The sequence below is a fragment of the Biomphalaria glabrata genome, chromosome 4, assembly GCF_947242115.1.
Source record: "Biomphalaria glabrata chromosome 4, xgBioGlab47.1, whole genome shotgun sequence".
Classification (NCBI taxonomy): domain Eukaryota; kingdom Metazoa; phylum Mollusca; class Gastropoda; family Planorbidae; genus Biomphalaria; species Biomphalaria glabrata.
In genome coordinates this window covers 51,356,897-51,577,067 of record NC_074714.1, presented here as the reverse complement: position 1 = coordinate 51,577,067, position 220,171 = coordinate 51,356,897, and the positions used below count along the sequence as shown (strand labels likewise).

Here is a 220,171-nt window from a genome sequence, read left to right as displayed (position 1 = left end):
AGCAATTACCGGTACATCTAATATATATATATATAGGTCTGTGATCTAAAAATTTCATTGAATCACTAAAATTAGAGAAATAATTGAGTTCTTAAAAATAAACCCAATTTTTAGCAGCCCCCAGAAGGGGAAAAGACGCTATTAGTTTTGTGTGGAATGTCTGTCCGTCCCATTTAGATCTCGAAAACTATTTTAGTTCATTCAAAGTTCTGATACAACAGCTACTTTTTTCTTTTCTGAAAGCGAAAAATCTAATTTTTAAAATCATTTATGCAAGCAGTTTTTTCATAAAAATACACCTTTTTTTTTTTTACAACTATTCACTATTAATAGTAACAAACACTGGACGCTCTATAGTAGGGGAGAGAACTAAATCTATCTACCATATTTTAAACCTATTTGCCATATTTTAAACACATTTATGCAAATGATTTTAGTTCTCTGTGAACAAATGTATTGCTAAGACAAGTTCTGTCATATGTCATACTAACTACTGGGTCAATTACATAAAAAAATGTAGAAATTTTTTTTAGAGATAAAAATCTATTTGGTACCTGCATATAATTTGGACATAATTTAAAAATTAAAAAGTAGTTTTTCATATTATCTTGTGATCTGTAGGGTGGGACCATGGCTATAGAAAACCTAACTAAAGGAAATTTATTTTTTTTTGAGGATTTTGAATAAGAGACCCTATACAAAACAATTAGCTCAATTAGATATTCATTATAAAACATCAGAAAGGCCAGGTACACATGTAACTTCACATTCACCTATCCTTTGGTCTGCTGGGGCACCACACAAGATCTGTCAACCTTCTTTCTCCATTCTTCTCTTGTCATTTATCTTCAATAGAATTTCATTCTTTTCTTTCTGAAAATATTGAAACCTGCTTGGGTGTACCACTTTGGGGGCCGATTTTGAGTTTGTGTTTCCACACAAAATGTCTTTGTAACCTTTGGCTGGCAATTTACTTTGGTTTATTTTTAAAATATTTTTGAAAAGCCCCTATTTATTACATCTTTTTTTTTTTTTTAAATCTATAAATATTATTCCCATCAATTATTAATTTTGGTTGTGTAGCTTTTTTTGCAATCACTGGATGAAAAAAAAAATATGGTACTAACATCAGACAGTAGCCTAGAGATCTATATGTTATGGTGATGTCTTCCACTCTGAAGCTAAAAGATAAGTTTTTCAAACGACCAGGCAAACCTAGTTGCAAGCTGTACATTTTTCCACACTAGACACAGACCAAGCCATTGTCCATCATGGGTCTACTTAAGTTTATCCTGGTTTAAAAAATTCATTGGTCCAACTTTGTACATTTCCACCTCTATACACATCTTTTCTAGAAGGTTTATCTCTTCTGTTCTGATCTGAAAGCACTTGGCTTCCAAATCAGGTGCCAGGTTCAAATCCTGGTGAACAAACATATTTTTTATTTCAGCATCTTTAGGGCACCTCTGAGCCCACCCAGGTCAAATGCTGACCACAAACAGATGAGCATTGAATTACACCCTCTGCCCCATACATTGCAAGGTCTTAAAAGGTGGGAATTTAAAATGTATTTTTTTCTACTGGAAGTACTGTTGCTACAACTTCATCAGGAAATAGTAATTATCACTAAATAACCAAGATACTGGGCAAGAGGAAACAAAAGTAAATATACTTTCAGTTATCACAGCAAATTAAGTCCCAAAAGTTTACTTTCAAAGCTAAGATATTAAGAGGAGTAGTGCATTACATTATCAACCATGAGGAACAAATGAACATTATAATCATTTTTCCTGTAGCATTTCAATGCAAAACACATGCCCCAACCAAGTCTGTAAATTTGGACATCATTACTCAATAAAGTTAAAGATAATTGGCCACCATGTTTTTGTTTGGACTGGAGAAATGACCATAAAAAAGAAAAATATATAAAAATGTAATGACAAAGAAAAACACTGTAGTATCAGTACAAACAGTTTATTTTTTATGTACACACCCCCCTCTGCTTAACTTGAATAAAAGCAACAGGCAAAAGTCCTGATTGCCACAGTTTTGCAAACAGCCACATATTGTGAAAGACTACATAAAATACACCAATGGTACATGATAGTTTCTCAAATAAAAGTATGTTTGCACAACAGTAGAAACAGGTAAAGTAAGCTTGTAGCTTCAAAGAACAGCTGCCTTTACGAACCTCACCTCTGCTCAAGCTCTCCACCTCATGGACCAAACTGGGCTTTAAAACAAAACAATGAAGCTTGTAATCAAACTCTTCTGTCACAAATACAACAATCATGTTGGTAGATATTTACCAATCACTGACCTCCAGTATGACCAACTAAAACTATCCCTCCCCTCATGTTGAAATAATGTTAAGACAAAAGCTCCAATAACTGACTCATGGCTCATCCACACAAAGTAAGGCAAACAATCATTTTCAAGTTGCAGTATATGATAGAACAACTTGCTGTTTTGCTGTTGAACAATGTGTAAATATGTACACAAAAAATGCTAATAATAAAAATATTTTTTTTTGCTTTGAATAATTTTATGTTAAAATTGGTACAATTTCATTCATCTACATCTTTGAGCCATGTACATGAGTGTTTCACAATTTAATTACCAGTACTCGTCAAATACCTTCTAAAAGTGGTACCAGTATAGTATAAATGTTTCAATAAACAGAGCCAGGTTGACAATGGTACAATCAGGACATATTTCTTGCACAAATGTTCCAGTTTCTAACCCTCCAGAATTATTACTACCCCAAAATAGTTTTCCAGTGGACCCTTTAAAACTATAACCTGCTTTAAGGTAAACTAACAATTGAGGACTGAGAAATAAACAAAGCCATGACATTTTCTTAAAACTGGGTGGACAAAACTGTTGCACTAAAATAGTGAAGAAGAAAAAAAATCTAAACATTAAATAGTAACCAGAACCTAAGTTGACACATTAAAACATTACTTTTTGGCTCTTACAGCAACAGAAACAATTCATAAAACATGTATTAATGGGGAGAAAAAAATGTTTTCAAGAATATAGGAATTTATGTTTAGACTATTAGACCATTCAATAAAAATGTTGAAAAAAAAAATTTTAAATCCTTCAACCAGAATTTGATTATTTACATAATGATGATGTAACCAAGAAAAATAATCAACAAACCACTAGCTAAACTTTAAACACTCTTGATGTATATATCTTCTTACAGAAGCAGAAGTGAAAATTAAAACAACTTTAACTTACACAAGTAAAACATTAGTCCCTAGAGATCAATAAAAGTACAGAAACAACTGTAATGAAGAAATATGTATCAATTGATAAAAAGATTTTAATTAAAAAAAATGGCATTCCAGAAATGTATGAGCAACAAGTGTGATACCCAACTCCATCATGCTGCTGCCACCAAGTCATTAGATTCCACTGGACAATCTCTAGCAATGTGACCCATCTGATTACAATTGTAACATTGAGTCTTGCTGTTGCCCTCTGGGCAATCACGAGCCAAGTGATCAGTTGAGCCACATCTGAGAAATAGCAATAATGGATTATTAAGTGAAAGTATTACCATATGTATTTTATAACAGTAATGCAATCTGTTTAAAAAAAAAAAAAAAAAAAACTACCAGTATTTTAGAATTCTTATTTTTATAATTAATGAAAAACAACAAAACTAAAATTATCAGCAGTTAATCCATTTTTAAGCTAATAAGTAATAAAATTATGCCTAAAATAAAAAAGTAACATTTTAATTATTAAATAACTACCTAGTTTATGATCATAAAAAGGACTGCCCATTTATCAATATAGTAACTGATAAACTTTATATCAGTAGCTTATTTCAAAAGTACCCCAAGCATAAGTCATAAAAATACTTAGCTGGTGTATTTAAAGTTATATACTCTCAAAGTATATAATAAATGATTTATACTAAATGGTAATTATTTCTAATATGAGGTAATCTAATGCTTCTTGCACATTTAAATTTGTGTATTTGCACAATGCAACCAACCAAGCTTCCTCTAATTGCTCATTAAACCTAATTACACCAATACATCATATACAAAACGTCCTCCTCAACCTGTACCACGTGTTTCCTCTTTCCTCACCTCCTTCATGCCATCTTTTCTCCTCTCAATTAGTTCCACTTCACCTCTCTGCCTCGTCCTCTGTCAGACATATAGGGTCCAATACCTCTAGCAGATCTGTCTCTAGGAGAGCGAATGGGACCGACTCCTCCCCTGTTTAAATGATAGTCACCATCTCAAATCTCCACCTCCCTCTCCACATCTTTCACCATTCAAATGACTACAGTAACCAGGCTTCAAAATAACGAACAATCCACCACAATTTTCTCTTTTCAGGACATGCACCTGATTTTCTAAAGACAGTACACCCACACACTAGACAAGGACTAGCTCTACACATGATTGAACAACAGACATTTGCAAAACATAATAAAAACCAAAAAGAAGTTTACAAAAGTGTGCTCCTCAGAAACAACAACAAACCATATTTTTTTTACCACAGTAGAGCTTGTATATTTTTAGGAAACAAAATAAATACTAAGACAATTAAGGAGCTGAGTATACTGCCCCTTAAAGGAACTAACATTAACAAAACATGACGAACCAAAGTACATGTTCAACCATGACATAAAAAGTGAAAATGGGCAGAAATACATTATAAGAATGTTATTCTGAAACCTGGTTTGAAATTTTCCAATGCTAAAAATTTTAAAACATCAAAAAAACATTTATCCATGAAGAAAAATTTAAATTATCTTTTTAAAGACATACATGTTCTTTATTTTACTAATTATAAAGATTAGTTTTGTTATTACATACTTTCCTAAGTATAAAGTTAATTTTGTGTTTTGTTATAACATTTAACTTAGGATACTTGGTGGCTGTATGTGCATTCTAGTAATGCAAATTGAATCACAACATGATTAGTGCACTTACATTTTCTAACAAACCAAAGCACTAAATAGAAAAAATCCATCAATGAAGATTAAAGGTTACTTTTAATTAGTATTTTAAAACAATAATCGATACCATAAATATTATATCCGAAAAAAACAATACCTGTAGCAGTCTCGTCCTTGATTGCGTTGAGCAGTTGGGCATTCTCGAGAAATATGGCCAACACCACCACAGCCATAGCATTTTCTTTCATCTGGTCCACGATCCTCTGGGCAGTCACGAGCAAGATGACCATTCTCTCCACATCTATAGCATGGACGACTGCTTACTTCAGGACAATCTCGTTGGACATGACCAGGATTTTTGCAATTGTAGCAAGCTCCTTAAAGAAATAAGAACCTATTTATTTTCATTCTATTAAATGGTAAACTTTATAGTTAGAAGGTCATCATATCATTTATGCATGGACTACACATAATTTAATACCTGACTGCTACTTAGTTGCACATAAGATATCTTTAAAAATCAAACAAGAAAAAAAAAAATACTTATAAAAAAACTAATTAACAATAGTTAACTAATTGTTTGTTTTTTTATTGATTTTGTGTTGTCAGGAAAAAGAAATAATTGTGCAAAATTTCAACTTAATCTGAGATTGGGTGTGGGAGACAGAATGTGTTCAAATGTTTTATCATACAGAGTAAGTTGATATAAGCTTGGTAAAAATTGGAGTGTGCAGACCTGCCTACCAAAAAAAAAAAAAACAAATGTGTAACGCTGATGGTCAAAAAATGCGTATTTTGGCACCAGATTGTGTAACACGCGATCCACTATTTTGTCATTTATATTTTTGTATATATATATAATATTAGATGTCATGATTAGATCTACAATCTAAATCTAGATCAATAGAGATAATATCTAGACCAGATCTGGATCTATGTCTATATAATGAAAATAATCTACTCTAGATCTGGCTGGGCTCAAGAGTTTTTCTGATGCTGTGGATCCGCTACAAACGTAGGTCTAGTCCAAACTTTTGTAGGCCTACCTTCATCCTTGATCTATTCTATAAGACTAAGAATCTAGTCCAGATCTAGACTAGATGGTAGTAAATGTTATCGATCTAGATCAAGTCAATCTAAATCATACTATACCTAAATTGGATCTAGATTGTAGAGTAATGTAGAGAATCATGACATAACGTAATGACTAGCTAGACCTATTACTGTATAACAAGCTATCTAGATTCTAGATCTAGATTAGATATCGACAATGTCACTCAATGTGGTTTGAATCGATAGCACTTCAATAATTTTTTCTATACAAATGAATACAGGAATCAGGGATTCAACATAATTAATTTCTACTAATGAACTTACAAAAACAAAAGTCACGATGGTGTATCAGCTGACTGTACCAACCTGGTACCAACTCGCCACTCCCTCACTCTTGCGTTCTTTATTTCTAGACTAAATCTAATTGTTATTAAGAACCAATCAACGTATAGATCTGGACACAATGTGTTCCCCCACCCCCCAAACAGGACGGCTTAGCGTGACCTCTGTGACCGCTCGTAAGCTAGTCAAGAGAGGGGAAAAAAATATACAAAATGTGTAAAGAGACAAGTTAAATTCATACTTTCTTACTGGTGGTCATTTTTTGGGAGATTATGCGTAACGGTAGGCAGGTCTGAGTGTTTCTTAAACTGTACTATTGCAATACATGTATTTTTTCCGTGTTTTTCTTTTTTTTTATAGTTCATATCCAACCAACTTATCTTTTAAGAAAAAAACTAGGATGTACTTTTATGCCTACAATGAGCCACAAGTGAGCTTACTTGTGAGGTCTAAATACTTGGATGAAGTCTTAATGTTACATTATCTGATTATTGTTTCTATAAAGCAAGTAACTATTAGAGATCGTACCAGTGCCAAAGAAACCAAAAATAGATAGCTTAAATGATTTCCGCCCAGAAGCACTAACACCTATAGTTATGAAAAATATATGCTTAACTTGTAGCAAAAGTCAATAACAGCTTAGAGCCTCACTAATTTGCATATAAAGCAGCTAGGGGAACTGAGGATGCAATTCTATTGCTTTTGGACCAGCTTTATAAGCATATCGATACACCCAAAACATGCACAAGTCAACAACACCAAATCGTCAACTCGAGTACTATGTACAGGCGCTGATGATACTCAGTATCAAAGCTCGATAGAAGAGTTTACAAACTGGTGCATTGTCAACTTTCTAGAACTGAAAGTCACAAAAACTAAAGAACTTATAATAGATTTCAGAAAGAAAAAAACAAACTATATGTGAACTGCAAATAAACACCACATCTATAGAACAAGTGAAGGCATATAAATATCAAGGCGTTATTAATAACAAACTTTTGTGGGAAGACCACCTTGAACTCAAAGAAAGCTCAGCGACTTTTTTTTCTATACAAACTCAATAGCTAAGCAAGAAGATCCTAGATACTTTTTAAGGCGCGACTATACAAAATCTGCTACACTTGACTGTGAGGTGGAGAGATAAACAGAGCTTGTGGAGTTTTAAAAATTCACACAAAATGAAAAGATTCCTAACCTGAATCGATGTCTTTTTCACATTCTTTGGCAATGTGCCCCAACTGATTACATTTGTAACATCGATCTTGATCCATTCTACATTCTCTGGCAAAGTGGCCAGGTCTGTTGCATTTATAACATTTGTCTGAAACACAAGTGTATACACAGTTACAAAACCTGTGGGTTTAGGAATATATGAAACATGCATTTTCCACAAATAAGAACGATTTCAAGACTTAAACAAAACATTTTGCCAGACTAGGAATATAACTTGAGTTTGCCAATAGATTCCAAGCTAAACCTTTGACCATCATTTTCACAAAACTAATTAAGCCTCAAAGACACCAATGAATCGAAATATAGGTTTTAGATAGTAAACTTACTTTTTTATAAATTAAACAATTTAATATTGTATCACTATCGCAAACAAAACTACACCAAAAACCTAAATACTAATAAAGTTTTTAATCACTATACTTACCACCGCCTCTACCATTGCGAAAATCCATTCGAGATCCTCTATCTCTGCCACCAAAACCACCACCTCCACTACCACCTGGTCCACCGCTTCGGCAGTCTCTTGCCCAATGGCCAGGTCTTCCACACTTGTAACAGTCTCCTCCACTCATTCTTCAAATCAACTCTGTATTTAAGACAACATACAAACTTAATGTTTAACCAAGAAAATGTAGAAATTAATCATCATATTTGGTTTTTAAAAAAATGATTTGGTTATTTATGAAACACCCAAAATGTGTAGGCTTAGCCTCCCATCGACCCTGCCACTCTCGATAGGTGGCAGAGGCTATACTGTCTCAGGTCTGAGCAGGGAATTTGGGTTCCTGACACCGCTTCATTTAGCCTTTTAGGGCTCTCTTTGCTTCTCTGTCTGCCATTTTGTTTCCTCTATGCCCACATGAGTATGAGAGGGGATCCAGATGAAGATAACATCCCTGTGGTCAGCTGTTATTTAGTCTAAAAGCTTTAGGCTTTTATGTACCAACAATGGAATGTCAGTCTTCATCCGCCCCAAAGCTTGCAATGCAGATTTGGTATTGGAGCATATGAGATATTTCCTCCTGTCTGATGCTTTTACAGCTATGTTAGATCTAAGACTAAATTATTCTACACAAAATACTATATTGGCTAACATCCTGCATCATGAGCGTCACATGTGCATTAAATGATTAATCTTTTTTTTTTTTCCCTAATAAATAGTCTACAAAGCATAGGGTAGGTCTAAAAAGCTGTGTTAATTATAAATTGAAATGTCATACTATCTACAATGTTGAGTCATGAATACCTAACAATTGATTAACATGTATGTGCTTTTTTTTTTTTTTTTTAAATTAATCAATGAATCCTAATGCAGTCTTGATTAGGAAGATATTGAAACAAGAATAAAATAATACAAGTAGAGTAAAGGATGGTTGTCAGACACGCTAAGCCATTCTCCGGCCATTTTTAAGTTTCAAAATTCATAACTCTGTAATGGTCTAACCTATGAATAAACTGATGGTGTCAATGGATTCGTCATCCTTTTGTCTATAAAAATAGCTATTTTGTAATGTATCACTACGCATAGTTAAAATTAGATCTGATGTGAAGAGGGGTAGGTTGGGTTTTCTGATACGTAAAAGTTTTCGTCATGATTTTTGTCTCTGTAAAAGTTGTTGGCCGGTTTGGAGATTTATCGGACACTTCAAAGGAAATAGATGTCTTCTATATATTAAACATGTTATTATTAAGACATTTCATCCTTAAATTTATTATTCTGTACATTAGCGCAACGACACAAGCCATATTATCACTTTTCCCACGCTCCACGGTTTCATTCTCGGCTTGTAACTGACGTCACACCACGGCCACTACTTTGGGCCTAGCCTAGCTGGTCGCGCTAGGGGAAAAAATCGCCTCTGTTGGGGGGGAGAAGAGGAGGAATATTCTCTCTAGTCTATCTACGGGGCACTTTTTTTCCCCCGTAAAAACAGCTCCACTAGCGCAGTGCGTGCCTGTCTCACCTTAGCCTTTATGGTACCAGTCAGATAATTGCTAGTCTCCTGCTCTCTGTCTCACCTGCTTTTTTTTTTTTTAGAGCGTGTAATGGTATGCTTAAGAGACGTGGAAAAAGGGGGGGGGGGGGAGAGAGACTTCATGTAGTATACTCTCTTTTGATTTTGACAATCTCTTAGAATGTTGATGTTTCACACAATGGCCATTTAGCGCACCTGGTCGATCAATAATTGTAGGCTCGAAGTCTACAATGATATTGCTATTTTGACTTTTTTTTCAGCTGCCCATTGATGCCAATTTATTATTGTATACATGTGTGCACCTAAGTGCTATAACATTTGTACATATTTGTTGCATATTAAATGGTTTAAAATAAATGGTTATACGTTTTGCATACACCACATTACCTTTTTTTTTTTATAAATATGTTACGAATTTTTTTTTGTGAAACATTTAACAAACACACACAAGAACACATACATAACTTAAATATACATTTTCTACTATATTATTTTAACAAACAACAAAATTATTCTTGTAAATGTTTAAAAAAAAAAAAACAATAACAATTTGTTTATTTCCCCATAAGTACTGTGTCAAGTTATTTCCCTTTGATGACTAGCGTCATATGACGATATGTTTTCTTATTCAGAAAGGTAAAACTTGTTGGCCACCCCCTATTTACATGTTAAGTGGGAAAGGAGAGTCTGGGTTGTACAATTTATCTGTTTCTAGTGCCTATTTAGAAGCATTATATCTGGGTTTTAATTGGGTAATGCATCTAGGGGCTTAAAAATCGTCTTAGCTCCAGACCCTATCTCGTTCTTCCCCTTGGGAGAAAAAAAGCTAAGTTTTACAGTAGACTACTTTGACCCCAGATAAAATTACTTTCTCTCAATATAAAAGGGAGCTGTACGTGTCGGAAGTGTGACAAAATAGTCCATGCGCAATATTTATGCGGAAGTTGGATAGTAAACATTCAAATAAAGAAGATTTAATAATAATACATCGAGGTGTCCGATATGCGAGACGAAACCCGGGTGTCCGACAACCATCCTTTACTCTAATGATAGTATATTGATACACATAGACTATAATCTAGATTCTAGACTCTAGACTACATGTGTAGTAGATCTAGATCTAGACTGAATCTAGACTATAAAATATAAAACAAATCAAATTTAGAATGTAAACTTAAAACTGTAAAAAATCAACTCCGCCTAGAACTAGCTTGGGCTAGAGCCGCTAGACTCTCGGTTAGAGTAGAGCCTAGAGTCCTAGAGGTAGAGGCCAAGTCAAAACCTAGCCCTAACTCAGTCTCAGTAACTGCCTAACTCAGGCTAACCCAAACCAAACAAGTCACAAGTCAAGACATTAATGTCACATTACACTATGTGACTAAAGTTAAAATTACAGTACAGTAATCATTTCATAGTCTAAATTAGTCTAATTACTAGATTAGATTCTAGACTATACTATTACTCTAGAGTCCAGACACATGTCACTTGGTCTGGGATTGTGGTGCATGACACGGAGTCTAAATAAACTGGAAAAAAAAAGGTGGTTCAAAATCAAGCAAGTGATGATCAATAAAAACAAGTTTTCATAATCCATGATATTAATAAAAACCAACATATAGTATAGTATGATCTAAAAATACGTTCTGTAATGAAGGTGTGTGAGCTGCGGATAAAGAAAAAACCAATGTCAATTGACAATTAGTCTAGATCTAATCTATGATTAATTTCTTACCCTCCGATTATCACAACCTCAACACGACTCCCCCTCACCACGCTTGATTTCAGTTTGTATATTTTGCACACGGCTAAGCCTTTCCCCTGAACTATCCTAACCAGATAATATGTGAAAAGGTTCCTCATATTGAATAGAGGAAAAAATACTCTATGCAATTTGCAAAATATTTATTAGATTCCTTTCTCCATAGACTAATAACCATAAAAAAAAAAGATAACTTTGCAATTTATTTTAGAATAAATGACTGGAATATTTTTAATCTTTTTCTAAATTCAACGACTTCAATGACGCTTAGATTGTAGACCTATTTTTGGTAATAATTAGTTATGTTGACAATTGTTTTAGCTTCAGAAAAGACTCTTATAATATTATACAATATCTTAAAAATGTATGCAGATAAATAAAAAAGCCCTATAAATGGTTAATAATTTTATAATTTCATAAATCAATATCTATACATCAGTTTTAGCAATAACTCTTTAAGTGTTCCAATAAAATGAAGATCTAAACAATTTACAGAGAATTTAATTCATTACATTAACTTTTAAAAAAAACTATTCGAGATCTCTTTAGTCTTTTATCGTCAATAGATGTCCATTTTTTTTAAATCTATTTTAGAAACTTGGCATTAAAAAGAAAAGCCAAACTGGTAGGAAATGCAAGTACACGCTAATCGTGCGCTATAGATCGAATTTTGCACACGGTTCTAAACCCTTATTTTTATCATAGAAATAAAAGATTTCTTTAGCCTAGTGACGTGTTGGTCTATATTCCTTCCTCTCTATTGACCCCTCTCTATTTCTTTTTAATACAATGTGGACATAGACATATAAATACATGTATAAATGATGTATATATAATATATATATGTGTGTGTGTATGATTGTGGATCTATATAATATATCGTTGTATTGAAGGGTGCATTTTAAGCTAAATTTCAAAATAAATTTATTGTTTTGTGTTGTTTTTTTTATCTGCCAAAAAAGTTACCTCAAAAAAAGTTGCTATGTGGATGATAGCGCCTTACAGCTCGCGCTACTTTTATATTTCTTTTTAATACATTGTAGATCTGATAATAAATCTATAAAATATTTCATTATTTACCGTTGTATTGAGAAGTGCGTTTACAATACAGTTAAACTAAATTTTCAAAATATATTTTTTTTTTAATCTGCCAAAAAAAGGTACCTCAAAAAAGTTGCTATGTAGACGATAGCGCCTTAATGGACATACTGCTCACACTATTGAACATGAGCTTCAGGTACGATTACCAGACGCCTGGCAAAAGATGGACTTGTAGACTATTTTGTCCGGTAGGCATTAGCTTAAAAATGTGAAACGTCCGGCTTTTACTATCTTGTTAACTGCAAGCCGTCAAATAAAATTATATCTTTTGGCCAAGTTCTGGCTTCAAACACACAAACTTACTCATATAGGCCTATGATGCCTATTGTCATTCACACAGAAAATGGGAATGTTCATTTGTTAGAAGATAGGGCAGAAGGATTTCCCTTTTTTTTTTATTAACAACCTCCTTCATAACAGTAGCCTAATGTTTGTATATTATATATTCAAGGCTATTCTGGTCGTGCGGTTTGCGCGCTGGACTGTCGTTTGGATTTATCGACGGTCGAGGGTTCAAACCCTGCCCGCTCCCATCCCCCGTCGTCCTGCGGGAGGTTTGGACTAGGAAGTAAACTATCTTCAACTCTGAAGGAACATCCGAATTATGTAAAACAAACAAACAAACTTGATCACGTTCAACTATTCATCTGCCATCAGAGCACCTCTTTTTTTTCTTTCTTTTGAACATAAAAAAGTGTTTTGTATTTTCTTTAAAGACAATTCCTTCTTTATAAAGCTGGTGACTTTTCGTAAGATTGATTATTTTGCTCTTAAATTACGAATAATAATTTTTTTTTATACAAAAAGGAACTTTGGATCCCAACCCGATTCCCCCCCCCCCCCAAACCAAAAAAAAAAAATCCCAGCTAAGCTAATATAAATCTTCTCAAAGTATAAAAAAAAATTCTAATGCTAGGCCTATAGATCCAGAATTACAAGACGGTGCGCAAAATGCTCCTGACCTACTTTTTTTTTTTTAAACTCTTTAATAAAGACATGCTGGAATACCTGGTGGCGAATATATGTGTTCAAGATAGAGATTAGGCTATGGGCTATCTAGTGCTTCAGAGCAAATTAAATTTTTTAGAAGATTATAGTTTCAAAAATTGTAACGGTCAAACCCGAGTTTTCCTTGCTAGTTACCTAATTCTTTTCCCAAAGAGATTTATAAGCTGTCCTATTTCTATACAAATCGTTAGAATCGTTTTCGAGATTCGTGTCCAGGGGGGGGGGGGGGCTGGCTATATGGGCATTTGGGTTAAATGCCCGGTGGGCCGGTACCCAAAATGGGCCGGTAGGGCCACCGAAATGGCCTGATCGAAGTCACTATGGCACATATCAAGTTGTTAAAGGTTTTATAATATTCTTATTATGTTATTATTATTTTTATAAAAGGCCCTCTGAGCGTCATGTTTAAAAAAAAATCTTTCACTGACATTGCAGTGTACTACTATTTTAATCTAACACATTTTCCGAAAATAAAATGTAGAATATAGACAGTGTTACTAGTATGCTTCATCTTTTTAGGGCCTTCATAATTGCTGATTTAAAAAGACGTTATATTGCTTATTAAAGATATAGAGTTCACTGAATGCATGCATATCGATACATTATCAAACTTAACAATGATTTTTAAGGACCGATACACCTAGAAATGGATGCCCATCACATGATAGAGAATTTGTGGGCCGAATTTTATAGAAATGCCCGGGCCGATTTTGACACCCAGTCCGCCCCTGTTCGTGTCTACCATGTTGCAAGGCCACGAAAGGGCCGCATGGATGCCACAATGGAACGCATCAAATTGTTAAAGGTTTTATAAAACCTTATAAAAGGGCCCTCTGAGCGTTGTGCTTTAAAAAAAATCTTTCAGTGTAATACTACCTTTACCTTTACCTATCCCTTAGTCTGTTGGACCGTTGGGGCACCAGGCAAGATTGGTCGACCGTTTTTCTCCATTCCTCCCTTTTTTTTTTTGCCTTGTTTAGAACCTCTCTCAATGGCAGGCCCGTCCATTTTTTAATGTTGTCCTCCCATGGCTTTTTCTGTCTGCCTCTTCTTCTTTCCCTGGCACTGTTCCCTGAAGGAAGGTCTTTGCGTAGATCTTGTAATGTGGCCAAAGGTTTTAAGCTTTCGTCTTTTTACGATAGTTAGCAGGTCGTCATGGGCTCCGATCGCTACAGTAACCCTGTCTCTGATTTCTTGGTTTGTGATGCGGCCTTTGAATGTGATGCCTAGGATCCTTCTGTAGCATCTCAATTCCATTGCTAACACATTTTCCGAAATATTGTGATAGCCTACATCCGTAGATAGTGTTACTAGTAGGCTTCATCATTTTAGAGCCTACACATTTAGCGATTAAAAAGCAACATAAGGTTTATATATCTATAAGGATTTAGAGTTCTCTGTATGCATGCATATCGATACATTATCAAACTTAACATAATGACTTTGAGGACATGTAGGCTTAGAATATTTGGATGCCCATCATATGATATACAAGTTATGGGCCGGATTGTATAGAAATGCCCGGGCCGATTTCGACAGCCAGTCCGCCCCTGGATTCAGGCAACACATTCCATGCTCGAAATATCCGAAATCCCCAAATAAATCTACTCATGGTAAATGGCCGCCCCATCGACGTGTTGTTACTGCTGCTAAAGTATCTGAGACAGTGGTATAGCATCCAATGGTGAAGGGGTTCAATGAACCCGGGCCCACGACCATTAGGGGCAACAGCCTGTGACGTAAAAACCATGGCGCTAAGGGGTTCATTATGCTTGAGTCCATGACTCATGACTAGTTGGGGCCCACATGAGCACTTGGGATGACACCAAAGTGAAATAAAAAAAAAATTGTAGGCCTACTTTTGTGAAAACCGATTTTAAAAAAAGGTCGTTTGGTTCTGTTAAGAAGTTGTACAAACATTGACTTGCAAGACTTGTAGAGAGTCATAACTGAATCAAACCGAATGGCGTTATTACTTGCAAAAAAAAAATAGTACAATGCTTGCATTGGAACTAGAATACCTTTTGGTAAATGTGCCGATACATTCAGATTACTCAATTTTTTGTCACACACTAAATTTGTCGTATTGGCGTGAGGGGGCCCCACCGAGATATTCTTTAACCCGGGCCCATGGGTGCCTTGCTACGCCACTGATATGAGAAGAATGTAATGTCTTCAATGACGTTTCGCTTTTGGGGGTCGTAGATAATCGTCTAGCCAAGGCTAGTACTAGATCTAGAAGGCTTGCACCTTTATGCATCTTCAGGCGAGAGTGTTACGGAATAAATCGCTCAGTTTGCCAACAAACATCAACGTCTATCAAGCAGTGGTTTTCTCAATCACTTTGTATGGATTTAAACATGGGTGCTATACAGAAAGCGATTTCAAACGCTTTCGATAAAAGTGTCTTTGCTCCTTCATGGGCATACGAAGGCAAGACCACATTACAAGTAGCGATGTTCTGGCCAATGAAAAGTATGGGAATGACTACATGACAAAGTTGATTTTTTTTTTCGGAGAGCTTAAGGTGGTCGGCGTAACAGAAAACACTTCAAGGACCATCTCAGGCGACAGATTGCTTAATTTGCACAGTGGAGAGCTGAAGATTTCTTACAAAAGTCCTGGAATACACATTGCTTCTTCTTCTTCTTCATAATTGTCCCAAGAATTTTGAGTCTAAGACTCTAACTTGCCCCAATCTGCCTGTCTAATCAAACTTCAGTTTGGGAAAGATCCAAGCAGATGTAAATTATTAGCCTAAACCAGTGGTTCCCAAACTTTTTTGTCTCGTAGACCCCTTGCCATGTTTTCTGGTTTTCGGTAGACCCCCTGCTTAACTTTCAAATTTTTTGCAAATTCAACATTTTTAAAACAAATTTCTATCTGTACAAAAAGTAAAGTAAAGTTCACCTCAGACCTTGTGGTCTATAGGGCAGATGATGTAAAGGTCATCTGTTTCTGTGCCCTACGATTATCGAGGGTGTCATGTGACAAGCACAACGACCAACAGCCCTTACTTTCCCCAACTAATGTCAGGTACCCATTAGAGCTGTGTGGCCTTAGTGGCGCCCAAAAGATCCCGATATTAAAAATCCAAGTCTTCAACAGGATTTAAACTCGGGACCCCCGGTTCTGAAGCCAAGCACTTTACCGCTCAGCCAAAACGCCTCCTAATTTCTATCTGTAGAAAGTTGAAAAAATAAAAAGTAATTTAAAGCTACATATTAGAGATTTTTATTGATAAAATTCAAAACCAATTACAGTAACAATATGTATTGCTGGAATCTCCAAACACAATGGCCTTAAGTATCATTGTAAGAGTTTTCGCAAAGATCAGTTTCTCGTGTATTTGTTGACGTTTCACGAGTTGCTCAAATATTGAGTCAGCGCGAAGATGTTATCACTATCGGGAGAAAGAGCGAAGGCGAGTGACTGTCGCCTAAACCAGTGTAAGCTTCGAGCATGAGGGGCTGATTAGTCTTGGCTGGCTACCCACCTAGCAGAAGTAAAACTGAATTCAAAACTCTCCTGAGGAAAAATAAGGAGCCGGCGACTCTTAGGCAGTTTGCAGCGCACATGGCTACACACTGTCAGAACCTGTGACGCTGCTGAGCCCAAACTTATAAATGTCGTTTGCAAAGAATTACATAAGAAGCTTTTAATTGTATAACTCATGCCACCGAAGCAACCTTGAACTGTATTGTTGCTTAAAGAAATTCTTTTAATAATATCAGATGTAGGTTTGTGTAAAACAGGTTTTAAAACTACAACGGCTGGTAAAAATCAATGTTTTACCTATGGTGTTTTCCGCATTTTGCCATACATAAGTAAATTTCCCCTTTCAGACATTGTGATGATGTTATGGTCATTTGTTTCTTTGGCCAACGGTTAACGAGCAGGGTGTCATATGGGCAGAACAACGCCTTTACTTTTACTAACATAATTCAGGTACCCATTAGAGATGGGTGGACTCAGGGGAGCCCTAAAAATCCTGAAATTCAAAATTCACCGAGATTCGAACCCAGGACCCCAATTACGGAAGCCAAGCGCTTAACCACTACCACCACAGTGCACACCCTTATTTTGCTATAAGTGAACAGATATTGTAAGACTCATAAACCACCATCTTCTCTACATGATGTTGAATAGAGATTTTGTGGGTTTATTCTGAACTTTATCTTTGAATGTTCAAAAGTTTTTCAAATCTATATCTTGTTATCAGGGTGATATTGCGCAGATGATCCTCAAGCGTAATTAGTTTCATATCATCATAAAAAAGGTAATCGGCAACCGCTTGGTTGACAAGGAAAGAATGAAATTTATATAATCAACGCTATACAATCTACATTTCTTTTTGTTAAACATTATTTACATGAAGACAAAATTAAGTTATTTTAATAAGTATTGAAATTAAACACAACAATTTTTCGTTTGAATAGCAGGATAAATATTTAAATGATTAACTAAGTTACAAATTATATCTAGTGTGAAGAATTACATTAATGGGATGTAAAAATTAAAGTCACGACCTGCTTAAATGAAATCTATTATCATAGACCCCCTTGGACATCTCATAGACCCCCAATTTATTTTTTCACATTCGTAGACCCCTTGGAAGTCTTCGTAGACCCCTGGGGGTCCATATAGACCACTTTGGGAATCACTGGCCTAAACCCTTATTACCAATAGCTACTTGTATTTGGATGAAATACTATTCAGCTATTTTAGGAAAGAATTAAGAGGGCGTTTTGACACGTTTACTACGTATTAAAGAGAACAGATAGAATAGTTTCCACTTGCGCTGCAAGAGACGCATAATGCGCATCTCTTGGAGGGACAATGTCTCCGATCAGGAAGTTTTGAGATTGGACAATATGAGCAGCATGTATGCTCTCCTGACACAGGGAAGACTCCGCTGACTCGGACATGTCACCCGCATGTCAGCTGGTAGAATCCCGAAAGATATCTTGAATGCTGAGCTTGTGGAGGGAGTCAGACTCAAGGGCCGCCTGAGACTGGCATGTAGAGATGTCTGCAAGCGAGACATGAGAGCCACAGACATCAACGAAAGTGTGTGGGAGGAAATGGCCAAAGACAGGAGTTCGTGGAGACAGACTGTGCATGCTGGGACGATCCTCGCCGAGAGCAAAAGAAACTGGCATGTAGAGATGTCTGCAAGCGAGACATGAGAGCCACAGACATCAACGAAAGTGTGTGGGAGGAAATGGCCAAAGACAGGAGTTCGTGGAGACAGACTGTGCATGCTGGGACGATCCTCGCCGAGAGCAAAAGAAACTGGCATGTAGAGATGTCTGCAAGCGAGACGTGAGAGCCACAGACATCAACGAAAGTGTGTGGGAGGAAATGGCCAAAAGACAGGCGTGCGTGGAGACAGACTGTGCATGCTAGGACGATCCACGCCGAGAGCAAAAGAAACGAAGCGGCCTTAATCAAGAGGGAAAAAAAGGAAAGCTGTCCTGTCCGCTTGCCTTGAATCAGATGCATACACATGCATGAATTGTGGCTAAGTCTGCCGCTCTAGAATTGGCTTGATTAGCCACACCAGGTTCTGCCCCGTCTCAAGACTAAACCAAAAGCAGTGACTCATCTGAGCGCTTCCATTGCCTTTCGAGACAAAAGGAGCCATATATAAAGGATTTTATAATACGAAAAACGTGTGTGTGTGTGTGTGAGGGGGGTCTGCTCAGCTATAAATATACATACGATTATATCTGGATATTTTGTACTAGTCTTGTACATGCAGTGTGTATTATAATAGTTGCCTGATAGCCAGCCAGGAAAACCAATGACTTGGCAGAATTTAAGTCTAGATGACTAGATGCATGACGCGTAGGACGTAATCATCATCTTTTTTTTTGTTGAAATAACGTCTGTATTTTATAAGATAAGTCGTTGCTCGCTTAGACCTCCCTTCAGGGAACAGTGCCAGGAAAGAAGAAGAGACAGACAGAGAAAGCGTTGGAAGGACAACATAAAAGAATGGACCGGCATGCTATTGAATGAGGTTCTAACTAAGGCTAAGGACAGAGAGGAATGGAGCAGGACGGTCGACGAATTTTGCGTGGTGCACCAACGGTCCAACAGACTAAGGGATAGGTAAAGTTAAAGTTGTTATGATTATTATTATTTAAAAAAGAAAAGAAAAAATCGAAACGTAAAATACAAATGGATGTACAATGTATACTAAGGGAATTAACTCTATTGGGAATAATGAATTTATACTATATTCAATAATTTAGCATTTAGAATCTAGATCTAGTAGTAATAGAAACTACATAAAAATTAGGTAAAAAAAATAAATAAAAAGACTAAAAGACAACTTTTTCCTCTCTAGAATCCTGTAGAGGGCTTTTATTTGCTCTATCTTAAACTATGTGCTGTTATTTGAGCAGGAAATAATACTTGCATATAAAATATATTTAATATATAATAATAATAATAATCTTTATTATCCATATTCCATATCATATGGAAATTTGTCTCACAATTTGTGCGTTACACCAAACAAAAAACATTATAACTATAACTACTATAAGAAACCAAAGTGTACATTCACACCAGACTCACTCATAATTTACATCTTCATCTGCATAACTAATTACAAGAGAACATTCAATATACATCCAGCCAATATATAGATCTAGATCTTTAATCTTTATTATTTTAATTTTATTCAGATCTATAATTGCACATAGATCTATTTGGGCTTGGGTATGTTCTACTAGATGTAGTTCTAGAACGATTTAATCCTCCTAGCTGCTACACTGCTACTAGTGCTAGCTTGACCATAATGATAAATGGGTGGCCTATTTGAACTATTTCTAATCTCAGGTTTGCTGATAATATAAGAGACTATTAGATTTAATTAGATTATAGTCCTTCATTGGGTATACCTGCTAGCAAGGCATTGTTGTAATAATCAAGGCAAGCAGCTTATTTGAATGCCACAGCTAGCTTTTTTGTTGACTGTTGTCAAATAAGCCTTAAGGTCTAGTATGTACACAGAGACTCGTGCAGAACTGACTTGTAATAATCAAGGCAAGCAGCTTATTTGAATGCCACAGCTAGCTTTTTTGTTGACTGTTGTCAAATAAGCCTTAAGGTCTAGTATGTACACAGAGACTCGTGCAGAACTGACTTGTAATAATCAAGGCAAGCAGCTTATTTGAATGCCACAGCTAGCTTTTTTGTTGACTGTTGTCAAATAAGCCTTAAGGTCTAGTATGTACACAGAGACTCGTGCAGAACTGACTTGTAATTATCAAGGCAAGCAGCTTATTTGAATGCCACAGCTAGCTTTTTTGTTGACTGTTGTCAAATAAGCCTTAAGGTCTAGTATGTACACAGAGACTCGTGCAGAACTGACTTGTAATTATCAAGGCAAGCAGCTTATTTGAATGCCACAGCTAGCTTTTTTGTTGACTGTTGTCAAATAAGCCTTAAGGTCTAGTATGTACACAGAGACTCGTGCAGAACTGACTTGTGTTTGGGTCAAAAGACAGAAATAAGTAAAAGAAAACTCTAAGATTGCAAACTATATGGTCAAAAGGAACCTGGCAGTTTGTGATGAATTGTGAATCTGCACTCTCTAATTTTGAATAGTTTCCACTTGCGCTGCCTGAGACGCGTAATGGGCATCTCTTGGAGGGACCATGTCTCCAATCAGGAAGTTTTGAAATTGGCCAATATGAACAGCATGTATGCTCTCCTGACACAAAGAAGATTAAGCTGGCTCGGACATGTCACCCGCATGCCAGATGGTAGAATCCAGAAAGATAACTTATATGCTGAGCTTGTGGAAGGAGTCAGACCCAAGCGCCGCCCAAGACTAACATATAGAGATGTCTGCAATTGAGACATGAGAGCCACAGGCATCAGCGAAAGTATGTGGGAAAGCATAGCGAAAGACTGGAGTGCATGGAGACAGACTGTGCGTGCTGGGACAACCCTTGCTGAGAACAAAAGAATTGAAGCAGCCTTAATCAAGAGGGGAAAAAAGAAAGCTGCCCTGTCCGCTAGCCCTGAATCAGAGGCATACACATGTATGAATTGTGGCAAAGTCTGCCGTTCTAGAATTGGCTTGATTAGCCACACCAGATTCTGCCCCATCTCAAGATTAAGCCAAAACCAGTGACTCATTTGGGCGCATCCATTGCCTTTTGAGACAAAAGGAGCCATATATATATACTCTCTAATTTTGTAAAATATGGTTTTGTACTCGTGGCGGGGGGGGGGGGGGGGGGGAAGAGGGGGGAGAATTTAAAAATTCCCTTGGGCCCCCACTTGAGGGGGGCACCCAGATGAGTTTTTTTTGCATTAAATATTATGCAAAATGCAGGGGTCCCCAAAGAGGTCAAGCCCCCAAGTGATGGCAAATTTCTAGCTACTCCTCTGTTTTGTACTAAATTTAATTACATCTGATCTGTCCACATACTCTAATACTCTTTTATTTAAAATAAATGGAAAGCCTCATATGAGTTGATTTAAATTGAATTGAAGTAAAACCAACATAGAATCATTTAAGAACAACAATAGTCCAGGAAAGAGTTTCAGCTTTTTAAAGATAAGGCTGACATACCAAAGATCAATTACAATGCTCTAATTAAGGATTGATTTCATTAAGGCTAAAAGAAGAAGATTTTAGTTTCTTTCTTTTTTTTTCTATAAATGTTTTATTGTATGACCACTGTCATGCACTGGCAGTCCCAAGCACCCAACAACATCATTTGGACTCACCTACATTTAAAGATAAGCCAACCAGACAATAAGCACAATCCCTTTTTTTTTTGGGTTATTGAAAGATGAAGAAAATGGGGTGAAATATAGACATGGAGGCCTTGAACCACTGACCCTGACATGGCACCATCGCCTAGCAGTGACCAGTCTAACTAACACTTTTGCTGTTCCGCTTTCCACATAGACTTGTCGGGGTCAGTGGTTCGAGTGCTCCTTAGGACTTGTCTGTATTAATAACTGTCTTTCATTGTTGATATGTAAGGTACATTGTCACTAGTATTTAAAGTTACACTCTCTTACTGGTGGGGGCATTGTGGCTGAATGGTAAAGCAGTTGGCTTCCAAACCGAGGGGGTTTGGGCAAGATTACTCCATTAGAGCACGTCCCAGGTACTCATTAGAGTTGAATGGACTCAGGGGCATTCTAAAAATCCAGAAGCTAAAAAAACCTCAGTCTACACTGGAATTGAAAGTTGAGACCACTCGGTACAGAAGCTGTGCACTTAACTTCACCCACCACTCTCCCTTATTATAAGTTAAATAGTTAAATATGGGATACTTGTTATTACAGGAAATAGTTAAATATGGGATACTTGTTATTACAGGAAATAGTTAAATATGGGATACTTGTTATTACAGGAAATAGTTAATTATGGGATACTTGTTATTACAGGAAATAGTTAAATATGGGATACTTGTTATTACAGGAAATAGTTAAATATGGGATACTTGTTATTACAGGAAATAGTTAAATATGGGATACTTGTTATTACAGGATAGTAGACAGAACACTTCATTATGGACAACATCTTGCAAGACAGCACAAGAGATGTTGAAGAGGACTCAGAACCTATTTGTAAAAAAGCCAAGTTGAGCAATGGCAAAACAAATGCAGATGCTGTGATTCAGTTGGAAAGTAATTCAGAAGAGGCTAGCAAAGAAAGCATCCGAAGTAATGACATTGGCATAAGTGTTGAGGTTCCACCAGCTGAGAAGCTTCTGCCTCTGACAGAGTCACAGGCAGGCATAACAGAATATTTGAGCGATCATGAAGGTTTCAGTGCAATCATTAAACAAAGGTAAGAGATGGATACAAATTAATTTTTTAAATACATTTTATAGATAATAGATCTCTCTATGGCCTCCTTCAGTCACAAAGCAGCTATGGATCATCTCATAGAAATGAGATGAAAGCCTGAGCATTAGATATAGCCGGAATGATGTCGACCCTAACAGTACAATTCTTTATGCAGGTTAGTCTCAACCAGTACCTCCATGGCTTATGTTTTCATTGTTTCATAGGTACTCAGACTTTATTGTCCATGAAATAGACAAAGAGGGCAATGTTGTTCAGCTGACAGACTTGGCAGTGCCAGAGGATGACCAGCATGAAGAGACTGCACCTGAAACCGAAAAGGTACATTTCTAATAAAATGGTCTGTTTTTTAAAATTATGTACATCCTTCCTAAAAATGTGAGTTTTTTTTAATCACGTCAAAGTTGTCAATTTTGCTATCTTGAATACAAAATCTATTTTTACTGATGGCCCTGAATAGGAAAGTCACTAATAATAATTTTAAAGAGTCCAAAAATAATAAAATATGTCTGATGTTCATTTTTTTCATTACACAAAAGAAAATATATTATTAATACATTTTATGTTTGTATTATGAAAATATAAAAATGAGTTTATATTTTTTCTATATCCATTTTTTTTTTAAATTTAACGATTGTCATAACTGCTACATATGATTTTATCTAATTACTTGATTTTAGAATTATTTTTTTCTATCGATTACATGTCATTAAAGTTGCTTCAGTAAAAAAAAATTTATCTGTCATCATATTTTTTTAGAAGCTTGAATGCTGTTAATTTCAAACTTAATCTCAGTCAGTTTATTAAGGCAAACAAAATGTATGTGTTATAAAAAGATTTTCTAATGAAAAAGTTTTGTGAATGAACAGGTTACAGAAAGTTGTCCTGAAATAACAGAAGACATTCTAATGAAGCTTGATCAACTCGCTAACAGTGGAGATAAAAAGAGCACAGTTGATGTTGTTGTACGTCCAAAATTTTGAAATCTCTAAATTCAAATTAGCAATAAAATTATTGACTCAATTTTTTGTTATTAAGTATTAAAACTTGCAATGGAAAAAATTAAATACAATTCTTATCAGCTAATGATACAAAAAAGCTCTGATTTAAACAATAATTTTGAAATGTGTTTTTTTCCTGCAGGCGCCAGAAGATAAAGAACGCAGAACACAGATTCACTTGATTATAAAGAAAAGATTCCCTCAGCTGGAGACTAAGACTGTTGACAAGGATGGTCAAAAGTTCATCCAAGCTCTTTTGAGATCAGGTATTTAATTTGAATTGGAAATGAAATGCTTATCACCACAAAAGGTTTTTATAGAATGATTTCAAACTAATTATCTACGTTATTGCTTCTTTTAATTATTAAAACGTTTGTACGCTTGCGATACACTGTTACCTACCAGATTTGTTATTAACCTTAATCATGCTTGAAAAGTTTCCAAACTACCTGTTTTCCTCCACCAGATAAGCTTGTTTGTTTTATTAATACTATGACTCTTTTCAAACGATTCTTTATTGCGTATTTAGAAAAAAGTAGCATCCCTATTAAAATTTTGTCTTTATCACTCGGTTCATTCTGTCGAACTTTACTGATGTTTAAAAAATCAAATCAGGGTCTAATTCTATTTATTACTGTTGAGTACAAAAAGAGTTTAAAAAAAAAACGCTTAAATTTTCCTCAACTTTTTTTTCCTAAGGAAATTCTCGTGGCTCTAATAATGAGGAATGGCCAAAGTCCAAGAAAGCTTGCCAGTTTGTCAAGTTTGTGCTCTATAAGGAGAACAAAGACACCATGGACGCACTGGGTCTCATTTCTAAACTGCTGAAGCAAGTAGACACCATTTAGTGCCATGTCTTATTTTAAATCTTAAAATTCAACTTTTAATCAATGATATAAGTTTTAATCTACTAAATAGTTTTAATTGATCTTTTAAACTATAAAATAGTTTTAATTGATCTTTTAAACTACAAAATAGTTTTTATTTATCTTTATATCTACAAAATAGTTTTAATTTATCTTTATATCTACAAAATAGTTTTTATTTATCTTTATACCTACAAAATAGTTTTAATTTATCTTTATATCTACAAAATAGTTTTAATTTATCTATATATCTACAAAATAGTTTTAATTTATCTTTATATCTACAAAATAGTTTTAATTTTTGTTTTGTTATGGCACAAAAAGGAATTAGTTCTTTGTTTTGGAAATAGGAGAAGTTTTAACGTTGAGTGTTACCCTTTTGGTTTATCTGCATGAAGCACTTTCAATCTACCAAATAGTTTTAATTTATGCTAATATCTAGCAAATAAATTCACATTATCCAAATAGTTTCAATTTAACATTAAATCTATCCTGTGAAGCTTACTATTTTAATCTATCGTACTAATTACAAAAAAGTTACAATGTTGGTTTTAATGAAGCCAAGAAATGTATTACAAAAGATAGTCTTTGTTCATCAGAGTGAAAGAAGGTTTGTTCCAGTACGCAGGCACTAAAGACAAAAGAGCTAAGACAACCCAGGAGGTGACAGCCAACAGGTACAGTAACAATCAGTGGTCATCAAACTTTTGTTTGTTTTACAAGCTGCAGATTATTCTCGGAAATGAAGATTATTATGTCCTAGTGAAAATCTCCTGCAGGACAGCATGACTGCGGGTAGGATTTTAACGCAGGAACATATTGATAAGTCTGAAGTGTATACCACACAACCGCACGATGCTCCATCCCTTAAACTTTGATTTCCTTTGAAAACATACCCACATATGGATTTCTTCACATTTTTTTCTTACTAATTTAATTGAAAAAAATTTTTTTTTTGACTTATGGAATTTAATTTTTATAAATCCTAAAAGTAATGATCTATTGTTGCATATCCCCATTTAATATTTTAAAAAAAATCAAATGCCCCACCATATGATTTTTTTTTTAATTAATTGATACAAAAAAATCTTAACATTGTTAAATACATTTTCTGTTATTGAAACTTTTGAAACATTGAAAGATTCTTTTGTGTCTCTGTATCTAGAATTCATCCTAAGAAACTGGCATTCTTGAACAAAATGTTACGGAATATGGCAGTTGGTAATTTTAGGTAGGTGTCTTTACATTCTCTAACTTGTCTAACACAACTACTAATTATAATACATTTTTGGTGTAATATGGAGACGTAGTGGCTGAGTAGTAAAGCGCTTGACTTCCAAACCGGGGGTCCCAGTTTCAAATCTTGGTGAAGAATTTAGGATTTTTGGGCGCCTCTGAGTCCACCCAGTTCTAATGGGTACCTGATATTAGTTAGGGAAAAGTAAAGGCAGTTGGTCGTTGTGCACATGACACCCTCATTTATCGTTGGCCACAGAAACAGATGACCTTTACATCATCTGTCCTTTAGACCACAAGGTCTGAAAGGGAAACTTTACTTTTTTTTTACTTGGTGTAATATACTTTCTGTCTGACAGTCCAAATAAGAAAATCTCATTTAGATACTTAGCTACATCATATTTGAACCTTTGTCAGGAGGGACATGAAAATATGTTTCAATGAACATTCAACCGTAAACTATAATACATTTTGCTGTTTGCTTATAGAAATTGTCTCCATAGCTTTAGGTTTACTTTCTTGATAGCTAATGATTTTGTTGCTGTCAAATCTGCTTTTTTTTTTTTAAACTATTGCTTTATCAAATACAATACAGTGTATTTATCATCAAGTTAAATATAGAACATTGCTCAATTACCTACATTACCTTCCAGTAATGCTCATGACATTTAAAACCTTGAGGTAGCCACCACCATGTCCCAACAGAAGGCCATTTTGTTTTTAAAAATTAATGTATTAACTAAACATTCAAGTGTTGTTGCTTAGGCAATCTCCATGGTGGTGAATGAAAAGATCTGAGCAGCAACAAACAAAACACAAAGAGTTTGTTATATAAAGATAAACTCTAGCCATCAGATTTGTATGTCATATTTTTTTTCAAGTCTTTTGGCTCTGGTTAAATGTTTCGTTGTAATTGAAAAGCTGAAATTTAAGTAATTGATGAAAAAAAAAGGCTAATAAATGTTCATAGAATGCACTAATATTGAGTTATTATTATTATTATTATAAGGCTTATTTAAGTTTTTCTTTTCATACTTTAATAAACACATTTAAACCATGTAAATTATAAGTGAGCCTGGTGTGAATGTACATTTTTTTTTTTTTATAGTTATAATGTTTTGTTTGGTGTAATGCACAAATTGTAAGACAAATTTCCTTATGGACAATAAGGATTATTATTATTATGTTAGAAATGAATGAGTAGTCATTATTATTATTGTACATTGACCTATAGGTATGTCAAAGAACCACTGAAGCTTGGACAGTTATCAGGGAATGAGTTTACTATTGTACTAAGGTAAGACTCAAATTTCCCAGCCTTATTTATCTCTTTTATATATATATTTACACACCAGCTTTTAGATTTTTTTTACATGACATATTTCTTTGCATTTGATAAACAAAGAGAGTAATAATAAAATAAAAGTTAACTTGGTAACATGGAAATTTGTGTGTAGCTAAAGGTTAATAAAGGCTTCATATAGCCAACACAATGACCAACAACCTGTCCTAGACAGAAGTTGCTATTCATTAGTGTTGGAAGGAAAAAAAAAAAATCTAAACTTCAGTGTGATTTGAACTTGAAATGCTAATCTAAGTCCATCTACCCTCAGCCACCCCTACACTCAAAGAATAGGCCAGTAGGTAAAGTAAATGATGCTCAAAGGTCAATTTTTGTTCTATTGCTAAATTTTATGTCTTCGTTACTGTACCTTATGAAATCGTTAAACAGCATTTAAAACTATTTTATTGTCATAGACTCAGAGTGTTTAAATATAATAGGGATCTTACGCACTTTCTTTCCTTAAAGTTCTATTAGTGTAGTTCTTTTTCCAGAGTATTGCAACAATCTTTTGTATTAGAGTGTGTAATAATAATAATAATAATAATTATAAATACTCTCCGCAAGAGGTTCTCGAGTCTACTGAACATCTGCTGTACTGGGATAGGCCTATTCTGACCGACAAAACGGTAGATTTCAATCGCCCGGATCTGCTGTTCATCGATAAAAAAGAAAAAACCGCTACCATTATCGATATCGCCGTACCACTGTCTCATAATTTAAGAAAAACTGAGACAGAAAAATAAAGAAAATATGGGAACCTAGGCTTGGAGATTAAGCGTCTATGGAAATTGTCCAAAATAACAATATATCCCATTGTTATATCAACCGAGGGGATAATAACAACTGACCTCATAGACACCTTCAAGGCCCTTAACATTCCTAGGAACATCTTTGTTGCCTGTCAGAGGGCGGTACTGCTGCAGACCTGCCACATCACCAGAAAATTCCTCAGTGGAAACTGTTAAAGGGACTACCATGAATTTTGTTTCTCTTTAGCGAAACTCAACCCTGGCAGCGCCAGAGAATGACTACTCGTTCATTTCTAACATAATAATAATAATCTTTATTATCCTTAAGGAAATTTGTCTTACAATTTGTGCATTACACCAAACAAAAAACATTATAACTATAAGAAACCAAAGTGTACATTCACACCAGACTCACTCATAATTTACATGTGACTGGATTTGGTCTGCTCCTTGTGTGATGTAAATACCTCTTCTGGTATTATTATTGTGTTCTTGTTTCATTGATTAAATATCTTTGTAAACGCACTAGATCTTATGTTGTGCATGTGTACCACTTTATCTACTAAGTTCTAAGACACTACATGTAGATTTATTAACAGACTTCAGAGTTAGCAGACATGGTTTTTATTACACAAATACTTCATACCATAAATTGGCAACTTCAGCCTTCACATAATAGTATAGAATATTTCACATAGAATAGACTTATAATCCTTGGAAAATTATCACATACATAGTTCTTAATACTTTTATCTTAAAATACAAGACACATGGACTCCTTTTGGTCATGTGGTCTGTCCAATCATGTGACCAGTAATATCCCCTATTCCTCGTGAAACAACTTCTTCTTCATAAACTCACGTATCTCGTGGTTCTCAACCAACCAATGTCACAGTCTACCAAATCATGGTGTGATAGAGTGCTTCATGTGAAGATGTCATGATGAGACTGCGTTGATCAGACAATGCATTTCTGATGTTCGATTTCAATTTAAACAGTTACTGAACACTGAAATAATATTGTTGTACTAGAGATTGAAATGTAAATGACGAAGATCCAAAAATAAATGAAAAGCTTGTAGTCTGGAACTAGGAATCACTTAAATAAAATATTCACACTATACAATAAAATTAAAAAAGTTAACAATGTTCTTTTAATCTCATAACTACAGCTGACTTTCCCTGTCCTTTCCAAAATTTTAAAGAGCATGCAACAGATACAATGCAATTAAAATGTTCAGAACTCTTTTTCCAGGAATGTCCAGGCTAGCCCTGAAAAAGTGGACACTGTCCTGGCATCGCTCAAGTCTGAAGGTTTCATCAATTATTATGGCATGCAGCGCTTCGGCACAACCTCAGTGCCGACTCACAAAGTTGGTAGTGCCTTGCTCCATGGTGACTGGGAGAAAGCCATCGACTTGATTCTAATGCCCAGAGATGGTAATTTATTTCTGTATGATTTGGCCTTCTCTTAAGAAAGCCATATTCTGATGTTCAGAGATAGTAGTTTATTTCTGTGTAATTTGGTCTGTGGCATTTTATGTCTCTCTTAAGAAAGTCATAGACTTTATTATAATGCCCAGAGATGGTAGTTATAAGTGACATTTTCTTCAAGTGTTAAAATCCCTCAATAGCCTTTTCGGCCAATTTTTTAAAAATATTAACATTAACCATAAGAGTTAAAATCAAATTCTGTATTCGGAGTCATGCAAATGTGAAGAGATTTATTTTTTAAAATCATATTTCTTATTTAAAGACATTTTGGTATTTTTTTTTTAATCAAGAATTTCATTTCTCAACAGCTCAACTATCGAAGGATGAGTTTCAGAAAAAGTGGAAGGAGACGCATGATCCTAAAGCAACGTTGGAGTTGACCCCCAGATACTGTGGTCTGGAGAGAAACTTGTTATCTGCTTTGGTCAAAAATATGAAGCCATTCAATGCACTAGAAAAGGTAGAATACTCTTGTAGATTAGATTGGTGTGAAGAGGAAACATTTTTCCAAGTTGAAAATAGAAAGCACTCTTCCACTTGAGGGAAATTTAAAGATAAATTAGTATTGCATTTTGTTGAGACTAAAGTCACTTTTTCAAATTAAAATGTTCTAGTAAATTAACAGATAAGGGACAGAGATAACAAAATAATTACTTTAAATCTGATGTAGTTAAGACTAAGACTGGCTTTATTGATCCTTACGGAAATTTGTTGTGTATACAAGGACTCTTTTCACATATAAAGACAACACAACAGAAAAATACACATAACTACAACAGACAACATAAAGAGTTTATTCAGCGACTACACACAGGTATCTTGGTGCATTTCATGTTCCCTGATCAATGAGTGGCGGTGATAGAGTCTGACCGAGTGAGGTATGAACGAGTTTTTGTACCGCTCCGTTCTTGTTTTGATTGACAGCAGTTGCCCACTTCGCGACGACCTGGCGTAGTTCTGATGGAGCGGGTGGCCGTTGTCTTCCATGATTTTTTCGATTTTTCTTAGGCACTTTTGTTCAAACAGATAATGGATAGAGATAACAAAAGAATTACTTTAAATCTGATGTTGTTATTGGCCTGTTTTTACTACCAATAAATATCATGATAAAATTTACTTATTTCATTGTGTTTTCAGATAGCTGCCCCCTTAAGAGTATTTTTGTTATCATTGAATTATGAAATTGTTTAAGATTGAACTAAACTAGAAAAGTATTGCTTGCACTAAAGATCTCAGTATTTCCATTTCCCCTAAAATAGTGCAAATTTGAGCTTGACCTAATGTAGAACACTGATTGTGTTTTGTGAATGTTTTTATTTAGTTAGAGAGTTGCAATACTCTTTATTCAGGCTGTAGCTGTCTCTCAATTGAGCACACATTTTGGCAGGTTTAAGTCTATGTTTTTTGACAGTGGTTTGCTGTTCAAATTTCTGTTAAAAAAAAAAGAAACAAAAAAAGCAACAGATTTTCAATTTCTTGATCCCTAAAACATTAGAACAGCACACTATTTTTTCCTGGCACAGTCTGCAAAAGAGCTAACAGCTCAGCAGCAATAAGCTGGCTAAAAGAAGAAGAATCCCTAAAACGTTAATAAGTCCACCCAACTCTAATGAATACCTCATAGTAGATGAAAAGGCACTTGATTATATTGTTGACCATATGACCCTCTTAACAGCCATAGAAACAGAATATCTTTGCACATCGGCCACATGGACCGCAGTGTCTGAATGGGAGGGTACTCTTAAACTTTTGATCTGAAGTGTATTATCCTGTGATAGGCCTTGATCTTGTTGTTGTTGATGGCTGTCTGACTTTGACAGATTACTCTGGAGATGTCTGGATTTCTTGTACGGGTGTATTAGATGCGTATAAACTACTACAGAACAATGCCTACACATGTAACAAGGTTAAAGGGCTAAGTCCAGACCGTTATAAGCTTGAATGAAGTTTAATATATAAAAGGCCACAGTTGAGTCTCTGTCCCTTATATGAAGTTATCCCCTTGAAGTGCTAACACCAACTGACTAATAATAACATAAATAAACTAGCACTCACTACACCGTAACATCACTACATGTCATGTTCGAAGTCTGTCAACTATGGTGCGTCTCTATACTAAGTGTCTGACAATCCAAAAAAAGTGATGATAATGTATATTCAAAACCACAAGTACATTTACTTTCTGATTGCTACACTCAATGTCTTATTTATTCCCCCAGATAGCCAGAAACACTCGTATGCTGTATGTTCACAGCTACCAAGCGTACGTATGGAACCAGATGGTTTCTAAACGCATGAAAGAATTAGGGAAAAAAGTTGTGATTGGTGACCTGGTACTTCCTCGGGACAGTGGTGAGTCAGTACACCTTTCTTTATTTCTACAAGATTTAAAAAAAAAATGGATTTAAAATGAATTGAGAACTATTTGAAATAGGTTGTAGAGAATGGCAGAGAATGGTTATTTGTGAGCTAGTTTTGCCAGTGCATGCCCATTTCGAACTGGAATCATTCGAGGAGCCCTAGATGCCTACTATAGAGCGACCAGGTCTCAGAGCCATACAGCGGTGAGAACCACTGCTTTAAGGCGGTGGGCGAATAGACCTCTTCTGCCAAACTCGCTGTTAGCCTCAGACAGTTGTCTATTTCTTTAGATAGTAACGCATTGTTGGACAGTGTGCTGACCCTATTAGAGACTTATAGATCTATAAGTTGTATTTAAAATGATTGTCAGTGTTTTATTGGTGCAAAGAATTGTTAACTGCATCAGACCCATTATACCATCTCAATTGTTACTAAAGTGGATATTTTACTTTTCTATGGAATGTTCTTGTTTCTAATTGAAAAAAAAAAGTCGTTATATAATCATATAATATTTCTAAATAAAGTTTTGTCTTAGTCTTATTATTTAAAATAAAATTGTCATAATTTATCTTTAGCCACCAAGCATTCATTTTAATTTTCTTAGCAATATTTTTTTTTATGTATGGCCTAGATCAAGAGATTCCAATTAGTGTAACACAAGACAATCTGGCAAGCTTTACTTTACAAGACGTTGTCCTACCATTACCTGGCTATGACATCATCTATCCTAACAATGACGGTGAGCCTTATGTAGATGGCATCATTATCACATGATTGAAATTGTGTCGTTGTACGTTTTGGAAGACTTTGGCTGCAAGTGCTAATATATTGACAAGTTTTTGGGGTTACTAAAGCAGTTGGCCATTGGTCTTGACTTTATCAAACCTGTCTTAGGGACAAATTGACATTAAATGAAACATTTTGCAAGTTATATTAGTAATAAAGGGAGGTAAACATTTACAACACATTACTGTTATGATGCATGGGTTATTTCCCCATCATCTTCCTGGGTACTATCAAGTATTCAATCTGGTACTGGTCTGTGATTTCTAGCACTTCAGAATTTGGTTGACATTTTAAAAAATGTTTTCCTATGTATTCATTACATTAGACATTTTTTGAACCAGGGCATTATTTATTTTTGTTTTTACTTAAATAATTTAATAAATAAACTAAAAATGTTTTTATTTAATTGTGTATTACAGTTTTAATATTTAATTTCATCATGAGCATCAAATCTTTTTTACTTTTTCAATCTCTGCAATCTACGAAGTTTGAAATACTAATAGAATTGACAGGTTGGGATTAACAAAAACATGTCATGAATATTTTTCACTCTTTATGTTTATAATAAGGATGTCTTAGTGTGACATAGGAAATCAATTTTCTTAGGTAAATTTGGGGGGGGGGGGGGGGGGTGGGGGGTGTCTCAATGCAATTTTTAAAAATGTACTCTGGAAGGGTATGAGAAGATCTTAGAAGATCTCCATACAAAAGCATTTCTTCATTTATTGTTTCCTTTGACAAAATAATTGTATGTATGTTTTATTCACAGTCAAAGACTGGTACAAGAAAACTTTAGAGGCTGATGGTTTAGATATGAATAATATGAAGAGACCACAAAAGTAAGTGGCCAGGAATCGTATGTCTAATTTTTTAAATATCTTCACTAATAATCAAAATGCTGTTGCACGATTCTATATCACATTGGAATTGTTTTCTCATTAGAAAAATGGAATTGAAATTTACACACATATAATTTGAAAGTAGTAGTTAGTTGTGCTATCTTATATTTTTGTTTTAAACTTTAAAATATCTATAATTATAGTAAATTGAGCATAAAAATTTTAGAACATTGAAAACAAATTTTGGCATGTAATTGTGGGTATTTCTTTTAGTTTTATCACGTTTAATATTTATTTTATTTTTTAAATTAAATATTTCTTGTTCTTATTATTATTCCTTTTTTTCTTTTTAGTTTTATCATTATTTTTATTATTTTTTAAATGATCTATTCCTTTTTTATCAACATTTATTGCAATTTTGAATTGTTGTAATTTCTGTACCAGTACTTTTTTTTTTTTTTTTTTGCATTACAATTAAAGGTGTTTTTAAAACTGTTTTTTTCTTTTAAAATTTTACTGTCTAAAATTTCCTATTGCCACTAAAACCAATTACATTATCCGACATAAAATGTTTACAAAAGAGATTGGACCTTAGTGCTCTGTTGAGAAAGCATGAAAGTTGCTCAATACAAACACTATTTTAAAAAAAAAATTTAATAGCCAATTCTAATCATTTATTTGTTTAGTTATTTCCCCTGGATAGTTATGAATTCAAATGTCAAAATCTTTAAGAAAGAGGTGTATCCAATTGTTTGTGTGGTCACTTTTATTTATAATGTTTTTTGTATGGTTTAAGAAATATCTTATGATCCTGTCATTGTTTTAGTGATCAAATTTCATGACATTATTGCAGAGACTATTCACTGCCTGGAGCTTACAGACACGTTGTTGTCCAGCCTTCGTTGGTCAGCTGGTCACACCAACCCTACGATGACTACACTCTGCCGCTTGTGCTGAGTGACCTTGACCTGGTCAAGGAGGTGGAGCCACCACAAAATACTAGTGAAGGTAGATTATTGCCGTCTGTTTAGCTGAATTCAAAATAAAACTTTCAAGACACATGAACCTTTTTTTTTTCTCTCAAAAATAAATTCTTATAATAAAATCCTTTCTCTCATAAACTCTTTTAGGGAAAAAATAGCCTGAGGGAAATTGTTTCCTAACCACCTTTTTCTTGAGAATCATATGGGCACTACTGCACTACTAAACCTGCTACCATCACAGTGCCAGCTTTAGGCCTAAACCTAAAATGACAATGCTCACACATCCATGTACAAAGTAAACAATTTTAACAATTTATTTGAGACAACTTTTCATAGTCCTATTGAGCTGAAATTTCCGCAGATCAACTTGCACTGCGTGACAAACACAAGTAATTAAAGTTTCACTTGGTTAATTATTGAAATAATTTTTTTTTTCACAATGTGCAGAAGGAAGCACTGAAAGTTTTTGGATGCCATTTTTATTTTCTGTTCATTTAGATGTTATTTATAGAGATAGATTTATATATTTGCTTGACTATTTGTTGCATGGCTGGCTGGCTCAGTCGATTTGAGAATTGTGCCAATAGCATAAATGTTGTGGGTTAGATCTCCATATAGGAAATTTTTTTTTCTCTCTGTTTTTCAATGACCCATTGGGCTTTAGGAAGAAAATAAAGTTAGATCCTAAGATCCTTTTGTTTCCCAAACACTAATTATTATTTTTTCTTCCTTTCTATTTTGCCACTTTTATGTTAAAACGTTTAATGTAACAAAATGATGAAAACAAAATATGAATGTTTATTTTATTTTAATGTAAAGCTGGAATTGATTTAGAATTATTTTCATATAACTTTTTCAGGAAAACTAAAGTCTGTTATTTTGACGCTGAGGTTACCTACTTCCTGTTACGCCACAATGGCTTTGAGAGAAGCTTTGCGTGTGGACACATCATCAGCTCATCAGACTACACTGAATGTCTTGTCATGACACGTCTTGTGTACGTGTGTGTGTATCAGTATGTCTTGCAAGTGTGCATGGTTTGCTATGTGTCATATCAGCTGAATGAACAGACAGTGAAAGCAGCAGAAAGTTGTGTTGTTAAAACTTTTAATGTGTTCAGGGAATAAAACTTTGTTGTTTTATTGAACTTTTTTTTTTTATTACTTTTATCCAAAACCAAAAATGAAGGCTGGCTGCCTGGTCATGGGGGACAGGCTTTGAACTGTCGTCAGAATGGTGTCGAGTTTGAATCCTGCCTTCTGCTATGCCCTGTCGTCTTGCAGGAGGCAGGAGAGAGGGCATATAAATCCTCAGTTCTGAAGAAACATCCAAAACTTGTAAATTAAATACCTCACTAGTGAGTTGAGTTTTTTTTTGCTGGCCACATGACACCCTTGTTAACTGTGGGCCACAGAAACATGACTTTTACATCATCTGCCCTATAGATTGCAAGGTCTGAACGGAAACTTTACGTTTACTAACTCTACTTATTTTAATGTTGACTCATAACTACAGAAATTCAGTTTGTTATAGAAAATTTTGGTTAAAATTTCGCAACTAAATTTTTAGCTTTTTTTTCTAACAGAATTCAATCATTGATATAAGTTTGATTTACCAATTAAAATGTAAATAAATGACAACCTTTTAAGAATATGGTTTAACAATAAAGGATTTACAGAGAAGCATTTACTGGCAATTCATTCTCGACAATGTGGTAATAATTAAAATTCTAAAAAGGTTTTAGAAATATAATGCTAGTCTGGGGGAGATATTTTCAATGTAAACAAATTAACCTTAAAGCAGATATTAATTTGCTACTATGTTAGCCAATTGTCAGTGAACCAAATGTTAGTGAGACAATAGTAGAGAAACCAGTTGTTGGTGAATACTTTCTCAGTTGAACCATTTGTGAAAGAATTGTCGGTGAACTGTGGCTCAATTGTCAACAGTAAAGTTCCCCTTTTCAGACGTTGTGATCTATTGGGCAAATGATGTAAAGGTCATTTCTTTCTGTTGCCCACGGTTAATGAGGGTGTCAGGCAGCCAGCACAATGACCAACCGCCTTTACTTTTCCCCAACTAATGTCAGGTATTGTACACATTAGAGCTGGGTGAAATTTGGCGCCCTAAAGATCCTGAAAGTAAAAATCCCAGTCTTCACCAGAATTCGAACCTCTGACCCATGGTTCGGAAGCCAAGCGCATTACCCATTACCTCTCACCCACCGTGCCTCCATCTCTTTTGTCAATGAGCCGTAAAAAAAAATAATTTTTAAACAGATTACTTGTTTCACCTACACATGATCTGAACCAACACATTTCCTGAAGCCATGTTAGTCTGAGCTTAGAAAACTATGTCACTTGTTGTATAATGTTCCTTGATATATCTATACTTCCTGTTATATGATGCATAAAATAAATGAATGGACAGGCCTGCCATTGAATGAAATTCTATCCAAGGCTAAATACAGAGAAAAGTGAATGAAAATAGTTGACAGTTGAACAGATCTTGTGCGGTGCCCCAACGATTCAATAGACCAAGGGATAGATGAGCTAGATGAATGTGAAGGTTATATAATATTAGTCACTGATATAAATCTTAAATCTGTTTCTTTAATGTGTTACATATTGGTTTGGTACATACTCTAACCCAGGCCAATTTACCAGAGTGCAAGAGCGTGTAAGCCCTTAAAGGTTGTCCACATAAGTTCCCCCTTTCAGACCTTGCAATCTATAAGGCAGATGATGTTAAGATCATCTGTTTCTTTGGCCAACTGTTAACCAGCAAGTTATGTGGCCAGCACAATGAACAACCTCCTTTATTTTTCCCAGCTAAAGTCAGGTACCCATTGGACTCGGGGACACTTTAAAAGTCCAGAAATTCAAAATCCCAGTCTTCACCGAGATTCGAACACAGGACCCCAGATTTAAAATTCGAAATTTAACCACTCAGTCACCTCACACCCCCCCCCCCAGTCCACATTAAAAACAACAACAACAAGACATTTTAACAACATATGCATAAATACGCTACTGTATTTTTTCTTGACAAATATGACACAATTAAAGTGACCAAGAAAGCTATGGACAGTGAAAGAACATAAGTCTCAGCTCAGGAAGAAAAATAAAACGTACAATCCGAAAAATGGCCAACTCCTCTACCACGAAGCAAAAGCCACTTTAACCTGCGCTATTTGTGGACGGGAGTGTCTCTCCAAAATAGGACTCTACAGCCACATGAGGAAAAGTGCTCTGAGATGAACCATAGTCGTTCTACGACTGAAGGAGGCCAATATCTTATCTTATCTTATATAATACAGACGTTACTTCAAAAAAGAAGATGATTACGTCCTACGCGTCATGCATTTAGTCGTGCATATTAACCAATGACTTAAATTCTGCCAAGTCACTGGTTTTCCTGGCTAGCTCAGGCAACCCATTCCATGCTCTAATAGCACTAGGGAAGAAGGAGTATTTGTACAAATTTGTCCTAGCATATGGGACGAGGAATGTGCCTTTATCTTTGTGTCTTTCAGAGTATTTTATTAAATTTTGTATTTGAAGATTATGGTTCAGTGTTTTATGTATTATTGCTACTTTACTTTTGAGTCTTCTGTCCTGAAGGCTTTCTAAATTTAGTGATTTTACTAAAGGTGTTACTCTAGTCAAATGTGAATATTCGTTTGTTATGAATCGCACTGCTCTATTTTGTGTCTGTTCTAGTTTCTTAATGTTTTCTTGAGTTGAGGGGTCCCAAACAGAGGTTGCATATTCTATTATTGGCCTAACCAAGGTTAAATAACATTTTAGTTTTATGTTCTTATTTGATTTATAGAAATTTCTTTTAATAAATCCTAATGCTTTGTTTGATTTTTTTGTAGTTTCATCAATATGTGGATTCCATGACAGTTTTTCATTTATTATAACACCTAGGTATTTTGCGTTTTTAGTCTGTGTTACTGGTTTGCCATGAATAAGATAAGTGGAATTAATTTGTTTTAGTTTTTTTGTTACTCTTAACAACTGACATTTTTCTGGGTGGAAAGACATGCTCCAATTTGATTCCCATTTCTGTAATTCATCTAATTCTCTTTGTAAAATATCTGTGTCTTGTGTTGTTTTTATTGTTCTATATATTATGCAATCGTCTGCAAATAATCTGACTTTTGTTCCTGAACTAATGCAATTTGGTAAATCATTTATGTACCGGTAAATTAAAAATAGTAGTGGACCCAAGACTGTTCCTTGAGGTACACCTGAGTTTACTGTTATCGGTGTTGATTTAGAGCCATTTATTATTACAGTTTGTTCTCTCCCTATCAGAAAGTCTTTAATCCACTGATGCAGTGGACCATTAATGCCGAAATATTTTAATTTTTTAAGCAAACTATGGTGATGAACTTTGTCAAAAGCCTTAGAAAAATCTAGTAAGATAGCATCTATTTGTTCACTATTATCTAAACCTTTTGAAAAATCATCAATTAGTCCTATTAGTTGTGTTTCACATGATCTATATTTCCTAAAGCCATGTTGGTATGGTGTGAGGACATTATGTTTGTCTAAGTGGTTTATGATGTTGCTACATATTATGTGTTCTAGGATTTTACATGTGATGCTGGTAAGTGATATATATATATATATGATATTTTAATTTTATTAAGTGCAGTTTCTTAAAGCTTGAAGAGGGTAGGAGGCCTGAAGAAAAACTTCTGTCCAGAGCCTCCACTTACTAAAAAGGGTGCCCTCTTTCATCTATTGCGATCTACGGGTCATCCGTTTCCGTGGGTGACATGTAATGGTACCGGCAATAATACAAAAATATTTGTAAAATGTTTGACAAGTTTCGGCTGTTCATTCAAAGTTGAAGATAATCTACTTCCTAGTTCAAAACTTCCACAGGACGACGGGGGATGGGAGCGGGCAGGGTATGAACCCGGAACCATCGAAACGACCTAACGACAGTCCAGCGCCCATACCGTACGACCAGGCGTTTCTTCGTATCATCCATTTTTATTCTTGCCAGCTGAATGTTTGCTAATACGAGCCTTTATACTTTAAAAAAAAAGTAAATGTTTAGCTTTCAACATTCATCGGTTGCTTCCACTCTTTTGGCGTCTTTCCAATATTCGCCCCACCCAGAGTTTGTACAGAGTCGCCCCCCCCCCCCTTGCCAATGTTTTGTTGTGTTGTCTCCCCAACTGCTGTTTTCCCTTTGCTTTGTGTCTTCGAGTTAAATGTCAGATCACTAAAAACCCCGCTCTGACGTAATGATGAATTCATTTCCGGTGAGAGAAAAGAGAAAAACGTCGGGCCTTGAATTGACGTCACCTCGCGGCCTACCTGCTCAAGTAATGCAGACCGGAAACAAAAGTCAAACGGCTCAACCTCCATAGCATAGCAGGTTTAAATAAGCTCGCCTGAGTTTGAATCTGGACAGAACAAACAATGGGAAAGGTCAGAGTTCACAGTTGTCTGCAGGTATAAGAATTTTCTGCAAATTTTACTAGACCCATCATTATTCCTATTATTGCATTGCCCTTGTCTGTAGCGGTGTATTCATAAATCTGGAAAGATTGTGTGCTTTCTATTTGAAAAGTTGTTGGTGGGCATTCTGTTTAAATTGGATTCTTGTGAATTAAAAGAACCTAGTGTTCCAGGAGCGTACAAAAAGCTTAACCACGCCACTGTTTGCGACCTACTTTAAAAAAAACAAGCAAAATAAAAAAAATAAAAAGCAACTTCAAAAACAAAAACATGTGTAAGAAGAAGAACTCATCAATTTCAAACTATATCTCAATACTATATGGTTTATTTCCCTTTTTCAATATCAAATAAAAACATTAACAAACACTAAATAATTAATTTATTAATTTCATTTTCGTTGAATTTTTTAAAAATTTGTTAAGGTACAGTAAATAGTTGTGTAAAGTTTCAACTTAATCGAGAATGGAAAGTGGGAGAAATAACTTGTGCAAAAAATTCTACCCGACAGGCAGACAGAGTGAGTTGAGATAAGCTTTGAAATGAAAAACTGTGACGGGAAATGTGCTTGAGATGAGCTCGTTGACGTTGTGGGGACGATAAGTGACCTTGACATTGACTTGTAGGACTATTGAAACTTTTGATCCAAAATTGTTTGTTTTACATGTTTCGGGCGTTCCTTCGGAGTTGAAGATGATTACACTCAGCCGGTTCCACGACAAATAGTGACATTGTTCAGAGATAAATTGTTCACCAACAATTCGTTTACCCGTTTTATTGACGGTCGTTGACTTGCAGGCACTTGCAGCACCAAATTGCTGGTAAACAACTAAACCGCTATCGGCGTATTATATTTTAACTTATAAAACTTGAAATGACTTGAATAACTTTTTTTGTGAAGAAAAATGAAATATTGACAAATTCAATTAGAGATGAAATGAAATAAACTTATATTTAAAGAAATCTAACGATAAAAACACGCCTTTACACTCTGGCTTCCTGGAGTCGTCTGCCGTACTTAACACAACTTACGACAGTGTCGCTTATATTGCGCCATTCTACAAGACTAACATTAAATTAATGATATCTCCTTCTACAACTAACAATAAATACTCCCTTTCTATATCATCACCTTGGAAACACAAAAAAATAACAAACCGACAAATCGTTTACCGACAACTGGCTCATCGTCTCTCATCTCTAGCTTCAAATACTTGCAACTCTATTCTCTAGCTTCAAATACTAGTAACTCTCATCTCTAAGCACTATGACACTGAGCAGCGCGGCCACAACCAAGTATTAATAAATAAGCCCCACGATCCTTAAGTCAAACTAATGGAAGCAAGTTTAGTAAATCCAATGTTTCTCTTCCTCAAATAGGTAGAGTGATCGTTATTACAAAACTTTTATCAGTCTTTTTCAGCGATATGGCTAAATATGTGAGGTTTGTCACCTTAGGGGCTTAGATCATTGTACTGGTTATTTCTCCTACACCCATTCTTGGATCTCGGATCAAGTTGAAACTTGAAACAAATATTTTTTTTTGTACCTAACAAAACATGAATTAATTTAAAAAATTAACCGATTAGTCAATTAATGGTTAGTAATTATTTTTTTATACCGAAAAAGGGAAATAACTTTTACATTACTGAGAGACAGTAGTAAATGTGAAATCTCCCCCCATAGTATAAGTTTTTAAAAATATATTTTATGTTTTTATATCTTCGGTTAACAAGCTCCAAGATCATAATCTTTCCTTTGCGTTCCTCATGGAACATGGGGCCTCAGTAAAAACGCCTCTATCCACGGTCTCTTGTTAGTTTTTTAATGGCTTCCCAGCTCTTTCCTGTCCTCTCGGCTTCATCTAGTACACTGCGTCGCCGCGTTCTTTTTGGTCTTCCTCTACGTCTTGTTCCCTAGGGAGTTCCACTCTAAGGCCTGTCTAGCTCTGTTGTTGGTATTTAAGTAGAGTGGTCGGCCTTACAGGACTCGGTCGACTTTGCCTGCACAGCTTCATAAGTATCCTTTGTGGAGCTTTACTCTCGCCTCTCACTATGTTTAGGGTTTGTGTTTTTGCTATGGTTTCCGTAACAGTATTTTTTTTTCCATGGACAGGTTGTTAGCCTATCGCACAACCCCTATGTCCCGGAGAGGGTGATGCACCTTTTGTCTGGCCTCTTTCCTAGCAGATCTGTCCGGCTCGATAGTACCTGCCAGGAGAGATGAGCTCCCGCCGGTATAGCTCTGAGGGTCATTGAGGCACGCAAACTGTCACACCATGGCAAGGGATGAGCACCAGGTGACAGAAGCTAGGACAAATTTGTACTAATGCTCTTTCTTCCCTAGCACTATTAGAGCGTGGAATGGGTTGCCTGAGCTAGCCAGGAAAACCATTTACTTGGCAGAATTTAAGTCATCGGTTAATATGCATGACTAAATGCATGACGCGTAGGACGTAATCATGTTCTTTTTTTTAAGTAACGTCTGTATCCTATAAGATAAGATAAGCCCCAAGATAACTCTAAAAGTTAGTCAAACTGAGTCGCAACACTAGTTTTAGATTTCAACGATCAACTGTACAATGTCAAGGTCGCTAAAGTGAACGTCACAGAAAAAAAAAAAGAAGAAAGAAATTGAAGCTAAAGTTTAAAGAATTACTGAATGTTTGGCAGCTGATCTTCATATCCAATTTCCTTTACTACCGCTGGCCAGTTGTCCAGTCATAGATTAAAAATATCTAAGGTTTCCTACAGAGTGAAATTATTCTGTGCTACCAACGGAAGAGCTTAGAAGATTTGATTTCTGCAGTAGTAAAAGTGCATTAACTCTTTCTCTCCTAACTGACGATACCAACGTTGATTCCATCAGAAGGGGGTAAATAATTACGGAGAGAAAGAGTTAATCTTACCATAGAGATTGAAAAAAAAAAAAAACATTGCTTATTAGCACTTTCCTTATTTTGAGCACCGGAAGCACCGAAAATGTATTTCCGCTTTGTACGGAAATCTCCGATTTCCAATTGTTCCATTCGATAACGAATCAAACTAGTTCAATCTAGTTCAATCTAGAAATGTATTTACTCAGAAAACACTTTCTGTCTAAATTTACACTAGTTGACTCTATGTTCCACATTACATCACAAATCAATAGCATTTTTTTTCCCCACGTATATATACATGAGTGGGGTTCGGTGGCTGAGTGGTTAAGTGCTTGTCTTCCGAACCTGGGATACTGGGTTCGAATCTTGGCGAAGACTGGGATTTTGATTTTCAGGTCGCCCCCTGAGCCCACCCAACTCTAATGGGTGCCTGACTTTAGTTGGAGAAAGTAAAGGCGTTTGGTCGTTGTGCTGGCCGCATGACACCCTGCTCATTAACCGTTGGCCAAAGCAAAAGATGACCTTAACACCATCTGCCCTAAAGACCGCAGGTCTGAATGGGGAACTTTAAAAAAAAAATTCTTTAGTTAGTTATTGGTTGTGGCCGCGCTGCTCAGTGTCATAGTGCTTAGAGCTAAGCCACGGACTATTTTATATCTCCTTTTGTATAACAGCCTCAATACATAAATACACAGAGCCGCTAAAAACAGTCACGCGTGAATGGACATAAAATACGCTTTATTGGCTTTGACGTCTCCAGCACCCGCAGGGTAACATTTTATTTGGTGCCCGAAAAGTCTCCGCCCCGCCCCCCCCCCCCTCCTTTACAAAACAGCTTCTCCCAGTTGTACTTTTCATTCCCACTGGACTGTCAAGTGCTGGACACGTCACTGTGATTACGTCATTTAGCTCCCCATCGATGCCACTCCAGCGCCCAGTGGCCACCCCACTTCAAAGTCGGTCCCGCGAGGCGAGAGAAAGTCATAAAAACTAAGAAGTAAAAAAAAAAATCTCGAACCAGACCGCGAGCTTTGAGACGAGGGCAAGTTTAATCAAAAGAAGACTCACAGAGTCGAGAGGTGGAAAGAAAGAGAGAAAAAAGAGGTAAACAGTGTAGAAAAATGCAATGCACGCCCCCCTCCCCTTTTACTGTCTTTCTGCCCCCCCCCCTCTTTCTATCAGTTGAGAAACCTGCTGTGTAGACTTTAATACCACTATAATGGATAAACACAACACAGAAAGATAATGGATAAACACAACACTGAAAGATAATGGATAAACACAACACAGAAAGATAGTGGATAAACACATCTTCTTAACAAAATAGAACATAAACTCTCGGCTTAACTCGCTTATAAAAAGACGTCTACGAAGTAAAAAAAAAAACCACAAAAAAAAACTAGAAAATATCTAATAAAATGTTTGCAGCTCAAGGCATTCATAGCAGGACCCTATCCTAACCTTAACCTTAACCCAGAAAACCTTCGAGGTCCATCATTTGCATACTAATTTACCTGAATAACGAATCAACATTTCCAAGATGGACAACCATGTTCAAGATCCTAGTCCGCAAGAATCACCCTTGAATTCAGGGGTTCTCAACCTGTGGATTGCCCCTTTGGGGGTCGATTGATGATTTGCCAGGGGTCGCCTAAGACCATCGAAAAAATGGATTGTTTTTGTCCATTCTTCTATTGCTGTATATGTGTGTGCGGGGGGGGGGTCGCGGCAGAGCAGGGGATTGTGAAAAGGGGTCGCCGAGCCTAAAAGGTTGAGAACCGCTGCTTTAATTATTCTATTAATAGTTTTTTTTTACAAACCAGGCTACGGTCGTTATTTTAACCATAATGAATTACTCTGAATGTCTTCACCATTCTATATCCCAATCTTTTTTTTTCCTCTCTCACCCTGTCTCTTGATTAGTCACTGTCTGCAGTGGCGTAGCTAGGGTGGGGGAGGAGAGGGGAGAACTTGAAAATTCCCCCGGGCCCCCAAGTGAGGGGGGGTCCCCAAATGAGTTTTTTTTTAACATAAATTATTAAATATTACTAAAAATGCAGGGGCCCCCAAAGAGGTCAAGCTCCACGGGCCCCCAAATGATTGAAAATTCCTGGCTACGCCCCTGACTGTCTGTCAACAACGTTTGTACATTAACTTATCTATAAATAGTTGTTTCTAAACTCTCCATGTTTTTAATTTACCGAAGGTCTTATTGATTGCTCATCTAAAGGCAATTGTAAACGATAAATTAGCAACGTATTTAAACTGCACTTTGATCTATTTTTAAGCTTGCGGTGCAACTCGGTGTAATAGAGCAGTGGTTCCCAAACTTTTTCCTTGACGGAACACTTCACACCTTCTGAGCTTTTAGCGGAACAATTTTTTTTTAAAAGATAGATTAATTTACGTGGTGGCCTACTAATTAACTATTTCAGTAGTTCATGGAACACCTAGTCAGGGCTTGCGGAACACTAGGAAGTCGCGGAACACAGTTTGGGAAACACTGTTAATAAATACACTATAGAGAGGGAAAAGTATCTTTAAGTTTTTCACTTAGAAGGGCAAACCCGGGATTAATTATGTGCCGTGTATCGGTCACATTTAAATCTCATAAACTAAAAGCGATATTGAACATCAAAATTTCACTAGTGTCTGTATCTTACTCAAAATAGGTGCACGCGTGTAATTGGCCTACTTTTAGTCTTTTGAAAGCCAACCCTTTTGTTTTGAAAATGACATATATGCAAACCTTTTTACAGCTATTTTAAAACAAGATTTTGAATTGTATTATAACCTCTGTGTACACTTATTCAAGGACCGCCGCGGCAATTTATATATTAATTAATATTAATGGACCTCATTCACCAATCGTAAAACAAACAACATTTAGCCACGTGACAATATTGATAAAACAACGAAAACAAACTGTCATGTGATATCCGTTGCGTATTACGTAATTTGTATAGAAGAGATAGAGAATCACGTGGCTAAATGTTGTTTGCTTACGATTGGTGAATGAGGTCCATTGTTGTGAAGGAACTTACGGTTTAGTCTTGTGTTGTTGTTTTTTTTTTTTTTGGCAATGTAATCTACTGAAGTTAAAAAATAAATAAATAATTCAGAATCCCTGCTGGCCTAATTGGTAGAATCGTTCAATCAAGAATCGGATGGTGTCAACATCACGAATTCGATACCTCAACTTGAAATTTAAAATAGAAATAATCTGAATGTTAGTCCTGTAAAGAGGTCACAGCGCGCACGTGCCCAGCCCAGTGTGTGTTAACGAATGACCCAAAGCGCAAGAGTTAGTTGTTTTGTTTTGAAAGCGATGTTGGTATTGTTGACCGGAAACTAGCTGCTTCCTTACTTTATAAATTACATAATGACAATGAATATTCAACAAAGGCAAACACTGGTTTAACCATTTCTTGGGAATTGGGAGTACTAGAATTAATACATAATCGCTTAAAATGGACCTCATTCACCAATCGTAAACAAACAACATTAAGTCACGTGATCTTATTGATAAACAATGGAAAAAACTGTCACTTGACAACCATCATGAATTAAACATGAGATCGTAAATTATATAGAAGATCTAGAGCACCACGTGGCTAAATGTTGTTTGTTTACGATTGGTGAATGAGGACCATTAGGACTGAAGAGTTGTACCTGCAATAGTCTGATAGTGGCGTTAAAAAAAACAACAACATACAATAATATGAGATTGCTAAAAAAAACAACAACCAAAAAAAAACTTAAGGTAATTGCTAACACATTTCCGGGCAATCGTTTCCAGTTTCCTGTAAAAAGGAAGTCCATTCCTGGTGTCAATACATATAGGTCAACACATTGGATTAGTTCATTAATTTGAAAGATGTAGCATAATTTAGTTCCCTTTTAATTGACAAGTGTAAGGGGCGTCTGAGCTGGGATAGATTAACTGGGGAAACTTTATTTATACCTTGATCCGATGGGCTGGGCTTTTCTGTATGTAAACTTTGCGTTACGATTAAAATTGCATTAATTAAAATTTGCATATGATTTTTTTCCTCATTATGAGATCGTCTGATTATCTAATGTATAATTTTCCAAAAGCGTGTGCACTTCCGGTTTATGTCGTTTGCAAAACCAATATCACGTGATTAAAGTGAATGCGCTCAAAATTATTTGTACACACCTGAAAATCTTTTTCATTCAGATGTGTGGGAATCATAGCAAAATTGTTTCGTGATTACTGCTGTTGACGGCCGTTGACTTGTAGCACCAAACTGCTGGCAGACGACGAAACCTCTGTAGGCGTAATATGTCTTAACTAATAAAACTTGAAATATTTTGAATAACTTATTTTGCTAACAACGGCTTTGTCTGCTCAAGATGTGAGAAAATATGCAGGTTGCAAAAGGGTCTGCATAGTCATGGTGACCTAAGGGGCAGATGATGTTAAGGCCGTTTCTTGGCCAACGGTTAACGAGCATTATGTCATGTGGCCAGCACAACGACCTACCGCCTTTACTTTCCCCAACTAAAGTCAGGTACCCATTAGACCTGGGTGTACTCAGCATTAAAAATCCCGAAATTCAAAATCCCAGTCTTCACCGAGATTTGAACCCAGGACCTCAGGTTAGGAAGCCAAGCGCTTACCATTCGACCACCGCGCCCCCAGCACACAACTCTCCATAACAACTACCACACAATAATTTTGAGTAAGCCAACATAATTTCTTTAAAAAAAAAATATTTAACAGTACACAAGTATTGTCTATCTAGCTGAACAAGATCAATCAGCTGAAACTTAACTTAATTGTATGAATAATATATACCGGTATTAGCCAGTTTTTACCTCAATATCCTCACCCCCAACCCCGAAACGGTTTTTATTTCATACTTATTGTGTCACCCATAGCACCCCCCCCCCCTCAATGCATTCAAAAGCGCTTTAAAATAGATGGTAAGGGCCCCTGACCACAGGGCATATCGAGACATGGGACGATTGACCTTTTGATGTTTTGGAGAGATAAAGGGATCTTAAACTGGAGGATTGTGGAAGTCTGTGGGGCGTCAATTAAACGTTCAATTCTTTACATTGGTCTCTAGGTAAAAGTTTAGGTATTGGGTGGCTGCCAGATAGCGCGGTCGGTACACGCACTGGACTGTCTCGATGGACCATGTTTCGAACTCTCCCCGCCGCCAGGCCCCGCCGTTCTGCGGAAGGTTTAGGCTAAAGTGTGATAATCTTCTTTTAAAAAATATGGAAACATAAACAAACAAAAACAAAAAAAAAAACCCAATAAAATGGAGGTTAACCCAAAAATAGCATAAATATTTAGTGTATCCAATATGCATAATACGGAAGTTTTTTTTTATTTTTCTCACTTTTCTTCTTCTGCGCGGTGGCTGTGCCGTAAAGCGCTTGGCTTACGAACCAAAGTCCGGGGCTCGAATTCTGGTGGAGACTGGGATTTTTAATTTCGAGATCTTCGGGCGACTCTGAGTGAACCCAGCTCTAGTGGGTACCTGACATTAGTTGGGGAAAAGTAAAGGCGGTTGGTCGTTGTGCTGGCCACATGACACCCTCGTTAACCGTTGGCCACGGAAACAGACCACAAGATCTTAAGGGGAACTTTACTATATATTATAGGCATTCACCTTCACCTATCCCTTCAGTCTGTTGGACCGTTGGTGCACCACACAAGATTTGTGAACCGTCTCTCTCCATCCCTCTCTTTCTCTTGCAGTGGATAGAAACTCTTTCAATGACAGGCCCGTCCATTCTTTTATGTTGTCTTCCCATCCCTTTCTCTGTCTGCCTCTTCTTTTCTTTTTCATGCTACTGCTCCCTACAGTGGAGACCAATAGCTTGTTGCCTTCGTCGTACAGACCTGTGACGTGGCAACGAGCTATTGGTCTAAACTGCCTACAGGCTGTGACGTTGCAGGTAAGAGTCCAGGCCTTCTATAACGATTGGTGTGGACTGGACAGTCATTCGATGGTCCCGGGTTCCAACCCTGTCACCCGCCATCCCCCAACCCCACACCGTCCTGCAGGTGGGTTGAGCTAGGATGTAATCATCATCAAACCTAAAACAAAATGCACATGCTTCTAAATTTGTCATTCTTAAGTAGTTTGTACTCCGGATTATCAATATCATGTTTTTATCCCTTGTCGCGTACACTTACAGGATTATGTATGACTAAGATAAGATTAATTTATACAATATTGGACTGTGCTTTTTTCGTCTCGCTTTTGTGATCAACACACACACACAAATGCCATCTTCAATATAGATTGAGATCTCTGTCTGTGTTGTCTTGTATATATGTCAGTGCTGGTGCATTAAAACCATTCGGCTCTTCGTTCTATGACACAAGAGAACAAATGATGGCGCACAAGATTCCATAAAGCTCATTCATTTCAAGAGGATGTTTGTTAAATTACGCGTGACTAGCGTTGAATTATTCAAGAATAACGACTGCATATCTTCTTATCTAGGTCAGTTCACACACATGTCTCTTGCTTAAAATTCCGTTAGCTTTATCAATTTTTTTTTTATTCTGGTAAAAAAACTGAACTTCTGTAACGGCACAAAGCAACCCCCTGCTGCCTGCGTCACTCTTTTTTTCGCGCCTCTAAAATACCATCGTGCCCCACGATATTCGGCATCTGTTCACATATCCTCGTCACGTCAATCACAAGAAAAATTGGGCGGAGCCTAGTCCAAAAATAGCAAAACACCTGGGAGAAGCCAAGGCACGCGGCGTTTCCCCCTACAGTTTGAATGGGTCGCTAGCCTTAGTCGAAAGGGGGGGAAGAAGGCAGGGGAGAGAGGGGGAAAAGAAGGTGGGAAAACTCCGAACTCGTCTGCGCTTTGCACGGATACGCTGGAGTTACTGAACCTGACCAGATTCCCCCAATATGTTTTGGTCCGTTTTCTTGTGTGTGCTGTGCATACAAATTTAAACTTTTCTGTCATGTTGGATTCATTAACCATTTTTTTTTTGTTTGGAATAACAAGAAAAATTATAATTATGCTAAAATGACAAGGTTATAGATTTATCTATAATTTTTTTTTGTGTGGTGTTGGAAGTGTTTCCCGCTGTTCATTTTGAATTTTGGCTTTCGTGACAAAGGGGATTCCGCTGAAAGTTTTTGAATACATTCTGAAACACTCGAGTCAGCCTCGGCGTTAGCCTCGAGAACTGGACTGAAGGAACGCGTGTGTGTGTTGTCTGCTTTCCTTTTTTTTTTTTCCTTTAACCATGAGACAATCGGGGCTAGCCTAGCGTGCTTTGAGCTCTAGATTGAGGGACTGTGTTGTGGATTTTATTTCAAAGTAAGTGCTTCGTTTTCATTCATTGTTTTACGCTTGGTCTAGACGTGATTAAATTAATCTAGATCTAGCGGCGCAGCAAGAAGGATTAATCTACACCGTCTTTCATTGGATGTATTAAGTAAATATTATTGTGTGTTCCAAGGACGCGATAGTTTAAACTTAGCACTAGTCTAGATTGAAGATTCTCAATCTAGAGATTGAAATTGAATCCAGTGGGTCTTTGTGTGACTGTATGTTGTCGGGGTTGTTGTAGATTTAGTTGAGAAACTTTTGTTGCATATTTCTCTTAGATCTAGAATAGTCTAGATTTAGATTATCTAGATCCAGATCTACTAGCTAGGTCAAGTCAGTCAAGATCTAGAGTCTAGATGTAGAATCTAATAAATTACATCTAGATAATTAGATATCTCGATTTCAGATGCAAATCTATTATTAAAGATTTAGAATCTAGATCTAGATAGATTATTAGATGAAGAATCTGGTATGAAATATTTAAGATTTAACACTTTTGATTCTATTAGAGCTATATATTTAGATGTAGACACTGTTTTTTTTTGTGTGGACGCATTTGATATAGATTATAGATCTAGACTAAGATTTAGATTATTCTAGATATAGATCTAGACTAAGATTTAGATTATTCTAGATATAGATCTAGACCTAGAATCTAGATTACTTAAAAGTCAAGTGCTAGATCTAGATTCTAAATATTTAGAAAGCTGACTAGATATCTAGATCTGAAACTGCATAGATTAGAATGTAATAATATAGACATTTGGAAAGTCTTTACTAATATATTATACTAGATTCTAGTTTGTAGTATAAGAGTAGATGCAGATGTAAATATTGTAAATAAATCGTAACTGATCAGCTAACTTGATATTCCTTGAATTAAAGATCTATTTTTATTTTGACTAAGCATAGGGATAATGCAATGATTGACTAAACCTTTGCGATTGATTTTTAGATAATTAAATCTACAGTTTTCGATTTTGCACTGACCTATATAGGTTTGTAAATGCTTGAACGATTTAATAGTAAAGTGCCTTTTATGCCTTTATATCAAAATAGTGATGAGTTTAATAGTGCCCTTTGGTTTAATTCTAGTGTTTAATAGGGCTGTTTGGTCTAAATCTTATCTTATTCATGGTAAACTAGTAACACAGACTAAAAACGCAAATACCTAGGTGTTATGATAAATGAAAGACTGTCATGGAATCCCCATATTGATGAAACTATCAAAAAATCAAACAAAGCATTAGGGTTTATTAGAAGAAATTTCTATAAATCAAATAAGAACATAAAACTAAAATGTTATTTAACCTTGGTTAGGCCAATAATAGAATATATGCATCTTCTGTTTGGGACCCCTCAACTCAAGAAAACATTAAAGAAACTTGAACAGACACAAAATAGAGCAGTGAGATTCATAACAAACGAATATTCACATTTGACTAGAGTAACACCTTTAGTAAAATCACTAAATTTAGAAAGCCTTCAGGACAGAAGACTTAAAAGTAAAGCAGCAATTATACATAAACACTGAACCATAATCTTCAAATACAAAAACAAAATTTAATAAAATACTCTGAAAGACACAAAGATTAAGGCACATTCCTCGTCCCAAATGCTAGGACAAATTTGTACAAATACTCTTTCTTCCCTAGTGCTATTAGAGCATGGAATGGGTTGCCTGAGCTAGCCAGGAAAACCAGTGACTTGGCAGAATTTAAGTCATTGGTTAATATGCATGACGCGTAGGACGCAATCATCTTCTATTTTGAAGTAACGTCTGTATCATATAAGCTAAAATAAATCTATCTTTGACCAAAAAGAACACTCTCGAGATTTTAGATCCAGTTTTGGGAGGAGAGTGGGCCGCTAATAAATCTGATTAAATTTGTCTAACTAGCATAACAAACATTCTGGCCGTTTGTTGACAAATAGATCTAATATAACTATAGATTCAATTTAATTCTTTCTTGTTAACAATACACTGTTATTATTACTAGTCGGTCCAATTAGATTTCATTGACATAGTCTAAAACCTAATATTTATAGGTCAGGTTTCAAACTCTATTTAAAATTCTGCGTCTAAAACCTAATATTTATAGGTCAGGTTTCAAACTCTATTTAAAATCCTGCTGTTCAAGGACTAGACATCGTTTATGTATTCACTGGATCAGCATTTTTTTATAAATTCCTACATGGCGTAGATTGTTGTGTCAATATTTGTGGTGCTGTGTCACGTGATTGTACTTCCCAACCGAAGTTCTCAGTTCAGGAAGAGAAAATATTCAAAATTAAATCCGATCGATTGGATTTGAATTCGAAATTCAATTGAACCACGCTGCCCATCGGCTAATCATGGCTACCGGCGGCGTGTCACCTTGTCCGGAGGGCGAGTCCAAGCGTCGGGCTCCCAGGAACAACATCTACGCTCACATCAGTGACGACCCGACCATCAGGGTGAGTAACTATTTGATCACTGGAAGGTCTTTGCTTTTCATACACCACAACAATGGAACTCTAATTGTTATACATAATAATACTAAATGAGCAATCCTGTGCCCATTAATGCATGTGAATTTTTTTTTTTTTTTTTTTAAATAGTCAATACCAAACCAGACCTCAGCTAGTATAAAAAAAAACCTGTATTCTGTTTCTTTGATATTCCAATTTTAAATGTAGAAAAACTTCTTTGACGGGCCCTGAATATTTGTGATGCCCAGAATAAGTACCCCCCCTCCCCCAGAGAAAATGCTTCAGGGTTATTCCCCTTGATCTAGATTTGTATTTTTCTTAGAAAAAAATGTTTACCGTACAAAGACATTTTGCTACTTCTGTCCCGTATCAGCGTTGAGACCACATTTGGTTAACATGGACTATGTTGACAGTGCTTTGGTATCAATAGTGGATCTCAAACCTTTTCTTTTAATAAGCCCACTGGAAGTCATCAAGAAATATCAAATAGGAACTAACAAATGTCTGACTCGCTTTACACCTTACTCGAGATACCAAAAAAAAAAAAAATTACCTATAGTTAATTAATTTTGTTTAAAAAGCAATTCTTGTTTTGTCAGGTAAAAGAAATAATTGTGCAAAATTTCAGCTTCATTCGAGATCGGGTGTGTGAGAAATATCGTGTACAAACTTTTTACCAGACAGACAGACAGACTACATTTCTTTCTTTGTTCTAGTCTTAAGATGAGATAATTTTATTGGTCCAAGTAAAATGGAAATTCAGTTTGAACTATACTTGTCCACCCTCACCTCTTTAAAGTTTATTGTAAAAAAAAGGTGGCTCTGGACTTTATGTCTCTAATTACCTGCGTTAGCCGACATCAGTGCATTTTAAATGAAATAAAACATTTCTAGGGCGCACCCATTTGAGAACCACTGTAGTGAACTATGAAGATCCATATTGTATTTATATTTATTATGTGTGAAGTAACCTCCTAGCGTATTGATTTCGCTATGAAGGGCTGTCTGGAGTGTGTGTTCTACATGGGCCACTGTCACCCCCTTTTATATATTTTTAATGATAACGCGCCATTGGCATATCGGTTATTACATTGAGCACGTGTGGCACAACACACGGCCCGAGGTCCATTTGTTACCTGGCACAAGGCGTATTCTAGGTGGTGTAGTACCAAATGCTGTGTGGGAATAAATGTTACCATATAAGTAGCAGACGATTCTAAAATAAATATATACATAAATATACAGGCGATTACAGGTTTACAATTGTAATAAAAAAACAACTTCAACTCAGCTTGTTATAAACTTAGTACTGGCCACGCGACACACTCGTTACCTCAAGCGGATGAAGAAATTAAACTTGACAAAAATATGGTGCATGTTAGTGTGGTCAGCACATTGTGCATGGTAGTGTGGTCAGCACATGGTGCATGGTAGTGTGGTCAGCATATCTCTTGCTGTCCAGCAGGAGGTGTAGGCTGTCTCTCTCTCTCTCTGGCCTCCTTCAGTTGCGAAGCGACTATGGATCATCTCATGGAAATGAGATGAATGCCTGGGCATTAGCTGTGGTGGGAACGATGTCGCCCACACATCAGTTCCCCCCACTCCACGCAACTGATGTATCCAAAGGAACGGCAGTGCCGATTCAGTTTGGTGTCAGCGGCGTCGCATGTTCTGCCAGAGTGTTGCACTGGGTGCTGCAAACTGCCTTAGGGTCGCCAGCTCCTGATTTTTCCTCAGGGTTGACTCCCGAGGCCTTTCTCATGGTTGGGTATAGCTGCAAGGCAACAGAGGTTTGAATTCAGAGTTTTCCTTCTCCTAGGTGGGTAGCCAGCCATGGCTAACGAGCCCCTCCACTCCAGGTGTAGGCTAGGGCGTCATTTCCCGTCACATATTCTCACCAAGAAAGCTGTGACGTCACCGTGCTGTAAAACTCTTTCAAAAAATTCGAACTTTTTAACATTTATGATTTATTGGCCCCGAAGATAAAAAAATATCCTTAAAACGTTAGTCAAGTCGATATCTGTTTGTATATGCCTGATCGTCAAAGCCGTTTTGCTTGTTGTCTGAGCCCATAACATGCTTATTACGGCGTACCTTATCTCTCTCTTTAATCTTTCCCCAGTACGAGGGGTGAAACTAAATGCATGGTTTAATATGTATGTATCACAGGCAGCCCTGTTAGTTTGTATAGTGTAGTATTTATACATAACAGGAACACGGACGATAGAAGAGACGCAGACAAAGACGCACTTAAAGCACAATACAAGCCGCCAGGCTTAAAAGGTCTAGGTCTAGTAACAAGACACAAAAGACTGATAAGACAAAATACGAAGTGCCGTACGAGGGCTAGAAGCTACCAACCGCGAGTGCAAGAAAAAATACAACAACCCTATTTCCACCAAACGAAACGTTTTGTCGAGGGCTTTTGCGAAAACAAAGCACAATAAACAGATATAGCTTAGTATGAATTAACGTAATAAAAGAGAGGGATTGTCAGGGATGGGGAATGATAAGGCCACGCCCCCCGATTCCCATTTGTCGATAACCTGTAAAACGTGGTCAGAAGCCATAGACATATCGCTGAGTAGACAGTTTGTTGTTAAAATACTTCCAAGCGTTACAAAGAATAAATCTAGACAGGGAAGCTATCCTAGCCACACTTTATCAATTAAAGTCAAACAAATTGTTTACAATACTGTCCCAATTAGGATTTGTCATAAAGGTTTCCACGAATTCACAATAAATTGTTATTCAGATAGATCTATCGTGTATTCGAATACGAAGGAATAAATTATTTAATATTCAAAAAGATTTATCATGTATTCGAACACAAAACAAAAAAAATGTTACTCAGAGCTATCGTGTATTCGAATACGAAGCAATGAATTATTTAATATTCAAAAAGATTTATCGCGTACTCGAATACAATGCAATAAACTTTTATTCGGATATAGCTCTCGTGTATTCGAATACAAAGTTTCATACTCCTTTACACTTGACTTCTAGTTTCAAACTGTTTGTTGTTTGTCTTAGGATTACACAACAGCTGTCCATGCTAATGGGCACAAGATCGGAGACAAGGGTCAGACCTTGACGGATACTTCTCGTGGATGCTCAAAATGTGGACAGTGTCCAGGACTAAGTTTACACTACTGGAGGTAAGTAGCCCATACCCTCACTTTCTGAGGCGCCAACTTTCGACGCATCTTTCAAACACTACTTTCCATTTCTCCTTATTCTGTTGACCCGATACCTCATAGCGTTATAGGAATCGGCCCCGTCTTTTGACTTAAAAAACAAAAACAAAACAACATTGTCTTCGGCTTGTTAGTCTGATAGCTAACAATGTTCACTATTTCTTTGATTGATATTATCATTAAAGCCCTCGCCTGCGTGTATTGTAAAATTAGCATATTTTGCTGACCACTGGATAGTGTGGAAAAAATATTATTGACTATACTGATGGAATAATAGAAAGGAAAGTGTTGTCTCCTCTGCTTCTTTCTGTTTTCATCGCGTAGTTGCAGTCTCAACCAGTGAACTTTCAATGAAGTTCAGTAAGAAATCGGGCGCTCTTCCAAAGGGCGCCATTATCCCCAAAAATGACCGTTAGAAAGGATTTTATCTAACAGTCAGTCCTGGACCGGAAACTCCTCACCTCGAATCCTGTCTGAAGGTTCCACAATGGCAGTGACCATTCCTACAATAGGGTCAATGAACCAGCAAAAACTGCCCCCCAGGGAACCACCCCCGGTGAAGTTCATTTTTCATGCAATACCAGGGCTCATTTCTATTGAAGATGTGTGCGCCAGGGTGCGCGCGTGTGTTGTTTGACCACCTGACACGTCCGTGCTATCAATATTGTCTGCACATCCCTACATCTTACAATGCGCGACCTATTTTCATCACGTGACCCAACAACAACGGTAATTGGTTATACTTGCTCTGAAGCGGAAGGCGATTTGTTTGGCGTTACCTGGTCCGGTGAGGTTGGTCCGGCAAATAATGGAATATTTGTTATGGGTCGTGTCATATTCTCAAAAGCATCGTCCGTAATACTACGCTCAACAAAACAATACACTTGTTTAGACGGATTTGGGGGGGGGGGGGTCTCGTCGTGTCAAGGACTTTGAAAACAGATGTGTTTGTAGTTTTTTTTTGTGGATTCCTGATAATTGTTTACTTGATGCATGGTCACTCGATTCGAAGACAATTTGAAAGTTTAACGGTACAAAGTGTACATGTTAATTCAATCACTACTACATATTCAACATAGGACAAAGTCACTATATATACATTTTTTTTTATCGATTTCTTTGTGCTTGTGTGTGTACCTTAACTAGCTTGTGGGAAGCGTGGTCGAGAGGCCAAGCTGCGCTTGAACTTGGCTTGGCTACCTAGAAGAGGGCTCGGTGTTCGTTGTGTTTACTGAGCGCCTAAAGGCAGCACGGAAAACCATCTCCTAGATACCCCTCCCCCCACTGGTCCACAAATGAGATTGCACCAAAAGCGCCCTGAGCATGCTATAAGCATGAAAGTAACGCTATATAAAAGCTATAATAATAATAATAACTACTGGAAATAACAAAATTACGTTGCTATGAGATTTCTCCATGAATAGAATAAACGATTTTTTTTTTGTAGCATTGATAAGCAAATATTTCTTTCTCTCTGTGTTCTCTTCTTTCTGTCTTTTCACACTGTCGTAATTATAGAAGTTGGCACCAGTTGGAAATAAGTTAATTTAGCAGCTTTTATTTTTTTTTCATTCACATCATGTTCTTGCTTTTGTGATTGGTTTAGCACACACACAAAAAAAAGAAATGGCGAACAGAGTGTCGTTGGAAACCCATCGTTCATTCGTGTCACTGATTTGTTTTTCTTGACTCAGGTAGCCGATGTTTCATCATTAGTTCGCCTGTCAGTGTGTTTGATTGTTTGTTTCTGTGTATAACAACCTGTCGCTACTCTGTTACAAGAACCCTCGATGGTGCGCTCCTTTCTTGGAGATCATTCTCTTGAGAGTGTCTTTGTATGGGACTTTTAAAACCCTAAATTAGCTCGATGGCTAACTAAAGTCAAACATTTATTTTTTATTATTATTGCAATATATTTAGACGTTGTAATTTATAAATATATTAATAATAAGTACAGAGTTTAAGATCTTGTTCTAGTTTTAGGGTAGATATGTCTTAGAAGGAGTGATAGGCAGAACATGGCCCGAATATGTGCCAAGAATAACTTAGATTTTGCGACTGCTTGCCAACTCAGAAATATTTAGCCAGTCTTCAAATAACCATATTTAATAATTGTAATCTTTCAGATGAAAACAAGTCTATTTATCTGTCTATTTATTTGTCACTTGTTATTTTTTGTTTGATAGTTAAATTATTGTTTTAAGTTGGATTTTTCTTTTGGGTAGTATATCCTTTACTACCTCGGTCTAGTCCTTTACTTTATATAACATTTTTTTAAAACTTATGCGTGGTACAGTGAATATTATAACATTCAGCCATTTTGTTCAGTGCCATACAATAAAAACCATCTTTGAGATAGGAGAGCGGCCTCGCAGGCTAAAACACGTGAATGTGGGGCATGTAAAGAAAATATATATGAAACAATATAGGTGAGTGACTGTATGCAATTGAGGAAAGGTCCTGCCCTTCTAGTCAGCAAGGGAATCTCTACCCAGTGTAGGTCGCGCGGTACATCCTCGACCTACTTAAACATGTTAGTTTAGAAATCCTCGTCCCACGTGCACACAGCCCCGTCAATGATTGTCTCTGTATGAGCAGTTGTGAGTGTGTGTGTGCGACTCATGCTGCGCGCCTTCCTTCATCGCCCTCTCACCTCCATCAGAAAGGCTTTCTTCTTCTTTCTGTTCTTATGACAGTGAAAAAAAAAACGCCCGGGGGGGGGGGGAATCTCGTCGCCTCTCGCGTGAACATGAATGCTCTACGAGAATAGTGTATTTCCGTACTGACAGGTCGACTTCCTAAACACAACTTCTCCCACATGTGTGCGCTGATAATGAGGTTATATCTTGTCTTTTAGGCCACTCCAAAACGCTGATACTATCAGCATGCTTTGGGCTTTACGAATGGGAGGCCCTTATAACAGAGGGGGGCGCCAATCGGACTGGAATAGGTTGCTGCGATAAGGGGCCTCGAAAAAGAAACAAGAATATCTGCGATCGTTTGTGTAAATATTTTTTCCCCTCAATTTTTTTTTTAAATTTCGGAATTGGATTCCTCCATTCCCAATTCACTCCTCCTCACACCATCCACACATGCCATCCACTCTTTTCCACACATGCCATCCACTCTTTTCCACACATGCCATCCACTGCTTCTCCTAAAACTTTAATTCTTTAAGACGCAACTCATATATATAAATATATATAGATATAAAAAACCGATATATCAAAACTATTCATTAGATATTTTGTCACTCTTTAGAATGACTCTGGGACAGTTGATGTCCTGAAAGGTCAAGATGTCACGTAGATTGCTCTATCTAATCTATTTTGAATACAGTTTTTTTGTTGTCGCCTTAATACTAACGTTTAAAAAAAAAAAGAGATGTGGCCGAGGTTAATTATGTCAATGTCAGGCCAGAGGTTACTAAACGAGGACGTGCCGAGCTGTCAAATTCACTTAGGTAGCCGTACTGGAGAGGCGAGCGCCTGACCTCTTCGGCAAAAAAGAGGGGGAGGGGAAGCGTAGACATTGGTATAATTAGCAAGTTTTGATTGCGGTGGGGCGTTTGGAGGGTGCCTGGGCGAAAAAAAAAAACGACCAATAAAACTCACGCCCTTAGTTTAAATTAACAGTGTGACATATTCAAAATCTTTATTAGTGTTAATATTATTAGTGTTAATATTATTTTAAAAAATGTAATGACTTTACAGTGTTCTTTAACGTGCTGGCTAAAAAATAATTGCTTACTTTTAAGTCTTTAGTTTTGGCGGGAATCCTATTCATTCGCTGGTCAATAGAGCAGAAGTGTGAAACTAGAGCTCAATTTATAGACAAGATCTAATTCGGGATGCCCTCGTTTTGACATGAGGGAGTGCTTGACCTACTTCCGTTTTTTTTCTAAATGACATTTTTTTTTAAATATCGCAGGAATGAAGATGTCGATGTTCCGATGCGAGGTCAATAAAGGTCACGCTTAGTTTACCTTGATATTTTGTGTGTTTCTTTAAATTATGCAAATTAATCTGGTCAGTAGAAGGTAAACTGAACGAAACACTCCACACTCTTCTGTTTTTCTTCCTATTACTTGTCGTTCGAAACTCAGTTTAACCATTTCCATTCATCATCATCATCATCAAACTCCATTAAAGTGAGGGCTTGAGAGGCTCAAATCCTCTCTTGCAAAAGCCCTGGACAGAAACCCTGCTGTCTTGCGTAGTGCACTACGCAAGACAGCTATTTCCATTATCTCTAAGATACAATTGTAAGTTGAGATTATTGCATTTGTTTTTTAATTTTTACATTGGACATAGAAAGTGTTTGTATAAATAAACATAAAACAACACAACACTATATTATAATACTAAAAGCGCGCTGTGGCTGAGTGGCAAAGCGCTTGGTTTCCGAACCTGGGGGTCTCTAGTTCAAATCCTGGAGAAGACTGGGGCATTTAATTTCGGAATAATTATGGCGCCCCTGAGTCCACCCAGCTCTAATGGGTACCTGACATCAGTTTGGCAAAAAAAAGTAAAGGGGTTTGGTCGTTGTGCTGGCCACATGACACCCTCGTTAACCGCGGGCCACCGATACTAATGACCTTTGCATCTTCTGCCTTATAGATCGCAAGTCTGAAAAGGGAACTTTACTTTTTTTTATATTAAACTCAGTTGTCGCTAAGAAATAACAAAAGAGAGAGAGAAAAAAGATGCTGATAATATATATATTATTTGATATTGTATAGTGGGTCTAAAGGATTGTTGAAACATTATCTCTGTTCTATAGCCTGTGAACTAGTGAGGGCTAACCACTTCTCCCAGATCTGATAGGCAGCGTTGCTGTAGGCATCTTTATTGTTCTTTGGCTTGTTCAAACTGTAAGAAGGGTTGTGCTAAACATGTTTCTATTACGTCATTATTTTTTGTCGATGTTTTGTGAAAAGTACTTGAAAGGATGTGACGCGCTAAAGAGGGCTTTTAAAGTCTACTCTTGGCAATGTGAAGTCTCTGTTAATTAATTCATTCAGTCTGCAATAGTTAATCTGTAGTGTAACAGAACAAGGGAGGCCTTCCCAGTGACTTCCTGATGTGAATATTACATTTGAAACACTGGACAAATAAACTTTTTTTTAATGTCCGCTAGTATAAGTTACATTAACTTTGAAACAAATATTTGCCATAGTGAGAAACAATAGTTTGAACCGGAAGTTAAAGTATAACCTTCAATAATCATACTTGACCTACATTTGTGCCAGAGATGTGCTCATCATATCTGCCCCCCCTACACCTCCCCTCCCTATATCCCAATAGCCGTGTACACCTAGGCGGCGGGGGAGATAAGGAGAGACCTCGACTCTCAACTTCGCTCTGCCTAGTTTTTTTCTTCAGTTTTCTGTATCCTTCTATTTATCCTCCCGGTGCTGCCAATCTAGCAATTTTAATGTTTCATGTACTACATTTCAAATCTGTTGACAACTGAAATTTGTGTATGCTATATTATTGTTTTGAAGTTTAAACCTCTAGGATATTAAAAATCATTGATAGTGTAAGTTGCATGTTGGCGAAGGTATTAGGGTCGATAAACTTTTTATTAATCGTCTCTTAGTTTTTTTTTTATCTTTTAATTTCTAGTTTAGTTTAAGTCTTAGTTTGTTATCTTTTATAATCATACTACCAAACAAGCAACCTGCTTCGAATAGTTCTACTAACTGGATCTCTAAATCATGACTTATCCAAAGGACCAATACATTAACAAAAATGTAATAGTATTTTAGTTCTGGCTAGATGTTTCTTTTTAGACTAGTATATTCATCACGGAAATAACGTATACTCATACATTTTTTTTTCGCAAACATTTCGAGTTGGCAACACTCGAGCTAGTCGTGCTCGCGCAGACGAGCCCCCCCTCAGCAGGGGTAGATAAATCAGTTCTGACCTTAGACCCCAGTTAGGATTACCTCCCCATCAGACGCACCTTGTGGTGTGTGATGATTATTTTACATGAGATGGAAATCACAGAGTTGTCAAATTGTATCCTTGTCGTCTGCTATAGTTCTACCCACATCTGCCAATTATGCAAATTTACTAAAGCGGGCATTTCTCTATATGTTTTTCTTTACGTATTTTGTTTTCTTCTGAGTCGTAAATTAGTGTACTATAAATATACTGTAGATATGTTAGTATTATTCACTTCTAGCCGGATATAACTCACTGCCTGCGGGCCTTAGTTTTGATATCACTGATTGACTGGTTTGAATTTAGATCTATGTTAAACATGGAGAATGTTTCCTTCACATTTAAAAAAAAAAGTTTTGCAACGAAATCAAAAGTAGAGTGTGAAAACGGGTTTACCCGATTTGTTAAAAAGTTTCGTTTTTTAAAAGAGATACAATTAGGTACTTTTGGTCTATTATAAGGGCCCTCCGGTTGTGGTAGGGACACAACATACACTACGGTCTCTGCCATGATCTAAGGAACATTTATACCAAGTTTTATCAAGATTGGTCTAACGGTTTTGATTTCTATGCGGGACATACATACATACTTCTTATCTTCTGATACATACATACAATACATACATACACACACCTTACGTTCTGCTTCATATATCAGATTATTGTTTAATTTTCATTTGTAAGCTAATGAGTTTTATAACGAAATCTTTTCTTTCCTATCTCTGTTCAGTACTTACTTTATATTCGTCTATATAGGTTAGGGATGTTTCATACATGATCTATTTAAATATCATAATCTTCATTTGACTAAATTAAATAATTAAAATTAATTTTAAAGACCCGCAGCATCACAATAGCTGATAACAGCCCCCCCCCCCAATTGCTCTAGTTCAGTGTTTCCCAAAATTTTTCCTTAACGGAACACTTCGCGCATTCTGAGTATTTAGCGGAACACTTTTGCTTATTTATTTTTTTTAGCTAGATTAATTCAGGTAGTGGCGTACTAGTTAGTTATTCCAGTGGTTCGCGGAACACTTATTCAGGCCTCGCGTAAACCCTAGAGTCCCGCGAAACACAGTTTGGGAAACACTGGTCTAGTTCGTTTTCTTTTCCAGCCAACTTCACTCACCCCGGGACTCCTCTGTGTAGGCCTACTGACTGTATATATTAGCCCCCAGAAGTGAGGATCATGGCTCAAGCTACGTTTGAAAAGTGATGGGCAGATCTCTACTTCCCCATGTCCTGGGTTTCATTAGAATTTTACGACCTCTGCCAGGCGGTATCTCTGCTGAACGTCTCACTGTCATACCTTGCTCTCTTCCTCTCGTTTCCCCATCCCTCCACCCAGTCCTCGTTGACTGACCTGGCGCTGTGCTCGTATATTATAAGAATTAAACCGAAACCCCCCCCCCCCAAAAAAAAAAAAAGTTTAGACTAATTATGGTCGTAAAGGAATTTAAAGAGTAACGAACCAGCCACCCCCCCCCCCCCCCCGCCAGTTGTGTGGGAGAGTAATAGGCCTACCTGGATATCTCACCTGACAGATAGTTCTCGTCAGTGCATCAAATAATATTATTTCAAAAAAAAGTATTTGCTAAAAGTGGCGTAGCTGGGGGGGGAATTTATAAAATCTCCCCCGGGTCCCCACTTGAGGGAAAGCCAAATGAGTGTTCGAATTTATTTTTTGTTTACAATAAATATTAAGTATTACCCCATTATCTCATGTCATGATGTCGAATGTCAAAATGCAGGGGCCCCTAAAGAGGTCAAGCCCAGGGTCACCAAATGATGGCAAATTCGTAGCTACGCCACTTTTTTGCTAAGATGATGTTCTTTTTTTATGCTATGACCTGGTCAGGGCTGCTGTCCATTTGATGTTTGTGTGACTTTTTTACTCAGTTACAAATGAGATTGCAAAGTCTACTGACAGTGCAAGTGTTGGAATGTGTGTCTGGGTGGCATGAACCGCTTGTCTACCTTTCAAGAGGACTGGTGTTCGAGTCCCGACTCGAGTTGCGTTAGCTCAGTGGATAAAGGCAGTACGGAAAGCCTTCTCCATGATATCCCCTTCTCCCTTTTTTAAAACCCAAAATAGATCAGCGCAGTGAGATTATTAAAGGATGAAATAGGCAAATATACAAAAGTAATTTAAAAACAAAATTGAGAAACAAGCAATAGAAAAAAAAAGGGATACCAATTTGAAAACAAAGATTATCCAAGGGAAAGAACCGCTAATTAGGGTCATTTATATGAAAATTGCATGTTTTAGCTCCCTTGCTGCTTTGTAAAACAAAATTTATACTAATTGATTAAGCGTGTCAAAGCGTAATATACATCTACATCTCTCATTAAGTAACATTTATTCCCTTTATTTTGATATCAGATAAAATAATTAATCACCAATAGTTAATTAACTAATGCGTTAATTAAAAAAAAAAGATTTATGTCTTGTCAGCTACAATGAACAAGCGTTCAAAGATTCAACTTTGACCTGAGAATGGGAAATGGGAGAAAAAACATTTTCAAACTTTTAACCAAACAGACATTAAGTTGATATAAGCTTTGTTTAAAAAATAAAACATGACTGAACAGGGCAAGGCATATAGGAAACCGTTACTGAGGTCTCCGTGGCTCTATGAGCACTCCAACGATATGGACTGGGATCCCTCTTATGCTGACAAAGCTTAGATCAACTCTCTGTCTGTCTGGTACAAGAAGCGAACACTTTATTTCTCCCACAACCATTCGCGGACAAATTTGAAACTTTATACAATTATTTATTGTACCTATCAAAAGGTAAATCAATAAAGTAAAAACAATTAGTCATTTAGTGAAATAAGTTCTACATTATTCAGATATATAGTCATAAATGTGGAATTATTCCCCTTAGATAAGCTTAGTTTAATAAAAGTATTTGACATGTTTTGTTTTCTAACTTGTCACATTGGTGTGTATGTGTCTCGCCCTGCACACGTTCACGCTTCTATATTTAGATTACACGTTCCTTAGTCTTCAATAGTGCAGTATAGTACGATACAATTTTTTCCCCCGTGCAGACTATATTTAAGTTAGCTATGCTGCAATTTCTTAATTAACACTTAAACAAAAGGAGATGTGCGAATTTTTTGTTGGCATACATCATACACTTGTTTAGGTCTCGGTGTAAGTTTAGATTTACCAACACGCGCTGCCAACTCTTCTTAGATGCAGGCCAAAGATATTTCTTTAACATTACTGTAATTGTAATACCAAAAAAATGACAAGCAATATTTTCGTTAATCGCAGTTCGAGTACATGGGTTGTTTCCCCTTATATTGGAATCCGACTTTTTTGATTGGATGATTCAGCGAAAGAAACATTTTTACAATGGCTAATGTTGTTATTGTTTTGCTCACGTATAAATCTAGTTGTGGTCTGAGAAAGAAGAAGAAGAAAAAAAAACACACGACCTTTTGTAAACATCAACCATGGCCTGGCCGTATCTACCTAAATATATCATGTTCCCTCCAGCGAACCAGTTCCATGGCCACGCGCACCCCAAAAGGTCACGTCTGCGGGCATATTTCGTCTGGATGGGCCATCCACAGCCTCAAGACTGCGAAACCTCTTGAAGCCCGGAGGGCATCACTGCCCTACACCGCTGCCCTAAAGATAGTCTTAGTGTTTTCTACCTACACCCCCAAAACACGCGCACACACACGCGCACATAATAAAGTTCAAATCTGCTGTTACATTTCATTAAATTAACCGACTTAAAATCCGTGTTATTATTTTTTAGAAAAGTATCCAAAAATGTTCTTTTATAGTGGCGAGTCAAGAATTTTATGAAATACATGTCGTACTTTATCTTTCAATTCTTGCTATTAGTACTAACACACACTTTCATGGTAGTAAAAACAAAATAATGTGAATAATTTAATTTGACATCTTATCTTATTTTATCTTATCTTATCTTATCAAGCTGAACTTTGCCCACCATAACCTCGTGCTGCGTGATAACACATTTTATTATAATTTCAGAAAGATCACTTCTTGAATTATTTCATTAATTAAACAAAATTATTTGCCGCTAATTAACTTTGAGACTCTGTGGAACTAACAATTATTATTTTTCTTATTGCTGATTATCAGTAGGCCCTACTATCCCTTTCGTTATGCCTCCTCTCCTTTCATGTAAAAAAAACAAAAACAACAAAGACGCAGGTTAACTATATTATTTGAACATAAGGTTAAGAATTGAATTAATTGTGTTATCTTACTTGTTATTGTCTTCTAAAAAAACGCGCCCGAAGGGTCACACTAAAACATAAACTCTCTATTGGTAACCCTTGTTATTTACTCCTGTAGGTGTCAATATTTATACCTTATCGAAACGTCAGATTAACGAATTCATATCTAAGTACTTACTTTCGTGTCTGTGACTATCTTTTGCATTTATTAGTTAAAAACAGACGAGCCATCTCTTCACCCCCCCCCCTTCCTCTGTCCTCCTTATGTTTCCTATACTCGGTGCACCAGTTGAGATTATTCTCTGTGAGAGGTCATTGTTGGTGCTGGTTGCATAAGGCGGGAAAAAAATGTGTAAACACTTCTGGCAGCCTGTTAGTGTCGGGGAAGACTCACCACGAGGAAGTTTCGAGAAGACACATGGAGCAGGGTGGCGAGGGAAATATTCGGGATGTTGCTGGAACACTACAGCCAAAAAATGGTGCGTCGTTGTTGTGGCAGCAACACAAAAGTCCAGTGGTATTTTACGACATTCTCTTTTTGGGGGGAGGGGGGGGGGGAGCGCCAAGCCCGGAAAAATCAGTGTAAAGAACTGGGATTTTAATGTCTTCATTTGGTTACCTAAGGTTAACGACATACTCCACCCCTTAGCGACGTTCTTATCTCAGGAAAGGAAGATAAAAGAGCTACAATGCAATGGCGGTTCGCTAGCACTGCCTGATGTGAAACAAGCTAGACAGTACTGAAGGAAAAAAAATAAAGTGAACGCTTAAAAAGCTAACGTCATTCGGCTTAATTTAGATCTAGATTTACATCAATGTAAACTATTTACATGAAAAACACACACGCATGTAGTACATATTTATTTAACTAATGTAAAACGTGTTATTATTAATTGCAAAGATTTATATAAATATAACTTTTATTTTAAGCCATCCGTGAATAACACCAATGTTAGATCTAGGTCAGTTGAACTTTTGGAGTTCTCGATCATGTTCGACTATTTCCGTAATATGAAGCTCTCGGGAATGTTCGACTGTTTCCGTAATCACGATTTTTAAGGAAAGGTGAATCCTGCAATCTTTATAAATTAACCATGTCCAGGGTGGGGAAAGTGAAGCTTGAGTTACTGTTTTGAGAATCCCTGGAACGAAACGAACGGTTCTATACCTGGGCTGAATAGCTATCCATTGAACATGTTTTTATCATCTCATGTTTTGACAAGCCAAAGTAAACTCAATAAGACCCTACAATACGTCTACGTCTAGAATGTCTTGTTAACTCTTTCTCTCCTAATCGACGATACCATCGTTGATTTTGACCTCATTAAATTAAATTAATGTTTAATTTTTTAAACTTGACTTTGAACTATATAAAAAAAGAGCTTGCATTTCCCTTTAATTCTATACCAAAATACAACATTTTCTGATAACAAACAACAAAGCTATTGAAGCCTAATCATAACAAGGTAGTGAAATAGTAATGAGCAAAATGAAGAATTCCTTCCGAAACGTGGAAAAATAATTACGGAGAGAAAGAGTTAATGTGGATTTATGTGGCCATCATTTCTATCACTGTAACAAGACAACCAGCATCACGTGTGACCACATCATTGGTTTCTGATCGGGTCGGACAGTACTGTCATAAAGTTCTATCAATACCACCATGCACCGTAACGGCAAATAAAAATCTAGAAACGCGTGAGTTTTGAACAGGTTTGAATTCTATCTTCCCTCCCGTCCAACGCCTTGACATACCATCCACCTTCTTACTGTACATCCACGCGCGCGTGTTTTTAAAAAGCATTTCCGGAACTTGGTGTCTGCGGCAATGAACTCGGTAAATATTTAAAAGTCAGACCGATGCAACCCCCCCTGTACATCTGGAGGAGGAGGCGAGAGGTGGGGGAGACGAGAGGGGCTGTCTTCTTTCTTTTTCTTTTTTTTTTTAGATCTAATAGAAATCCATTGCCCCACCCCGGACATGATCAAGTGAACAGATGTATTAGTAAAATTAATGCTTTGATTGAAAAGTGTCTGATTGCACGTGTTTCGGTATGTGTGTATATAATTTGAGATTATTTTCGTTTAATAGGGCTTAACGTTAATCACAGTTTTATAATGCATATTTTTTGTTCTACCCCATAGACATAAATAAATATAGACTGGTCGATTAAAGAGTTTTATGAAACGAAAATTTGTGACTTGCAATTTTGTGTACTTTATTATACAGCATTTATGAGCAGTATAAAAGTATTCATACCTATTTCAGCCATAACCTATATAAGTATTACAATATTTTCACTAGTATTTTGTTTAATCTCTAAGAATGAAGATCATGCAATTCTTCATAATTCGGAAATCCGAATACAATAGATATACATGTTTTCAAGTTACATGAAGCTACTTCCTTCGGCCAGTCTATATTTATTTATGTCTATGTTCTACCCATAATTCAATATTAATTTAAGGATGCGTTTTTGCTTATAGGTTTTCCATGCTCCCTACCCGTAGAGTGGTTTCATAGGTCCACTCATTAAAATCACGCTTTTTTTCCTTTAACTTTTAATAAATTCCTCAAACGTTTGATTTTTTTTTTCGGTTAATTTCACTATAAAAAAAATGTTTACTTTGAAAAAAAATCTTAAGATATGCATTTAAGAGAAAGTTTCCCAGAGATTGAGTTTCTAGAATCTTGTTTTGATCCTGAACAAAAATGATTTGGCCATTCGAAATCACATAATCTTCACTTACTAATGCTGTCTGAATACTTTTAACTCTTTCTCTCCGTAATTATTTACCACATTCTGGTGGAATCAACGTTGGTATCATTAGTTAGGAGAGAAAGAGTCAAGTCCGTCTATACCTATCATTTTAAATGTTCATAGTTTACGAAACTAACACCTTTCATGTTTTTTTTTTTCTTTTCTTCTTTTTAATCCACTAATGGACTCGCTTTCGTGTGACATGCACTTTTGAACGAGATTCTCACGTGAGATGTATTGTAAGAGGTCCCCCCCCCCCGCGCTCCTCCCTTTGTCAGTTTCCTCGCTATCTGCTGTTCTGGCTGTCCTCAAAGTTGTCCACTCCGCTGTCCAGGTCTAGGACCACTCCTGAGTTCGGGGCCTGTCACGTTAAAGACTTCGCTTATCAGAGTGTGTTGAGTACCATTGACTAGCGGCCTTGACACTCCAAGGCACGCATACGCGCACAATCTTGTGACAATTATAGATTTAGTGCTCTAATTGTTTGTGTTGGCAAACTGAGACTCGGGTCTCCGTTGTCTTTTTTTGGTTGTTGTTGTTGTTGTTGTTAATCTCCCATTCCATTTGTTTTTAAATGCCGCTTTATTTACCACTTATCATTTATCACTTTCTTTATCACCATGATAATAGATATTCTCAGGAATTATCATTGAATATCTTCTGGTTAACAAAAAATAAACAATTTTTTTTATTCAGTACTGAAGAGATTACATTGCCAACAACACATAAGACACTGCCGTAAGTCTACGGTTTACACAACAGTTCACAATAAAATTGTTCATAAATTGTCCAAACTTGAGGATCACTGGGTTGTTTCTGTTTTCATAGTAATGCAGACCAGTCTAAACATTTAATTTGTCTGTATTCACGATACGATTTTATAAAGTAAAAGAACTTTTGAGAATTTGAATTTCTGAAAGAGTGCACTTCAAAACCTCCCCAAAATATATTTCTCTGTAGGTCTTTATATCGTCCTCTTTCTTATCATCTCCAATCCTCCCTTTTTACTCTTTCTGCCTCTTTTTGCCCCTTTCACCCCCCTTCCTCAAATTAGGGGAAGGTCATCTAACAATGTTCTACTGATTCATAGGTCCAACAACACTGTGGTAGAGTTGTGCCCGTCACATCTGTCCGTAAATGACGCTTCTATATGGGAGAATGGGCTGTAGACAAAACAATACAAAAATATCATAACATTAGTTGCAAAAAACAAGCGCCCCCCCCCCTCACATCTTGTAGCTTTCTCAAAATATTAACAGTGGATGGGAACTAATGTACATTGACAGTTTGAGAGACATTGTGGCTGATATGTAGGCGCGGTGGCTGAGAGGTAATGCGCTTGGCTTCCGAACCGGGGACCGGGGTTCGAATCCTGGTGAAAACTGGGATTTTAAATTTCGGGCTCCTCTGGGGTCCACCCAACTCTAATGGGTACCTGACATTAGTTGGGGAAAAGTAGAGGCGGTTGGTCGGTAACCATAGGCCACAGAAACAGATGACCTTTGCATCATCTGCCCTATAGACCACAAGGTCTGAAAGGGGAACTTTACTTTACTTATACTGTGGTTGCCATAGGTATAAAAAAAAAGTAAAACGCGCGTTGTCGCAGTGCGCTTGGTGACTGCTCAAACGTAGCATACAAAAAAACGAATGTAGTATTTATTACCATAAACACGACAAAGATGGATTGCAGCCTCTTCTAAAACAAAAAATCTACCATAAAAAAAAGTATGTTTCATATTTATGCTTGTGGCGGCTTAACGGATTAAGTAGGCTCTCTGTACTGAATACATTTCTTCTACACGTACCTTTCCATCCCTCTAAAGTTGCTCGATGACTTTAGTTGTGAATTCAGCAAATCTCGTGTTGGTATCTCGTGGTAAGTCTCGTCAACCGCGGGGGTGATCCGAGGGAGGTAACTAACAGGGAATGGGAGAGATCGCGTAGCGAAGGAATGAATGAAGGCTCCGATTGCCCCCACAGATCACCAACCACCTACATCTCTGCCATAATCCATTGGTATTTAACCTTTGAATATGATCCTGTGATCCGAAATGTCACGAAGAAGTGGATCTATTGTCTTAAATATCTATACTCACCCACACAGGCGCGCGTACACAGAAATTCTTTTTAATATTGGGAGAAAATACGAAACACCATTTACAAAAAAAAACAAAACAACAACATTGGGCCCGTGTGTTCTGACCTACTTTAACCTATAACAATTTAGTGATTTTTAATGATAGACTTTTTCGTACTATTACTGAAACTGAAACAATATTATTCATTTTTGGTGACATTCATTGAGAATTCGTGAGAATATCTATTATGAGCCGACCCGCGGCGTAGTATATGTCCAATCCGTCTTTTTTTTTTTTAAAGCCTCTCTCTCTGTCAACTCGAAAGTTACGTGGGATAACTCTAGTCTGACTTGCAGAAATAAAAGAGTTATCTTTCCATGACTCTTTCATCGTGATGTCATATATGGTTGGGCCACGAAGAAAATTATATATATAATAGATTAAACAATGAAGAAAAATCATAACATTTGAAAAGGCAGTGATTAGGGAACTATTTATGTATATATATATATATATATATATATATATATATATATTATTCGATTGTGATCTAATTTGAACTTCATTTATCACTGCGCCCCATTCCTCTAGTCGAGGTCAGTTACTAATGACACTCGCTTTTACAAATAGTCTTAACACTCAATAGTCTTAAAGGTTTAAAATGTTTAAAGGTATGATCCATTAAGCATTAGACTCAATATCCGTTTTAAAACAGACTTTTTCTATGTAAAAGGACGCTGTCTTGTTTCAAGATACCTCACACCCCATTGTGTACAACGACAATTGTTTGCGATCTTCATTCTCCTAAGACGCCAGAACCATTTAGATCTAGTGTCACGCTGCTGCTTCTCTACCGCCAGTGGAGAGAGAGAGACTGAATGATTGTGAGCGACTTCTTTGTGACGATCGTAATGCGCCTTGTAACGCAGAGAAACCAAAAACGAAGCTGGATGTCTGTCTGACACATTTTGCGTCTCTGTGTCCGTCCAACTAGCATTCCCTTGGACTCAGAACTGCTAATGACATACATCTGTCTTTTTAGACTTTGAAGGAGTTCTTTTGAACCGGACATTCTTTTGCTGTGGTGTGCCAACTTGATCAACAACAATTCGCCGATCGATTTATCAAAGTCTTCTAAATGTGTTTGAATGTTTGTAGCATCTTTCTCTGTATTAATCCGTCACCCCCCTCCTCTGCTAGTCATTCTTTCCTTATCCTTTCAATTTTGTTGTTCCTTCTCTTCCCCCCTTTAACTCTCCTATATCCCTACCTCCCTCACTCTCTCTTTGCTCAACCCTCGGTCTTCACTCTTTCTCTTCTTTTTGTATATATGTCCTCCCGATTACTTCTCTTCTTTCTTGTTTCCCTCCTATTTTATTTTTCATATCTTAAATCTCTCTCCCTCCCTCTTCCCTCTCTCTCTCTCTCCCTCCCCTCTCTCTCTCTCTTTCTCTCTCCCTCCCCCTCTCTCCCTCTCCCCTCTCTCTATCTCTCTCTCTTCATATATATCCTTCCTTTGCCCATTCTTTCTCTCTCATACTCTCCCTTCTTCTCTCATTGTTTCCTTTTTTGATTGTCTCCCCTAGCTTCTCTTCCCCCCCCCCCTGTCTCTCTCTCTCTAACACACACTGGATGTACCCTACATGTGCTGAAATGTCCAGCTTGGAGCTTTGGACTCAGGGTTGAAACCCAAAAGGTTTTGACCTTCTGGTTCCATGTTTCGATTTCTGTCACTCTGGCGTGGACGGCACGTAGTTCAGCTTTTACCACTCCAGCGGATGACCATGTGTTGACCACGGGTCAGACTACACGTGCTCTGGTCCTAATGTTATCACTGTCTACCAAGCTTATCGCAGAAGTCGCAGGGCAGTTCTTTGTTTTCACTGGGGGGGCATTAGAACTGTTCTTTATTACACACAACGTACCCACCCCCTTTCATCCCCATTTTACCTCAACACCCTCCCCCCTCTCCCAGTTATCCTGTCCACCTGCTCACACTCGCTCGTGCTCGCACAGATCTACGTACACCGTGGGAACAAATTATTAAAATAATATGAAGACTTGAAAACATGCGCCTTAGGGGTGAGAGAGGGAACAAAATTGCGTGGGAGGGGGGGGAGAAACTGTGGCTTTGGAAAGGGGCGCCTAGGTGAGCATGCGAGTAAGTCATAGGTAGAATTCCAGCCTGAGGTGTAGACTACATTCGATAGTCCAGTCTCAAATCTGGTCTCCCGCCCCACACACGCACCCACATTGGACCTGTCAGTGTATTGTCTCTCCCTGAATACGATTTCCTTTTCTAAACCATCGCTTCTCTCCCCTTTCCTCAACATTACCCATACCCCCCCCCCCCTCCTTTTTTTTTTGTTCATTCCTTGGTGGACCTATCATTCAGTAACTATATTTCTGCTTGTGGTTTCCTTGCGTCCCCCCCCCCGTCCCCCCCGCTCCCCAATGCTTCTAGTTTTTGAGATGATAATTACCTGTAAAAGCTTAGGAACGCACGAAAAATCCAGTGGTGATCATGCGGCAGATATTGGCTAGTTGGCACCACAAGAAGGACCAGTTCTGGTTGGTACTCCGTGGAAGAAGTTAGAAATGTTCAAATTAGTTAATCAGTTAGTGCTGGCCGAGTGGTTCGAATCCCGGAGATTTTTAATTTCCGGATCTTTAGGGCGCCTCTCAATCCACCCTGAGTACCTGACATTAGTTGGGGAAGAGTAAAGGCGGTTGGTCGTTGTGCTGGCCACATGACACCCTCGTTAACAGTGAGTCACAGGGTTAGAAGACTTTGACATCATCTGCTTTATAGGTTAAAGGTCTGAAAGGGAAACTTTACTTTAATCAATCACTAGTAATTAATTAATTTGGTTTTCTGTAGCAGAAAGGCAGGTAAACCCTGATATAAATGGCAGCAATTAGAGGTTCTTTCCCTTAGATACGCTTTGTTTTAAAAAAGTATTCTTTTTTTTTTCTTTTACTTGTTTTATAACTTGCATAGCAAAAGTACTCAGTACCTTGTGTTCCAGACTTAGTTCTATATGAGGCTTTGTGTCAGAAGACATTTCTTGTCAAGAGAACATAACTCCTGCGGTCTCATTTCACAGTACATGTCGCAATAGCTGTTTTGTCTCCCAACTCGTGAATCACTTCCCCTTGCGGTATGTTGGTAGGTAATCCTTCACGAGACAATGACGGGTCCAGGGAGCACTCTTGTTTGATGCTCCCGTCTCATGACAAACAAAAGAGGGTCAAAATGTGACCCATTTTTGTCAACCTTGTGTGTCCTAAATGTCTCCGTAACATAAAATTTATAACCTGGACGGACAAAAGTACTGATACCTCTTTCTATTTTAAAACCTTGTTTGGACTGCATAATTAGGTCAACCGGAAGAACTGGGTCACGTCATGGACGTGACGTGACAGCAAAGAATCTGAAAACAAAGTGACAGCGTGACAGCGCTCTGAAATTTAGTTTTGGGCTTTTTATTGGCGCGTACCTGTCCCATAATTTTGAGATGATTGATTGGTGGCATACGTTGTCCTGTTTTTGAACGGGGCTTTAAAAATATCCGTTTTTTTTTTTAAGGTTTAAAATGTTTCCTTTCCAGTCTGTGTTCACATTTTGTGTGTCAGTGTGTGTGTGTGTGTTTGTCTAACCATGTTGCTGCATTGTTTGGGTAATGGCTGTGTTGGAAAAGGTTTGTTTGCACATTAAGCAGAATTTAACAACAACAAAAAAAAAAAAACAGATCTATTTTTCAACCTTGGATCTTCTTACTTTGAACTTACTCTGCCCAGTTTAGCAAATACGCATGTTACTTTGCACCCATTTAGCATTAAGCCTTTGTTACTTTGCACTTGCATTAAGCACATGAGGCGCGTTGGCTGAGTGGTAAACCGCTTGGCGTCCAAACCGGGATCCCGGGTTCGAATCCGAGTAAAGACTGGGATTTTTTTTCGGGATCTTTAAAACGCCTTGCCAACATTAGTTGGGGAAAAGTGAAGGCGGTAGGTCGTTGTGCTGGCCACTTGACACCCTCGTTAACCGTTGGTCATAGGAACAGATGACCATCACATCATCTGCCCCATAGATTTAAAGGTCTGAAAGGGCTGTCCTTTCTACTTTCACTAATGTACATATATAATGCGTAGGCTGAAGGCAATACAGTATTTTATATAACTAGTCCACAAATGACTAGACGCAACAGAGTCGATAAAAGGACCTCCAAAATTCGTCCGCACACTGCAGGATCTCAATCGACCACAGGCGGACAATGGTTATGCTTGCCCTGGTTGTGGCAAAATATATTGGTCATGGCTGGGGCTGCGAAGCCAAGGGAAATACTGAACTCCTCATTAATCTTCGGACTCGAAGACAAGCCTTATTATTATTATTATTATTATTATTATATTTGTACATACACTACTAAATCTATATATGTGTCTTGAACAGGCGGAAGAGGTTTCACTGAATTGAGGTAGCAATCAATGGTTGACAACTTGTTGATACTGTAGATGTTCCAGTTTAAAAACGAGACGGTGCAGGTGTGGCGTGACGGCCCGTAATTTGAGAGACATTCCGTTCTATTGAAACTGTTTTATCGTCCCTGACCTCCACACTTTCCCATAAGTCAATTACACTATCGCTTGAACCGAGACTTGAACGAGAGAGAAAACTTAAGAATCTGACTACAAGCCTATTACCCCCCCCCCCTCCAAAACAAAAATGTCCGTGTCAGATAATATATTAACAAGCCTTTTTTTTAAAAAAATTATGTTAAGGTCGCATGTCAATGTGAAAGGTCTAGGCGTGACCACCTTTAGGATAAAAAAAACAACAACGTGAAATTAGTGTTAAGGAACTGAGCAACCTTATGACTTGCAAAAGGTCAAATAATTGTTCATCTTATTATAAAAACAACTATTGTTCTTCCTGGTGTGCCGCGAATTTTTTTATTTTTTTTAAAATCTATTTGCATAAAGTATTATAGTCGTTTATTTAAATTAAATACGACGATATTTTGGAGGGCAATTTCTGACATTTTGTATGGGTCAAGGTTGTTCACGGGGCGTGGTAATAAAGCGCTTGGCCTACTTACTCTAGAGGTCGAGTTCGAATCTCAGTGAAGACTGGACATTTTTAAAGCGCTTGGCCTACTTACTCTAGAGGTCGAGTTCGAATCTCAGTGAAGACTGGACATTTTTAAAGTCGAGATTTTTAGGACGTAAATTTTATTTAAAATTTATGAAAAAAAAAAGTCTGTTTAACATTGTAGTGATTGTTCCGAGGGAGGAGCGGTGTACTGAACAATTTGTCGTTTAAAAGGCTATCACGTGTTTCAAAGTCAACTACGCTGGACGGGGTTGCCTGTTGTTATGTGGTTTTATCTCTAAATGGAAGCCCAAGAACTGACTCGAGATACTACCCTCGGAAACACCTCGCGTATCCTTCCTCTCCTCCTCTTTCGTGTCTTCCCTCTCAAAGGTCAACCTGGTAGTTTAGATTTAAGCCAGGTGAGGTCTTGTGGCTGTGAAGCCCTCCCCCCCCCCTTTTCTCTCTCTTTTTTCATCCCACGCCTGGATATAATAATAAAAAAAAGAATGACAAAAAATGGATAGGGAGCGGTGTGTGTAAGGGGGCGGCCAAAGGAGGGAGCGGTTGTAGCCTGGCTGTTTCCCCTTTTATTTAGAAAGGATGAACCAAATAGAGAATAAAGTGAAACATGGATCTGACCCACAGATGGCCTGCACATCAACGATTTTCATCCCCTCCCACAAACTACCTTTTTCTTGTCCATTATTTTTGAAAGCTTGTACAGGAAGCGGAAGCTGTGTTTGGACCAAAGTGAATGCTGGGAATATGTGATCGAATGAAGCTAACACTGTTTTTTGTGTGACTAATGATTAAAATATAGGTCACTAAAAAAGGCCTGGAACACAGACCAAGTTTACGAATCAGTTATTCTGATGTCCACTGAAGAGGGAAAACTTGACCGTTCTGACCAGAACCCTCAGTCATAGTGTATCCAACAGAAACACGTATTTCTGATAGGACCTTTTCTAGGCCTCCTGGTAAATTAAACAAATATTTCCTATGAAAGTTCTGTTCAGTTTTGCTTGAGCAGAAATGATGATTTGGGTAGCGCAACATTGTAACAATGCCTTGTCAATTTTCCCAGAAGTTTGGGACTAGATATTAAAACTAGTCATAATGTAATTGTTTATCTGATTCTATCTTGTCGCTTGTATCTTGTATCACGATTGACCACTTCTGATCTCTTCTGACACTGGTGACCGCTTCATCGCTTTTCAGTATAGTAATGCTCACGCTCTTTCCTGACCACGCGACCTGCTGCGTGCAAGGGTCAAAGTTGTCCCTGTTAAAGTACATTTCAGCACGTCCCTGACTCTGGTATGGCGGTCACGTCCACCGTTCTGTCTCAACTGATGTCGCCACAGGTCCTACCCCTTTGGACTCCTAGACAGTGTGATGATGTCACCGAGCCCTCCACCCACCCACCCACCCCTTGGCTATTGCATTCACCTTTTAGCAAACTATCATTGAATAGAAAGCTTAAACCGTCAGCGATCTGGGGCGTCTTTGAAACTGCGCGGCGTTCGTGGCGCATCTTAAAACGAATGCATCAACAGGTCAGTCCTCCCCCCTATAGCCAAAGTTGAATTTTCTTGTTCGGTTACTATTTGTTCGGACTCTTCCACCTGTCTGCTTCATTCAAACATAGGCGTGTCCGTCACAACAAAGATGCGGCGGATCTACAAAAAAAAAAAAAAAAAAAGGAGCTAGCTGGACTACTTTCGTTTTCCTTTGTGTCAAGCACGTTGTCATTTAGGGTACATTCGACTTAACCTTGTCTGCCCTTGGCCTACTTTAGAAAATATTTCATTCAAACTTTCACATCTGGAGTTCTGTATTTTATTTACACTGCAAATTTATATGTGATATATTTCTCCTGAGAATCTATGATTTTAACTTGCTGTGTAGGGTGTTATTCAGTTTATATATCAATGTTTTAGGAATGCATTTTTTCATCAGAAGAAATTTTTTATATATTTATTGTCATCTCAAGTTTCATGATAGTTGTTAGAATCCGGGAGCCCCGAGTGCAAACCATTTACTTGTGTTTCTAGCGAGGCCCGAGGCCTCTTATAAAACAATACATTATTCCAGACCTCTGGTGTTATAAACCCTCGCTTACGTCTCGTGCCAGTTGCTCGAGACACCGTCATGTCATGGTGAAGCAATGCAGACAGTGGTGTCTTTATCTCAGGGGGCGAGCATCCAGCATGCAGGTTCAACTTGTCCACATGATGACAAGTTCTTACCTTCCCCTCTACCACCCCCCCCCCCCGTCTCAATCATATGTTTAGAAATAGACGGCCCAGTGTCTACGTATAACCACCTACCTTGCAGTTGCTCAAAAGGATGTGCTTGGATGATGGTCGTGTTGCTGTTGCTCGCTTCGGTTCGTGCGTTCCGGCATTGTCCGGTTCCGTTGGCTTTCTTCAGTTGATTTCCACTTGATTCTGTTACTCAATGCTTGTGTGTGGTGTTTTTTTTTTTTTTTTGTTTTGTTTTTGGCCATTCGGTTTCTAGGGTTATATAATTTGACACATTCTGAAGTAAGTTTGGCGATACGACGTCTGTGGTGGGTGACATATTCTAAGTCAGGATGTTTCTACAGTGAATTTTTTTCCCTTACCACCTGTAAGTATTTAGACTTTGAGTTCAATGCCTTGTCACAATTATCTCCCTCCTCTTTTCTTTTTGTCTTAATACAATGTCCAAGTCAAAAGACAGAAAGGAATGGAGAAAGACGGTCAACAGATCCTGTGCGGTGCCCCAACGGTTCAACAGACAGGGATAGGTGAAGATAAATACGATGTTTGAAACATGACTGCCAGTTCCGCTTATAATTGGCCGTAATTTTAGTTGAGATTTGATGTGAGATAGCTAATTCCTCCACCTGGTTATCTGACATCAGCTGAGAAGACGCTAGTTCATTGTGCTGGCCACACAACACCCTCGTCAGCTGTTGTCTTAGTAACAAGCGATTATTATTATTTTATTTTTTTAATTTGCTCTTAAATTTAGTGACCGGAAGTCTTACCGAACAAATTTAATGTACTAAAGTTAATCTTTGCTGTGCTTTGGTTTAATACTAAAAATATCAAAAGCGGAAAACAACAGCATACTTTGGTACATTGGTCACGTCTTTAGCCATAACTCGATAACTTTAATGACTTCTTCACCGCTGATTATTTTGACCAGTGGAGTAGCTAGCGTTTGGGGAAGGGGGTCCAAATTTGAAAATTCCACAGACCCTCATTTTATTGGGGCCCCCAATTGAGTGTCCGAAATGTGCTTTTTTTTTTTTACATTAAATATTACGCCATTATCCTATGTCATGATGTCAAATGTCAAAATGCAGGGGCCCCTAGAGACGTCAAGCCCCCCCCCCCCCGGGGCCCCAAAAATCCCTAACTACGCCACTGATTTTTGACTAGATAACAATACAGCACTAGCCGTTAGCTTGAGGATAGTAGGTGATTAATGTTTGTTTTTCGGGACTGTTGACTTGTGTAGACCCTTGACGTTTGCTCTTCTTATCTATTCGTTTAAAAACAAATCTTGGATCTATCGATTGTGTGGAGCTCTTTTACCAGTCAACTAATTTGCTTGTCCCCCTCCCCCTATTTTTTTTCTCACCTTTCTGCCCTCGTCTTTCCCTCGTGGACCATGTCAGGACCGGCAGTTTTCTTAAGTCTTCGCCATACATTTAGATATAATCTACACCTCGTCTCTCTGGATCAGGGGTTCTCAACCTGTGGGTCGTGACCCCCTTGGGGGTCGATTGACGATTTGCCAGGGGTCGCCTAAGACCATCGAAAATATGGATTGTTATTGTCTATTCTTCTATTGCTGTATGTGTGTGTGAAGGGGGGTCGCGTCAGAGTGGGGGATTGTAAACAGGGGTCGCCGAGCTTAAAAGGTCGAGAACCGCTGCTCTGGATGAAATACTTACAAAAAAAAAAAAAGACGCGCCTTTATTTGCTTAGTTTCTAGGTAATGGTAATTGGGAAGGGGGGTGCTATGGATGGCTAAATTTTCCTTTTCTTTTTGAAACCTTCTATTGCTTTGATTGCAGCGGCCGTGCGTTGCCTGTCGTTGTATATTTGACGTGCACTGCATCAGTCTACACCCAAGGCTTTGTTGTGTTTGATCTTCTATGTTCTCATTCTATGCAATGCAGTTGGCAGTAATGGGTTTTCCCGATTTATTTGGTCTTAAAACAAAAGTCACTGCGCTAAGAAGGACTTTTTTTTTTTTTGGTTAGCGGAACTGTCGATTGTGAAATTGGAGAGGGGCTGAAAAGTAACTTACTCCTTTAGTACCTTCTGCTCATGACTGGTTGAAGAGTTTATTCTTGGCAGTAGTCTTAATGGCGTGGTTCTCAAGATTTTAATTGAGTGGTTCTCAAGTAGGTGAAATGTATTTGTAACAATGAGCAACACTTTAAAAGTCATTGACACAATATCTGATTGAGCAGTGTCTGTTATATCGTTTGATTGGGGGGGGGGGGAGGTGACGATTAAGGACTCGAGATTAATATGAGGGCGTGAGATAGACTCTCCAGTGTAGATAGACTCTCCATGGCAGATAGACTCTCCAGTGTTCTAAGTTCTTATTGAGCCATATTTAAGTTGAAATGTGTTTGGCGTACATATTTCATGTTATCAATAATCTGGCAAGACCCAGAAACTTTATTTTTAGACCAGTGCACACTTCAAGAACATGCAACTGGCAGGTGACGCTCAGGTTATGGTGGTGTGAGACTCCCTGTCACAGTAAGCCAGTACATTGCCTGCAGGGAAAAAAAAAACCCACTCTGTGGTGGGGTGCTGATGGCGCAGCCTCGTCATCATTGTTATCATCTTCTTATCGCAATTATCGTCGTCACTTTCATCGCCGCAGGAGCTCATGACCGATATATCTGCCACCTTTCCCTCATGTTTTTGAAAGTTGTGCTCATTTTTTTTTAACAGCTCATCCCACATACCCCCCTCCTTTTTTTTTTAGTGTAAATGTTTTGCGTTTTTTTTCGTACGTTGTTGCACTGAGTGTCGACCGTAGATCGACGCAAGCGTCGTCTCTTGCTGTAAAATGTCGTAAAATTCTGAAACAGTTTAATCCCAAAATAGATGTATACATGCAATTGCCCTCGCTCAGTCCTCGGGCCCTCCTTTCTCCTCGCGTTATCTTTCGCCTCAATGAATTGGTAGAATGGAACTAATATTGTTGCATTTAGTTTGCGTCGGTTTAACTAGCTAAAGTAATTATTGATAGGAGTGCTGTAGTACGTTAGAATTCGCCTTTATTTTTCGTTGGATGTAAATATGCAGTTGTTTTAATTATCACAGCATTTGTTAGCATCAATCATTAAGAATCACGAACATTAATTTTTTTTGGACGAAAGAATAAAAAAACAACCAAAACAAAAAAAAAACAAAAAAAAAACAACAAAAAAAAAACAAATATTTGGCTCAAAGTCTGAATGTCTTGCTGACATGTTTGAATAGCTTTATAGCAGACTTCTGGAGTTTGTTCATTTTGTTGTTTTGTCTTTTTAATCAAATCTGTGTAACCAAATATGAAATGATTGTAGCCTACTTTTATTTTTTTTGCTACTAAGATGCTGAGGAGGATATACCATTTTTCGCTCTCTCTCTGCTATGTTCTGTACTCACGTCCATCTCTCCTCACTCTGAGATAATGATGCTAATATATGCGATATGCAGCCGGGCCTTGGGGGCTAATTAAAGGGCGTCTAGGGGCGCGTGCGTGAGCCTACGTGTGTGTGTGTAGTTCTTGATTCGCGGCCGGTTGATAGTTTAATGGCGGCCGTTAAAACCCGTGAAGTTCTCTCACATCTCGTCTGCCACGTGTAATTAACGCTTGACTGTGACCTACTCGTGGATGAAATGTACAAATAAAGACTTGGCTAGAGAAATTGAGACTTTAGGCGAGGGTTGCCTATGAGAGAGAGATAGAGAGTGTGAGATAGAGAATTGAACTTCCCATAGGACCTATAATTCCTAATGCCAAATTATTACTTTTTGCTATCCATTGATAATAAGGACTGTACGACGTGGCAACAAGCCGTTGGTCTAAATTGCCCACAGGCTGTGACGTTGAAATCAGTGTTCAGGCCTTCTTTGTGTCCATTTAGTTATACACCATTAGGCTAGACACCATTTAGTTAGATATCATTTGGCTAGACACCATTTAGACACCATTTAGTTAGGTATCATTTGGCTAAACACCATTTTGTTAGACCAACGATTTTAAATTAGAACTTTGTTTAATATTTAAAAAACTTGACTGTTGAATCGAACACATATAAATAGGCCATAGAAACTATTGAACAACTTTTCGCATACTAAGTAGATCTAAAATTAAATTTGTTTGTTTTATAGAAGTAAAAAAAAAAACTGAAGACAAAATTTTGGCAACTAAATGTCTGTATCTTATGTGCATTCAACATTTTAAGTGCTAATATATTTATTCCTTAATGATTGACTTTAGATTGTTTAAAATTCTACATTGATTTTGAAAGATAAAAATTAAAAACAGTTTTAGATTTTGATGTAATTCTAGGCAAGAATCTGATTGAAAGGGAAACAGGGTGGATATGAATGTCTATTGAAAATTGAAATTAGTGAGATGCTTTTTAACACAAACATACACACAAACACAAGTAGTCTTTTTCCAGTCATTTTAACATACGCACACACACACACACAAACAAACACAAGTACTCTTTCTCCAGTCAGTACTGTTTCATTTCTGCTTTCACACTTGGGCGGAAGTCGTGACCACACCAAACCATGACCACCACCATTGTGTGTTTGACTCCTGCATGAGATAGTGCACCAATTGTTGCACACCTTCTGCGCATTCCATGACGGTGCGCAAGAGTCACAACACTTAGAATTATGACCTTGTTGTTTTGTTGACTACTGTATATAACAACATATTTCCCCCTAGGGCTCCCATTTTTTTTGTGTGTTTATTAATCACCAGCCACCACTGGTGGTCCACTAACGAAATGGAAAAACTAGATCTTTCTCCTGTTGGCGGGCGGGCCACGTGATGGTTTGTAATAAAACCTGGTAGCACCACTTAGAGGCTGTAAAGATCTTGCCTTGAACACGTGGTTGCTATTACACCACGCCGCGTGGACATCACGTGACTTCATTAATGAGGAAGAGAAATGTATTTTCTGTTTAGCTACACTCGCATCTTTGATGCTTTAAAAATATACACAGATATTTGAAAGATTTTTTTTTTTGGTCTTGGGGATGGGGGTGTGCAAAGATGGATAGAGCCCCAAGATTTATGAAGGAAAATGTTTTAGGCTCTAGTTTTCTGTGTTTTAAATCTGATGGGGGGTCCAAAAATGTAAAGGGAACGTGGTGGAGGGGCGCTAGTTAATGAATTTAAAGGTAACACAAATAAAGCCATATGTTCGTTTCACACAAGTTTTTTTTTTTTTTTTTTTTGTTGTTCCTTTGCTTCATTCATGTGAAATTTCGTTTCTTATTTTGTACTGAAGATTTGCTCGTGCGATGTATGTCGAGGGCTGAAATTTGATACAGAGAGCGCGTGTTGAATTCAGTCTGTTTTGTATGGGACGCATATGTCTAGACGAAATTAGTGCGCACCGGTGTGCACTGAAAAGAAGTCTCCAAAGAAAAAAAAAAAAAAAAAGAATGCGATGCACGTTAGTGAACCTCCTTGTCTCTCCCACCTCCCCCGGTCTGCTTTCCTTCCGCCATTTTGTTTTAACCAGCAGAAGTCGTTGCCGGAAGTCTGTCAACAAATATGGCTACTCGGCGCTTTGATTGCCTTCTGGTTGAGTTGAATAACAAATGGTCGCTGCTTTGCCGGGCTGTGAATGAAGTGGGCGCACACCGCGATGACCCCCTGGCGCCACACCGAACTGATTTTTTTTATTACCTTTAAATCGGGCGTGGTGGCTTTGAGGGTCTTCTGAAGTTAATGGTCCCGACCTTCTATGACATCAAGCGCTTACATAACCAAATGTATGTTTCAAGTTGCAGACCACGTGGGCAAGCAGATTTGAACTCGGCCATATGACTGGGGAATGTACATCGATATGGCTTACCCAGTCAAAACGGCGTGCAATGTTTACACTTGAGAGTAACACATAAACTTTGTTACTCCCAGTAATGTTTACTTTTGTTTAGCTCATTGTTTACGGTAAGCTTTGTGCATTTATACCTTTTTTTTTTTTACCTTTACCTATCACTTAGTATGTTAGACCGTTGGGGCACCATGCAAGATTCGTCGACTGTCTTTCCCCCTTTCCTCTCTGTTTTTTTTCTTCCTTAGAACCTCCTTCAATGGCAGGCCCGTCCATCTTTTATGTTGTCCTCCCATCGCTTTCTCTGTCTGCCTCTTCTTCTTTTTCCTGGTACTGTTCCCTGAAGGAAGGTCTTTGCGAGCCCTGAAGATCTTTATATTTATACAGCGACGTTTATGTTATAGAATACGTCCTGTATTTTGATTTGGGATTCCATTCCCGTTCGAATTTTCGATGCGGCTCAAGTCCTGTGTGATTTGAACTTGATCCACTGACATTCCGATTTCAATTACTAGATAACCTTATTCATGTCGTAACTCACATTTCACTTTTTTTTTTTGCGGGGTGGGGGGGGGGTCACCTACCAGTGCTCCCCCTCCAGACAGGGTGTTATGGTGTTATCGTGTGCTTCTGATGTAATCATGTAGAAAGTAGGGCGGCTGTTTTGATTCTGTAGGCTGAAAGGTTTCTGATGAAACCTCGAAGTGGTCTGTCGTAATTGAAGTTATAAACTGGTGTGAAATGTATAGACGTGAGATAGAACAGACGTGTATTTATTGTATTAAGTAACTTGATTAAATTATCCTTTCATTTGTGTTTCTTCATGCATCTACTTTCGAGTTGAATCCGTGTAAATGTATAAATAAAAGTTATACTCTGGTTTGTTTCTCAAGAACCAAGTTTAAGTTTATTTCAAGTTCTATATTTAGAATGTAATACGCCTACATCGTACGATTCTCCCGAACTAGATGTTTGGAGGTAAAAGTCAACGACCGAGACTCAGAAATTCATTCTTCACTGGAAAACTGAGAAGCCTTCGGGTCTTTGTGATCTGTATGATAATGAATAAACTAAAAACAACATCTGCGCACCATGGTGCGTGTTTAATGTTCAGCACGTCAGTTTCATCTGGCCGTTGCACCAAGTAGCGCAGTAAAGATTTGCTTACAGTTAGAGCAGCTGTAAGCGCTTGTAGCCAGATTCGTATTATAAATTGTTGTGACAGTATATCTCAAGCAACAATCTCTTATGTATCTTAGTTACTTTGACTTGATATTCTGTTATTGTAATTTTTTTTTCTTGGACTATTCGTATATTTTTCTATAAATAAATCTGTCACACTTTATGTTTTGGATCCGTCTCTTAGTCTGTTCTACAGCTGACGCAGCATTGATGTTTTACTGGGCAAGCCATCATACACATACTAATATACCACATATCGCATTGTTTCTTTGGTTCGCTTGCACAGCCGGGCTACGGTTTTGCAATGCCGAGATATATTGATGCTCAGCCGGGCTACGGTTTTGCAATGCCGAGATATATTGATGCTCAGCCGGGCTACATTTTTGCAATGCCGAGATATATTGATGCTCAGCCGGGCTACGGTTTTGCAATGCCGAGATATATTGATGCTCAGCCGGGCTACGGTTTTGCAATGCCGAGATATATTGTTGCACAGCCGTGGTACGGTTTTGCAATGCCGGACTAAATTTTTGCACACCCTGTTGTAAAGTTGTTCGGCTGGGCTACATTTTTTTTTTTGTCAAAGTATTTATATCAATTGTCTGCACTAACTCGATACTCAAAATTATTATATTTGTATCTAGAGTTATTTTTTGAATTTATTAAAACGATTATATTGTTTCCTGTTATTGTAACAATCTTAACATCTAGCAGCCTGAAGCTGTTTCACTTTGCTGACAAAAGACAAACTCATACTCATATATATACACAGCCCCGTCTATCTCAAGAGGCCCGGGCCACTTGGGTTCAAAGCGAAGCCAATCTTCCAAAGTTGTCTAACGGTTTGTGGGTAACACAGGAGTTGCCCCTTAATCCCAACCACTCGCTCGTGGCTCGCTTCTAATGTACACGAGGCACATGGCTGAGTGGCGAGAAGATGGGGAGTTTGGGGGATTTTTGTTTCCCAAAAAGAGAGAGAGAGAGAGAGAGAAAGAGAGAGATGCATTGAGGAGAGTAAAAATTTTTAAATGACAAAAAAGGGGGTGGGGGATTAGAGGAAGGGGGAGGGTAGTTGACTAGCTGACTACTAATACTAATACGCTCTACCTCGTAACTCTTCACTCCCCCCCCCCCCCGGGGGTCTCTTCTCCAAATCTTTCCACGAGTTGGGCAGTGAGTACATCCCTTTGACATAAGCGAGGGAGATAACTCTGGATATACTTAAAAAATAATCTTCTGCCCCTCATCTGAGCAGTCGTCTGATATCGACTTCCGCCAGTCTTTTTGATATAGCTTACTCTTTTCACACAGATGTTGACGGTAGTCAGGGTCTATCTTGACCCGGATGTACTAATTAGTTTCTTTCATTGTATGATTATAGTGGGTTTTTTTGTTTTTTTAAACATTGATTTTATTATTTACAACTATTGAGACAGAATGCAACACAGAAAACCCAGAAACAATGTGAGGAAGACTTTCGAGGACGTCCTGGTGGGTGGAGTCTTTCACAACGTCTACTACACCGGATACACACGTTTTAGAATCATAAGGGACCTCATTCACCTATCGTAATCAACCAGCATGTAGCCACGTGATAATATTGATAAAACAATGGAAAAAAAAACATATCACGTGACAGCCTTTATGGATTAAATATTTTGTATAGAAGATATAGAGAATCACGTGACTAAATGCTGTTTGTTTACGATTGGTGAATGAGGTCCATTGTTGACACAGTTCGTTTAGGAGAAGGTCAATTGTGATCAGTTTCCCAAGGACGAATTTCTATCACACACACACACACCCCTGTAATAATGCAGTGGGTACCGAGTCACATAGGTGTGACTGGCAACACTGTTACAGACTCCTTGGCCCACCAGGGAGGGTAAATTCCACCCACTGAACAGGCTGTAAGTTTTCATCATTCTCTGGCTATAATTCAAAAAACAGAAATGGAAAAGTGGTTTGAGTGCTGGGACAAGTCCCAAGAAGCCCGTGGAGTCTGGGAGCGCATGAGGCGCCCTGACCTCACTTCCCCGTGGTGGAGGCTGTCCTGGCCTGAGCAAGCTATTACAGCACAGTGCAGGACAGGCCATTGTCCTGTTGGCTCATATTTCTCACGGCTATGGCCAAATTTCGATTCACGGTGCCCCCGCTGCCTCATATTCTGTTTGACTGCCCCAGACTTGCTGATCTCCGCCTCGACAGGTCTGGGAAACCCCAAATTCTCGACCTGTATGGCGACATTTATGCACTACGCAAGACAGCAGGGTTTCTGTCCATGGCTTTTGCAAGAGAGGATTTGAGCCTCTCAAGCCCTCACTCAAATGGAGTTTGATGATGATGATGATGACACACACACAAAAAGCTTATATTCAGTGTAATTATATCAATTAGTTTGGATCGGTCATGTGATTATATGCACAATTGACCTAGATATAATAAATCTGTGCGATGAGATATATTGTTACCAATTGTTTTTGTTTAGCTTTCTTAATCACTCAGGGCTTAGTCCTCAAGGGGACTAATTCAACTTATACCACCACATCTGTCATGTACGATTTCTTTCCCTTGTTCAAGATACCAAAACAAAATAATTAATTACCAATACTTAATTAAAAAATTTGTTAGTGCAACATTTCAGCTTGATCCGTGATTGAGTGCGGGAGAAATAACGCGTACAAACCTTTTACCAGATAGACAGAGTTGAGATACGCATACATCTTATGCAAAACATGATTTATTAATACGTTATATGTTTCAAACACTACACATAAATTGTCCCTTTGTCTATCAGCAAATAACATATTATATATATATATATATATATAATTTTTTTTTAGTAAATCTCAGAATTTGCGCTATTTCAACTAAATTTAGATTAATTAACAAATGATATATGAATTTCTAAAAAAAACAACAACAGGAAAGTAGATAGAGAGGGGGGGGGGTGAAAATGGAAGCGAAGAAGAAGGGGAGTGAGTGGGAGCGGTGCTCATCTCTAGGCATGCATTCCATTGCATATTATTGGACGTCTCGAGGAAACGAATTTATACAAAGCTTATATCAACTCACCCTGTCTGTGTGGTACAAAGTATGCACACGTTATTTCTCCAACACCCAATCTCGGATCAAGTTGAAGCTTAACACAATTATTTCTTGTACCTGACATAACAAGTATCAATTAAAATAGTTAACTAACTAACTTTTTTTTATTACAAAGGGAAAGAAAAGTACTTGACAGATGTGGGGGTAGAAGCTGAAATATGTCCCTTTTATACTTTTGTGTAAAAAAAAATTAGGACGTCACTTTAAAGTTTGAAACTAAAAATAGATAACTACAAAAATGTTCATTCTCCGAAGCATTCCGCCGTCATAGTGTTTAGTGTGTTGGCTTGGGAAGGCTTGAACCCTCATTCGAACTTTAAAAAAAAAAATTATAATATACATTTATAAAGCTATCACGGCAACCTTCGCCCAGATACCCAATTCTCTTTCCCCCGCCTTCTCAGTTGACCCAACTAATAAGATCATCGTGCGTCGATAAAGCTAAAAGCAGGAGATAGCGCTAAACAAAAAACAATCGCACATGTAATTCTAATTGCACAGATTTTTTTTATTGTTAGTCTAGATCTATTACTAATTTAAATAATGACTGATCCAAACTAATTGATACAATTACACTTAATATAAGCTTTTAAGTATTTTTTTTTTCTTTTGCTTGTTGCGTCTTTTTAACCTGTCATCACACAGTCTCAGTGAAGAAATTATGAACTCATTCTAAAAGCAACACAATAAATAAAGTACAAGTGTGTATGTTTTAAACACATTGCTCATTGAAATATAAAGCACTCGCTCGCTCAAACAGCCAATTACCATTGAATGCCGCTGAACGCCAAGAAACTGACCTACATATTTAATCCAACATCGGATTACTCCAATTGGATGAGAACGGAACCCCACCCTCCTACTATTGCTTACATCCGGTACATTCTTGCTTTAACCCAGTTTAAACTCTAATCACTCATCACAAAACAATAGGATACCCTTGATCCAGTTCACACACCCCAACACACACTCACAGGCGCCCGCTTCGCACGCCCTCCACCCAAACACCCGTATTAGATATACTGTATTTGCAATGGGATTCTGTTTCTTCCCTTGGCGCATGTAATCTGATGGTCCATTTCCAGCTCGTTGTTGATCAATATTTACACCCCTCGAGGATTAACTGTATAGACTCTCGTGGAGTTAATTACTTGCTCTTGAGAAAGGTAAAAAAAAAAAAAAAGGAACTTGTAGAGTTGGTTAAATTCTAATGTTTTGACTGTTTGATTTCCACTGTCCACTGTTCGTCCCTTGCCACTTTACAGATAATAAAGGGCATAAGATTCGCCAATGGAAAGAAAAAGCACTCCACGGAAAATTCTCGGCTCTATTACAGGTTGACAAGACCGACAAGGCTGCTTCCTTGACATGCCTGAAAGTAGGTAATCTCTACACCGGCTTTTTGTCTACAAAACAGGACCGAGTTATCAGGACCAAAAAAAAAACAATTATCAAAAGAGTGTCCTAAAATTTGATGCTGTTTGACAAATGCCGAAAGTATGGAAACGTGAACACGCAATGGCAGGGTGTGCAGCTTTATCGGAAATTTAGTATATGTGTCGTCATAACAAAGTCGCAAAATTTTTTTACATTAACATCACACAATCTGATAAAAAAAAGGTACGCCTTGCTATGAATACTCGCCACAGGAGGTCCACGAGTCTACCGATTATCTATTATACTGGGATTTTGACTGACAAGATGGTGGATTTTAATCGCCCTGTTCTGCTGTTTATTGACAAAAAAAGAAAAAAAAAGCGCTACCATTATTGACATCGCCGTACCACTGTCTCATATTATAAGGAAAACGAAGAGAATATGAAAATCTAAGAGATGAAGAGACTATGGTAGCTGTGTCTAGTAACAATACACCATGTTGTTATATCAACCGAGTGGATAATGATGACTGACCTCACAGACACAGTAGAAGCCCTTAGCGTTTTTGAGAGGATCCTCATTACCTGTCAGAGGGCAGTACTGCTACAGACCTGACACATAATCAGAACATTTTCTCAATGTACACTGTTAAAGGGCGACTATAATGAATTTTGTTTCACTTTAACTAAGCTCAACCCTGGCAGTACTAGAGAATGACAATAAATTCATCTCTATTGTAATACGAATAATAGTACATTTGTTTTAATCGTAAAAGTTAATTAAAAATTCAGCATCATTTAACTGGCATGGTCTACAAGAAACATTGGTATTTTCATAAAGGGACTTTTTTTTTTGTTTTTTTAAATTTCCGACTGATAATTTGATGATCCCATCAGGTCATACTGACACAACTTGTCTTGAGACGATTGTCGGACATTTCCCACTTTGCCATTTTCCGGAAACAGTAATCAGTTTCACCAAACCAATGAAGTACCATTCTTCAGAAGTTCAATAGCGTTGAATCGATTCCTTGTCACCGGACGCTATCTAACCTCTCTAATGACTGGGTGATTTGTTAACATGTTAAGGAAAAAGAAACACACACCAAAACACCAATATTTAGCGTCCCCCGAAAGGGAAAAGGCCACTATTAATTTGTTTGGTCAGTCTGTCCGTCCGTCCGTCCGTCCCGTCTATATCTCAAAAACTAAAAACAAAAAGATAGTGAAAATCCAATATCATGATATTTTAGATGTTACAAAGCTGCAATGGCTACTTTTTTGTTTTCTAAAAGCAAACCGTTTAATTTTTTAAATAGATAATCATTCAATAACACCAACTAGGCCATGTTCACATTGAACCATATCTTCACAGCTATTGAATACATTTGAATATTAACAATGTAACAATAACATTAATACATCTCCGTGTCCTGTGGTATCAAGTCGTAAGTCGGTCTAACAATACAACAGTATCGGCAACACTTTCGACACGCGCACATCTCATCTCTTTGTATACACGGAGATAGTGTTGTGGTTGTTGATAGTTTTTAGCGGTCCCCGAAAGGGGAATAGACGCTATTAGTTTTGTGTGGTTTGTCTGTCCGTCCATCCGTCAGTCCGTCCCGTTTAGATATTAGAAACTAGAAGAGAAAATGAAAATAGGACATTTTGATATTTTAGATCATTCAAAGTTCTGATGCAACGGTTACTTTTTTCTTACCCGAATATAAATGTACTTAAAAATATGGATAAATGTAAAAGAAAGAATTAGAGTGCTTCGTCAATCCGGCCCTTGTCTATATATAGATTCGGCTGAAGCTTATATTAACCTTTATGTGGAAGTTTTATTAGAAGGAAGTTGGATTTTTCAAATGGTCTCCACATTTCAAAGAAATAATAATCCTTAACACTGAAGTTCCCTCCTCCTTTTTTTTTTAGAATTGCATTCTAAAAATGTCATAGAACACGTATTTTTAAGACATATATTTATGCATACCTGAAGTTATCCAATTTTATTATGTAAGATTGTTTCACTTAGAGATACTAGTTTCTCTAAATGGAATGGATCTAAGGGGAACGATTCTTTCCTCTTGTTTTGTAGAGCTTCAGTCTCATCTTGGAGACTCTATCCAGCCTCCGCAACTCATCACTCAAGTGGTTAGTATTTTGAACCTCGTTGAATGTCTCGCTCTTTGAACCCCCCCCCCCCTTTTTTTTTTTTAAATTCTCTTCCCGTCATCGATTATTTCTCACTTTCACTCGCCATCTTTTAGTCCACTATCTGTGAAATCAGACAAAATTCTCCCGCCATTTTTTTTTTTTTTTTACATAAAAGACTTTAAAGTGGCCTTTGGTTTCGCTTATCTGACGATCGGAAGTTCCCGCATTATCTCCCTCTTTCCTGAACTATGTGAGGGGATTTTAGCGTTCTCCGCGCTCGCTAGCTTCCCCACCCCCCATTTCCCCCGAATTTTGAGCAGTTTTTCGATGGCTATCTTCGTAGAGACGATTCTCCCCCCCGCGCTGACCGCTCTCATATTCTCCGTGACATGGCCAGTGACAGGCGGCTGGCGGACGTCCGTTCTGGTGGGTTTAGGTGACGTGGGCATTGGCACCGCGGGCTGGAGGAATAAGACAGGAGGGAGGCGGGCTCCGGCTAATTTGAGAAAAAAAAAATATTCTTGTAACGATTTGACTTATTTTTAAAATGTCTAACGCAAGTATTAAATGATACGGGGGTATAACAATGGGGAAAAAAAAAGTACCCGAGAAAGAAACAAAGGGGTTCTAACATTGTTTCATTGCGTTATTTGGTTTCTAACACTATTAGTATCTTTCTAGAATGTGGGACAGAAGTTAAACCTAAAACTGGTTATAGATTTTTTCAAAGCTTATATCAACTGTCTGTCTGGTTAAAATTTTGAACACGTTAATTCTTCCACACCCATTCTCGGATCAAGTTGAAACTTTGCACAATTATTCATTGGCATAGACAAGACACGAATCAATGTAAAAAAAAAATTACTAAGTACTATTAATAATTTTTTTTTACTACAAATTAGGGAAATTCTTCAATATTCATGGTTACGGCTAAATATGTAGGGTTTCGTCCCCTTAGATAATTTAACACATGATTTCTCCCACACACACTCTCGGATCAAGTTGAAACTATTAAACATTTATTTATTGTAACTAACAAAACATGGGGGGGGGGGGGGAGCAACTATTGAATGAAGAGCACTTCAAGGAAAGGTCTATCTTATGAACATATTCGGTCAAAAACAATTGACGTTTAGTTGTTTAAGAGTCAACATTGGTCCCCCGACGATCTTCCCTTAGAATATTAGGCCAGAAGTAAACGAATCCTGTTGGAACTCTTTTGACCTAAAGGACTAGAAAACAGGGTCATCATTAAGAGCAATTAAGACTTGAACCGTCAGCCCATCAGCACAATATCGTGCTTTTTTTGCTGTTCCTTCAGTTGCATAAAAGGTTTGGTTTGGTTACTTTATGATTCGGGTCTGAAAAAGCGGCTGGTCCGATTAACCGCATTTGACTGTATACGGTACAGAGTTGATTTCTTAATTAATGTTATTGACCTCTCCTTCCCAGCCCGACCAACCCAATCTAAATATTATAAATACCAGAAGTGTATTCTATGGTTGGGGAGACATCTGGTGGCCAGGCAAGACCTTCAGTGTAGAAACGCATTAAGAAAGCTGGCGGGGGGGTACATTGGGGTCTATCCTATTTCGTTTACCGTCGCTCACACTTTTTAGTTGGAGGCTTTGTACTGGTTGGATCTTTCTAGAATTATATTTTTTATTTGTATCCCCTCACAGACTATAACGTTTTTCTTATGCTACGTAGATTGCAGTGTTTATTCTCACTATCGGAGGCGCGGGAGCTGAGTGGTAAAGCGCTTTGCTTCCGAACCGGGGTCCGGGGTTCGAATCCTGGTAAAGACTGTGATTTTTAATTTCGGGATCTTTGGACGCCTCCTAGTCCACCCAGCTGTACCTGGCATTAGTTGGGGAAAGGAAAAGGCGGTTGGTCCTTGTGCTGGCCACATGACACCCTCGTTACCCGCAGGCCATCATCTGCCCTATAGACCACAAGGTCTGAAAGGGGTAACTTCTCACTATCAACTACTTACAAACTAGTTACGTACACTCGTGTTAACGTAAATCATTGTTGGTCATTCATGTTGGTCATTCATGTTGGTCATTCATGTTGGGGCACTATTTAAAGTAGTAAAGTTCCCCTTCAGACCTTGCGATCTCTAAGGCAGATAATGTTTTTGTGGCCAACGGTTAACAAGGGTGTCATGTGGCCAGCACAACGACCAACCGCCTTTTTTTTTCGCTAAGTAATGTCAGGTACCCATTACAGTTGGCTGGAGTCAGAGGCGCCTGAAGATCCCGAAAATAAAATCCCAGTCTTCACCAGGATTCGTACCCGGAATCCACCGCGCCTTCGGGGGGCAACATTTAACACTGCAAATAGTCACCGGTGCCATCATTGAAGCCTAAAAACGCTTGGTGTTGACTGTAACTGACATTGAGGTAGTTCCGGATCTCTTCTCAATCACGTGGGTGTGTTGTTTACATTAATGACCTCATTGATTTCATTGTAATTTAAACATGAAAATAGTCTAGATCTAGACATCTTTAAGTAATAAAAAGTATGTTACAATAATTCACTAATTTTATGATTATTTAGTAGGACTACTATATCTAGGCTAGCACTAAATCTAGGTCTACATCTTATCAAAGGAAGATATTGCCATGTGTAAGACCACAGTCACGTGACTTTTTATGAAGTAGGTCAGAGATCCGGAACTACCTCATTCAACTGAACGATATTTTTAAAAATAAATTCCGAGGCTCAGACTGAGGTCTATTGCTTTGGTCGGCAGCCAGTGTACGAGATGGAAACTGATTTTAAATCTCGATTAGCTAGCTACGCCCCTGGGTCTCACTTACACAAGATCTCATATTGGAATTTAACTTTTCACATTTCTGGAGAAATCAAACGGCGAATAGCTGGACAGTACATGCGATAACAAACAAATACTCAAAGAGTATTTCATACTAAACCCTCTTCTGCTTATAACCCGACCTCACAAAATGTTCTTTACCCGTTGAAGAGCTGCATGATTCAGCCAACTCCTTGCTCACCCATTTACTGCTCCACGGCGGAATTCCATCAACAGGCTTGAGTGGAGAGATGCAGGGAGCCGTTTCTAAATTACGGCGCCACATTAATAGAAATTTTTGGGGAGAATAGGGAAGGGTTGTTGGTTTGGGAAGAGGGGAGGAAGAGGCAAAGCATGCATGTTTAATTAGATTACTGAATTCTGGGGAATGGAGCAAAGTGTGTGTGTGTGCATGTGTGTGTAAATGTGTGTGTGTGAATGCTTTGATGTCCTGAAACGGGGTGCGCTGTTGTGTATTGACAGCGGAGGCAGATCCACGGACCATAAAACTCGTGTCATCGTCTTCCCTCGCCCCTGCACTCGTGATTTGCGACCGGGTGTGATCTGACGAACTCGTATTGTTGCTAGTCGATCCGTCCCGCTGGTTTGATTACGCCCGGGGTGTCGTAAAATGAGCAAAGTGTCTTATTAAATCTTAAAAAAAATAAATAAAAAATAATGTTAATTTATCTTTTTCTCCTCTTTCTCTTGTATTTCAACAAGAATATCACATTATGCAGAGTCGGAGCATAAACATGAGTGTCTGCTTTACCCCCCAGCCGTCCCTCCCCTTCTCTTTTTCCCAATCTAATTAGCCAGACATGCTGGCGTCCGAACATAGATTAGTCGCACCCTACCTCCTCTTCCCTTGCTCCGCCCCCCAACTCCCCGTCCTACCAGTCAAGAGAAATGGAATAACTATCTAAAATGATGTGTTGACCTAATTAATTAGCTCGGCGTGCCCCCGCCCCGGTGTTTTAGGGTTCGCAAAATTCATAGAAAAAGAAAATACATGAAGGAGAACAGTGCAGCAGTTGGAATGGGAAATTTTCGGGGGAAAAGGGGGGGGGGGGGGTGGAAATGCCGGTTAAAAATTTCGTTGGCAAATGTCGTCATTAATCAAAGCTGAAGTGTTGAATGTCCCATCAACCTTCATCGCCCCAATTCCATCAAAAATAATTTTTTAAAAACTCCCACTTAAAAAAAACAAAACAAAATAAAGTCCATTCAGAATGAACCTTTTTTTTTCCACGCTGTACATGTGACTCCATTAGCGTGTTTGTTATAAGTAATACTGGGTGTGTAATGTGTTGCTGAATGGGTAAAAATAAAAAAATAAAAAAGGCTGGTAACATATCAAGAGGGCTCCTGTTCGAATCCCAACTCGAGCTGATTTGCGTTTGCTGAGCGCCTAAGGTCAGTGCGAAAACGTGTTCCCAGATGTTTCTTCCCCCGGACGTCCAGAATTGACCATAACAAAATTAGTCATGCTAGAGCTTGAAGCAGGCGTTATTCAAAAACAATGTTTTTTTCTCAAACAGGTGTCCACGTGGAGTTTGTTTGTGGCCGATGATCTCACTAGCAGCATTTACAATTTTATAAAGTTTATTTTTATTTTTTTTTTTATGTTCAGATTGACAAACCGGGTAGTGATGTTGATACGTATACTAAAGATGTGAGCACGATAAAACATTGACAATGCTTCACTCACGAACATTAAAGGATGGCGTTTTTTTTATAATTGACTGTAATCATTGTTGTCCCCCCCTTTTTTTTTTTGGTGATGTAATCTGTGTTTTAAAAGAGCTGTCCATATTTGAACTGATGTTTCTAGCTCCTCAAACCCAGTGCTTTCTTGCAATGTGGGGGAAAAAAAGTATTACTTTTCTTGCATTTTAACGTTTATTATTAATTTATTAGTAGTTAAAAGTTAGCACTGCTCAAACCTATATAAAAGTAACTCGATTGTGTTTCTTCTTAGAACAGGGGTTCTCAACCTGTGGGTCTTGAGGGTCGCGACCCTCTTGGGGGGTCGATTGACTATTTGCCAGGGGTCGCTTAAGACCATCGATAATATGGATTGCTATTGTCTACTCTTCTTTTGCTGTATGTGTGTGTCGGGGGTGGGGGGTCGCGGCAGAGTGGGGGTGGTAAAAGGGGTCGCGGAGCTTAAAAGGTTGAGAACCGCTGTCTTAGAACATTTTTTTGGAAAAGGGGGGGGGGGAAACAAGAGAAAAATACGGTTATCTTTGCGTAAGTTTATAAGCTAAGCCAAAGTAACTCATTCTCTCCATAATTATTTCCCTCGTTTCGATGGTATTATTTAATTTTGCTCATTTGTATTTCACTATGCTGCTCAGGTTAAATTTCAATAACATTTTTTGTTTGTCATCAGAAAATGTTTATTTGGTATCGAATTATAGGAGAATGCATGCTCTTTTTTTTTACACAACACAAAACAACACAAATTAAAGTTTATAAATCCAAAAATCCATTTAGTTTAATGGATTCAAATCAACGTTGGTATCGTCGATTAGGAATGAAAGAGTTAACTCATAAACACTTTTGGCCACGAAAGCGCATGTTCATAACACTGCCCACATGATCGTCACACAAACACGTCATATGTTGGGATAAGACAGAGAAAGACCACGTTGAAGGTGGGCCACTATGCCTGTATGTTATTGTTCATCCCCCTCCTTTAATTAATTCTGGTATGCGCCCATGAGGAATCATGCGCGCACATGTTTCTTTTTATCACCTGATTATGTCTCCACATAAAGTGAATCAGACGAATAAGACAAGATGAGATTGGAAGAAGGAGGGAGGGGTTGGCATAGACTCCTAAACGTAAAACATAAGAGAGAGAGAGGAGGGTGCATGTAGATGGCGTCATAAATAACATCGCGTTCATTATCATCTGCTTTATGCTCCTTTTATATATGTGACAAAGGGCGAACAGCCAGCTTCTCCTTTTTTCTCCCTCGCCATTGCCTCCTGCACAATTAGTCACGTGATTATTGCCCGCGACTCAATTTATGCCAATTTATGCCCCGTGCTCTATCTTCCACGAGTTGGGGCGACTTAACCGTTCATTTAAGTTTACTTAGTAGCGCCTTTTTTTTCTCTCTCTAAAGTGCGAGCTCCAGGCCGAGTGAATTCCTCAACGTGGAATGTATCACTTTAGCGAGGGGGCGTTTTATATTAGGTAGATACTTCTGTCTCAACCGAGAACGCATTGGCACTGAGTGTATTGCAGTCATCTATTATCCTTATTTTGTATATAGTAGAAAACAAAAAAATTGAACTCAACTCTGACCTTTGCCTGATAAAAGTCTGTTGGTGTGATGGGGCTCCAGAAGGGATCTTCTAACCGAACCGCTCCATTCCTGCTTTTTCTTATCGAGTGTAGGCGAGACCAATCGTTCTAGAAGGCCTGAGCACTGACCTGCAACGTCACAACCTGTGGGTGTAGGAACCGCCCATCCCTTCATGATGTTTTTTTCTATTGGTTCTTGTGTCTGCCTCTCTTCTATTTTGACCTGGTACTGTTCATTGAAGGAAAGTCCTTAGTGTCTTGTAACAATGCATTACCACAGCGGTTCTCAACCTTTTTTTTTAACTCGGCGACCCCTTTTTACAACCCCCCACTCTGCCGCGACCCCCGCCCCGATACACACATACAGCAATAGAAGAGTAGGCAATAACAATCCATATTTTCGATGGTCTTAGGCGACCCCCTGGCAAATGGTCAATCGACCCCCAAGGGGGTCGCGACCCACAGGTTGAGAACCCCTGCATTACCACTTGAGCTCGCGAAATAATCTCTGTCGTGCGCTGCCTTTTTATAATGTATTATGTATTCTCAATTCATTGTTTTAACACTTGGCTTCACATTTGTATAAAAAACTTACGTAGTTTGAGAATCCTAAGTTCTATTTTCTGTATGATAATGTGTATTCAAGATATTGGTGGAAGTTAGCCAAGAGCTACAATAAAAATTGTGGTATATGAAATAGGTTGTTTTTTTTTCCCTTTGAATTTTGAAGAGACACCTTCCACCCCAGTAACTCTCTCTCACACACACACACAAAGAGACACACACACACACACACACACTTTTGTGTCATTAATTCTTGTTGTCGATATTAAGACATTTGCGAGTAGAAGTAGTAGGCCTAATGAAGATTGATATGGTCGACTCGCGTGTCTTCTAAGGCACCACACAAGACGGGGATGAAAAATAAAGAAAAAGGAACGGGGGGGGGGGGAGGGGGGGGGGGTCAGAAACCTCGCGCAGACGTAGAAGGCGGTCTGGTAGACGTAGCTTACTTCTTGTGTATGTGTCTGTGGTGTCTGCAGGGCCGTAGTTCAGGTTTATGAGCAAGCTGATTGTGTGAGTTAATGATTTTTTTGGGGGAGGATCTAACGTCTTATTCACGCACGCACGTTACCTGATGAAACACACACACACACACATAGGTAGGCATTTTCACATACACACAATAACCCCTCCACGTTGTGGCCTAGCTAGGAATTCGCCATCATTTGGGGGGCCCGGGGGGCTTGACTTCTTTGGGGGTCCCTGCATTTTGCGTACTATTTAATATTTAATGAAAAAAAAAAAACCCACTCATTTGAGGCCCCCCCCCCCCCTCAAGTTGGGTCTCGGGGGATTTTCAAATTCTCCCCCTCCCTCCCCCCACATTAGCTACACCTCTGCCTCCACATCTCTTTTGGTATAAGCATTACACACAATAACGTCTTCACTCATTCAAACATCTCTTTGGTATAAGCATTACACACAATAACGTCTTCACTCATTCATACATCTCTTTGGTATAAGCATTACACACAATAACGTCTTCACTCATTCAAACATCTCTTTGGTATAAGCATTACACACAATAACGTCTTCACTCATTCATACATCTCTTTGGTATAAGCATTACACACAATAACGTCTTCACTCATTCAAACATCTCTTTGGTATAAGCATTACACACAATAACGTCTTCACTCATTCAAACATCTCTTTGGTATAAGCATTACACACAATAACGTCTTCACTCATTCAAACATCTCTTTGGTATAAGCATTACACACAATAACGTCTTCACTCATTCAAACATCTCTTTGGTATAAGCATTACACACAATAACGTCTTCACTCATTCAAACATCTCTTTGGTATAAGCATTACACACAATAACGTCTTCACTCATTCAAACATCTCTTTGGTATAAGCATTACACACAATAACGTCTTCACTCATTCAAACATCTCTTTTGGTATAAGCATTACACACAATAACGTCTTCACTCATTCAAACATCTCTTTGGTATAAGCATTACACACAATAACGTCTTCACTCATTCAAACATCTCTTTGGTATAAGCATTACACACAATAACGTCTTCACTCATTCAAACATCTCTTTGGTATAAGCATTACACACAATAACGCCTTCACTCATTCAAACATCACTTTTGGTATAAGCATTACACACAATAACGTCTTCACTCATTCAAACATCTCTTTGGTATAAGCATTACACACAATAACGTCTTCACTCATTCAAACATCTCTTTGGTATAAGCATTACACACAATAACGCCTTCACTCATTCAAACATCACTTTTGGTATAAGCATTACACACAATAACGTCTTCACTCATTCAAACATCTCTTTGGTATAAGCATTACACACAATAACGTCTTCACTCATTCAAACATCTCTTTGGTATAAGCATTACACACAATAACGTCTTCACTCATTCAAACATCTCTTTGGTATAAGCATTACACACAATAACGTCTTCACTCATTCAAACATCTCTTTGGTATAAGCATTACACACAATAACGTCTTCACTCATTCAAACATCTCTTTGGTATAAGCATTACACACAATAACGTCTTCACTCATTCAAACATCTCTTTGGTATAAGCATTACACACAATAACGTCTTCACTCATTCAAACATCTCTTTGGTATAAGCATTACACACAATAACGTCTTCACTCATTCAAACATCTCTTTGGTATAAGCATTACACACAATAACGTCTTCACTCATTCAAACATCTCTTTGGTATAAGCATTACACACAATAACGTCTTCACTCATTCAAACATCACTTTGGTATAAGCATTACACACAATAACGCCTTCACTCATTCAAACATCACTTTGGTATAAACATTACACACAATAACGCCTTCACTCATTCAAACATCACTTTTGGTATAAGCATTACACACAATAACGCCTTCACTCATTCAAACATCACTTTGGTATAAGCATTACACACAATAACGCCTTCACTCATTCAAACATCACTTTGGTATAAGCATTACACACAATAACGCCTTCACTCATTCAAACATCACTTTTGGTATAAGCATTACATGGGAAGTTGAATATTAGGGTAGAGACATGTTCCACAAGAGAACAGACGTTTATAGGCTGGCTACTCAATAGAGTCCCCCCTCCCCCGCCCCACAAAGCATGCGACTCTGTAGCTGACGTCTCATTGCATGCGTTGCCTGCATTTACCGAGATAGTTTGATGTGTTTTGCACTCGGCTTCCCACTGCATTCCGCGTTAATCTGGCCAGACGCCCTCTCCTCTTGTCCTTATGTTTCATTACTCACTCCAGGCCTCGAAGAAAGAATTGCAGTAGGTACACGAGTTGCAGCTTAGGAAGCAACTAAAATTGATGACCCAAAAAAACTTTGAATCGAATGTTCTAGACTCAGACATTGTAATGACGTCGCAGTAGTGTACATCTGTTCAGCTTTCCGCGCGTGCAATCGATACTTACCGACTTAAAACACCGTTCTAGCTTCGGATAAAACCGTCTCATTCTTAAGAGTTGTGGCACTTAGCGACAAAACCGGATTATGCCCCCTGTTGCTATACAACTGTACTGTCTTGAAGACAGTAATGGCGGTCGGGTCGTGCGCTCCTTGGGACCTTGCCGGAGCAAGATGAAGAGATTGGTGTTGCCAAATTTAAACGGGACTGTGGGAGGGTCTTTAAATGGCCGCCCCATCACTCCCCCCAGCAATGACTCATCTTCTGTGTGTGACCAACATGTTTGTAGTCATTTGCTACGTTGAATATGTACGAGATCTAGACCAGTGGTTCCCAAACTTTTCTGTTTCGTAGACCCCTTGCCATGTTTTCTGGTTTTTGGTAGACCCACTGCTTAATTTGTATTGCATTTTTTGCCAATTCATGAACATTTTTGTAAAAACTTATTTCTAACTTTAGTAAGTTGAAGATTATAAAAAATGTAATTTCAAACTACAAATCAAGTTATAGAGATCTTTATTTTTTATTGATAAAATTCAAATTTAAACCAATTAAATTAACAACAAATATGTATTGCTGGAATCATCAAACACACTGGAAATTTTTTTCCGGGTTTATCATCCGTTGCTTCGGATGTTATGTTTCTTAATAGGAATTTGTTGACCTTCCAACATTAAATTATAATTTATTTATTAATTTGCCTTAAGTATCACTGTAAAAGTTTGCGAAACAGTTGTCACTAAGGGAAATGGGTCGAAGGTGAGTAACTGGCTTCTAAACCAGTAAGCTTTGAACAGGATGGGCTCATTAGCCTTGGCTTGCTAACCAACTGAATTCAAACCTTAGCTACATTGCAAGTATACCCAAATATAGGAAAGCTTTCAGGGGTCAACCTTGAGGAGAAAATAGGATCCAGAGACTCTTGTCAAAGCACACAGTGCTACACCCTGTCAGAGCACACAGTGCTACACCCTGTCAGAGCACACAGTGCTAAACCCTGTCAGAGCACACAGTGCTACACCCTGTCAAAGCAAACAGCGCTACACTCTGTCAGAGCAAACAGTGCTACACACTGTCAGAGTACTCAGCGCTACACCCTGTCAGAGCAAACAGCGCTACACCCTGTCAGAGCTTGCGACGCCCCTGATCCCAAACTGTATATATGTTGTTTACAAAAAATAAAATACATAAATAGCTTTTAATTTTATATCTCATGCCACCGATGTGCCCTTGAACTGTAGTGTTGCTTAAAGAAATTCTTTTAATAATATCAAATGTAGGTTTGTGTGAAACAGGTTTTAAAACTACAACGGCTGGTAAAATCAATGTTTTATCTATAGTGTTTTCCGAATTTTGCTAAAAGCAAAGAGATATTGTAAGACTCTCACGAACCATCATCTTCTCTAAATGATGCTGAAGAGTACTTTTGTGGTTCTATTCTTTATCTTTGAGTGTTCGAAAGTTTTTCTAAACTGTATCTATTTTGTCTATGTGACATTGCCTCAAATGATCCCCCAGCGTAATTGGTTTCATATCGTCATAAATAAGTCACTTAGCAACCGCTTGTTTGATAAGGAAGGAATGAATCCCAATTTTAAATAATTAACGCTGTACAGTCTGCATTTCTTTTTGTTAAAATTTTGTTACAGGTAGACAATATTAAGCTCTTTAAATAATTATTGGAATTAAATGCAACATTTTTTCTCATTTGAATAGTAGGATAAATATTTAAATGATTAACTAAGGTACAAATAATATAGGCCCTATTAGTGTATGAATTAATTACAATAATGGGATGTAAAAATTAAAGTCACGACCTGCTTAAATTAAATATATAATCCTAGACCCCTTTGGGCATGTCATATAGAACCCCAATTTATTTTTTCACTTTCGTAGACCCCTGGGGGGTCTATATATACAACTTTGGGAATCACTGATCTAGACTGTGCCTAGACACCAAATGTTTTCTAACGAGATTTTTTTAGTAAAAATACTGTTTGTATGGACATCATTTTTATAAATATTAATTTTATATGGAAATTAATTGTTTTAATTAATAGTTTTTGAGAACCATTGATGTTCTGTTAGGTGTCGCAGTGGCTGAGTGGTTAAGTGCTTGGCTTCCGAACCTGGGTTCGAATCTCGGTCGAGACTGGGGTTTTGAATTTTGGGATTTTTAGGGTGCTCCTGAGTTCACCCAACTCTAATGGGTACCTAACTTTAGTTGGGGAAAGTAAAGCGGTTGGACCTTGTGATGGCCACATGACGCCCTGGTTGTTAATCGTTGGCCAAAGAAATAGATGACCTTAACATCTTCTGCCCTATTAATCTCAAGATCTGAAAGGGGAACTTTACTTACTTATTGATGTTTCACCTTAGCCTTTTCCGGCAGGATGAAAAAGCTTTAATTTATAAAACATACTCGTCAGAAGTAAAGCAGAACGGTTACCAAGGTTACCAAGAACCAGAATGCAACATTAATTATATCACTTCGGTCAATGATACATTAATTCACTAGTTTTGCTAAAAAATAGGGGCCACATATAATTCGCGCACAAAAAAAAAAGCACAAAGACGGTAGCACGTAGATACCCACGTCAAAAGTTGTTGAAGTTTTGTGAGTAGCGAACATAAGTTTTGTATTTGAAATGATTATTTTCACGCTTCCTCCATGTTGCCCCCCCCCCCGGCCATGAAATGATTATTTCCACGCTTCCTCCATGTTGCCCCCCCCCCCCCCGGCCATGAAATGATTTTTTCCACGCTTCCTCCATGTTGCCCCCCCCCCCCCCCCCGGGCCATGAAATGATTATTTCCACGCGTCCTCCATGTTGCCCCCCCCCCCCCCCGGCCATGAAATGATTATTTCCACGCTTTCTCCATGTTGCCCCCCCCCCCCCTCGGGCCAAGACGAGTCTCGAAAAGGTTAAAGAAATGACTCAGACAAATCTTCCGTCTAGGATCTGAAGAGCGGACACCCCTGTTTTGTGTGTGTGTGTGCGTGTGCGGACTGTGCAGAGATGGGGAGGACCCAACTTACATTTTGTGGAGTCGATAATTGGACGAAAGCTGAGGGAGTGGGTAATGGGGCGCAAACGGCAGGCATGTATGACCGCATGCAGTCAGTGTCATTACAATTGCGGTCAAGTTGGACCATATTACTCACGCCACCCACATGAATATTCAACAGATGTCGAAAATGTCGGTTGTTACAAATTGTCAAGATGTGTACTCATTTATTTCTCCATTTATCTTTTATAACATCCTCCCACTCCCGCGTGTTCTCCTTGCGATCCCCCCCCTCCTCCTCGTCCTCCTGCACCCAGCTTCCTGCCACCCGATAGAAATCGTTTGAGTCGCTGCTTGGATGGGTGCGGATAGAGGCTTTTTTTTTTTTTTTTTTTAACTGAGAGACCAATCATAATAGAAGTCCTGAACGCTGAGCTGTGACGTTACAACCTGTGGGCAATTCATACCATAGCTCGTCACGTCACAGGCTGTGACGTCAGACGCGTGGACCCTTTAACCGGTGTAGAGAAATTGCAAGTCAAAATAGTTACGATGGCCTTCAACGCTCAGTAATAATTTTAAATACAAATAATCCTGTGTGGAAAAAAACAAAACAAGCAATTCTGCTATTTTACAATGTTTCCCTTTGTGTGTGTGTTGTGTGTGATGTCATTGAGGCTATTGCTAAGCTCACTGTATGCTAATTTAAAAACAAATCTGGGAAGGCGTGAAGGTTGGGGGGGGGGGGGGATGACGTGCAGGCGCCCCTGCAGTGGGTAAGAGCTCGAGAAACGAATGCATTAATGGACAAAATCCTATTGGTCTGTGTATATGCTCACTAACTAGCGTGCATTAACATAACAAAGGCGTGTCGTTACCCCTCTCATCCAAGCTGATCTCGTCTGCTCGGATACCGAGCTTTTCTCTCTCGTGACCCCCTGTTGCTTATAAGGGATGGGGGGGCTACACAATATAATACGATGGGATTATGGGAATGATTTACCCAGCGTTCTGTTCAAACCTTTATATGTAAAGACAATGAGATTCACACATACAGAACTAACAGGAAAAGATTTACATGCATACATACAATACACACATACAATACACACATACAATACATACATACTATTAGCATAATCGTTGATGTATATGTTTATGTGGGATTTTTGGGAAAATGTGGATGTGCAGCCCTTCTGTTAAACAATAAGTAATAACAATATAAAGAATTGCTTATTACAATTTTTTTGTTTTTTTTTAATCCGGTGATTCTCAATCCGTGGCGAGACGCACGTAAGTCTCAGAAGGATGAGAAATCTGCTGAAGCACACATTTACCTTATTTTCTCTTATGCGTGCAGTTATTGATAGTCTACCCTAAATCACGTGACACTACTTTGTGCATTTGTGTGGGCTGGTCAACGTTCTGGCAGCGCGATTCCCCTGTAAAAGAAGCCACCACATAAACGCCCCCCCCCCTTTTTTTTTCCAAACTTACACCCACATCTTCCGTTTTAAACTTTCCTTTACTAGTTTCTTTTCTTAGTTCTCACATCCCTTTATGAAAGGTTATCTTCCCTTGTTTTATTTATCATCTCACAAATCAGGCGTCTGCCCCTGTCCCTTTTAAATTACGAACAACCCCCCTTCTTCCACTTAATATCGACCCCTTTCTTAAACCTTATTTAGGTCACAGTGACGGTACTATTGCGTCATACCTCTACCTCATACCTGTCATCGCAGACCATGTGATGTCTTGTTCTGGACTCATTCGTAGCTGCTTTAGTCTTGACACCATCTCCAGTGGTCTGAGTTGAAACTTGTTTATACCCCCAAACTATACTGGTGACACTGTACACTGCAGATATTAGTGAAACATTTGAACACCTCACACTGCAGATATTAGTGAAACATTTGAACACCTCACACTGCAGATATTAGTGAAGCATTTGAACACCTCACACTGCAGATATTAGTGAAGCATTTGAACACCTCACACTGCAGATATTAGTGAAGCATTTGAACACCTCACACTGCAGATATTAGTGAAACATTTGAACACCTCACACTGCAGATATTAGTGAAGCATTTGAACACCTCACACTGCAGATATTAGTGAAGCATTTGAACACCTCACACTGCAGATATTAGTGAAGCATTTGAACACCTCACACTGCAGATATTAGTGAAGCATTTGAACACCTCACACTGCAGATATAAGTGAAGCATTTGAACACCTCACACTGCAGATATTAGTGAAGCATTTGAACACCTCACACTGCAGATATTAGTGAAACATTTGAACACCTCACACTGCAGATATTAGTGAAGCATTTGAACACCTCACACTGCAGATATTAGTGAAGCATTTGAACACCTCACACTGCAGATATTAGTGAAACATTTGAACACCTCACACTGCAGATATTAGTGAAACATTTGAACACCTCACACTGCAGATATTAGTGAAACATTTGAACACCTCACACTGCAGATATTAGTGAAGCATTTGAACACCTCACACTGCAGATATTAGTAGATCATTTGAACACCTCACACTGCAGATATTAGTGAAGCATTTGAACACCTCACACTGCAGATATTAGTGAAGCATTTGAACACCTCACACTGCAGATATTAGTGAAACATTTGAACACCTCACACTGCAGATATTAGTGAAGCATTTGAACACCTCACACTGCAGATATTAGTGAAACATTTGAACACCTCACACTGCAGATATTAGTGAAACATTTGAACATCTCACACTGCAGATATTAGTGAAACATTTGAACACCTCACACTGCAGATATTAGTGAAGCATTTGAACACCTCACACTGCAGATATAAGTAGATCATTTGAACACCTCACACTGCAGATATTAGTGAAACATTTGAACACCTCACACTGCAGATATTAGTGAAACATTTGAACACCTCACACTGCAGATATTAGTGAAACATTTGAACACCTCACACTGCAGATATTAGTGAAACATTTGAACACCTCACACTGCAGATATTAGTGAAACATTTGAACACCTCACACTGCAGATATTAGTAGATCATTTGAACACCTCACACTGCAGATATTAGTAGATCATTTGAACACCTCACACTGCAGATATTAGTAGATCATTTGAACACCTCACACTGCAGATATTAGTAGATCATTTGAACCCCTCACACTGCAGATATTAGTAGATCATTTGAACCCCTCACACTGCAGATATTAGTAGATCATTTGAACCCCTCACACTGCAGATATTAGTAGATCATTTGAACCCCTCACACTGCAGATATTAGTAGATCATTTGAACCTCTCACACTGCAGATATTAGTGAAATATCTTTTCGTTATTTTCACACGACCCTTTGACTGGCCAGATGGGCCACCGCGAGCGTGCTCTCGTCTCCAAGCTCTCCTGTCACCTGCCGAGGTTTACAATTACCGAGTGTCAATTTAACACTCTAGATGCTGACACGTTGACTTCAATGTCAAGTCCATAAACGTCACTCACCACAGGGCATTTCCCCTTCCCCCACCCCCCCCCCCTTCCTAATGGTCAAGATTTTAAGGTAACTGTCTCGTGGACAAACGAATTGTGACCGTCAGAACATGAGAGTTGGCTGGAGACAAGATATTGCAATATATCGTTTGAGGATGAATGTTAGGAAGAGTGTGTGTGTGTGCGCTGCTATGGTGACGGTGGGAAGAGGTTAGCGATTGGTTGTGAATGATGCAACATAGTTGGCATTGTCGTCATTTGGTCTTAGTTAGGACAGACGACTCCAGAACGTGAGATTGAAAGGTTGTGTTATTGTAGGGAAATAGATTTTGTTATTAAAGATATTATTACTGAAGTCTGCTACATTTATTTCATTTCATCACAAGTTGATTTTGTCTAAATTATAAATAAAGTTTTACTTAGTTTTGTTCACTAAAAGAAGTTATTCAAGCTATTTGAAGTTTTATTAGTTAAGATACATTACGCCTAAAACAGTTTAGTTGTCTACTAGCAGTTTGGTGCTACAAGTCAACGACAGGTAACAACTATGAACATCCCCATATAAAGGTGGAAAAAGAGGAATACCTTTCTCAAAAATAAGCGAAACAAGCCAAACTTTTCGTTCATCAGTCATCTTCCTCGTTCCCGAATCATTGATCAAGTTTCCAGAAGTTTCGGGGATCGTTTCTTTATTCCGTTTTGTTTTCCTTCAGGTTTTTTGTTTTCTTCTTTTGTTCGTTCCGTTTAGATTGTTACTCCGTGTTTTTGAGACGTACCCAATGATGACGCCCCGGTCAGTGACGTGAAGATGCTTTGCAGAGACTTGTGCTAGACGTCATGAGTGGGGGGAAGGAGAAGGATGAAATGGATGAGGGGCAGGAGAGGGCGTGACGTCCGAGTGCTTCCGTTCCTACGGGAAGAAAGGATCAGCATCTTATTAAAACAGATTGCCTCCCTTTTGTCTGCTTCTTAATTTAGCTGGGATAAGGGAGGGCGTGAATGGGGGAATGGATGGGTAGTTAACGCCCCTGCATCGATGCAGATGTCGACAATTATTTCCTGCTACTAATTCCTTTAAAATCTGGCTATTATTTCCTGTTCCATACTACCCTATGCCGGGGAAAAGAAGATATACCTCCAAGAAGTTCTTTTTAAAATTATCCTCTTTCTTTCTTCATTTAACTTACAATCTCTGAGCCAGATACAACGATGTCTTGGTTTATTGGTGTCGTGGTTTTACAAGATGATGGTTTTGTGCTGTCATGGTTTCCCGGAGTCATGGTTTTACAACATGACGGTTTTGTGCTGTCATGGTTTCCCGAATCGTGGTTTGACTACGTCATGGTTTTTTGCTGTCATGGTTTCCCGGAAAGGTGGTTTACCTGTGACGGTTTTGTGCAGTCGTGGTTTTACAACATGACGATTTTGTGCTGTCATGGTTTCCCGGAGTCATGGAATAAAGTTTATAATAAAATACTAAGTCCCGTCTAGAGGCAAGAATTAACTTGATGACAAAGCTGTTACCCAAAAACAAGTTGTTCAAATTTCAACACTTGTCGGCTAAGTTGTTACATAAATCCCTCATCATCAGCAGTGATTCTCTAGCTATGGCCACCTCTAGCTTCTTTTTATAAACTCTCTAGCGGCTGGTCAGGCTGGCGGTCATTATAACAATAAATAGAAGGGACATAACAACAAAAATGGTTTCAAACTTCTCACTTTTTTTTTTTAGGTCTAAAAAAATTCTCTCCCTTAGGTGTCCGTGTAAAATTGTAGATCTATGTTATATTGAACCAACGAGGTCCTTTTGTGTGAGCTTTACGAAATGCAAATACAAATAACCGGTCTGACCCCTGGCGAATGACCTAAGCATTGTTTATCTAGGACAGCCTACCACTGGTCAACATCAGCATTGCTTGTTTACATTGTTGACGTGCAATAACGGATGAGCTCATGTCATTGTCTGGTGCTGATGAATCGCTGGACACCTTTAAATAGGCCCCCCCCCTTCCATCCTTACCTCGATTTGTATTTATTAATCCCTTGACCTTTGTTATGTAAACACACACACACAAACATAAACAAACAAGCTTTGTTTGGAATCTGACATTCGGCCGCAACTTTTTTTCTGCTTTGGGCATGCTAAGAATTAGAGCGCATGTTGGGTCAATCTCAACTTGCGAGGAAGCAGGACATGTGGCTACTTTAATCTGGGCATTATAAGTATGGCTACTTTAATCTGGGCATTATAAGTATGGCTATTTTAATCTGGGCATTATAAGTATGGCTATTTTAATCTGGGCATGTTAAACAACAGGACATTTGGATACTTTAATTTGTTCATGTTAAACGACTGGACATGTGGCTACTTTAATCTGGGCATGTTAAACAACAGGACATGTGGCTACTTTAATCTGGGCATGTTAAACAACAGGACATGTGGCTAATTTAATCTGGTCATGTTAAACAACAGGACATGTGGCTATTTTAATTTGTTCATGTTAAACAACAGGACATGTGGCTACTTTAATCTGGTCATGTTAAACAACAGGACATGTGGCTACTTTAATCTGGGCATGTTAAACGACTGGACATGTGGCTACTTTAATCTGGTCATGTTAAACAACAGGACATGTGACTACTTTAATCTGGTCATGTTAAACGACAGGACATGTGGCTACTTTAATCTGGTCATGTTAAAAGACAGGACATGTGGCTACTTTAATCTGGTCATGTTAAACAACATGACATTTGGCTACTTTAATCTGGTCATGTTAAACAACAGGACATATGGCTACTTTAATCTGGTCATGTTAAACAACAGGACATTTGGCTACTTTAATCTGGTCATGTTAAACAACAGGACATGTGACTACTTTAATCTGGTCATGTTAAACGACAGGACATGTGGCTACTTTAATCTGGTCATGTTAAACAACAGGACATTTGGCTACTTTAATCTGGTCATGTTAAACAACAGGACATGTGGCTACTTTAATCTGGTCATGTTAAACAACAGGACATTTGGCTACTTTAATCTGGTCATGTTAAACGACAGGACATTTGGCTACTTTAATCTGGTCATGTTAAACGACAGGACATGTGGCTACTTTATTCTGGACATGTTAAACGACAGGACATGTGACTATTTTAATCTGGGCATGTTAAACAACAGGACATTTGGCTACTTTAATCTGGTCATGTTAAACGACAGGACATTTGGCTATTTTAATCTGGTCATGTTAAACGACAGGACATGTGGCTACTTTAATCTGGTCATGTTAAACGACAGGACATGTGGCTACTTTAATCTGGTCATGTTAAACAACATGACATTTGGCTACTTTAATCTGGTCATGTTAAACAACAGGACATATGGCTACTTTAATCTGGTCATGTTAAACAACAGGACATTTGGCTACTTTAATCTGGTCATGTTAAACAACAGGACATGTGACTACTTTAATCTGGTCATGTTAAACGACAGGACATGTGGCTGCTTTAATCTGGTCATGTTAAACGACAGGACATGTGGCTACTTTAATCTGGTCATGTTAAACAACAGGACATTTGGCTACTTTAATCTGGTCATGTTAAACAACAGGACATGTGGCTACTTTAATCTGGTCATGTTAAACAACAGGACATTTGGCTACTTTAATCTGGTCATGTTAAACGACAGGACATTTGGCTACTTTAATCTGGTCATGTTAAACGACAGGACATGTGGCTACTTTATTCTGGACATGTTAAACAACAGGACATGTGACTATTTTAATCTGGGCATGTTAAACAACAGGACATTTGGCTACTTTAATCTGGTCATGTTAAACGACAGGACATTTGGCTACTTTAATCTGGTCATGTTAAACGACAGGACATGTGGCTACTTTAATCTGGACATGTTAAACAACAGGACATGTGACTATTTTAATCTGGGCATGTTAAACAACAGGACATTTGGCTACTTTAATCTGGTCATGTTAAACGACAGGACATGTGGCTACTTTAATCTGGTCATGTTAAACGACAGGACATGTGGCTACTTTAATCTGGACATGTTAAACAACAGGACATGTGACTATTTTAATCTGGGCATGTTAAACAACAGGACATTTGGCTACTTTAATCTGGTCATGTTAAACGACAGGACATGTGGCTACTTTAATCTGGGCATGTTAAACGACAGGACATGTGGCTTCTTTAATCTGGACATGTTAAACGACAGGACATGTGGCTACTTTAATCTGGTCATGTTAAACGACAGGACATGTGGCTACTGTAATCTGGACATGTTAAAACAAAAGGGCATATGTGGCTACTCTAATATTCAATGCTTATGAATTTATTTGTAGTAAATTTAATCTGGGCCGAAGATAATAACACATACATGTGGCTACTTTTAATTCGGAGGCGTGCTAAGGGATATTGCATACATGGCAAGTTGAATGAAATGGTCACTCTATTCTATCTTCTTGCTCTCTAGTTTGACCTGGTTGTGTCCAACATTTGCATACCAGGATGACAGTGTGCAACGTGTTCAACTCCATGACACTACCATGTAGCTCTTCTCATGACTTTTTCTTCCAGGGCTATATATAAAATATTAACATAATTCTGTTTATGGATCATTCTTACCTTTTTTTATAGAGATAGTAAGCGATTTAGATCACAAATTCTGGGGCATTTATAAATAAATATAAATGGGCTTTTTTCCCTAGCTATGTTACAAGAATGCTATATGCAGACTATGGAATTTGATAGTGTAGTTGGGGTTAAGACTGATCTATGTAAGAGCTTGCTGAGATATATATACTTCATCTTTGATATTTAACTTATCGGAATTAAACAGTTAAATCTATATATATATAATTTGATGATGGTGGCAATTAATTTAATATTTGGGAAAAAAACTGATGTCACAAAATTTGAACTGAAGGCAATAAATGTATAACTGTATATTTCTATGTACATCATGGCAATTTGCAGACTATTGACAAGCATTGAAAGTATTATATCAATTTGTTTTAAATGTAAAAAAATGGTATGCAAATAAAATGCACCTGAAAGCATTACAATTTATTTTAAATAAATGCTTTTGATGTGTTCAAACGATGTCACAGTATCCACACTTGATGGGATTATAGCTATTTTTTTTTAAATGTGAAACCGTTGTCGCCAAATTGCAAATTAAAAGGTTAACCGAAACAAAAAAATCATTGATGTACTTTAGGCGTGCAAATTGAATTGTTTCCCTTGTTGTGCTCGGCAACATTGGTGCATTGTGGTTTCCCTTTGATATGCATTAGTCCACACTCCCTTCTCCTCAAGCCGAGTCACTAATAGTTGGTCCCAGGCCAGTTGGCCACCGTACGGTGCATCGCCTCTGGCTAGGTCACGGCGTCCCCCGTCCCAGCGACAACCACTTGCTAGACTCGGACGTTCTCCCCCCTCTCTCTCTTACCTACACCACGTGACCAGCGCGAGAGACAAAGGGTGTGTGATTTTTTTTTTTTGGTCGTGTGTTCAGTTCAATCCTCCTCCCTCCCCCCGTAAACATTCCCTGGCTGTTTTGCAAACACTAGGATACTGTGGATTAGCGTGGATACTGTGGATTAGCGTGGATACTTAGATGTTCACTTGAAATGTTCAACAAATGTGGTAGTGGATTAACTCTTGTGCATAATTACTGATGGATTCGAGCAGTGGATTAGTGATCCGTGGATAAGTGTGTGAGCGATAGCAGTATAATTAGATCTAGATCGGGTCACCTGATATGATTTAAACGTTTACATCTCGTGTTTCAGATGTGATGTCGGAATTACTATCTCTGCCTCTACCTCTTGGTCTCTCTCTCAGTCTCTCTCACACCCACACTCTCTCTGTCTTGCTATCTCCTACTCTTCATTTTCTGTCTCCAACCCTCTCTCTGTTTTCTCTCTCTCTCACACCCACACTCTCTCTGTCTTGCTATCTCCTACTCTTCCTTTTCTGTCTCCAACCCTCTTTCTGTTTTCTCTCTCTCAGTCTCTCTCACACCCACACTCTCTCTGTCTTGCTATCTCCTACTCTTCATTTTCTGTCTCCAACCCTCTCTCTGTTTTCTCTCTCTCTCACACCCACACTCTCTCTGTCTTGCTATCTCCTACTCTTCATTTTCTGTCTCCAACCCTCTCTCTGTTTTCTCTCTCTCTCACACCCACACTCTCTCTGTCTTGCTATCTCCTACTCTTCATTTTCTGTCTCCAACCCTCTCTCTGTTTTCTCTCTCTCTCAGTCTCTCTCACACCCACACTCTCTCTGTCTTGCTATCTCCTACTCTTCATTTTCTGTCTCCAACCCTCTCTCTGTTTTCTCTCTCTCTCACACCCACACTCTCTCTGTCTTGCTATCTCCTACTCTTCCTTTTCTGTCTCCAACCCTCTTTCTGTTTTCTCTCTCTCAGTCTCTCTCACACTCACACTCTCTCTGTCTTGCTATCTCCTACTCTTCATTTTCTGTCTCCAACCCTCTCTCTGTTTTCTCTCTCTCTCACACCCACACTCTCTCTGTCTTGCTATCTCCTACTCTTCATTTTCTGTCTCCAACCCTCTCTCTGTTTTCTCTCTCTCTCACACCCACACTCTCTCTGTCTTGCTATCTCCTACTCTTCATTTTCTGTCTCCAACCCTCTCTCTGTTTTCTCTCTCTCTCAGTCTCTCTCACACCCACACTCTCTCTGTCTTGCTATCTCCTACTCTTCATTTTCTGTCTCCAACCCTCTCTCTGTTTTCTCTCTCTCTCACACCCACACTCTCTCTGTCTTGCTATCTCCTACTCTTCCTTTTCTGTCTCCAACCCTCTTTCTGTTTTCTCTCTCTCAGTCTCTCTCACACTCACACTCTCTCTGTCTTGCTATCTCCTACTCTTCCTTTTCTGTCTCCAACCCTCTTTCTGTTTTCTCTCTCTCAGTCTCTCTCACACCCAGACTCTCTCTGTCTTGCTATCTCCTACTCTTCCTTTTCTGTCTCCAACCCTCTCTCTGTTTTCTCTCTCTCAGTCTCTCTCACACCCACACTTTCTCGGTCTTACTATCTCCTACTCTTCATTTTCTGTCTCCAAACCCTCTTTCTGTTTTCTCTCTCTCAGTCTCTCTCACACCCACACTCTCTCGGTCTTGCTATCTCCTACTCTTCCTTTTCTGTCTCCAACCCTCTCTCTGTTTTCTCTCTCTCTCAGTCTCTCTCACACCCAGACTCACTCTGTCTTGCTATCTCCTACTCTTCATTGTCTGTCTCCAAACCCTCTTTCTGTTTTCTCTATCGCATTGTCCTTCTATTTCCTTCATGCCTCGCGTGCCTACTGCCTACTCTCTCTCTCTTTTCCCTATTCTTTCAATGCTACGTTAGATAGTGCCGTGTGAATGCTATGTTTTGTTTGCCACGATACGATACGCTCGACTGTGTGTACCATGCATTTGGCTAGTTGGACTTGCTAGCACCGTGAGCAATAGCATTCATGTCTGACAGACATCGTGTATCGTTCCACCATCGATCTAATTACTTTGGCGCTTGTTTCATGTCCATTTCATATGTCCACACCGTCCTCTCTCTTTTACATCACACACACACACAACACACATACACAACACACACATACACAACACACACACACTGAGCTTTCCAAAGCGGAAAAAAAAATGCAGAAGTCAGGCATGTTTTAATGGCTTATGCTTAAGTCGACAGATAGGTCTGGAAATAATTGTCCGCTATCTCAAACAATATTTAGAGATAACGCGTTTTAAATCAAATGAATAAATAATAGCAGAGCTCACTCATAGCTATTTGTTAAATGTGTATCTATTTTCTTCATCTAGAAACATACAATGTAAATGGATACACTTTAGAAAAGATACACTTTGAAAAGACATACGCGTTTGTTTTTTGTTTTAATATAAAATGTATATAAATAGAAGTTAACTCTTTTTCACTCCGCAATTATTTGTCCACGTTCTGGCAGAATTGTTCGTTTTTCATACTTGTCCAGTCTAGCCTGTTATCTTTAAACTTCAATAACAATTTTGTTTGCACCCAGAAAACGTTTTACTTTTGGTATAGAATTATAGGAGACTGCATGCTCTATTTATACAACACTAATGCAAATTTATAAAACCAAAAATTAATTTAATTTAATGGGATCAAGTCAACGATTGTATCGTTGAATAGGAAAACACACAGTTATATATAACAACAACCTACAGAACTCGATGTTGGGGGAAATTGTATCAATTTAAATGTATCTCACCGCTCGTCTTTCTCACTGGCACAAAGCAGCGTTGAAACAAAAGATGACGCTCTTTGCCTCCATTTTGAGAATCTCTGATTTTTACAACAATAATATGTACATTTTTAAAAACTCTAATATTATTTTAAATGTAGGCTATGTATAAAATATTTCTGTGCGCTTACACACGAACTAACGCAGAAGAATGAATGAGTAATGTTTGAACCCGTTCTATTAATCTTGAAACTAAAATCTGACTCGATCCAATTAATTCTTGTCAGACTCCGAATTTAGTCTTGCCCATTGCATGCCAGTGATATACTTGACTACACACTCTGATAAATATTTCCCAATTCCCACCCCCTTCCCTTAAACGCCTGCAGCAGATAAATATTTCTCGGTCCTCCTTCTGACCCCCTCAGCAAACATGCCGTTTAATTGTTTGAATGGGAGGGGGGCGTCGGAGGAAAGACATTCAGCCAGCCAGACGCATAAATCTAGTGTTTATTTGCAAACCTTGATATTTACATTACGTTTTGGTTTCGAGAGTCTGCGCATGTCACATCCTGATGACGTAATAGTGGCGAATTTTTTAAACTCTTAAAAAATACAAACATTTGAAAAGAGACCTAGTCTATTGCCACTATTGGAGATTTTCACGCTAAACTAAACTTAGTTAGCGACGCTACATTGAATTTCTAATCAATGTTGCCAAATGAAAAACAACAAAAAATAAAGCTAAGAACGAAAAAGCTTAGAAAATTTCGACTCTTCAATTCTAAAAGGTAAAAAAATGCTTATACTAGTTTATAAACATTTCTTTTATTCTGCACACCGGATACACCTAAAAAGGCTAGCTATTTATAGATTATCCGCCATATCTGAACATCTCAAGCATCCAGTTTTATCCTATTGGTCTATTTTGAGCTGCAGTGTATTGAATGTGTTTGTAAGGGAACACGCAAGTTCTGCTTTCTCTGGAACTACTCAGTGTTTGGAAGGGAACTCTGCTTTCTCTGGAACTATTCAGTGTTTGGAAGGGAACTCTGCTTTCTCTGGAACTACTCAATGTTTGGAAGGGAACTCTGCTTTCTCTTAAACTACTCAGTCTTTGGAAGGGAACTCTGCTTTCTCTGGAACTATTCAATGTTTGGAAGGGAACTCTGCTTTCTCTGGAACTATTCTATGTTTAGAAGGGAACTCTGCTTTCTCTGGAACTATTCAATGTTTGGAAGAGCCATTTTTTTTTTTTTTTTTTTTTTAGGTTTGTATAATAAACTGTATTCACGACCTGTACAGGCTTTTTTTTTTCTAGAAAATGGCGAAGATCCAGTGTATGAACTTTAAATCGTATATTCAATATGGAAGTGCTTTCTTTAGAAATGTGCCCAAAGTTTGCGTGTGGAAATACTTAAAAAAAACTATTTTGGTGTTTTCTTGCATGATCTAATTGGCCTCTTTCGAGTTGAGAACTTTCAAACTTATTCCAGCGGCTCACTAAAGAAGACAACTCTTGGTTGGCTATGATATGTTTGTTGAGATAGCGAACGAGCACATTGAGTTGTAACGCCTATGGCCTGTGGTTAACAATAGGTCTCATTGATTTCAGTCTGTTTGCCAACATTTTGTGGCGAGTGGTGACGGGTACATGAGGTAGCGATGTTACGGCACCCTGGGCGCGCACCTCTGTAGTAATAAACGTTTCATTGTTTAGCAGTTTACGGGGGGTGCCACTTTCTATATGACTGATGAAAGTCCGAGTGGTTTGACCAGCGCGAGTCAAGAGCAGTACTTAGATGGCACGCCATACGTGTAGTAAATGCGAAGAGGTGAAAGTTCACGGCGCGCCCCATCGATACTGGACACTGGTGTCTACTCGAGTTTATGCCCGGGATTAAATTCACGCGCATTTGTGACGCGGCGAGCAGGATGACCATCACGAAGCGACTTTAACCACGACTTACGTGCTCGAGTGCCCTCGCAAGGCCTCAGCCATTGAGACATTTGTTTACAAATCTCTGTGAGACATTACTAGTTCTTCTTATCCAGCGGTTCTCAACCTTTTAAGCTAGGCGACCCCTTTTTACAATCCCCCACTCTGCCGCGACCCCCCTCCCCCCATACACAAATACAGAATTGTAGGGTAGACAATGACAATCCATATTTTCGATGGTCTTAGGCGACCCCTGGCAAATGGTCAATCGACCCCCAAAGGGGTCGCGACTCGCAGGTTGAGAACCCCTGTTCTTATCCGTGTCTTAGATTCTGGTATGGGTTGAATAGTATATAGTTTATGCACAATGCAAGACATGGGAGATAACTCTTTCATCGGACTCTCTAACGACACCCACAATGAATCAGTCCATCTCTGAATTACGTCCCTTGCAGATATCAGCCTTATTACAGCTGTAAGTTCTATGGCTGCATGGAATGAAGCCTGTCACTTCAACCGAGCGCGTTTTCTACAATTCCTTAGTAAAGCTTTCATATATATATAAATATGTCAAACAAAATAATTAATTTCCAAAAATTAATTGGTACTTTATTTTATTGATTCATGTTTTGCTACGTACAATAAATAATTGGTTAAATATCAACTTTATTAGAGAATGCTCGAGGGAGAAATAGCGTTAACAATTATTTAAGGGGTCTAAACCCAACAAATTTAGCCATAAATGTGAATACTGAGTAATTAGTTTCCCTTGTTAGGTATCAAACGAAATAATTAATTACCAGTAACTAATTAACTAATTACTTTTTTAACCAATCGATTCATGTCTTGTCTATGCCATTGAATAATTGTGTGAAGTTTCAACTTGATCCGAGAATGGGTGTGGGAGAAATAACGTGTACACACTTTTTACCAGACAGACAGATTTGATATAAGTTTTGTAAAAAATAAAAAAAAACGCGTATTGTAAGACTTGTAGAAAGAGTACAATAAATATATACAACAGAAAAATACCACATTTTAACTCTTTTTTTCTCCTAATCGACGATACCATCGTTGATTTGACCTAATTAAATTAAATTAATATTAATTTTTTTAAAACTTGAATTTGAATTATAGAAAAAGAGCATGCATTTCCCTTTTATTCTACACCAAATACAACATTTTCTGATTACAAACAACAGAGTTATTGAAGCCCAATCAAAACAGGGAAAGTGAAATAGTAATGCGCAAAATAAAGAATTCCTTTATAATGTGGACAAACAATTACGGAGAGAAAGATTTAAGAAGTGTGTATGTGTTTGACATAGAGGGCAATGCAGTCTGAGCTTGAATCACCTGTTACCAACAATAGTAGTTCATTTTGTTTTCTGTTAGATTACATAAGTGTCCAACAGGGATTCTAAAAACTCCAGATGGTCCACCGCGTGTCATTAAGTTCGAACACCTTGCCTGATTCGTGTTCCGCACGTGAACAATGGTGTGCTGAAGTGTGTGGGAAAGGTTCGCTTGGGGAGGGGGCGTGGAGGCATTGTTGAATGTCACATCACGTGACGATACCCTGAGTACAAATACAGGGCTTTTGTCGACCAGAACCCTGCCCTTTATAGTAACTCAATAAGTTAAATGTAAAAAAAAAACGTTTAAAAACCTCTTCATATGGAGTGGAATCCATTATTTTGAAACGATTAAACTGTACATGATTGCGTAAATTACTCTTCTGGTCTTGCGACTTTTACGCTTTTAAGAGATAAATGTGCAAAGTTTAGAGATAAATAAATGTGTTAAGGTTCAACTTGATTAGAGAATGAGAAGTGAGAGAAATCACGTGTACAAGATTTTGACCAGACAGTTGACATAAGCGAGGTAAAACGATTTTTGTTTTCTAGACGTCATCTCTGTATCAAAGACTGTGTGCTTTCATTTAGGTCACTGTCTTGGACCTATTCCTTCAGCTTTTCCATACCATGCAATGAACCACTGTCTTGAACCTATTCCCTCATCCCTTTCCCTACCATGCAACGAACCACTGTCATGAACCTATTCCTTCAGCTTTTCCCTACCATGCAACGAACCACTGTCATGAACCTATTCCTTCAGCTTTTCCCTACCATGCAACGAACCACTGTCATGAACCTATTCCTTCAGCTTTTCCCTACCATGCAACGAACCACTGTCTTGAACCTATTCCTTCAGCTTTTCCCTACCATGCAATGAACCACTGTCTTGAACCTATTCCTTTAGCACTTTCCCTGCCATGCAATTAACCCTTTATGACACATTTAGTATTTTGCCTGCTTTCGTATCCTATCTTATTTCTTCCCACAATCGTTCCGTCCATCTTTGTATCATTTCTACACTCACTGTTTAGTGCAAGTATTAGGTAACTCATATTCCAGTATTCATAACATGTCTCTGTTGCGAATCCACCTCGTAAGCGTCTCGGTATTGCTTTCTAATTAGACGTCATCACCCACTCGTGCCAGATAATCTCTACCGCGTCCCGCCCCTCCTCCCCCCCTGACTAAACAGTGATGCAAGTGTCGAGGAAGTCGCCGAGTGCTTTCGAACTTGCGTCTAGTTTTCTCTGTACACACTCGTCTATTACCATTATTTGTTCACTTCGTGGCTTCTTTGCTACTTTCCTTTGGCGAGCTAGAGAGGGGTAGACAGCGCGGGATGGGTTACGCTTGGCCGATTGTTTTTTGGCCGACCACGAGTCGTGTTTGGTTTCCACCCATGCTGTTCGGGGCAGCCGAGGAATGTCAGCGGGTGTTTTTGCCCCCGAAGAATCAGAGGGGCAACCCCGAGCGCTTGGCGAGGAGCAGCATCCGAGAGGATATCGGCAAAGTCAATATTGTTCCACGTCGTCCTAAGATACCGTGAAGTTTTGAAACACACACTAGCTTCCCTACCACCTTGCATACCGTCAGAGTTACTTTCACTTTCGGGAGGGGATGCGGAGGTGTGCGCATTAAGGCGTTTACCCGTGTCCTCATATGACGTCAACTTTTTTTTTTTTTTAAACCTCTTCATCTTGTAGACTATTTTTTTTTAAATGACTTTCTCTATGAGTTAATTTAAGCGCTGATCCACCCCCCCTCTTTTTTTTCCGCACTTGTGTTGTTTAAATAAAAAAAAAAAGGGTTACGGTTTGGTTTAACTACCGCAATGTAACGGAGAATCAACCACTTGTGAAATAGCTTTCACCAAGAGGCCAGATTTTTGACGAGATAACTAGCCGAGTAATCTCGTTGTCTGCAAGTTTAAAATGAAATCTCTTTTTTCAAACTTAACCTCGTTGGTTAGCGTTTGAGCTATTCTGGCAACTCCTCTTTTGTTTTACACGTAACAAACATAACTATAAATGATGACGTTGATTATGTGTTTTTTTTTTTTTTTCTGTTTATCTTTAAAGTGAGATAATCGTGGCTCGCTCGTGAGCTTGTCCTATATATATATGTAAAACTCACTGACGCCTCGGTTATCGATCTACGCTGACAAAAATAAAAAACATAAAAACTATCAGAATCTAGCAAATAATGCAGATGAATTCTTGATTGGATTATTTATACGCCATGGATTATGCCGAGGCACGTTTCCTGCCCGTGGATATAAATGTCCAACAACTCTGGTGGAATGTGGATATGGATTACTGCTTGGAAAGGTATGGACTTAATTTTTAACAGGTGGAAAAAAAAACAGTATATAGATACTATTTAGGCATTCACACATTTAAGTCATCCACTTTAACTGTTGACTCAATGACTTGTATTAACTAATTTTTTTTTTAAACCAATTTTTTTTCTTTTTTAAGTTGATATAAATGAATTAATTGTGAGTAAATTATACTAGAACAGGCTGAATGCAGCCTGCCTCGACAGTATTAATATGAGAACACATATACGATAGGTTGTCATATTTATTTTAATTAATTATTTTTTACGTTATTGGTTTCACTATATACATATATTTGAATCTTTGAAACATTGTTACTTTTGACAATCAAAACAAAATCACGTCTTGAATATTCCTTGCGAATGGGCGAATCCGACAGGGATCCGACGGGGCCCGCCTCTGAGTTTGTGCGATAACACAGGCTCTTTTTGTAATCTTTTTTTTTCCCGGTTTAAACAACAATTAAGGTTGACATTGTTCAGAAACTGTTCAAACTTAACGATCACTAGATGGTCCATTGTCCTGTGTTGTAGACGAACGAGGTCATTGAGATTGGGATTCTTTCGGAAGGATATGTCTTTATTTCCTATGGAAGCCCAAAGGTTCCAAGAAATATAAATGTTTTTGTTAGTGCATTAACCATTACTGGTTTTTTATTGCTTTTATTTCCCCCCTTCCATTGCTTAGGTTTTTTTTTTTTTTTAAATTGTTGGTTTATTCACATTATACTTTTACTGACAATAACACACAGGACAAAACAGGTTAAGGCATCCACGTCCAGACCATATAATACTGTGCAAACCTGACGATCATTAGGTTGTCTGTTGTCTCTTTTGTTGTAGATCGAAGTCCTTGATATCGGGATTATTTAGAAAAGAGCTGTCTTTAGTTACTATGGAAACTTAAAAGGTTTCAAGAAACATTAATGTATTTGTTGGTACGTTTACCAGCCGACAACCAAGAATTCCTATTGTAACAATTTGTATGTACAACAATATGTACTTAGAACTGGGCTAATTTTTACTAATTCTTTTATTGTAGACACAATCGAAGTCCTTGATATGGGGATTCTTTCGAAAGGAACTGTCTTTATTTGCGTATTTTCGTAGTTCACAAAGAGAATAGGTTCTGTTTGTTTGTTCTTACTCTAGATATTCCCTCATCAACATTAAACTAAACAATTCTACAATTAAGAGTCGTGAGTGTTGGACTCCCCTCTTTCTAAACTTGACGTAGACCTCATGCCATTATTAACGCGTTCACCATGCACCGACCAGACAGCGCCCCCCACCCCCACCACCGTTCCTTTCCACCCCTGCACTGTGCAGGGGCAAGGACAGTGTTTTCGATTATCTTCCCCCCGCGTGCCCAACATTCGTAGGTGAGCCGTGATTTCACAGCAATGTGGACTTGTGTCATACCGTGCATAGATCTGGAAATTGTCGGATAACTTCACCCCCACCCCACCCCTTTCTTCCCCTCCCACATTCCGTAAATCCTCCTCTGCAATTCTTTCATTTGTCATTTCACGAAGGCGAGCTGAAAAAAAAAAGCCACGTGTTTCCGCCCTTGACATGACCAACTGCACTCCTCATTATTCTAACGAAACATGGGCTCCTCACATACAAGCCCTCTCTCGCAGCACGGACATTTGGTTTATGTGCCACCACGACCCTGTCCTCGTCTGGAGATGCAAACTATGATGTGCCCCCACTCGTAGCCCGGTTTATTGGGGTTAAACGCCAACACAATGCTATTAGAGTACAGAGTATTCCGTTAACCCTTTGAAACCCAGGCGTTTAGAAACGCTAGCATTTTAAACATTAATTAGTTATCTTCTCTTCTCGTGGTAACTCTATGCCCTTTGTATGTATCTAAGACATTTTGATTTAGGTTTCATTTTAGGTAATGCCTCTTACCCTAAATGTGTTTTTAATAAGTTCCGTAAAGCAATTCAATATTAAGTCTAAATCTGATACGATTATTATTATTATATTTCTTAAGTTGTTTTTTTTTAATTATTGATATCTGAAAGTGATATAAATATGATAATAAAATACTGTAGCCGGTGGACTATTTCTAATTTGACGGAATCCATAAAAAAATCATATCATTCTTCTATATCTATTTTTTTTTAATTCACAACGCGATACATTAAAAAAATAAAAAATCTTTTAAATCCTCTAGCTATAGGACAGTTGATGCTCTCGTACTATCGACTTTTTTTTTTTTTAAGTTGTGGGGTGGGGCGGGGTAGGTGGCCATTTATTGATGTGAAAGCAATTAATGTTTCTCTTAATAATGCGCTTGTGATCTGTGAAACTAACAAACACGCTCAGTCGGTGTTACCAGTAACCATCTCATTGTTTGTAAATTTGTTACGGTAGGGGCGCCCTAAATTATTCATCAAGCTGGAAAAAGCGCCACTGTGTAAATCAGATCAGCGCCCCCGTCTGACGTAAGTCTGAGAGCTACTAAGCTATCATTGCCCTATGCATCACAAGAGGAGAGGGAAAGAGAGAGAGAGAGAGCTTGCTGAGAAAGGGAGGGACTTAGTGAGACATTATAAAAGCATAGTAACCATAGCGCCCCCCCCCCCCCCGAAAAAAAAAGCGATGTTTCATTTGGGGGAGGAAGAGGAAGAGAGAGCAAACTGAAGAAAAAAAATGACCATACATTGTTAGTGAGACGAGATAAAAGGGGGGAGGGTTACTAGTAGAGAGGAGATGACCTAAAAGTGGACTTTGACGTACATCACTATAATATGACTGAGATGGTGGGGGGGGGAATGGGCGGTGGCCTGTCATCTGTCAGTGGTGCTTTCAGCCCATGTCAGCAGTATACAACCAGGTTAGCAGTGTCGCTGACAGCGCCACCTTGGGGAAATCTTAATCACATTTGAGGATCCCTGTATCAATCTCCTGGCTGAGAAATTGGAGGGAATATGGGGGGGGGGGAGGGGTCACCGCTGTATCGGTGCGGTGACAGTTCAAAGTGGCAGTGAGCATGAGTTCCTTTTACCTCGGGAGATTGCTTCATTTAGGGCGCATTTGTGATGACCTACTTTTTCGTGCAGTATTTTTTTTCTTCTCTTTCTTTGCCTTAGATATAGTTCTGAAGATAGTATAACATTTATTGACACAAATAATAATTAAAAAACAAACAAACAAGGTTACAAGGACAGTTTGTGTGAAACCCAAACTCAAAATCGGCCCCCGAAGTGGTCTACCTAGAGGTGCTTTACCTCTCAGTCACAGCATCTCCATATATTCATTTAGCGTACACTTATATTTTTAAAACTAATCATTATTAACCTTATCCATACATTCAAAAGTACAAGAGTTAGATCTAAGTCTGTATCTAAGTCTAGATCTAGATACAGAATCTTGATATAGAATCTACTATATCTAGACCAGAACTCGTATTATAAATATAGATCTATGTAGATCTGGCCTCTATTTATTGTAATTTAGATTGTTGTCAAGTGTATAGCCTAATGAGGATGTGTGAAAACTGCGAGGTATAGAGTAGTTTTTGATTTTTTTAAACTTACAATTGAAACGAAGTTCGTATTAAAATTCTTTTAAAAAACAACATTTGAATCAGTTTTCTATTCCATGAGTTAGTTAATTAATGGAAAATCAATTTTATAATGATCCATTGATACTTTTTCAGTCGTGACCTAGATGCATTTTTTTTGTACCAATGCGCGAATCTATGAATGAAGCTTGATTTATTAATTAAGAAGCTTGTGAACTTTTTAATTAGACTTACTTCCCATGAAGTTTTTCATTGAAAAGTGGTGTAATTTTTTGAAAAATCTGCTTCCATATACAATTTTAAAAATTAGATGGTTCACTTTCGGAAAAGAAAAAGCAGCCGTTGCATCAGATTTTTGATTGATCTAAAATATCATAATGTCCGATTTTCATTTTCTCTTCTAATTTCTGAGATCTAAACGGGACGGACGGACAGACAGGCCACACAAAACTAATAGCGTCTTTTCCCCAATCGGGGGCCGCTAAAAAACAAATTAAGTTGAGAATTACAATAGACAGTGCTATATAAAACCACAATACATACTGTCATTCACGCTGTCTGTGTGTGTGTGTGTGTGTGTTCTCTGTGAAGTCATCCATCGCTGACGTCATCATGCTCACCAAAACCTATTCGCACCGCACTGTTTTTTGTCTAATACGCACGTTTCGTTATAGAACTACCTAATTCTTTAGACCGAAGTGTGCAAATTTAAATGCTGGTGGTACTAACTATTAGGCTGGTCCTCGAGTCGGGAGATTAAGGAGGAGTGCTGTACTTGAGGGGCAGTCCTATCTGTGCTCTACATTTTTTTGCCTCAACCAACGCTGACAACACTGTTTTTGACGGTGGTCGATATACGCTCTACTATCGACGTCTACTCCTGTTTTCGGCCAGTTTAAATGAATAATTATATGCTTTTCCCATTTCAATTAGGAGTATATCACATCGTTGCTCTATATTGAGATGCGGAATATGAATATCAGGACACAACATGGCCTAAATTGTGCCGATGTGCCAAAATTCCAATATATCACATATCAAAATGATTACACAATATGTATATGTTCAGATAGTCTACCAGTCTACCTTGTTTAGGTATATACCACAAGGTTTGGATAGTCTACCTTGTTTAGGTATATTACATATTGTTTGCTGTTATATTTAGTGAAATATTTCAATTGGTGGTCAATTTTTTTTTTAGTTGATTTGTACTTTGGGACTTGTCCACTGATTGGCTACCCCTCACATTCATTAGGAAAGACAATTGTCTTAGTCCGTTGTGGGTCTGTCCAAAGGTCACAGGAACTTAATTGAATCAGCCCTCGTGCTCCACACTCACCCCTTCTCTTTTATGTTTGGTACTCGTCAGGGCTTAGTACGTCAGTCGAGGAACTAACAAGTGGTGAAAATGGTACCGAGCTAGTAGATTAAATTTGCCCGCTCGTGGAAATAGCATTAGACACCTGCGGATGTTAACTATTGAACAACGGAGTCACCTCCATTGTTGGGCCAATTCGATGTTGGTAGATTCCTATCTCTCTTTTTTGACAGGATAATTTCATTTGGTCTGGAGGTTTCCGGCAGTCGCAGGCGCTAACGAAGGTCAAGGTAATAGTTGTCAAAAGTTCACGTTTTGAACATTTATAAGGTTCACGTGTTTTGGTTCAGTGTGTGGAGTGGAACTGACAATGCTTTTCTAACAGGTGTTACTTCGCTCTGATGGGATCACTCAGTCTGGTGGGGGCCACTTTAGTCTGGTGGGGGGCACTTTAGTCTGTGGGGGGTCTCCTTAGTCTGTTTGGGGGTCACTCATTTAATTAACAACATAGCCCAGAAACTATTGGTGTTCATTTTTAAATTTGCATTGTGGGTGTGTGTGTGTTTGCGTTTGTTCTCTACCAAATAAATTATTTACTTAAAATCCGACGTTATTCTCCCAAATTAGGTCAATGTGCAAACGACAAATTTTAAATTTAACACAGCGATTTCACTTGTTTGATTACTTTAGTTACTAGTATCGTTCTAGTCGTTTCCGTACTCTAGTATCGTTTTGTCTCTTTACTCTAGAATTGTTCTATTTCCTTAATATAGAAACGTTTTGTTTCTTTATTCTGGTATCGATTACTAAGTTCACCTCGGTATAAACTATTGTAATGAATTATTCAGTACATTATTCATACATACACAGAGATGTGTACCTTGGAAACGCCTAGTCAGACTAGACTAAACTAGACTGGACTAGACTGGACTAGACTAGACTAGACTAGACTAGAAGAGACTAGACTAAACTAAACTAAGACTAAACTAAACTAAACTAAACTAAACTAAACTAAACTAAACTAAACTAAACTAAACTAAACTAAACTAGACTAGACTAGACTAGACTAGACTAGACTACATACATCTATTACCAATATGCACATCTTCATCGTTTTTCCATTGTAAAAAAGTGCTCATGACATCGAATGTCTTGTTCCGACCTACCCCGCTCTTTCCCGCATCACCCCCGCTACGTTATGGGCTATCCCTAACTGAAATGCTATACTGCACGCGCCTATTGTCCCGTTGTGTAACCGCCAAGAGTTCCTGCGTCTGTCCATCTGTACTGGCCGCCAGATATCAGCGTTCTCCCCCCCCCCCCACCCCCTCTTAGACATGACACGCCAGGCAAGGAGCGGACAGCGACAAAACCAGAAATCTTTTTTTTTTTTTTTTCCAACGGCTTCTGACACAAATTTTTTTATGTCTTGTTTTCTGTTATCAAATTCTCTTTCTTGTGGGAGCTCGTCTGGATATAGGAAACCTTGAAATCTATTTTGATAGGCTCATTCAGGACTGCACGGAATGTTGGAACCTTCTGATTGTGTGGATGTTGTCTTTTTGCGTTTATTAGGAAACATTGAGATATCAGTGTACTTATTGTGCAATATCGCTAGGTTTTAAACCAATGTTGTGTTGTTTTTTTCCCCGTTAGTTGTTAGCCTTCGATACTGTGTAATGGTGAATTTGAGATTTTGCTGTGATAGACACGAGTTCCTTTTGTTTAGAATATGTCATGTGCTGTTCTAATTTTAGACTTATTTTTAGGAAGTAACTATAGTAACAGTGATAACTATTTCACTTTGCTATCTTCTTAATATGACGATTTGTGCATTATTTTTTTTTATCGCATTTGAATTCTGATTACGATGTTCTGTGTAAGTCTTGGATATATGTTCAAGGTATACCAATGTACTTCAAATGCTTGTGACAGCGACGCCAACACAATAAGAAAAGAAGCTTGGTTGAAGGGTGATAGATTAGTTAGTATCTAGGTCGTTGAAGATCTAAGTGTATTATGTTGCTAAGTGACGCCAAACTATTCTCTATACGCCATTTAAGTTGCGTCATTACTATCGGTGTATAAGATTAGATATTACTATAAAATACAGTAATTGATGATGTCATTTCCAGATTTGTAAAAACAATCCTTAACTGGCATGCCATATCTAGGCTAAAGTTAATTACCTTTTTGTTAAGTATTTTAAGGTATTCAAAGGTTTTGAAATAGCTCATGCCTGATCACTAAAGATGTGGGGATTTTATGTTGTAAAGCTATAGATGTAAGTCTTTTCTGTTGAATGGCAACTTTCTTGGCATTTATGTTTACTGTCATGTTTTGATACAAATCTAATGATAGCAGTGGCGGCACTGTGCGGTAGGTATAGTTTGGTGTAGAGCAGTGAAGGTGTTTGTAAATTGTAGGACACTTACTTTCCAGGTGACTGTCTTGAAATGTAGGTTTGGTTTGTGTGTGTGTGGGTGATCAGTAGCTTGTGTGGATTACACACTGAACAAATCTTTTGAAATATTTATAAGTTATCCCAAGGTGGAATCAAAGACTTTTTCAAAATCCGTATTTTTTCCCCACAGGATTCCAACCCTAAAAAAATCGATTATACTCTCTCACTTTTCATGAAACATTTAAATCTTAAAGAAAATCCGACTTAGCGTTTTGGCCGTTCCTGGTCATAAAGTTAAGTCTTTGAGAGAACTGAAGGCATTGTGGGATTCCTTCTTCTATTTTGAGTGTGCAAATATTTTTCATTCATTCGTGCACTAATTTTATCTCTCTCTCAAGTTTCCTTCCCGTCACTGTCTCTCCATTCATCAGCCTAATCGAAAGCGTGTGTCCACTCTCAGCATTATCATCCTCCCAAACTTATGCTTTCATGACACACCCAACCCTTCCCGCTCTTTTCTTGACCCCCCCCCCCGCCCCACTCTTCAGTCCTGTGTCTGTAATCTTATCATTGTCAACTTTAAGACAACCAAAAACTCGTGGATTGTTTGCTTTTGGCAGACAGCTTCAGCAATCATGATTGTCAATAAAATGCTTTCCCTTTCCCCCTTCTCCTTGTCTTTCCCGCCTCTTTTGGGACACTTGTTTTATCACGTGACCAAATCAGTATCAGAGAGTGAGCTCCGCTAATACACTCATTCTGTTTTCTTTTCCCCTATGCTGCTTTGAGCGCCACATTAAATGCATGACTGTAGGTTGCTGGCCTGTTCAATAATTGACGTCCAGCTTGCCTCCTCCCCAGCCGCTCAGACCCATCGATTTAGAAGCCGACGTGGCACTTGAGTGGTCAGCAAGGACCGGTGCCTATCGTGTCCAGTTCCCCGGCAGCGCCAGCGTACTCGGATTTTCAATATTGTTTCAAGTGAGATTTGATTACACGGAAAATGAAATAAATTAGTCCAGTCGCTTGAGAGTAACGTCCCCTGTTGCTAAGAGAGCATTGAAATATTGTTGCCATCGTTTCTTCCTTGAGGAATATAGGTCACGTTTGTTTATAAATATTGAACTCTTGTTCGGGTAGTCTTAGATCTGAATATATTATTTTGTGTTCATTGTTAACCTTAATTCTCTCCCCCCCCCTTCTCTTTTTTTAAAAAACAAATGTGGTCAGTCAATATGGTCATACATGTATAGTTGATGTGACGTTTTCATATATTATAGATGGTTAGATCGTTGATAGTGGATGTATTCTCATAGATGCATCGTTCTTGTGGTCAGTTTTCTTGGTTAGTTAATATGGTCAGTTTTCTTGGTTAGTTAATATGGTCAGTTTTCTTGGTTAGTTAATATGGTCAGTTTTCTTGGTTAGTTAATGTGGTCAGTTTTCTTGGTTAGTTAATGTGGTCAGTTTTCTTGGTTAGTTAATGTGGTCAGTTTTCTTGGTTAGTTAATGTGGTCAGTTTTCTTGGTTAGTTAATGTGGTCAGTTTTCTTGGTTAGTTAATGTGGTCAGTTTTCTTGGTTAGTTAATGTGGTCAGTTTTCTTGGTTAGTTAATGTGGTCAGTTTTCTTGGTTAGTTAATGTGGTCAGTTTTCTTGGTTAGTTAATGTGGTCAGTTTTCTTGGTTAGTTAATGTGGTCAGTTTTCTTGGTTAGTTAATATGGTCAGTTTTCTTGGTTAGTTAATGTGGTCAGTTTTCTTGGTTAGTTAATATGGTCAGTTTTCTTGGTTAGTTAATATGGTCAGTTTTCTTGGATAGGTGATGGGGCCAGTTGTCATAGTTAGTTGATGTCAGTTTTCATAGATGAATAGTTTGTGTGGTCAGACGGTCAGATGTTAAATTATTTTTAAACGCTTTCATGTCAATAAGTAGGCCTACTTTTTTCGAATACTTGTACACCAAAAATACACCGGACACCAAGTGTTGATAAGTTTCGCCTGGTGACATGACTGATGCTACCGTATGAACAATTGAATTCAACAATATCACGGCTTGCCCACCAAAGCAGCAGCCCAACTGATTGCTCATGACACCATGTACTACTGCGACTATCTAGAAATTGCTCTGCCATTGTGCCTATGGAGGTAAACCAAGTCCGATCTTTGTGTTGTATCCGTGATCGAATCTTTTTTTTTTTATTTTAATTTCATACACGAACTTTACATCTATGCATGTATCGACCTCTCAGCACTTGTGTTGTGCACCTATGTGAACTTATCACAATGGCTGCTTCACAACTCATTAACATACAGACCTTTAGATTGGAGAGTATCTTATAGGTTTGGGGGTGTCACGTGTTTGTTTGACGAAATCTCTTCGCCCCGCCTCACTTTCGATGTAGACTGATTTAGCCCTATGATGAATGAATGTCAAGGACATCACTAACCTATATTTTAAATTATTTAGACCAATGTTTCCCAAACTATGTTGGGCAAAACCCTAGTTTTCTGCGAGCCCTTAATAGGTGTTCCACGAACTACTGAAATAATAAACTAGTAGGCCATCACGTTTAAAAAAAAATATCAAAATGTTCTGTTAAATACTCAGAATGTGTGGAGTGTTCTTTTAAGGAAAAAGGTTGGGAAACACTTATTTAAACCAACAGTCTTGCTTTCGTAAACAAATTTCTATAACACTATTATTTCTCCTACAGACACTTTATTACAATCAATTTATATGTCACTCACAACATACATCTTCTTTTATGGTTCTCACACTATACTAAATTATGTATACATATTTATGGTGTACCGTAGCCTGCAATGTGTTGTTTTCAACACTGTACCATAGCCTGCATACACTTTTATGGTTCTCACACTATTATACCACATCCTGCGTACACTTTTATCGTTCTCACACTATACCACAGCCTGTATACACTTTTGTGATTTTCACACTGTACCAAGCTACACATACATATTTATGGTTCTCACACTATACCAAACTATACATATATATATGTATGGTTCTCACACTGTAGCGTAGCCTGCATGCACTTTAGTGCTTCTCACACTATACCAAATTATACATACAATTTTATGGTTCTCACACTGTAACGTAGCCTGCTCACACTTTAGTGGTTTTCACACTATACCAAATTATACAGACATTTATGGTTCTCACACTGTATCATAGCCTGCATACAGTTTTGTGGTTCTCACACGATACCATAGTGTTCATAAACATGTATCGTTCTCTACAGTAATCTATAGTGTAAAAATGTTGTTCCCGTGTGACACTAATACGACTTGAATTATTCTGATATACCATCAATTGATGGTTTTGTTTACCATCAACTGATATACCATCTCACAAGGTCCAATGGAGTGTTCGATGTTACTAGATTTAATACTCGGAGAAAAAAAAAAAGACCCCCTAGCGTCTATGCTGCGAGAGGGCACGAACTAAACCGCTCAGCTAAATCATTTCCTTAGTTTTTTCTGAACATCACAACCGCCCCGAGCTCCGAGATGAAAAACTGATGACGTGTTCTCGGTGTAAAACGGTCAATCAACGGGACGACACGACACGCCGAAACGCCAAGCTTATGAAACAAAATGGAATTTAGCCCGCGTTCATCACTGCGCATGCCTGGAAATAGCCTCTTAACCGACCAATAAAAATGACAGAGAACGTTTCTGAAGATTTTCGTTGCTTAGTCGGAATAGGAAAATGGGGACTTGGATTACCGTGAATAGCCGATTACCTCTCCTCAAGCGATATTTTGGAAAGGCTGATTGAACCGACGAGTTTTTGGAAATGATGGAGAAATTTATCTGGAATCGAGTCAAGAGATCTTCGATTCTAATGATTTTGCTAAGTGTAGGAATGATATTGGGTCGAACGCGAGTGGAGATTTTCATAACCCGAGGCAGCAGACGAGTAAATATTCGTACAAGTAAGGGGTGGCCAGGATCGAAGTCGCCTGGATTACGTACACAGTAACATCGTAAATGGATTCCAGTTGACTTTGTACACGTGTAATGCCGACATGGTTAGATTGAAGGCGCTCGGTGCTTCTCATTCATTGACCACTGCGCGTGTAGGGCTAATGAATAGCGCCATGTTTGGCGTAATGAAAACACGGAGCGTGTAATGAGGAACATTTCAGGCAATTCCTTATCGTAATTTGAAACAGCCCTTGGCTTGGAAAGAGTGTTACATGTGGGCATAAAAGTCTTCTAAGTGTCCTGCACCTCAGAGTTGCATTGCTATTTTAGCAAAGAGAAAATTAAGATTAAAAAAAATTAGCTCTTTAACCCTCCAAAGCGCGCGTGCGCACACACACACACACACTTCTCAGAAACAATAACAAAAAAATGTTAAGTCAGAGAAACCTGACTGGTCAACCAATTCTTATTAATAAAATAAATCCCATCTTCTTTTCGTCTTTACTACTATCTCCGTCTCTCTGTCTCTGTCTCTGTCTCTGTCTCTGTCTCTGTCTCTCTCTCTCTCTCTCTCTCTCTCTCTCTCTCCTGTCTCTGCTCGTCTCTCCCCCTCTCACTTTTTTTCTTCGTCTCTCAACTTCGTGTCTCCTTCTCCCCCTTCTCTCTTTCTCTGTATCTCTCTCTCTCTATCTCTCTCTCTCTCTCTCTCTCCCTCTCTCTCAGTATGAACTTTGTACATCTAGTGTCAAGCTGTCGTGGCTTAAAATATAAGCTTTCAAAAAATGTTCAATTAAATTTGACACAGTGACAATTCATTACTCGTGGCGAGTCGTCGCTCGTGACACTCGATGACACACGACACCAGTTTCTTTGATTGTGAAAACTGTATTGAAAAAAAAATGTTGCCTAGCGAATAGACAATTTATATTATGACGTACTTTCTGATTTCTTTTACAGAAAAATCTGTCGGCACTGCAAGTGTCCACCGGAAGTCCACGATATGTCCACCGGCAGCGAAGAGATTGGGTCTCGAGGAGCCAGTCGAACCACCAGGGAGTTAAAGAGGAATTCTACGTCTGACGACGACAGCGGGTGTCCGTTGGAGGAGTTTGCTTGGGTGCCTCCAGGTCTTCAGTCTGAGCAGGTAAGACATTGATCATTATATTCTAGTGCAGACACCAAATATGGTCTCAGTGGCGAAATGGTAGAGCCAGGTATATTCTAACTAGGGGCGCACCGGCTCCGGCCGAATATATTTTACTATTCTGTCATATCCGGCTCCGGCCGAATATCAAAACGTAGGCCTACTATCCTGTGCAATTCTAATTCTAACCACATGTTTCTGGTTCAGTTCTTGTACTGGTTGCTATTGTTAGTAGTAGGAAAACTGAGGAGATATTTGGCTGTTTGTTTGCAATACACGAAACGTTTGTTTTTAATTCGGTCGCTGAATCAAAACGTTTTAAATGTATCTACATTCCTTGCTGGAGCCACTTTTCATTTGCTGATTCTGACAGGACATCCTATTTTGATGTGAAAATTGTACATTTTAATCCTGAGAGGAAAGTTTAATTCTTAGAGGACATTTGTAACAGTACTTTATTATAACTAAACTAGATATAGTTTCGACTAATAAATCTACAAATAAATCATAATTCAGAACTATTATTATCATATTAATTTCTAACTGAAATTTATTGTACAAAATTGTCTAGTCTAATCAACGCAAATAAAATAGATTCACTCATTTACTCTAAACTGATTTATATCAGCAACATATTTTTTTTAAAATTTTGTCATATTTCATTTTTTTAAACCGGCAATAAAACCGACAGCTAATTAATGATAATAAAACAAGAAACACATAAACAAAAATAGAGTAGGATATCAATTTATTTCTATAGAAATGACTTTGTTTTAAATGCGTACCAAGCCTTAAAAAGAACTGCCAGGAAAGAGAGATAAAAGAAAGAGATAAAGTGAGATTTATTGAAAGCGTTCTTCTACTTCTCGTATTTCATAACTTATTATCTCAGATTTCACACAGGCCTGAAGTGTGCGGGACGGGTCTTGTTCCCTCCATTCTTCGCCATTCCCAGACTCCCTGCTTCCCACCGTACAGCCCCCCCCCCCCCTTAATCTTTGGTTTATTACGTCTGTGTGGTCAATGTTTGGAGAGTTTCAGTGCAGGCAGACGTGCAGCAGACGCAAAGAATGGCGCGCAGAAATGAAAATATTGTGATAACCGCGTAAAGGGGGAAATGTGAACCCAAAATATGAAAAAACTTGTTCTGTTCCCTTGTGTGATGCTCTTTAAGACTCTCTAGTTCACTGATGTTATTAAGTATTCTCTTTTTTTTTTTCTCTTGTCAATCTCCTCAGTTCTTGTCTTTCTCCCCTTTTACTCTTTCTCTTACACTTTCCCTCACTTTCTCCCTCTTTCTACCTTTCTCTGTATCTATGTGTATATACATTTCTTTATCACTTTCTCCCTGTCTCTTCCTGCTTCTATTTCTCTTCTACCTTCTTTCCTTTTTTTTTCTAGCTTCCTCGTCTCTTTCTCTTCTCTCTCGTTCTCCGCCCTCCTCTCTCTCCCTCTCTCCTGCCATTCCTCTTTCCCCCTCCTTTGAAGATTTTTGAAGTGGTTTATTCTGCCATTTCGTTTGATCCTACTTTCTCATTGAGTTTTTTGTCAGTCACATGAAGTTTTTCAAAGCTTGCATTCCCCCTCCCCCCCCCCCCGGCCGTGTTGCCAATGTTCTGGCTCGCTTCCACGGTAGTAACAACGAAAATGAAACAAATCCATGCTGGAAAAAAATGTGGCTAGAAAATCGTCTGCTCCCAGGTAGAGTCCAGATATTATCTTAGCGGTATTGGCACGAGACAGGTGTAATTGCAAAGTCTCTATCAATAATTGATTGCATAAAGAACCCACCATAGTCGTTGTGAGATGGGGGGAGGAGGAGGACAAGGGGCACGATGCCCCGGGCGCTACCCTCAGGGGGGCGTCACTCACATATATATATATTTATACATATATATGTTTATGGTAAACGTGGGATGGGGAGCCAATAAAGTACCTTGCCCCGGCCGCACGTTTTGCTCACTACGCCTCTGGAAACCACCAGAGTTTTTTTTTAAATAAGTAAGCTTTTGGGTTAGTTAGCTACGAGTCAAAGACAAGTTTCTAAACCTAACAGCCTATCTAGTTTATACTATTCAAGGAGGTCTTCTGAAAAGATGAGAGTAATGTTAGTTTTTTGTTTTTACTGCAGCGAAATGTAGATGTTTTTTAAACACACAATATTAACGCATACACTCGTAAAGCATTATCTCACAAATATTGAGGGAAAACATAATTAATTGGCTGTATATGTTTCACCTGTCCTGGTCTCACCTGTGGTTTTCTCACCTGTAATTTCTTTCTTAAATTTGTTTTTTTTTTAAATGTACTTGTTAATTACAATGATTTTGGAGTCGGTCCAACATCTCCCTATGGTTTAGACTTGTTACACTTTAAATCTTCCAGTAAGACCGTTTAGAAAGGGTTTCAGTACATACAATTCCTTGAAGATTGATTTCGTTGCCTAGTCTTGTGTTGTGCATCCAAATCTGATGCTGTTGTTGTTTGTCAACGTTTGTTTTATTGAGATAATATTCGATGATTCATTGCTCATCCATCAAGCTACTTAGTCTTGCAATTTTTTAGGAGTCGCTTCAAAGACTAGCAACAAGTTAATTTTCATGTTTACTTTTTCGCTATCACTTATCACTTGTTGCTGAATACCACCATACCACAATACCACCTAAACTCCAAGGTACAAAAAAAAAAATAGACCAACAGTAAAATGAATTTCCGTTTTGTAAACTATTTAAGATTTTAAAGATAACCTAAACTATGTCAAGGACGCTAAATTTGCCAACTACACTATTTAAAAAATATATAAAATAAAATAATAATAATATTACACACGGAAGAGTTTTGACAATTTTATTTAGAAAGTGCAAAAAAATAATAATTTAGTAAAAAAAACACCTAGCTTATCAACAACTCCATTTATTCTGTACACCGGATATACGCCAAGAGCGTTTTTCCCGCCATAGATGAAAATCTCTAATTAGAAACATACTGCAAAGCATTGTGGTAGTAAAGTAGCTATCATTTGATACAAGACAAATATTTCTTATTACTATCGACTCTTTTTGACCTGACATAAAAAAAAAAAGGCGAGTTAACTTTACATCCAGGCCACTGGGATCTACAAACTGTATTTTCTACTAGAGCTAGTACATGCCTGCATTAGCACTGTGACCTTTGGTCGGTCTTTCAATTTTGTTTTTTCGTAGAATATGTCTCCCTAACAAATGATCTGTTATACACAACATTAACATCTCTCGCCAACTATCCTACACGAAGCCATCAACAATCCTGTTACAATCATTCAATCAGGCGCTGTGAGTGTCACGTCATCACTCACCTAGCTCTTTGTGCTACGTGCATACCCAAAATATGATTTCACAGCAGAGTTTCTCAAACCGCCAATATCAGAATATTTTCGAATCATTGCATGGGTGTTAAGACAAAACTGGTGTTAGAAGTGGGTAGGACATTGTAAATCTTATAATAAATATTATAAACACATCATAACCTTTTAAAACATACCCATCATGTGTACATTTGGGGGACCCTTTGGTTCTACTATATTCAATTTTGGCAATCATCGACCTTCACAATCAGCCACGAGCTATCAGTCCTGTAAGGCTATATCTCCACCTATCCAGGAGCGTGTCCCCCCTCCCCAGCCTCCCAAACAAACGTTGTTTTTTTTCCCTACAATATTCAAGCTTCGAACGGGTCCCTTCCTTCGTTCTTTCTGCCCCCTCCCCTCTCTCCAGCCTTCATTTCATTCAACCTGAAAGAGAGTTAACCCTCAAAGAACATTGTTATTATTATTTTGCTGTCTGCTGGTGTGAACCTGGGGAGAGACGTTGGAAGTAGAAAAAAAAAAAGGGGTATGTTTTGTTTTGTTTACACCGTCTAGTTTCTGTGTTTTGAGGCAGGGGCGGGGAAACATGGCGTATCAGTTTTTCACATCTCTCACAACACGCGAGGCTGTAGCGCTCTCGCGCCCCCCTCGTGCTAGATGCAGCATAACTTATCATAACTTTGTACTGTGCTCTATCAGCGGTATCTAGCCCCGGTCGTCGTCATCCTTTTGTATTTTGAACTGAAAGAATATAGGTAGGTGATGCACCTGATGGGGAGTAGATGTCCTCATTGAGTGTAACAGATAGACATCTTGGCCGCAGGAGAGAAGTCCAGCATCTTGCTGACCTGATTCGTTCACTGACATATATATACAATTCAAGCTCGATTAGAACGCCTGCTTTGTGATGTGTATAATCTATAAAACAAGGATATCTCCGTGCAACATTTTTTTTTTTTACAATGTTTGTGTGTGTTGTGTGCAGACTGCAGACTCCTGCTTCGAGACGGATCAATCGGGTCCAACGATGACTTGCTGACCTCTGTTAAATAAAAAAAAGGCAAGGTTAAACTATGGCCTTATCACACGGTCCTCAGAGCTTGCCAATGCCTTCCTCCAGGGAACAGCACCAGGAGAAAAAAAGAAGAGGCCGGCGCGATGGGAAGACAACAGGAAAGAATGGACGAGCTTGTCGTTGAGGTTCTATTCTAGGCAAAAGACGAATGGAGAAAGACTGTCGACATGTGTGGTGTCCAAACGGGTGAACAGACTATGGGATTGGCGAAGGTGTAGGCCAGTGAAGGCTCATCAAGATACGCCGGGTCATGCGTCCTTTTGATTTATTTTTTGTCAGGATTTTTGTTACACACACACACACACTCACGCTTCTGCACACGTGGGCTGCAATACAATTACACAGACACTCACATCTCGTGAACGTGACAAGGACACGAGCAAGGTCAGAGTTAACTCTTTCTCTCCTAACTGACGATACCAACGTTGATTCCACCAGAATGTGGTAAATAATTACGGAGAGAAAGAGTTAAGAGTTTTAGGCCTCTGGTGATGCAAGTTGCTATTTATAAAAAGTGTACCTCTCGCCCGACCTTTAATACCGATTTGCATAATTGAGAGGAAATATTACAACTACGGTTATCTCCCCTCTTTTTGGTTTTTCACAGCAGACGTTTAAAAAAATATATCATTTATATAACTACTGTATTATTGATTGTGTATTATAAAAGGCCTCATTAAGTTAAGTGTTACCCGGAGACTGCAACCACTGCACTCCCAGCCCCAGAGTTTTGAGACTGACCTCAGTCAACGCACGACCCCATGTGGAATCATGATGGCTCTCGTCCCTCCTTCTAGCAAGCCTTACCCATCCCATCCCATCTCTCTCTCTCTCTCTCTCTCTCTCTCTCTCTCATAACTTATCAATGCCATAAAATTACTAACATTTGACCTTTGTGCAGTCTGGATCATACCGCGTGCCACAGAGGTCCTAGGTCTATAATATGTTGCACGCAGCGTAGAGGACGGGGGAAGGATGGCAAGGTTGAGCGGGCCGGACAGTGGTGTTAGTAATGACCATTATTTGTCACTTTTCCCGCCCCCTCCCCCTTCCCCTTTTTGAAGATGACACGAACCTACAATCTACACAGCGACCTTCGGGTCTTTTATGTTTTCTGACACGAATGGTTGTTCTAGTTGATTTACGCTCTCGACCGCGCCTCCCCTTCTCATTACGTCCCCCTCGTTACACTGATGCAGACACAGAAAGTTCAAGAGTGCAGCTTGTGATTCAACCCGCTCATTTTTTCGTTAATAATCACGGACTAAACGAAGATTGTGTGTTCTGTATTGTCATTCTGCGTCCAAGGACTTAATAGTCACCATGTGTAGGATCATTTAAGATTTTTTATTGTTTAGACTTACTTAATGCATGCACTTTCAGAGGCGTTGCTTGGATTTTTTTTTTTTTTTAGTCTTTCCTGGATGGACCAATTCTACACCCCATTTCTTCAAATCGACTCAATTTCATACAACTTATTATAGAGTCGGGCCCACGTAGAAAATATATGTATGCTAAATTTACCAAAGGGGGCATCATCAGCTGAATTAGCTCTTTCCCTAGTTATACGCAGAAGCTCAAGGTTCTCAATCTTATAAGATGACTAATGTCGTTGGACAGATGTACCCCACTCGGTCTGACCTACTGCTTAACAGACAGGTGAAACCATTCAATCAAATAAAACTTCCACATTTGTTGAATTTGTTCTTTTAATAAGTGGTGGATTTTTATTTTGTAGCTTTACGAGGAAGAAAAATTCTCTCTCTCTCTCATCTCTCTCATCTCTATTACTATCATCTCTCTCTCTCTCTCTTTCTCTATCATCTCTATCTCTATCACTATCATCTCTCTCTCTCTCTCATCTCTATCATCTCTATCACTATCATCTCTCTCTCTCTCATCTCTCTCATCTTTCTCTATCATCTCTCTCACTCTCTCTCTCTCATCTCTATTACTATCATCTCTCTCTCTCATCTCTATCATCTCTATCTCTATCACTATCATCTCTCTCTCTCTCTCTCTCTCTCTCTCTCTCATCTCTATCATCTCTATCTCTATCACTATCATCTCTCTCTCTCTCTGCAATGTACACACACTTACACACACACTTACACACACATTTACACACACTCGAAAATTGTAAACTTTTCAGCTCAATTTCCAAGGTGCTATAAGCCTGATGGTACGTTTGTATATCGCCACTTTGAACACCCTGTAACTAAGTCTTCTTTAAACAAATAGTTTAAGCAGAAAGTAAACTATAAATGCGAGGATCGGAAATTTCCAATAAGTTATTTTTACATTCTGACTTCACAATGTTGATCTTTGAGTTAGCCTGCTATGTCAGACTGTTTTGTTTGGTGTAAAACTAAATTGGCTCCCTCCTGGAGAAAGTTGTGAATTTATTGCCGCCATGACAGAAACTTCCTGATTGTTTCTGTTAGTAAACAAAACATCTCAGTATTCCACTGGCTGTTGGTATCAGGGCCATCAAACTAACTGTTCTGTGACGCTATCGCCAGGAGACATAACACATTACTTAAAATACCTTTCGGCTTTCTATCCAATTATTTTCTGTATATTAGGGAAGTAAACGCCAGATAGTGTTGGCAGTTGACAGGATTTGAATTTTAATGGGGCAAGTAATAGATGTATTTTTGCTTCTTTTGCGTTTTCTTTATTATGTTGAAGGGTTCATATGACTTTGCCGGTACCACGTCAAAATAGCGCGGACAAAATAGCGCCGACAAAATAGCGCGAACAAAATAGCGCGGACAAAATAGCGCCGACAAAATAGCGCAGAAAAAATATATTTTAGTCATTTTGCAGGAAACACTTTGATATCTTAAAACATAAATAGGCAAAATCATAATAAGGTAAAAAGAACTATTTCAAAATATTGCATTTATTTACATTATAAAAGTGTACTTCGAAAACAATCAAAGATACTTGTCAAATTTACACACACACACAAACACAAACTTTCACAATGTTAAATTGTAGGAAATGCCACGTAGAAATTCCATCACTGACTTGTTTCCGTACATTGGCAATATAGCTTCAAGTCGTCTGTTAAGTTGGAGGTACTTTGTCTTGCTTGCAGCTTTACTTCGTTCTCCAGCATTGTACCTCAGAATCTTGTTCTCAGTGTTCTCCTGTTCTCTGAGGAAGTGAGAGATTAACTTGTACACATTAGGGTGATGACCGTCAATAGACAGTTGCAAATGCCTGGTGCCATCCCTCCACTGAATTGTTTGTTCGTGGTAGATTGTCCTGCACACGATCTCTAACATTCCATAATTCTTTCGGAAATCTTGGAGTCACTCTGCGGTGTCGTCTCTGGCGACCAATATAGCTGTCCTCCCAATAGTCATACAAATTCAAATACAAATTATATAAAATTTAAAGTACTCTCGTTCTCTGCAAATATGGCATAATTTCAGATGTATAAATATTGAAAGATAGAGACCTTAACAAAATGATGCCCAGGACATAAAATTACTAATAATCCGGCACTTTTATACACATCATAAATAAGTCCGCGCTATTTTGTCGGGAAATTTCGCGCTATTTTGTCGGCGCTATTTTGTCGGCGCTATTTTGTCGGGAAATTTCGCGCTATTTTGTCGGCGCTATTTGGTCCGCACTATTTTGACGGGTCACCGACTATGCCTGTATGTGAGATGAAATTCGCCGTGGGTTCCAGATCACGCACCTCTACGTACAGTTCTTTTATTATTTTTTTTTATTAGGGTGCTTCGGGCCCACTCTTCTTTGGTCCTCTCGCTGAGTGTTGTGAGACACTTAGTATTATTAGTTTGAATAGAGACGCACCATAGCTGACGGACTTTGAACGCGACACTTAGTGACGTCACGACTTAGTTGGGTTAGAGATTATTTATGCGAATATAGTCAGTTGGTGTTAGGACGTCAGAGGATTAACGTGATATTACTGACATTGACTGTGGACTTTTATATACTAAACGCATTCTGTATTTGTATAACGGTTTGGTCTTTCCTAATTGTTAAATGTGTAGGCCTTGTTACTTGTTAGCTGATTACCTCGAATACAACCGTACAAGAAACCCAGAGTAATCTGTCGAAGTCAGATAGTCAATATCAACAATGGCAATGCCTATCACAATATGTAGTTTTGAAGAACATTGTTGGCATTCACTGGCGACACTACACGAGCATGTTTCTCTAGTTGCAACTTAATAGATTTTGGAGCATGGAATACAGTATTTCAACAGTACAGTATGTCATGAGGTAGAATAAAGTATTTCAATAGCTAGAATACAGTATTTCAACTGGATACGTGCAGTTAATCTCTATATTTTACTATAATTTTAGTTATGCCTCCATGTATATCCTTGTTTCTCTACTTTAGTCCAACCCTAAGGTTTCCTTTCACCAATGAGGTAGTTCCGAATCTCTGACCTACTTCATAAAAAGTCACGTGACTGGTTATACATGGCAATAATGGCAATATCTTCCTAGGATAAGATGTAGATCTAGATTTAGTGCTAGCCTAGATCTAGTAGACTTACTAAATAATCATAAAAATTAGTGAATTATTGTAACATACTTTTTATTACTTTAAGATGTCTAGATCTGGACTATTTTTCATGTTTAAATTACAATGAAACAAATGAGGTCATTAATGTAAACAACACACCCACGTGACTGAGAAGAGATCCGGAACTACCCCATTTTCGAAACTTCACAGTTGAGTCTCGGGCCTCGTTGAAGGTGTCTAGAGTAGACACAATACTAATACAGCAAGAGAATGTCAGCTTTGTCAGTGTTGTGTAAATATTTGGTGAACACAGGGGCGGGACGTGTGATAGGGTGCCGCTGTTGCATGTGTATTTGGCGAGTTTATCTAATGCGCTAAGTTGGGTCAGTAAGTGTGCACCCTCGACAGGAGTTATCAGAGAAGCAAGAACATCATGGGCGCCAAAACATTGCGTTTTATTCGGTAACTTTGACATGTCAAGTCTGGAAGCATAGATCGTACACAGACACTCGACCACTTGGAGGTAGAATTTTAATAGCCACTTCATCTGGGTTTTTTTTCTTTATGCGACATTCAAACTTAAAAGAATGCACTTTAAAAAAAATCATATTGAAACAAAAATGTCGCATCATCTGCTGTGCCTGTGGAACTAGAAGGGAGTTAAACCATTTCAACCTTCTCCATATTTCTTCAACTTGCACTAAAAAACCACAGGTTTCTAAACTATGTGCAAAAATTACATTACGGAGTTATTTCTCTTTAATCCTTACTGAGACACAAAAAGAACAGGTTACTTCCCTTGGGAAGTTGCAGTCTACCGGTTGGGAAATATAGGCTGGTGTTGAATTAGGGAACAGAAAGAGAGGGTACGGGGCGCCACCTGTGCATTTTTCTTTAATTAAATGTTACAATGGTCTCAATTTTTTTTTCTCTCACCTTACCATGCTTCTGACATTTCTTTTTCTCTGACACTCACACACATTCATACACACACGACATAAGCACACACACACTCACACACACACTCACACACACACACACACACACGCGTGTCTCTTGCTGCTTCTTCTGCTCTAGTGAGGTAATTTGAGTTTTGAAAGGAGACATTTTGTGTCTAGCACTGCAAATGGAATAAAAAAAAAACTTTTTGAGAGCCTTATTATGACGTTTTAATGTCCAAATAGAACATTGAGCATCTTGTAGATACACAGTGGGTTAATGTAGATTCAAATACCTTTGTCTGTGGATCATTTCAATTTGTGTGGGCTTGTGTGGTTTCAAATGGCGTAAACATGCGTGGTTTCAACTTGTGTATGTGTGGTTTCAACCTGTGTATGTGTGGTTTCAACCTGTGTATGTGTGGTTTCAACTTGTGTATGTGCGGTTTCAACTTGTATATGTGCGGTTTCAACCTGTATATGTGTGGTTTCAACTTGTATATGTGTGGTTTCAACTTGTGTATGTGTGGTTTCAACTTGTGTATGTGCGGTTTCAACCTGTGTATGTGTGGTTTCAACTTGTGTATGTGTGGTTTCAACTTGTGCATGCGTGGTTTCAACTTGTCTATGTGTGGTTTCAACTTGTGCATGTATGGTTTCAACCTGTGTATGTGTTGTTTCAACTTGTGCATGCTGTGGTTTCAATTTGTGCATGCGTGGTTTCAACCTGTGTATGTGTGGTTTCAACTTGTGTATGTGTGGTTTCAACTTGTCCACGTGCGGTTTCAACTTGTGCATGTGTGATTTCAACTTGTGCATGCGTGGTTTCAACCTGTGTGGGCTGATGTGGCTTAAATTTGGGCAAGTGTGATTTGAACCTTTGTCTGCATGCATGGTTCAGCCTGTGTATGTGTGGTTACGGTAACAAATACCGCTGCACTTTATTTCTAAATACCCAGATCTAGTGGAAAGTATCCAGCTCAAGTAAGTCTGATGTAAACTGGGCTCTGCTCTATGCATATCATCACGTTGATGCATACCATATCACTTCGCTGCGTACCTCTTTCTCAGACGGATGCGAGCAGAAACACACACACACGCGCGCGAGCTCCACACACACGCGAGCTCAACACACACACACACACACGCGCGCGCGCGAGCTCAACACACAGATGACCCAAGCATCGTCCTTCACCTTTGACGTGCGCTCTTAGTGTTGACAATTTACAACTCCACTTCCTTTCTAAATACGTCTTTGTATCTTTCATTAAAATAAGTGCAAAGGTTCTTTACAAAAAAAAAAAAAAACACAAAAAAACCCAGCTCACCTGTAAGCACGTCAGATTTTTGTTTCCTAGACACCTAATGAAGTGTTGGTTTTTTTTTTTTCTCTTCTACAGCTGTGTCTAAAAAATATTTGGATTTCATTAATTCGTCTGCTGAAATTTGTCGATGTCTTAAAACTACAAATTGTTCCCATTTTTTGTTAAACATCTTGTGTATTATTTCTGTTGTGATTTGAAGATATAAAGAGAGAGAGAGAGAGCGAGAGAGAGACTAAATCGTAGAGTGCTCCTGCTAGATACAGCCCACTTAGTCTAAACAATCTCCGCCAAACTTACACCCAGTTTGCGCTGTATGCGCTGTATATATAAGCGGCTTTAAAAAAAAAAGGTCTATTATCGAGGTGTTGGAAAACCTTGTTATTTTAGCCCACCCGTGCAGTGCTCGGAAATGTAGTCTCTTCTCTCTCTCTCTCTCTTCCCTCTCTTCTCTCTCTTCTCTCTCTCTCTCTTCACTTGAAAAAAAAAAAAGTCGAAAAGAAAGGATTGTTTGGCTTGGGAAGTCTCCGAGAGAACCCGAGCTGACATCGAGCGTTCAATTTCGGACGGGGGCACATTTTAATGGCGAGATAAAAAGACCACGTGATAATTGGAATTGGAATACGAGGAACGTGGCCCACACCTCAATAACAAAACGCAAAGTTCTGCGTCATGCTAGGTAGTAAATACATTTTAGCCCTCGGAAGAACAAGAGGGTAACGTCTACAGAGGAATGAAATAGTGGCCTGGGGGCATTTTAACCCTTGACTTAACACGGGGGTCATCCTCTACATTTTCGTCAATGATAGTGACCAAATGTCATGTTGACCTGTATCAGTATCACCTTGTGTACAGTCTTTGCGTAGGATGAGCTAAAAGGCATTGGTCCCCTGGAGGGATTTAAAGTGAATTATAACTTAATGATGTCCGTGAAATGATACTTTACCTAACATTAGCACACGCGTCAAAATATCAAACAGCATTGCAGTATAATGAGTTTTGAGAGAGAGAGAGAGAGATTTGTAAAACTTGAAAGACTAAGAGAGACAAGGGGAGAGAGAGAGAGAGAGAGAGAGATGCAGACTTATAAGACTATTGATTGAACAAAAAAAAAGAAATACCGTAATATAAAACCAGATTTCATATTTCTTAAAAATAATACACTTTAATACAGGTATTGCAAATCAAAAACAAAACCACATAAAAAATCAAAACTATGAAATACAAACCTGAAAAGGTTTGACAGGTACCAACTTTTTTTGTAATGTTTTGAAATAATTTTTTTTTGAATTTGACCCTCTGTACAGTAATTTTAGACCCGAATCAATTTTTATCGGATGCTCAATCGATATACGGGACGATATTAGCGCACATGTTCTGCGCGTGTTCATCTTGACTTCCATTTTGGTCGTCTGCTATCGGGCAATCAAAGGTCCATTTCACCCGTTCCCTTTTGCAGTTGTCGCTCCTTTGACGTCCTCCTTTCACGTCTGCTGATGCCTTTAATCAACTGCTATCGTTTATCAGGAGGGCGAGATACAGAGGGGGGTGGGGGGGGGGGGTGACAACTTGAGGGTTGAAACACAAGACGCTGCAGATCTAGCATCTGTTGCTCATTTCGTTTGTTTCCCCCCCCCCCTTTTTTTTTTCCTGTCGTGTAACACTATGCTGGCGGGAAAAAAAATGTGTTTGCGCTCGTGTTGGGTGAAAGAAATGAACAAATTTGTACATACTAATTAATGTTCCCGGGATACTGTTTGCACTGGACTTGTGAAGTCACATTGCGCCAAGCGAAAATCGCACCGGCAACAAACACTATAAACAACGCTCTTGATATTAGAAACGATATCTGGACGAGAAACAAGAAATGACGTCATCGATTTTGGGGTAGCTTTGGTGTTTTATGTGCTTTGACATGGATACACGTTTCGCATAGCGGGGAATGAGTTATTATGGAGGATTACATTTGATCCCATAGATGGTTATTATGATTTTATTCCTTTATCTCGTTATTCTCACAATTATATTGGACATATTATGGAAATAAATGCATGATCATCTAGACCATTTTTCCTCCTCTATTATTGCTGTGTATATAGAGCACATGTGTGGAATCTTTACTCACCTCTCTTTCTTTTTTGTCGACAATGTTTCTATAAAAACTCATGTAATATACGATCTAAATAAGGGGTGGGCAACCTTTTTCTATCGCGGGCCTCATTAAACACATTTTAGGAATGGGGGTCCGCATAAATTAATATGAAATATATAATTAAAAGAATAAAAATACACTATCTAACGGTGTATATATATCTATTAATTCACATTTATACTGTTTTATACATTTACATTTAATTTTTTTTAACATTCCCAATTGAAGAATTACTGCAAGAGCCATCTCTGAATTTAGGCCCTAATTTTGCGAACATTTGTAAACATTTTGCTATAGTTTTTTTTTTTTTTTTACATCAACATTTCACCACAAATGTACAGTTGTACTTCACGTGAATTATTTAACTATTTACACTCGTGCATAATGTTCCGGAACTGTGGAACTGGTTTACTAGTTGTTATCCTTGTGACTGATGTCAAATTACATTCAGTCTACATAGACCTGTGATTACACGTGTTTATTTTGTGACGAGAAAAACAGAATTGTTCATGTTTGTAGGCCTACGTGGATCCAAATAATGTGAAAGTTTAGCGGCAAAGTTGTTGTTTTTTAAAGTGTGGAAATACAGCTTCTGGCACCCATAAAACTCCCGCGGAAGAACTGACAGGAACTTCTCTTTAGAGTCGTAGTTTGCTTGGAGGTATGTCCTCTTGAGCTGAATCAGCTTCTGCACCAAATGGTGAGCTGAGGGTATTTAAAGCTGGTCCCACAACTCTTTGACATTTTAAAATTTGATTTCGAATTCACGATCAAGGAATCCAAAATAAGTCTTGTACTTTTCAACCATTTCACTATAACTAGTTTCACCTTTCAACAATAGGAAAATGGCCAAACCTGTTTTCAGTTGCTTGCCTGGAGAAATGGGATAGCTTTGTTTGAAAAGATTTAACATGTACATACATTTCATGTGGAAGCAATCCACTGCAATATTGCCGATGTAAAAAGTGAAGTCTGTCTTCCACTCTTCATTACAAATAGTAGTCACAGTCAATGTCTTTTTTCGTTAAGATAATATATTATTCTCAATACCATCTTGCCCATGCTAGACTAGCGGATACCACTTTGGTACCGAACATTGGAATGTTTTGTTTCCACATCTTTAAGTACTTCTAGGAACTACCTGTAGTTAATTCCCTTAGCTCTGATTAGTTTGATTACTGAAACAATTTGGCCAAGAATATTGTTACGTATTTCTGATTTTCTGGCTAAATGTACTAGGCACACAAATAAAAGAAACACTGCAAAGAACTTGACGACTCAACTTTCAGCTTTAAATAACTTTATTGAATTATAACTATAACAATTCGTCACTGTAACATGTAGCGTATACGTCTTACATCGACTGTATCGACTGTAACGGCTCAAGTCCACTCTCTTCTACTGTCTCGCACAGTAGAGAACAGTATCGACGACTGTACTGACTCTTTTCACATGAACATCTCTGGTTTATAAAGAGTCCCTAATCGCTTGTCTATTGTTGCAAAAACACTGCTAGTACCCTCTGGAACAACATGGGAGGAAACATCACATCCTGTTGTTGTTTATACATGTCGATTCCAGAGGATGCCTGCTGCAGTGTCATCTCGCCGAGGTCACACGTAGTGACCTCTAACTGTCACTGTTCATTTGTCACAATGCCCCCTTTCGTAAATCTGTTCGTCCTCTGGAACAACACGTGAGGCACGTCCCATCCTGTCTTTGTTTACATGCATAGATTCCAGATAACACTCGGTGCTGTGTCATCTCGCCGGGGTCACACATAGTGACCTCTACCTGTCACTGTTCATTCGTAACACTGCCCCCTTTTTAGATCTGTTCGTCCCGAACAGATTCTATTTCACCACGGTACTGATGGAGTCGGTCAACGTGGACAACCTTCAGCTTGGACCGTGGACTTTTCTGTATCCGGTAGACCACGTCGTTTATTCTTTTTACGACACGGTATGGACCTTCCCAGTCTCTTTGGAGTTTCGGGGATCTGCCTTTTCGTCTCTGTGGGTTATAGAGCCACACTAGATCATTCTCATGGAACCCCGACGTATTGGCCCGTTTGTCATACCTCGTTTTCATCAGGTCACTGTTGGTCTTGATGTTTCTGCGGGCCAATACATGAGCATTCTCCAATCGTCTTCGGAGATTGGTGACATATTCAGTTGAAGACACTGGCGTATCTCTCGGAATCCCAAATAACAGGTCACATGGTAGACGAAGCTCACGACCAAATAACATCTTCGCTGGGGTATATCCTGTGGTGCTATGAACGGATCCTCTGTATGACATGAGGAACATGGGGATATGGCTGTCCCAGTCGTCTTGTCGGTCATCAGTAACCTTAGACAGATGTTGTTCTAGGGTTCTGTTGAATCGCTCCACCATCCCATCAGATTGCGGATGGAGAGCTGTCGTGTGAGTCTTTTCGATGCCAAGTGTCTTGCACATCTCCTGGAAAACTTTGGACTCGAAGTTCCTGCCCTGGTCAGAGTGCAACTCATTAGGTACACCAAAGCGACTGATCCAGTTATCCACGAGTGTTTCGGCCACTGTGATAGCTTCTTGATTTGGTATGGCATAAGCTTCTGGCCATTTGCTGAAATAGTCCATGACTACCAAGATGTATTTGTTTCCTTTCTTGGTTTCAGGAAATGGGCCTGCTACATCTATTGCGATCCTCTCGAATGGAACACCAACATTATACTGTTGCAAAAGACCCCTAGTTTTGCGTCGAGGGCCTTTTGCTGCCGCACATATGTCGCACCTTCGACACCATTCCTCTACATCCTCTCTATATCTGAACCAGTAGAACCGCTGACGAACCTTTTCCAGAGTCTTATTGACACCAAGATGAGATCCGCTAGCGCCATTATGCATCTCTTTCAGTACTTCAGCAACTCTCACCTTCGGTAACATCAGCTGAAGGCGATTGGATGTTCCATCAGCAGATTCCCAAACTCTTTTGATGACACCATTGACTAACGTCAGCGAGTCCCACTGAGCCCAGTACGCCTTGGTGGCTACCCCCTTCTCAGAGATGTCTTTCCAATCTGGCCGTTGTCCATCTTCTTTCCATAGAAGAATGGGAGCCAGATCTTCATCTTGCATTTGGTCCTCTCGAATCCTTTTATCACACCAGGGTCCGGAAACATCTACTCCGAGCCGAAGACAATTGACAGCTACCTCCTTTTCTTCAGCCCTCTTGCAGTGCTTACATTCTGCTTTGCAGGGTCGTCGAGACAGTGCATCAGCATTTTGGTGAATTTGCCCTTTTCGGTGCTTAGTTTCAAATTCATAGGTTTGAAGACGTTCGATCCACCTTGCCACCTGACCTTCAGGGCTCTTAAACGAAAGCAACCATTGCAGAGCTGCGTGATCTGACCTTAAGATAAATTTCTGCCCGTATAGGTACTTGTGGAAATGTTTTATTGCATCCACAGCAGCCAGCAATTCACGTCTCGTCACACAGTAGTTCCTTTCAGCTCTCGATAGGCTTCGACTGAAGTATGCGATGACTCGTTCAGTTTCATCCACCTTTTGGGACAAGACTGCGCCTATTCCAGTGTTGCTTGCATCTGTGTCGAGTATGAATGTCTTCCCTGGAATGGGGTAGGCCAATACTGGTGATGAGGATAGTGTGTTTTTCAGCCTCTCGAAAGCTTCTTGACATTCAGATGTCCAAATAAATGGCCTCTTTTGCTCTGTCAGTTGATGAAGGACCTTACAGATGTTTGAGAAATTTTGCACGAAACGTCGGTAGTATGTACAGAGTCCCAAGAAACTTCTCAGCTCATGGATATTACTTGGCGTAGGCCATCGTTTCACTGCCTCAACTTTGTCAGGGTCAGTGCTGACTCCGTCATTTGACACAATGTGACCAAGGTACTTAACTTTTTTCCTGAATAAGGAACACTTCTTTGGGCTGAGTCTCATTCCCGCACTTCTTATCCGTTGAAATACTTCCTTCAGATTTGCAAGGTGCTCTTCAAACGTTTAGCCAATGACAATAATGTCATCAAGGTAAACAAGGCATGTAGTCCAATGAAGTCCTCGTAAAACCCTCTCCATCAATCGTTCAAAGGTGGCTGGTGCGTTGCAGAGACCGAATGGCATCACAGTAAATTGCCAGAGGCCATTGCCAGCAGAGAAGGCGGTTTTCTCTCTATCATTGGGATGCATTTCAACTTGCCAATACCCACTCTTTAGGTCGAGAGTAGAAAATACCTGGGACCCTGCAAGCGTGTCCAAAGTATCGTCGATTCTAGGAAGTGGATAACTATCTTTATGTGTGACTTCATTCAGAGCTCTGTAATCTACACAAAATCGCATAGATCCATCCTTCTTCTTTACTAAGACAATAGGCGAACACCAAGGACTATTTGAGGGCTCAATGATTCCTTGCTGCGTCATGCCCTCTATCATGTCCATAGCTTCTTGTTGCTTTGCTAGCGGCAAGCGACGTGGTGGCTGTCGAATCGGTCTGGTGTTTCCAGTGTCTATTCGATGTTGTACCATGTTTGTCCGTCCGCAGTCTGTTTCATCAGATGGCAGAATATCTTCAAACTCAATGATCAACTGTTCCGCTTTGCTGAACTGCTCATCTGATAAATTCACTTTCATTTCTGTCAGGAGCTTGGTAATTTGTGGATTGAAAGGTTTGGTGGAATTAACGATCGTGATATCATTATTACAGTTTCTTATCAGGTCAAGAGTATTACATATTGCGATGGGGCTGTCTTTCTCTAGATGTCTCTCCTGTAGGCCGAGGTTCATGATTCTGACGGGCACCTTTTGATCTTTTCCGACAAGGACCAATGTTTTTCCTACTGCCATTCCGCTGTTGTCATTTTCAATGCCTTCCACTATCGCCGTCATCGTTGCAGTTTGACCATGCTCTAACTTTCCCCAGATAATTGCTTCAGACTGAGCTGGCAAACTTGTATCTTCTGTTAAAAGGATTCTTCTTATTTGACCATTCTCTTCATCTTCATCCCCGAGCAAGGGAATCTCAACATCACCACATTTCAAAGTACCACCTCCGATGTTCAGAGAGAATTCACATTTCTGCATAAAATCGAGCCCAATAATACAGTCATCCGTAATGTTAGCGATCAGAAATTCATGTATAAATGACTGATGCCCGAGCTCAAAGTTTATATTTGTCAGTCCATGTATAGGCATCATCTCTCCACTGGCCGTCTTCAAGGAGTAAGAGTTCACTCTCTTGATTTCGTTCTTTTTGACAATGTCTGGACGAATGACTGAACGTGAGGCACCAGTATCTAGAAGAAAACGGTAATTTCGAGATCCAATTCTACCATTGATGTACAGACTTTTATTCTTCCCTAACACAGCGACTGGAATTATAGTTGCAGGGGCTGTCATGTTCTTGATCGCCGATTTTTGCCCCATAAAACCGGCGAAAGTTAGTTTCCCTGGTAGACATGAGCACCTGACCTTGCATCTGTCTCCGGTCTGTGCTGATACTCTGTTTGTCGGGGAAATCTTCTCGTGCAGTTCCTTTGTAGATGGCCAGGTTCTCCACAATTCCAACAACGTACACTGGTTCTATTCTGTCCTTCTTGCTTCTTATTTGGTCTGCGTTCTTCTAGCACTTCAGTTACCCTTCTGAGAAGTTGTGTAAGATCTTCTTCTTGGACTTCCAGCATACGCCCATGATGGATATTCTTAGAGGCGTCTTTGGCGGCTTCATAGGAGAGGGCGTAGACCAGAGCTTCGCTGGATTTGCGCTTACCACTGATTCTTATTGCCTTCTTCAGTTCTGGATCTCGAATAGCATCAATGAATGCATCAGTGATAATGACGTCCAGAAAGTCTTGTGCTGCTGTTGGATATGCCAAATGAGCAAGACGTTCTATGTCCGCCTCTAGCTCTTGCAAGGTTTCACCGGAGCGTTGTTGTCGGGTTTTCAACTGAACTCTATAAACTTCTTGTAAATGTTCGTCTCCGTAACGGAGCTCCATAGCCTTAACAATGGCAGCGTAATCTTGTTGATTTGTTATTGACTGAAGCAGTTCTGCTGCCTTCCCTCTTAAAGCTAACACCAGAGCAGTCGCTTTCTCTTCTTCAGTGTTCCAGTTATTAACCTTGGCCGCTGCCTCAAACTGTCTTTTGTAAACAGTCCATGAGATGGATCCATCAAACACAGGCGGCTTTATCTTCCCAGAGATTTCGGGCACTAATGTTTTTGTTCTAGTACCCCGTTCCTTACTCAGTTGTTCTTGGACATGAGTCCTTATCTCTTCCATTTCTTTTTCCACAGTGTTGACTCTCTGGTCAATCTTCTCGTTCATAGAGCTCATCTGTTCATTTACGTTTTCATTCATGGCGTTTATTTTCTTGAGGCTCTCCTTCATTAAGTCCATCTGGCCCTGCATGTTACTCAGGATCTCTGTCATATCTGGGTTTAATTCAAATATGTATTCATCTGGATCTTGATCTTCCTCAATAAGGGCCTGTCTTAGGCGTTCTGTTAGTGTTTCTTTGTTACCATTGAGCTGCAGACCTCTCTCACGAAGTTCTTGCCTTAATTCTTTGACCAACAGCTGGTTAAGTAGTTTCCTCGAAGACATTTCAGCCAGAAAAACATCCCACTTCTGACACCAATTGTTACGTATTTCTGATTTTCTGGCTAAATGTACTAGGCACACAAATAAAAGAAACACTGCAAAGAACTTGACGACTCAACTTTCAGCTTTAAATAACTTTATTGAATTATAACTATAACAATTCGTCACTGTAACATGTAGCGTATACGTCTTACATCGACTGTATCGACTGTAACGGCTCAAGTCCACTCTCTTCTACTGTCTCGCACAGTAGAGAACAGTATCGACGACTGTACTGACTCTTTTCACATGAACATCTCTGGTTTATAAAGAGTCCCTAATCGCTTGTCTATTGTTGCAAAAACACTGCTAGTACCCTCTGGAACAACATGGGAGGAAACATCACATCCTGTTGTTGTTTATACATGTCGATTCCAGAGGATGCCTGCTGCAGTGTCATCTCGCCGAGGTCACACGTAGTGACCTCTAACTGTCACTGTTCATTTGTCACAATGCCCCCTTTCGTAAATCTGTTCGTCCTCTGGAACAACACGTGAGGCACGTCCCATCCTGTCTTTGTTTACATGCATAGATTCCAGATAACACTCGGTGCTGTGTCATCTCGCCGGGGTCACACATAGTGACCTCTACCTGTCACTGTTCATTCGTAACAATATGTTTGATATTCAATGCAGCGTTGCGCAAACTTTCCCGTTAAGAGTTTATGGTTGAGATATTGTTCTATTTTTCTCAGTCAAAGCACGGACTTCACCAGTTGTTACACATTTCATCTTGTTCCAAGCCAACCCAACACTTTCAACACAGTTCTCCATAACATTGAATTAATACTGACTTGAGTTTGTGTCATTGGCGGAATGATTGCCAATAAGAATGATCACCGTTTACTTTAAACTTTTTAGAATGACATCTAGAGACAATGTTTCTTTAGCCTCTACCCCAGATACCAGGATATTAGGGGACATTTTTTTTAGAGCGCACAACTTAAAATAACAGTTCGATAGTGTCGACCCTGGTAAGGAACTGGGATTTCTCAGGGAGATGGGGTTGTCTACGAAGATTTGATTTGTGAAATTATGACCATATAATATTTACAAAAGATTTTTACTAAATTATTAAATTTTTACTAACTTTAATATTATGACAATGAATAGACCTTGGTGTCTTGCAGTGGTGTCAAGCAGGGATGTGTGCTCGCACCTACTCTGTTTGGCATATTCTTCTCCTGTCTACTGCATTATGCGTACAGCGACATAAACGAAGGTGTGTTTCTCCATACAAGATCCTCTGGAAAACTATTTAATGTATCAAGGCTGCGGGCAAAAACCAAGGTTAGGAAGCTACTCGTCAGGGAACTCCTGTATGCTGATGATGCAGCTATTGTGGCTGATTCTGATATTCAGCTACAGTCCATGGTTGACAAACTATCTGCTGCTTGCCAGAAGTTCGGCTTAAACATCAGTCAAAGCAAGACTAAGATACTTGTCCAAAACACAAACACTGCACCTCAAGTAAGCATTAATGGCCAACCACTAGAAATTGTTGATCACTTTTGTTACCTTGGCTCCATCATATCCAACAACACTCTACTGGATAAAGACATAAACAACAGGATAGCCAAGGCAATGGCCACCATGTCACGGTTGCAGAAAAGAGTCTGGGACAACATATTGCTGACTAGCAGTACTAAAGCCCTAGTCTACCGGACCTGTGTGTTGAGCACCTTGCTGTACGGAAGTGAAACATGGTCAACCTACTCATGGCAGGAAAAAAAGCTGAATGTCTTCCACCTCCGATGCCTAAGGCGGATCTTTAAAATAAGGTGGCAAGATAAGATAACAAATGAGGAAGTGCTACATAGAGCAGGATGCCAGGACATCCGCTCTGTTATCAGCAGCAGACGCCTTGGCTGGCTTGGCCACGTTCGTAGAATGCCAGTAGGTCGACTTCCACAGGACATCCTGTATGGCGATCTAATTGAAGGCAGGAGAGCCGCTGGTCGCCCACTTTTACGTTATACGGATGTATGCAAACGCGACATGAAGCTCTTCAAAATCGACACTGGCAACTGGGAAGAGGTGGCACTGGACAGATCCACATGGAGAGAGAGCATAAAGGAAGGGTCACAGATTGCAGATGTCATACACAACAGAAGCAGAAAGAAGGGTGAAAATGCAATGGCGCCTGGTGATTTTATATGCCCAACCTGTGATCGCAGCTGTGTATCAAGGATTGGCCTCTTTAGTCACACAAGAAGTTGCAAAGGGAAAAGATCGTCTCACGAGACGTAAAATGCCACAGAGAATAGACCTTGCTCTTAATGATTTAACTGTATGGAATTTAGCTCTGGTGATATGAAGGGAGAGTAATCCTTGAAGGATTACGGGCATGACATGGCCTAAATTGTGCCGATGTGCCAAAAACTCAAAACTCAAACTAAACTAATCTTTAGCCTCTTCCTTATAAGTGAAAAGAATCAGAAATGCGGGCCCTAATTTGTCCACCTCTGTTCTAAATCATTGCCATTGGTAGGATCCCCTTCCACAAGGGCAGGCTGCATGCTAAAACTATTAAATCATATCAAATTTAAAAGTTTAAATATCTCCACATCAGTGTGATAACATCCATATCTGCAAGTAGGCCTACTTCTAGGAAGAACATGTGGTTAATTCCCATAACTCCCTTACAGGAAGTAGTATCCAGAATTGGGGGAGGAGGGGGGAGAATTTGAAATTCCCCTCGAGCCCCCACTTGAGGGGGGGGGGAGGGCCCTAATGAGTGTTATTTACATTAAAAATGAAATATTACGCAAAATGCAGGTGCCCCCATACAAGTCAAGCCCCTCCGGGCCCTCAAAAGATGGAAAATTCCTAGCTACGCCCCTGACGTAATGTAACATTCATACAGAGTGATGTGATCCGAGAATTATCTGATACACGGCCTGCTCATTCATATATTTCATAGTGATTCATTGCTTTGTAGAATATATTGGGGGAAAAAATAGGTGCAAGCTTAATTAGAAAATGGCCAAAAATATAAGGGGGAGGGAGTGGCGCGGGCGTGTGTATTTGGTAAAAAAAAAGGAGGGGGGGGGGCATCTTACATTCTTCATTGTCTGATATTTTTTTTAAAGTGTAATCTTTGCTGAAAAAAAAAAAAAGATTATCTGAGGCAACGTAGGACAACTCTTCCCCACTTTCTGAGACTTAAAAAAAAAAGAAAATTGTAGATTAATCTCCCTTCTCTGCCAGTTCTAATATTACGCTCTCATTTCTCATAATGCCAGTGTCACGTGACGCAAGTAGATGTCAACTCTGAAACGTAGACTTGCTATAGATCGATATAGATTCTTTTCTTTCTCTTTCCTTCATTTTTTTTTTTTTAAAAACCCATCCACCTTTCTTTCTTTCTCATTTATGTTTTTTTGTTTTAATGTTTATTATTATTTTTTAAAGTAATCTATATTATAAAGTAGAATGTGAGGGGTATGTATGTATGTATGTTACTTATAGACATCAAAACCGCTTGACCAATCTTGATAAAACTAGGCAGGAATGTTCCTTGGGTACCAACTTAGACCTTAGTGAATGTATTGTAGCCCTAAAACAAATGTAAGACCCTCAAAAAAAATAAAGTTGTCCGACTCTATTACAGCTATAGTATTTTATGGATCTAGGCCATGTCTACAATGTTGACATGAGAAAAGATAGAAAGGATTTAGACCTAGATCTAATTTTAAGAAATACACTTTGCGCAGATAGTTTTTTACTTTGACACATGAAAAGACAAAAGAAGATTCATTGATTTCATTATATAATAAAATTAACCTTCGATTTTGTGTTTCGAAAGCATTTTTTACATAAATTAGTTCCTTATATCTGTGACTACAGATTTCCTGACGAACATTCTTTCATTAGACAATAGCCTACCGTAATGAATCACGTACTAAATATTAATTCGTTTAATTGTTTACTTTATAATCCCATCCGTAGATCTAAAACTCTAATTCAACTCTAAGATGATAAAACTTCTCTTCGCACAGATAGTCTTATACTTTAACACATAAACATATTAATTAAAGTCCATTCATTTCATATTTTGATCAAATAAACATTCAAATTTGGTTTTCTAAAGCTACATTCGTTTACGAAAGCTGCGAAGCCGAGTTAAAGGCCTAGATCTATATTCATTCATGAATCGCGTACTAAAAATTATTTCGTTTTATTGTTACTTTATAATCCCATCCCTAGATCTAAAACTCTAATTCAACACTAAGATGATAAAACTTCTCTTCGCACATATAGTCTTATACTTTAACACATAAACATATTAATTAAAGTCCATTCATTTCATATTTTGATCAAATAAACATTCAAATTTGGTTTTCTAAAGCTACATTCGTTTACGAAAGCTGCGAAGCCGAGTTGAGATAGGCCTAGATCTATATTCATTCATGAATCGCGTACTAAACATTATTTCGTTTAATTGTTCACTTTATAATCCCATTCATTTAACAAAGCTATCGCTCTTTTCGTTTTTAATAGATAAGAATGTATCGACTTCGGGTAAACCCATTTTCTCAAAACTAATTTTATTTTCGTAGCGAAACAGAAATAACGTGAAAGGATCATTAGCTACGTTTAACATACATCTAAATCCAATCCACTAGATTATCCAAAAGCATTTTTTACATAAATTAGTTCCCGATATCTACAGATTTCCTGGCGAACATTCTTTCATTAGACATTACCAAATGGTTACACATTAACACATCTCTCTTCTGAGGTCTGAGTCTATTAAATTCCTATGCCTAGGTCTAAAACTCTTACTGAACTCTAAGATGATAAAACTTCTTTTCGCAAAGATAGTTTTATGCTTTAACACATAAACATACTAATTATTGTCCATTCATTTGATATTTTAATCAAATTAACATTCAAATTTGTTTTTCTAAAGCATTTCTAATACATTCGTTCGCTGTTCGCTAAAGCTGCGTAGCCGTGTTGAGATAGGCCTATATTCATTCATGAAAAAAAAGTTCACGCATGCGCAGCACAGAACTCTAAATTAGTGTAGATTTAGATCTACGTCTACCTCAAGATCTACTTTATACTTTATACACATGAACATACAAAATTTAGTATATTCATCTCAAATTTTAATCAAATATATGTAGGCCTTCAAGCAAATGTTTTAATTTGAAAAAAAAAATGGATTTAATTAAGCCTATTAGCTATTTTGATTTGATAGCTTCATACACACTATTTTTACATTGACACATTCGCTTTACTTATTACATTATTATTTCGTTTAATTGTTTACAAAACTCTCTCAGTGACTATATCGACAGTAATGCGCAAATAAAGACCCGCGGGTCGCGGGTAACATATGTCTAGTTCTGTATAAAGCTTCATTTTCAAGTTGGCATTTCGTAAAAAGTTAAGATGCACCGTTTTCTAAACTGTCGGAAACTTTCTGTATGCTAGATCTAAACAGCGAACAAAATAGTCTGGTTAAGAAAACCTAAATGACCCGAGGTCAAGGAAGTTATGGGTGGACATGTTCCTATGAAATATTGCGCGATTGCATTGTTGACCTGGTTGGGAGAGGCTAAAAAAACAACTCCTCCCTCCCCCCCCTTTTTTTCTGTTTGTCTGACCCCCCCCCAGCACACTCACTATACAACTGATACTATTCAATTGCTAATAAATGGTTTTTAGTTGTGTTTTTTTCTTCAGTTTATTCATAAAATACATTTCTTTTTAAAATGATGTTACGCTACAATGTTAAACGAATCTCTTTTACTGTGAGCTGGTCATCTTTGGTCGTCATTGGTTATTCACTTCTGATCATCGCTGGGCGTTCTATCTCGTCCCTTTGGGAGATATCTGGAAAAAAAAAACGGAATGATTGCATTAACTGGACACATGTTCTTTATGCGCATTGATGAGATTCTGTCCCGGGAGCGGTATTTGGTCTAATGATTGTTTGCCTTGACCCCAGAAGGACAGGAGATTGTGTGGTCAGAAAATTTCGGATTCTCTAAAGTATCACGAACTCTGTTACCGTTTTCAATTCAAGGTGGGCACATATCCACTTCAATCAGTTTGAGAACCTCTTAATTATGGGCGATACTATGGGCCTTGGCTTCTAAGATACATATAGATATATACACTTATTAAAGGAAACAGTTCTTGGTCTATTTTCGTTTTGTAAATAATGGCCTTTTAAAAATATAGTCTGCTAGGTCTCTGCTAACAAGGGACTTACTAAATGTAACTTCTAGTTCTCTCACCGCTAGGTTATTTGACAGAGCTGATACATCTTTGATAACCAGTAAAAGTAAAGATCCCCCTTTCAGACCTTGTGATCTATAGGGCAGATGATGTAAAGGTCATCTGTTTCTGCGGTTAACGAGGTGGTCATGTGGCCAGCAAAACGACCAGCCGCCTTTACTTTTCCCCCAGGTACCCATTAGAGCTGGGTGGACTCAGAGGCGCCCAAAGATCCCGAAATTAAAAATCCCAGTCCTCACCAGGATTCGAACTCGGGACCTTTACCGCTCTCGCCACCACACCTCCTTGACAGTGGTCACACGTTAAAACCCTTCAGTTCTCTAGCGTGCGCTGTTTGAAGTCTCGCTTGTTTCTTGTTTCTGTTCACAGAAGAGTACGAAACGAATTAAATCCCTCGTATTTTAATCCATCAGTAAAAATTGGCTCCACAGCGTTAAGCCGGGAAGCTGGTCGCAAGGCCGACGTACCATCTCCGCTCGCCCCCCCCCCCGTCCCCTACGGTGCCTCCCTCTGGTGCTCCTATAACGTCCTCTGCAGGGAACTCATTAAGCTGAAGGTAGATGAGATATTTGCTCAGCTTTCTCCAGACCCGCCCTTCTCCATCTCCTATACTCGACACTTAAAAACAAAACAAAAAAAGTTTTCTTTTCTGAAATGAATTTTTTTTACCTCCTGGTAAATTGTTTCCCACCTCCCTTTCTCCTACACTCCTCTATCCCTCTCTCTCTCTCAGTCCAATCTGCCCTCACCTGGCGCTCGCGAGACATTTGGAAGATGTTTCGTAATGTACTCAGAACTCGGCCGGTGCGACTCCCGGCGTGCACCTCGCGTTTTGGGGGGAGACAATCCTCGCGAAAGTCTTATCAAGCCGCTGCATTATGCACGGAGTTGTCCTTCCCTGAAAATGATTAGATCACCGCAGCTAAGTTCATGCAATCTGTTCATTAGTTTGGATAAACATCATTTGCGTTTGCAAAAATTCTGGGGGCATTCCGCCCCTGAGAAGACACAAGGACCTCTAGCCCAAGTAGTACCTTGAAATAAACATCCAAATTTGGAAGTTTTGAACTTTTCATAAGAAATTGTGTGGCCAGATAATTTTCACCATTCTTTTAGTACTAATAAATGCTTTTTGTAAAAAAAAAATTCCTTAATTTCTTTATTTGGCTTGGAGGCGCGGTGTCTGGGCGTTAAAGCGCTTGGCTTCCGAATCTGGGTCCCGGGTTCGAATCCTGTGAAGACTGGGATTTTTTTTAATTTCGAGATCTCTGGGCGCCTCTGAGTCTACCCAGCTGCTATGGGTACATGACTTTAGTTGGGGAAAAGTAAAGGCGGTTGGTCGTTGTGCTGGCCGCATGACACCCTCGTAAACCGTAGGCCACAGAAACAGACGACCTTTACATCATCTGCCCTATAAACCACAAGGTCTGACAGGGGATCTTTACTTTTCTTTGATTCGTCCGTGTGGTGCGCACTACGCACTGTGGAAACAATGGTCATTGGTTTTGAACCCATCTCGCCACGGTCTCTTCTCCTTCTGCTCGATATTTTTGGTTTACACGCAGAATGAATGTCACGCGCTATTACTTGTGCAGGGTTCCAGACTTCAATCAGCTACTTCTGGCATTCATTTAAATGAACATTTACAAGTGCTGGTATGCGGGGGCACTCACAAGTCTCCATCAATTAGCGTTGGTATGTACACCATGCAATTACATAGGATCGATGTGGCAAAGTGAGAAATCTCCAGGTGGCTAAACCGATGTCTCGAGGTACAATCCATCTGAAGGCTTGATTTTGTTTTCTATTCAATTATTATTATTATTATTATTATGTCAGAAACGAACGAGTAGTCATTCTCTGGCGCTTCCAGGGTTGAGCTTTGTTAGAGAGAAACAAAATTCATCGTGGTCACTTTAACAGTGTCCATTGAGCTATTTTCTATCGAGGTGGCAGGTCTGCAATAGCCCGGGTACGCTGTTCTGCCTCACCGTGGCACCCGGGTGGAAACGGCTACTTGAGGGGGTAGCTAGGCTAAATGAATGGCGAAACATATATGGTTTTGTTGCTTATTAAAGTACAACAGATGCTGATGGACTAGTTTCGCAGCTTGGATATGGCAACCAATTATTATTATTTTTTGTTTTTTATTCGTCCCTTTTTGTACAGCCGTCTTTAAAGTGTTTTTGACATTTGGTAGATCGAGGTCATTTGAAGGTCAGGCTAAGCCTAACTCTTAACCTCTAGAATTGAGTCTTACTTCATTTGTTAAAAGATGCACTGGGTATATGTGAACGATTCCTCTCCTTCAGACGCAAAGTCTTCATTTAAAACCAAATCTCCCAGTGTGCCTGACGTTTCTGACGTCCACGAGACACTCACGAGTCACGTCACCTCAGTTCACGTCAGTGTGTGCTCGGGGTGAGCACTATCTTGTGTTACCTCTTCTCATTCCCGCCAGACGGCACGTGCGGAGAGAAGGAAATCTCGTTTTTTTTGGAATGTGTCGTCTGCGAGAGTCTATCCAATCAAACTTGTCAGATCTAGTTTCTACTTTCAGAAAATATTTTTTTAAATGGTATACTATTTTTTTTTAATCCCTCGCTGTTCCTCCTCACCATTTCTGAGTTACGAGAATAGAACGCTAATCTTGTAAGAGGCCCGCATGTGTGTGGAGGTAGTGGTGGTAGTTGTAGGAAATGACCTGTCGTCAGTGTGTGTGTGTGTACGTGTGAGTGACGGAGAGAATAAAACTGACTGCAAAAAAAAAAAAAAAAAAAAAAATAACATAGAAATAAAATTTACAACGAGGGCGACAGTGCCTCGACACGAGACCTTGTAAAAGACCCTTAACTGACGTCAACATCACATGCGCTTAAGTAGTCAGCAAGCGGACTATCCTTTTGACGCTCCTCTCAAGCCTTTGTCTGCAGAGGGGGGGGGGGATCTCGCAGGCAAGCAGATGAGTAGTAGATAACGTTTGTTTTTCTGAAGTTTTTTTTTTTTTGGGGGGGGGGGGGCGGCCAACAACAAGAAAGAGAAAGTTTTTACTATTATGCCTTGCTCATCAAAGACACCCTGCATCTCTCTTTGTGATGCTCGGGGGTTATAATAGAGATAAATATTTCTTTTATACATATTGAGATGATACCAGATCGAGGTAAATTGGTGCATATTACTCTTTAATAATCTTCATTCCCGCATGCGTTTTACGTAGACTTAGTGCACGAAGGCGATTCTATATTTAGCCTCGCTAGATTAAACTCGATTACTTCCCCTGGGCACAGTGTACGGTTTAAAAAGAAATAGCAAATAAAAATTGAAACACTTGGAAACGAAAAAAAAAAAAAATTAAACAAACAAAAAAATAAGAAAGAAAACAAATCCATCAAAGGTGAAATAGATCTGAGAAACAAAAACAAAATTTAAAACAAGAAAAATATTAAAAATATGTTTTAAAAAAAGACAATACATCCTTTAGGCAACTTATTGAGCGATTGTTTTTCTCTTACATTAAAAAATATGTTTTTATCCCCCCCCCCCCTCTCCCCCAAGCAAGAATCCTGGTTAAGCGAATGTATGGATCTAGTACACCTGTTTAATAATCCAATGATAAGCATCGAGATCTAACTTAAGAGACAATGCGCAAAATTTTACTGAACATCAATTTATTAAACTCTTGAATCAAGAAATCTTTTCAGTCGTAAAATTCCCGAATAGTCTTTTCAAAACCAATGTAGGATCTAGACCTAGATTTAGTTTCTAGCCAAATTTAATTTAAACAAAAATTTTTTACTTTGAACAGCCAAACTACAGTTCTCCCCATGTGGCCAACGAGCTAGTAATTCTTTTCTCAGCGATTTATATTAACTGTTAAATTTCTAGGAAAATCGTTAGAGACATTTTTTTTATATCAGTGTCCGCCCACCATCCATGAAGGAGTGACTTGAAAAGAGGTATTGTGAACATGAAATAAAATTCACAAAACTCATCAACAACACATTGTTTGAATTTAACAAGTGACCTCCATTTCAGGATTACCATTTGTGGGAAGTGTGGTCGAGAGGCTAAGTGCGAGCTTGGCTTGTCTTGGGTATCTAGAAGGAGCTCGAGGTTCGACACCCGACTCGGCCAGAGTTGTGTTTACTGAGCGCCTAAAGGCAGCACGGAAAACCAACTCCTAGATACCCTCCCCCCACCCACCCACTGGTCCACAAATGAGATTGGACCAAAGCGCTCTGAGCATGCTATAAGCATGAAAGTAGCGCTATATAAAAGCTATAAATATATTACCTCCCCATCCTAATTATTCAATCCAATCGTTCAAATAAAAAAAAAAAAGAATAGGGTGAAACAGTGAAATTTCGGAGTTGCAAGAAACATTTGGGGTTATACATTATAAACGATATGTCTCCGCTGACATTCTTTATTCTTGGAGTAACTCTGAAGTATAAAGTTGGAATATTTTGTTAGGTGCTTACTTCCCCTTGTGTTCCCCTCATCATAGAGAGTTTTTTTTTTTCTTTTTTTCTTCATCCAATTTTCTTTAAAAAAAGGCGTTACTGCAGCTGAAGTGTGAAACAAAAAGCACAAGTCTTTGTTACATGGACACAGTGTCGGCCTGGGCCCACTCCCCGTGACCCGTCCATTTCACGTCGGATGTTTCTTGTTTGCGCCGCTGCTTTCACCCATTAGCGAAGAGTTGCGTCTTTTGATGTCTCATTTTTTTTTTTTTCAGCGCATGCGCACACATTCCAGGCACATTCCGGCACCCCTCAAGGTCTACTGTTCATTATTTGATGAAGTGTACTACAGCGATTGTGGATAAAGAGGGAGGGGGGGAGTACTTTCACGAGGACAAATTAGTTCATATTTCTAACTCGTCAGCATTGGATCCAGACCTCGTGATGTAGGCCTACACTATTTTTTGGGGATGCCGGAGGCCGGGGAGGGGGGGGGGTGGAGATCGACCAGTGCAGGTTGGCTTGATCTTATCATGACATTGACCAGAACTTCATATATTTTGTACTACAAAAATGGTTACTGTGACCTTGCTCTAAATGATTTTTTTTTTGAAGCGTCGACCTGCTGGGAGATTGATCTTCAGTCAGACTAACCCAGTTGCAGTAGCTAGAGTATGGACGACTGGATTTTAGAAGCAATTGCTGACAACTATTGCTACCTCCTGCTGTCATTTGTATCTTTGCCTAGTCTGACAAGACAGACTTGACCACTAGTAACGTCCTTGATCCACCAGTGAAATTATTTCAACATAAAGACGCTAAGTCAGATTTTAGCTTCCTCCCCCCCCCCCCCCCCCGATAAAATCTTCAAAAACGACCAAGTTCAAGTCTTGAAAGACTCAAGGGCGTGGCTAGCAGATCAGAGAGATAAGAACCAGTGGATGATAATGACCTCCGTTGTGCACCTCTGACCACTGCATCTTCTCTTGTCTCTTGATTCACTCTATGAAGTCACCTTCTGATTCTGGATCTTCAAACCGTGGTTTCAAACCCTTGAACTCCCATCTGATTCAACGCTTCACACGCACATCAGCACATACCTCTGTCTGTTTCCTGCGGCACCTCCCTATATATATTTAGCCAATAGATGAGTTTGTTTTCCTCTATCCTTACCTTGCCCTATCGCTCGGCAGATCTAACGAAGCAACAGCTCGTGGGCGCCATGTTTTCCTGCTGCTATAAACCGTTGTAATTATTTCATTTGAGATCGCAATGTGTGGTCATTTGTAATATAAGTTAAGCTAACAATGGTCAGTTTTGTTTCGCTGTTTGTTGTAGGCATCCAATAGACTAGTTGGTTATTGAATCTGTCTAAATTGTAAGTGAAAATATGCAGGCCAATTCCAGTGTAGTCTAAATAACATAATCACTTATAAATGTATACATAGTTCTTTACTATACATATTTTAAAAACCTGCCTGTCGTAACGATTTATTAGTTTGCGCAATTTAGGGTTTGACCGAACGAGTAAATTATAATCCACAAACGCCTGACTAGTCTGAAGTATACCAACAATTAACTGAATTTGTGTACATTCGCTTGAAGACTTCCTGCCAATATATTATACCGTTGTCCATTTCTCGAAGCGACCAGACTTTTGGTACAACTAAACATTCGCAACATTTGCTTTTGTCCTTTTACGAATCACAAAGTTTTCCAAATATGTTTCTTAAAAAATAGAGCTGGTATTGTTGTTTGTTACTTTGAAGCAATGTGCTCTCTTGATTTTGTGTTTTACACAAGTGTTGGCAGAAACGTTACTACTAATACTAGCTGGAAGGTCTAGGTAAAAAAAAAGTCCGTTCAATACAACTACTTTTACTCCCTGAATGTTTGATCCCCCCCCCCCATCCAGTATTACCCCCTCCCTTCATCTCTCCATTCATTTTTCATCAGTCTTTGAGATCATTATCTCTTTCAGGTGCCCATTTCCTCCCAACACTTCGCCCTTTTATTCGCCCCCAATCATCGCCACGACGTTTCCATCGACACCTTTATTGGCACCCCCAAATCTGTAGCGCCCCGATGTTCTCGCTCCTAGCCTCCCCCCCCCTTTTTTTTTTGTCTCCTCAATTGCCTGAAACACTTTTCCATTGTTTAGGTACCCAGGTGTTACCAGTTCGGAAACCTGTACTTATATCACGACTCTGGTGCAAGGAGGGAGGGGGGGGGGGGGTCGGTGGGGAAGAATAGAGCAATGGAGGAAGTGTTCAATTCCAGCCAGTGCCATCTTGTTGATATTGTAAATCAGCGCGATTTGTTCACCAGATGGCGCGATAAGTTAATGTATAACCCCCCCTCCCCAGCCTTATACTAGAACAAGTATTTCATAGGCAGGGGCGTATCCTCCTTGGTTAATCTGGTATTTGCCACTTGTACAGAACGAAATTTGAATGGATCTTAATATGGTCAGTGTGTGATTAAAGTTGGTCTCGGCGAGACTAATCGCCATGGAAGGCCCGAACCCTGACCTGGGGCGTCGCAACCTGTGGGCAGTTTGGACCACCTAGTGTGTTGCCATGTCACAAGCCTGTACGACGTGGAAACGAGCTGTTGGTCTCCACAGCCCACGGGTTGCTACGTTGCAGGTCAGTGGTGGGGCCTTCTTTAATTAATCGTCTCGGTCTCAGTCGGTTTCAATGTGTGGGGGTTTGAAACCAAGCCTTAAAGATTTGTGGTTCTCGTTCCGCACACAGCCTTCCCTCATCTGTTGGATAAAGATGAACTATTATAGTTTGTTGTACTGGTCTCTTATTTACTTTTCTCTTATCAACGCATTGGCCGCAGCTCTCTCCTCGTCTTGCAACGTAAAATGATCCAGTAGGAATGAGTACCTTATTAGCAATACCAACAGCTTCTCTTGACTGTTCAGTGCTGGATGTACATATAGACAACATAAGCTATAGCTTAGGGCCCCCGCTTGCCTTGGGGCACCCAAAAAAATGTTATAGGTATATATTCAATGATTATGAAGAAAGAGCAAAGAAAAAGCAGCCCTGTAGGGGGCCCCATATCTCTAAAAGCTAAGGGTGTTATCAAGTCGAAATCCGGTCCTGTGAATGTCCACCTATGCGCCGCCTCTGACCACCCTCACTACCGCTCTGGACACTTACAAAGTCTGAGTACCAAGAGAGAAATGGTCTTTTAACCAGTGGACCTCTTGGACTGGAAACAGCTTTAAGTCTTTCATTTCCCAATCAGTTCGCATGGATGGATCCAATCTTCACTTTATGGGACTGGACTTGTCCGGCTTGACCTGTTGGCAGGAAGCATTCGTTCAATAAGATTTACTACAACATAGTGAAATAGTTTTCTAGAAGAAATACTTTGTTGTTGTTGTTGTTGTAATATTTGGTTACAGTTTTGCATCTTTATACATAATTTACTTAAGGAGTTGCACTTTTCATTTCAAAAATTGGGTACCACAAAGTATTCCATTGACCAAATGTCGTGTGTATGTGTGTTTCTTGTAGGTGTATGTGACTTAAGTTAACCGTCGGCCATAGAAACAGATGAGCTTTGCATCGTCTGTCGCATAGATTTCAAGATCTGAAAGGGGGGACCTATAAAACCTAATCATATAAACCTAATCATATAAACCTAATCATATAAACCTAATCATATAAAACTAATCATATAAACCTAATCGTATAAACCTAATCCTATAAACCTAATCCTATAAACCTAATCCTATAAACCTAATCCTATAAACCTAATCCTATAAACCTAATCATATAAAACCTAATCATATACCTATTAGTAAACTTAATGATATACCAACTAATAAACCTAGTGATATACCTAGTGGTTGAAGAATATATTTATTTATTAAAAGAAAAAGAAAAGAATTTGAAGCGACTCAATGGCTGTAAATATAGTTGTAATTTATATAATGTACAAAAAGTAACAATAACATTTATATGTATTTATAAGCTTTCAGTACACGCTAATGTGTAAACAAATCGTTCTTGACTATTTTTAGATTGCAATTTTTAAGCGTTTATTCATTTTTCTAAATGTATTCATTTTATTACCCGAAGCCTCACACTGCTCGCGAGCCACGGTTTGGCCACCCTTTCTTCGTGGTGGTTACGTAGGACTAAAGCGAGAGTCTTGTGGAATGCCCCAATTGATGAAATCATGTGCTTGCCAGGTCTAATGATATGGCGGTTATCTCATGCCGCCCTCAAAATGTCTTTAAAACGGCTTCCATTTATTCCAGGCAGGTAATGAGACTCTCTGTCTTCCACGAGTGTGAGTAGTTGAATATTGCTTTCTGGCGAGAGTGAGTAACTTTTGGTGGGGAAAAAAAATGATGAGGGTGGGAGGTGGGGAGTAACGGGAATCCACTCTTCATTATAAGTGGTTATTTCATCTGTCATTGGACGTGAACGATGGCTCTCTTAAGCGATAACACCATAAGCTGGGGGGGGGGCGGGGATGGGGTTCCTCCACTGATACAGGGAGTCTCATCTAGATAGATCAGCACTAGATAGACCAGCAGCACCCTTAGACACGCACACTGGCTTAGTGGTTGTCTAAATCAAGGTAGATGTGTACACGTTTATTAAGTTCAATGTCTTGGTGGTGTACAAGGCTTTGTGTACATTAGTGTTGGGTTAAAGAAAAAAAAAAGGGGCTAATTTGATTTACATTCGGGCAAAAGTTCCCTGTTTAGTTTTAGGTTTAGTACTTGACTATTTGAAAATTCAGGCGAAGTCTTGTCTTCATTGCGTTAAAACTAGCTGAGATTAGTAATAGACTTTAGTAATAAATGACACTTTTGGTACTCCGTAGAGTGTGACATAGTGTTGCGTCATTTGAGATTTTTCCACATCCGTCATTGGAAATAACAGGGCCGGCTTTAGGCCGATTTGACCGATTGCTCCAATTAGGGCCCCGCGCCTGGCAGGTGCCCCACGATTTATATTAAGCTTATCACCATCTGTCGTGGCTCTTGTCACAGTCGTTTAAAGATGAAGGCCTTAAAGGGTTAACATACTTAGTGTATTGTACGATTGACGTAACTTTAATTAACCCACCGGCCTGGCGCCTATTGCGTTTGAGTTGTTTCTTTTGCATGTTTTATAACAAATGTTGATCAAATTAATAGTAATAGTTGTTATTGTAAAAAAAAAAAAATAGTAGAGCCTTGCAAGCATCCATTAAATTGGGCGCAGTTATTCGCTAAGCCGGCCCTGAGAAATTATATTTGTAAAAGGATTAAAAGGTACTTATTATGATGTCAATATATCTGAAAGTGACTATTTGACACACACAAATTCTTTTGTTGAATGTGTTTTATATACACACGTCGTCTATGAGATTTGACACTCAGCCAGACGGAGTCCCGCAGACATTTAGATTTATCTCGAAATAAAATTTGGTAAAAGCCCAATACAGTGTCGGCTCTTAAGTTTGCTCACGCCCTGTTCAATCCGTACACGACATTATTAGCATAATACTTAGGCAGCGAGCATATTAAATCATTGAAGAACTGCTGAGGTGAGCAGAATTTTTTTTCCCTCTTCTGCCTGCTCACGTTTTGATGCCTCGTAATCTAGATAGAGCATGCACAGGATGGGGAAAAAATGAGGGCGGAAAGAGTGTGGGGAGGGGGGGGATAGAGGATGACCTTAGTCTTTAGAGAATAAGAATGGGGAAATGAAAGACTTAGGAGGGGGGGGGGGGCGAGGGGGGAGAAATGAAAGTGTAATAAGAAGAAATAGCGCCCAGTTATTGATTGCATTCTGGAGCTCTGGCATCTTGTAGGTCGTACATCGTTAGGAAGAGGGAGGTAGGGAAGGCTGATCTCTGGGGGAGGACTTCTTTTTACACAAAGATTATCGTGGGCCGGAGATTTTTTTTTTGTTTTGTTTTGCCAGAGACACTGGTATAGTTTACATTTGAAGAACTGCTGCCCCCCCTCCATCGCCCCTCCCCCTTCCAATGCCAAGACCCCAATCTCTCCAGCATTACAGAACAGACAATGGGATGTTACCACCGGGGAAATAGAAGCTCGCGCTGGACTGTAATGATAATAAATACAACCACATGTAAGACACGGAGCGAGATTTCCACGAGGGTCCTAAAGCCCCCTTGCTTTGTACATGATTAGCTTCGTAGAGTTAGTTCCCCCCCCCCTCCCCGTCTTCTTCTTGTTTTTTTTTTTTTCTATTCGTTCTTGTTGTCACCCGACATGAACATGGCCGATGCCGTGGCCCAGGCTTGACCGCTCACGATTTCTTTTACAATAGACAACAAAATAATTTAATTGTACCTTTTGGAAAGGAGAGTGAGCTCTTCAGTGATTTGCCGGATTAGATCTTTTCTAGTTGGCAGAAAAAACGAACTAGATTATTGAGGCTTTTTCTTTTTCGTGAGAGTCTGAGCATATTGTGTGTTTTGTTTTGTTTCTTAAATTAAAGTTTTTGGGAATTGTGAAATGGAGGGAAGTGTAGCTCGCCCCATAAATAAATCTCCCCCCCCCCAATATCTTACCATACTTCCACTTAGCCTTGTCATCTTTTCAATTTCCCAGCTTTGCTTCTAACATTGCTCTATTTTTTTTGTTTACAAGACATTATCAGAAAAAAAAAAAACAACCTATGAATTTAAGTCTCTTAATGGAGTGACTATGGTGTTTTTGTGGAAGGAGAGAGTGCGAAACCCCCACTCAACAAATGACATATCGTATAAATTTAGGTGAAGGGATGTTTGTTTATTTTGTTGGACGAAATATGCTGGCCACTACTAAGTCTGCGTAGCCAGGAGAAATACTGCACACAACCTTAAACATTGGTCTAGCAGACATTCGCGTTATTACATTTGAAGCTTTTTTTGTTGTTTTTTTGGATTTGAGGCACATCGGCACAATTTAGGCCATGTCGTTTTGTTGTTTTAAATAAATGACTATGAATCAGTTGTGCGATAGAAACACAAGCATACACTTCATCTCATAAAGCTCTGACGTAGACATAGACCAATAACCTTTTATAGTGCCAACTAATATGACTCGAGGGTCTTTGGAGATGTTGTAATAGATGGTATTTTAATAGGAGATGTTGCAATAGGAGATGTTGTAATAGGAGATGTTTTAATAGGAGATGTTGTAATAGGAGATGTTGTAATAGAAGATGTTATAATAGGAGGTGTTGTAATAGGAGATGTTGTAATAGGAGATGTTGTAATAGAAGATGTTGTAATAGAAGGTGTTGTAATAGGAGATGTTGTAATAGGAGATGTTGTAATAGAAGATGTTATAATAGGAGGTGTTGAGATGTTGTAATAGGAGATGTTGTAGTAGAAGATGTTATAATAGGAGATGTTGTAATAGAAGATGTTGTAATAGGAGATGTTGTAATAGGAGATGTTGTAATAGATGGTATTTTAATAGGAGATGTTTTAATAGGAGATGTTGTAATAGGATGTATTGTAATAGGAGATGTTGTAATAGGAGATGTTGTAATAGGAGATGTTGTAATAGAAGGTGTTGTAATAGGAGATGTTGTAATAGGAGATGTTGTAATAGAAGATGTTGTAATAGAAGATGTTATAATAGGAGATGTTGTAATAGGAGATGTTGTAATAGGAGATGTTGTAATAGAAGATGTTATAATAGAAGATGTTGTAATAGAAGATGTTGTAATAGGAGATGTTGTAATAGGAGATGTTTTAATAGGAGATGTTGTAATAGGAGATGTTGTAATAGAAGATGTTGTAATAGAAGGTGTTGTAATAGAAGATGTTGTAATAGAAGGTGTTGTAATAGAAGATGTTATAATAGGAGGTGTTGTAATAGGAGATGTTATAATAGGAGATGTTGTAATAGGAGATGTTGTAATAGGAGATGTTGTAATAGAAGATGTTGTAATAGAAGGTGTTGTAATAGGAGATGTTTTAATAGGAGATGTTGTAATAGAAGATGTTGTAATAGGAGATGTTGTAATAGGAGATGTTGTAATAGAAGATGTTGTAATAGGAGATGTTTTAATAGGAGATGTTGTAATAGGAGGTATTGTAATAGGAGATGTTGTAATAGGAGAGGTTGTAATAGGAGATGTTGTAATAGGAGATGTTGTAATAGAAGATGTTATAATAGGAGGTGTTGTAATAGGAGATGTTGTAATAGAAGATGTTATAATAGGAGATGTTGTAATAGAAGATGTTATAATAGGAGGTGTTGTAATAGGAGATGTTGTAATAGGAGATGTTGTAATAGAAGATGTTATAATAGGAGATGTTGTAATAGAAGATGTTGTAATAGGAGATGTTTTAATAGGAGATGTTTTAATAGGAGATGTTGTAATAGGAGATGTTGTAATAGAAGATGTTGTAATAGAAGGTGTTGTAATAGAAGATGTTGTAATAGAAGGTGTTGTAATAGGAGATGTTGTAATAGAAGATGTTATAATAGGAGGTGTTGTAATAGGAGATGTTATAATAGGAGATGTTGTAATAGGAGATGTTGTAATAGAAGATGTTGTAATAGAAGGTGTTGTAATAGGAGATGTTTTAATAGGAGATGTTGTAATAGGAGATGTTGTAATAGAAGATGTTATAATAGGAGGTGTTGAGATGTTGTAATAGGAGATGTTGTAGTAGAAGATGTTATAATAGGAGATGTTGTAATAGGAGATGTTGTAATAAGAGATGTTGTAATAGGAGTTATTGAAATAGGAGATGTTGTAATTCTTTCACTTCTCACTGTAGCACTACTTGATGACCCATGAATTGTTGTACTGTACACACACTGGTTTCGTACAGTGTACACACACACACACACACACTCCTCCATTTTTTTATTTTCACACCTTTCGGAAGAAAATTACGCCTGTCTATCAGTCTATACTAACAAACAAACAATACTCCCCCCCCCCCCCGCCCCAATCATAGACACTTCACCTGCCTCCCGCAAAGTCCAGAAATCTTTTTTCCTTTTCTCCAAACTCTAGGCGCCTGACACCGACGGCACCGGTCTATCACCCCGCGGTGTCAGAAGTCTGTCCGGATATCCCCACCGCCTGCTAAGGACCACCGTGGGTCACACTAGAATGGCAGCAGTCGCTGTTAAAATCGTTAGTAGCCCTCCGCATTGGTCTCGCGTTTTGAAGTTTTCTGATGTGCAGTTGGGCGTGTGTGTGTGTACTTTTGAGTTTTGAATAGAAGGAAAAACCCTCGCGGTGAGAAAGATGAAGGTGCTGCACGTGTGGATTGTGGTTAGCCTCCCACTCCCCCCAAAGGGGGGGATGTTCTCAGCTTGACAATCACCCAACCACCCAACTAGCCTTCTCGACACTCGAATGAAAAAATGCACATAACTATTAGGCTTGAATGTTTATTTAGTTTTCCCTGCTTATAGGTCGTTTGATTAACGGATTGGTATGATCACTGACCTAAATATGTACCAAACTATACGCCATTGGCAATATTGGCTTAAAATAAACGTTTTTTCCTGCTGGTTGTAACATTCTATGACACCGACCGATACAGTTATTTTCAGAAAATTCTTGTTACTTCCATTCTAGAATTCTCCAGATAATCTGCAAGGATACAAGAACACTGGTTTCACCTCTCCGGTTTCCCGTCTGGCCACTTACCTGTGTCGGCCATATTGTTTACCTGAGTGTCCATCACGTGCTTGAAGGTCCCACCACTCACCGCCCCCCTCAGCTTGTCATTGATTTTTTTTTTGTTGTATGGTAGTTCTCTCTTTGAAGATTTCTTTTGATTCTATCGTTAGATCTCCCGCCGGGACGCTAAGCCCTCCTGTCGGGACGTCATTTCTCTAATTCCATGATTTCCTTATTATTTCCTTTTTAAAAAACTCAACTTCATGACACATTGAAATAAAGTGTCTGTCGCTAAACACATTTTTTTGTTAGTTTTTGTTTGCTTACTGCATGGCTAGTTCAACTTTATTGAAGATTTTCATAAAAAAATATGAAATATGGTAATTTTTTTTTTTACATCTTGATGTTTAATATCCGGTCTACATTCTTTCAGTAAGAAAATACAGTAGACTAGAAAAAAGAGTAGGGAGCAATATGAAGAAATATAGAGGCAATACAAGTGATCCTTATTGGAAATTTGTTGTGATTTCTAGCACTCATCTGAAAGTAACAACAGAAATATTCACATATATAGAACAGACGCCACATAAAACGTTCATTGAGTGACTACACACAGACGTCTTAAGCCTTTTCGCGTTTCCCAAGAATTTATAGTAGCTTGGCTTGTGTAGAGCAGTAAATGTACTTTATACTATTCAATTGTATTACTTGGCCTACCACAGTCCATACTCAGAAATTCGCCCATGAATGCATTCCCCTTTCGCTGATCAGATGTAAATTTTTTAAAAAGTTTTTGCTCGCGCGATTTGAACTCTCGATACAGTCCTCGCCTAGTTCATTCTCTTGTGTCAGCTGGGTTGTTTTTAGGTGGTTTTTTTTTTTTTTTTGTTGTTTTTTTTTTTAAAGTTACTAACAGAGTAAAGATTTCAAAACGAGATCAACACAGGTGCGATTTCTGTTCAGACGGCTCGATGGAAAGTTCTTGTGTTTTCTTTCCAAACCAGGGAATAGATTCAAAAGTGTTCACTGTTTGAATGATGCAAGTTGGGTTTAAACACAGACAATACATTACCACTAGAGATGAGAGACAAACATTGGGTGTTTAGAGAGTAAGCTTTTTTTGCTGTTCAAAGACCTCTCTTTCTTCTTCTTTTTTTTTAAACTCCTCCTTGTCTCTTTCTCTCCTTGGTTCTTTTTTTGTAGAAATTCTTTTTAGCAGAACATGTTTTTCTGTTTCATTCTTATCTGTTTCCCTCCCTCCCTCTCTTTCTTACTCTCCCCCATCTCTCTCTTACTCCCTCCCTCTCTTTCTTACTCTCTCTCTTACTATCTCCCTCTCTCTCCTACTCTCTCCCTCTCTCTCTCTCTTACTTTTTTCCCCTCTCTCTTACTCTCTCCCTCTCTCTCCTTCTCTCTCCCTCTCTGTTACTCTCTTTCTCTCTCTCTCTCTTAATCTCTCCCTCTCTCTCTCTCTTACTCTCTCCCTCTCTCTTACTCTCTCCCTTTCTCTCTTACTCGCTCCCTCTCTCTCTTACTCTATCCCTCTCACTCTCTCCCTTTTTCCTACTCTCTCCCTCTATCTTACTCTCTCTCTCTCTCGCTTACTCTCTCCCTCTCTCTCTTACTCTCTCCCTCTCCCTCTCTCGCTTACTCTCTCCCTCTCTCTCGTACTCTCTCCCTCTCTTGCGTACTCTCTCCCTCTCTCTCTTACTCTATTCCCTCTCTTGCTTACTCTCTCCCTCTCTCTCTTACTCTCTCCCTCTCTCTCTTACTCTCTCCCTCTCTCTCTTACTCTCTCCCTCTCTCACTTACTCTCTCCCTCTCTCTCTCTTACTCTCTCCCTCTTTCTCTCTTACTCTCTAGTACTCTCCCAAGACGTGTGATTTAGAGATCAGTTGTCCCTCACCCCTCTTTTCTTTGGTCAGTCTCCTTTTTACTGACACAATCAAGCTAATGTTTTGAAATCCAGCTGGTCAAGGAAATCTTGAACTACTTAATGTTGGGCCGTGTCGAAGGTGTCGGTTGGACCAATCTTTGAGTGATCCTCAGATGCACACATGTCCTCGTTCCATGGTGTATGCTGACAGAAGTCTCCCCCCCCCCCCCATTCCCCCTTTTCCTTACGGTGCTTGTACTTTTTCCCGTCCGCCTCATAGCACCGGTGCGAACTAGTGGCTTCAACCGAGACCAATCGTTGTAGAAGGCATAAACACTAACCTGCAACGTCACAACCTGTGGGCGGTTTAGAGCAATAGCTCGCTGCCACGCCATAGGTCTGTTGCAGATCAGTGTTGATAACCTTGTATAACGATTGGTCTCGCTTCAACTCGCAGTATAATTGTTCTTCTGAGAGTAACGCCAGACCATTTCGCAACTGCCGGAGGTGTACAGATGACGTCATCGTCACCATGACAATGAGCCTAGAGATTAGTAAAGGACAGTCAGTGGGTGGTAAACGTCCACAAAAAAGACTCATCTAGATCTTGAATAATTTAGATCTAGATCTAAGTCTGCATGAATATTTAAATTAATATCCTCTGGTGTGAGGACTAAGACACATTTGTTGAACTAGAGACGAAATTTAAAAGTTTGATCAAATTCGGGTCTTAAATGTAATTGGAGCTCTTTTGTTTCGTACCAGCAACATTGTAGCTAGCCCTCTCCTCGACGTGAATCCTCTTTCAATTACTGAACGAGGCTTGGCGAGATCTGATCATTCGACTTGTGGCACACTTTTACGTAGTTATTGTTGTTCGTAGTTTCCCCTAGGAGTGTGGGCATTCGGCCGTGATGTAACATACATGACATTTATTTTAATTATAATTATTGTTTATTGAATCTTAACAAGTTTGGAGCTATTTGAATATGTATATCTCTAATAATCTGCCCAGATACATGCAATGCTCACACTACTTACTATAATTGCATGAATCAATTAGTGAATCAAACAAATCCTTGAATAAAATCCTCATTGTCATGACGTCTTAATGATCCGAATAAATTCATTCATATTTTTTTTTCTTTGGAAATGATTTAATTGGTTACTATACTTTATCTTAGTTGGTGCCGGAGATAACAATCATTGCCGCCCCTGCTGGTATTTTCAATTAGCTCCCCTTACAACGCTTACTTGTAATTTCTATTTTTAAAGAGTAGATGGAAATAATGAAGTGCATTTGAAAGACATTTGAAATTCACCAGAGCTATAATGAAACATTGCTTCTTTTTTGTTTTTGAAGTGGCCGGGTAGCTAAACATCAAGGTAGATAATCTGTAACAGAGAAAATCATTTAGTCAAAAGCTAGAGGTTAATTATCCCTTCTTTTTTTTTTTACCGACGCGCGCACAAGAGGGCGCTCCATTAGGCAGACGTTGTTGTTGTTTTTTGTGGTGCAACATCAAATGTAACGAAGTTTCAATGAGTTGATTGCGTCATTCCAAACCCCCCCCCCCATTTTTTTCTTCTTTTTAACAATGTGTTTAAAAACTTAGATCTGGGGCTAAATATTGTATTCAAACATGTTCGTATTAAATAGAAATGGATATTCTTTTCTTTGTGTAAAGGGGGGGGGGTGAATGGAAACTTTGACCCCCCACCCCCTTTTTCCTTTTTTTTTCCTTCTTTCAAAAAGTGAAAACGTTAAGTTCCCCTTTCCGACCAGGCTCTATCTATTGGGCAGATGATGTTAAAGTCATCTATTTCTTTGGCCTACGGCTAACGAGCAGGGTGTCATACGGCCAGAAACAATGTGCAACCGCCTTAACTTCTTCCAACTAAAGTCAGGTACCCATTAGAGTTGCATGGACTCAGGGGCGCCCTAAAAAAAAAATATCCCGAAATTCAGTCTTCACCGAGATTCGAACCCGGGACCCCAGACTCGGAAGCCAAGTCGCCAGTCCGAGAATCTTGCCTGGTACGACGTCTAAATAAATGTTCATCTGTTCCTTCCCTGACGGTCTGCCTTGAGTAAACTTTGTTCATGCCGCTTTCTTCCCCCGCCCCTAAATATATCTGGACTTCACGTGCTTTGCACCAAATCAACACACCGCGCGGCTTGCGATCTCAGGGGCGTATTTCTTGATGAAACCTTAAGCCTCACATTGTGTTCTTCTACATGCTTCTCAAGCATCAGAGGGGTGCTTTCATCGTGCACCGTGACTATCGTGGCTATCTCCAAGGGGGGGGGGGGGCTTAGAGCTGTATCACTCATCACTGCATTTTCAAATTTTGCATTGTTTTAGGTGTTAAATTTTCAGAATCGTCGTGACCTGCTTTTCCTTTCAGTGAAGCTGCATTTGTTTTATTGTTTTCGAATAAGCGATTGCTTGACTTAGTTAGCACTTTAATAGATGCAGATGGTGATACTTCACAATGACATCTACCAGTTGCAATAAGAAGCATCTACCAGTTGCAATAAAATATTTTAGTTGTTTGTTTGTTGCAGTTATCTGACATTTTGTTTTTCCTGGAAGCATTTCATTTAATAAAGAATTATATGTGTGTGTGTGTTTCGGTCAAAAAAAAAAGGGGGGGGGGGTAATGGACCGCCTATGTCGTACTGACTGTGAGCTCCGCCTCTGGCCAGAGTGTCTGCTCTGCTCCAGGCACGTGCCTATGTTTGGTCCCTGGTGAGTGGGGAAAAGGTCATTCTCATTTAGTGCCCGGGCTCTGTTTCCCCCCCCCCTTTTTTTTTTTTGTGTGAACCACGTGATCAGATCATTCAGAAATAATTGACTAATTTTCTTCACCTCATCTGTAAATGTGAACAGTGTGTTTGCTCTTGCGACTCCTCCTCCCACCCCCACCCCCTCCGCGCGTTCTAAACTCACCTAACCAAAGGTGTGATGTTTAGATTCAAATGTACGAAACTGTCTGTGCAACTTATTTCAAAAAGGCGTAGCCCTTGTTAGAACCTTAAACTAGATGGCTTAAAGATGCAGAGGCAGATCTATTAAAAAAAAATACAGAGTTCATGATTGGAGACGAAAAGTCCAGGAGAGATGTAAATGGACAGATGTGTCGAAGCAGGACAGGGTCCTCCATGGACTCTAGCGCCACTGGTAGGGAGGGATAAAACCCCTGAAAGCATGAAATTTTCTCCCCTACCCCTTTTCCGGTGAAATCTTTCTTTTACTTTTCTTTGAAAAAAAAAGAAGATATTTTGTTTCATATGCTAGGAGGATCAAATGTTAGGCGAATAGTTCTTTTATAATGGAAGACCACACTAGTCTATTGGGACTCGCTCAAGTGCTCGGTAGATGATAAGCTAAAAATAAAAAATAATGAGTAGAGAAATGTTTTGATTGAAGGACGTTTATCCTTGGTATTCAAAAAAAAAAATCAGATTTAAATTTGAGGGCCGAAGGAAAAAGAAAAACATTAATAAGAAAGACAGAGAGAGAGAGGAGAGAGACATAGAGAGAGAGAGAGAGAAAGGGAGAGACAGAGAGAGAACGAGAGAGAGAGAGAGAGAGAAGCAGCGAACTTTATTTTCCACGTCAACTTTTAATGTAGCCAATTCCATTATTATCTGTGATTAAGTCTCGGCTGGTCCGTAACAAGAAACCAAAAGGGGAGTTAATTTCGTCTGCTGACGTTAATGCTCCTAAATCTGGTGTCGCCATGTTTGGAACTCTTCAGAATATCAGGTTGCATTGTGTTGGCTACCAGCGGCCCTCCCCCCTCCCCCACTTCCTCCCTATACAACGATATTACTGGCTGTAATGGCCCTAGTTGGTGTTTTTTTCTCTGTTTAACAAAAGACCAATGTCTCCGTTATGGTGAATGGGGGCCATGAACCTGTGTGCAGGATCTGGACATGATTACTGTACCCACATTATGCACTTAGGTTTATTGATGTAAGGTCCATAATCTGCACAGCGTTTATGAACACTAGATACAATGTCAGTTATAATGGATGGTACATAGAGATTATTCCTGGTGTAAAGGGAGACTAATTCAATGTCCATTGTATTGCACACTCGTCAGTTAAATTATTAAGATAGTCAATCAATTCAAGGTAATCCATATACACGTTAGTTTTTATCTAGTAATTGATATCATAGACTTCAATGTTTATTGACCAATAATGCGACTAGACATCAATAATTATGGATATTTTGACTGGTGTCCAGATATTTATTTTTCTCTTTGTCGTTCTCATTTTACATGCGGAGAGTTCAGATCAGTAATCCTATATCTGAGATGAACTCCGGCAGTTCTCCGTTTTTCTTCTATAGGAGGGTTTTGGGTCCAGCGTCTTGTTCGAGCCTCTTGATATAGTATGCAACTTTGAAGGACATCTTATCTTATACAATACAGACGTTACTTCTAAAAAGAAGATGATTACGTCCTACGCGTCATGCATCTAGTCATGCATGTTAACCAATGACTTAAATTATGCCAAGTCACTGGTTTTCCTGGCTGGCTCTGACATGGTCAGCATTCTCTGGTGATGCTCCACAAGGGCAGGTTTCGCTAGTCCCGACTTTTAGCTTCCGGAACATAGGTTATCTCATTCTGTTGTGTCCGGTTCTGAGTCGAAAAATTATGTGTTGGTCATATCGAGACAGCTTATAATAGGCGTCCTTTTTTCTTGTTATTGGGATGTGAGCTGGTCCAATTCTCATTTATTCTACTCTCTTTCATTTACAGCATTTCTACTGGTAGAGATATAACTTCTAAGAATGTATGTAGTGTCAGTTGAACCCGTACCCTTCACTGCTTACTCTGTAACATGTAGGATAGTTGCAATTATTGTTTTGAAAATTGTGTATATTCTAGGTATATTCTTGGCGCAAATTTGTGTTGCTGCTCCTCCACAACAAACCCAGCATTTCGTGTATTTCATTTAGTATCCTCTTGGGGGGGGGGGTATAAAAGCCAAAACCTTCCCAAGCTTCTCTGTTGTTGAGAACCAATAGTTTTCTCTTAGAGTTAGTTTCATATGTATAGTTTTTTAAATAATCGCTTTAGGCAACGAAAACAAAAATATAGAGACAGTAAAATTTGCTGCTAAATTAGTAAATTTACTTGTTTAAAATATGATGACATTGAATAGTTCAGATAGAGATTCTAGAAAAAGCTTATATTATAAAAATGATTAAATTCCTTTAGTTCAATTAAAAAAGATCTTTTTCCCTTGCTGTATTGCTAAATTAAGGAAACATCTCAAGTTGAGCCCGATAGGAACCTGAAGATTTTGAGGACACAGGAAGCGTCACCAATGCTATCAAAGTTAGTCCCCACCCCTTTTAAATTCTGTTAAAGTTGATCAATTTATCTGTCGACAAAAAAAAAAGTTTTTTTTTTTTTTAAAAAACATGACGTCACTTCCATGACGACACTTCCACCAATCAAATTTATTTACTTCATCGTCTGCCATGCGGTGAGTGAACCATGGGAATGATGAACTCACCTGCATAGTTTGCTTTTCTTCATCCGCTTTTATTTTGCTCTTCCGGTCCATCAGCCACAACTTTTTGTGTGTGTATGTGTTGTGAGTCAGTCAAAAGATGGCCCCCAGGTACCATCTGTTTCCCCGAGCTGTTCTATAAGACTTTAACGATCTGGAAGAAACCGGTCGTTAACTTTGTCCCTACGAGCCTTGCAGTCTGTGAAGCAACGAAGATGTACGATGCCTTGGAAAGTAAACACTGGACATGACGTGCCATAGGTGGGACTTTGTTTTCCTGACGTACGGTTCTTTTACCGCCTCGCTTTGATCTGACGCCCTCGTTCTGGAACTGTGCAGTTTGAATTGCACAAGTTTTAAAATAATGTTTGATGGATGTGGGACAAGTTTGGGAAAGGGGCTTTAAACGGCTCTGTTCAGGAATACATTAACATATCTTTATTTTTTTAATTATATATATATACATATATATATTTTTTTTTTTTTTTGTACTGAGGCAAAAACAAACAGTTCGCTCCCCCTTTTTTTCTGATTTCTAATAATAGATGTGTTTGGGCGTTGGTAATAAAATTTAGTCTTTGTATCCAACGTGTTAAGATATGTTAGCTCTTTTATATCCTCAAGTAACTAAGCGCATGCAGTGTCTTAATGGCTGACCGGCAACCTAACCTGAAAACAAAACTTGGACCTTGGATAATAAGTATTCACTTGAACAGAAACATATGTACCCATTTTCGATTGTGGTCATTAAATCAAAGTGTATGTTGATCTGTTGTATATAGCTCCTCCTTCGTGATCGAAGATGAGAAAATTTCTCATTTCCTATGGACTCGAAGATGACTGTAAAGTCCAATCCTCGCTTTAACTCTTTCTCTCCGTAATTATTTACCACATTCTAGTGGAATCAACGTTGGTATCGTCAGTTAGGAGAGAAAGAGTTAAAAAGCCTGACGCATAAGTGGCATGGGTAGGATTGGTCAGTTGCAGATAGGCCTGCTTCTTCTCTCAACTTTTTTTGTTGGTTCTGCCCGCTTTCACGCTGGCCACTCTTCTTGCTTCATATCTCGTGCGACACTCACAGCTTCACGCCATGAGGAGCGATCGAGAGCTAGTGCTTCCCAGCCGTGAATGTCAATATCAGACTCCTTGAAGGAGCTCTTAAGGGGTGTCTTTACAACGCTTGTATTCTGTTCTGTCGTAGCCGTCGTGTCGAGATGGGTTTGCGCTTTTATATCCTGCAAGTAACTTAGCGCATGCAGTCTTAATGGCTGACCGACTACCTAACCTGAAATAAAATAATAAGTATTCACCTGGACAGAAACACATTTACCTACTCTCGACTGTGGTCATTAAATCAAAGTGTATGTTGTTCTGTTAAATGCAATCCTCGGCACCGGTCTAACTAAAGATCTCGCCATTGAGATTCTGTGATTTCGATTTAAGGAAAAAAAAAAACTAGAACACTGTAATCAGAGGTGTAGCTAGGGTGGAGGGAGGGAGTGGGAGAATTTGAAAATTCTCCCGAGCCCCACTTGAGAGGGGGCCCCATATGATTGTTTTTTTTTTTACAATAAATATTAAACATTCCGCAAAATGCAGTTGCCCCGAAGAGATCAATCCCCGGGCCCCCAGATGATCGCAAATTCCTAGCTACGCCACTGACTTTCATGGTATCATTTTTCATATCATTGATATACAGACTTTTACTTCCTAGACCAGTTGAATGTGTAGGTTGTTAAGTGCTAATATAACATAGTGTAACGGTTTTGAAGTGAGCTTTGTACTGACTTTGACTTTCATGTCACCTGAGAGAGATGAACTCCAATTGGTGACAAGGCAGGGAGACCTAGGTCTCCCGTAGTGCCCTGGTAAGGAACTCTGCTGTTTGGCGTAGTGCCTCGTAGCTTCCATACAAATTTAGTAAACCACTAGATACGTCCTCCCGCAGCTCGCGGAGCTGCGGACACTCTTGCAAGACGTGCGCCACCGTCTCTTCTGATTCCCCACAGTGTCGCAACGGGCATCAAAATTTGGCCGGAACCGGGCGAAGTACGCACCTATGGGGCAGTGTCCCGTACGCCACTGCGCTATTGTTGTTTGTTCCGACCTTTTTAGCCTCCACCACGGGTCCTCTCGATTTGGGCGGCGCATGTGCTGCCAGACTCCCCTGGCAGTGTTGGAGTCATCCCAGGATTTCAACCACTTTTCATGTACCCACTCTCGTATTATTGTCGTAGCCTGTTGGAACGTACTTGGCGATTCGAAAGCGGGCACGGCCAGCGCTCCTTCTCGTGCTAGAGCATCAGCCACGTGTCGCTACCTGGTTTTTCGTGTAGGTGTAGCGGCGTGGGTACGTCCGTGTGATGTAGGTACCTCTTCTGGTACGGCTATAATACTCCTCTTAGCGATGTACTTTATTAGACGCACTAGATTTGCAAGTGCGCAACATTACTAATATACTAAAGTCTTCAATGACACATTCAGAATTACTGGTGAACACAGTGGTAGCAGACGTGGAATTTATTATGTATATAGAGAAATTACAGAAAATACTGGCGACTTCAGCCGTCACAAAATACACACCAATAAATACTGGCTGTTCATGCCATGTGGAATAAGTAGTCACATCTATGAAATGTTCAAAATACAAGTCCAAAGAAAACTCTCAAGTTAACATTAAATCAAATTCATTAATATTCATTCATATTACAGACAGAGAAAATCGTACATCCACTCTCTGCTGGAGTTCTTCACTAACTAACTTTTGACCCTTATTTCAGAGTCCTTTAACTTATTCACATAACCTCGTGCTTGCTCGCACGGAATGTTACAATAGGTGACTGCGTGTCACTTCATGTCACAGAGGTTCTAAAACTGGACTGTGACATACGCCCCACACTCCAAAAAGATTTTTGACCAAAAATCTTTGACAAATATATTTTACATTAATATCACTGTACAAATATATATGAGCTTGGTCCAATATTCTATCAAATGCTGTAAGTTCACTCCAATTGCTCATGTCATCTTATATAATCTTAGTAATTATGTATAACATCATATAAATTACTGAGTCCAAAAAAATCATTTATATACTTAATTCACTGAGAGCAAAATCACTGAAATGTAACATTAATTGTAATGAAAAGTACCTCCATCAAGTGTTAACAAACTTTATGCATACATTTGTACTGAAAAAAAATTTGTACAAACAATCACATGCTAATGAATATAAAAAAGAGAAAAATATACAAGTTATTCCACATCCAATGTCTTACTATAATTGTAGATGCACAACATTATCAATGTGTATCATTTGACACACTGAGTAAATTTGCTCAAAATGATTACAGAAAAAAAATTTCATATTTATTTACAACTGTGATGTGTTGTGTCAAAATATTATTCTAAGTTTTGTCATCATCAAGAAAAATGAAAAAAAAATTTTCAGATACATGTCAATCCAGTTCAAGGTTGACCTTGCATAAGACTACTATAAATAGTCTGAGTGTAGTATTGAAGTACAATAGTAAACAAATTTCCATGTTTATAAACATTCATTGTAGTATTCAGGTGTGTAAAAATTTTAGACAATATTTACATCTGTGAGTTGTTATGAAAAAAAAAAAAATTCAGGTCAACAGTTCAAGTAGTTCACTGTTGTTTACATCTCATTGTTTACATTGCTGTGCACAATCAGTACTGAAATACAATATATACACACACCAAATAAACACATCTGGTATTTGTCATATTACAAGTTGACAATAAAATACAATGAGTAGAAAATAGATGATCTGTTATTGATCATAAGCATAAATGTCATCATGACCCAAAAGAAAAGTGTAACAATAAAGTGTCATGACTTATTTGAATCATGGCAAGAAAAAATGTCAGGTTGACCTGATTGAAAATGGTTGTTTCTAATTACATTTTGAAGTTAAACATTTTCATATTTCACATTAATATATCTTCCTCTAAATAACTTATTATTGAATGCTTTAATAATTCTGTAACAATCTTCTATTGTGTTTAAGTGTACAAATGCAATTTTATTTGATCTATCTTGAGTTCTTATATCTACCCATTTAACATGTGCTACATTGCTGAATTGTCCCATAATTGTTTGCCATCTAGTGTATCCTGATAAATTCTCTACTCTAATAATGTTATCATTGGTTAAGAGGTTTGTAGTAGGACTTGTATCTTGTGCAGCAGATAGTTCACAAATTTCACCCTTTTTTGCTGCCCATTCTATAATTTCTTCTTTACTTAAATCATTTACACCATTAACATTACCAATTATTAAATCTTGTGCTGGTGTATCTAAAATAATAACATCTACTTCTCCAGTTATCCAAGGGGTATCTAGGTGTATTCTGGCTGTATCACAAATATCAAATTTCTTTTGATTGGCATATGTAAGTTTGATCTTTTCTGGCAGTTTTTGATCTGGTTTTACTAGTTTTGAATGTATTAATATGGCACTGCTTCCTGTATCTCTGAGGGCTTCTACTTTAATTCCGTTTACGTATGAGGGGTATAGGTTTAATTTTGGCTTATTGTAATGCATGTAGGCTGTTAATTCTTCTCTATTGTCATGACTATTATTATTTCTGTGTAGATGGTTATTAGACTGATTGTTGTATGTGTCCCTCCTAGATTGTCTGTTGTTTCTATTATAGTTATTGTGTTGGTAACTGTTTGCAAAACTTCTTCTTTCATTGGGACTTGCACTCTGGTGTAGTCTATGTGGTCTATTATTGTAGTTATTGTTGTTTTGTTTGTAGCTGTTTGGGTTGTAGAAACTAGTGTAGCTTCTGTATCTGTAATTGTTATTGTAGTTTATAGGAGCTTTGCATTGGTTTTTTACATGACCTTTTCTCCCACAATTGAAACAAGTCTTGGTGTTGGACCATTTGAATTTGTCATTGTTGTTGTTGTTGAATGTTGTTGCTGTGGCTACTAGTTGGTGTAGGTCTCTTTTGTCAATCGTGTGTCCAGGGTGACTGTCTTTAAATAGATTTAGATTCGTTATCAGTTCAGTCTCTGTCTTGATCTTCTTTTCTTTAAGGAAAGTAAAAACTAAGTCTGTCACGTTGTTGAGGACATTGTCAATTAGTAGCATGTCTAGGATTTGTGTCGGGTCTTTGATGTCACATTTTGCTAGCTCTAACCATTTTATCATGTTGGTCCTCATGTCGAATATTATTCTGTTGAAGTCCCCATCTTTTTTCAATTTAGTGTCCCTGAATAGCTTACGATAGAAATCTGAGTTTTTTCCAAAGTGTTCTAATAATCTAGTCTTTACTGCTGCATAGTCTTTCTTTTGGTCTACAGTTAAAGTGGAAATGATGTTGAGGGGTTCTCCGGACAAATTTGCTAGTAGGTGTTTGGCCATGTCCTCATTGTTAAGACTATAGGTTGAGGCTATATGCTCAAATTGGACTAAATAGTTTTCAAGTGTTTCATCTTTTGCATTATATTTGTGGAATTTGGAGATGAATGGCTTTGTTGTTGACTGTTGGGTATTAATGTTGGAATTTGTTTTGGCAGCTTCTAGTTCTAGTTCTTTTTGTCTAGTTTCTAGTTCTTTTAATGTTTTCTGATGAGCTCTTTCAGCAGCTCTTTCTTCCCTATCTCTAATTTGTTTCTTTTCTTCCCTTTCTTTCTTTTCAGCCTTTTCTAATTCTTTTTTAATAAATTCCTTTTTCTCATCCCCTTCTAGTTCCATGACTTTCACTAGCTCTAAAATTTTGTCATAGGAAGACATGTTTAATGCTTTGTGTAGTTAGTTAAGTGAGAGAAGAAAAATGTACTGTGTTATACTTGTCAATACAATGTGTGTCAATTATTTAACATGTGTATATTACACAATAATATAAAAAATTCAATCAATGGTTACAATGTAATGAAAGAATGTAGTGATAATTGTCCAATGTATAGATCTAGATCAAAATTTACTCAGTTACTCAATTATAAACCATTCAAATTCACTATTCACAAATATCAATATATGTTATACATGTGTGCTGTTGTGCCAGAGTAAAATAGTAAAAAATGTAAATTAGTAAAAGAAAGAAAATATATGTACAGTATAAGTAAAAGGACAAACACAGAAACAATATAGAGAACAACACAGTCTGCTTTTAAAGAAATTAATAAAAAGTAGAAATGTGACAGGAGAAATACAGATATATGGATACAGGACTTTTAAACAAACAACAATATAGATACAGATTAAGTACACTGACAGAAATACAAACAAGACTCAACAGCTAAATAAATAATTTCCCACTATATTCTATGACCTCCGTACCAACAAGGAGAGCCTCAAACGCATTGGGCCTTATAGAGGTTAAAGAACAAATAGGATAGACCCTAATAGATCCTATTGTTATGATAGTTCATACAATAGTCCCTCTCCAGCCACCCTTAAAAGACACTTAGAAAAATGAAATCAAAATATGGCTCCAAGAATGCCAAGAGTTATCAATTACTAACTCTACTAACAATCAAATTTAATTACTGCTATATCAAAGCAAAATCCATGTACTTTATAATCATATGCATGTATTTAATTTGTTAATAATGACTTACAGACTTTTTTCTTGTTGACTCTTGTAGTTTAATCCTCTTATAGCTTGGGTGGTTCGCTAATAATCCATGCATAAGTAATCCAATTTAAGAATGATAATCCATGTATAAGTAATCCAATTTACGAATGATAATCCATGTATAGGTAATCCAATTTAAGAATACACGTTACTATGAGCATTAAAGTGGTAGAAGAAAAATAATCCAGTTCAATGCCATAAGATGGCTCAAATGCTCAAATTTACAATACAGATAAGTTCTGTCAAGTACTCCAAAGTAATCCACAAAATAATCCAAATAATCCAAAATAATAATTCACCAAATAATCCAAATAATCCAACAGTACTTAAGTGGAAGACTTCAGCTTAGATAATCCAAATATGTAAAGTCTCTGGAAAAAAAAAACAGCATGGCCATAAGTGAACAGAAGTCTAAATGGAGGACCTTCTGTATAGCAATGTAAGGTGAAACCTCGACAATGCAAGAGCGTGTCAAACGTTGGTGACGAGCGCTCACGTGGAAACGATGTATCATCTGTCTTCAGGCGACGCCTTGAATTTTTCACCCACACAAATGTATCAGCTGTCTTCGAGCGACGCCTTCAGTTTTTCACCCACACAAATGTATCAGCTGTCTTCTGCCGATGGTGATGTCACGCCGTGCTAAATCCCAAGATGTCGACAATAGTGGACTCTAGTAAATACGGGTCAGGTCAACCGGTGAAAAAGTGCAGGCTCAGGTTAGGTCAATGATGATCTACTTGAATACTTGTGGCTGGTTTCGCTTGAGTGGTGTTTGAGTCCGTGCGTGTCCAGAACACAACATACTGGTCACTAAAGGCCAAATGTCACCTATGTTGTAGGTCCATACTGTTAGTTAACAGCCATACTGGCCACCAAAGGCCGCTACCTGGTTTTTCGTGTAGGTGTAGCGGCGTGGGTACGTCCGTGTGATGTAGGTACCTCTTCTGGTACGGCTATAATACTCCTCTTAGCGATGTACTTTATTAGACGCACTAGATTTGCAAGTGCGCAACATTACTAATATACTAAAGTCTTCAATGACACATTCAGAATTACTGGTGAACACAGTGGTAGCAGACGTGGAATTTATTATGTATATAGAGAAATTACAGAAAATACTGGCGACTTCAGCCGTCACAAAATACACACCAATAAATACTGGCTGTTCATGCCATGTGGAATAAGTAGTCACATCTATGAAATGTTCAAAATACAAGTCCAAAGAAAACTCTCAAGTTAACATTAAATCAAATTCATTAATATTCATTCATATTACAGACAGAGAAAATCGTACATCCACTCTCTGCTGGAGTTCTTCACTAACTAACTTTTGACCCTTATTTCAGAGTCCTTTAACTTATTCACATAACCTCGTGCTTGCTCGCACGGAATGTTACAATAGGTGACTGCGTGTCACTTCATGTCACAGAGGTTCTAAAACTGGACTGTGACACCACGGCATTGCCCCTCACGCCGCAGTGCGAGGGCACCCACTGCATAACGATGACAGCTCCAATAAGCAGGCGGATGTTATTTGCGGCGCCTAATGCCTCTTCCACCAATTTGGACTTTCCCCCGAAGCCAGCCATGGCTTGGAGGCAGGACTGGGAATCGGTAACCATTACAACGGTAGTCGCAACGGTTATCTTTTCGCGCAGTTTTTGGAGCACGTGTTTTAGGGTATTCGTAATCGCCGTTAATTCAGCATCAAAGCTACATGCGGCGAGGCCGCATGTGCCTGATAGCTTTTCAGGGTCCAGGTCTGGGTAACAGATATAGGCCCCATACCCAGCTCTTACGGGGTCCTTCATGACCGACCCGTCTGTGTAACAGTATATGGCATCGGCCGGGTAGGTCTTTAGTGTTTCCAATGCCATTTTTCGAAGTAGGTCCGGGTGTGTGTGTCTTTTTGTGGCCCCCTCCAACCCATGTATAGTGAAATTTATGGGAGGGATGGGCTGTCTCCTCCAGGGCGGGCACGTGCTTATCCGTCTAATTGGGACCCGGTCAGTGGAGAGGCCAGCTTGTGCACTCAAATTTGTAGCGCAGTGCATAAATGAGGTCCGTTTAATCCTATGTTTTTCTCTCCAATGACTGACTAAAGTGTGGGTCGGGAGCCCTGGTTCGCCCCTTTTGTAGCGTTCCAGGGCAGTTAGCACGGCGCGCTCTCTCCTCAGGCTGAGAGGAGCCACGTTGGACATAATTTCTGCAGCGGAGGTTGGGCTCGTTCTATAGGTGCCGCAAATGAATCGGAGAGCCTGGGCCTGTACACGGTCGAGTGATTCGAGGGCTGTCTTGCTTGCGTACACCTGCACGGGCAGGCTGTACTCTATTTGAGACCTGACAGCCCCTGTATACAGTGTGCGGAGCGTGTCAGCTCGGGCGCCCCACTTGGTACTGGCTAGCTTTCTGAGTAACCCCAACTTCTCCGAGGCCTTTCGTTCAACATCCTGGATGTGCAAGTGCATTGAGAGCTTCCTATCTAGTGTGACTCCTAGATATTTTGGCGTGTTTTCACGTTGGAGTCGCAGCCCACCGAGTTGGAGCTCGAATGGGGCCCCAAGAATGTCGATTCCCAGGCTGAACAGGCTCCAGGTCGTTTTGGCAACGTTTATCTGAATCTGCCATTTTGAGCAATACGAGGAGATGGTTTGGAGGTCGGCTTGTAATGCTGCCTGAAGTTGGTCAGCTTTCTTCCCGGTTGACCAGAGGACAATATCGTCAGCATATAGCAGTTTGTGACACCGGAGTGAGCTGGGCAAATCATTAAGATAGGCCATGAAAAGGATACATGAGAGGGCGGATCCCTGGGGTAACCCTCTTATAGGGGTGTTTTCCCCACTTAGAGAGTACTGGAACTGTGTTCGTGTTTTCCTCTCCGTTAGGAACTGTTTTATCCAGTTGTAGGTCCGCCCGCGTACGCCCATGGCTCTAAGTTTAAGATAGAGGCCTTGCTTCCACACCCGGTCATATGCCTGTTTTAGGTCAATAAAAACTGCGTATGTGCTCTCGGACCTCTGGAACCCGTCGGCCACCTCCTGCATGAAAATCGTGACCTGGTCGATCGGGCTCAAGCCTGCCCTAAAGCCAGCCTGCTCTGGCGCTAGGACACCGGCACTCTCAAAGCTCCACACGAGTCGCTCGCTGACCATCCGTTCTACTATCTTGCCGATAGTGGAGGTCAGGGATATGGGTCTGTAGGACTCCACGTTAGTCGCGTCTTTGCCCTTTTTTAGTATTGGAACAATGGTAGCACAGCGCCAGGCCCTGGGTAGTCTGGACTCTACCCAGGTCCGATTCGCAAACTCAAGGAGTTTGTCTTTCGCAATACCCCCGAGGTGTTTTACCATCTCAGGAGTAACCTTGTCTGGCCCCGGAGCCTTTCTGTTTTTACACTTAGCTATCGCTCTGTCCAGCTCAGCACGGCAGAAGGGCGCGTTGCACGTGTCCAGGTCTTCCAACCCATCCGACTCCCTCTCGAGTCTCTTACGCTCCTTGTTGAGGGCTATAGACGTGGCAGACTTCTTTTCGGACTTGCTTATAGAAGCGAAATATTTGTTAAGCAAGTCGGCCATTTTTTGATCTTTTGCCACTCGATCCCCACTGGGTGACAATAATGGGGTGGCTGTACGCGCCGAATCTTTGGCCTCAAGATTACGAAGAAGACGCCAGGCTTTGGAAGTATCCCGAAGATCCATCCCGGCACAGGCATCCCTCCAGTGGTCCGCCCGTACACGTTGGGCCACCTCGCTGGCCTTCCGGCATAATGCGTTAAACTCCCTGCGGCATTCGGGAGTCCCCTTTTTTTTGTGCTCTGCGCCTCGCCCGTTTCCTGGCCCTGACTATTCGATCTAATTCTCGGGACCAGGCGGGTCTATGCCTTATGCCGGGATAGGTCCGCGGGATATGCTTCCTAGCCGCACCCAAAATCGCTGCAGTGATTTCGCCGTATTTTGTGTCGACTGTCCCTTCCTCCATCGCGATACTCGACAGGGCGGAGTCGACAGCCGCCCCGTATGCTGGCCAGTCAGCCTTAGTGTAGCTCCATTTCTTGGGCCGTTTAGTGGCTACACCCCTGGCCTCTGAGAGGGCAATAGTAATTTCTATGGGTTTATGATCGCTTCCGATGTCCTCAAGCACTTTAATTATGGTTTTCCCCTCAAGATCAGCAGAGATTAGTGTTAAGTCAGGTCTCGAGAGAGACCCGTTGCCAGTGTGTAGGAGAGTTGGCGGGCTATGTTTATTCTGCAAGCAGAATAGGTTTGTAGTGTTTAGGATTTCATGGACTTTTTGGCCCGAGGAGTCGGTTGCGTCATAGCCCCATGCAGGAGATTTCGCATTTAAGTCCCCAGCTAATAGAGTTTTAGTTAAGATGTTCTTATTGCCGAGGTTAATGGCAAGTTCATGTTTAGGCGGGTTATAACAGTTGATTACCGTGAGTTTTCTTCCAGCTATGAAAATATCTAGCGAGATGGCGTCGGTACGCCCGCTTTGAGGGCCAGGATTTTGAGAAACTATCATGCCGTTTCTTACATATGTGATTATTTTACGGCACTCATCGCACTTACATTTATAAGCCGTATAGCCGCTGATGTGGCTACTTCGTTTCTTGCCTACAAGAGTCTCCTGCAATAGTGCGATATCTATTGCCCTCTCATGGAGGAGTTTCGTGAGCTCTAATATCTTAGGTACTAGACCACAGATATTGAGCTGAAGTACTTTTATCTGGCTAAGTCTATCGCTCCCTAAGGTTTTAGGACTGGTAGCGACAGACCGTTGTAATGGTTGGTGATTTGGAGGACCGATGGTCCTCGCTTCGTTGGTCGTGTTTGGTTGGGCCTTTTGGGTGGTAATGGTTGGTTGGGCCTGGTGCGGGACATGATCACCAGGTTGGTGTGGTTGGCTAGCCACACCTTGGCTACCGTTCTTCCGAGGGAAGAACGAATGCAGTGTAGCCTGGGAAGAGGGCTTTGTCCTGGGAAGGGGAACCTTCGCTGATTTTTCGTGGTTCGACAGGTTCCGCCGGATCGGAACCACGGGGCGAGTAGTAGAGGATTTTTCGTTGTCGGGCCTGCCGCCCGCTACCCGCGCGACGGAGCCTGTTTGGGTCTGCTCGTACCCGGGTTTTCTGGTTTGACGTGTGTTATTCATGTTTGTATAGAAGTCGAAGACCGTTGGCGGCCTTAGTTATTGCCGATTAGAAAGTAGTGTACACAGGGCCTGCAAGAGGGTCCGAAATCTTTGGGTGCGGGAAGTCCGCACCACTGGTCACCACCTCCGTATGGCAAGAGCTCACCTACTGGAAGAGTGGTTGTGTAAGGATTGTTCGATATCCCCAGTATCGAAACTGCTTATTGGGAAGCGCGTTCCTCTACTACCTCACAGGGGACGGGCTAGATAGAGCCTAGCTCGTGGACGCCGACCAGTCCGCCCGACGCAGCCCGCTAAGGCCGCGCCAGTCAGTCCAGTCTTTGCCCATTGGGAGACCCGCGAATCAGTCGAGTCCCAGGAGAACCCGACCAACCCTCGAGTTGGTGTCCAGCGCTATCCGCTTTTCGGAGATCCCGTTAGGTCTCTTACTCACCGTTGCCCCGGGGCCCCACAGGGGGGGGCTGGACATAACCCCTTTGAGTTCCTTTTACACTTGCCGGCTGCTCATTCATCAGCGGCAAGCAACCAGTACCCTTGGCCACTCCCTGAGAGCGGAGTGTTCACGCGGCGACCACGATGAGGTGGTACTGGAACGCCGCGACTTTCATGTCACAGAATGACAGTACATACAAGTAAGTTAGAAAAGTACCCTGTCAAATCTTGCGATCTGTAGTGCTGATGATGTTTCTATGGCCGACGGCTAACTGGGAAGTCATGTACAACGACCAACCGCCTCTACTGTCCCCAACTAATGTCAGGTACACACTGCACGATTGCAGTTTAGATCCCGAAATTCCAAGATCACATTCTTAAAAAGATTTGAACCCGGGTCCCCTCGGTTCGGAAGCCAATCGGTTTGCCACTCGGCCACCACAGCTTTGACAGTACAAATACCAGTTATTTAATTAGTAGATAATTCTTCTCATGAGTTTGAATAATTTTCTTTGACTGTACGAGTAGATGGAGCACTGCTATGTTCACTATATTGCTACTTATTTATGCCATCTTATTCGTATCTATGATCAATTATGGGGGTATTTTCGCATCTTGTAAATGTATGTTGGTGCGCAACTCTAAATGTAGGTCATCTATCTTTAGCAGCTTACGTAACAGTTTATTTAATAGCCACTAGTCATTATATTGAATGACTGATGTAAACACACACACACACACAAAACCACACAGACACACAAAAAACAAAAAAAAACAATACGGACATTTCGAACACCAGTCGTTAGTATTGACATATTTTTGTTTTTAATATCATCAGCCCCAAAGCATTGAATTCAAAGTAATGTCGAGAGAACGAAACCACGCATTCTGTAAAACCTTTCGACCGGAGTGTAAAAACCAGCAGTGCTCACGTCCCAGACACCAAAATAAACTCCACCCTTTGTTTTTGTTTAGTTAAGAGCTGGCTGCACTTCTTGTGCCAACGTGGCGGAATCACGTTCAAATCCAATCGCCCGAGATCTATGTCTGTTATCAACTTTCCCTTTTTCTAATAGAAGGATGCGAACGCCATGATTACAGGTAAATGACGTCACGTTGTCACGCGTAAAGAGGATACTGTATTTTTCTCGCTAAAATGGCGTGTGATTTCACTCCATGTCTCACTGGCAGACGATCTTTCCCTTTATTACCACATCCCCCGCAGATGGTAACGCCATCAAAAGTCAAATTCAATTTTACCCTCGACCTGTCCTCGCCCGTGAACAAGAAAAAAAAACAATCACAAAAAAACGAAACATGAAATGTAAGTAACTCGGCACAGATAACTCGTGTTATTGATAGTTGTCTTCCCTTGATTGCCTGTAATTAAATAGCTGTAGGTACGAGATACAAACCGTTAGACATATTGCGACTAGGAACATGTGGCATAATTCTGGCTGGTATGAGTTTCGCGGCTAGGTAGACAAGAGACTATGTTATAAAGAACCTTTTTTTTTTCTTCTGGGAACTCATGTGCATGCATACACAGCCTTGGTGTTGTAAAAAGTTATGGGGAAGAAACGCTAAATCACTGCCATAATTATCAGAACTGCACAGTTTAACTCCCCTTTTTTTATACATAAAACAGAATTAATTACTACTAATTGATTAAATAATTGGTTAATTTTTTTTTTTTTGATTCATGTATTGTCATGGACTACGAATAATTCTGCAAAGTTTCAACTTGATCCAAGAATGGGTAGTGGGAGAAAAAACGAGTACAAAATGTGTACCAGACAGACGGAGTAAGTTGACGTAATCTTTGTGAAAACACCAAGCGTAACTTTTGGTATGTTCCGTCATCGTGTGTAGGTTACTAGATACATAATACGTTTACTTTTACATGCGGCTCTTCAAACTCGACACCAGCAGCTGGGGAAGAGGTGGCACAGAATAGATCCACATGGAGAGAGAGAGAGCATAAAGGAAGGGTCCCAGATTGCAGATGTCAAACACAACAGAAGCAGAAAGAAGGGTGAAAATGCAACGGCGCCTGGTGATTGCATATGCCCAACCTGCGATCGCAGCTGTGTATCAAGGATTGGCCTCTTTTAGTCACACAAGAAGTTGCAAAGGGAAAAGATCGTCTCTCGAGACGTAAAATGCCACCAAAAAAAAAATACGTTTACTTAATAATATAATACAATCGCATCGAACTGACTAGTTTCAGAAACTTTGGCGTTGACCGCAATGACACCATCACGTTCACCTGTGATATGAAATCCTGGACATCGCCTTCCCAACGTTTGACCTTTGTTCCCGAGTGGGCCAGCACATACAGAAGACCTCAAACTACTTTCCTTTTGTTTTCAAAGTAGTGTCAGTAACACACACACAAAACACACACACACACTCACTGTGTATGATCGGTTTTCAAAAGTGAGAGGGTGATAGAAAATTATATTTAGTTTGGAAGAAGGGTGCCGTGTGAAAATTATATTTAGTTTGGAAGAAGGGTGCCGTGTGAAAATTATATTTAGTTTGGAAGAAGGGTGCCGTGTGAAAATTATATTTAGTTTGGAAGAAGGGTGCCGTGTGACTATAGACGAAGACTGATAGAAAATTATATTTAGTTTGGAAGAAGGGTGCCGTGTGACTATAGACAAAGACTGATAGAAAATTATATTTAGTTTGGAAGAAGGGTGCCGTGTGACTATAGACGAAGACGGATAGAAAATTATATTTAGTTTGGAAGAAGGGTGCCGTGTGACTATAGATGAAGACGAATAGAAAATTATATTTAGTTTGGAAGAAGGGTGCCGTGTGACTATAGATGAAGACGAATAGAAAATTATATTTAGTTTGGAAGAAGGGTGCCGTGTGACTATAGACGAAGACGGATAGAAAATTATATTTAGTTTGGAAGAAGGGTGCCGTGTGACTATAGACGAAGACGAATGGGGCGCCTTTGATTGATTATAAACCATTGCAAGAGAAGAGCACCCCGCCCGCCATCCCTCCTTCTTTTTAAGTGGCTCTTTCAGCTCTTCGTGTCTTTTGTTTCTTGGCGCAACGTGTTGTATTTTTGTTTCCCCCTCTCATAAACAACTCTGGCGCAATGGAAGCAGACGAGATGATGTTGTTGGGTTCTGAAAGAAAAAGACATTTGGTTGTAATATCCTAGCTGGCAGCAATGTGAAACATGCAGCGCGATTTCTTGGCCAGATTTCTTCGCGTCTTTCTGATGAAAGTGAAATGCTTGTAACAAAACGTCCGTGGAATGTAACTCTCTCTCTTCCTTCTCTCTATTTTCTTTTTTCTCTCTTCGTCGTTCTCTGTCTTCCCCCCTCTCCCTCCCTCATCTTTCTCCCTCGTTCCTTCTCCTCTTGCCTCTTAACATCTTTTGTTTTTCATACACTTTCGCTCGACACTGTCCTTCTTTTTTTCTTCTTTTTTTCCCTTTCTTTCCATCCTATGTCTCCACTAATCCATACTCTTTTGTTTTTTCCTCAACATTTTCCTTTTTTCACTCGTATACCGACATGACCTATATAAACTTGAGTCTTGGAAAAAATAAATCCGTAACATCTATGATCTAAATGTAATTTAATGTAAGACACTTAGTTTGTTATTAGTTTACCATAGACATAAATAAATATAGACTGGCCGATTAAAGAGTTTTATGAAACGAAAATTTGTGACTTGCAATTTGTGTACTTTACTATATAGCATTTATGAGCAGTATAAAAGTTAAGTATTCATATCTATTTCAGCCATAACCTATATAAGTATTACAATATTTTTACTAGTGTTTTGTTTAATCTCTAAGAATGAAGATCATGCAATTTTTCATAACTCGGAAATCCGAATACAATAGATATACATGTTTTCAAGTTACATGAAGTTACTTCCTTCGGCCAGTCTATATTTATTTATGTCTATGTAGTTTACATATAGACGCACCATAATGGACGGACTTTGAACGCGACTAGTGACGTTGTGACTTAGTTGGGATTGAGGCTACCTAGAGACATACAGTTAGTTGGTGATAAGATTCCTTAGGGACAACACGTATTTATCGACAGAGACTCGGACTGTGGCCTTTTCCTGTATTAAATCATCATCTGAATTGTCTAGCAGTTTGGACTTTTCACTTGTTACTTTTGTATGAGTATTTTCTTAATGGTTAATGATATTGAATACACCCGCACAAGAAACTCAGACATCTCCAGAGTAATCTGTCGAAGTCAGACAGGCATCGATAACTACAAGGCAGATCACATTAATAATATTTTTCCTCTTCAAACTGTTCAAAGGTGATGTTGGTATTTATAGAAGTACAAGGCGCGTGCCTAAAGGCATCAGACAGACGAAATCTGTTAAGTCACAGAGACTTTAAAAGTGGTGGTCAGTCTATCAAAATACTCACTAGAAAAGAAAAAGGGGGTTGGGTAAAACAGTTTCAAATTGAAATGTTTAAAAACCAACATTTTACTAAATAAACATAGTGCACAATTTTATTTGGGAAAAAAGGGGGGGGTAATTTAGCTAATGTGACTGCTATGAAAAACAGCTTTGAGAACCTTAGACTTTTTAGGCAAATGGTGCTTATGAAATCCTTAACAAGGGTTTTTGATTTTCGGTTTTCTTTTCTCTGTCAGGTTCACCTGTACTTTAGCAGTCTGCCCGAGGAGAGAGTCCCTTACCTGAACAGCGTTGGGGAGAAGAACCGCATCCGCCAGCTGCTCCAGCAGTTGCCGCCCCACGACAACGAGGTCAGGTACTGCCACGCCTTGTCCGAGGAAGAGCGCCACGAGCTCCGCATGTTCAGTGCTCAGAGAAAGCGCGATGCCCTGGGAAGAGGCAGCGTTCGTATGTTGAGTCAAGACGCCAAGATGTTCAGTTGCTATCAGGTAGGCTTTTACAGTTTACAGTTTGTTTTAGGAGCTAAATAAACTTATCTGGTCAGCATAGTCCACTTCCCTAATCCCATTCACTTAGTTGTAAAAGTAAAGTTCCTCTTTCAGACCTTGCGATCTATAGGGCTGATAATGTAAAGGTTACCTGTGTCTGTGACCGACGGTTAACGAAGGTATCATCCTAACCAGCACAGCGACCAACCGCCTATACCCCCCCCCCCAAACTAAAGTCAGGTACCCATTAGATTTGGTGGACTCAAGGGCGTCCTAAAAATACCTGTCTTCACCTAGATTTGATCCCGGAACCTCTAGGCTCGGAAGCCAAAAATTTTAAATAAGAAAGGTTTACTCCTGCAGGGGTGAACGATGGTATAGAAAATACTGTAAACATACATATAGGTAACCCTGCTGGACCAAGTGAAAAACAGTTTGACAAAAGACAGTTTTTCTTTGAAATCGCCTTGTGTGTAACTAAGTGGCCTCTTGAAATCGTAACCTACAAGCAATGCGTTCGTGGCATCTTCTTTCTTGTATCCACTCAATACACAGAAACTCAATGAAGGAACTTTTTATTTCTTCAGCAACTAATAGAAACTAACTTTATTAATAAACTAAAAGCCTTTATAGGGATCTTTGATGTATAAAATCATAGCTTTTTAGGACCCCTCAACTCAAGAAAACATTAAGAAACTGGAACAGACACAAAATAGAGCAGTGAGATTCATAACAAACGAATATTCACATTTGACTAGAGTAACACCTTTAGTAAAATCACTAAATTTAGAAAGCCTTCAGGACAGAAGGCTCAAAAGTAAAGTAGCAATCATACATAAAACACTGAACCATAATCTTCAAATACAAAAACAAAATTTAATAAAATACTATGAAAGACACAAAAGATAAAGGCAGATTCCTTGTCCCATATGCTAGGACAAATTTGTACACATACTCCTTCTTCCCTAGTGCTATTAGAGCATGGAATGGGTTGCCTAAGCTAGCCAGGAAAACCAGTGACTTGGCAGAATTTAAGTCATTGGTTAATATGCATGACTGAATGCATGACGCGTAGGACGTAATCATCTTCTTTTTTGAAGTAACGTCTGTATTATATAAGATAAGATAAGAAATATCACGTAACCTAACAAACGTAACAAACCTTGCTACCAACATCTGTGGAATCTGTGGCTGTGGGAAAAAAGGCACTTGGGTGTTAACCAATAGAGCTCGAGTTTAAAACACTTTTGAGTTGAGTTGTGTTTGCTAAGCGCCTAATGGCAGTATATGAGCCCCCCTCCCAAGTACCTCCCACAGGGGATCTTGGACCATAGCGTGGTGAGCATGCTGTAAGCAAGAAGGAAGCGCTATACAATATGTTCGCCATTGTTCTGGTCCGTATGTACCAGTTTTTAGTCTCAACAATCAACTGTCCATTTGAGTCTTTTTTTCTAAACAGATTTGTTGAGTACAAATAGTTTATATAAAAAAAGCAATAGTCTTTATTTTCTTCTTTCAATGTTTATTTTCTTAAGGATCGTCTTTGTTGATGATCTTTTCCGACATTTTGATCCCCCGAAAGAAAATTTGAGAGATACGACAAAATTCCTTAAAAATTCATGATCCTTAATATGAATAAGATCAGAATCACATTTTTTTTCAAAAAAATACATTGCAAACGAATTTTATGGTATCACATATATATAGTAATGTAGGAAAACGCGTTATAGACATAAACGGTTTTAATGTGTATTCTTTAAGTTTTAATCATTCCTGTTACATAAAAGGTTTTGCGCAATGTGCGTCAAAGGATCTATTATATATTTTCTCCTCTAAACATACGCTACCACTGGAGATGTGATGTTCTCTTGTATCAGTTACTTAATATATATATATTATTATTAGACAGTCTATAGTGGACTTTAAAGCCCATTGTAAAATAAACTTCTTACAAAGCTTATATCAACCTACTCTGTCTGTCTGGTAAAAAGTTTGTACACGTTATTTCTCCCATTCTCAGATCAAGTTAAAACTTTAAAACATTGATTTAATGAACCTAACAAGACACGAATTAATGTTTAAAAACCCAAATTCAATTAATCATTGGTAATTAATTAATTCGATATCGAATAAGGGAATTAGCTTCAACATTATACAGATATATATATAGTGGTAAGTTTGGAGCTCTTCCCCTTAGATATTTTGCTTGTTAAAGAACTAGAACTTCACTTGAAAAAAAAATTCCGATTAATACATTTTCATTTTTACCATTTTTACTAATAGCTTGCATTTCTTGGTGGGTACAACTTGGAAGGAAAAAGTTTTTGTATTGCGAACACGGCTCTGACGATTTTCTTTAAAAAAAAAAGACAGTTTATATATATTTTTGAAACAGAAAATAGCTAGCTATTTGGCCACGCTGTGAAAATTCTGGTTTGACGGTTATAATTTTTCAGAATTATTTATCTTCTTGAAAGAGCCTGGCACTCCTCTTTTTATCAATGAAATCGTTCCGAATGACGTCAAGGATAATAAATTAACACCGGATCAGCGGGATTTACACTTGAGCTAAATGTTTGTTTGTATTCAATAAGGTGTCGACCTTTTTATTTTCCCACACCATCGTATGAACGTGTGAGACCTTGTGTATTTTGTATACTACCAACGGAAATATCAGGGCCGGATTTAAGTTTGTGAAGGTCCCGGGTAAGGATTTTTGTGGTGGCCAGTACAAGTTTTCAAAAGCTTTAATAAAGATCCACTTATGATTGGAAATACTTATATTTTATCTTATCTTATGTAATACAGACGTTACTTAAAAAAAAAAAGATGATGATTACGTCCTACGTGCCAAGTCATTGGTTTTCCTGGCTGGCTCCGGCAACCCATTCATGCTATAAAAGCATGCTATATTTTAGAAGAAAGAAGTTTAAGTTTGGCCCCTGGGCAGCCGCATTGTCGTTAATCAGGAACTGTATTTACTTATTCCGAACATGTGACAAGCGAACACTTCTTAATTAATCACGACATTTCTGTCATCCGTAATAATGCGAAAAACAAAGGTTAGGAAAAAAAACAAAACAAAACTTTTTGACTCGTCGAACGAAATTCGGACATATTTTTTTTTATCTCGTTTGTGGAGGCCCCTTTCTTGTGGACACCACGGATCTGTAGCCTCACCTGCCCTCCCTTAAATCCGGCCCTGGTGTGTGTGTGTGTGTACTTTATTCACAGTCTACGGTTTTGAACTGACACTGTCTGGCAACCTTTTTTTTTTTAATTCCCCTATTTGAGGGCCTCCTGATTGGGGGGGGGAGGAGGAGAAAGGGCGTGACAGACAGGTAACAGGTGGAGAGGAAAGAAACACTTCACCTGATTACGATGTTGTCTTCCACTAATAGGTGCAAAACCAGGGGGCCTCTGGGGTGCATATACCCTTTTTTAAAAATTACCTATTTGAAGTTACAGTGGCGTCAGCTAAACACTCGGTGGAGGGAGTCTCAATCAGTATATGACAATTTAATTTTGCTCCGTTGATTCTGATAGCTGCGTTTCAATGCTTGTAGGAAAAAGGCGACCCAAAAGGTACTTTTAATGATAGACAATGGGACCCCTCTGTCAAGAGGCCATGAATACATTGTATGTACAATGTGCATGTGTGTACTACTACTGACAACGGCCCTGTGTGGAGACCATATCTATGCAATGTATGTACTAGTACTGAAGACGCCTCTGTGGGGAGACCCTTGCTATGTGCATGTGTGTACTAGTACTGAAGACGCCTCTGTGGGGAGACCCTAGCAATGTGCATGTATGTACTAGTACTGAAGACGCCTCTGTAGGGAGACCCTTGCAATGTGCATGTGTGTACTAGTACTGAAGACGCCTCTGTGGGGAGACCCTTGCAATGTGCATGTATGTGCTAGTACTGAAGACGCCTCTGTGGGGAGACCCTTGCAATGTGCATGTATGTACTAGTACTGAAGACGCCTCTGTGGGGAGACCATTGCAATGTGCATGTATGTACTAGTACTGAAGACGCCTCTGTGGTGAGACCCTAGCAATGTGCAATGTATGTACTAGTACTGAAGACGCCTCTGTGGGGAGACCCTTGCAATGTGCATGTATGTACTAGTACTGAAGACGCCTCTGTGAGGAGGACCTAGCAATGTGCATGTATGTACTAGTACTGAAGACGCCTCTGTGGGGAGACCCTTGCAATGTGCATGTATGTACTAGTACTGAAGACGCCTCTGTGGGGAGACCCTAGCAATGTGCATGTATGTACTAGTACTGAAGATGCCTCTGTGGGGGAGACCCTAGCAATGTGCATGTATGTACTAGTACTGAAGACGCCTCTGTTGGGAGACCCTAGCAATGTGCATGTATGTACTAGTACTGAAGACGCCTCTGTGGTGAGACCCTAGCAATGTGCAATGTATGTACTAGTACTGAAGACGCCTCTGTGGGGAGACCCTTGCAATGTGCATGTATGTACTAGTACTGAAGACGCCTCTGTGGTGAGACCCTAGCAATGTATGTACTAGTACTGAAGACGCCTCTGTGGGGAGACCCTTGCTATGTGCATGTGTGTACTAGTACTGAAGACGCCTCTGTGGGGAGACCCTTGCAATGTGCATGTATGTACTAGTACTGAAGACGCCTCTGTTTGGAGACCCTTGCAATGTGCATGTATGTACTAGTACTGAAGACGCCTCTGTGGGGAGACCCTTGCAATGTGCATGTATGTACTAGTACTGAAGACGCCTCTGTGGGGAGATCCTTGCAATGTGCATGTGTGTACTAGTACTGAAGACGCCTCTGTGGGGAGACCCTTGCTATGTGCAATGTATGTACTAGTACTGAAGACGCCTCTGTGGGGGAGACCCTTGCTATGTGCAATGTATGTACTAGTACTGAAGACGCCTCTGTGGGGGAGACCCTTGCACTGTGCATGTGTGCGCGAGTACTGAAGACGCCTCTGTGGGGGAGACCCTTGCACTGTGCATGTGTGTGCGAGTGTTCCTGTGTACAAGTCAAGCAGCACGTCATGGAAAGAGAGTGAGCAAGTAAAATAAAAACAAAGGAGCTGGGGGGGGGGGGGAAGATAACACGAAAGATCATTGAAAGTAGTCGTACTTTAGTCCCAAGAGACAAGTTGTTCACTGACTTGTTTATTTGTTTACATGTCATGTCAAGTCGGGGGGGGGGCTTCTTTTTACCTTGTTGACATTTCGAATGTCACATTGAGAAGGGTAGTCTCGTGTAAACCAAAATCACTGCTGACGTTCTGTCAGTGTCGTGAAACGTGAGATGACTTCTTTAATGAACTCTTTATTTGTTTTAACTTTTTATTCACTTTCTTATACACCTCTATTAGCTTCTTTATTCACCTCTTTACTTTATTAGCTTCCCTATTGAACTCTTTATTAGCTCCTTTATTCACCTCTTTATTAGCTTCCCTATTCACCTCTTTATTAGCTTCCCTATTCACCTCTTTATTAGCTTCCCTATTCACCTCTTTATTAGCTTCTTTTTTTCACCTCTTTATTAGCTTCCCTATTCACCTCTTTATTAGCTTCTTATTTCACCTCTTTAATAGCTTCCCTATTCACCTCTTTATTAGCTTCCCTATTCACCTCTTTATTAGCTTCCCTATTCACCTCTTTATTAGCTTCTTTTTTTCACCTCTTTATTAGCTTCCCTATTCACCTCTTTATTAGCTTCTTATTTCACCTCTTTAATAGCTTCCCTATTCACCTCTTTATTAGCTTCCCTATTCACCTCTTTATTAGCTTCCCTATTCACCTCTTTAATAGCTTCCCTATTCACCTCTTTATTAGCTTCCCTATTCACCTCTTTATTAGCTTCCCTATTCACCTCTTTATTAGCTTCCCTATTCACCTTTTTATTAGCTTCCCTATTCACCTCTTTATTAGCTTCCCTATTCAACTCTTTATTAGCTTCCCTATTCAACTCTTTATTAGCTTCCCTATTCACCTCTTTATTAGCTTCCCTATTCACCTCTTTATTAGCTTCCCTATTCACCTCTTTATTAGCTTCCCTATTCAACTCTTTATTAGCTTCCCTATTCACCTTTTTATTAGCTTCCCTATTCACCTCTTTATTAGCTTCCCTATTCACCTCTTTATTAGCTTCCCTATTCAACTCTTTATTAGCTTCCCTATTCAACTCTTTATTAGCTTCCCTATTCACCTCTTTATTAGCTTCCCTATTCAACTCTTTATTAGCTTCCCTATTCACCTCTTTATTAGCTTCCCTATTCAACTCTTTATTAGCTTCCCTATTCAACTCTTTATTAGCTTCTTTTTTCACCTCTTTAATAGCTTCCCTATTCACATCTTTATTAGCTTCCCTATTCAACTCTTTATTAGCTTCCCTATTCATCTCTTTATTAGCTTCTTTTTTCACCTCTTTTTTAGATACCATATTCACCTCTTTATTAGCTTCACTATTCACCTCTTTATTAGCTTCACTATTCACCTCTTTATTAGCTTCCCTATTCACCTCTTTATTAGCTTCCCTATTCATCTCTTTATTAGCTTCCCTATTCACCTCTTTATTAGCTTCCCTATTCACCTCTTTATTAGCTTCTTTTTTTCACCTCTTTATTAGCTTCCCTATTCACCTCTTTATTAGCTTCTTATTTCACCTCTTTAATAGCTTTAATGAACTCTTTATTTGTTTTAACTTTTTATTCACTTTCTTATACACCTCTATTAGCTTCTTTATTCACCTCTTTACTTTATTAGCTTCCCTATTGAACTCTTTATTAGCTCCTTTATTCACCTCTTTATTAGCTTCCCTATTCACCTCTTTATTAGCTTCCCTATTCACCTCTTTATTAGCTTCCCTATTCACCTCTTTATTAGCTTCTTTTTTTCACCTCTTTATTAGCTTCCCTATTCACCTCTTTATTAGCTTCTTATTTCACCTCTTTAATAGCTTCCCTATTCACCTCTTTATTAGCTTCCCTATTCACCTCTTTATTAGCTTCCCTATTCACCTCTTTATTAGCTTCTTTTTTTCACCTCTTTATTAGCTTCCCTATTCACCTCTTTATTAGCTTCTTATTTCACCTCTTTAATAGCTTCCCTATTCACCTCTTTATTAGCTTCCCTATTCACCTCTTTATTAGCTTCCCTATTCACCTCTTTAATAGCTTCCCTATTCACCTCTTTATTAGCTTCCCTATTCACCTCTTTATTAGCTTCCCTATTCACCTCTTTATTAGCTTCCCTATTCACCTTTTTATTAGCTTCCCTATTCACCTCTTTATTAGCTTCCCTATTCAACTCTTTATTAGCTTCCCTATTCAACTCTTTATTAGCTTCCCTATTCACCTCTTTATTAGCTTCCCTATTCACCTCTTTATTAGCTTCCCTATTCACCTCTTTATTAGCTTCCCTATTCATCTCTTTATTAGCTTCTTTTTTCACCTCTTTTTTAGATACCATATTCACCTCTTTATTAGCTTCGATATTCACCTCTTTATTAGCTTCCCTATTCACCTCTTTATTAGCTTCCCTATTCACCTCTTTATTAGCTTCCCTATTCACCTCTTTATTAGCTTCCCTATTCACCTTTTTATTAGCTTCCCTATTCACCTCTTTATTAGCTTCCCTATTCACCTTTTTATTAGCTTCCCTATTCAACTCTTTATTAGCTTCCCTATTCACCTTTTTATTAGCTTCCCTATTCACCTCTTTATTAGCTTCCCTATTCATCTCTTTATTAGCTTCTTTTTTCACCTCTTTTTTAGATACCATATTCACCTCTTTATTAGCTTCAATATTCACCTGTTTATTAGCTTCTTTATTAGCTTCCTTATTCACCTCTTTATTACTTATTTTTTCACCACTTTATTCGCTTCTTTATTCATTTCTTTATTCTCCTCCTTATTCACTTTCCTGTTCACCTCTTTACTATCTTCCTTTTCACCTCTTTATTATCTTCATTTTCCTCTCTTTATTCACCTATGTATTCACCCCTTCATTGCCTCTGACCTCTAAATTCACATGGCAACGGTCCATGCTGGTTGATTTATGTTTGGCTGTATGGTCGTGGTGGTATGCACTTTGGCCTGGCTGTATGGTCGTGTGGTATGCACTTTGGCCTGGCTGTATGGTCGTGGTGGTATGCACTTTGGCCTGGCTGTATGGTCGTGGTGGTATGCACTTTGGCCTGGCTATATGGTCGTGGTGGTATGCACTTTGGCCTGGCTGTATGGTCGTGGTGGTATGCACTTTGGCCTGGCTGTATGGTCGTGTGGTATGCACTTTGGCCTGGCTGTATGGTCGTGTGGTATGCACTTTGGCCTGGCTGTATGGTCGTGTGGTATGCACTTTGGCCTGGCTGTATGGTCGTGTGGTATGCACTTTGGCCTGGCTGTATGGTCGTGTGGTATGCACTTTGGCCTGGCTGTATGGTCGTGGTGGTATGCACTTTGGCCTGGCTGTATGGTCGTGGTGGTATGCACTTTGGCCTGGATGTATGGTCGTGTTGGTATGCACTTTGGCATGGCTGTATGGTCGTGGTGGTATGCACTTTGGCCTGGCTGTATGGTCGTGCGGTAATACGGTCCCGAGTTTTGAGCCCTGCCATCAATAATCTTGATTTTTGAAGGAATGTCCAAAACTGATAAAACAAATACTAGATCTATTTAGTGTTTAGTGATTGATTTGATTGATGACTTTTGACACATCGGCACTTTTTATGTCATGTCTTGCCCTTACGAACAATTGAACGCCTTTTACCTCCCCTCCTCCAAAAGCACTGAATTTTTGAGGGGCTGTAAATGGCCCGCAGGCATTATTTGAGCATTACTGAGTATTCTGTTGCCCTAAACTGTATTGCGAAATATTTTCTGTTTAATGTCAAGTTTAAAATAGAATGCCCTTTTTTTTTAGCTAATACCTAAACCCTAATTTTATTTTATATTTTGCTTTCAGTGCCGTCAAGATGTCTGTCCAGGAGAAATGGCGGTTTTTGCCTCCAGAATGGAAGGCGACGTCTGCTGGCATCCATCTTGCTTTGTCTGCTTCACTTGCCGCGAGCTGCTAGTCGATCTTATCTACTTCTACCACGAAGGACAACTCTACTGCGGGCGTCACCATGCAGAGTTACTCAAGCCGAGATGTGCCGCTTGTGACGAGGTAATGGGGAATTTGATATATAATGGATCTACATACATCTAGATGTAAGACTTCAAGTGAAAGTGGGAAGCGTGGTCGAGAGGCTACCTAGAAGGGGGCTCGAGGTTCGACACCCGACTCGGGCAGAGTTGTGTTTACTGAGCGCCTAAAGGCAGCACGGAAAACCAACTGCTAGATACCCTTTCGTCCACTGATCCACAATTGAGATTGGACCAAAAGCGCTCTGAGCATGCTATTAGCATGAAAGTAGCGCTATATTAAAGCTATAATAATAAAAAAAAAAGTAACAAGTACCGAATGAGTTCTTCTCAAACATTTCTTCTGTTGGTCATTGTCCTTGTTGTAACTGACCACTCATGGTGTTGACAAATTCGGCGATCTATTGGTGATCTTTGTTGTTGACATGTTGTTGAAGTCCAATCGTTGACTTGTAGCACCAGATGACTAGTAGACAACTAAACCGATGTAGGCGTATTATATTTTACATTCTAGAACTTGTGTAATTACTTGCATACGCTAGTTTTGTGAACACAAGTAAATAGGTGAACTTTGATTACACCATGATTACACTACTGACAAATTCTAATTGAGATGAAATGAAATAAACTGATATTTAAACAGTGGAGGACACGCACTAACCACGAGATATATCAATTGTAGGAAGACCCACCAATAGTGACCGAAATAAAAAAGAACAGACTACGTTGGGCAGGTCACCTTGAACAGGTCACCTTGAAAGAATGTCAGAGAACAGAGGCGCGAAAATTGTGTACAGGCAAAAACCAAAAAGGCAGGCGACCCAAAGGCAGATCCCGAATGCGATGGATTGATGATGTGGAAGCAGAGCTGCAAGAGCTTGGGTTTAGGGCGTTAAGACGGGGTGCCCAGGAGAGATCTGAATGGAAGGATGTGTTGAAGCAGGCCAGAGCCCTCCATGGGCTGTAGCGCCACTGGGATGGATGGGTGGATATTTCAACAAGTCTAGCTTACAATACAAACACGTCCATACTCTCTCGTTTCTTTTGATCGACCTTCGATTTTGACAGAGAAAAACTTAACACACAAAAAAAGCACATTTATATGTCAAATAGTTTTTTTTAATTTTTTTTATTTTTTAGGAAACCTCAGAATTTGCGCTATTCAATTTTAGCTTTATCATCATAGGAATCCTTGGGCCTTAGGCCTCTTTTCTTCGCCCCTTTTTTGGGCTTTATGTGCCTCTTTTATGCACTAGCGGATCCAGAACTTTGGAGTGGGAGGGGCGATTTTTTTCCAAACCCTAACCCTAACGCCCAGTAAACCCTAACCCTATACATAAACGTGCGTACAGCATATATATATATATATATATATATATATATATATATATATATATATATATATATATATATATATATATATATATATATATATATATAAGAATAAATAAGCAGTATTTCTCAGTATTTTCATGCATTCTTCACTGCAGAAACGCATTCTCCTGACATCTACAGCTCTTTATCCATCAGTGGAGTACGGGGCGAAGCCCCGACGCCAAAAAGCGTTTTCTTGCATTTTTCACTGCGGAAACGCCTGCTCCTGACATCTACAGCTCAGTATTCATCAGTGAGTTTCGGGGCGTAGCCCCGACGCATAAAGCGTTTTCATGCATTCTTCACTGAAGAAACGCATTCTCCTAACATCTACAGCTCATTATTAATCAGACGTCAAAAAGCGTTTTTCTTGCATTTTTCCCTGCGGAAACGCCTGCTCCTGACATCTACAGCTCACTATTCATCAGTGAGTTTCGGGGCGAAGCCCCGACGCATAAAACGTTTTCATGCATTCTTCACTGAAGAAATGCGTTCTCCTGACATCTACAGCTCATTATTAATCAGTGGACTTCGGGGCGAACCCCGACGCCAAAAAGCGTTTTCTTGCATTTTTCACTGCAGAAACGCCTGCTTCTGACATCTACAGCTCTTTATCTATCATTGGAGTTCGGGGCGAAGCCCCAGCGCCAAAAAGCGTTTTCTTGCATTTTTCACAGCAGAAACGCCTGCTTCTGACATCTACAGCTCACTATTCATCAGTGAGTTTCGGGGCTAAGCCCCGACGCTTAAAGCGTTTTCATGCATTCTTCACTGAAGAAACGCATTCTCCTGACATCTACAGCTCATTATTAATCAGTTGAGTTCGGGACGCCAAAAGCGTTTTTCTTGCATTCTTCACTGCAGAAACGCATTCTCCTGACATCTACAGCTCTTTATCCATCAGTGGAGTTCGGGGCGAAGCCCCGACGCCAAAAGCGTTTTCTTGCATTTTTCACTGCAGAAACGCCTGCTTCTGACATCTACAGCTCACTATTCAACAGTGATTTTCGGGGCGAAGCCCCGACGCTAAAAGCGTTTTCTTGCATTCTTCGCTGAAGAAACGCATTCTCCTTACCTAAAGCTCATTATTCATCCTATTAAAAAAAGGACTTTTAAATAATGTTGTACTTGAAAAATATTCTAATTTGAATTTATACGCCCTTAATACATTGCAAATAAAACCGATTTGTTCCTTGAAAAGATCAGATACCCCACATATTTAGATTAAGGCTTTGAGGATCGCCGCCGAAAAAAAAATTTGATAAATAATATTCAATAAAATTCAAGCATAAATTGTGAGTTATAGTCCCAAATTTAACTAGAAAAAATATTAGATTAAGTAAAGGTTGTAAAAAAGGCTACTCATCTCAATCGTGACTCTTATACTGAAAATTTTTGTTTGAATTCTAACTTTTCCAAAGCAAAGTCTTTCTTAAAATAATTATGATAAATTCATGTGAAATTACATAAACTCTGTCTGGAAATGGGAGGGGCGGTAGAATGAAAACGATTTATCCTCGCTCCTTTTTATAATTTCTGCTAATGATTGCATTTGGCATTAAAGAATAAGGGTAGGGCCACTCGATGTGAGAATTTAATTTATAGCATATATAAATTATATTAGTGGCTAATTTTTATTTTTACATTTTGTAATTTCTTAACTATAATACAAAAAGAAAAATTATTGCTTTGTCCGATAAGGGAAAGGAGATGGCATGTATCGCCCCTCCCACCTTTTTCCTTTTATATTTACTAATAATAAAATTTGAGATTAGAGTGTGGTGCGACATAATATACAAATGGTTTCACATATCAATTATATAGAAATTCAACTATTTTTGTTCACAAACTATGATTCCTCCATAAAAATAAGACCACTCCCCACTCAGAGGGCTAGAGCGGGTAGGGCAGTACATGCAATCGCCCCCCCCCCCTTACCCCACCGAATCGGCCAAGATACCAGAAGGGGAACGACATAATATTAAATTTATATATCAATTCAACTAATCTTGCTCACAAACTACGATTTCTCCATAAAAGTAGGACCGCCCCTCCCCAACTCAAATGGTTTAGGTGGGAAGGGCATTAGAGGTTTCGCCCCCCCCCCCCACCAATCGGACAACAGGGGAACGACATAATATAAAGATCGGTTAAAATATCAATAACAAGTTTTAATCATATAGATATTTAATTGATTCTTTTGGCAAGCTGTGATTTCTGCAAATAAATTGGACCGCCCCCCCCACTCAAAAGTTTATGGTTGGGGGGGGGGCCGATTGATGCTATCACCCCCTCCCGACCCCACCTAATCAGCCAACATACTAAAGAGGGGGGGGGGCGAAATAATCTAAAAATAGTTTGAAATATAAATAATTAGTATATATTATTAACATAAGTAATAAATTCGTATACAAATTGTGTGACTTCCATACTAAAATTCGTCCGCCCCCCCCTGGGGGGGGGGGTCCGCCGAGTGGGGGGGGGGCCATTGCCCCTACCGCCGCCACCCCACCTGGATTTGCCAGTGCTTTTATGGGCCATCTTGGCTCTTTTGCGGGCTTTTTTTTTTTATGTTTTTATCTGTTCTCATAATTCACAAGTATTAATTTTTTTAAAAGGAAACCTCAGAATTTGCGCTATTCAATTTTAGCTTTATCATCATAGGAATCCTTGGGCCTTAGGCCTCTTTTCTTTGCCTCTTTTTTGGGCTTTATGTGCCTCTTTTATGGGCCATCTTACCTCTTTTGTGGGCTTTTTTTAAAATAGGTTTTTATTTGTAAGTTTATTCATAAGTATTAAATCATAAACAATTGAAATTGTATTAAGTATTAAATTAACATGTCACAATAGTGCAGTTTCGGATTTTGCTTTTAGTTTCTTATATGACAGGAAAAAAACTAAAAGAAGATATATAATTGGCCGCGTGTTTTAAAAAAGGTGAATATATGCTTGTTTTAATGAACAGTAATTTACATAAACATGGAACCTTAATTTAAAAAAAAACAAAAACTCTTAGCTAGAGGACATAATAGTGTCTGTGAAAAACAGCAACAGAAACATCTCAAAGTCCAAGTCCTAGGTCACTCTGAACATTCTGAAGGATATTTCTTGGCAATGTAACACTTCAGAGAAGCATTTTTTTTTTAAACCTTGATTTTTACCTTGATACTCTTGTTCTAAAGTATTTCTCCTTAGACCTTTCAAAACTCCATCTTTAAGTTCTAGAACTTTTTTTTCTTAAAGTTAGATTTAAAGAAAAGTATGTGAGAGAGAAGAGAGGGTGGGGGTGGATCATCTTGCTGAGGAAATTGGGTTGGCTGGAGGTAGGGATAGGGAGGAAAAGGGGGAAAAAAAAGTTTTGGCGTCGTTTATACACACACACACAGGCGCAACGTGAAGCTAATTTTATTCTCATTTTAAAGTCTAATCAAAGAAATGGGGAAAAGATGGCGGATTTCTTCCATAAATACAGGGACTGATACATGGAGTGGCAAGGAAGCCAACGTGTAGGAATAGTGTTACTGTAAGCACGCTTAGGCCTGGCTGGGTTTTTTTTTTTAAGTTTTTTTTTTAAAAGAGACGAGAAACTCAGAGTGGTCTGGGGGGGGGGGGGAGGGGGTGCCAGTCTGCTCAGTCGACCAAAGTTTGATACACCTTGTGTTATTGACAGATTACCTGAGTGACTTGTAGAGGAAAGGTCTCACTCTATTGGGTGTGTCATCATCGCTCCATGGTCCACACTGACTACAAATAAACAATTGAGGAATTATTTCTGACTACAATTTTTTTTTTTTTAATTATTTATTTTCTTCTGTTCACCTGCTTTTGGTAATAAACTGTTAAGTCTGAGCAGAAATATATAAACTACAAGGCCAAACTGTAAATACCCACACATGCTTCTTGCAGCCATCTTCGATGAACCAACTCCAAACACACACGTATCGTAATCGTCATATATGCAACATTAGATCACATATATGCAACATTAGATCACATATATGCAACATTAGATCACATATATGCAACATTACATCACATATCTACACTGCGTCCTAAAACAACACAGTTTTTGTGAGATGTGTGGCTGAGTTGCAAAAGTCGCTTGGCCACCTGTTAAAGGGACTCGCGAGTTCAAAAGCCCACTCGAGCAGAGTTGTATTTGCTGAGCGCCTGAAGGTATCATGGGAACCTTCTCCCAGAGTCCCAGAGATTGGACAATCTAAAAATTAAATTAAATAAATACATTTGCCACATTGTCTACTTTATTTAGATCATTTTATATTTATATGATCAATTTTTTTAAATAGTCAACAAATAGTGGAAATAAGGAAAAACATTTGTCGAACCAAATATTTTGATCTGAAAAATAATCTGTCCGCTTTATTTGTTTCTAATTGTAGAGCTAAGTAAACTAATTCACCTTGCATTCCCATCAAAACACACACACATACACACACTACTCTTAAACTTCTAATAATAACGTTATGTAAACTATCTTCTAATCTCTAAATTTGTGTAATCTCTAATTTCTACTCCCACAGATTATTTTCGCAGACGAGTGTACAGAGGCGGAAGGAAGTAGCTGGCACATGAAACACTTCTGCTGCTTGGAGTGTGACCGGCAGCTGGGCGGACAGCGCTACATCATGCGAGATGGCCGGCCGTACTGCTGCTCTTGCTTCGAAAACCTCTTCTCTGAGTATTGTGACACCTGCGGAGAGCACATAGGTGTTGACCAAGGGATGATGACCCATGACGGCCAGCACTGGCATGCCTCTGAAATGTGTTTTCGCTGCCACACTTGCCAGACAAGCCTATTGGGCCGGCCGTTCCTGCCCAAGCATGGAGTCATCTATTGCTCTGCGGCTTGCAGTCGAGCCGGGTCCATGACTACCCAGACACCTCGCCGTCCAGAGGATTATCTGGTGAGCATGCAAGAAGCCAGGGTGAGTTCCCCTGTCAGTTACGTTATCCAGGAAGGTCGCGCAGGCATACAGGAAGTCCTTAGGCAGCAGTATACTCTGCCAGATAGCCTCCCTTCTTCTGACCGTGACCAAGGGTATGCTACCAGTAGCAACAGTGAGGTGTATGCTCCAGGAATGTTTGAAGTGCATGCTGGACAGCTGGATGAAGAGGAGGAGGAACCTGTGTACACTCTCAACATTGATGGTCTTATTGATGCTCTCCCCTTACAGGAAGCTAAAAGAAGGAATCGTTTGTCTCAGTTCTCGATGCCAGACCTTAGTCAAGGTCAGGCTGAACCCTTGTCTCAGGACAGCTTGACACCACAGTCCGAGACTAGGAGTGACCTTGTTTCTCCCAGAAGTGAAGAGGCTGACCCTGTCCAGTCAGACTCTGACAAAAACATCAGTGTCCACTATGCATCTGTTAGCGTCCCTCACCATCATCCAGCAGATGATCCTAACATCATGATGTCTCCAGCAGCTGTGATGATGATGCACCAGAGCAATGGCCATCTGCACCATCATCACCACCATCACTACAACCAGATTTCTGATGCAACCCACTACAACAGTGTGGCCCCAGGCACTGCTTTGCCTCCACAGCTGTTTCCAGTGTATCGTCAAGCCACACCATCTTCTGTCAGGTCATACCCAGAGCTTCCTAATGTCCGTGTCCTAGACAAAAGGGATCCCGGGCCACAGCAGAACGCAAGGCAACCATCTCATCCAAGAAATGCTTCAGGCATCCCATTGCCGGACTCCATGAAAATGAACCCAATCTCTCGCCCACCCAGCGGTCAAACCAGAACACCCCCCTGCCGTGAGCCCCGTAGCCCGAGACCTAATGGCTGCCCTCGTAGCCAAAGTTTTGAGGGCAGGCCAGGCAATCCTCCATCACAGCAGCAGAACACTTCCAGCATGAGCCGCACTACCAGCGCCGTCCACCCATCCCGCAGTGGTGGTAGTCACCGCAGTCACCCTCGGCCACAGGTTCTGGATAGCTCAGCTGCTGACCGGTTTATGTATGGAAACTTCGACGATGACCACTGTAGCACATGCTCCAGCTCCAGCAGCTCGGATGACTTTGACTACAACTATCACTTCCCAGCTCGCCACAGTAACAAAATTTCGTATGTGGATGACATGGGCATCGGAGGCACAGTGGGTGGTCAGTCTTCGGCCAGAGGGCGTCATCACAGACAGAAAAATAAAAATTGTGTTTTACAGTAATAATAATTTTTTCTGAAACATCTTGGGGGAAAAAACTTAGCTTTTCCCTTTCTTATTTTCTGGCCATGTCTGCTCAAAAGGTGTAACTACTTATTTCTGGAGACTTCTGCTCATAATCCTGTATATGTTTTTATTATTCTATGTTCTATCATAATCTTGTTACTATTCTTGAATTACTAAAACAAGTAGTATGTTCTCAATAATAAACAATGGATAATTAGTGATTGGACATTCATTTGGAATTTAATGCTTCCTCCATGTCTGATGGTTTGGATATTTCTTTCAATCAGGCGTTTCGCCAGTGATATGGTGTTTCACTGTACAAAGACCCTCTCGCCAATTTTTTAACAAGTGTCAAACAAGCAGTGAACAGAGCAATATAAGCATATTCATTTCCCTTGTGCTCTATATGTTAGTGGTATATTTATATTTTGATTCCTACACATTTCTTCTGCCAGGACACACACAAAAATGTATTGCCTGATTGTCATTTACCAATGTAATGTATTTTTATTTTATGACTAGTCTTTATTGTTTTTGATACTTAAAAGTTTTTAGTGCAGCATGGTGACCATTAGTTAGGCCTCATTTCAAGTTCTTGTCTCAAAATATGCATTGTCTGATTATTCAGATGATTCCACTCTGTCAGTTTTCACAGTAATAATTCTTTTTTTTTTTTAAATGGCATGGATACACAATATAAATATAATATTATGCTATATACTTATTTGTTTAGTTGGGAACATTGACTGGATAAGAACTGCTTGAACTTTTTTTTCAGTCACTGAAGCATGAATGTCTTTTGGGAAATTTTAAGGAATCACATTTTTTGCTAGCAATGGATTCTCCAGCTTGTGAAATGTGGTTTTGTTTGGACCACAAAGATTTAGTCTAATGAGCTCTGGATGTTTTTAACCTATAATACACTTCAAGTTCTTCCTTCACCTTATTACTGCATAATGCATTTTGAGATAGGAAAAAAAATGTTTGTTGTAACAATTATAATTGTATTCTTGAGAGAATTTATCAATGCAAGTAGATGATACTTAACTTTTGATACTCTACATCAGAGGTTCACAATCCTAGTCAGCCTGGGGGAGCCATTGTTTGAACAACTTGCACAGGCTGCAGGGTCTAGTCTAATGGCAAGGGAGCCAAGGGTTATAAACTTTGGGCAGACATTTAGAATGGCTAAAACAACATTGCAGGCAGGTCCCTGGCCATAGTTTGAGCATCACTGCCCTACATCAAGATGCCTTTAGTGCTGAAAAGTCCATCCAGATTTATTATTTTTTTGTATCTTCAAATGCATTGAAATGCTATTAGAGCAACTGCTGATAACAATAGTACTTTTAAACAATTTAATTTATAGTTTTTATGTAGATATAAAATAAAGTTTATACTGTGCGTCGGATAGCATAAACTTTCTCTAGTGTGTAGAAAGTGTGTTAAACTTTCTCTAGTGTGTAGAAAGTGTGTTAAAAAGTTAAAAATGCTGATTAACCACTGGTCACTGTAGCTTATATAGCCTGGGGAAAAACTCTGTCCTAGCTTCTTAAGACAATAAGTAGCAGATTCAATTAATATTTTCAGTGCAATATTACATTATTTCACAGCGTAATAAATGCAGATGTTGGGTATTGACTATTACCTGTTTATGTAATTAATATTAGTTACATATGTATGAAATATGTAATAATTGCATCTATCTTAATCATTGTATGTATCTGTACTGTGAGAAGTAATGTATATTAGTACTGTAACACATTTTGTTTTGTACAACTCTCTTGATATTCATATAATTGAAGTGGGTACGACACACTTGTCTCAACTATTTATGAAACTTTAAAATGTGTTTCTATTTTGTTTGTACTTCAATGGAATCGTAAAACATTTATTAGGATTGCTATCCAGATGAAGTGTGGCTTACAAAATGTCCTGAAATCTTGTCAGTAAGAGTTAAGCCTCTGGAACCAAGTTGACAAATTTGAAAACTTGATTTAGCTATTTTTTTGTAAACCTATGTAATAGTATATTTTAAAAGTCTATGGACAGTATTGTTTATAAAGCCAGTGCCCTAATGCATTTATTTCTATTTTGTGATTGTATGAGTAGAATCTGCCTAGTACATGAACATCCCGTGTTGTAGGACATAGGAATGACTATATGTGTAGCATGCATTCTGTAAGAAATCTGGCAAGCATTTTATTGAATCTAGTCCATTTGCCATAATATTGGTTCTTTTTATTGCATTGATTAGAAATGGTCATTGTAGGTCAAAGTAATTGATTATCATTCTGTCTTATACATTACATTTGCATCAGTTTAGTCTACTTATATTATTAAGATTTTTTGTTTCATTATGAAAAGGTTAACTTTTTTTTACAAAATAAATATTATTGATTTTAAAAAGAAAATAAAAAATTAAAACTTTTAGCATGCATAATTTTTTTCTACGTTTTCAACATTGATTATAACCTGTGTCTGGCCCTGATTGATCTTCCAATCAATTTTCCCATCAGATTATTCTGTACATTTAAAATTTAACTGTCTTTAAATGGCTTCTAAATCATCAGCATTTAACTCCTGTTTTGATGTATATTATTAAATGAAAGCTTTAATGAAACCAAACTCAGCATTGTTTGTTACAACATTTCAGTATTGGTCTGTGTGATGTTTATGTGGCATTCATTCTTCCTGGGAATTGGGGAAATCTGTGAAGTACCCAATCACAGGTTGTGATTTCCACCATAAATACATTTTAAACAGAATTATTCTAATTGCTTGCACTATTTATTTTCAATGGAAATTTTGATATCACTAATACTTGATTTATTTTAATAAATATAATTATACTAATATTTGAAATGTACAAAATCTATGTAATCACATTACGAAAACAAAGGTTTGTCTATAATAGGAAATGTATATAAAAGTTTTTAACTTTAAAAAAAAATCCTTCTGTTTGTATATAAGTGTGAACTTACTGGTATTTGACTGTCATTTCCAACCTAGTGATTACACAATGTGTTATGTTCCTGTGCTATCTGCAATGTGATGTTAGGTTACTTTTTGTTTGATTAATAGCTGTTGCTTAGACAGGGGAGAGATTATGTTGCATTAAATAGTCATGTTCATCATTGTCCAATATTAGCTGATGCAAGGGAAGCAATCATGAATATTTGCCAGATTTTCACAAAACTAATTCTATTATTTTCAGAATGAAAATGATTATTGTCTAAAACTGAATTACACACACTGAATTTCATTGTTTAAATATTAATTGTTTGATTGATTAACTATAAATATTATATGTGATTACCATCCCATTAGAATCAAAGAATCATTTTCTTTTTTTTCTAATTCTTCCTTTCAACAATGAGTGTGCCTTCAATGTGACTTTACTTCTTGATTTTTATTATATGTCATTGTTTCGCTGAATCATTTAATTATGATAATTTATTTACTGTATGTTCACCAAAAGTTGTGTCTCTTATGTTCAATTTATTAAGCTGAAATAAAAGTGATTTAATTTAACTTTTCCAAAATTTCCATATTTATTTTAAATAATATTCAGAATTTTTTGTGTCATATATAGACATTTTTTTTTTCTATACGATGAATAGTGTTTCTGTTAATCCAACATTCATGTCATGATTTAATAAGCTGTGTACTTCACACGGCTTTGGAGTAGAACCAACTGTTCCCTACATATTTTGTTCCTCATTGTCTGTACGGTAAAAAAAAAAGTAAAGTTCCCCTTTCTGACCTTGTGATCTATGGAGCAGATGATGTCATCTGTTTCTGTGGCCCATGATTAAAGAGGGTGGCATGTGGCCAGCACAACAACCTTTAAT

At 38.9% G+C, this 220,171-nt stretch overlaps 3 protein-coding genes across 12 annotated transcripts; 2 read left to right on the top strand and 1 right to left on the bottom strand.

The window, feature by feature from the left end:
* Window positions 1-1,958: 1,958 nt before the first annotated feature.
* Window positions 1,959-11,384, bottom strand: LOC106051139 (CCHC-type zinc finger nucleic acid binding protein-like). Of its 3 annotated transcripts, XM_056028000.1 has the most exons (6): window positions 11,267-11,384; window positions 7,983-8,144; window positions 7,521-7,646; window positions 5,088-5,307; window positions 4,110-4,241; window positions 3,312-3,527 (listed from the first exon to the last, which is right to left on the bottom strand). In XM_056028000.1, exons 2-5 carry the CDS (start codon window positions 8,128-8,130, stop codon window positions 4,139-4,141), a joined length of 597 nt encoding a protein of 198 aa, XP_055883975.1. In that variant the 5' UTR covers window positions 8,131-8,144; window positions 11,267-11,384; the 3' UTR covers window positions 3,312-3,527; window positions 4,110-4,138. The 3 variants fall into 3 exon arrangements, with proteins under 3 accessions (XP_055883973.1, XP_055883974.1, XP_055883975.1); XM_056027998.1 differs by lacking the exon at window positions 4,110-4,241 and having other exon boundaries at window positions 1,959-3,527; XM_056027999.1 differs by lacking the exon at window positions 4,110-4,241 and having other exon boundaries at window positions 1,959-3,527; window positions 5,088-5,304.
* A 7,957-nt stretch (window positions 11,385-19,341) lies between these two features.
* LOC106062282 (pseudouridylate synthase 7 homolog) lies at window positions 19,342-36,060 on the top strand. Of its 2 annotated transcripts, none has more exons than XM_056027706.1 (16): window positions 19,342-19,519; window positions 22,934-23,237; window positions 23,461-23,575; window positions 24,124-24,219; window positions 24,398-24,521; window positions 24,955-25,084; window positions 25,721-25,798; window positions 26,287-26,352; window positions 27,592-27,654; window positions 29,706-29,890; window positions 30,253-30,404; window positions 32,164-32,296; window positions 32,937-33,044; window positions 33,861-33,930; window positions 34,784-34,938; window positions 35,773-36,060. In XM_056027706.1, the coding sequence occupies exons 2-16, from the start codon at window positions 22,957-22,959 to the stop codon at window positions 35,898-35,900; spliced, it is 1,884 nt and encodes a 627-aa protein (XP_055883681.1). In that variant the 5' UTR covers window positions 19,342-19,519; window positions 22,934-22,956; the 3' UTR covers window positions 35,901-36,060. The 2 variants fall into 2 exon arrangements, with proteins under 2 accessions (XP_055883681.1, XP_055883682.1); XM_056027707.1 differs by lacking the exon at window positions 19,342-19,519 and adding an exon at window positions 19,615-19,709.
* Window positions 36,061-50,140: 14,080 nt separating this feature from the next.
* Window positions 50,141-219,851, top strand: LOC106070364 (prickle planar cell polarity protein 3-like). Of its 7 annotated transcripts, none has more exons than XM_056026334.1 (7): window positions 50,141-50,603; window positions 52,718-53,072; window positions 56,121-56,245; window positions 134,536-134,722; window positions 199,341-199,592; window positions 208,565-208,768; window positions 214,662-219,851. In XM_056026334.1, the coding sequence occupies exons 2-7, from the start codon at window positions 52,971-52,973 to the stop codon at window positions 216,312-216,314; spliced, it is 2,523 nt and encodes an 840-aa protein (XP_055882309.1). In that variant the 5' UTR covers window positions 50,141-50,603; window positions 52,718-52,970; the 3' UTR covers window positions 216,315-219,851. The 7 variants fall into 7 exon arrangements, with proteins under 7 accessions (XP_055882309.1, XP_055882311.1, XP_055882310.1 ...); XM_056026336.1 differs by having other exon boundaries at window positions 52,665-53,072; XM_056026335.1 differs by having other exon boundaries at window positions 50,141-50,721.
* The last annotated feature ends 320 nt before the right edge of the window (window positions 219,852-220,171 follow it).

Excerpts from the sequence above, each read along its gene's own strand:
- LOC106051139 (XM_056027998.1), bottom strand. The coding sequence starts at position 8,130 with ATGAGTGGAGGAGACTGTTACAAGTGTGGAAGACCTGGCCATTGGGCA. Across the intron at positions 7,647-7,982 it reads TCGCAATGGTAGAGGCGGTG|ACAAATGTTATAAATGCAAC; the intron begins GTAAGTATAGTG and ends CTTGTGTTTCAG. Across the intron at positions 5,308-7,520 it reads TGAAAAAGACATCGATTCAG|GAGCTTGCTACAATTGCAAA; the intron begins GTTAGGAATCTT and ends TATTTCTTTAAG.
- LOC106062282 (XM_056027706.1), top strand. The coding sequence starts at position 22,957 with ATGGACAACATCTTGCAAGACAGCACAAGAGATGTTGAAGAGGACTCA. Across the intron at positions 33,045-33,860 it reads CATCTATCCTAACAATGACG|TCAAAGACTGGTACAAGAAA; the intron begins GTGAGCCTTATG and ends TTTTATTCACAG. Across the intron at positions 34,939-35,772 it reads ACCACAAAATACTAGTGAAG|GAAAACTAAAGTCTGTTATT; the intron begins GTAGATTATTGC and ends TAACTTTTTCAG.
- LOC106070364 (XM_056026334.1), top strand. The coding sequence starts at position 52,971 with ATGGCTACCGGCGGCGTGTCACCTTGTCCGGAGGGCGAGTCCAAGCGT. Across the intron at positions 56,246-134,535 it reads CTAAGTTTACACTACTGGAG|AAAAATCTGTCGGCACTGCA; the intron begins GTAAGTAGCCCA and ends TTTCTTTTACAG. Across the intron at positions 134,723-199,340 it reads CAGGTCTTCAGTCTGAGCAG|GTTCACCTGTACTTTAGCAG; the intron begins GTAAGACATTGA and ends TTTCTCTGTCAG.